A 288,358-nucleotide genomic window follows, 5' to 3' on the forward strand; every position below is an offset into this window, starting at 1 on the left:
TTTCTCTCTCTAAGTCTCCTATTTTCTATAGTTTTTTCAATATACATGTAAATACTAACTCTTGCTATTGTCTTTTGCAGAGATCAATTTGGGCAAGATTGGATAGGTGCTCATTTCTTTCTCTCTCTGGTATACTCACACACTCTCTCTTTCTTCCTCTCTATATTTTCCTTTTTCTACTATCTTTACAATAGGGTTTGATGCTAGTTTCAACTTATGGATAAATTGTTGTTGTAGCACGTAACACAAGGTAGAGTAAAGATTAGGTAGCTCAATTTATGAGTAAATTTTTCATATTTTGTGGTGTCAAAATTTATTCATTTGATTAGTGATTTTTATGTTTTATGGGATTGATGTTTTCTTTTGTCCATCATTTGCAATGGGTTTTGATCAACAATGATTCAATCTTATCTTCAATTAAATCAGCTTATAGGTATATTGGCCCTATTTTGTGTTACTTCTATTCATGCAATTATCTAGATATTTTTTGTTAAAAGGAATTCATGCAGGTATCTTTTTGTACATATAGGTATTGTACAAGGTTTAGGTGAAGCACATAATTCTCAGTCGACTATTTTAATGTGGTGAGTGACTCCTTTGTGTTGGATGATATGGATATGCTGGAAGTCGATGGTTCAAAAAATCCTCTACTTTATTGGTCTTGCATGTCCATTTAGATCTCCATGCCAATTGGCAATGATCCATGAAAATCTTGTATCATATCATCCATATAACACACAATGTGTTGAGTCATAGAATATCTTAGGTGTCAATCCAATGTGCCTATTAAGATGTGCATGTCATGTGGCTCCTATCCTTGTAAGAACTACTCTATAATACCCACGTTTCATACAATGTATTGATTCGAATCAAACTCCTATTCATTATAATGAAATTTATTTTGGCAAAATTCTCTAAGTATTATTGTGTTATTCTTTTCATTATATTTCATGTAAATGGTATGATTAAAGTGATGCCTTGAAATTGAATCTATACTTTGTGTCGATGTACATATCCACATGCATTTCGATATCGATGTTTGTGTCTGTTTACAAAAGTGTAAACATCTCTTAATGCCATGTTGATTTGTATGGCATATTGGTGATTACTAGATATACTTAAAATGCTTATTGTTTAGGGGTTAATACATACTTCTTTACATCTAATGCCTGAGAGATGAACACGTATTCTCTTGATAGAAGTACCTAACAAAAAAGAATAAGAAGGAAATAGGATTACTGATACGTTGTCACAGCGCATAGGGTTGAAGGTCACCATAGGGGTTTGGCAAGATAAGAATTTATGGGGATTCAAGAGCTTTTACTCCGGAGATGGTAGAGATAAGAGAAGCGTTGAAGGTTTCAAGCCAAGTTCTTGAAGATAAGAGACAGGAGGGTGAAGGTAGATTTAGGGAGAGAAATACGGAAGAGAAGGGGTTTGAAGATGTAACGTGTCCACCTGTTCACTTGTAGGATACGTCTTAGCAGCCTATCAGAAAGAGAGTCCAGAAAGCGCCGCCCGGCACTCCCACGGAATGTCACGGGGTTTGTGATCTAGGTCTTCTCAAGTCTGCCACGAAGCGAAGCATTCCGGCCGTTCCCACTTAGGACCGACCTGAATCGGGGTTTTCCTAGTGGTCAATTTCCTAGAATGGTAGCTAGCATCGAACCCCAGGTGAACTACTTTACGTAGAAATGTCAGGGTCGAAGCGGATCCATGCTACACTTGGTTCAAGGAGAATGGAAAACGAGAGGGATGCAAAGTTTGACCTCTCTGCCCATAAGGCATAGTCCCATTTGTTGAGAATAGCAAATGATGCTTGGCCATAGAGGCCAGACGAATGCCCATAGAGGCTCAATCAATGCCTTGAAGAGGCTAGGAGATATGACAAAGATGTATGCTCTAGAAGCTCTAGGAAGAGATGTCCAAAATCCCATATGCACAGTGAGGTACAATGGTACTATCCAAAAGCTATAAATGCATGTACTTGTTGACACTCATTTGAATGAGAATGGTACTTTCAGTTTGAGTCACTCAAGATTTTGTTTATGAGTCCAAGCTAATCTATCTTGGAACCTAATTCACTTGAGTTACAATCTCTTCTCTCTATCATGTATCGGTTCTATGATTTGCGTCCACCATAGCCAACTAACTCTAGATCCGTGTTTCTCAACATGGTATCAGAGCTATGGCCAAGCTAGTTGGCTAATGTTTGTGCACTTTCTCAATCTTCCTCTCTTCCATTCTCTCATTCTCTCCATTTCTTAAAGTCATCATCTTTGAAGCATAACTCTTCATTGTGAGTGTTACCTTTTTCAATCTCATTTCATTGAGCTCCTTAAGAAGGCATATTATTTGCAGATTGATCTGACAAACAGCAAGAGGAACATTACAACACACAGATCGTGTACAATGTCAGGCCATAGCTCATGCCACTCTAGGGTTCTAGTAGATCACATCAAGCTTTTTGCCCTCGTTTAATGAGGGGCTCTGTGTTAGAGATCCGCCTCTGTGAGACAGCGCACAGGATCCGATCCGTGTCAGTTCAATTTCTATATTGCTCTCTTGGAGTTTTCCTGTCTCATTTATGTACACAACGCTCCATGTGCCTTGCTGTTAAAAAGTTCAGGCAAGAAGAAAGGAGAGACTTGGCAAGAGAAGATGTGGATCACTCGGTTCATGATTTCGTGTCTTTCGTGGCGCTGGGGCTTCTGATTGCTCCCATCAGCAACAACAGCAATAGCTCTGGAAATCATGGAGGCTCGAGCTCTTTCGTTGCTTCTGAAGTGGCCCTTTGCCTTTCTTATCTCCTCAGTTTTGCAACAGCTTGGGGTGCTTCTTTATGGATCACCTTCATAGGCGGAATCATCATGTTCAAACATCTACCTCGACATCAGTTTGGCAATCTACAATAAAAAATATTTCCAGTGTACTTCAGCATGGTTGTGGTTTGTACTACAGTTTGTGTAACAGGTTTCTCCTGGCTGCATCCTTGGAAAACATCGTCTTCAAAAGAAAAGCTTTAGCTCGTTGATCAAGCACACTATTTTTTTGAGGAATTGAAGGCCAAGGGCATAAAACAAGGATGTTATGCATATTGCATATTGATCTCAGCATACTCAAAGCTAGGGAGAGCTGACATTATTGAGACGTTGGTGCAAGAAATCTATTGTTTGCCAAAAGCATCCTTGGATCTGCCATTGCTCAACAACCTTCTTCGAACATATGCTAAGTTGGGCCAACTGGATGGCATGTCAAACGCACTAAAGATGATGGAAAAAGAAAATGTGGCACCAGATCGTGCAACTTACAACATTTTGATTAGTTTTTTCAGTAAAGAGTAACTATTTGATGTAGCAAAAAAGACCCTCCAGGATTTACTCGTGAGAAAATTGCACCCAATCTTGAATTGTCTATACCACGCTTAAACGATCAATACCAATGTAATGATGAGCCATGAGGCCAAGCTAAATAGACCCCACAAATCATGTACCCCAAAATCTATGTCATGTATGACAAAAGAGAACTTGTCGAGACAAGGACATGTACCCATCAGTAAAAGCAAGTACCACACATCAGAAAAAGGGATAAGAAGCACAACAAAATCCAAGGAGCATGAAGAAAAAGAAGTCCCAAAAGACCAAGAAGATCAAAGGTTGCCAATGAAGCAACAAAACAAAAAGGATGAAGAAAATATATTTCTGCTGCTGCAAACCAACAAAAGGTTTTTTTGCAAAAAATTCCCATAGAGGATCTGGAATTCCCTGAGTGGATCTGTTTCCCAGAGTGGATTTAAAACCTATACCAAGAATGTAAAGTTTCAAGCCTTAACTTGACTAGGCTGCCAAAGAGCTAGTCTCCTGGTCCATGTCTACATGTAGAGGGGGAAAAAGCCAGCAAGGGTAGAGATTCATAATTTGAGGGGGGGTGTTGAGAATAGCAAATGATGCTTGGCCATAGAGGCTAGACGAATGCCCATAGAGGCTCAATCAATGCCTTGAAGAGGCTAGGAGATATGACAAAGATGTATGCTCTAGAAGCTCTAGAAAGAGATGTCCAAAATCCCATATGCACAGTGAGGTACGATGGTACTATCCAAAAGCTATAAAGGCATGTACTTGTTGACACTCATTTGAATGAGAATGGTACTTTCAGTTTGAGTCACTCAAGATTGTGTTTATGAGTCCAAGCTAATCTATCTTGGAACCTAATTCACTTGAGTTACAATCTCTTCTCTCTATCATGTATCGGTTCTATGATTTGCGTCCACCATAGCTAACTAACTCTAGATCCGTGTTTCTCAATCCGTTCCCCTAAAACATCATAAATCGGGACTCTAGTATCCTAGATTCTAGGTCATCGTTACTTGCTGTCAATTCTGTAGAGAAAAGTTCCCGGCCAATCGGGACCATGCATCCATAGGACGGACCCATGGCCACATCCAACACTGGACTTTCCTCAGGGTTGCTTTAGTTATCTAATTACCTATCACATTTACTTTGACACGCAAAAATAGCTTCCTTAATTAGCCACCAGTTTCTTCACGTAATTTAAGCACTGACATAGAAAAACAATGTCAAACAAGTTTCTTTTCAACAATTGATCTTATTTATCTTTGGAATACATCATACAATCTAGCCCGAAGGCTAAATCCATAATCTACCCTAAGGCAATCCAGCAATCCTCAAGGATTATAATCCAAGTTTCCGCCCATAGACTAGTATGCGGGCCTCGAGAGCCAATCCCGAGCCACGTCAGCCTCTTGTGCAGGACCCGGAGGCAAGGGATTTACGGCCAGAGCCCCCTAGCACCCAAGCATCCTCCTGCTCCAAGTAGCACCCACAGAGAGACCTCTCGCGGCGGGTTCGGTCCACGTACCCGGCGCGGCTAACAACCCCCTTGGATAGGGTCAGGTAGACAATCGGGGGTAACTGATGCTGCCTCTCCCTCCAGGCCTTCAACCTAAAGAATTAATTATTTTTCCATCTTTAGTTCTTTGAGCAAAGCAATACAAATAGTACTCCTAAATTGTACAAACACAATCAATCCAGTGGTCGTTTGTTTGGCCAACTGCTAAGGTGTGAATTCTTCTCTCCGAATGCATCCATCATTCAATTCGGGATCAAATTGCGACTTGGCAAGATCCCCAAGGGTTTATTGTTTGTTTACCCTTTTATTCTTGGGTTAGGGTTTACACCCTGTCAACCCAAATTAGCAAACACCTTAGGTTCCTTAAGTTAAGATAGTAAATCCTGGCAACCTCGTCGCCCTAACTTGGTTGGTCAATTTCTTGCTAGGCAATACATAACTTCCCTAACTTGGCAAATCGGCCCAAAGAAGGGTATTGTAGCACGATACCTACTCATCCTCTTGCAATCTAGACTTGCATTAGAATCTGCCAACCTTGTCCCAAGGAGTGGCAAATCTATCTTGCGATTCAACACAAAGCCATGCGATGATGCAACTTGTTGTATGAGAAAAGTGTCGCACCTAACTTGTGGGATCATTTCTCCCATCAAATGGCGTTTCTTGGACAAGAAATACGCTTGATCAAGATGTAGGGTTTGGGATGTCCTTTTGACTCAACCCAACCCTAACCATACTAGGTCAACAATGCTTGGCCCGAGGGTTTCTAAACTCAATCGAAAGTCTAGTATTAGGCCAATTCGCCCTAGGGTAAAAACCCTAGATCACTATTGTATGGGCGACTAACTAATCCCTAATATTCCGTGAATGTGTATAGGACCTTTGGGTTTGAAAGTCTTGACTTGGCGTCCCAAGTGCGATACTAGGCAGAATTTTTAGCATACTAATCTCTACCTAGCGCATTGAGGTAATCACCGTTTGAGTTACACCACTGCAAGAGAATTACCTATTCGAACTAATTGTCTTGCCAAGAAGGGATCCTTCCTTAAGATGCTAATACTTTTTCCCTAAAAAGATGTAAATAATCCCAAAATGCAACATTTCAGGTGAGTATGCGAATCATAGACTTTACCCTCTTTGCTACTATAAGGCTTGCAATAACCCTTTTCTTTTCCTTGCTTAAATCATAGTGATTGACAATTTAGACTAACTCGTATAGAAATCTACGTTGAGTTTCAACGAGAAGTATTCCTATAAACCCTTTGTCCAATGCATTGAATTAATGATTTAACATGAAATGCATCTTTTTCCAAAACATCTTCGATAAAAGAAGTTCATGAATATCACGAGACCATTAATGATTTTAATTTGTCCTTTGACACTTAACGAACTTAGGATGCAATTAACATCGTATGCAATATGCACGGTACATAAATCTCTTCCATGTAATGCAATTACTTGGACAACATTTTTATGGACATCGACGATTATTTCCTGCCAATCACATCTAGGGAATCATTGCCTAAATGCATTAAGTGCTTGTCCTTTCTTGCGAGGAAGACAAGGATGCATTTAAACAATTTCATCTTTTTAATTTATGCAATATGCGTTTAGGATTGCAGCTTTGGAAATGCAAGCAAAGTGCAGCATGCAACTAAAACTCGTAAGACGAATGAATAATTGCATTCATAACTTCCTCATGAAATTTAAACGTGCCTAATGCATTCCTTTTACACGAAATTAAACTTCTAAGAACCTGGGCATGAGGACTCGTAGGGATGTCCACGTATAAACTTGGGTTGGAGACTCCTGCACGTGCGCCTTGAGTCTTTTGTTTTGGGGCCATTGATGCAGTGTATTTTTTTGTCGCAGTAGCTCCCCTTGGGTTACTCGCATGTCCTGAAGACTCACAATCCGCAATCTTCCTCTCTCGCGCAGGATCAGGGCCTTGGAGGCTTGGGTTTTAATTCCTGGGGGTAAGCCGTATGCACAAGGCTTATGGAAGCTTTGTCTTTAGAAGCTTCTTATACTTTTGTCTCAGAACGTGACGTGGAGGGGGATGATTGGGAAGGAGGGGTGAAGGCGACGGTTGAGGGAGATGAAGATGACGATTATGGTGACGATGACGATGGCAGGGCCATGGCGCAGCTGGCGATGGAGACAGATCTGGCAGCAGCAGCCCATGAAGGTGGTGATGGAGAGCAGCGGTACAGGCAGGGTCTCTCCCTTCTCTCTCCTCGTGCCTCTCCCCTAAGCTCTAGGGGGGAGGTCTTATAGGTAGACGGGGGGAAAGATAGCCAGCCCCATGGCATAATTGCATGCCCTCTCTCGCCCCCATGCTCTCCACCTCACAAGGATTTCTCACAATTCCTCTCACACTCCTCTCCCTTGCCATGCATCGGTTGAGGGGAGGGGGTAAATAATAATTTGTTTTTCCTTTATCTTAACCAGTATCCATTTGCCCCTTTTTCCAAGAAGGGTGTTCTCGTGCGGCTTGCGGGTTTTAGCCTCGGCCTTATTTGCACAACACGCTTGGTATTTATTAACGCACGCACGGGGTAAGCGATTAACTGTCAACATTTTACGATGTGGGAGATCACGTTGGGGTGCCTTATTGCGCAGGGTATGCGGGTTTTAAGATTGAATTAATATTTTGAGCGGAAATATTACAATCTCTCCCCCTTAGAGGAATCGAGATGTCCTCATCTCGAGAAGAACTAGGGGTATTGTTGGTTGAGATTACTTTCATCCATCCAAGTGGCATCGTCTTTAGGATAATATTTCCACTGGACGAGATATTCTCTCAAAGTTCTGGATCTCAAATGCCTCTCCCTAACATCTAAGATCCCGTCAGGCCGTATCTCAAGGACTCCTTTGGCTAGGCATTACAACTTGTTGATTATCAAGCACATGACTAGGGTTAGGTACATACTTTTTCAGTAGACTGATATGGAATACATTATGAACTTTTAGGTTCTCGGGGAGTTGCAATCTGTAAGCATTAGGCCCTAGGCACTTGAGGATCTTGTAAGGTCCACAATACCTTGAACTTAGCTTTTTGCATTCACCTAAGGATAGGGAACTCTTCTTTGGACGTACGCGAATGAAGAACATATCTCCTTCAACGAAGGATCTATCTTGACGTTTCAGATCCACGTAAGCCTTCTATCTATCCTTGGCGGCTTGGATGTCCAGTCTTATTGACTTGATTTGGTCATCCATATCTTCCAGTATCCGCTTTGAGGCTTCAACCCTTAAGGTTGGATCCAAGAATTTTAAAGGACTTCGACAATCGTGTCCATACAATGCTTGAAAAGGGGTCATCTCAATGCTTTGTTGGTAAGAAGCATTATAGGAAAACTCAACTAGTGGCAATTATTGAATCCACTTTTTGGGTTCACGATAGTAGTGTGCTCTTAGCATATCCTCAATGACTTGGTTGACTCGCTCCGTTTGACCATTGGTTTGGGGATGGTAGGCTGTACTGAAATAGAGTTGAGTCCCAATGGCTTCGAAGATAGCCCTCCAAAAATATGATGTGAAGAGAGAGTCACGATCACTAATGATCCTTCTGGGTAACCCATGCAGTTTGAATATCTCCTTGATAAATAACCTTGCAATGTCTAAGGCTTTATAGTTTGTCTTAACAGGGATAAGATGTGAAACCTTGGTTAGCATATCAACCACAACCATAATGGAGTTGTATCCCCCCTAAACTTGGGGCAGGTCAACAACAAAGTCCATACTAATGAATTCACATTTCATTTGGGGAATGTCAAGTGGTTGCAACTTCCCTGGCATTTTGACACGTTCGCCCTTAATGCATTGACAAGACAAACACTCAGTGACATATTTGAGAATGTCACCTTTAAGCCTATCCCAATAATAGCTCTTTCTAACTGCATTGAGGGTCTTGGCATAGCCAGGATGTCTTGAAAAAGGGGAGTCATGAGCTTCCCAAAGTATTTTATGCTTGAGTGACTAGCTTGCTGATATACATAATCTCGTTCTATAGTAGTCAAGTCCACTATTGATAGAGAATTCTAGATACTTTGCCTGTAGCTTCGGGTCTTGATCCTTGATGGGGATCTCCCTTAGCAACTTCTGGTAAGTTGGATCATGGCATGCCTCTTCTTTAGCTAGTTTAAGAATTGGGTTGTTTGGCATGGATACCTTTGTGGCTAAAGATCTAGCTGTTGATGGATTTTGCAAGATTAGAGAATTTAGAAATGCCTTGCGACTGAGTGCGTTGGCGACTACATTCTTCTTTTCAGGCCAGTATTTGATTTTAAAATTATATTCCTCCAGCACTTCAATCCATCGACATTGCCTCATGTTGAGCTCATTTTGGGTAAAGATCCATTTGCGACTTTTATGATCCGTCACTAGGGTAAACTTGTTACCTAGGAAGTAGTGTCTCCATAGCTTGAGAGCATGGATGACACCTAGCAGCTCCAAATCATGGGTAGCATAATTCCTCTCATGGCTCTTCAGTTTCCTTTAAGAGTATGCTATAGGATGACCTTCTTGCATAAGCACACATCCTAAGACAAGTGTGCTAGCATCAGTTATCACTTCAAACTCCTTACTAAGGTCAGGACGTTTCAGGATAGGTGCTGATACCAAGCTTTGCTTTAGTTTATCAAAGCTAGATTGTTCAGCAGTTGACCATACAATTGATGTTTGCTTCTTCAGTAGATCGGTCAGAGGTGCTACAATCAAAGTGTAGTTTTTGATAAAGACCATGTACCATCCTGTCAATCCAAGAAAACTACGTATTTCTTTGACAGTTGTTGGTGTTGGCCACTCCAAAATGTCTCTGATCTTGGCCGGGTCTACTGAAATTCCTTCTGCTGATACAATGAATCCCAGATATTCAATCTGTCGCTTGAAGAATGCACACTTCTTCTTCTTAGCATAAAGCTTGTGTGCCCTCATTGTTTCAAGGACAATGCGAAGCTAGGGTTCATGATCTTCTTCCTGTTTGGAGTAAACTAAGGTATCGTCAAAGAAGATGAGTAGAAGTCATCAAGATATGGCCTAAAGATATCCTGCATTAACCTGTTGAAGGTGGCAGAGCATTTGTCAACCGAAATGAAATGACTAGGAACTCAAAGTGTCCATATCTTGTACTGAATGCTGTCTTTGGGATATCTTCTTCCTTGATCCTTATTTGATAATATCCAGACCTGAGATCAATCTTGGAGAAGATCTTCGCACCTTGAAGACGGTCAAGAAGTTCATCTATCCTTGGAATGGGGTATTTGTTCTTAATGGTTGATTGATTCAACCCTTTGTAGTCAATGCATAACCGCAGCATTCCATCCTTCTTCTTCTAGAACAACACTAGAGCTCCCCATGGTGATCTGCTAGGACAGATGTAGCCTTGATCTAACAGTTGTTTGATTTTCTCCTTCAACTCAATCGCTTTTGGGGTGGACATTCTATATGGTCTCTTTGCGATTGGTGTAGCTCCTGGCACTAGCTTGATTTCATGATCAACTTCCCTTTGAGGAGGAAGTTCTGTCAGCTACTCAGGAAATACGTCTGCATACTCCTTTAGCCATGAAGGTTCTTCACTAGACTCCTGATTCTGATCTAGCTTATTTAGCTTAATCAAATAGACAGGTAGCCCCTTTCTAACTCCTTTTATTATTTGAGATGCTTTGGCCAGTTGAATTTTTGGCTTACCAGCCTCTCCTTGAGTTGTGACTAATTCTCCTTCAAAGTTTCGAAAGGAAACCTGGCCCTTTCCACAGTGAATGTGGGCATCATTAGGTTTAAGCCAATCCATTCCAAGCAAACACTCGTGGATACCTAGGTTCATAACCCTGAATTTGACCGAAGTCGATTTTCCTCCCAGCAGGAATTCGACCTTAGCAGTTTGCCTCGTACAAGTGACCTCATGACCATTTGCTAATTGCACAAGCAAGGTAGGTGCATCTTTTGTGGCTATTCCTAATCTTTTTGCACAAACTAGTGAAATAAAGAAATGTGTACTACCACAAGCAATCAAGGTTTTGAAGCCTTTACCTTGATAATCCGATGGTGTTTGAATCACCGAAAACTGGCGATTCAGGCCTTTCTTAAGAAGAGCAGCATGGACTGTTGCCCTCTCAAAGTCTGCTTCCATGGTTAGGTCTTCTTTATCGCACATCTTCTTGTTGGCAACACAAGCGGTTCTTCCTCTGCCCCAGGTGGTGGCTCCTTGGCCACAGGCGGTTCCTTGGAACGGTCCTTGATGTTGTCCTCCGCCAAGCTTGGGACATTGCCTTTTGAAATGACCAGGCTCGTTGCAATGGAAGCAACGGAGATTGCAGCCATTACCTTGGGTAGGAACAACATTATTGACATTGTTGGTCCTAGCTTTCTTCCTTTGTACTTGGTTTTGACCTTGAACTCTCTTCGCCTGGGACCTATACACTCCCTTGTTCTGATCCTTATAAGACCAAGTCTTGTTACTTCTTGGCCTGGTTTGCACTTCCTCTATTATGGGCACAGCTCGAATGAGTGTGTCCTGAAGATCTATTGGGCGCATTGATTCGAGGTGGGTGTTTATAGGCGGATTTAATCTAGCACAAAACTTTGACACTTGTTGTGTCATATCCATTTGTGGCGCATACTTCAAAAGAGAGACGAACTTTGAATAGTAAGCATCAAGAGATAAACCAAGCTGTTTCAGCTCATAGAACTCATTCATCTTCTCCATGCGATAGGCAGCTGGTAGATATCTTCCTCGCACAGCTTTTTTAAGCTTTTTCCAAGTAACTGACCCTTCCCTTGGTCTCTGCACAATTGCTTCCACCAAAGTCTTACTTCGCTGGTAAGCTTCAATTTGGCGAGCATCGCTTGGTTAGCGGGTGCAGTACCGACTGCTTCAAAGTAATCCTCCATGGATTTGATCCAGATCTTGACATTAGTTTGGACGGTCCTTCCCTTGACATCAAATTCTGGTGGCTTGATTTGCTTGAGAAGAAACTTCTTCTCTTGAATCATGGTCGTACTTGGCGTAGGGGTCAGACTAGGGATTTGCACTTGAGGTTGTGCCTGGGCAATAAGACTCTTTACGTTAAAAACTTGCTAAGCGTTTCTCACATTACATTAACATGCCCAGATCAGCTTTCAGCCAAGTGACCTAATCACTTAACTTCTTTCTCAATACTCACAGTCAAGACAATCATTGATAAAAAGAAGTCTTATTTTATTTGTATGGGCATAGCCCTTTCGAGTATAATTATTCTTGGGAAAATGGAATAAGCTGATACATCAATTCGGGGAGAATAAGATTGTGTTACATTGAGCTACGGGAACTGAGTAATAGTATGGATTGGGGTCATGGATTTTCAGGAATCTATAGTTCATTGGAAGATTAGGGTATCCTTTCCTTTGATACCTGTTCTTCTCATAACGTCCCAACACCTTGATTCTGTCGGCAGGGATTATCCAAGTCACTTCCTCGTACACATACGTGTTCTGCTTGACCTTTCAACCGCCAACATGTAGGGTTACATTTACGTGAGCTTCAACAAAAATAAACAGCTTCACGATCTTTAAGTCTTCCAACCACTTGATTCTCTTCAAGTTGGTTCGAAGGTACACAAATCGGTGGGCAGCTATGTAATAGATTTCTGAATCACCCCTCCATCTCCGTTCCATGTACAGGGGTGAAGGATTGTAGATGCAGTCTAGGATATTCATCATATCGATCCTCCATCAATAATATGAAGCATGCATCACAGTCATAAACATAACTTGGAACACCAAGAATTTGTTTCATGCTTTGCAACTCTGCAAGCCAGCATTGATAAGTAAGGAAGGAAATGTTCTTAACAACAACATTTGCTTTACTTCTCCTTATTCAATTTTCTTGTACATATTTAAATTTCGTTGGTTTACTCTGATACCAACTCTAACGTGTCCACCTGTTCACTTGTAGGACACGTCTTAGCAGCCCATCGGGAAGAGAGTCCAGAAAGCGCTGCCTGGCACTCCCACAGAATGTCATGGGGTTTGCGATCTAGGTCTTCCCAAGTCTGCCACGAAGCGGAAGCATTCTGGTCATTCCCACTTAGGACCAACCTGAATCGGGGTTTTCCTAGTGGTCAATTTCCTAAAAAGATAGCTAGCGTCGAACACTAGGCGAACTACTTTACGCAGAAACGTCAGGGTCGGAGCGGATCCATACTGCACTTGGTTCAAGGAGAATGGAAAACGAGAGGGATGCAAAGCTCGACCTCTCTGCCCATAAGGCATAGTCCTATTCCGTTCCCCTAAAACAACATAAATCGAGACTCTAGTATCCTAGATTCTAGGTCATCGTTACTTGTTGTCAATTCTGTAGAGAAAAGTTCCTGGCCAATCGGGACCACCCATCCATTGGATGGACCCATGGCCACATTCACCGCACTTTCCTTAGGGTTGCTTTAGTTATCTAATTACCTATCACATTTAGTTTGACACGCAAAAACAGCTTTCTTAATTAGCCAATTATTCACGAGTTCCTTTACATAATTTAAGCACTGACATAGAAAAACAATGTCAAACAAGTTTCTTTTCAATAATTGATCTTATTTATCTTTGAAATACATATAATCCAGCCCGAAGGCTAAATCCATAATCCGCTTGAAGGCAATCCATAATCCGCCCGAAGGCAATCCAGCAATCCTCAGGGATTACTAATCCAAGTTTCCACTCGTAGACTAGTATGCAGGCCTCGAGATCCAATCCTGAGCCACGTCGGCCTCTTGTGCAGGACCGGGAGGCAAGGGATTTACTGCCAGAGCCCCTTGTCACCCAAGCATCCTCCTGCTCCAAGTAGCACCCACGGAGAGACCTCTCACGGCGGGTTCGGTCCACGTACCTGGCGCGGCTAACAACCCCCTTGGATAGGGTCAGGTAGACAATCAGGGGTAACTGATGCTACCTCTCCCTCTAGGCCTTCAACCTAAAGCATTAATTATTTTTCCATCTTTAGTTCTTTGAGCAAAGCAATACAAACAATGCTCCTAAATTGTACAAACACAATCAATCCAGTGGTCGTTTGTTTGGCCAACTGCTAAGGTGTGAATTCTTCTCTCCAAATGCATCCAGCATTCAATCTGGGATCAAATTGTGACTTGGCAAGATCCCCAAGGGTTTTTTGTCTGTTTACCCTTTTATCCTTGGGTTAGGGTTTACACCCTGTCAACCCAAATTAGCAAACACCTTAGGTTCCTTAAGTTAAGATAGTAAATCCTGGCGACCTCGTCACCCTAACTTAGTTGGTCAATTTCTTGCTAGGCAATACATAACTTTCCTAACTTGGCAAATCATCCCAAAGAAGGGTAATTAGTAGGATGCCTACTCATCCTCTTGCAATGTAGACTCGCACTAGAACCTGCCAACCTTGTCCCAAGGAGTGGCAAATCTATCTTGCGATTCAACACAAAGCCATGCGACGATGCAACTTGTTGTATGAGAAAAGTGTCGCACCTAACTTGTGGGATCATTTCTCCCATCAAATGGTGTTTCTTGGTCAAGAAATACGCTTGATCAAGATGTAGGGTTTGGGATGTCCTTTTGACTCAACCCAATCCTAACCATACTAGGTCAACAACGCTTGGCCCGAGGTTTCTAAACTCAATCGGAAGTCTAGTATTAGGCCAATTCGCCCTAGGGTAAAAACCCTAGATCATTATTGTATGGGCGACTAACTAATCCCTAATATTCCATGAATGTGTATAGGACCTTTGGGTTTGAAAGTCTTGACTTGGCGTCCCAAGTGCGATACTAGGCAGAATTTTTAGCATACTAAACTCTACCTAGCGCATTGAGGTAATCACCGTTTGAGTTACACCACTGCAAGAGAATTACCTATTCGAACTAATTGTCTTGACAAGAAGGGATCCTTCCTTAAGATGCTAATACTTTTTCCCTAAAAAGATGTAAATAATCCCAAAATGTAACATTCCATGTGAGTATTGAAATCATGACTTTACCCTCTTTGCTACTATAAGGCTTGCAATAACCCTTTTCTTTTCCTTGCTAAATCATAGTGATTGACGATTTAGACTAACTCATATAGAAATCTACGTTGAGTTTCAACGAGAACTATTCCTATAAACCCTTTGTCCAATGCATTGAATTAATGATTTAACATGAAATGCATCTTTTTCCAAAACATCTTTGATAAAAGAAGTTCATGAATGTCACGAGACCATTAATGATTTTAATTTGTCCTCTGATACTTAACGAACCTAGGATGCAATTAACATCACATGCAATATGCATGGTACATAAATCTTTCATGTAATGCAATTACTTGGACAACATTTTTATGGATGTCAATGATTATTTCCTACCAATCACATCTAGGGAATCATTGCCTAAATGCATTAAGTGCTTGTTCTTTCTTGCGAGGAAGATAAGGATGCATTTAAACAATTTCATCTTTTTAATCTATGCAATATGTGGTTAGGATTGCAGCTTTGGAAATGCAAGCAAAGTGCAGTATGCAACTAAAACTCATAAGACGAATGAATAATTGCATTCATAACTTTCTCATGAAATTTAAACGTGCCTAATGCATTCCTTTTACACGAAAGTAAACTTCTAAGAACCTGGTCATGAGGACTCATAGGGATGTCCACGTGTAAACTTGGGTTGGAGACTCCCGCACGTGTGCCTTGCATCTTTTGTTTTGGGGCCATTTATGCAATGTATTTTTTTGTCGAAGCAGCTCCCCTTGGGTTACTCGCGCGTCCTAAAGACTCACAGTCCGCGATCTTTCTCTCCCGCATAGGATTAGGGCCTTGGAGGCTTAGGTTTTAATTCCCGGGGGTAAGCCATATGCAAAAGGCTTATGGAAGCTTTGTCTTTAGAAGCTTCTTATACTTTTGTCTCAGAACGTGACGTGGAGGGGAATGATTGGGAAGGAGGGGTGAAGGTGACGGTTAAGGGAGATAAAGATGACGATTATGGTGACGATGATGATGGCAGGGCCGTGGTGCAGTTGGCGATGGAGGTGGATCTGGTAGCAACAGCCCGTGAAGGTGGTGATGGCGGGCAACGTGACATGTAGGGTCTCTCTCTTCTCTCTCTTCGTGCCTCTCCCCCAAGCTCCAGGGGGGAGATCTTATAGGTAGAGGGGGGGAAGCCACCCCGGTGGCATAACTGCATACTCTCTCTCTCCCCCATACTCTCCACCTCACAAGGAGTTCTCACACTCCCTCTCACACTCCTCTCCCCTGCCATGCATCGGCTGAGGGGAGGGGGTAAATAATAAAAAAATTTGCCTTAATCTTAACCATTATTCATTTTTCCCTTTTTCCAAGAAGGGTGTTATCGTGCGGCTTGCAGGTTTTAGCCTCAGCCACTACACACCCTTTGATTGGAACATCATCCATGAAGGGCATAGTCAATTGTGGTATAAAATCCATGAGTACCCTATTCATAGCATTTGTCATGTGTGCCACTGAGTTTGTTGCACCCTGTGGGAGAGTACACATCCATACTAACCCCAAAGGAGTCTTCATGGTTGTGATATCCCTGCTTTCAATTGCAAGCTGAAACTGATCATAACCCCAGTAAAGATCACCCAAAGAATAGATCACTCTACATGCAAAAGCCTCTGCAAATTCATCAACCATAGGACCTACACCCACATTTCTTATGGTCACTTTATTGACCGGTTGCATGTCTTGAATAAATCTCAAAGCCCCATTCCTTTTGGGCACAGTAAACCAACGATTTGAGTACAAGGCTAAAGAAGGCTCCAAGATCTTCATGCAAATCTTTTCATTTAGCAAATCCATTAGCTTTGGCAAGTAAGATTTAGGCACTAGAATAGGCCTCAAGTTCCATGCAAACGCCTTCCCATGTCTAGCCAACATCCACATAGAACAGTCGCCCTCAACATGTAAAAGAAACCCTTCTGCACCAACTTTCAATTTGTGTAATGTTTCAGATGTAAACTGATGACCTATATTTTTAGGATTCTGTAAGCTTGGCTGCCTTGACACTTTTTCATACATACCCTCACTCTCTGGTGGAAGTGGCAAAGCAATTGGTTTCACCTTTTTGTCAACTATCTTATACTTTGTCTCCACAAGTCTTCAGCCCAATGTAATCCTTCCTGCTGAGCAAACAATGCTATAACATCATACATATCCAAAGAACATATTGACAACACTCTGTTTTCAGCCTCATTTTCTACATGTATAGTTGCTGAAATTTCAATCACTGTGTCAGTAATATTCAGCCCATAAAAGATGGCTCAAATGCCATCATTTTTAGTTAACAATCCCAATGCTCTCAGTTTTTTAGTAGACCATTTCATAGATATGCGTTCCTACACGTAGCTTCCATAGGCTTAAACCAACATGAACTGTTTGCTGTAAACTGAGAACTACCAATAGTAAATACATAATTCATTTCATCAAGAGGCGAGTACACACTGTGAACAACACTTCTGTAGCCCCACATTATAGCAGTGCTTAATGAAAATCCAAGGCTTTGAATTCCCTTGCATTTGGAACCAAAGGAGACGCTCGAAGCGTATCATGATTTCTAGGATGATTAACACAAACAGTAAGAAATTGGACTGTTTTTCTCCCATCCTTGCTTCTGACTCTTGCATAAGCAGAATCATCATCAAGCACCTTTGTTTCCATACGCATGCCTGTAATATAGGGCTGTCCCAAAATCACTATATATGAGGAATTATCTTGCACAAAGAAGTGTTACATGAATATAAGCAATACATCCAAAAGTTTGAAAATATGAAACAGAAGGAGTTTCACCTGTCCAAGTAGTAATTGGTATTTTACCAGAAGGAGCAGTTGTAGGAGGATGATTTTGCACAAATATTGTTGTTAAGACTACTTCAGCCGAGAAACATCGAGATAAGCTAGAATGAATGAGCATACATCGCATGGCATTGAGAATAGTCATGTTTTTACATTCAGCAATACCATTCTATTGAGGAGAGTAGGGAACCATATATTCATGATGAATACTCTAATTATAACAATAATAATAATAATCATTTGAAATGTATTCTCCACTATTATCACTATGAAGTTTCTTGATGTGACAACCAATATAAAGTTCTACAGCTTTTTGATATTGCTTAAAATATAATAAAGCTTCTAATTTATGTCGCAAGAGAAAAATAGTGGTGTATCTTGAGAAGTCATCAATAAAAGTCATGAAATACTGATATTGAGATTTTGATTGAGGAAAAGGTCCAAAAATATTAGTGTGAATAAGATTAAGCAAATCTCTAGAATGAGTTGTGGTGGAAATGAAAAAGGATTGGTGAAAATGCTTTCCAAGTGCATAATATTCACAAATATCCATATGAGGACGAGCTTTGAATTCCATACCTTGAACAAGGTCATGACGATAAAGATCAACAAGCATAGAAAAATTAGAGTGAACAAAGTGATGATGCCATATTTTGCTATTCAACCACTTTCTTCTCTTTTCCACATGATGTCCACTGTTTAGTAGCATCCTGCATAGATAATCTAGTACTTACTTCATGCTCATATTCAGCCCGAATACCCAACAAACTAGTTTCCTCTTTAAATTGTAGCAATGCACTAGTGGTATCACCAAGAAACTGATGCTTCCTCTTAATTATGTCAATGATCTCATCATGAAATTCTCGCTTGGCAATGCCAAGCATCTCTCCCAAGGTGAATTCCACCCAATTGTTTAAGATCCGTTCCTCAAGAACCTTCTTAAGATCTGCGGCTGTCTCAATGTCAGATTGCAACTTATATCCTGGCTACTTGCCCTTCTTTTTGCCCTCTTGTTTGTTATCCTATTTTTGCTCCTGACTGACCTCTTCCATAACATGCTTGGGAGGTGGTTGATTTGCAGCTTTAGGCTGATCCATACTTCTTCTTGTCATTCTTTAAGATGTCCCTGCAATATCTTCATCTCTTTTTTGTTTTTCTTCCACAAGTACATCCGTGTTTTGTACCTTTGCTAAATATGCATACACTGAATATGCATCTACCGGTGATTCCCAACTAGTTATGCCACGAATGTCTTGTGCTGCATGAAACATTTCACTATCAGTGACCTTTCTCTTTTCAGCTGCATGTAAAGCGTGTCCATATTTCAGCCTTTGGACCAACCATCACTTGGCCATGCATTCTATCCAACCATAAACCAAAAGTAGAAGCATGTACTACCGCATAAGCATTTCCGACAGCCAAGTCTTCGAACAACTTCTGCATACCTCCCTTTCCAAAATTCAAAGCAAGAGGAAATCCCGTTTCTTGTGCATGGATCTTGCCATCTTTCCAAAAGATAAGCTGTCATGCCAAGGCCTCCTGATAGGTAGCACAATTCTTTTTCTCATGCTGCAAATTGTCACACCACATACATATTTTTCCAGGCTTAGGGGCTGCTGCCCATCCCCTTTCCTCTTGTCCTTTTTCATCCAATTTTGCAACCTTCAATTGAAGATCTCGCATTTCTTTGACCAATTCATCTAAGACATCTTTCCTAATGGAGGGAACAATAATAGGTACAACCATAGGGTTAGCCACAGAAGTAGGTGGCTTACTAGCTCGGGGGGTTCACCATATATATATTCTCTATATAACGTGCATTCATGGCCTATTTATAAATATCCTAATCTGTGAATTTTTTTTAAATAAAATGCAACACTTTTCTATTCAATCTGTAAGTAACCCCTTTATATGACACCCTTCTATATGTAAAAAATGTATAAAAATGGTGTTTTAAAAACCCCTTATTTTGAACTCACGTTATATATACATATATTCATGAGTGACCCCCTCGAGCTTACTAGATACATCAACTGTCTTGCCCGTAACAGTGGGCAAGCTAGAGACATGCAATCTTTCTCTTCTTCTATGCTTCTTCACAAGTGCAGTAACAACTTCCTTGACATGTCTCCACTCTGTTTTCAAACCTCTCTTTGTAGTCTGATCCTCTAGCAAATCATCAAGCTTCTCTTGAAGCTCAAGATCGGTTGCCTATAGAAATAATTCAATTTTTTGACTTGCAAGAGCTTATTGTTCTGCAAGATCAAACTGCTCAAATCGACTTCCAAATTCTCTCAACAATTATGTAGCCACAAGACCCTTATTGGGTTGTATAACCCACTACTGAAAAGTCTTGCGCATAATCAAACTACTGTCCTCAATGTAAAATTCTTCCTTGACTGTCTTCTTGAAGGCTATCCAGTCTACATCCTACAAGTATAATTCAGTAATCCATGCTTTCAGTTCATGAACAGTAACACGTACGAAATACCAGCTCCATGCAGATTGAGCCACTCCAAAGAATTCCATCTTTTGAGCATAGGTATGTACATATGCAGATACATTCCTGCCATTGAATAACTTCACCTCACGCTCAACTGCTTGCAAAGCATTCATCACAACACTTTCTGTTTGAGATGAAGCTTGCATCACCTGTTGTTGTTGTACCTGCATAAGCATATTCATATTTTGCACCAACTGTTGCAAAACATCACTGGAGATTGTATTCAAAGGTTCTCCCATCTTATCTTTCCTTCTTCTGTGACGACCTTTCACCTCGCGTTCACCAATGTCGGAGGGGATTTTGTCGAAAGGTCGAATCCAGCGGGGATCAGAAGTAGAAGGAAGTAGAGATAGAAGATGGAAGAGAAGATAGAGAATACCCAAGTGGTAAACACTACAAAAACAAATTGCAATGAATTGAATCAATATGTATTGAAAGAACCTGGAATCTTCGCACTACTCAGAAGCAATCTCAAGGCATTAGATCTCTTGGAGCTTTTTCATAGAACAAAACGTGCATAAAAATTACAGCTCCTTCTCTGCTGCTCGAAACCCAAATTTGATGGCTCTATTGGCTCCGAAAGGGAAGTAAAACCTCAGGATGCCTGGTCACGGATCTCCCAGATCACTCCTTCTTTTCAGTTCAATCTGCACTTTCCAGCCTGTTTATAGTGATCGCGACGTGCGATTTTGTCCATCAGTCTTTTTTATGAAAAATCTCCTAACTGACTGAAAAAGCAACTTGCTTTTTGCATGCCATCCTAATCTAGAAACTTTTCTAACTTTTTTGGATTTTTACAATAAATAATATCAAATATAAGCTAAAATTATCCAAAAATCTAGTATTTTTGGATAATCCATGAAACTCACACTAATACTAATGACTCAGATCACATTGACATGCAAAACAAATATATATTGCGTCCATTGTGCCCTTTTAACGAAACATTGCAAATAGTAAGTATTTGCAACTCATTGAGAATGAGAAATTTCATGATATCTATGTAATTACTTGTCTCATATTTACAGAAGTATACACTTCAGATTGTTGTGAGTGGCAAAATGTCGAGAGTTTCACAGGTTCTTTTAAATGTTACCACCTCGAAATTGGTAGATTGCTCTTTGGGGGGTGTATAACTAAGCAGCTCGTAGAGGACCTTGTTTGTTTCTATGACCCCAAGTACATATTGTCCAAGGGGGATCGAGAATATGGAACCCTTGAGTCTATGCACATACTGAATCTCAATAGCATAGAATGGTCATTGTGTAGTAGCGACATTTTGCACATGTGTAGCACAAAATTTTTAGCCAACATATTGAACTGTATGAAGCCAAGCACTGGCTCAAAGAATGTACATCTAAGCTCATTCATACCAATTGCAAATTTTGCACATATGTTCAAGGAATGTAAGGGTTTGAGACGTACCAAAAGCACGTATATCATAAAAAGTGCATTGGAGGATTATGTAACAAGGATTCTAGGTAAAACTTGGACATAAAAAATGACTCATAGTCCTGACACAATGGAGTGTCGAGTCACAACAAGGAAGATGGCTTTCACGTAAAAATTTTCTCTCTTAGTTGACTATTATCTTACTTTGGGATGGATCAACTAACTTTCTTTTTCAATTACAAGTACTTTGTCACACGACAGACTTTATACTTAGACTTGTTCAAGTATCGTAGATGGAGGATACTCAAGGGTAAATGGTTGTGCCTTGATCAAGACACATGTGAAAGTGCAGTTGTGGATGTTACTGTCATTTGTGAGGGCCATGAGCCCCAAGTGTTGCAAATGAAGGATGATTGGACCTTGAGTATAATGCGCCAGGAAATTACAATGTTAATGTAGAATCCACCTGCTAGCTTCTATTTAAAACTAGATTTTAGAAAAATTCGAAGCCGAGTTGAGGATACTGTTACCAGTGGGAAGTGTTGGCTCCACAAATTTTAGAAACTGTAGAGTCTCCCTAAAAATCCTAACATCACAAGTTGTAATATTCAACACTTGTAAATTTTTGGATTTTTTTGGCCAATAGAATATTGTCACTTGCATACTTGCAATATTTAAAAATTATGGTATTTATGCAAAATCATACACTTGCTATACACTTTCGACATCGACACGTTTACATATATATGTGCACTCTACAAAGACATTAAGTAAAGCCATAACTAAATATCATATGCAAACAATCCTTAATGGTTTAAAACTTAACGTTTTTAAGGTAGAACTAGTTTAGTTCTCGTTTCATTATTTCATTTCACATTTTGTATCTTCATCTCTTTACATCCACCACATCCCTCCTACCTGCTACTACGATGGATGCTCGCGCACACTTTGACGAGTGGATCCACGAGACTATCTTTACCAGCCACCCAAGGTGATGAGATATTTCAGATTTTCTCTAAGAACTTCAATCTTGAAAGCGTGCTCTCATCGCTGGATCCCCCTTCAGGTTTTGGAAGACTTTGTGAGTATCATTTCTATCTACACATACTCCATTGAGGGATCCAACATGACTTGGGTGCCTCTAGAAAAACTCATGGTATTTCAAGTAGGGAAGAATCACCAGAAATTCATAAATAGGTGTCTGGCCCAAGTGGATCCTTTATAGAGAGTATGCATTGTTTCCATGGGCAATGCACCAGGTACAACACCTTTGAATCTCGTGGAGTGTGATTATGCATTGGCAATTTACCTCCTTGCATTAGATACACCCCTAGAGGAGGAGATCGATGAAGATACAACTCCATAGGTTGTTGCTATCATGTACATGGGAGAAGAGCCGATTGAAGAGCTCATAAATGTTGAAGAGGAACATTGGGTGGTGGCAGAGCAAGGGTTGGCTCTCATGGTGCCATCTTATTCAGAACATCCCATAGGTCGACAAATCCAACCTTGCCTCCTTAATATCCATTGAAGTAGATGGTGTATTGTACTTACTTCTATTAGATGTGCTGCAATAATTGGAAAAAAAGAAAGAAGAGTTTTTTTCGATCCTAGTTAGGGATTCGGTGGAAAATGTGATCGATTATGATTACATGGATGTGCATCGAATGATGGCAGAGATTGAAAGATATAATGGCAAAAGCTTAGATACAGTGAGTGCCATCATAGCAGCATAGGAGCAGATTACCTCGGTTGAAGAGGATTAGGATGTTGAATTTTTTTACAAAGTCCATTCGATATTTCTCTGTGTTTGGACGAGCTTTTGGATGGAGAGGATCTATAGCTCACGCTTGAATTCGTGGAGCCCACATCCTCTTTCTTTTTGGTCCTGTGATATATGTAGGTATTTTCTATGCACTATGTTATTATCATCCTTTGTATATTGCCATGATTCCATGTGCTTTCATTCAATGATCTTGTATTTATTTTATGTATCACTCTTATGGGTTTAAGTACATTTTTACGACCATTGTACACTTTACATGTAATCTATTTGTAGAATCTAAATACAACACATAGTGCTATAGGTGCTGCCCTGCACAATTTCTTTTTGTCTGTAACCGTTGCTATTAGTGTTGTAAATTTACTAGACACATCGCTATTGTCATTGCAATGTGCATCACAAATTGTTGCTATTTGCGTCACAAATACGATGCAAATAGCGACGCCAATAGCAACAACAATAGCGACGGTTATAGAGATCTCTTCCTCTCCCTCTCCCTCTCCCTCTCAAATGCATGATCTCTTTCGCTCTCTCTTTCACTCTTTGCGGCAAAATGCCGTGCTCAGGTTTCACCCTCTTTTTTTTTTCTCTAAGTATTATTGCTATTTGCATCACATTTACAATGCAAATAGTGAGGCCGCTAATATGTGTTGCAATTACCTGTCGCTATGCCCCTATATCCTTGTAGTGGATATCTATATTCTCTTATCTTGAGAAAAGTCTATTTTTATCTTGTCTTACCTAAATTCTACTTTTGGAGCAATCTTTTAGATCCAAGCTAAAAACATCACATTTGGTGAAGACTTATGTCTGTAGTAGTAAGTTGAAAGGTAATATGTTTTTAAGTTAATTAGATACTTCTATTAGAAGTGATATCAAGCTTGGCATGTGATATGAATTTTGTTCAAATTTCTCCTATATGTGTACTAAGTTCTAATGTGATATGTTTTCATTCTAGGATGTATTATGCTTCTATTCTAAGTCGTATCATGTTTAAGTACCTACACTAACTACATTTTCAGATGGATACATGCACTTTACTAAAATATTTCTTAAACATCATATCGATCAATCTTTTTATTAACAATACTCAATATTTTAGGTCATACAAATAGTCATACATGTGCTCTTTGAAATTCTAAACTCCATGGTATTGAAATAAATAATTTTATTAGGTTTATTATCATGTATTAATATGTATACTCATCTTTCTTCTTCTTACATCTCATAGAAGTGTAGAGTTAATATATGTGTGAATCCCATTCTTATTTCAATTCCTTCTAAATTAATATCACTAGGTATATATCCTTTTAAATTAATATCACTAGGTATATTTACAAAGAAGGTCATTGAATTTTAGATACACAAGAGGCTTTTGAAATGAATAGCCTCTACAAGTTTTAAGTTTTGTGAGTCCATGAGTATCTTGAATCATGTTTATAGGAGTCAAGTACTCTATTAGATTAAACTTTTTTTAATGAGGTAGAAAACATGCCACCAAAGAAATAAGTAACTTACACTTCATATTGACACGAGGGGTGGGAGAGAAACAAAGGGAGGGTTTGTTGTGAAGAGGAGACGAACAATCCATCCTCCTCTTGGTTTGTTCTTGTTCTTTCTTTATTATTATTATTATTATTATTATTCTTGAGAATGAGGTGAATTAAGGGACAAAGAGAGGAAATGAGAGAGGGACAAGAAGAAAGGTAAATGAAGAGAGAATAAGCGAGAGAGAATAAACATGAAAAATAACAAAGAAATGGGGAGAGAGAGGGAGGGAGAGAGGACTAGAATGAGTGAGAAAACATGAGGGGGAGAGAAAAAAGAGAAGGGTAACACACACACAGAGAGAGAGAGAGAGAGAGAGAGAGAGAGAGAGAGAGAGAGAGAGAGAGAGAGAGAGAGAGAGAGAGAGAGAAGGGAGAGAGAACATAAATGAAGAGTACAAAGAAAGGTGCAAAGAAAGGGGGAGAAAACCAAGACTTTAGTTGACATTAATTTTGTTAAGTTACAAGAGAAGAAATCCATTCTCAAGCAAATTAAGAAAGAAAAAGAGAACGAAAACAAAAACCAATTGTTTGTCATAACATAGGAAAAATTGAAAACGATGATGATCGTGATGTTCAAGATCACGAGACGTATCTTAATCAGTGTGTCCCATGTTCTTGCCCTCAATGCAAGTTGGAAATTAGATGAAAGCGTTGCTTGTCTATAGAATGCATTCGACAATTCGGCGAGTTTCAATCAGAGATCATTGATCAGGCAATCTCAGACTTTGAGCAAACAGTAAGAAAAATGTGTATCAATCATGCCTTATATTATTTTTGCAAACTAATTGAATATCATATATAAAAACATTAGACGCGGTCGTAATATTTACACAGAGATGATGTCTGATCCTAAGGAGGAATGCACCTACTATGGCCAATTAGAATAGTTTGTGGGCATGCAATGGATGGAGTGCCTAAGCGATCCACCACTTCGAAGGCACGACCCGGTCTATACCATCGATATCAGAGGAGACATCAGGCCTTTCAGACTTTCCTATAACCTTGGAGCCTGAGATGGAGGCAATGATCAATGCATTGATACCCATGATGCCGAGACATCTGATCCGCTAAGAGAGGAAGCATCCATACCATTATATGATGGGTGTTGAGTATCTCGCTTGAAGACGCTCCTTGCACTCCCAAGTGTGCAAGCAAAATATGGGTGGAGCGATGCAAGTGTGACTGAGTTGTTCAGGAACCTTCTACATACACTTCCTTGATTTCTTTTTGGCACCATGATAAAAAACAGTTGTACTTTTTCAAGGTATTTTATGATTTCTTTTCAAGTTGCTAAAGTATCATATATTGCCATTTGGAAATATCATGCCTGAGTCTCATGATCCAAACACTGTTATAGATGAGATTGAGTATTTTGGAAACTTGCAAAGTGTTATCATGGTGGATTACCATATCTTCTCCATGATCATATTCGATGTGCAGTGGTTCAAAGTGGTATTCAAAGGAGACAAGGCTATGATTCAAAGAGATCCATATGGATTTCTCAAAATACATTCCGAAAAAAGATGGTCGGATTTACGTGACATGTTTGTAGCCCACCCATTGTGAACAGGTACATGTTCTATTTTTTAAAATTTTATTACGACATGGTATATGTCACAAATGTTGAATCTCTCTTGTATGTAGTTTTGAACAAGTAATTTTCTATCCAAACCCCTGATAACCTCAATGGTGGTATGTTGTGCCTTTAGCTCCCCGAAGTGTGAGTGTGTATGATGATAACAATGTTCCCAATGTAGATGAGGACAATATGTAGATGAAGGGGTCACGTGTGTCAAGATCTAAGGATCTCAATTCGTAAAGAAGGTTTGGTCTCTTCAAGAACCGGTTGACATAAGGCCGAATGAATTGACTGGTCTTGGAGCTTCAAACGCGGAGTAAGGCGAGACCAAAAACCTAGACAGAAATCGTCATTTGTGAGCTCACTACAAGATATAGGCCTTATACCGATGTTAAAAGCGACAAAAATGTAAATAAAGAAATTTGCCCCTGTCATCGCAAAAAACGTTGTTATTGGCGACGCCATAGAACAGTCAGTATTAGCGTCGTTATCAGCATTGCTATTTGCGTCTCTGCCAGTGACGCTAATACTAACACAAATAAATGCGACATTGATATTGACGCAAATAATGACACTGATAACAACACTTTGCGACGCTAATAGCGATGCCAATAACGACATGTGCAGTAAATTTGCGATGCTAATAGCGATGGTAACAGGGAAAAAAAATTTGTGGCAGGCACAATGTGCTTTATTTGGGCTATAAAAAATAGTTTCTACACTATGTACAATGCTCGTATAAATAAAGACAAAGTGTACTTAAATCATAACATTGATACATGAAATAAATACATGATCGCATAATGAAAGTAACTGGTACAATCATGGCAAGATATCACTGCTAAATAGAAAATGTCTACACAGATCACGTGAACAAAAAAGAAGGATGTGTGAGCTCCATGGATCCAAGGGAGAGCTATAGATCATCGCCATCTCAAAGCTCATCCCACCACAAAGGAGCATCGAATGGACTCTGCAAAAAAAGAAACAACTACACATCAGTCCACCATACAATAATGCATTTTAATTAAACATGGTAACTACGGACAAGAAAGATGAGTGACTTACAGGGCTGTCACATCCATACAATCGATCGATCAATGCAATGAGATCATGTCTCTCTGCATATCGAGTCTCAAGGCTGGTCGGATCGTGATTTGTAATGGAGTGCTGCAAAGGAAACTAAATACTAACTGTTAGAAATACGATTGTCAGTACAAAGAATATTGCAAAAAAATAAGCAAGCAAAACAAAAGAAAAACTTAAAAGTCCTCCATATATGTCCTGTGGCCGCCACTCCCAAGATGATGGACCACTTCGGCCTCTAGTCATGCCCTCACCACCTCGCGCTGTTGTCTCCAATGTCCTGGAGAATCTATAGCCTCCTCCCTTAGTCAGCGCCAGTCATCCGCACTGGGTGGAGCTTTCTAGACATCCTTTCCGATGGACTGCTAAGACGTGTCCTGGATGATACTAGTGGACACGTTACAATATTTTAAAATTGTATGAATTATATAAACTGTTAAGCATAGTTTTACTCATGTGTGATATGTGTCTTTGTAGCATATCCTTGAGGCACATGGGCCACACTTTGCACAGAAAAGAGAAGCATCGGAATTTGGTCCACACAAGGGATGGAAAATTCACATTGGATAGCGCGTGGTACATACCAAAGAAAAATTGATCATAGTGAAGGGGTGAATGGTAGCAATCCAATGATCCAATTGCTATCTTGGTGATATAGGATTATATTAGTTGATGAAGCTAAACTCTCATAAAAGAGAGCAAATGAAAGTGTTAATGAATCAGCTGCAAACATGATGGAATCATGTCGTGTCACTAAAAGAGTGTGTTATGAAGCCTCAAGTGCCAAAGAAAACCATGCCAAGTGGCTAGAAACAAGGCTTTGACAAGGCAGCAAATGGGTTCGAGGAGAGCTAAGATAGTAAGATGAACAATATATTCAGTGTGAATTCAATTCATAGTTTAAGAGAGAAAGAGAATGTGTGCATCTATGTGAGTGAGTCTTACAGTTTAGGGTTATATAAAAGAGGGTTTCACTTTCTATCTTATTCATTGAGTTCTCACATCTCTTATGACAAACAATCCATCCTCCTCTTGGTTTGTTATTGTTCTTTTTTTTTCTTGAGAATGAGGTGCATTGAGGGACAAAGATAGCAAATAAGAGAGGGAGAAGAAGAAATGAAAATGAGGAAAGAATGAGAGAGAGAGAGAGAATAAACATGAAAGATAACAAAGAAATGGGGAAAGAGAGAGAGGGAGGGAGAGAGGAGAATGAATGAGAAAACATGAGGGGGTGGAGAGAAAAAAAGAGAAGGGTAACAAAGAGAGAGAGAGAGAGAGAGAGAGAGAGAGAGAGAGAGAGAGAGAGAGAAGGGAGAGAGAACATAAATGAAGAGTACAAAGAAAGGTGCAAAGAAAGGGGGAGAAAACCAAGACTTTAGTTGACATTAATTTTGTTAAGTTACAAGAGAAGAAATCCCTTCTCAAGAAAATTAAGAAAGAAAAAGAGAATGAGAACAAAAACCAATTGTTTGTTGTAACGTAGGAAAAATTGAAAACGATGATGGTCGCGTGATGTTCAAGATTGCGAGATGTATCTTAATCAATGTGTCCCATGTTCTTGCTCTCAATGCAAGCTAAAAATCAGATGAAAGTGTTGCTTGTCTATAGAACACGTATGACACTTCGACAAGTTTTCAATTGGTGAGCGATCTCAGATGTTGACCAAATGGTAACAAAAATATGTATCAATCATGCCTTATAATATTTTTGCAAACTAATTGAATATCATATACAAAAACATTAGACGTGGCTGTAATATTTACACATAGAGGTGACGTCTGATCCCAAGGAGGAATGCACCTATTGCGCCAGTTATAAGAGTTCGTGGGCGTGTGATGGATGAAGTGCTTGAGCCAATCCACCACTAGGAAGGCATGACCCAATCTATACCATCAATACTAGAGGAGACATGTAGCCTTTTAGACTTTCCTACAACCTTGGAGCTTGAGATGGAGGCAATGATGCACACTACAAGTGGCAGGAACCCGTCACAATCATTTATTCTTTATTCTTTTAGTGACAGTTTGAATAAAGGAAGTCCCGGCCACACATTGTGGTTGTTGGAGTTTCCATTTGTGTCTCTCTCTCTTCTTGGTCTTGCTCTCCACCATAGCTCATTTCCAAGCAAGCTTCGATCCTTCTCTCCTTTCAACTGGTATCAGAGCAAGACTTTCCAACTTTTTGAGCTTGGTTTGTGGCATTCTTAGCTTCCATTCAAATACCTATAGCATTGGGTCTCCTTCCTGGCAACCATAGCCGACCTTCACGAGCTCCCATCACTCCCTGGCTTTTCGAGCACCTTCCCAGACTATTGAGACACCCTCAGGGCATTACATCATAGGTTTTTCTCCATTTTATTTAAGTTCTTTACTGGCTTACATGTTACACAAGGTATTCACAGGAAGGAGGCAGCCATATCTCATACTCATTGGAGCTCCTATGCCTCCTGCCTTCCTTGGAGCTCTTTGGGGCTAGCTTAGGCCTATTGTAGGCCAACTTTACCACCATCCCAAGCCCACCATTAGACACATTGGAGCATAGAAGTGCTATTGTCCAATGATGCAAGTTTGCGAGTGTTTTCCTACAGGTTTGGGTTGCTTCTCCACTACAAGGCTTTGGCTCCTTGGTGATTCCTCTTTGCATCGAGCACTAAAGCAATGCTTGACAATGTTGTAAACAATGTATTGATGCTTTGATTGAGCTCTTGAACTCTGGTTTGAGCACACATCTTCTGTAATATATAGCAACAGGTCTGTCCAGGTCTGCAGTAGAAGTGTACAAGTCCTGGAGCTCATCTACATACATTATCTCATACCCATATGTTATACCATTGATGCCTGTGCTTGGTGCATGCTGGGCTAATGCTATGCCATTATTTTGGACTTATTTTCTTACTAAAAATACTCAATTTTGAATAATAAATAACTGCTATACCATAGTGGGTTGAAGCCTATTATCTCATGTTTAGTTATGCCTATTGGTTTTGGGCTATGTCTTTGGGATATGCAATGAAGTATTGACCTTCGGGGTACGACATCGAGCTTGTATTTGGTTTCGAAATGATTTTGAGATTGTATTAATCTCCAACTTGGTTTTTCTTCACTGGCATTTGGCTTCAGTTGGCATGCTTTGGACCGGTCGTTGCTTATTATCACTGCTTGACATTTAGGCCTCTTGCATTTATGCTTTGGTTAGATATGGATGCCACTTGGTTTGCCCATGCTTTACAGTTACTTGGAGCTTCATCTTCAAATGTATTTGAGCATTTTGGATCTACTAGGCATTACATTTGGTTGTCAGTTATATGCTCTTTGAATGCTTTCACGCTTATGCTTTATGGGTCTGAGATAGCTTGGGATTTATGCTCCGAATGACCCTACTGGGATTTGGCATGTCTAATGCTAGTATTTGATGTATTAGAGCATTGCTTGCTCTCTTTGCATCTCACTTCACTTCTAGTGGGAGCCTCTTGGTATATTCGGATGTACACAGAGTCTTATTTACAGATGAGCTTGAGCTTATGGGACAGTTACATACCTTTGCTCTCTTGAGTGAGAGCTTTATGTGTGTAGTTTGTTTGTAGTGGGCTAATTTGATATGCCTATTGGGGAAAGCCCCTATCTCTATCACAGACTTTTCAAATTTGTATGCATCTTGGATGGTTATTTATTGAGCTTCTTGCTCTATCAGTTATGCTTGTGCTTGATTTCTTCTCTTACCCCGAGACCCATTAAATGCATGACTCCTAGACCTATGAGATGTCTCTTGCCTGACAAGTTATTGGTTTGATAGTTCTTGGTACTTTCTTGCCCCTGGAAACTCACTGTTGGATGTATCTTGTTACCTAGAAGTTGCAGTGGCATATTTATTAGTGATTGCTTCATTTTGGGACAGTTTTACATACTACTATCATTTATTACATCAAGCTGAAATCTATAGATTTTGAGCACTTCAATGAGGGTAATGCTTACTATTAGATGTTATCTTGGTCATATTTGGTAGATAGGTGCTTCTCTTGGTGAAATCCACCCTTTCAGCCAGTTTTAACAATGGTTTTAGTGCATTTTTTGCTAATTATAGCAACCTGCAATTTTACCTTTTTGCTTTGATTTGAGACAGTATGGCTAGTCATTTGAAAGACACAACTCTCTTTAACATTGCCAAGTTGGATGGTACCAACTATGGGTATTGAAAGTCCCAAATGTGGCAGGTTTTGGTGCAGAAGTTGTAGATTCCTTGCGTTTCAAGAGTGTTAAACTTGAGGATATGGATGATGATGTTTGGATGGAAGTTGATGAGCTATGAAAGTCTACCATTATTTTGTCACTCTCAGAAGAAGTCCATCATAATGTTAAATCAGAGTGCATGGGATTTATGGGAGAAGATTTAGGAGCTCTATGCACAATAGAGTCCCGCGTCACAGATGTATTGGCTGAAGAAGTTAATGGACCTTTGCATGAAGGAGGGGACCTCCCTCTCATCTCATTTTAGTCAGTTTCATGCTATCATGAAGAGTCTTTTGTCACAGTGTATTGAGTTCAAAGACAACTTGCACCCGTTGTTCCTATGTGGCACCTTGCTTGAATCATGGGATGTCTTCCATACTACCATATGCACGAACAAGCTTGATGGGCTGAAAATCAAAGATGTTGAGAGTGCTTTATTGACTGAGGAAATCAACAAGAGAAAAAATGATGCTTCTCACTATTCACATGCATTGACCATTAGAGGTGGCAGACATGGCAGTCATGATAATGATCATAAGGGTAGGGAGTCTCAAAAGTCTAGGTCCAAGTCACATGGTCGCAGTAAGTCTCGTGGTGGTCAGAAGTTTGATCTTACCTATCATTATTGTGGGAAAGCAAGACATATTAGGCCGCAGTGCCATAAAATGCGCCATGATAAACGCAAGGAAAAGGGAAAAGAAAAAGTGTAGGAAAAGTCTTCTGAGTGCAATATTGTACCTGCAAAGTTGAGTGTGAAGATAGAAGAGGTTAATGTCATGCAGGCCACTGATTTAGATGATAATTACATACTTACAGCTTCTTAATGCGATGCCTTACAAACTTTTGAGATACATTCTATGTATGCACAATGTGCTGGCTCTTGGATTCGGGTGTGTCCTTTCATGTAACACCCTGTAGAGATTGATTTCATACCTTGCGTACCATGTCAGGTCATGTGTGTCTTGGTGATGATAGGTCTCTTGACATTGTGGGCATTGGAGATGTTAGGCTGCAGTTTCCTTGTGGAAGTTCTTTTGTTTTGCATGATGTATGCCATATACGTGCGTTGACTCCCAGCCTTGTGTCATCTAGACAGCTTGATGATGTAGGGTATTTTGTGTCCTTTGGAAACTCTGCATGGAAGATTACTTGTGTGGCAGGCTTGTACTTGCAAGAGGTGCCAAGTCTAGCAGCCTCTATTCCTTGTATCAGGAGCTACATTGGATCATGTTTTGTCTATGGATTCTATTCCCCATATATCCCTTTGGCATGCTCTTTTGGGGCATATGTCTCTTAAAGGAATGAAAATGCTCCTTGCTTTGCAGTATCTTCCGCCTTTTGACTCTTCACATTTTGATTCTTATGATCATTTTTTGTATGGCAGGTAGACTAGAAATACTCATAAAAAGTCTAGTAAGAAACGCATGGGTGAGCCCTTGGCTCTTATGCACTCAGATGTATGTGGACCCATGCCCTGTCAGTCACTTGGTGGGGCAAAGTACTTTGTTACGTTCATAGATGGCGTAAGGTTTGGGCTTATCCCATAAAGAGAAAATCTGATTTTAGCTTTGGCTTGCATTAGCAAATAACTAGTTTGGGAAAAGGCTCAAATGCCTAAGATCAGATAATGGGAGTGAGTATGTATCACATGCTTTTGAGCAGTTTTGTGATGAGTGGGGTATTAAGCGTCAGTTGACCGCCCCTTACACCCCACCCCAGAATGGTATGACTTAACGCATGAATAGGACCATTTAGAAAAGGGTTCGTAGCACGCTTAGCTAGGCTGGCTTACCACAACACTTTTGGGCTGAGGCAATTACTACTGTAGTGCATCTCATTAACAAGTTGCCTAGCAATGGCATTGACTTTCAGGTTACAGAGGATGTATGGGTAGGCAAGCCCCCCTCTTATGATCATTTTCTTGTCTTTGAATGTGAGGCATTCTGCCATGTGCCCAAGGACAAACACAATAAGCTGGATCCTAAAAGTGTCAAATGCATTTTCATTGGCTATGGAGATGCAGAAAAGATAGGTTACCGTCTATGGGATCCGCAGGCACAAAAAGTGATCCATAGCCATGATGTCATCTTCTATAAAGACAAAATGCATATGCAGCCTGAGAAAGTGATTGAGATACGCAGAGTTATCTTTCAGGAGGAGCCACATGCTCTCGTTCAGCTCGCTCCATGGCTAGCTAGACAGTGCACAGCATCACCCGATGCTCATGGCCCAAATGCTAGACATGCTGATGTTAGACAAGATTTTGATCAGGTAGCAGCTAGGTTGAGGCATTCTACTAGAGATAGATGACCTCATGACCGTTTTGCATACTCTATGGATTATGCACTGGTTACAGATGCAGGAGAGCCTCTCACTTATGATAAGGCTATGAGCAGGGGTAATTGTCACTCTTGGGAGAGGGCTATGTAGTCTGAGCTTGACTCATTGCATAAGAATAAGACTTGGGATTTGGTTTCCTTGCCTCAGGGTAAGAAGGCTTTGCCATGCAATTGGGTGTACAAGCTAAAAAGTACCCCTGGACACCCCAAGCTGGCATACAAGGCTTGATTGGTTGCTAAGGGCTTTAAGCAGGAGCATGGTGTTGAATTTGATGAAGTCTTTTCTCTTGTGGTCAAGATGACCACCCTACGGTTAGTCTTGGCCTGGTTGCACAACTTTCCCTGGACTTGTACCAGATGGATGTCAAGATGACTTTTCTACATGGGGACTTACATGATGAGATTTACATGGAGTAGCCTAAAGGCTTTGTAGACCCTAGCAAGGAACACCTAGTGTGCAAGCTCAAGAAGAGTCTATATGGCTTGAAGCAGGCACCTAGGGAATGGTACCATAAGTTTGATGCATTCATGCAATCACAGGGCTACAACCGCAGTGCTATGGATCCATGCTTGTACATGAAGAAATCCCGTGACAGTTATTTACTGATTTTGGTACTCTATGTGGATGATATGCTTTTAGTAAGGACAACCCATGAAGAGCTAGATGCTCTTAAGGCTCAGCTCAAAAAGAGCTTTGATATGAAAGATCTGGGACATGCCTCTCATATACTTGGTATGCACATTATGTGCGATAGATCTCAAGGACTACTCTATCTGTCATAAAGGGAGTACATTCATAAATTCCTTGAGTGCTTCTGCATGCAAGATGTTAAGCCTATTGGCTGTCCATTACCTTCTCATGTGAATGTTTCTCAGGCTGATTGTCCGTAGCCAGATGAGCAGATGAGTAGTGGACAGACTTATGTATGCCATGATAGCCAACTATCCAGATATTGCTTTTGCAGTTGGGATTGTGGCACATTATATGGCTACACCTAGCAAGAAATATTGGGATGCCGTGAAGGGTATCATGAGGTACCTGAATGGCACAGTAGATATGTGTCTTTGTTATGGTAACCAGGATACAGGAGTCATGGGGTACACTGACTGTGATGATGCAGGACATGCAAATAGTAGGAAGTCCACTCTTGGCTATGTGTTCTCTTATGCTAGAGGGGCTAACTTTTGGATGTCCAGGGTGCAAAAGTGTATGGTCCTTTCTACTACAGAGGCCGAGTATATTGCAACCACAGAGGCTTGCAAGGAGGCTATGTGGTTAGGCTGTTTGATTGTAGACCTTGGTATGACAGATGCTATGTCTACACCGCATTCGGATTCTATGAGTGCCATTCAATTGGCCAAAAATTGGATCTTCCATGCGAAGACGAAACATATTGAGGTGAGGTATCACTTCATTCGCGAGGTCGTTGAGGATAGATTTGTTGACCTTGTCAAGATCGGCTGAGCAGAATCCTATAGACTTGCTCACAAAGGGCCTCACTAGACTTGCTCACAAAGGGCCTCACTAGACTTGCTCACAAAGGGCCTCACTACTGAGCGCTTTGCCTTCCTCAGGAGATTAATGAGTATTGGATGAGATGACGTCTTTTTACTCATCCTTTTATAATGTGTACATGTTGTACTGTCTTTTCTTTTTTCTCTCTCTCATTGGGCTGACTCAGCTTTAAGTGGGAGGTTGTTGGGGGTAAAGGCACCTCCACCTAGCCGCCCATGTATTACTATATTGATAGCACCTGCCACTGCACACTGTAGGTGGCGAGCGTCCGCCATAGTCACTTATTCTTTATTCTTTTAGTGACAATTTGAATAAAGGAAGGCCCAGCCACACATTATGGTTGTTGGAGTTCCCATTTGTGTGTCTCTCTCTTCTTGCTCTTGCTCTCGGCCATAGCTCATTTCCAAGCAAGCTTCGGTCCTTCTCACCTTTCATGATCCACTAAGAGAGGAAGAATCCATGCCATTATATGATGGGTGCTGAGTATCTCGCTTAAAGACATTGCTTGCACTCCTAAGTATGAAAGAAAAATACAAATGGAGCGATGTGAGTATGACTAGTTGTTCAGGAACCTTCTATATACGCTTCGTTGATTTCTTTTCGGTACCATTATAAAAAACAATTATGCTTTTCAAAGGTGTTTTATAATTTCTTTTCAGGTTGCTAAAGTATCATATATTGCCACTTGGAAATACCATGCTTGAGTCTCGTGATCAAAATGTCGCTTTAGATGAGATTAAATATTTTGGAAACTTGCAAAGTGTTATCATGGTGGATTACCATAGCTTCTCCATGATCATATATTCGACATGTAGTGGTTCAAAGTGGTAGTGGAAGGAGCCAGGGCAAATGTTCAATGAGATCCATTTGGATTTATCAAATAGGTTAAAAAAAAGATGGATGGATTTGAGTGACGCGCTTGTCTTGCCCGCCCATTTTGAACAAGTACATAAACTATTTTTTTTAAATTTTATTATGATATGGTATATATCACAAATGTTAAATCTCTCTTGTATATAATTTTGAATAGGTAATTATCTATCCAAACCCGCAACAACCTCGATGGTGGTATGTTGTGCCTTTAGCTCTCGGAAGTGCGAGAGTGTATGATGAAAGTAATATTCCGAGCATAGATGAGGACAATATGCAGATGGAGGGGTCGATATTGTAGGGGGTAGAGGTCGAAGATGGCTTGGAGTGTGTAAAGGATGGAGATTTGGGTAGCAATGATAGAAAGACAGGAGGCCAAGAATTCTTTGAGAAGGAGGTGGACTCATCCTTTTGTGGTAACCTATCTATTGACCTTCCATTCTATGCAGAGTTGTGCTAGGATATTTACATGGGACCATAGTCTATGTCATACTTGTAGCACCATCCGCCTACACAATTTACTGATGAATCACCTATAAAGATACTCTAGAATATACATTTTAAGTAACATCATTTTTTTCAGAGTTATATTACCGTGCTTTTTTTGAAACTTTATATTCACTATGCTAACATCATTTTTTGTCTGTGTAGGTAATCTTTGATGATATTTTGGAGAGCATGATGAGTCGAGGGATGAGTGAGGAGGAGTTACAAGATATATTTACATGTATGTCTCTAGATCAAAAGGCTCAATTTAGAGCTATGGCAGACCAGGAGCTCTCTTGGATACCATCAGGCTATTCCATTAGATCTACATTGACACGCTCTAATGCTTCGATTTATAGTAGATGAGGTTGATGCTCCAATCTTGGGCCAGACAGAGGAAGTGGTTTTGGGAGATGCTATAGATACGTGGATGTCGTGAGCCCTCAATTAGCTTGAGATACAGGTGCTACTCCTCGCTCTTTTACAAGTTTGAGAGAGGGTGGCTGAGGTGGTTGTTTTGGAGGCATTGATGCAGTGTCTCCATCTCGTGGTTTTGGTGTAGTTGCATCACCTGTAGGAGTTGTCACACTTGTGGGAAAATCTACTCAAGTGAGTCTAGCTTTTGCTCATGCGTCCCCAGGTGTGGTACCCCTATGGGTGTGACTTCGAGAAATACCATCCCCGTGGGTACACCAGATGTAAAGGGATCTCCTCGTTATGCCCAAAAGCACAGTTGTAGGTGGGAGAGGATACATCTTAGAGATACCCTAGAGGGGTATGGATACCTTGTAGATGACAGGACAGGAGCCGTGATCATGAATGATGAGGGGAGGAGGGCGATTGCTCATATGAGAGAGTTGTGCCAACAAGTTTTTCAGCACAACGTCTTAGACCATTGGAAGAATATACCTGAGGGGAGCAAGGACTACATAGTAGCATCCTTGCATGAGGAATTGTTGGTAGCCACCATGGCATATGGGTTTTTAATAGGCTCGATGATGGAGTACATACATGCGTACATATCACACAAACGATCGGAGGCACACAAGGCCCTTAAGAGTGGTCCGTCAAAGCGCGAGTGGCTATACACAGATGACTGGCGGAGAATTAGGGAAGAGGCTACAGATTCTCCAGGATGTTAGAGACACCAATGCGAGGCATCGAGGGCATGACTAGAGGTAGGGGTGGTCCATCATCTTGGGAGTGGTGGCCACAAGACTTATCTGGAGGACTTTGTAAGTTTTCCTTTTGTTTTTCTCGCTTATTTTTTTGCAACATCACTTGTACTAAGAATCGTGTTTCTGATAGTTGTATTTTGTTTTCTTTGCAGCACTTCATTATAAACTACCATCCCACCGGCCTAGAGACTCGATATAGAGAGAGACACGGTCTTACTGCATTGATCGATAGACTGTATACATGCGGCGGCCCAATAAGTCACTCATCTTTCTTGTCTATAGATACTATTTTTATTAAAATGCATTATGTATGGTGGATTGATGTGTAGTTTTTTTTTTAACAGAGTCTGTTCGATGTTCCTTTGCGTCAGGGACGAGATTTCAAATGGAAAGGATCTATAGCTCGTGCTTGGATTTGTGGAGCACACATCCTCTTACTTTTTTATCTTATGATTTATGTAGGAATTTTCCATACACTATGTTATTATCATCCTTTGTATCTTGCCATGATTCCATGTGCTTTCATTTAGTGATCTTGTATTTATTTTATTGTCATCGCAATGTGCATCGCAAATTGTTGCTATTTGCATCATTATTTGCATCGCAATAACGATGCAAATAGCGATGCCAATAGCAACAATAATAGCGACGATTCTATGGAGACGCTAATACCGACGTGTTTAGCGATGACGGGGGCAATTTTTTTTTGTGAACATTTACATTACTTTGAATGTCGGTATGAGGCCTGTATCTTGTAGTGCCTCTTTGGGAGAAACCCTCTCTTTGTTTCTCTCCACCCCTCATGTTTTCTCACTTACTCTTCTCTCTCCCTCACTTCCTCTCTCTCTTTGATACATTCTTTGTTATATTTCATGTTTATTCTCTCTCTCTGGTGCTCTCTTCCTTTTGCTTTCTTCTTCTCCCTGTCTTATTTCCTCTCTTTCACCCTCAATGCACCTCATTCTCAAGAAAAACAAACAAAAGAAAATAAGAAAGAACAAGAACAAACCAAGAGGGAGCAATGTACTCACCGCAAAGGCCCGAGGATGGATTCTTCCTCTCCTCTTCGTGACGGTCCCTCTTCTTCCTTCATGCACTTCCTCCTCTTCTTCATGAATGTTGACGCTAGCAATGGTGAGAAGATGCCCTTCTCACTCTTTCTCTCTACTTTCAATTCCTTTAAAAATGACATAATATATTTCTAGGAAATGATAATATATGTTAGGATCAGGTCCCCCAGAGCTGCTCTAGCCGGAGGTGCAGATTCAAGTCCCCATACGCGAGCCTCTAGCCAGGATAGCTCTGGGGGACTCGATCCTAGAAAAATTCTATGTGGACTCTCCAGATGCCCTAGAGGCCGTACTAGCAAATTTTTAAGTAAATCTGATAACATTACCTTCTCTGCATCATCTATCTGTTGCTGTAATGGAGCATCCATGTCTGCCTCTGTAACTAGACCACCCTTGTCTCTATCTTGGGAAGGTACTGCGTAGTCGGGTCGAGGTCCAAAAATTCTTTCTTGCAACCTCTCAAACTCCTCATCTGAGATCTCATACTATGGTGCCACATTCTCAATCTGCCCTTGGATGCTCAAAATAGCAAAGATGTCATCGACAATTATGTCATCATATCCAGCTACCTCGTCAACATGTGCTCACAATTGCATATTGTATTTCCATGATTTATGTCTTCTAAGAAAATATTTTGTACTTGTGGAGAGAATGTGATGTTTGCAATTCTTTCAAAATCCTCCCAAGATACTTGTGGATAAATCCCTCTCCATAAATAAATTTAAAAATCATCAAGCTTTTAAGGGTGATACACTCCATTGATTCTTGATGTATCTTTGCTAGGCCATAATGATATATTCTATTTTTTTTGGAGGTTCCATTCAGGTGACTATTTTATGTCTAGTTTGTATATGCGGTGTGTGAGTTGCATATGAGGGGATCATGGTTTAATGAAGTTGATCAAGATGACGGCTCTTTGGTGATTGTTTGGTTTTTTATGAATTGCAATGAATAGTGAAAACCTATTATATCCTTTATAAGTTTGTCATGATTTTATCTTTTTAGGATAAATCAATGGATACAAGGTGTTTTTCTTTCGTCAAAAGTATTTTCAAGATGCAAGTTATCAAATGGGATCATAGATTTGTTCGAGCTAGAGATGATGATTGAATATAGCTATTTTAGAGCTTTTATTCTCTTTTTCCAAGATCGCAAGGACATTCCCTTAGCTAAGTGGGGGATATTTTGAGTGCTGAAATGATTATATTTTTAGCTATCTTTTGTTGGATTTTTACATAATTTTTATTTGCCTTTGTGGTTGATTGATTAGTTTTTGAATGGTTTGTAAGTGTTTTGAAGTGTATTGGAATGGATTGAGCAAGTTTGAGAAAATTTTGATAGTTTTTAGTTGAGTTATGATATTTTGATTGGTTCTGTGGTGTGTCTGTTTGATTCTAATAGGTCTATTTTTACTTCTTTTCTTGTTTATTTTCTTTGTATTTGAGAGATTATGATTGTGAATTAATAGTTTGAGGAATTATTGAGAGTGGATTGGATGGTTTTTGTTTGAGCTATATGGTTTTTATGCCTTTTGTAGACCTTTTATAGTGTATTGTTGAGCTTCTGTGTGCCTTTCTGGTGTCTTTTATATGCTTCTATAAGTGCTCTACTGGATGGATGTTTAGCTTGGGGATGTTTTGTAATCTTGGAAAGAAAAGAATGTAAGCTCTTAATAGCTCAAAGAAGTAGTTGATGAATACTTGAACTGAAAACTCAATTGATAATGACACTAGTGAGCTCTCAAGAGTCACCATAGTGGCTTCGATGCTCCTTCATATCAAGCATACATCTTGGGAGGAGTATTCACAATCTAGAGATTATTATTGAGGATCATTCTTTGTTGTTCTCATGTACTATTGAGAGAGAGCATATGTGAGAGAGATAGTCTATGAAAGATTTCTATAAAGAAACATTCTATCTACATGAGAGAAATCGAGAGAAAGACTATGAAGACTATGAAGACTATGAAGACTATGAAGATGATGAAATATGAATACTATGTGATGAATTCCATTCAAAGTTTCTCATTGATTTGTGTTCTTTTAGTTCTTTGATGGTTTCCATGAAGAATATGTTGAAGATCTATTGTGATAAATCCATGGGATATTCACTATATGATGTTGCATGAAGATTGGTTGTCCTTGGTGTTCTATATCTTCTTGTAGTTAATTAAAGTATGAAGAATATGTTTTTTAGTGTGACAATATAGATTTTCTTATAGTAAATAATCCATTTTCTTGGTGTTCTTGGGGGGGTCCATGCTCATGCTCTCTCTCTCAATGACATGCTAGAAATTCATATAAAAAAGATAATGTTGATACAAGCTTAAGCACATGCTCAAGCTATGTCTAAAAGACATGTCCATTAGAGAGGATAAACTTCCATGCTACACTAAAAATTTGAAGGAAAACAATGTTGTGAAGCTCCTCTCCTATAAAGAGAGGGTTGATATAGGCTTGAGGATATGCTCAAGCTCCATGAAAAAGAAATCTCAAAGTCACATAAAATGAAGGGGATCTATAAAGGCTTGAGATGTGCTCATGCTCTTTCCCATTATCTTGCCAAGTTGCCCTCCCCTATCTCCCAAGACACCTTAAAGTTATACTAAACAAAGAAGGTTGTGATAGGCTTGATCACATGCTCAAGCTCTCTTTCAAATACTTTTAAAGGAGAAAGGAGAAACAAGGAACCTATCTTGTGAAGCTCCCCCCAAGTGTGTGTGTGTGTGTGTGTGTGTGTGTCCACTCTCAAGTCTCTCCTATGAAAATGTAGTAATATTTTTTATTTACATTTTCTAGAAATTATAGTTAAAAATGACAAATACACTTTGTGGCTTAAACCTTAGCACATTAACCTTACTTGTAGATATGGTACTCTTATGGTAGAATCGTGTTTAATCTCTCAAGAAATTTTGATAAAATATGATTCTTATAACCTAATACATGAAAGGGACTCTAAGCATAATAAATTGTGTGTATGGACATGTGCACATTCTAACTTGGGCAGCACCTAGACATATGCAATAACATTCTTATACTTCTAATTTCAATTTATATTTTGTTTGAAAGTTGAACTCAAATTCCTAGCTCCTAATCTGAATCAAACATTGAAATGCTTCAAAAACATGTTTATGTTTACATCATATGAGTTATGTGTGTGTGTATAAGTGAATTTTTGTTGCACAAATTACTCCCCTCTAGCGAAAAGTACTTCCCTACTTTGTTAGCATGTGGTGTGTACACATACGATGCACATTAAGATGATGGTTATTTCTTATATGGCTTAGTAAAAAGCAATTTGCATGTGAGAAACAAGAATGATGCATCTTTCTTTTCTTGCACTAGGGGACATGCATCACACAAAACAAAATGTTGACTATTACCTATTCAAGCAAACCCATCTCTTGTTATAACTATAACAAACATTCAACTTTTTAGAAATCATATGTTAAAGTGACAATTATTTATGTTTTGGGGAGATTTTCCCATTTCTTATTGATGTAAATTACATTATTGTTTGATGAATGGTACTAGAAAGGATTATCTATGGCTGTCCTCATCCTCTTCATGGATACTTTGCTATCTTATATTTAAAATCTATGTTTCCCTCAAGTCTTTTGCTGAAGTTTTTGTGGGTTTCCATTGACATAGACAAACATTTAAACAATTAGACTAATCAAACAAGCAATCTAGTACATCAATCAAATTGGAGGGGTTGTTGATTATTGTGTTCTTTTGGTCCCACTTAATATGTAACTTCTATATAAAACTAAGAATATTACTATTTCTATTCCATTTATATATAGGTATACCTATGTGCAAATAAAAAGTTAGTAATTTGAATAACAATAAGGTAATGAAGGACCATAACCAATCTTAGTTTTCCATGAGAAATTTGTGATTTATTAGTAGAGAAGTAATTTGCAACTAGTAATATAGTTGTTCCAAGTTAAGTTGAATTGTGCTTATTTAACTTGGAATTGTGCTTATCTGTTGATAAATCTTGATAGTTTCTCATACGGATGTAGTTATTCATAATATACAAGACCAACTCATAAGCATTATCAAGAAATTTATTTTTGACAAACTAATGAAATTCATGATCTGAAAAAATAGCACACCACATCCACCCTCATGCATCACGAACCCTACATATCTATGTGGTAAATCATGATAATCAATATCTCCACTTGTGGATAATCTATACCTATGTTAGGATTACATTTCTTATAGAGGACAGCTCTAACTTGTGCATAGTTAGGCTACATATTTACCATGATAGTAAGCTAATTTATAGAGGGTGGGCAAGGGGATGTGTGTGTGCATGCATGCGTGAATGTGTATTTTGTGTGTGTGTGTGTGTAAGTCAAACCCATGCATAGATGGATGTATGCATGTCGAATCACATGCTCTTAAATCTTTGATGCCTTATGGTCTCTCACCCCACAAAGTATCATCACTAGAGCACCTCACTACCTTGACTACTAATTGCTCTATTCTATAGTTGAGCTTAGATATTGAAAGAAAAAAGAAAGTAGATGGACATAATGAAAACTCACCATGTTTAGTCTATATTGTCATCATTGAGCTTCAAAGCTCCTGCAAGTGCATGTACCTACTCCTACTTATAACTACGTACTACTCGATCCCATGAGCTTGCACACAAGTTAATGAGCTCCTTGGCTTGTTCCAAGTTGTGTGTGTGTGTGTGTGTGTGTGTAATCTCTATTAACACTTCTTTTTCTCTTTGTCTTTCTACCTCCCTCCCCATAGATAGAAACACATGAAAGAATGTAAGGTGAATGAGAAAATGCAATCAAATTAGTAGAAGATAGCCCTCTTCTTGCAATAATTTATGCATCTCTTGTCAATCCAACTAATTAATGCACATGTGGTTCCTTCATGTGCATGGAATTTTAAATTAAAAATTGCACAAGAGTGTAATACTAAAAAATCAATTTTTAATAAATATTTTGGGGTCCTATCTAATAAATGACACCGGGATTCCACCTATAAGAAACCATCTATATAGTATTGCGTTAAGGATATTAAGAAATACCCTTTCTTTATATGCTATAAGGTCTCAAATTGACCCTTTTTACTTTAATGAACTTATAGATTTTTTTTTAATTGCAATTTTATTTTTTTTGAAAATATAGTCCTATAAAATTTACCAAATATAATACCCTTTCTTTTGAATTCACATTGTCAAGTGTTTTTGCAAAAATTAAAAACACGTAGAAAAAGTGTAGATAGGATGGAGTTTTGTTAGCTTAGTTGTTTGCATGATTGATTATTTTGTATTTTGAAGTTTTATTTCTTGTGTTCATCTAGTTTAGGATTTGTTTTATTCATTTTGTTAGGATCTTTTGAGTGTGGAAACTTGATAGCCTTGGTCAACATTAGAGTATGTTTGGACATGTTAGAGCTAGAGTTTGCTAGAAGTTACCCAAGATCTTAAAATAGGTACATATTTCTTGTCTAGACTTTTGCACATCACGGGGATTATGGGTTTAGGAGCACTTCATTTTGCACTTGTCGATTACATTGCACTCGAGGGTTGTCTCCTGATTTTATCCATGCCATGGGTTGGATTAATGCACATTTTGCACCATAATTGAGCACTAGCATGGAATGAGGCCCACTGCAGCTATATGTAGTAAATCCTAGATGCGTGTGTACTTGAGAGAGCACCTTTGACTGTGCACAGACTGTTTTTTACATGTACAAGAGTTGGAATATTCATCACTCAAATAGGAATCTCTGGTTGAGTGGGAAAGGTAGTTAGCTGAGTTTGAGGATCGTGTAGGACGTCATTAGTTGTGAGATGGGTTGTTTTCTTGGTCACTATCATGATGACCATTATTCACTTGAGTGATTGTGAGATTTTGGGAGGGTGGAGTGAAGTACAATATTTTTTGTTGAGTGATGAGAGGTGAGGTTAAGGATCATAATTAAATCAAGGAATTGTGTTTGCATGTTGCATGATGCATGGGCACATGTAGATGGGCTAGGCAATATTTTTTTCGTGGTGGTGGTAGTGGTAGTTGTTTAAATTCCTATTTTCTTATTTTTTGTTGTGGTGGTAGTCATAGTAGTAATAGTGGTAGTGGTAGTGGTAGTAGTAGTTGTTGTTTAATTTCTTCTTTTCTTTTTTGTTGTTGTTGTGGTAGTCATAGTTGTGGTCGTAGTTGTCATAGTCGCCGTGGTCGTGGTCGTGGTCGTGGTCGTGGTCGTGGTAGTGGTAGTGGTAGTGGTAGTGGTAGTGGTAGTGGTAGTGGTAGTGGTAGTGGTAGTGGTAGTTTTTTTCTTTTCTTGTTTATTGTTGTTTAGTTTTCTTGTTTGTTATTGTTGTAGTAGTAGTAATAGTAGTAGTAGTAGTTTTTTCTTCTTTTCTTGTTTGTAGCAGCAGTAGTAGTAGTAGTAGTAGTAGTAGTTTTTGTTGTTGTTGTTTTTTCTTCTTTTCTTATTTATTGTGGTAGTGGTAGTGGTAGTGGTAGTAGAGAGAGATATATATTTTCTTAAAGGAAATGAGAGAGGGAGAGGAAGAGAAAAAGAAAGGAACAAGAGAGAGGGAATAAACATAAAACATAATAAAGAAAGAGAGAAAGAGAGAGAGATGGAGGGAGAGAAGAGAATAAATGGATAAAAAACAAAGAGAGGGTAAGATCTTGTTCTTTAACTTCTTATTTTCTTGTTTGTAGTGGCGGTGGTGGTGGTGGTGGTGGTGGTGGTGGTGGTGGTGGTAGTAGTAGTAGTAGTAGTAGTAGTAGTAGTAGTTGTGGTGGTGGTGGTGGTGGTGGTGGTGGCGAGGTCCGATGCAATACCACAAGATGGGAAACACTCTGACATACATTAATTTATGGGTGGGTGGAGACTTTACATACGTTAATTTTATTGAGTTATAAGAGAAGAAATCCCTTCTCAAACAATAAGAAAGACAAAAAGAAAGATAACAAAAAAAAATTGTTTGTCGTAACATAAACCAAATGGGAAATGATGAAGGTCGTAATGTTCAAGATTGCGAGGCGTATCTTTATCAGTTTGTCCCATGTCCTTGCTCTCAATGTAAGCTAGCAATTAGACAAAAATGTAGATTGTCTATAAAACATGTACGACGCTTCAACAAGTTTCAATCAGAGATTATTGATCAGGCAATCTCGGATTTTGAGCAAAAGGTCAGAAAAGTGTATATCAATCATGCATTGTATTCTCAAGCTAATTGAATATCATATACAAAAACATTGGGTGTGGCTAGTAAATTTTCTATCCAAGGAGATGACGTCTCATCCCAAGGAGGAGTGCACCCTTTGCGGCCAGTTAGAAGAGTTCATGGGCGTGTGATGGATGGAGTGCTTGAGCCAATCCACCACTTGGAAGGTACTACCCAATCTATCCCGTCAATACCAGAGGAGTCAAGCAGCCTTCCAGACTTTCCTACAATCTTGGAGCCTGAGATAGAGGCAATGATCGATACATTGATGCCCATGGATGTCGAGACATCTGATCTGCTTAGAAAGGAAGCATCCATACCATTATATGATGGGTGCCAAGTATCTCGCCTGAAGACACTGCTTGCACTCCTAAGTGTGCAAGCAAAATATGGGTGGAGTGATAGGAGCGTGACCAAGTTTTTTAGGTATCTTGTACATACGCTTTGTTGATTTCTTTTCGACACTATCATAAAAAACATTTGTGCTTTTTCAAGGTGTTTTATAAAATCTTTTCAGGTTACTGAAGTACCATATCTTACCACTTGCAAATACCATGCCTGAGTCTCATAATGATGCGCGATATGTTTTACGAAAGCTTGGCATAGGCTACAATAGCATCCATGCATGTATCAATGATTGCATACTATTTCGAGGAGAATACGAGACTATGGAGACATGTCCAAAAAGTGTGGTGCTCACATGTATTGATAGGACTTGCAAGGGCAAACCATCCCTCAAAAAGTTCTTAGACACTTTTTGCTTATCCCTCGCATAAACCACATGTTTCGTACATCCATCATGGCGAGCTTAACAAAGTGGCATGTGCAGAATAGATCCACAGATGGAGTTCAATGAATATCAGTGGATTCACACACATGGAGCCACATTGACTCTACCTTTCCACGCTTTGTTCGAGAGCCAAGGAATCTTTGGCTTGGTCTTGCTATGGATGGCGTAAACCCATTCGGTCTGTGCTCATCTTCTTACAGTGTGTAGCCTATAGTCCTTGTCAACTACAATATCCCTCAATGGCTTTCTATGAAGAAAGAACATCTCATCCTTAGCTTGCTCGTTCTCGTCTACTACAAAGTCAGAAATATGGATGTGTATCTTCGTCCATTAGTCAATGAGCTTAAGATTTTGTGGGATGAGGGGATCACCGTGGAAGATATGAGCAGGCACGATGGTTGACGATCCACCAATATTCCAACCATTCTCATGTGGACCATGCATGACTTTTCGAGATTCAGAGAGTGCTCAAGTAAGTAGGCTTCCATTCTCATTGGTAATATCTATCATAGCTCATTTAAGTTTGTATTCATTGGATAGAGGTGTTGCGACAGGTTTGGTTACCTCAAGCTATCATACATGTCCATTGTGTGGGCCACAGTTAGACTCCCGAAGGTCACGAACCATGAAGAAGATGGTATATCAAGGGCACACCACTTTCTTGCCAGAGGTTCATGAACTCAGGGAAGGTTTTCTTGGACGACCTCCAGCACGTATGAATGCCCAAAGCTGGTACGAGCTGAAAACGGTCCACACAGAGTCACATCCAAATGGAATGTGACGGTTCTTAGTTTTCTAAGAGTTGCCATATTGGACCCACTTATAGATCAACCACTTGTTGGATCACATGCATATTTTCAAAAATGTGGGCAGCTTGCTACGGGACCACATCACAGGAAAGAGAGACACTATAGGGGCACGAATGGATTTGAAGGAGATAGGCAAGATGGAGGCACTTTGGTCGTAGTCAAGTGCTGATGGTCGCTTGCAGCTACCTCGCGCTCCTTGGGTTTTGTCCACTAAAGAAGAGCGCATTGTGAAGTAAATAGTCAAGTCTATCCGCACTCCAATGGGTATGATGCGTTCTCTCAGGTCCGCGTTTTCTAAAGACGACCGATTATTAGGGCTAAAATCCCATGATTGGCATAAGATATGTCAGGTTTGTACTATGAATGGATTGTAAGTGGCATGTGTATTTTGCTATTTGGAGTGTATTTGTTGCTCAAGATGCTTCCTCGTTTGTGGTAGTTTGTACTATCGATCGCGATCGCAGGATGCCTTACTCCAGAAATACGCAGGGCGATTTACAGGTTGTCAACTTTAGTGCAATGGATCTCATAGAAAGAGATTAAGGCGTTCTCTATTGCATCCGCAAGGCAGGGAGCAGTGGAGACGGTCTGTCTCTTTGAGAAATACATGCCTACTAGCATGCTCACGATACAAATCCACCTTCTTGTGCATCTTGTAGATGAAGTGGATATTGCTGGATCTATCCATACGCAATGGATGTTCTTTTTGGGGCGCTTCATGAAAATCCCGAAAGACTTTGTGGGACAACGAGCTTGGCTAGAAGGTAGCATGGCTGAAGGTTGGTTGGTGTCTGAGACGTTAGTGCATATTTCACAATAGCTACCAACTGTGGATTTAGAGTATGCTATGGTCACTGAAGGATGATGATAGACTGATCGAAGATGTGGTGGTTGAAAATGGGATAGAAAAAAGAATGGATGCTAAAATGGAGAAGAAAGTGAATTGCTTTTGTATGTTGCACCATGCCTCCATGGAGACGTGGCTCGATAGGTACGAGCAAGCTAGGAAAGATAGAAAAGAAGCACGATCTGAATTTCGATGTAGTACGCACCATCAACCGATTTGATATCTCGATGGCATGGAGGAGATGTCTTGGTTTATGTCAACGTGATGGTTGCATGGAGCTTTGACTGTAGCGTCTTGCAAAGGGGCGGAGGTCTCAACCGAGGAGTGGAAATTCTCGAGGGGATGTAGTCCAAAGGTGATGACGTGTTTAGGGTTTGTCGTATCTATATTTTATATGCAATAACTAATTGAGTGTTTCAATGTACATTACAAAATATATAGTGCAGTGTGGTCGCGGGAACGACATTTCTACATGGGGAGCGTATCGATAAAATGCACTCCACAACAGATTGTGGTATCATGGCAAAGTTTGAGTAACAGAACCGAGGACGAGCAATGGAGCCAAACATGGTTATAGATGAGATGGAGTATTTTGGGAACTTGCAAAGTATTATCATGGTGGATTACCATAGCTTCTCCATGATCCTATTCGATGTGCAGTGGTTAAAAGTGCTACTTGAAGGAGTTGGAGCAATAGTTCGACAAGGTTCATCTGGATTTCTCAAAATAGATTTTAAAAAAAGATGGAAAAATTTGTGCGATATATTTGTGTTGCCAGTCCATTGTGAATAGGTACATAAACTCATATTTTTTAAAATTTTATTATGGCATGCTACATGTTACAAAATTTAAATCTCTCTTGTACGCAATTTTGAACATGTAATTTTCTATCAAAACCCCGGACAACCTCGATGATGGTATGTTATACCTTCATCTCTTCGAAGTGTGAGAGTATATGATCAAAGCGATGTTCCGAGCATAGATGAGGACAATATGCAAATAGAGAGGTCGATATTGCAAGGGATGGAGGCTATCAAGAGATTGGAGCATGTAGAGGAGCCAGAATTGGATAACAATGATGGAAATACATGAGCCCAAGAATTCTTTGAGAATGAGGTGGACTCATCGTTTTGTGGTGACATGTTTATCGACCTTCCAGTGTATGCGGAGTTGTGTTAGGAGATTGACATGGGACCATAGGGTACTTCATACTTGGAGCATCCACCTAGTCAATTCGTTGAGGAATCACTTAGAAGGGTACATAAGATATGCATTTTAAGTAAGATCATTTTTTAAAGATTTATATTACCGTGCTTTGTATGATTTATATTGATTATGCTAACATCAATTTTTTTCTGTGCAGATGACATTTGTGGATATCTAGATCAACAGAATATATAGGAGATCTTCATGCGCATGTCTCCAGATCAGATGGCTCGATTCAGAGATATGGCGGACCAGAGCTATCTCGGACACCATCAGGCCATTCTGTTAGATGTACTTTAGTGTGCTCTAATGCTTCAGTTTTCAGTAGATGAGGTTGATGCTCCAGACTTGGGACAGACGGAGGAAGTAGTTTTGGGGGATGCTACGAAGACATGGATCCAATGAGCCCATGGTCGGCTCGGGATACATGTGCTACTCCTAGCTCTCATGTAGCGGTTCCGAGAGAGTGTGGCTTAGATGGTTATTGTGTAGGTACCAAGGTAGTGTCTCCATCTCATCGTTATGCTGGAGTTGCGTCATCTATGGGATTCATCACACCTATGGGGACGTCTACTCCAATCACTCCAGCTTTTGCTCAACGGCCCATATAGGTGGCACCCCTATGGGTTCTACTCTGAGAGATACTACCCCCATAGCTACACTAGATATACAGGGGTCTCTTGGATGTGCCCAGGAGCATGGTCGTAGGTGGGAGAGGACACATCTTAGGCATACCATAGAGGGGTATGGATACCTTGTAAATGACAGGACAGGAGCCGTGATCATGAATGATGAGGGGAGGAGAGTGATGGCTCGTGTGAGAGAGTTGTGCCAATAAGTTTTTTGGCACAACATCTTGGATCATTGGAAGAACATATCGGAGGGGAGCAAGGAATACATAGTAGCATCCTTGCATGAGGAGTTTCTGGTACCTGCCACAGCAGATAGGTTTTCCACAGGCTGGATGATAGAGTGCATACGTACGTACATATCACACAGACGATTGGACACATGCAAGGCACTTAAGAGTGGGGCTGACTCAAGGAGGAGGCTACAGATTCTCCAAGACCTTGGAGATAGCAGCGCGAGGCGGAGAGGGCACGATTGGAGGCAGGAGTGGTCCATCAACTTTGGAGTGGCGGCCACAGGACATATCTGGAGAACTTTGTAAGTTTTTCTTTTGTTTTGCTTGGCAATGCTTAGTTTTTTGCAATATCCCTTGTACAAACAATCGTGTTTCTAATAGTTGTATTCTGTTTTGCATTGATCGACCGATTGTATGGATACGGCGGTGTCGTATTGCTGCGCATTCGAGGTGTGAAAACCACCCAAAAGTTGTGTGTGTGATTTGATACTTTGTACATACTTAGTTGTTGTGTTTACATTTATTTTTTGTGTATGAGTATAGTGGCGAGCATGAAGGGTTGCTTTCAATCTATGTTGAGCAGGGTCAAGGAGAGAAGGCATTACAACTATACAAACAGATGCAAGAGGAGGGCATTTTCTCAAATCAGTAGACATTTAAGATCACATTTCAAGCATGTGGTGCCCTCATTGAGAAGGAAGATGTTATGAGCATGGATGGGAAACCAAGAAAAGTTTCTTGGAAATTTTCCGAGCATTACATGCAGATGCTCACACAGGATTACCATCGGTTTTACATGCCAATCAGTGGAGTCATTGGAAAGAAGATCATGGTGCCTGGTCATCTGTACACGGTCAATCCTATTGCTGTGAATAGCAAATACTGCAATGTTTTCACAGACAATAAACGTGTAATTAATATCGTCAACAGCAAGGAATTTGGAAAGGTTTCGGTTTATGTAAGGATCTTCTCACAGAAAGAAAGTTTATTTTTTAAGATGGCTTTTGTGGCAATTGGTGCAACAATGGTGGGAAGCATTACTTTCATTAGAAATGAATGGGACCGCATTATCAGATGTACAAAGAGTAGAAGAGCTGAAATCTACTACTAATGCAGTTTTCCCACTGGTGTTGAATACCTTTTCGGTCCCAGGTGATGATTGAAGGGTCCAAAAAGGTTCTAAGGCAGTTGTTGGGACATCTTTGGGTTCTAGTGTTTCATATTTAGTGGAGGCATATTCGAGCCCATGAAAAGGCCGCCTTTCTGAGGCTATTGTGGGGGAAAAGAAGAGCTTTATCGGCCGTTTTTTATTTTTCTGGGAGCAAAGGGTGGAGGAATCCGCAGTTTTGGACAGACTGTGATAAAAAATTGAAGCTAAAAAAGTACGTGAGAAGATAAAAAATGACACTCAGTTATGGGTGATTTAAAAAAACTACGAATGAAGAAAAAGCATTATCGGAAGCCTGCCAGAACAAACGATTCGTCTGCCTGTGTGATTGCAGAGAAAATTTCCACTCCGAGCTTCCATGGAAAGACAATAACTAGCCATCCGCCACGGACGATTAATCCATCTTTGCTAAAGATTTGAGCTCATGAAAAGCTGCTGTCGACATTAAAGAACCACAAGGATGTTTTAGGAGATCGTGTCAAACTGTCCTTAACACTACATAGTCAGAAGCATAATTCTGCGACTGGGACGGCTCAGAGAAAAATCTCGGCCAAGAAGGGCTTTTCTGGTTCTGAGGAGGAAGAACCAATAGGGGATTCATCGGAGGAGCGGAAGAAGTTCGAGCTGGGGTGACAATTCAGAGTCCAGACCGAAGGGAATGAGATCGTTGTGTCGATAGGGATGATGCAACGGAAGGGAAGGAATTGACAACGTGAAAGGTTACGACCAAGAAGATAAAAAAGAAGCAAAGGAATCATCGACAAAGATGGCACGCAGAAGGACGAGAAGATGAAGGAATGAGTGGACGACATCGATGAGGTCAGAGAGTTAACACTGAAGGCATTAGGAAGCAAAAGAATGTGATGCGGAAGAGACCGATAACGATCGTGAAGTTTGAAGAGGATATCCGGCAGCTCATCTTCGGATTCTTATCCCTTCATCTTCTCCAGTTGCTCTGACTCATATCCAGGCCTCGATCTTCATCGCTCCTGTCGCTCCTGTTTTGATCGCAGGCTTTCAGATCTTGAATACCAGAAGTAAGTTAAACAGGAACAGGAGCATGAGACATCTCTGATTCCAGGGCTGCAGGTGGTGCAGAGACGTCATGATCACAAACACCTATCTGAACTGAAGTCTGCAATTCTGGATTGGAGAAAAGGACAGGTAACGGGCTTTCAGGAGATCAGTCGAGTTCTTCTCGAATAATTTTGGACCTTGTGATTGTGAAGAAGAGCATCAAGAAGTTCAAGTGACCTCAATGCAATTGCAAGATCTTTGTCAAACCAAACTGGCACAGGGAAAGGAAAAGCAGTGAAACAACAGATGAAGTAACACAGTGTTGGAAATTGCTAACAAGGGTGATTTGAAAATTATCCATCTATGCATACTTCTGGCCATACTTACTCCAAATCCAAAAAATTTCAGATAACAATACCACAGAATTCTTCAGGATCCATGGCTTAGAAAAGGATGCAAACCAGAGAAACTTACAGATTTCCAAGACAATAATGTTGATGATGTATACGCAGTATTCAATGATTCTAATGAGTAGTATGTGACAGAGCAAAAGAGGCCTCACTGGCTACCTGCCTTTTGATGATAAAAATCTGTTAAACCTGTATAAGAAGATATACAAAGATGATTGCTGTCACAACTTGGACAGTAAATGCAGTGTTGGTTTGAAAGTGTTGCAGACATGTTAATAACTGTCAACTTCTTCTCCCTGCTCTGTGTGCTCCTTCTTGGCTTATGAAGAACTGTTGGCTCATTCAATAAAAAGGGCTGTGTACGACCGTGAATAAATTGATACTTCTTTCCAGATAGTGTGGTAGAGGCAATAGATTTGATACATGTTTACAGGTTTAATACATGCTTACAAAAGCAAGCAAGTAAGATGTGAAACAATCAGGTTCATGTTGTTCCATACACACAACATTGGGAGGGAATTTCAGTCATATCAGGCCTGAACTGAAACTAAGTGTTGCTGGGCATAATTGATGAAAATATTATTTTGCTCAATGCACATTATGTCGGAGTTGCTGTTGCAGATTTGTATTCATTCACTTGATTAATCTTCCATCTTGAAATTAATCAAGGTCCTCTAGGGTTGCGACATTGCTTTCATAAACCCTTCGACAGCGGCCCAGTAAGTCACTCATCTTTCTTGTCTGTAGTTACTAAATTTAATTAAAATGCATTATTGTATGGTGGACTGATGTGTAGTTGTTTCTTTTTTTGTAGAGTCTGTTCGATAATCCTTTGTGACGGGACAAGGTTTCGAATGGCCAAGATCTATAGCTCAACCTTGGATTTGTGGAGCTCACATACTTTTATTTTTGATCATGTGATTTGTAGGCATTTTCTATGTAGTAGTAGTATCTTGCCATGATTGTACTGTCGCTTTCATTACGCGATCATGTATTTATTATATGTATCAATGTTATGATTCAAGTATACTTTGCCTTGATTTATACGAGCATTGTACACATTACTGAAACTCTTTTGTATGGCACAAATAAAGCATATAGTGCTATTTGTGGTAAGATAGCCCTGCCACAAAATTGTCGCTATTAGCATCGCAAATTTACTGCAGGCATCACTATTAGTGTCATAATATGCATCACAAAGCATCATTATCATTGTTGCTATCTACGTCGATAGCTGATACTGATGTAAATAACAATGCTGATAACAACGATGATACCGACTATTATATGGTGTCGCTAATATCGATGTTTTTTGCGACAGACAGGGACAAATTTCTTTGTGAACATTTTCATCGCTTTAAACGTCGGTATAAGACCTGTATCTTGTAGTGATTCAATATACACTTCCTTAAGAACTTTTTGATCAACCTTGAATTTTTCCAAGTCTTCTCCTAATCTATATTCTAAGCTATAGATTTCAATTTTAAGGAAGATTTTAGTATTTTTACAAGTGGCTCCATGGAGCTTTTCAAGCTCATCCCATCTGTCTTTAGCAGTATTTAGTTGATCAACATGATGAATCAAGGACTCATCTAAGTGTAGCATTATGATTGCTTGGGCACGTTGCTCATCTTCTACATCAACCAAATTTTCAGAGTTTACAGCTCTAGTGCCTTGAATGAGAGGCCAATACCCTCTCTCCATCATCTTGTATTTGATAAGTACCATCCATGGGTGGAAATCTTTGCCATCAAATTTACGAATTTGAGGGTGGACATCAACATAGGTTGTGAGCATTGGGAAGGTCTTACCACTTGCTAAGACAAGGAGAATGTCTAGTCCCTTACAAACTTTCCAATGAATGCGGAAGCAAATCTAGGACACTATTACAAACAACTGATATTCAAAATTGTAATGAAGAGAAAGGCCAAAAATCATACATATGTAGTACTTCAAAATATGACTTTGGTGGTCCTTTCTTATGTGCAATCTTCTTCCGAGTTTTAATGGTCTTTTTAGGCTTCAATGATGTGAACTTGACTGGACTTTTGGCTCCTCCTTTTGGTATGGTCTAGTCGATGAACCTTGCGTTGGACAAGGATAGTCTATGATTTCAATGCTTGTTGCTCATGATTCTGAGGAGAGTACAATGACACTCATCTTATTGACCAAGGTATTTGAAAGAAACCACACATGATATGTAGCAAGCAACACAAGTTTAGGATAGGATGGTCTATGTGTTTATAGTTGTACACATAGCCTTACAAAATTAAGTAGAGCACTTAATGGTTTTAATTCTCTAATGAAAAAACTTAGATTGAGTAAATACCAGTAGTGATGGAACCTAGAACGGGCCGGCACTGGCTCGTGCACTAGCCGGACCTCTATCTCACGTGCTCAACAACCCCACGGCCTCGCGGCTAGGAGCATTGATGACACATACATTGCCTTCCTAAATGTCTTGTGTTTGCATTACATCGTTTGTAGTCCACTCTTCTCTCACCCACTACTCCTCAGAGGGAGTCCCTTACACATTGCCTAATGGCACGAAGCACAGACATAGGGGGTCCTCCAATGGCTGAATGCCGCCACCCCTCTGCGACTCTCCTACACCTTGGGGATTGGCCCCTCAGTGCGTCGCTCAACATATAAACATGTCGCACAAAAACCACTCAAGATACCATTTAATCGTATACAAGAATGTACCATTGTCCTTACTTCTCTTTCCCTTAGACCCCACGACTAGCCTATGGCTTAGGGTGTCCTGTATCTCACTCAACGTGGGTCAAGATCCTAATGAAAACAATCATTGTGCATCCAAGATTTCTGATACCTTTAAATATTTCCATGATTTATGCATATTGTGGATGCTAAGTGCTCAAACAGTTATGAAATCAATATTGTGCACATGTGCCAAACATCCTTTCAATGATTTTCAACTACCGATCTTATGCGGCGTTGCACGAACCTAGCACCAAGGAAACCCTCGTGCTACTAGGCCCTTATTTTATAATTATTCACCGACCTATATGGCATGCAAACAAAAACAGCAATCTTTTCATCATTTTACTCCACATTTAGACACATTCTAACCACTCTACCCTCCCATCGATCAAATGTTGCATTGTTGTATAGATTTATAGGGTATTTTGCCATCATTTTATGTGTAAAAAGCGGGAAAAACACACTAGAACAAGAAGGTGGGGTTGAACTGAGGCAAATCCTCATGCTTTAGTCCCCACAAACATTCACAAACATTGTTCTTAATTTTTATTAATTTTCCGCATCCAAAATGCATTTTTCCCCTATTTTTAGTGATTTTTCTCTATTTTCCTTGTATTTTTCCTTATTTCCTGCATTATTCAATTACTAAAAATTCAAAATAGATTATGGGCTATGGCCCTTAGTTCCTTCTTGCAACAAAAATGAAAATTTAGTTGGTGTTTCTATTCATTTTTCCATTTTTATGCCCAAAAACATCATTTTTCCTTGATTTTCCATATTTTACGTGTTTTAGTGTATTATTTTGAGCCACAAGATGCATATTTTTCTGCTTTTCTGATTATGACCAACAAGTACTCATGGAAAACAGCAACATAAATAATTTTTAGCCCACATGAACAACATTTTATCAATCAAAAGCCATGAAATCTCAAATTTCCTTTGAAAAAATTGAATTACCGCTTATTTGCGTGTTTCGGGTTTCATGTCCATGGCTGCAAATCTGAGAATCAGCAGCACTTCATGCTCAGCACGATCACAAATCACCATTTCCAGCCCGGGAAGCAATCCGATCCATGCCGGACAAACCTCCACCATTCTTTCTTCTTCCTTCTTCTTCCCACATGAACTCCCTCTTAGAGGAGAGAGAGGGAGGAGAGAGAAAGACTGATTTTCTCTCTCCCTCTACAGGTTGCCATTGACTGCACAAACCGGAGCGATGCGGAGCGAAGATCGAGTGTGGTTGCCTTCTATGATTATATCCATGGCTTACATTGAAGCCTGCATATCGATTTGTGGGGGGAGGGGGGGGGGGGGGGGGGGGGCGCGTTTTTTTCGCGGCGCTGATCAGCCACCGCCCCCCTCTAAATCATGATTTTTAATGGGGGGGTGCCCCTTCACAAAGGCACCCCCTCATTTCTCAATTTTTGGGCACCCTCCCAACTCTTGACCGGCCATTTGGCCTTTTCACTGTCTCTCGCACATACGATGTCTAAATCGCAATCTGAAAATTTCTATGAGCTCGTCTCGGCATCCCACACTGACTGATAGCTCCACTGACCGACACAGACGCATGGAAAAATTACTAAAAATCCGCAAGTGTTGCCCGGGCGTCCTTAGAGCACTTTGATGCTTAAAATCGTCGTAGGTCGAGCCGCCGCCTTGGACATTGGATATTTTTCCCTTGATATTCATATTTTTAAGCTATTTTTAAGCAATTTCCGGCACCAAAATTCCGCTCTCATTGGCAACCACGGGATAGGGCAACTCAGCCCGTCGAATCCACGAACATATCTGCAGATAAACAACCAAAGAAGCATCAAACTGATACAAAACAAATATATAATAAAACTCAACACAATGCTCCCCCTACCCCTGGACAGAACCAAGGCATGACATCCACAAGGAGTAGGCCTAGCATCATCTAATAGAAGATCCGAAGTGAGTCACTAACCAACTGCTCCAACACAGCCAAACTAAAAACCCTAGCAAAGAGGTTGCCCTAAGTAGTAGTCTGAACTACTTACCAACTAAGGACACACAACTAGGAGCTCCTACTAGGCGAGGACTCCTATAGCCTGATCAAGGATTATTTTCTTTCAGTACAGTTCTTCTTTTAGGGTTTGTATTTTATTAACATACTTGGGCATGTAAAAAGGAGGGAGCTGAGTGTAGTGACCCAAGGAGAACAGGGCATCGGTCTCAGGACCTGTCTCGGCACCCAAGAACCTACCAAACCCTCGCAAGGCAACACTTAATCCTTCTCTAACGCTCACTTTTATTTTCGCTCCAACCTTCCTTGTTTTGTCATTCATTCTTCAGCAAGAAGCCACCCCTAGGAAGACAAGGTATTGGCCCCGGGTCTGACTCGTCCCCAGGAACCTACCAGGCCTCCGCAAGGCAATGATCAACTGCTTATATATTTTCATTTTTTTTCCTCTTTTCTTTGATAGGGGTTAGAACCCCTTTTTACACACCTTCGTATTTATATTCATCTTGTAGGATGTTCAGGGTTTCGTAGCATCATCATTATTATCTTCTGGCAGGCTTCTCTAACTGCCTCACTACTAACAAGAACTCCTAGAACGGCTGCCTAGCAGGCTAGCAGAACAGGGCCACTAGGACTTCCTTCTAAAACAGGTCTTTCGATGCCTGAGAATGTCTTTACAGGAGGCAATGACTACTCCGACCTCCCTCAAACATACTTAGCCTAAACCTGGGACTTCATGCCTTGGTTGCCGGTTCCCAACAAAAATATATCCCCTCGACAAGCACAAATACACATATAACAGGAAAGAAAGGTACTCGTAAAGGAGAGATATCACCTGGATTGGCCACAAGAAGCTTCCATCGCAGCAAAGGCTCCTCCAGGCTCCACCAAATTCCACAAACCACGAAACCTGTCCAACACAGCACTTGAAACAAAAACCCGATTAAACGCACCCGCACTAGATAGAGAAATGGCCCTCTTGGCCTAATGAAATCAAACACTTCTACTACAAAATTGAATCGGCCCTCTTGGCCTAATGAAATCAAACATGACTTTGCATAACATCCTCCTGGAAACAACTATGATAGACATCAAAGCATACCATTCCCAGGGAATAGGGCTCGTAGCCCTAAACTAGGTGCATTAAATTATGACCCATCCCTCCTACATATATTGCAAGAGGTGTTCGCATCACATGTCGTCTAATCAGTCTGTGGGTCCAAGATAATAAAGGCAGATGAGTCTCGCTTACTCTCTGCATCACCCAGATCAACCATCGTCTGTCAAAGAGGGCATGTTCAGAAGCATACCCCACAACCGACCAGGTCCTGTCTCACCATCAATAGATATATCGGGACAAGGGCCACAATCAAAGAAGAGGTCTTCTTCATACGCAAAATTAGCCAATGAATCGGCAAACTGATTCCAATTTCGTGGAATCAGCTGAAAAGACACTCTATCAAATTCGTCTAGCAGGGCTATGGCAATATGATGGTACATGCAAAGGATGGGGTTTCGCACCATGTACGTCCCATTGAGTTGATTTAAAACCAACTGAGAGTCCCCTTTCACCAATAACTGGCAGATACCACCCTTCTTTGCAATGTTCAAACCCATAATCAGGGCTTTGTATTCTGCCATATTATTGGTAAAATTCACCCCAAGATAAGCAGCTAACTTCATGACAATGCGTCGTCGGGGGTCTCGGATGACAACACCTACACTTCCTTTTTTGCATGCACCCCTGGACGCCCCATCAAAGTACAAGGTGTACGTCCATAAAGGGTTTACATATCCCGCCATCCGAAACGCTACTCGTAATTATGGTAATCGAAATTCAACATATTCAACGGGTGGACTGTAGGCTCCATCCCCCCATCATCATTGAATTCAACAGGGATGCTCATCAACATTTGCAGGCAGTGATGGCAGAAGACCTTGATCTCCCAAATAAATGTCCCGTCTTCTCTCTCAGTCACCTTATATCCTTTGCTCCACCAAATGAGCTTTCCCTGATGATACCTCTGTTCTAAATATGGGTGTTCTAAATAAGGGATCAGACGACCCATCAACCTCTATCACAATTTCCTTGCAGATATTTGATCGATCTCTCCTAGACCTGCAAGGCAGTCATAGCATTAGTGCAATCAGAAATAATAAGGATTAATCTTATTAAGATTAACCTTATTTTTAAATTCTATCCCCTCAAGGTCACCTAACAAGATTGTGGATTTATTCTTTCCTATTCTAACGATCCTATAGGGCCCGTCCCATTTGGGCTCTAGCTTGCCTGGAAATAATTCACGTCATGCGTCATAATACAGAACAAGCTGTCCTTTCTTGAAGGTGTACTTCTTGGCTTTGAGGTCATGTAGCTGCTTCATTCGGCGCTTCGCCACTTCTTGGTGCAATAAGCTCTACAGCTTAAGCTCATCTAAATGTGCCAGTGTCGTCAAACGCTCAAAAAGTGCGTCTTCATCACTCAAAGAATAATTGATGGCAAACCGAATAGTCGGTAGCTCAATCTCTAAAGGCAAGACACACTCCTCCCCATATACTAACTTGAACGGGGTATGGCCAGTGGCTCGTTTGAAGGTCGTATTATAGGCCCACACTGCCATGTATAACTTTTTATCCCAATCCCGTTTCTTTTCCGATACAATTTTGGATAGGATGCCCACAAGTTGCTTGTTGGTGCTTTCAACTTGCCCATTGGCTTGCGGGTTATATGGGGTTGTCTTGTTATGCTTGATTTGCCACATCTCTGTCAAACCTTTAATCACCTTATTCAGGAAATAGGTTCCGCGGTCCGACACTAATTCTTTCGGTGGACCAAACCGGCATATTATCTGCTCTAAAAGGAAACTAGCAGTTTCTTTAGCATCATCTTTCCTTGTTGCACGTGCTTCTGACCACTTTGTGAAGTAGTCAGTTGCTACAATGATGTACCTCTTTTGCGTAGTCGACAATGGAGTAATAGGACCCACAAAGTCTATTCCCCACTTCTCAAATGGAAGTATCGCCATAATAGGGGTGAGTGGTCGTTTCCTATTCTCTCGACTATCATGTCGTTGACAAATATCGCATCTCTTAACATACGCAAACGCATCCTGGAAGATGGCAGGCCACCAATAACCTGCTCGTAAATCCTTTTGTGTTGTAAGCCGTCCAGCAAAATGGCCACCGCAAGCAGAATCATGGCACTCTTCCAAAATGAATGGCACCTCGTCAAGCATCACACATCGGCGATAGATGTCATCAACCCCTTGCCAATATAATGTACCTGTGATCAAGGCAAACTTTAACTCTTGCTGCTTAATTTTTCTTCTCTCAGCTTTAGATAATTCGGATCCCGCCTTTCCCGTCGATAAATAATGCGTCATTGCAGCATACCAGGAGGGAATAGATGCCGTATCTATTTTAAATAACAACTCCATGTCACTGCCTTCAGCCACAGATTCCTTCGGCTCCCCAAAGTCCACTAGACATTCCACGATGCCTTGCAACCTTGGTGGCTTACTCCTGATTTCATAATCAAATTCCTACAAAGTGATCAACCACTTCGCTAGACGATCAGGCGGCTGTAGCTTATTCATCAATAATCGAAGTCCCTCCGCCTTCGTATAAAGCACGACTTTCTCATAGAGAATATAATGCCTGAATTTCTTAGTCCCAAAGACCATTGCTAGACACAACTTCTCCATGTAGGTATAGTTGATTTCGGATACCCCCAGCTTCCGGCTAGCAAAAGCAATCGGGTGGTACCACTTCTCTTCCCAAATTTGGGCTAAACAACAGCTGATACTATACATGGTGGCCGTTGAAAATATATAGAACACCTCACCTCTTTTAGGTGCTTTTAAAATAGGAGCTCTTGCTAGCTCCTGTTTCACATCCTCGAATGCTACCTTACAAGGGTCACCCCATACAAACGAACAGCTAAAGGACAATAAATTTGTAAGCGGAAACGTTCTTTCTGCCAAGGCATTTATGAATCTATGGTAATAACCAACCGAAGACAGAAAGCTATGAACTTCTTTCGGAGTGCGTGGTGGACCCATGGCAACTATAACTTTGACCTTCTCGGGGTCTGTCGCAATTCCTACCGAACTGACCACATGACCCAACAATAGCCCATAAGGTACTCCAAAAACACACTTCCGCGGGTTTAGAGCAATGCAAAATTGTCTACAGCGCTCAAAACATTTTCTTAAAATGATCAACTGCCTTCCTCTCACGGTGGCGGCCCCTAAGTCATCAATAAACACCTTCAACTCTTCAGGGGATATGTCACCAAATGTCTTATCTGGTGTTCGTTGCCACGAACTAGGCGCATTGCATAAACCAAAGGCTATCACATGGTATGCAAAAGTACCAAATACAGTGATAAAAGTTGTTTTCAACTTGTCCTCTTCTGCAATTGCCATCTGGTTATATCCTGCAAAGCAATCCATGAACGAATATATTTCCCTACCCGCTAATTGATCCAAAATCTGGTCAATAAATAGCAACGGGTAGTAGTCCTTAACTGTCTGCTTATTCAGCTCTCTAAAGTCTACACATAATAGGATTTGATTATTATTCTTCTTTCTTATCACAATCGGCAAACACCATTCCGTGTGTTGCACATGAAAAATCAAACCCGCTTTCCGAAGCTTCTGTAACTCTTTAAACAGACCGTCCCTCAGTTCGAAAGGCATACGCCTTACTTTCTGTCGTACGGGACGACTGCCCTCTTTCAACGGAATTGTATGAGCAGCAAGACTAGGAGGAATGCCTCTCAGCATCATAACTCCAGGCAAAGATATCACGGAATTCCTGGATCAAGGCCACATAGTCCTCCCTTTCTGCTATGCTGAGCATAGAACCTAATTTGATTGGCCGCGAATCATCAGTCATACCAAGGTCTAGCTCGATAACATCTGCATCTCTTATATGATCTTGGCCCTCTATTGGCTCGTTCAAAGTAATCTGATAGATGTCTTCTGTGGTGGATCCCTCTTTGGACTCATCACTCGATGATGTCTCACTGGCAGATAAATCTTCTAATGTCTCCAATTCTGTAGAAGATAGAGGAGCTCTCTCACTCTACGGGGACACAGGATAAGCATCAACCACCACACGCTGGGCACCTCTGCCGAATATTAGTCGACCGACGGGTATATCTACTTGGTAGTCCGCTTGTAAGATCCAAGGTCGTCCGAGTAATACTTGGTAACTTGGACAACCTGCAAAACGAATCACCCTAAAGTCCAACATGCATTCTACATTTGCAACAATGACATGGACCTTAGTAATGCAGCCTTCCGGCTGTCTCAAACTATCATCTGCCATTCTGAGGATTGTGGAGGTATCCTTCTGGATCGCAAGACCCAACCTTTCCATCAGTTCAGAACTCATAATGTTAACAGATGATCCCGTGTCGACAATGGCATAATCTACTAATATCCCATCGACATAGGCTGCAACCCTTAGGCAATGCTTCTCAGCATGCTCGAACCAGTCATCACCAACTCGTGCAATACCCAAAGGTTCTACGATATACTCAGTACATAGGATCTTTCTAAATTCCTTGCGTACTCCTGGGGAAAGCTTAATAAGCTGTAAGAGGTTCACGTCCGGCTTGACTTCGCAAAGAGAGCTCGCCAAATAAAATTCATGATAGTTCGATAGAGCTTGCTTTTCACGCCAAACCATCCACTCTTTAGGTTGCTAAACCGGCTTTATTGCCTCTTTTTAAAATTTCACCTTCTTCTTTGGTGGTTCCTCATCGGCTTTACTTTCCACGGGCTTCAAAGGTCCCCCTTCCATGGCAGGATCCAAAACTTGCGTTCCTTTGTCGCCTTGTTCAGGGTTTCCGTCGACAGGCTTATCCTTGTCGACTTCTCTACCCTTTTGACCTCTTGTAAGAACAGCTCGCAGATTAGAGGTTTCAGCATCATTAATGTGTACAGCCTCAATCAAACTAACCCCACTCCCACTAGGTAGCTCCTCCACTGTAGTCTTTGGTCGTTGAAGTATTTGTTTAGGCCCGTCTTCTCGCTGGGAATCATTTCCTTGGGCACGATGATTAACAGGTCCTGGCTGCCGACTACCACGCTGGAGGGAATTGATCTTACTCCAGCAAGTAGCTGCTAAATGGCCGGATTTTCCACAGATGTCGCACTTAACATTTGGGCAATTTCTTGGGTAGCGTTGCCCACCACACCATTTGCAACTAAACCTCGAAGGTGCACCCTCATTTGGGTATCTACTTCCTATCAAACTTTGTTGTTTTTTAAGGAAGTTGACATCAACGGCTATTTGCCGATACTGCTCCGTAATCATGTCGGTATAATGCTTCATCATGTCCTTAACCTCGCCAGGAACATTGGAAGCACTCGACTCATAGCCTTGGTCATTACCATGTCCATCGGCCTAACAATTCGATTAGGCACTGGTTGTTGAGCCACAGGCATGGTATTAGAATTGACTGCCTGGCCTCCACCATTTGGAGCCATTTGACTGCCCATAGGCATCGACATGCTAGGGGGAGCTGGTAATAAAGGGACATTCTGCATCATGTTCCCTCTCCCATTAGGGTTAGCCATCGCTATCCCTTGGCCACTACTGCCATTGGCCATCGCCATATTGTTTCCCAATACTAAACCCATATTCGAATTACCTCGAGAAGCATAGGTTGCTTGTAGTCGGGATTCCACCTCTTGTGCTCGTGTAATGGCAGTATCTATATCCCCCAAGGGGACACTACTCAACTACAATTGGATAATAAAGTCCAAACCATGTAGGAAATATTGCAATTGGGTAGCTGCAGGGATAGGAATAGAGGTGTCCAACTTACGAAAAACCTCTTTTATTTTCTTCGCATAAGCACGAATATCCTCGTGTGGTTCTTGGCGGGTCACGTTGAGTACACGCAACCAATATTGCCCACCCCTTTCAGGGGCAAACTCCCTTCAAAAAGCTCCATAAAATGAATCAATATTCAATATGGTTCCAGCTTCTAAACCATGATACCATATAGCGGCTCTTCCTTTGAGAGTCATGTTGAAGAACATCATTAAATGTCCTTCTTCTTGAATGCGACAGTTAAACATCAGCTTTTGAAACTCCCTAATGTGGAGTTCTGCATCTTCCTCAACTAGCCCATTAAAAATGGATAGCGGGTAACCTAGAGCCGGCAAATCCGTCGTTCCTACGGGAATTGCAATAGGCCGTGCCATGACGAGGATTGGATTTGCACTAGGAATAAGGGACAGTGGGGTTGCACCTCCCGCACTCGATGTAGACTAACTTATGGAAGAAAGGGGAGCACTAGAGCTTCCACCTTCTCCTAACTTACTGCTTGTGGCCCCAAGACCACTAGATCCACTCCCTCATAAGGGTTCAGCACCGCTACACTTAGGGGAATATCTCCTAAAAATTTCAGCACGTCGCCTAGCTCTTTCGTCTCTCTCTTGCTTTTGGATTTCTACTAGACGATGCTTATCAATAAATAACGGATCAATCTCAGTATCCTTTGGCATAAACTGCTAGTTGGTCCCTAGACAACCAGGATTCGAGGACCGCCACTTTTAAGCAGCTCCTGGCAGACGCACCACTGATGGAACCTAGAACGGGCCGGCACTGGCTCATGCACTAGCCGGACCTCTATCTCACGCGCTCAACAACCCCACGGCCTCGCGGCCAAGAGCGTTGATGACACATACATTGCCTTCCTAAATGTCTTGCGTTTGCATTACGTCGTTTGTAGTCCACTCTTCTCTCACCCACTACTCCTCAGAGGGAGTCCCTTACACATTGCCTAATGGCACGAAGCACAGACATAGGGGGTCCTCCACGGCTGAATGCCGCCACCCCTCTGCGACTCTCCTACACCTTGGGGATTGGCCCCTCAGTGCGTCGCTCAACATATAAACATGCCGCACAAAAACCACTCAAGGTACCATTTAATCGTATACATGAATGTACCATTGTCCTTACTTCTCTTTCCCTTAGACCCCACGACTAGCCTATGGCTTAGGGTGTCCTGTCTCTTACTCAACGTGGGTCAAGATCCTAATGAAAACAATTGCTGTGCATCCAAGATTTCTGATACCTTTAAATATTTCCATAATTTATGCATATTGTGGATGCTAAGTGCTCAAACAGTTATGAAATCAATATTGTGCACATGTGCCAAACATCCTTTCAATGATTTTCAACTACCGATCTTATGCGGCGTTGCACGAACCTAGCACCAAGGAAACCCTCGTGCTACTAGGCCCTTATTTTATAATTATTTACCGACCTATATGGCATGCAAACAAAAACAGCAATCTTTTCATCATTTTACTCCACATTTAGACACATTCTAACCACTCTACCCTCCCATCGATCAAATGTTGCATTGTTGTATAGATTTATAGGGTATTTTGCCATCATTTTATGTGTAAAAAGCGGGAAAAACACACTAGAATAAGAAGGTGGGGTTGAACTGAGGCAAATCCTCATGCTTCAGTCCCCACAAACATTCACAAACATTGTTCTTAATTTTCATTAATTTTCCGCATCCAAAATGCATTTTTCCCCTATTTTTAGTGACTTTTCTCTATTTTCCTTGTATTTTCCCTTATTTCCTGCATTATTCAATTACTAAAAATTCAAAATTGATTATGGGCTATGGCCCTTAGTTCCTTCTTGCAGAAAAAATGAAAATTTAGTTGGTGTTCCTATTCATTTTCCCATTTTTATGCCCAAAAACATCAATTTTCCTTGATTTTCCATATTTTACGTGTTTTAGTGTATTATTTTGAGCCACAAGATGCATATTTTTCTGATTTTCTGATTATGACCAACAAGTACTCATGGAAAACAGCAACATAAACAATGTTTAGCCCACATGAACAACATTTTATCAATCAAAAGCCATGAAATCTCAAATTTTCTTTGAAAAATTTGAATTACCGCTTATTTGCGTGTTTCGGGTTTCATGTCCATGGCTACAAATCTGAAAATCAGCAGCACTTCATGCTCAGCATGATCACAAATCACCATTTCTAGCCCGGGAAGCAATCCGATCCATGCCGGACAAGCCTCCACCATTCTTTCTTCTTCCCACATGAACTCCCTCTTAGAGGAGAGAGAGGGAGGAGAGAGAAAGACTGATTTTCTCTCTCCCTCTATAGGTTGCCATTGACTGCACAAACCGGAGCCATGCAGAGCGAAGATCGAGTGTGGTTGCCTTCTATGATTAGATCCATGGCTTACATTGAAGCCTGCATATCGATTTGGGGGGGGGGGGGAGGGCGTTTTTTTCGCGGCGCTGATCAGCCACCGCCCCCCTCCTAAATCACGATTTTATGGGGGGGTGCCCCTTCACAAAGGCACCCCCTCATTTCTCAATTTTTGGGCACCCTCCCAACTCTTGACCGGCCGTTTGGCCTTTTCATTGCCTCTCGCGCATACGATGTCCAAATCGCAGTCTAAAAATTTCTGTGAGCTCGTCTCGGCATCCCGCACTGACTGATAGCTCCACTGACCGGCATAGGCGCATGGAAAAATTACTAAAAATCCGCAACTGTTGCCCGGGCGTCCTTAGAGCACTTTGACGCTTAAAATCGTCCTAGGTCGAGCCACCGCCTTGGACATTGGATATTTTTTCCTTGATATTCATATTTTTTAGCTATTTTTAAGCAATTTCCAGTACCAAAATTCTGCTCTCAAGTAGAAAAATGATTTAGCAATGTGCTTTAGTGTTTACAAGCACTCATCTCAAATTTTATGCCACTTGAGATATAAGATGTGAAGTGGTTGCTGTGTAAAAGCATTGAAATGAAGCTTTTAGACCTTCAATTCACTTTCAAGAGGATTCATCAGTGATTAGAATCACTGTTAGTGCTCAAATATTGAGAATTTGAAGGATGAAAAAGCTTGAAGCTTCCTGGCTATGGTTGCCAAGAAATTGACAGTTATGGTTTGGTTGATTTCAACCAATATAGGAATAATTTCAACAAACCCTCTTACAATGAGATATCTCATTAGGGGGGCTTTAAAATCCCTATGATGGCCAAGGAGATTGCGCGGCCTGTTTATTGAGATATCGAGCTCCACTCGTGGTATGCCAGGGTGACCGTTGTGCATTTATGTCACCGACTTGTTAGTTGTAGATGCGATTGGTACACCGCCCATGAATAATAGCTAGATGATAGCTATCCTTATCTACTCTAGTTCGTGGCTCAGTTAGTATGCCACCTTAGTTAGTTGAGTTTGGTTTGAGACCCATATATAGGGTTCTTCTATTTCTTTCTATAAGAGTTCTTTTGGCTTACACAACTAAGAAGAGGAAAATTATTTTCAGCCTCCATCTTTGTGTGTATTCCCCCATGTGTAAGCAAGAAAGCTACAAGTGAGACTCCTTTCTTCTCTCCCACAATCTTGACATGGTATCAGAGTCTTGTTCATGGTAAGGAGCTCAAGAAAGCAAACCAAGTTTGCGGTGTTCTGGTAAGAGAACCAGTGTTGCTTTCATTTTTCTGTTTTGGGAGCAAGTCTCTGTAGGTAGCACAGCTGGAAAGTGCAAGAGTGCATTGTCTCAGATTGAGACGCCCTTCGCGGTGTAGCAAGAGGGCAGTATATGCTGTGGGACAAGGGGTTTAGCCCTTGGTTGCTCTGTTTTTTTAATTTGAGGCCATTTTGGGACCTGTTTTGGAGGCGAAAGTTTTCTGCACGCACTCAGGAAAGGGCCCTGTTTTATGCTGTGCGACCACTGTTCTACAGGTCGGTGAAAAGTTACTGTAGAAATTGCATCGTATGCTTGTGCGCAGAGATATTGGGAGTTACAGAATCATCCTTGTTGCCTGTTGATGCAAAATCGTCACTAGGAAGTGACTGTGTGATCAAATACCACTTTCGTCAGTTTTGCAGATTTTCCCTTGTGAGGCTGAAGCTGTGTTCTTTGCAGTGACAGAATTTTTTGCAGTGTTCTGTAATGGCGTCTGATTCTCTTTCACAGATTGTCACTGAAAAGCTTGACAAGAATAACTTCCAAGCATGGAAGTTTAGAATGACGAATTTCCTTATGAGAAAAGGATATTGGGAATTCGTTGCAGGAAATGAAGAAGAACCAATTCTTCCTGATGTTCCCAATCAACAGCAAATGCAGGCATTTAAAGCATGGCATGAGAGAGCCAGGAAAGTTATGTACTGGCTGTCTATCAGCATTTCACACTCTATGATTGTGCATATTCAAGATGCAAGTACGCCAAAGGAGGCATGGGATACTTTGTCAAAAATGTATAGCACAAATACGCAAGCCAGGAAAATGCAGCTCAAGCAAGAGTTGTACAATGTGCAAAGAGAAAGTGTGAGCATCAATGACTACCACATGAAGGTGAAGAAGATTGCAGATGCACTTGCTTCCATTGGGTCGCCAGTGGAAGATGATGATTTAGTTTCTGTGACCTTGAATGGTCTAGGAAAGGATTATGGACAATTCCGAACATCCATTTCCGTCCGTGAAAGATTTCCTGATTTTGAGGAGTTGATTTTTCTTCTAATTTCTAAGGAGCACAGAAATGGTGGTGCATCTTCTTCAGGAGGAACTTCAAAAGAAGCTGTCTTCTACTCAAATGCTGGAAGAGGTAGAGGCAGAGGTAGAGGAGGCCGATCTGGAGGCCGTGATAGAAATCAAAATATGCAGCAAACTCAAGAAAACCATTCCTATAGAGGAGGACGTGGTAACTCTAGAGGCAGGGGGAGCCAAAGAGGTCGTGGTGGATGCCAAAGAGGCCAAAATGCAAACAACAATGTTGAATTCTACTACTGTGGTAAAATGGGTCATATGGCTAAAGACTGCTATAAAAAGCAGAATGACATCATGAATGGAAAATTGCAACAAGGAAATTATGTATCTTCTAGTAGACAGGGTGATGACAGAAATGAGCATTTGTTTATGGTGCAGCACATGACCAATTCTGTAACAAGTGCAGTAGAAAGCAACGATGTGTGGTATGTTGACTCAGGTGCATCAAACCACATGACAGGTCATGCAAAATGGATGCAGGATGCAAGGAAAATGGAAAAACCAGGATTTGTGGAGACTGATGATGATACTGCACATCCTATTGTGCAGATTGGAAAATTTCCTTTGTCTATGTAGGATGGGAAAAAGAAATACCTATCGGATGTATTTCATGTCCCGAATATCACCAAGAACCTAGTTTCTGTTGGTCAAATGGTTGAGCAGGGCTTGCAGGTCAGATTTAATTCTCATGGATGCTTTGTTGAGGATATGAAAAATAAAGGTCGCTTGATAGCAAAAGGAAAGAAGAAGGGCAGAATGTTTACGTTGGATGCAAACATGCCTGAATTGAGTGCAGCAATGTTTGCACATGGGACCGGTGTAGTTACAGATATTGATATCTGGCATAAACGCATTGGTCATGTTAATGTACAGCGACTTAAATCAATGCAAGCCCAAAATATTGTTGCAGGATTGCCTAAATTCAAGGTTGCAAAAATGCATAAGGTATGTGAAGCCTGTCAATTTGGAAAACAAGCAAGGAAACCATTTCCTAGATATGTTCAAGAGAGTAAGAAGCCATTGGAATTAATCCACTCTGATATGTGGACTACTAAAGCTGCATCTCTTGGAGGCTCTCATTATTTTGTCACTTTTATTGATGACTATAGCACAAAAGTTTGGGTGTATTTTATGAAAAAGAAAAGTGAAGTTTTTGGGCATTTTAAAACTCTTAAAGCTATGGTTGAAAAAAAAACAGGCCTGAAAATAAAATGCCTAAGGTCAGATGGAGGGGGAGAGTATCTCTCAAATGAGTTTGCAAGGTTCTTGCAGGACCATGGCATAAAGCAGCAATATTCATGTAGTCATACCCCACAGCAAAATGGAATTTCAGAAAGAAAAAACATGCATATTGGAGAGGTATCTCGTACCATGCTCAATGAAAAAAACCTGCCAGATTTTTACTAGGCTAAGGCAGTTGCTACAGCAGTCTACATAATGAACAGGACTCCCACTGCAGCAATACATGGCATGACTCCAGAGGAGAGGTATACTGGTAGGAAACCAGATATTTATCATTTGAAAATTTTTGGTTGCATTGCCTATGTTCATGTGCCAGATGAGTTGAGATCCAAGTTGGATCCAAAAGCTGAGAAGTGCATCTTTATTGGTTACTCTCTATAGCAAAAAGGGTATAGATGCTATAACCCTTCTACTCGTAAGTTTACAGTGAGTAGAGATGTTGTTTTTTATGAGATGAGTAGCTAGTATAAACCACTAAATGTGATTGATAATGTAGATGCACAAAATGGTAATGCTGCACAGAATTCACAGCAGCAGTCACAAGATATTAGTGGACCTGGAGCGTCCTCTAGCAGTGGTTCACACTCTTCGCCATGGACAGGCAGATTGAGATCAGAAGAATCTTCTCAAACCAATGCAGATAGTGGTATGCAGGTATCACGAAAAGGAAAATAAAAGGTAGATCAGCCCATGTTTGATGTGAATGCAGGTCACTCTTATGTGGATGGTGAATCCAGTGGCTCAGAACAGAGCATTGATGATGAGTTGGGTATTCCTTCTATTGTTATACTTGGAGTAAGGAAGACCAGGGATGTTTTGAGAGCACCTGGGAGTGAACCTACTTTGCGCAGGTCTACCAGAGCTAGGTATCTTGTGGATAGGATGAAATATGATGCATTTACAGCCATTCACTATGCCTATATGGTCAAAGTGATACAGGAACCAGAACCCACTTCTTTTGAGCAAGCCATGGGAAAAGAAAAATGGGAGAAAGCCATGGATAAAGAAATGGATGCCTTGGAAGCAAATGATACATGGGAATTGGTACCTTTACCTAAAGATAAGAATGCAATTGGTTGTAAGTGGGTTTATAAGGTGAAGCACAATGCAGATGGTTCTGTGAAAAGATACAAGGCAAGATTAGTAGTCAAGGGGTATGCACAAACATATGGCATTGATTATGAAGAAACATTCAGTCCGGTTGCAAGGATGGCAACCGTAAGAGCAGTCATTGCTATGGCTGCATCAAAGGGATGATCTTTACATCAGATGGATGTAAAGAATGCCTTCTTGCACGATGATTTGCAAGAAGAGGTCTATATGGAGCAGCCACCAGGTTATGTGCATGCTGTTCATCCTGAGTTTGTTTGCAGGTTGAAGAAAGCCTTGTATGTCTTGAAGCAAGCACCTAGAGCATGGTCTGACAAGATAGGACAGTATCTTGTCACTATTGGCTTTCAGATTTCCAAGGCAGATTTTTCACTTTATGTGAGAAAAATAGAGAAAGGTATTATGCTACTTGTCATTTATGTTGATGATTTGATTATGATAGGTGACAGTGGATGAAGATATCCTTCATGTGAAAATGCTATTGAAGCAGAAGTTTGAGATGAAGGATTTGGGAGAGCTGCATTATTTCTTGGGCATTGAGGTGATTAGATCACCAAGTGGGATACGGCTCTTGCAGAGGCAGTATGGATTGGACATGCTATCCAAATATGGGATGATAGGCTGTAAGCCTATTTCAGTTCCTTTGGAGCAGAATGCGAAGCTGAGTGCAGATACAGGTGAGCTTCTGGAAGACCCTACTATGTACAGACGCATGGTAGGAAGTTTGATTTATATGACTATTACCAGGCCAGATTTGAGCTATGCTGTTGGATTGGTAAGTCAGTTTATGCAGGCTCCAAGGAAACCACATTTGGATGCGGCTAGACGCATACTCAGGTATGTGAAGTCCACATTGCAGTATGGACTATTTTATGAGACTGGGGTTCAGATACAGTTGCATGGATACACTAATGCTGATTGGGCTGGTAGTATTTCTGATAGACGATCTACCAGTGGATATGTGTTCTCTTTTGGGAGTGCTGCAGTCACTTGGAGCAGCAAGAAACAGCCTACAGTTGCCTTGTCGAGCACAGAGGCTGAGTACAGGGGTGCAGCAATGGCTGCATGTGAGGTAGCTTGGTTGCATAAGCTACTTTATGATATGCATCAGCCTACAGATGGGCAGTTGTCATTTATTGTGACAACATGAGTAGTATACAGTTGTTAAATAACCCAATCTATCATGCTAGAACAAAGCACATTGAGGTGCATTATCACTATGTGCGGGAGAGGGTTTTACTAGGTCTTATTGAACTAGACACACATTTATAAATATGTGTATGAGCATCTCTAAGAGTACACTTAAAATATGTGCTAAGGTGAAATATTTGCTTGCATTTCAACATGTCTCTAAATGTCTAATAATTTGAAACAAAACAAAGCTATAAAAGCAATTTATAAATGCTACAATTTTCACATTTTCTCCATCTAGAATTGGGCTTTTTGTTTCCAAAAGTAGATAGCAAGTGGAAAAGAAAAAACAAACATACTATAAAACACCTAAAATAACAAGCGACATGTGTGTGTGTGTGTGTACAGAGAGAGAGAGAGAGAGAGAGAGAGAGAGAGAGAGAGAGAGAGAGAGAGAGAGAGAGAGAGAGAGAGAGATCCAAGTTGCAAAGTGCACAAATCATAGTTGCAAATCTTTTGCGCAAGTTTTTACAAACATTTAGAATCTATTGGGAGTCACAAAAAACATCAATATTCTACCTTGGTATAACTAAGAGATAAGTTATTCTTTATTGGCTAAACACCTTGATTAAGAATCTTAATAACTCAATCCTTCAGATTGTCTTCTATATTTTTAAAGGTAATTGGAATGACCATATCATTGTTGGAAGATACGTATAGGAACCCATCGTAAGCAAGGGTGTATGAGGGAAGATTGGTGTGAATAGCCTAAAGGACAGGGGAAACCCTAACCCTAGCTAGGCATAGGCTATATAAATAGCCTATGGGTTATAATCAAGTGTGAGATAGAGTGTACCCAAGTTGTACCTTGAGCAACTTAGTAAACAAGATTTTGTTATTGTACTTTGAGCTCCTATCTCCCTTTGGTGCACACTTTTCTTTCTGCAACTTTGATCTTTCACATGGTATCAGAGCCTCCTCTGATCCCTTTGGCTTCCTCAAACCTCAACCCCACTAAGTGCAGAAGAAAATCTTCATTTCCCTCATCTTGGACCTTCAAACTCCATAGCCAACTTGATCCCCTGACCTTGGAGGACCTGGGGAAGCTAAAGGAGAGCATTTCGTCTCTTGTCTTTAACTTAGAACTTCTTCCCCAACACAAGGCACTTCATTGTCACACATTAGATATAGGGATTGGTTTATGTGAAGGGCAGCATTGCTCAATTCCTAAAAATGACACAATTTTGAACAGCGTGACATTTCTAGGCATGGCATTGGTTGATGTGAAGGGCAGCATTGCTCAATTCCTGAAAATGACACAATTTTGGACAGCGTGACATTTCTAGGCATGGCATGGTCAACAGTGTCAAGATTGTGGGAGAGAAGAAAGGAGTCTCACTTGTAGCTTTCTTGCTTGCACAATGGGGGAATACACACAAAGGTGGAGGCTGAAAACAGTTTTCCTCTTCTTAGTTGTGTAAGCCAAAAGAACTCTTATACAAAGAAATAGAAGAACCCTATATATGGGTCTCAAACCAAACTCAACTAACTAAGGTGGCATACTAACTGAGCCATGAACTAGAGTAGATAAGGATAGCTGTCATCTAGCTATTATTCATGGGCGGTGTACCAACCGCATCTGCAACTAACAAGTCGGTGACATAAATGCACAACGGTCACCATGGCATACCACGAGTGGAGCTTGATATCTCAACACTCCCCCTCGAGCTCAATCCCAATTCCTGCACACCAAGCAGATCTCTGAACTTGCGCAGCTTCTCTATGCCCAATGCCTTCGTAAATATGTCAGCTACCTGATCCTCTGTGCTGACATAATGTCATCACTACTGTTATCTATGTTCAAGAAGGTCTAGCAATAGTCATAAATTTCTACAACTCATTTTCCTTAAAGAGACACCTAATGAGAACCTTAACGTCTCCCACACTCTTTCATAGATAGCCTTTTCCCTTGCGATGTTAGGATCATATTATCTTGTGTAATGTTAGGGTCAAGGTTTGGAGATTAGGATCCAAACCACATCAACATTTTCCACAAGATCAATATATGCACCTACAAAAACACAACACATCATATTAGTGATGTTGTGATGCTTTTCCTGAAGACCCTAAATGGGACAAGAGTTTGAAAACTAAGACATGGATAATGTACGATGAGTGATGTAGGATCTAATCAATGGTTTAATTACTACTTCCTTAATGCTTCATAGGGAACAGTTCCAAGGGTTTCTCCTATGGCTAACAAGGTTTTTCTTAAAACCATGAGTATATTTCAAGTTTTTTGAGTGATATAAGACTATGGTTGATGGATGACATGAAATCTCAATTCCTTCATCTCAAAGATAGGTGTAATATCACATAGTTGGATTAGATAGCATAAATGTACAATCCAATGGCATACCTGATTTCACAATCATTTGGGACTCCAAGCAAGGATATTTTACATAGAGGTGTCCTTTTGACAATATGAAATAATCACATAGATCAGCAGATTGAGATTGAGGTACTTTGCTTTAGACTAATGAGAATGGATATCCATGTGACTAAGGACTTAAGCAAGTAGGAGCATTAGTGCATATGATAGGGGGCCAAACTTTCTCATAAGGCCCACATTAAAACCTTAGAAGTTGAAATTCTTAAAGCTTTTAGATATGAAGGTTATGAAAGCTTACAACAATGGTTATGAAGGTTATGAAAGCTTTTAGATATGAAGGTTTACATTGATGACATTTTTGGCACTATAAAAGACAACATGTTTCAAGACCATGATTAGCATTTACATCTCAAAATTATACTCTAGGAGGTTGTTTTTGGAGACCATGCAACTTTTTGAAGATTTTGCACTCTATAGAGGGGACGAAGTTGAGTCAAAAGCTGACAGTGAATGACGGAAGGATGAGAGACATCTCCAACCGGCAAGAGATTGAAATTCTAATTATCAGAGAGAGGAAGAGCTCCTGGAGGTGTAGTTGCATTATTCTTGGCTAGGAGGAGGGAGAGCTAATTGTTGTGAATAGGGATATGGAGGTGTTGGCCATTCATGCTCATTATATGGAGAGAGTGCATGAGAAATAGTCCACGATGGTGGGTGAGTTTGATTGCGTGAAGGAGTCGTGCTATAAAGGTAGTACATGTTCTCACATTAAGGACCTAGTTGTTTCAAGTTGCTCATTGAGATGTGGAAGAGAGTCATGGAATGCGTGACTGTTCTGGTTTAGGATTTTGGACTAAGGCTCCCCCAAAGGTGATATGAGGAGTTTCACTTCCCTAGATTTCTTGAAGTTAAAGAGGATTCTGATGTTGATGCTCTTGCTATGCGAGCCTTGAGTAGAGAGCTTGGTGTTTTTAGATGAAGAAGAAGATTATGAAGGTGGCATTATATCCGATACAAAGAGTTGCTCTTCCTTCACCACTCTTGAAGATATCGCATCTATTCTCATGGGCAATAGACCTCAAATTGGTCAATGCAGAGAATTTTAACGTGGAGGTGCCCAAATTGGTAAATGAGAAGAATTTTAATGTGGAGGCACCTTTATCATTCCTGATTCTTTATTTTCAATTTTTTATCATTTGGCTAGCCATTGTGGAATTTCTAGTCACATTGTTTAAAAGGTTGTCAGATCTCACTTTGTAGAAGTTCCGCTATTATTCATAAATTACAACAGAGATCAATTGATTTTATCGATGCACTCACCCCATACATACATTGTAACTATGAGTAACATAACAACAAACTCGACATATAAGTTTGGATAGCTAGATGACTGACCATGCATTATAGTCAGAAGGTGATCAAATTGGAGAAGTACCCTTGTGCGCATTCTAGGATCTTGGCCCATACACAAATCTGTGATTTCCAATTATGGAAGGCGAATCTGAATTGCATAATGACTGCAAGTGTATATAAACTGGATGGCAGATTGCATACACGGTGTAGATGCGTTGAGAATCAAATTAGTATTACTGATTGTGCCAGCAAGAATGCACATCGTGCATGACACCGATAACATAGCACAAGACTAGAACAATTGATTCATGCATCCCTCTGTTGTGCCGTAGTATCGGTGTCGTAGATGCAATATTCCTGCTCAAAAATATTACCAAACTTGACTCCCCGCATGCCGCGTAAACCCTGTGCAAGGTTATCTTCCACATTGTAGTTGCCGGCAGTTTAATCCGTAACCCGCACGCATGAAAAGGGGACCTCCGCATTGGCAAATCGAACCGCGGGGTTCAAATCCGCATAACCGTGGGGAAACACCCTCTTGGGAGGAGGCTAAATAGATAATATTTATGCAAAATAAAAAATTATTATCCCTTTCCCCCAGCCGATGCATGGCTCGAGGAGAGGGAGTGTGGGGAGGGATGGGCTAGATGGGAGTGGTGGGCTGCATGAGGGGGGGAGCCATGCAAAGCCCACGTGGTGGAGCTTCTCTCCCCACCCCTTGGGCTATAAAAACCCCCCCAGCCTTGGAGTAGAGGAGGAGAGGCTGCGCTAACATCCAGAGGAGATAAGAGGGAAAGGAGGGGGCCGAGCTGGAGGATAGAAGGGAACGGACGCCGCCGGGCTGAGCATGCCGCCACTTGCAGCGCTTGCTACTGCCACCATTGCAGTGTGCTTACACTGTGGCTCCACGACCCACCATCAAAACAATTACCATTTTGCTGTCATCTTTCCACCTCATAATTACCCCCTCCCTCTTCCACGTCAATTCTGATTATAGTCAGAAGCTTCTTAGAAGCTTCTTTTAAGAAGCTTCTAAGGGGTTTTTCTTAAGCCCCATTCCCATAAGCCATCCATAAGTCCATTCCCATTAGCCACCGTGGGTTTTTAAGGAACCCCATTTTGATGGAAGATTTTCTTGCGCACGGGGGGAAAAAGTCCCAGCTTCTTTAAGCCCTATTTTTGCGTGACCGCCCCGGGTTTTAAAAGAGGCTTGTAAAGCACTATTCCCACAAGCCTTCTCGTGAAGGTCCATTTCTGCAAGCTTTCTCGTAAAAGCCCATTCCCCCAAGCAAAGCTCCAATCCCATAAGCCCAAATCCCATAAGCCCAAGTCTCACAAGCCCCGGCCTTTTAAAGATCCGAAGTTCGGTGAAGGTATCTCCTGCGTACACGAGGGAGAAGGGCAAGATCTTGAAGCTACTTACCAAGGTTGGAGAAGATTCACCGATCGCATAAGGGTAAAGGCAAACCGGAAGTCCGTAATCACGCCTATGATGGCCCCCAAGAAGTTGCAAGTTGCGCCTGCGGGAGGTTCTTCTCTTAACATTCACGTGGACATCTCCCCGAGCCCACAAACCCAGGTTTTTACTGTTTTGATTCCACGCAAAAATAATGCATTAAGCACGATAACTTCATGGATTAGGAAGCACCTATGCATGTTCAAATTCACCTAGCCTAGTTAAATGCAATTGGAAAAATTGGTATTTTCAATATGATGAACGCAAATTGTCTATCCATCTTCCGACCTTAATAGTATGTTGCCTTGTCGTGCATTTCAAAGTGACGAGCCTAGAACACCTATTGCCTATCATTATAAAGTTAGAACTATTAAAGTGCACTGTTGAGACTAGACATGGAAAGATTAAGCGTATGTCGCATTTTTAGGCAATATCTTCATTCTAATGATTCATTAGGGAAAGTCGTTAACACTCATAGGAAATAGCAGAGCATGGAAATGATTCCATGAGCTTGCATGGAATAGGTTAATTCTAGCTTTAATTGGCATGAATTTCATTTAACTACGTTGTAGTTAGGAAAGGATTGCATGTTGCACATTTGTCGTGTGCAAAATTCATTCATTAAGAGTTTTATTTAGGGAAAGGTTGCATGGTTTATTAAAGTATCTAAAGCTTAGAAAAAAGAGTTGTAGGCATGATTCTTGAATGTAAATCCTAGTAGGTCCTATGTAAGTTATCCTTCAATTTATAATGCGTTTTGATTTTAACAAGGAAGGATAGGGTTATTGCAAATCTAGTGGTACATAGAAGCAATGAATTGCGTGTTTATGTGAATTGTGACATGTTGCAACTAGTTTTCTCCTTTAGATCAAGTTAACATCTCTAGGAATGGTTCGTCCTTGTTGTAAGACTAGTAGATGGAATTATCTAAATCACCTAACCCGCAAGAGACTCGTATAGGCATGGTTCAATCGATACGGTAAATACCCCAAGCACTAGGTAGGGTTTAGCTCATTAAAGAATTGGCCTAGTTTTGCACTTGTTGCCAAGATGAAACCCTCAAACCCGAAGGTCCTACCCACATTCACGCAATGTTGGGTCAATTGGACGCTCATGCAAGTAACGATCTAGGGTTTCTACCCTAAGGATTCGTTCAAATGATAAAACTTGGATTGAGTTGGAATCCCTAGGACCGAACATTGTCGGCCTAGTGCAATTAGGATTGGGTTGGGAAAGAAAACACCCTAAACCCTACTTCTTGTCTAAACATAATTCCTTGACTAGAAAAATGCTACACGCTGGACTTTATGGAGTAGCCTACACGCTGGACTTTATGGATGTATTCCAAAGATAAATAAGATAACCTGTTGAAAAGGAACTTGTTTGAGATTGTTTTTCTATGTCAAGTGCTAAGATTACGTGAAGGAACGAGTGTCTAACTGGCTAATTAATGAAGCTCCTTGATGCATGGCCAACTAAATGTGGTAGGTAATTAGACAACTAAAGCAACCTTGAGGAAAGTGCGATGGATGTGGCCATGGGTCCGTCCTACGGATGGGTGGTCCCGGTTGGTCAAAAACTTTTCTCAATTGAAATGGACAGCAAGGAGCTCTTCTCGAAGGAAATGAACAGTAAGGATGCTGACCTAGGGTTTAGGTTACTAGAATCCCGATTTATGCTGTTTTAGGGGAACAGAATGGGACTATGCCTTATGGGTAGAGAGGTTGAGCCTTGCATCCCTCTCGTTTTCCAATCTTCTTGAACCAAGTGCAGCATGAATCTGCTTCGACCCTGACGTTTCTGCATAAAGTAGTTCGCCTGGGGTTCGACGATAGCTGTTGTTTTAAGAAAGTGACCATTAGGGGAAACCCTGATTCAGGTCGGTCCTAAGTGGAAACGACTGAAAAACTTCCGCTACGGAACATTCCAAGGGAGTGCCGGGCGGAGCCTTCTAGACTCTCTTACCGATGGACTACTAAGACGTGTCCCGAAAGGAAAACAGGTGGACATGTTACAGTTGGTATTAGAGAGAACCAACGAAGGATCTGTCTTTATAAGAAAACTTAATAAGAAGAAGTAAAGAAAATATTGCTATTAAGAATATTTCCTTACTTTCGATGCTGTCTTGTAGAGTTATGAAGCATGAAACAGATTCTTAGTGTTTCAAGTCATGTTTATGACCGAGATGCATGCCTCAGATTATTGACAAAGGATCGATATGATGAACATTCTAGACCATATTTACAATCCATCGCCTTTGTACGTGGAACGAAGATGGACGGGCGACTCAAGAATCTATTATATAGCTGCCCACCGGTTTGCGTACCTTCGAACCAACCTAAAGAGAATCAAGTGGTTGGAGGACCTGAAGATCGTGAAGCTGTTCATTTTTGTTGAGGCTCACATAAATACAACTTTACATGTCGAAGGTTGGAGGGTCGAGCTGAACACATATGTGTATGAGGAAGTGACCCGCATAATCCCCGCCAACAGGATCAAGGTGTTGGGACGCTACGAGAAGAATGGGTACCAAAGGAAAGGATACCCTAATCTTTCGATGACTTATCAATTCCTGAAGATCCATGACCCAAATCCATACTATTATCCAGTTCCCATAGCTAAACATAACACAACATTATTCTCTCCGAACTAATGTATCAGTTTGCTCTACCATCCCAAGAAATATTGTACTCCGAAAGGGCTATGCCCATATGAATGAAATAAGACTTTTTTTTATCAATGATTGTCTTGTCTATGAGTATTGATAAAAAGTTAAGTAGTTAGCTTCTTGGCTGAAAGCTGAATTGGGTATGAAATATAATGGTAACGATTAGCAAGTTGTTAACATTAAGAATCCTCTACCCAGGCGCAACCCCATGTATAGATCCCCAGTCCAACCCCTACATCAAGTACGGCCATGATTCAGGAGAAGAAGTTTCTTCTCAAGCAAATCAAGCCGCCAGAATTTGACAGAAAAGGAAGGACTATCCAAGCTAATTCTGAGATTTGGATAGAGTCCATGGAAGATTATTTTGAAGCGGCCGGTACTGCACCCGCCAACCAGGCAATGCTCACCAAGCAAAAGCTCACCGGCAAAGCCAGGCTTTGGTGGAAGCAATGGTGCAGAGATCAAGGGATCTCGAAAGGATCCGTTACTTGGGAAAAGCTAAAAAAAGTTGTGCAAGGAAGATACTTACCACCTACGTACCGCATGCAGAAAATGAATGAGTTCTATGAGCTGAAATAGCTAGGCCTGACTCTTGACGCATACTACTCAAAGTTTGTCTCTCTTCTGAAGTATGCACCACAAATGGATATGACACAAAAGGTGTCAAACTTTTGTGCCGGTTTAAATCCACCTATAAATACGCACCTCGAATCAATGCGCCCAACAGATCTTCAAGACACACTCATTTGAGCTGCGCCCATAATTTAGGAAGTGCAGGCCAGGCCAAGTAGTAACAAGACTTGGTCTTATAATTATCAGAACAGAGGAGTATATAGGCCCCAAGCGAAGAGAGTTCAAGGTCAAAACCGGGGACAAAGAAAGAAAGCAAGGATCAATAATATCAATAACTTTGTCACTACCCAAGGTAATGGCCGCAACCTCCGTTGTTTCCACTGCAACAAGCCCGGTCATTTCAAAAAGCAATGTCCCAAACTTGGGAGAGGTCAACATCAAGGACTACTCCAAGGAACCGCCTGTGGCCAAGGAGCCATTACTCGAGGTAGAGGAAGAACCACCTATGTTGTCAACAGGGAAATGTGTGAAGAAGAAGACCTGACCATGGAAGCAGAGTTTGAGAGGGCAACAATCCATGCTGCCCTTCACACGAAAGGCCCGAATCGCCAGTTTTCGGTGATTCAGATACCATTGGACTATGAAGGTAAAGGCTTCAAAACCTTGATTGATTGTGGTAGTAAGCATTCCTTTATCTCACCAGCTTGAGCAAGAAGATTAGGAATAGCCACAGTAGAAGCACCTACCTTGCTTGTGGAATTAGCAAATGGTCGTGAGGTCACTTGTACCAGGCAAACTGCTAAGGTGGAATTCTTTCTGGGAGGAAAGTCGACTTCGGTCAGATTCAGGGTCATGAACCTAGGTATCCATGAGTGTTTGCTCGGAATGGATTGGCTTAAACCTAATGATGCCCACATTCATTGTAAAAAGGGCCAAGTTTCCTTTCGAAACTCTGAAGGGAAATTGGTTACAACTCAAGGAGAGGTTGGAAAGTTGAAAATTCAATTGGCCAAAGCATCTCGGATTATAAAGGGAGTTAGAAAGGGACTACCCGTCTACTTGATTAAGCTTAATAAGCTAGATCAGAAGTAGGAGTCTAGTGAAGGACCTTCATGGCTAAAGGAGTACGCAGACGTATTTCTTGAAGAGTTGACAGAACTTCCGCCTCAAAGGGAAGTGGATCATGAGATCAAGCTAGTGCCACGAGCTGCACCAATTGCAAAGAGGCCTTATAGAATATCCATCCCGGAAGCAATTGAGCTGAAGGAGCAACTTAAGAAACTGTTAGACCAGGGTTACATCCGTCCTAGCAGTTCACCATGGGGAGCTCCAGTGCTGTTCCAGAAGAAGAAACATGGAACGCTTCAACTATGTATTGATTACAGAGGGTTGAATCAATCAATGATTAAGAACAAGTACCCTATTCCTAGAATAGATGAGCTTCTTGACCATCTTCAAGGTGCGAAGATCTTCTCCAAGATTGATCTCAGGTCGGGGTACTATCAGATAAGGATAAAGGAAGAAGATATCCCAAAGACGGCACTCAACACAAGATATGGACACTTTGAGTTCCTAGTCATGTCATTCGGGTTGAGAATGCACCTGCCACCTTCAACAGGTTAATGCAGGATATCTTTAGGCCATATCTTGACGAATTTGTACTCGTCTTCTTCAACGATACCTTAGTCTATTCCAAACAGGTTGAAGATCATGAACCCCAGCTTCGGATTGTCCTTGAGACAATGAGGGCACACAAGCTTTATGCTAAGATGAAGAAGTGTGCATTCTTCAAACATCAGATTGAATATCTGGGATTCATCGTATCAGTAGAAGGAATCTCAATGGATCCGGTCAGAGATATTCTAGAATGGCCAATACCAACAACTGTCAAAGAAATACGTAGTTTTCTTGGATTGACAGGATGGTATAGGGTCTTTATCAAAGACTATGCTTTGATTGCAGCACCTCTGACAGATCTATTGAAGAAGCAAACATCGATTGCATGGTCAATTGTCGAACAATCTAGCTTTGATATATTAAAGCAAAGTTTGGTATCAGCACCTATCCTGAAACTTCTAGACCTCAGTAATAAGGAGTTCAAAGTAGTAAGTGATGCTAGCACACTTGCCTTAGGATGTGTGCTTATGCAAGAAGGTCATCCTGTAGTATACTCTTCAAGAAAATTGAAGAGCCATGAGAAGAATTATGCTATCCATGATCTAGAACTGTTAGATGTCATCCATGCTCTAAAGCTTTGGAGACACTACCTATTGGGTAACAAGTTTACCCTAGTAACAGATCATAAAAGTCTCAAGTGGATCTTTACCCAGAACGAGCTCAACATGAGGCAATGTCGATGGATTGAAGTGCTGGAGGAGTATGATTTTGAAATCAAATACCGACCTAGAAAGGAGAATGTAGTTGCCGATGCACTCAGTCGCAAGGCATTCCTTAATTCTCTAATCTTGCAAAATCCATCAACAAATAGATCTCTAGCCACAAAGGTATCCGTGCCAAAAAACCCAATACTTGAGCTAGCTAGAGAAGAAGCATGCCATGATCCAACCTATCAAAAGATGCTAAGGGAGATCCCTATCAAGGATCATGACCAAAAGCTACAGGCTAAGTATCAAGAATTCTTTATTAGTAGTGGACTTGTCCACTATAGAATGAGATTATGTATACCGGCAAGCCAGTCGCTCAAGCAAAAGATACTTTGGGAAGCTCACGATTCCCCTTTCTTAGGACATCCTGGCTATGCCAAGACCCTCAATGCAGTCAGGAAGAGCCACTATTGGGAGAGGCTTAAGGGTGACGTTCTGAAATATATCACCAAGTGTTTGTCTTGTCAATGTATCAAAGCCGAACATGTCAAAATGCCAGGAAAGTTGCAACCACTTGACATTCCCCAAATGAAATGGGAATTCATCAGTATGGACTTTGTTGTTGGTCTACCCCAAGTTCAGGGAGGATATAACTCCATCACGGTCGTGGTGGATATGCTCACTAAGATTGCACACCTTATTCCTATTAAGACAAACTATAAAGCCTCAGACATAGCAAGGTTGTTCATCAAGGAGATATTCAAGCTACATGGGTTGCCCAGAAGAATCATTAGTGATCGTGATTCTCTCTTCACATCACACTTCTGGAGAGCTATCTTTGAAGCCATTGGGACTCAACTCTGTTTTAGTACAGCTTACCATCCCCAAACCGATGGTCAAACGGAGCGAGTCAATCAAGTCATCGAGGATATGCTAAGGGCACACTGCTACCGTGAGCCAAAAAGGTGGATTCAACACTTGCCTTTGGTTGAGTTTGCCTACAATGCTTCTTACCCAACAAAGCATTCAGATGACCCCTTCTCAAGCATTGTATAGGCATGATTGTCGAAGTTCTTTAAACTTCTCAAATCCAACCTTGAGGGTTGAAGCTTCAAGGTAGATGCTAGAAGAGATGGATGACCAAATGAAGGCAATAAGACAGAACATCCAAGCCGCCAAGGATAGTCAGAAGGCATACGTGGATTTGAAACATCAAGATAGAACCTTTGAGGAAGGAGACATGGTCTTCATTCGCGTACGCCCAAAGAAGAGTTCCCTATCCTTAGGAGATTGCAAGAAGCTAAGTCCAAGGTATTGTGGACCATACAAGATCCTCAAGTGCCTAGGACCCAATGCTTATAGACTACAACTCCCTAAGAACCTAAAGGTTCATAATGTATTCCACATCATCCTACTGAAGAAGTATGTACCTAATTCTAGCCATGTACTTGATGACCAACAAGTTGTAATGCCTAGCCAAGGAGTCCTTGAGCTACGGCCTGACAGGATCTTAGATGTTAGGGAGAGACAATTGAGATCCAGAACCTTGAGAGAATTCCTCGTCCAGTGGAAAGATTATCCTGAGGAGGATGCCACTTGGATGGATGAAAGCACTCTCAATCAACAATACCCCCAGTTCTTCTCGAGATGAGGACATCTCGATTCCTCCAAGGGGGAGAGAATGTAATATTCCTGCTCGAAAATATTACCAAACTTGACTCCCCACACGACGAGTAAACCCTGTGCAAGGTTATCTTCTGCATTGTAGTTGCGGGTAGTTTAATCCGTAACCCGCATGTGTGAAAACGATATCTCTGCATTGGCAAATCGAGCCCCGCAGTTCAAATCTACATAACCGCGGGGAAACACCCTCTTGGGAGGAGGCTAAATGGATATTATTTATGCAAAAAAAAATTATTATCCCTTTCCCCCAGCCGATGCATGGCTGGAGGAGAAGGAGTGTGGGGAGGGATGGGCTAGGTGGGAGTGGTGGGCTGCATGAGGGGGGGAGCCATGCAGAGCCCACACGGTGGAGCTTCTCTCCCCACCCCTTGGACTATAAAAACCCCCCCAGCCTTGGAGTAGAGGAGGAGAGGCTACACTAACGTCCAGAGGAGATAAGAGAGAAAGGAGGGGGCCGAGCTGGAGGATAGAAGGGAACGTATGCCGCCGAGCTGAGCATGCCGCCGCTTACTGCGCTTGCTGCGCCTGCCGCCATTGCAGCGTGCTGACACTGTGGCTCCACGAGTCACCATCAAAACAATTACAATTTTGCGATCATCTTTCCACCTCATAATTACCCCCTCCCTCTTCCACATCGATTCTGATTATAGTCAGAAGCTTCCTTTAAGAAGCTTCTAAGGGGGATTTCTTAAGCTCCATTCCCACAAGCCATCCATAAGTCCATTCCCACTAGCCACCCTGGGTTTTCAAGGAACTCCATTTTGGTGGAAGATTTTCCTGCGCACGGGGGGAAAAAGTCCGAGCTTCCTTAAGCCCTATTTCCGCGTGACCACCCCGGGTTTTAAAAGAGGCTCGTAAAGCACTATTCCCGCAAGCCTTCTCGTGAAGCTCCATTTCCCAAGCTTTCTCGTAAAAGCTCCATTCCCCCAAGCAAAGCTCCAATCCCATAAGCCCAAGTCTCACAAGCCCCTGCCTTTTAAATATCCGAAGTTCGGTGAAGGTATCTCCTGCGTACGAGGGAGAAGGGCAAGATATTGAAGCTGCTTACCAAGGTTGGATAAGATTCACCGATCGCGTAAGGGTAAAGGCAAACTAGAAGTCTGTAATCATGCCTACGTTGGCCCCCAAGAAGTCGCAAGTCGTGCCTGCGGGAGGTTCTTCTCCTAACATTCACGTGGACATCTCCCCGAGCCCACAAACCCAGGTTTTTACTATTTTGATTCCACGCAAAAGTAATGCATTAAGCACAATAACTTCATGGATTAGGAAGCACCTATGCATGTTCAAATTCACCTAGCCTAGTTAAATGCAATTGGAAAATTTGGTATTTTCAATGTGATGAACGCAAATTGTCTATCCATCTTATGACCTTAATAGTATGTTGCCTTGTCGTGCATGTCAATGTGACGAGCCTAGAACACCTATTGCCTATCATTATAAGGTTAGAATTATTAAAGTGCAACGTTTTGATTTTAACAAGGAAGGATAGGGTTATTGCGAATCCGTTGACTTTAACAAGGAAGGATAAGGTTAGAATTTATCAAATGTTGGATGCATTCGAAGAGAAGGATTCACTCCTTAGCAGTTGGCCAAATAAATGACCATTGGAATTGATTGTGCTTGTAACAGTTTAGGAGCATTGTTTGCATTGTTTGCTCAAGGAACTAAAGGATGGAAAGATATTTAATGCTTCAGGTTGAAGGCCTGAAGGGAGAAGCAGCTTCAGTTACCCCTGACTGTTTGCCTGACCCTAACCAAGGGGGTTGTTAGCCACGCTAGGAACGTGGACCGAACCCGCCGCATGAGGTCTCTCCATTGAGAGCTACTTGGAGCAAGAGGACGCTTGGGTGCCAGGGGGGCTCTGGCCATAAATCCCTTGCCTTCCGGGCTCTACACAAGAGTCCAACATGACTCGGGATTGGATCTCGAGGCCCCCATACTAGTCAATGGGAGGAATCTTGGATTAGTAATCCCTGAGGATTGTTGGCTATCCTTTGGGCGGATTATGGAGTAGCCTACGGGGTGGACTTTATGGATGTATTCCAAAGATAAATAAGATAACCTATTGAAAATGAACTTATTTGAGATTGTCTTTCTATGTCAAGTGCTAAGATTACATGAAGGAACTAGTGTCTAACTGGCTAATTAATGAAGCTCCTTGATGCATGGCCACATCCAATGCACTTTCCTCAAGGTTGCTTTAGTTGTCTCCCGGTTGGCCGCGAACTTTTCTCAATCGAAATGGATAACAAGGAGCTCTTCTAGAAGAAGATGAATAGCAAGGACGCTGACCTGGGGTTTAGGTTACTAGAATCCCGATTTATGTTGTTTTATGGGAACAGAATGGGACTATGCCTTATGGGCAGAGAGGTTGAGCCTTGCATCCCTCTCGTTTCCCAATCTCCTTGAACCAAGTGCAGTATGAATCCGCTTCGACCCTGATGTTTCTGCATAAAGTAGTTCGCTTGGGGTTCGATACTAGCTGCTGTTTTAAGAAGTGACCATTAGGGGAAACCCTGACTCAAGTCGGTCCTAAGTGGGAAGGGCCAGAATACTTTCGCTACGAGGCAGACTCGGGAAGTCCTAGATTGCAAATCCTAGAGGCAATGTATGCGCTATGAGGAGATTCAAATTTGCATATCATGCTGCACTATGGATGCATGGTTTAGTTCGGATGATCAGCTCGCTCCATTGTTGGACGACGCCATCCCAAGGCTACCACGTCTCTGTTATCAGAACTGCCTTTGATGGACTCAAATCTCCACACAAGGACCTTGAAGATTGTGTGCGAATCAAATGCTGGATGCGTACATAGCTAGCACTGGAAGGTCCCCAAGAACAAAGAACTCTACTTAAGCTCAAAAAGCAAGAAAGAAGATTTGCACAACATCAGGCGGCAAGAAGATAAATCGAGTATAATCTCCCCCCATGCATTGTGTGAGTGCTTCACAAGGCATGTATTTATAAATTTTATTCATCTCAAAGCTAAAAAATAATCCAATTTTACAATAAGCATGCTTTAGCTTTTTTGTTTGCTTTTGTCCAAATAAAGATTAAAGTGGTTGGGCGTCCCAAAAGTCGACGGGTTGCGCCCAAATACAATATCCAATAATGAAATATTTAAATCGTGCATCCATGCATATACAAAATAATAAAATATTTGTTAAGCACTTCAATAAATAAGCGTGCCTAGATAAACATTAGGGCCACGCCTTTAATGATAAGATGCGCACCCATAAAGAATGATAATTTCTTCTAGGTAATTTGAATACACGATATCACCCAATGCTTCCCAATGTCAGCGCCGCCTGCTTTACACATCAACTGAAGCATTTACAGTTGTTAGAAAATAATAAAACTAAATTGGCAAAAGTAAATACCTAGTAGTCTTCAGCTACAAAATAAATAAATAGGTTGGAACTCTATCCTAACCTTAAGTTAATATGAGTGCACTCTAAACTCATAAACATCCATTAATTTAAGTATGTATTTTGTGGAATCACTCGCTATGGAATCACCCACATGCACATTAAGTTAACATGACGCCCGAAAAGGGTAGGCATCCCCTTCAACTTCTCGCATAAGAAATCCACCTTGTGTACGATTCCTGGCAAATAAATATAGTTTTACGAAATCCACGGCAAAACCTCACGGAATCCACCGTGGGATAAAAAACTCACAGAATCCAGTGTGGTCTCAAGGAATCCACTGTGGTCTCACAGAATCCACCGTGGAATAGGCCTCCTAGCATCATATCCCTGGGGTGGGATAGCAATTGTCCTCAATTGCTATTAGCTTAATGTGGAGCGAGCAGTGAGGGGTAATCACTTAGGCACGGGCGTGCATCCATTGGGCCTCTTCAACAGGATGATTTTTAAACTTAACCAAATATCTAAAATATCTATGGCCAGTTCTAGTGGTCATAAAGTTAGTGTCTAGAATAGTTTCGGATTCAAGGATTTCAGTTTCTTCTTCTAGCAAAGGAGAGTTTTCATAGATAGGGTGAATAGGTAACTGGCCTCTAAAAGGTCATAAGAAACTGATATTTAAAGTATTGTGGATGTTCCAATGTTGGGGTAGTTCTAATTTAAATGCATTATCATTGATTTTGTAAATGATCTTGAAAGGTCCATCAAATCTGGGGGCTAACTTAACAATAGGGTGTTTCTCAACACTTTGTAATCTTCTCTTTTCAATGCGTAACCAAACATAATCATCAATTTTGAAATTCATAGCTTTTCTTTTCTTGTTAGCTTGTTTTGTGTATGATTGTTGGGCTTTCGTAATCATGTCTTTACCTTCAGCAAAAATAGTAGCATGCATATTAGCAATATCATCAGCAGCTCTTTAACTTTGTTTGCCAGTGATGTAATAGGTGTAGGAAATCTATGTCCATAAATTATTTGAAAATGTACTTTCTATGTAGTTGTATGTGGTGTATTATTGTATACAAACTGAAGTAAATGCAAGTGTGTATCCCATGTTTGTGGTTTTGAAATTGTGCATGCACGCAAAAGATCTAAAATTATACTGATAGTAGCTTTTGTTTGCCCATTTGTTTCAGATGAAATGTAGATGAAAAATCAATCTTTGTATCTAAATTAGCAAACAAAGTAGTCCAAAAATTATTGCAAAATCTAGAATCATGATCTAAAATAATAACTTTTGGTAAACCATGGTTAGTGAAAATAATTCTTGAAAATAATTGTGTAGCTTGAGATACATTTAATATTTTCTTGCATGGAATGAAATATGCTTGTTTGCTAAATAGGTCTACAATGGTCCAAATCATATCATGATTAGCTTGGGTGTTAGGCAAACCAGTTATAAAATCCATTGAAATATGTTCCCATGGTTGTTCAGGGATTGGCAAAGGTATTAACAAACCATATTGCTTACCATGGTGTCGCTTATCTCTTTGACAAATTAAACGCTCAGATACAAAGTTAGAAACATCAAATTCCATCAATGGCCAGTAAAAATCTTCAACCAATGTACAGAAAGTAGAAATAATACCCCTATGGCCTTGATATAGAGGACAATGAATTTCGTGCAACACAAATGATCTAAATGTAACCATTACACACAACCTTTTCTCATAAAACATGAATCCATTAGAATAAGATAATGAATCTATTGGAATCTAGTTATTTGCAACTAATTTATTTCAATCAGCTTGAAAACTGGGTCTTGGTCATAGGTATCTTTCATAGGGATAAGGGAATCAAAAGATATAACTGAGATATTATGGATACTTGGTCTTCTACTTAAGGCATCGGTAACAACATTCTCTTTTCAAGTTGATATTGGATAAGTGGATGAAAACTTTGAATAAAAGCAGCCCATTTAATATGGCGGTCAGAGATTTGTGGCTAAGGAGATGTTTGATACTTTGTTGGTCAGTTTTGATCATGAATTTAGATCCCATTAAATAGTGTTTCCATTGACATAAGGCCTATACTACACCTAACAATTCCTTATCATAGATAGAATACTTCAGCTTAGATGGTTTAAGTTTGCAGCTAGAATAGGCTATGGGATGTGAATCTCACATAAGGAGAGCTCATATTCCAGATCTGCTAGCATCACTGACTACTAGAAAGAATAATCTATTAAAATCAGATAATTGAAAAATAGGGGCATGGGTTAAAGCATGTTTCAGTAAATCAAAAGACTTTTGTTGATTATCAGACCAATCATATACAAGACCTTTCTTTAGGACACATCTGATTTTCCTTAGATTCAATTTCATTCAACCATACTAAATATGATTTGCTATCTTTTCTTAATGCTCGTTTAGCATGTGTGTGACTAAGCAATGGAAAATTATCAAAAGTGTGTGTACCATGTAATGTGATTTGTTTTCCATTAGAATGAATCTTCATTGAATGCCTCGAATAATCTATATCAAGATTATATTTATGACACCAAGGCATTCCTAAAATAATGTCACTAGATTGCAAAGGCATAACCAAGAAATTTATGCACTCAATATAATCACCAATTTTAATTTCTAAATCATGAGCTTCTTGTGTACCATTGTATCTAGTGCCTAAGTATGTAGCCTTGATGCGATAATGAGTTGGAACAATATGTAAATTCAATTCTTTGACTAATTTTGTAGAAATAAAATCATGTGTACTCCCATCATCATGCAAAACAATCTTTTCTTTACTATGCACATGGTGCACAGATTGGACGCCGTTTGCGCGCGTAATGAGCGTTAGAAGGTTCCCAAGAACTAAAGAACTCTCTTTTGTACAAAAAACAAAGAAGAAAGCTTGCACGACATGAAGCAAGAGACTAATTGGATACACTTTCCCCCCCATGCCTTGTGTGAGCGCTCCACAAAGCATGTATTTAATATATTATTGATCTGCAAGCTCAAAAAATAGCCCAATTTACAATTAGCACGCTTTAGCTTTTATGTTTCCTTTTGTCCCACTAAAGAATTAAAACTATTGGGCACCCAAGGAGTCGAGCGATACCCAAATACAATGTCCAATACAAATATTTAAATTGTGCACCCATGCGTATAAAAAAATAATAAATAAATATCAAGCGCTTTAATAAATAAGCGCGTCAAAATATTGGCGCCATGCCTAAGATGCGTGCCTATAAAAAATGATAATAATTTGAATGTAGGCTATCCTCCAATGCTTCCCAATGCCATCGCCGCTTGCTCTACACATCAACTGAAGCATTCACAATTGTTAGAAAAATAATAAAATTAAACCAACAAAAGTGAATACCTAGCAGTCTTCAACTACAAAATAAATAAATTGGTTAGAACTCAATCCTAACCTTAGTTTATTACGAGTGCACACTCTAAACTCATAAACACCTATTAATTTAAATATGTATTTTGCGGAATCACCCACTTGCACATTAAATTAACAAGATGCCCGAAAAGGATAGACGTCCCCATCGACTTTTCGCACAAAGAATTCACCTTGTGTATGAGACCCAGTAATAAAATTTTACGGAATCCACCACAAAACCTCACGGAATCCACCATGGAATATGCCTCATGGCATAATACCCCCGGGGTGGGATGACAATCGATATCCATAAATAATTTTAAATGGTGCTTTTTGTGTAGCTGTATGTGGTGTGTTATTATATGCAAACTGAAGTAAATGTAAATATGTATCCCATGTGTGCGGTTTTGAAATTGTGTATGCACGCAAAAGATCTAAAATGGTACTGTTAGAAGCTTCTGTTTGACCATTTGTTTCACGATGAAATGCAGATGAAAAATCAATCTTTGTTCCTAAGTTAGCAAACAAAGTAATCCAAAAATTATTGCAGAATCTAGAATGATGATCACAAATAATAACTTTTGGCAAACCATGGCTAGTGAAAATAGTTTTCAAGAACAGTTGAGCAGCTTGAGATGCAGTTAAGGTTTTCTTGCATGGAATAAAATATTCTTGTTTGCTAAACCTATCTACAATAGTCCAAATCATATCATGATGAGCTTTAGTATTAGGTAAACTAGTGATAAAATCCATTGAAATCCGTTCCCATGGTCACGCTGGAATTGATAAAGGCATTAATAAACCATATTGTTTACTATGGTGTCTTTTAACTCTTTGACAAATTAGGCATTCAGATACAAAATTAGATACATCAGTGTCCATGTGTGGCCAATAAAAATCTTCAATCAGTGTACGCAAAGTAGATAAAATACCTCTATGACCTTGGTATGGGGGACAATGAATTTCATACAAAACAAATGATCGAAATGGAATAGTCACACATAATCTTTTTTCATAAAACATAAATCCATCAGTGTAAGACAATGAATTAATATGAATCCAATTATTTGCAACTAGTTTATTTCAATCAGCTTGAAAATTAGGATCTGTTGAGATATCAAGCTCCACTTGTGATATGCTAGGGTGACCGTTGTGCATTTATGTCACCAACTTGTTAGCTGTATATGCGGTTGGTACACCGCCCATGAATAATAGCTAGATGATAGCTATCCTTATCTACTCTAGTTCGTGGCTCAGTTAGTATGCCACCTTAGTTAGTTGAGTTTGGTTTGAGACCCATATATAGGGCTCTTCTATTTCTCTGTACTAGTGTTCTTTTTGGCTTACATAACTAAGAAGAGGAAAACTGTTTTCAGCCTCCACCTGTGTGTGTATTCCCACATTGTGCAAGTAAGAAAGCTACAAGTGAGACTCCTTCCTTCTCTCCCATAATCTTGACAGGATCTTGGTCATAAGTATCTTTCATAGGGAGAAGAGAGTCAAATGATATCACAGAAATATTGTGAATAGTCAGTCTTCTACTTAAAGCATCGGCAACAACATTCTCTTTTCCGGGTTGATATTGTATAAGTGGATGAAAACTTCAAATAAAAGCAGCCCATTTAATTTGTCGGTCAGATATTTGTAGTTGACTAAGGAGATGTCTAATGCTTTGTTAATTAGTTTTGATCATGAATTCAGATCCCATTAAATAATGTTTCCATTGACGTAAAGCTTGTACTACAGCTAGCAATTCCTTGTCATAGGTAGAATACTTAAGTTCAGGGGGTTTAAGTTTGCAACTAGAGTAGGCTATGGGATGAGAATCTTGCATAAGGACTGCTCCGATTCTAGATCCACTAGCATCAGTAACTATTAAGAAAAATGGTCTATTGAAGTCAGGTAATTGTAATACAGGAGCATGAGTTAAAGCATGTTTCAGTAAATCAAAGGACTTTTGTTGATTGTCAGACCAGTTATACACAATGCCTTTCTTTAATAGTTTTGTCAAAGGTAATGCAAGAAATGAGAAATTCCTCACAAATTTTCCGTAAAAGCTAGCAAGACCTAAGAAAGAACGTAATTCATGCACATTTTTTGGGTATCAACCAATTTAAAATTGCTTCTATCTTTTTAGGGTCAACTTTAATACCTTTAGATGAAATAATATGTTCTAAATATTCAATTTCTATTTGGAAAAATTCACTCTTTTTTGGATTGGCATATAATTGATTCTCTTTTAATAATTTAAAAACCAAAGACAAATGTTCATAATGCTCATTCTCATTTTTACTGAAAACCAATATGTCATCAAAGAAAACAATGACACAATGCTGATGCTTCAAAAATATGCGATTCATCATACGACTGAATGTGGCTGTTGCATTAGTTAAACCAAAAGGCATAACCAGGAATTCATAGTGTCCAAATTGTGTTCTAAATGCAGTTTTGAATATATCAGATGTGTCCAATCTTACTTGATGATATCCTGATTTAAGATCTATCTTATTGAATATGGCAGATCCTTGTAGCTTGTCCATAAGATCATCTACCCTAGGAATCGGATATCTATTCTTAACAGTAATTTTATTTAGGGCACGATAATCAATGCACATGCGATAGGTATTGTTTTTCTTCTTCACTAATAAGATAGGTGCACCAAATGGCCTGAACTACTATGTCTAATTAGTCCTCGAGTTAGCAATTCTTCAACTTGGGCTTGAATTTCTTTCTGTTCAATTTGGTTATGTCTATATGGTGCTTTACATGGTGGTTGTGATCCAGGAATTAAGTCTATCTTGTGATCTTCAGGACGTACAGGTGGTAATCTAGGTGGTAAATCAGCAGCAAAATAATCTTGAAGTTGGGAAAAAAATTGTGTGTGCCTAAGATACATCTGGTTTTCTTTAGCTTTGATTTCATTCTCCCATATTAAATAGGATTTGCTACTTTTTCGTAATGCATGTTTAGCCTGAGTATGGGTAAAAAATGAAAAATTATTGAGAGTGTGCATACCATGCAATGTGATTTGTTTTCCTTGAGAATGTATTTTCATTGAATGCGTAGAATAATCTATATCAGGATTGTATTGATGTCACCAAGGCATTCCTAAGATAATGTCACTAGACTGCAAAGGCATATCTAAGAAATTTCTTCGTTCAGTATAATCACCAATTTTAATTTCTAAATCATGCACCTCTTGCATTTCATTATATCTCGTACCTAGGAATGCAGCCTTGATGTGATAATGTGTAGAAATAGTATGTAAATTCAATTCTTTGACCAATTTTGCAGAAATAAAGTCGTGTATACTCCCATCATCATGTAAAATAGTCTTTTCTTTACCATGCACAAGACATTTCGTTGTTAAGGAATGGGGATTTGACATACCTGGGAAAGTATCTGTAGTACTAATGTCGTCATCGTCTTCCGTAAAATCCGGCATCTCTTCACGTTCTTCATCTTCAATTGCTCCCAAGTAATTGATATGAACAATTGGCTTTTTGAATTGACAATTGGCTGCTAGATGTCCAGGTTGATGACATTTGTAACAAACTATGGATTTTACTTTGGATACATTATTGGTAATGGCAGGAAGTTTAGGAATGTTGGGATTTGACTGAAGAGATGGCTTAGGGTTTGAATTTGTGTTTGATGGCAAAGCAGGTGGTCGTGTCCAAGATTTACGAAATGAAGATGGAAGAAAACGACTTTGATTGAATCTTCGAAAATTTGAATTGAATTGTTTTGAGCCAAAGTTACCATTAGTTTGAAATTGTTGTGGTCGCTTATCTCGTCCTCGAGTTTTGTCTTCCGTGTCATGGGCCAAGGAAATTGCATCTTCGAGAGTTGTTGGCTTGAACATATTGACCTCTGCATAAAAATGTCCAAGTAAGCTAGACATAAACTTGCGTTTATGGGTTGCTTCAGGTACATCTTCGAGCATTCGCAGTTGCAATAAAGCATTCCAAAAACACTCAATATATTGTGAAATAGGCTCACCATCCCTTTGTTGTAGAAGATCCCATTATTTGATTGCTTTTTCGTGGAATTGGGGTGGAAGGAAATTCTACAAAAATTTCTTTTGGAAAGTCTCCCAAGTAGTGGGACAATCAACACTTTTGCGGACAACAGTCCACCATAGGGATGCTTGGTCAACTAGATGGTTAGTGACACATTTAATTTTGTCTTTCTCAGCATATTATTCTTCATGGAAATAATCATCAAATTGACTGATAAAAGCAAGTACAATCTTTCCATCGCATTGTCGAAGGATTTTCGAAAGCAAAGTCGCGACCACAGAGGACCTTGAATAATTTCAAGATAGAAGATCCAGCATGTGAATAAGCAAGACGTGAAAATGATGCCAAGTAGTATTTATATTACTGTCGTGAAGTTTGCAAAATACAAGATGACTTCAAATCTGATCAGTCCACTGATTTTAGGCCACCCAATTTAATTCTGCTGCATTTGTAGATCCTTGACCTCAAACACTATGTGCAAAAATTTAGAATTTAAAGATACAACACTATCGTGATCTTCTTGGATTCAGGTTGTCTGGTAAGTTTTAAGGGACTGATCTGCAGCTTCTTTCCTTTCACTACCAGTCTTGAACTCTGCTACATATCGGTAATAGTCACCTTTCATCTTATAGTAAAATACTATGGATTCTCCTGCAGGTCGAATGCTAAATTTTTAAAAAAAAAATTATCCTCATGATCCTCAGCTTACTTCATACAAACACGTTCAAATACTTCTGAATCGGCATCAACATCCTGGGATGAAACAGGAGGTTTCGTCTCTGAAACTTGCTGCTTGCATATGAAGACAACTTTTGAAAACTCTTGTCTAGCACAGTTTGATACAGAAAGGAAGTTTTGCCACTACGAGGAGGGCCTTCTCCATGAGATGCCATTTTACAAAGGTACTTTATCCTCCTCCTCTCTGAACACAGAGCTCGCCTTCCTCCCAGACCTGTGCCAACCATCAACGGATTTGAAACTGCATCATATTGGCTCGTTTGAACCTGCATCCACTGTGACAAGCATTCACTTACTACCTCATCTATGCGTTACAACCTTCTGTATAGCCCCGTAGATGCAACCACCAGAAAACCACTACATCCTACCCAACGAATTCTACCTCAAACTATCTTTTGCAGCCACTTTTTAACACAAAAGCAGCGTTCCCCTTCGAATTGTCTCTCAGGTCAGATATGCTTCTTAGGAAGATTCAGATTTAGAAATTTCCCAAAAAGCAAAAACTCGTTTCCTGTCTTCTTTTTCCTCTGAATTCTGCCCTCGGGTTCTTTTTTTTTCCCCCTAGAAAAGTGCTTTTTCCATGCTAATATTGCAGTATTATTTCTTGATACATATTCACGAGCTGTACCCAATGACACCACTTATTGCAACTCCTTTAGAAACAGCAGGCCATATTAGCATAAATGAGAGCGGAGGAACTGTTGATGAAACCATCAATCCCATAACCAGAAAGAGGAAGTTCACGTCGATTTTAATCGTGTAAATGAGGCATGAAAATCCTCCCATGGCGGTCCCAATTATGAGAACTGCAGTTCGAGAAACATAAAGCCATTCTTTACCTTTAGCTTTAGGCCTAATATGTGCTTTATAAACATCATATGTAAAAAGAGAACTCATTGCAATAAATTCTGCAGATCCTGCAGAAGTTACTGCCATGAATACAATAGACAATATCAAAATCACTCCCCCTGCCAATATGCTTGATCTGTCCATACATTCCCAAATGATGCAATAAAATTCAGGATTGCAAATTCTAAACCCCCTTTGCTCAATATTGACAAATAACTGCCATCTTTATTTCCTGAAACTGGTACAGAATGGGCATATGTTTTGAGGTTTCTCCAGACATTGCCAATGCTTCCCAATGGATAGACATCTGATGAATAGACCTGAATCGAGATTTTTGAAAGATTACAAAGATAACAGCATGACCCCAGCGACGTCGAACAAGTTCCAAAACAGTGTGAGCCTTTGGTGCCCTTCGCTTAATTTCCATTGCAATGATACCGAAGAGAAGTATTTGTACGGCTGAGCTAGTGGCATACCAAAAAGATCCACTTATTCCATATGTAAAAGTCTCATTCATTGACTGTAATATAGTTGAAACCCATGTCCAATGGTTGACAACATCTCGACACACACCCTCTAATTACATGTGATGATAAGAAGCAAGTGCCTTGACAAATGGTCCATGTAGAGCATAACCTTTTTGGTGGATTCCACATCTCGGATTGGCAGCAGTACGACATCCATGTCGAAGGGTTTTTTGAAAGCAAAGTCGCGTCTTCAGAAGACCTTGGCAAATTTCAAGATAGAAGATCAGTTCTAAAACAAGAGATATCAGTGATAATAGATGAATCAATGGATCATCCTGTGTTAGATCTTTTCTATTCAAAGCCGTGCACAGTTGAGAAGTACAAGGTTTCAAAAATAAATTCTTCCCAACAATATGAAATCCAAGTTCAAGGAGAAACTGAATCTGAAAATCACAGCAGCATAGATGTATTCACAAACAATTTGCCAAGGATTGTGCAATTCATGGCCACACTCTGGAAAGCCTGAGCTTACAAGTTGTAAAAGGACACCTTCCAATTCTCAGCAAAAACTAGCATTGTATAGAACCAGTCAGGGTCTAGTCCAAACTCTCTACCGCTATGTTACTTAATATGAATTCATTGTACATCCTGTATACATTCAGCATATCCAAGTAGATAAATGATATTTGTGTAAGGAAAGGCTATCCAAGGGAGCTTGCAACACTTGTATTTGTCTGAAGTATATTCAGCACCGGAGGGAAAGGCAGGCTAAAGTACCCTGTTCTGCAATTTTTCCTTTCTGGTTAATTGTCGAAATTCATGATAACAATCAATGGAAAGGTCTAGATACTCAGAATCAATTCTTGCCAGCGAGCATGCCAGTTCCAACTCTGGGATATTTGTATACAGTCTGACATATGTAAATGGCTGTTTGCACTCAAACAATTATGTATCTTTGCTCATCTCCAATAAACACCGCCACTGCAAATCTAGCTTTGACACATGAAGGGGCTATTGAATGTGCTAAAGTCAGACTTAAATATTTTCAGAATGTTAGGAAGCAGGCAATCTGCCATGGAGAGATCTGAGAGAGTGGGGTTACAATTCTAATTATATTTCAGCACACAGAGCGCATTCACAGCAGAAGTATATTTCTTCGCCCTCGATTCATCAAGCTCTTCTCTTGATTCATACATCTCTGATCTGTAGGCTAATTTGATCTGGCAAATCTTTGATCTGTAGGCCAATCGAAGCTTAATATCGCCATGAATTGTCCAAGCTCCCCTCTCTGCGCCTGCTCAGTGACTGCCTTTCTTTTTTCCCAAGTATTGCCCATTTCCTTTTTGACAGAATTCAATTTCTGTTGGCATGCTTCAAGCTCATGCTCCAAAGTTGTAGACCAAGTCTTCTTTTGCTTGCTTTAATTGAAGTTGAAGATCTCTATTCATCTCTCCAAAACTCCACAAATGCCTTGAATCATGTAAGAGAACACCAACCCTCTTGTCGAAGGATTTCAATCGCATAGAAACCAGTGGCCTCTAAGGGAACATAAGCCCCCTCTTCCGATCGATGACATCCTCTTCCGTTTCGCTTTCGATGGCCTAGACTGATGCATACAAAGGATAGAGAAGCATCAACAGGGGTCAGTAGCAGCCATGGGCGTGCGTTCCCAGCTTCGGTACGTTTGTCAATGCTTCAATTGTCCTCTTCCGACTTCAACTCCATCATTGTTTGCAAGCTTCTACTTCGTCGCCTTGTGTCTTCAGTTGCCCCTCTTCCTAGTGGAGCAACAGAGCCTAGAGAGAAAGAATTTGTCCTTCCATCTCCCCTTGCTTTTCCTGAGTCTCTGGTCCAGAACTGAAACCGCTCCCTCTGTGAACAATAGTCATCGATAATTTAAGCTTGCCATTGATAGTGGGGTCGTAAGCATCTGATTAGTATTGCGTAGAACTGGAGCTACGATTGATACGCTGCCCAAAGATAGGCGCTGAATGGACAGTCCAGAAGGTTTGAATCTTAGGAGCGATGGCAACCATTTTCCCTGTGTAATTGGTGATAAAAATTAGGCTGACCTCTTATGGCCACTACCATAAAAAATCTTAGCTTTTTCCCCACGAAAACAAACATGACACAGTTCTCCCTCGACCTTCCTGAATCCGATCATAGCGCTCCCTTTCACCTTTCTCCTCTTTTTTTAAACTTCCACCCTTTCAACCAGAAAAGCCACTCCTTTTTTTTCTTCCCTCCAAAAAGCCCACATTTAAAAATAGTCATCCCCATAATGAATCTCGTCAACATCCATTTCCTGGTCCATAATGGTGGACTTTCTCTCTCTATTCGTTTGTACAAATCTCTACACATGATGCCTATGGAGGTGAAGTGGTTCTTGTTCTTCTTTACCACACTGATTCTTTTCCATGACTATGTCTTCCAAGAAGGAAACAAACGAACTGTTGCAGATTGACCTCAAGGACCTTCTTGTGTCCACATCAAAATCAGTTTCACTATCTCTTGAATTCCAAGCCTTGAAGGTGATTTCTGGTCTTTGTAAATCCCTTGGAAGAAGGATGTAAGGATAGACTTGGACAGCATACCATAGCGAGATTGAAAGTTTTTGAGCTTGGTTGTAGCAGATGCATTGTTGCAAGCAGCTGTTTGGTTTTGTCCGCATAGCTTTAGTAAGATATTGCATAGCATCCAAGACATCAAGCTTGGGGAAAACAGGATCCACCTCATCCAGATGGTAAATAGATAAGAAAGGAGTAGTTGGTTAGTCAAAACCTCCTCGATCACTTGACAAGACATACCAACTAGAGCATTATTGATAATCTTGCTCCAAACCCTCTTGCACGCAGAAACACAACAACTAGATATGCACAAAGTATCAAATCCCACACACAACTTTTGGGTGGATTTCACACCTCGAATGCGCAGCAATACGACATCCACCCCCTCTAATCCTGCGCATCCTCCGGATGGGCTAACTACCCATGATCGTTATCATCAAGATCCACAAACAGATCAATCTCTTCATTATGCATTTCCGGTATATCAACAAGATTATCTATCATATCATCTGTCTCTTCCATTGGAGTTTCTTCTCGTTGCTCTTCTCTTGCAAATTCTTCCAATGCATAATCTTCATAATCTCTTTTCTTGAAAATCTTGATTCTTTTTCCAGCAATAGGCACTCTAAGCACTGTCCCATCCAATTCTGTCAACTCATATGTTGCATTATCAAAGACATGTCTGACTATGTACTGCCCAAACCATCTTTTCACCATCTTCCAAAGTGCAGTATGCTGATTTTCAAGGCTGCTATCAAAGACTAATACCCAGTCTCCCTCTTCTATTGCTCTAGGCCGCAAGCGATGCCTGCTGTCAAACCTATCCTTATTTCTTAGTCTAGTAACTTTCAACCTGTCAATAGCTAGCTGAATATCCTCTAGTCTTCTCTCCAACTGCCAGATCCGAAGAGGTAAGAGCTTCTCTCTCGTCAAATCCTCCTACCAAGGTAAAACTGACCAAGTCAAAGCACAAGTCTCAGTCGGCATAACAGGTTTCTGACCATACATCAACTCTGTGGGCATATATCTTGTGGTAACACTGTGAGTCGTACGATCAGCCCATAAAGCAAATGGTAGAAGTCTCGGCCATTCTCCAATCCGTCCTCTGCATGCTTTGGCTAATGCTTTCACTATCGGCGGATGCCCTCTTTCACTCTTCCCATTTCCATCTTGATTGTATGCTGTGGTTAGAGCCAACTTGATTCCTAGTTGAGAGAAAAACTCCCTAGCTTCATCTGCATCCAATTCACCGCGATCCGTAATGATCTTACCCACACAAACCATACCTGCAGAAAATTTCTTCCAATAAGAACTAACACACTACACTAGTGGTCTTCGTTCTCAAAGATCTGCCCTCAACATGATTGGTAAGATCCTCTCTAGCCAAAACAATATACCTCATCTGCCATAGACCCATAGGCATAGTAACCAAATCAACTACCCACTTATAATGAATGCATAGCGGATAGGTCGGATGAAGCTCATCTCGATGACGCACTACCGAATACATCTGGCAGTCCCTGCATGTCTCTACAAAGTGAGAAACATCTCTATACATGCCTTTCCACCAATATTTCTCCTTGATTTTCTCATAAGTAGCCCACACTCCTCTATGACTAGCCCAAGGACTCTCATGAAACTCCCTCATCACCTGTAACTGTGTCCCTCTATCGCAGACAACCCGCAAAGGTAATCCGCCTCTTTTCTTTGGATGCTTCCAAAGAAATCCGTCCTTGAGAAAATAACCATAGTCTTTTCTTCTGATCTTCTTGAACTCTTCATCTATCCATTCATCTCTTTTGCTTAGTGTACTAAGGTACTTGCCAATCTGCAACCAATCTCCAACATAAAGTTCTTCTATGAAAGCCACAATATCATAGACATGGCAAACATGATCAACCATAGTGGCTGAAATTTCTGCATCATCCTCTTCTGCAAATAGCATCTCCTCATCATCATATCTGGCTCTAGACAGTATATCTGCCATTGGATTATCCTTCCCTGCTATGTGTTTAAATTCTGGATTTAATGACTTGATGTATGCAATCCATCTCAACATGGCTATATCCGGAGTAGAGCAACTCGTAATCATACCAATCAATGGCAAGCAATCTGTCTCTACCACAACTGAAGCTCCAATAAAGTACTCCTTGTCACATTTGAGAGCCGTAACAATCCCTAGTAACTCCCTCTTGATTTGCGGATATCTCCTCTGTCTCTCGTTTAGAACTTTCGCCCCAAATCGAATAGCATACCTGTTTCCATCTGCATCATCTTGACCCACAGCCCAACCTATGCCAATTAGACTAGTGTCAACTGTCAATACAATAGGCCTTCCGCAATTATAATCCGCTTTCCTGAGAGTAGGAGCAATCTGCAATAAGTTCTTCAATTTTCGCATGGCTCTAGTGTGGCTCTCATCCCAATAGAATTTTTGCCCCTTTCGAAGCAGCTGATATAAGCAATCTGCTATGTGTGTAAAATGGGGTATCCAAATCATATAAAACACACAAGCTCCAATGACTCTCCGTACCTCTGAAGTGGTAGAACAATACTCCGCAATCTTGCATCCACCTTATCAGGTGAGGGTTTCCTGCCATAATATCCACACATATGTCCAACAATGACAATCTCATTCACTCCAAAAACAGATTTTTGCCCTAAAAAGTGTCAAGTTCACTTCTTCTAACCTGGCTAAAATCTTCTCACAAGCTGAAATATGATCAGCCACAAAGTATCTGCATCCCTCCTCATTTAGACTCTCATTCTTCTCTTCTTCTGCACACCCCTTAATGGGAACATCATCCAAGAAAGGCATAGTAAGCTGAGGTATATAATCACGAAGAACCTTATGCATGGCATTCATCATATGCGCAACAGATATAGTGGCACCTTGAGGCAAGGTACACATCCTGACAAGCCCAATAGGAGTTCTCATGGTGGTTATGTCCCTGCTTTCCAAAGCCAACTGAAACTGATCATATCCCGAATACAAATCACCTAAAGAATAGATGGCACGTCCAGCAAATGCTTCTGCAAACTCATCCACAACTGGACCTATACCAACATTCCTGATAGTAACTCTGTTTAACTGGCTGCATGTCTTGTATAAATCAGAGAGTACCATTCTTATTTGGAACTGTAAACCACCTGTTTGAGTATGCTGTAGATGAAGGCTCAAGAATTCCCATCCTGATTTTCTCATTTAATAAATCAATCAGCTTTGGCAGGTGTGCCTTAGGCACTGGAATACGTCAGAGATTCCATGGAATATGAGGAATAGTAAACATCACCATAGGAGCAACAATATCCGGATTCACACATCCAATCTCATGCGGGAAAAAAGCAAATCCCCTTCCATGTCGCTCAAGCATCTCCTGAAAGCATTGCCTCTTTGTGGGTAGCAAGAAATCACCATTTCCAATTTTCAATTCAGCAAGAGTCTCTGCTGAAAATTTATGGCCTATATGCTCCGGATTTCTCAAAATTGGCCGTTTGGCAGCCCTCTCTATTTGCTGATCATTGTCAGGTGGAAGCGGTACAGCTACCGACTTCACCTTCTTATCCACAGTCTTATATTTCGTGCCAACCCTGGCTTCATTATGCTCTCCTGCATTACTCAAATCTTGCTGTAAATCAGCAATTCCGCACTCCAATGGCTGAATATCCTCAGCCCTCTGCTCTATGGACTGCATAGGAATAGCCCTAAACTCTGGATGCTGAAATATTTCAGCAGTAAACTCTGTTGGCTGAAAGTTTTCAGCCCTTTGTGTCTCTGTAAGCTGATCATAATCAGCTGGAAACTCTATTTGCTGAATTTCTTCAGCACTCAACACTTTTTGCTGAATCACCTCAGCCTCTGATTCAATCTGTGACACAAAATTTGCAATTTCATGAAACATGTCCAAGGATTGCACTAATACATTACTGTGACAACTCTGCATATCAGTTTTCAGCATATCTTCCATCTCTTCCATCGTATCTGCACAAATCATACTGTCATACATCCCATCTATGTGCTCATCATCCTCTAAAATTCCTGCATTTTTCAAATTTTTCTCCTTCCTGCATATGTACTGCCTGGCAGCTCTAGGCAACTTAAAAGTCTTCTGATAGCTCATTGAACTGTTTGCTGAAATCCCAACAAAATCGGAGGAGAAAACATTGCTGCCAGGAGGCGAGAACTCCAATCTCCTCTGCTCTGTACCACCATCGTCTTGCGAAACGGCGGTACCTAATGAAAACCCGAATCCCTCACAGTGGGCAAAGGTTCATCTCTGAGAGTATCCCTGTTTCTAACATGGTTCACACACACAGTCATAAACTGAACTGCTCTCATGCCATCTTTACTGCGAATCCGTGCATAAGCAGATCCATCATCCATTACCTTTGTTTCCATGCGCATCTCTGTGATGAATGGCTGTCCAAGAATTATAGGATAAGAGCATAAATCCTGCACAAAGAAATGGAAATCCTCCTCTACATCTCCAATAGAAACCCTGATACTGGGACAGGCAGCATACAAATCACCTGCAGTGTTATTGGCGGCTCTCATATGCCACCCATGCTCTACATCCATAGGCCATCTGTTACTCTCATAAACTCCACGAACTATGAGATTAATCTCTGAACCATGATCCACCAAAGCAACATAAGGCACCTGTTTCTCTCCAATTTTTACCATCATCTCTGTAGTTGCCCTAGCTCAATGACTCCGCGAAAAGTGACTACGCGGTATCAAGACAGGCTCATCAGTTTCAGCATAATGCATAGGCTGAACCCTCTTCTCTATCTGTGGAAAAACAGAAGCATTCTCAACCATAACCTCATCCTCATCCTCATCCAACTCCCCAATCAAAACTCCCTATGTATCAGTGGTAGGCAATGCATGTCTTTTCCTCTTCAGGACCTCTTGGAATTGATCTTGAAACTCTCTTTTCGAGATGCCCAAAACCTCAGAAATAGTGAAAGTCACCTCACTGCCAAGTATCTTGTCATTAAAGATTTTCTTCATGTTTGTAGATGTCTCAATATCAGACATCAATCTAAACCCTGGCTGCATTCTCTCTCTAGGCTCTTGCCTCTTTTCTCTCTTTTGAACATCTTCCATCTGTCGATCTGGCCCTGGTCTCAAAGATGGTCCTGCAGCGAGTGGAGTAACAAACTCACCCCCTAGTCTTTTTAGCTGCACTTGGATTTTCTTCATCCCTTTTACACTTCTCCTCAACAAGTACATATGCTCCCTGAGACTTAGCCAAGTAGGCATAAATAGAGTATCTGTCAACAGGCGAATCCCAACCTGTCTCAGATCTGATGCTAGAGGCTGCACTAGTCAAAATAGTTTGCTGAATTTTTCCCTTGTTTGCAGTCTCCATAGCATAAGTCCATAGTACTGACTGATTCTCTGATCCCTTCTCAATCTGGACTCCATATACAGAAGCATCTCCTCTAGCTGTCACATAAGAAGTATACACAGCCATGTCATCCACTAACTTCTTCATTCCGCCTTTACCAAAGTTGGTAGCAAGAGGAGCTCCTGTTTCAGTCAACCAAATCTTACCATCTTGTCTCCAAAATACCAAATTCTTCCTCCTTGCATCCTGAAAAGATTCACAATCCTTACAATGCTGATGGTCCGTACTATCACACCAAATACATCTTCGGTCTCTCCTAGGTGCACTAGGAGCACTCCTAGGTGCAGTAGGAGCACTAGAAGAAATAGTAGGCGCAGTCGAAGCAAACTGCTCTTTCAATTTTCCCACCAACTTCGCTTTAACTGACTCCAGTGTCAAATCCGTTATGCCTTTGATTATGTCATCAAGAGAGGTAGGCACCGATGGAGCGGATGGTTTTGGAGCAGAAGGTGTAGGCATCGGTCGTGGAACAGGAGGAGTAGAAACAGTAGGCACTGGCATAGGCCAAGAAATTGGCTAAGGAGGAGAAGAAAGAACAAGAATAGAAGCAGGCATAGGAGCAGAAGACGGTGTCGGTGTCATAGAACCATTCTGTAAGCGGGTCTTCCATATTCTCCTCTTGGTCAAAGTCGAGACTGCATCCTGGGCATCCTGCCAATCCGTTTTAAGTCCCATAGGCTTCGTGCGATCTTCAAGAAGCTCTCCCAATTCTTCCTGAAGAGCAGGATCTGCAGCTTGCAAGAAAAGCTCAACTTTCTCAACATCCAATGCTCTTTGTTCAATGGCATCAAGCTGACTATACCTCTCTTCAAATTCCCGAATAAACTCTGAAGCAGCTAGACCTTTGTTTGGCATGTAGACCCACTCTCAGAATGACCGCCATGTAGCCATCCCAAAGTCCTCAAGGAAATACTCTTCTTTCAGGGCCTTCTTAAAATCTTGCCAATGTGAATTTTGAATAAAAAGATCAGTCACTTTTGCCCTCAAGGCGGGTGTGACAAGACGAAGGAAGTACTTACTCATAAGTCCAGCTGGAACTCCAAAAAACCCCATCTTGATCTCATATGTCTTCAAATATGCTGAAACATTACGGCCATCAAATAGCTTCTTCTCATTCTCAACTGCTTCAATAGCCTTAGTCGCGCTGTTTGCATTCTCCTGCTCCGAATATAGTTGCCTTTGCTGAGACAACTGCTGTTGATGCAATTGCTGCTGTTGCTGCATATACAATTGTGTCTGTTGATTTTGAAGCTGCATATACATCGACATATTCTGCAAAATCTTCTTTAGATCATCTGTTGAAGTACTTGACGCAGCAGTCATTGATGAAGCTGAAGTAGAGGACGCAGCTGGAATTGTAGAAGAGGCTGAAATAGATGCTGAAGTATCTCCCATCCTGAAATTTCTACGACGCTTTCACGTCGGGTTTACCAAAGATGTCGAAGGGTTTTTTGAAAGCAAAGTCGCGTCTTCAGAAGACCTTGGCAAATTTCAAGATAGAAGATCAGTTCTAAAACAAGAGATATCAGTGATAATAGATGAATCAATGGATCATCCTGTGTTAGATCTTTTCTATTCAAAGCCGTGCACAGTTGAGAAGTACAAGGTTTCAAAAATAAATTCTTCCCAACAATATGAAATCGAAGTTCAAGGAGAAACTGAATCTGAAAATCACAGCAGCAGATATGTATTCACAACAATTTGCCAAGGATTTTGCAATTCATGGCCACACTCTGGAAAGCCTGAGCTTACAAGTTGTAAAAGGACACCTTCCAATTCTCAGCAAAAACTAGCATTGTATAGAACCAGTCAGGGTCTGGTCCAAACTCTCTACCGCTATGTTACTTAATATGAATTCACTGTACATCCTGTATACATTCAGCATATCCAGGTAGATAAATGATATTTGTGTAAGGAAAGGCTATCCAAGGAAGCTTGCAACACTTGTATTTGTCTGAAGTATATTCAGCACCAGAGGGAAAGGCAGGCTAAAGTACCCTGTTCTGCAATTTTTCCTTTCTGGTTTATTGTCGAAATTCATGATAACAATCAATGGAAAGGTCTGGATACTCAGAATCAATTCTTGCCAGCGAGCATGCCAGTTCCAACTCTGGGATATTTGTATACAGTCTGATAGATGTAAATGGCTGTTTGCACTCAAACAATTCTGTATCTTTGCTCATCTCCAATAAACACCGCCACTGCAAATCTAGCTTTGACACATGAAGGGGCTATTGAATGTGCTAAAGTCAGACTTAAAGATTTTCAGAATGTTAGGAAGCAGGAAATCTACCATGGAGAGATCTGAGAGAGTGGGGTTACAATTCTAATTAGATTTCAGCACATAGAGCGCATTGACAGCAGAAGTATATTTCTTCACCCTGGATTCATCAAGCTCTTCTCTTGATTCATACATCTCTAATCTGTAGGCTAATCTGATCTGGCAAATCTATAATCTGTAGGCCAATCGGAGCTTAATATCGCCATGAATTGTCCAAGCTCCCCTCTCTGCGCCTGCTCAGTGATTGCCTTTCTTTTTTCCCAAGTATTGCCCATTTCCTTTTTGACAGAATTCAGTTTCTGTTGGCATGCTTCAAGCTCATGCTCCAAAGTTGTAGACCAAGTCTTCTTTTGCTTGCTTTAATTGAAGTTGAAGATCTCTATTCATCTCTCCAAAACTCCACAAATGCTTTGAATCATGTAAGAGCACACCAACCCTCTTGTCGAAGGATTTCAATCGCATAGAAACTAGTGGCCTCTAAGGGAACAGAAGCCCCCTCTTCCGATCGATGACATCCTCTTCCGTTTCGCTTTCGATGGCCTGGACTGATGCATACAAAGGATAGAGAAGCATCAATAGGGGTCAGCAACAGCCATGGGCGTGCGTTCCCAGCTTCGGTACGTTTGTCAATGCTTCAATTGTCCTCTTCCGACTTCAACTCCATCGTTGTTTGCAAGCTTCTACTTCGTCGCCTTGTGTCTTCAGTTGCCCCTCTTCCTAGTGGAGCAACAGAGCCTAGAGAGAAAGAATTTGTCCTGCGATCTCCCCTTGCTTTTCCTGAGTCTTTGGTCCAGAACTGAAACCGCTCCCACTGTGAACAATAGTCATTGATAATTTAAGCTTGCCATTGATAGTGGGGTCATAAGCATCTGATTAGTATTGCGTAGAACTGGAGCTACGATTGATTTGCTGCCCAAAGACAGGCGCTGAATGGACAGTCCAGAAGGTTTGAATCTTAGGAGTGATGGCGACCATTTTCCCTATGTAATTGGTGATAAAAATCAGGCCGACCTCTTATGGCCACTACCATAAAAAATCTTAGCTTTTTCCCCACGAAAACAAACATGACACAGTTCTCCCTCGACCTTCCTGAATCCGATCATAGCGCTCCCTTTCACCTTTCTCCTCTTTTTTTAAACTTCCACCCTTTCAACCAGAAAAGCCACTCCTTTTTTTTTCTTCCCTCCGAAAAGCCCACATTTAAAAATAGACATCCCCATAATGAATCTCGTCATCATCCATTTCCTGGTCCATAATGGTGGACTTTCTCTCTCTATTCGTTTGTACAAATCTCTACACATGACGCCTATGGAGGCGAAGTGGTTCTTGTTCTTCTTTACCACACTGATTCTTTTCCATGACTATGTCTTCCAAGAAGGAAACAAACGAACTGTTGCAGATTGACCTCAAGGACCTTCTTGTGTCCACATCAAAATCAGTTTCACTATCTCTTGAATTCCAAGCCTTGAAGGTGATTTCTGGTCTTTGTAAATCCCTTGGAAGAAGGATGTAAGGATAGACTTGGACAGCATACCATAGCGAGATTGAAAGTTTTTGAGCTCGGTTGTAGCAGATGCATTGTTGCAAGCAGCTGTTTGGTTTTGTCCGCATAGCTTTAGTAAGATATTGCATAGCACCCAAGACATCAAGCTTGGGGAAAATAGGATCCACCTCATCCAGATGGTAAATAGATAAGAAAGGAGCAGTTGGTTAGTCAAAACCTCCTCGATCACTTGACAAGACATACCAACTAGAGCATTATTGATAATCTTGCTCCAAACCCTCTTCCACACAGAAACACAACTAGATATGCACAAAGTATCAAATCCCACACACAACTTTTGGGTGGATTTCACACCTCGAATGTGCAGCAATACGATGGCATGATCCATTGAAAGTACGAAATTTGAAGTTTCTTTTACTTATCTTTGTTTCTTTCTGAATAGATTGCACTTCAAGTGTTGCATCGATCGTACGTCGTCTAAGATCTTCAGGTTGGGATCCATCTTGGTCGGCGGTAGATCATTGCAGATTGGCCAATTGAGCTTGCAAGGTTTGTCGTGCTCTTCATTCCTCTTGAAGCTGCATCATAATCAAATCCAATTTTTGCTCCATCGTTGGTTCGGGTAGGTCATCTTTAGCCATAAAATCTTCCATGGTTTGATCGGACATCCTACAAAATTCCAAAAGACATCGCACACTCGAAACCTTGTTAGCTGGATGAGTGTAGCTCAAAGTCGGATTTACAAGGCTTTAAAAAAAATATTGGCTTTTTGTAGTATCTCTCCTTTGCGATTATGAAAATTGATATCACGGTCATCTTCCAAGAAGATAATCTTGCGTATAGACTGCGTGTTGCCAACTGTTGCTGCAATCTGGTTCTGTCAGTCCACAGGTGTGAATAGGGACTTCCAGAGAATTGAAAACAGGTTCATGTATAATCGAATAGGAACTGCTGCGATGGTAAGTAATTGGAGTTGAAGCTTGGAAGCTTTAGAACCTTTGGAAGCTTGGAAGCTTGGAAGCTTTAGTTTTTTTTTTAAATAATTCATGATTTTTTAAAGGATAAGAGGACGTAGTTTTCCGTTTCAGCGACGTGCAGTACATACTGCTGCTGCCGACAAGAAAAAAAAATGGTGTTTTAAGCTTTTTAAAAGCTTCCCTTAAAGCTTTCTAAGATTATTCTCCAAGCTTTAATGGCAATGGATAGAAATTTATTATCTGAGTAGAAGAAATCAACGACTTGTTGTAGAAGCTTTTTGTGTGATTCTCCGCCTATAGAGGCCGGTCCCTCACGATCTGAGTGTATAGCAGGGGGTTCTTGACTACTAGGAACATGCTAGTATCGACCGTTTGCCACCAGATTGACTATAGAGCTCGATCATTCTAGGAGCTCCGCCTTCGCGCGAGATGGTAAGCGATTGTAAGCTCTCGATCTCAGCTTCGCTCTAATACCACTGATGCAGAGATCGGATGCCATATGCGTGCGTAGTGAGCGTCGGAAGGTCCCCAAGAACAAAAGAACTCTACTTTTGCACAAAAAACAAGGAAGAAAGCTTGCACGACATGAAGCAAGAGACTAATTGGGTACAATTTTCCTCCATGCCTTGTGTGAGTGCTCCACAAAGCATGTATTTGATATATTATTGATCTCCAAGCTCAAAAAATAGCCCAATTTACAATTAGCATGCTTTAGCTTTTGTGTTTGCTTTTGTCCCACTAAAGAATTAAAGCTATTGGGGGCGCCCAAGAAGTCAGGCGGTACCCAAATACAATGTCCAATACAAATATTTAAATCGTACAACCATGTGCATACAAAAATAATAAATAAATGTCAAGCGCTTTAATAAATAAGCGTGACAAAATATTGGCGCCATGCCTAAGATGCACGTCCATAAAAAATGATAATAATTTGAATACACGCTATCCTCCAATGCTTTCCAATGCCACCGCTGCATGCTCTACACATCAACTGAAGCATTCACAATTATTAGAAAAATAATAAAATTAAACCGACAAAAGTGAATACCTAGCAGTCTTCAGCTACAAAATAAATAAATTGGTTAGAACTCAATCCTAACCTTAGTTTATTACGAGTGTGCACTCTAAACTCATAAACGTTTATTACTTTAAATATGTATTTTGTGGAATCACCCACTTGCACATTAAGTTAACAAGATGCCCGAAAAGGATAGGCATCCCCATCGACTTTTCGCACAAAAAATTCACCTTGTGTATGAGCCCCGGCAATAAAATTTTACGGAATCCATTGCAAAATCTCACGGAATCCACCGTGGAATATGCCTCCTGGCATTAGCACATGACATTTATAATTAATAATGAATGAGGATTTGGCATACTTGGTAAAGTATGTGAAGTAATACCAATATCATCATCGTCTTCCGTGAAATCAGGCATTTCTTCATCATCTTCATCTTCAATCGCTCCCAAGTAGTTGATGTGAACAATTGGCTTTTGGATTGACAATTCATCGCTAGATGTCGAGGTTCACTTGTAGTAGACTATAGGCTTGGCTTTGGAAACATTATTGGTAATGGCTTGGAGTTTAGCTATGTTTGGATTTGGTTGGAAAGCTGGCTTAGGATTTGAATTTGTGTTTGATGGTATAGCAAGGATTCGTGCCCAGGATTTACCGAAAGAAGATGGAACAAAGTGATTTTGATTGAATCTTCGATAGTTAGAATTGAATTGCTTTGTACTGAAGTTTTTGTTAGTTGGAAATTGTTGTGGTTGCTTCTCTCGTCCTCGATTTTTGTCTTCAGCATCATGGACCAAAGATATTGCATCCTCCAGAGTCGTTGGCTTGAACATGTTCACTTCCAAATAGAAGTGACCAAGCAGGCCAGACATAAACTTGTGCTTGTGGATCACCGCAGGTATGTCTTCAAGTATTCAAAGTTGCAATAAGGTGTTCTAGAAACGCTCAATGTATTGTGAAATAGGCTCACGATCTGTTTGCTACAGAAGATCCCATTGTTTGATTGCTTTTTCATGGAATTGAGGTGGATGAAAATTTTGCAAAAATTTCTTTTGAAAAGCCTCCGAAGTAGTAGGACAATCAATAATTTTGCAGATAACAATCCACCATAACAATTTCCTATCCACTAAATGCTTAGTGACACACTTGAGTTCGTCTTTTTTGACATATTGTTCTTCATGGAAATAATTATCAAATTAACTGATAAAAGCAAGAATAGCTTTCCCGTCACGTAGCCCATTAAAAGTACAAAATTTGAAATTTCTTTTACTTATCTTGTCTTCTTTGTTGATAGATTGTGCTTCGAGTGTCGCATCAATTGTACATCGTATAACATCTTCAGGTTGCGGTCCATCTTGATCGACAGTAGATAGTTGAAGAGTAGCCAATTGAACTTGCAAAGTTTGATGTGCTCTTCATTTATCTTGAAGCTGCATCATAATTAGGTCCAATTTTTGCTCCACCATTGGTTCCTATAAATCACCTTCGGCCATAAAGTCTTACATATTTTGATCAGACATCTTGCAAAATTTCAAACAACCTCTCACACTCGAAATATTGTTAGTGGGATGCGCATAGCTCAAGGTTGGGTTTACAAGCTTGCTTTTTTTTAAAAATGGCTTTTTGCAATCTTTCTTCTTTGCAGATACAAAAATTGATGAATGTCTTCTTCAAGTGAGAAATAGACTGTGCATGTCAGTTTGCTTGTTGGAAACTGTCTTTGTTAGAGTGCAGGTACGAACAGAGGCGTATTGAAGATGCAAAGCGGGTTCAGGTTTGGTTCAGTGTGATGGAAGAAGACATTTAGATTGAAACTCTTAAGATTTAGGAAGCTTAATAAGCTTAAGATTTATTAAAAGCTTGATGATTTTAGAAAAAACAAATCAGGACAAAAGGATGTTGTTGACGTATTTGATGCCGTTGAGAACATACTACCACCACAATCGTTTGAAGTTGTGAGCTTAAGATTTTTTTCTTTAAGCTTAAAGCTTAAGCTTTGACAATTCAAAAAAAAATTTGAGTTTCTATGTGTGAGAGAGGGGAGAAAAACAAACTTCTTCCAAAGGGGCTTCCCGGTCCTCCGTCAACAGAGAGTGATCCTTTATGATCCAACATCACAATAAAGGGTTCTTCACCGCCACGAACATGTTGGTATTGACAATTCGTCGTGAGACTGACTGTAGGGTTTGTTCCTTCCAAAAGCTTCGCCTTCACATGAGATGGTAAGTGATTGAAAGCCCTTGATCTCAGCTTCGTTGTGATACCACTGTGTGCAAATCGGATGCTAGATGCGTACTTAGTGAGTATCGGAAGGTCCCCAAGAACAAAGAACTCTACTTAAGCTCAAAAAGCAAGAAATAACATTTGCACAACATGAGGTAAAAGACAAATTCGGTACAATCTCCCCCCATGCCTTGTGTGAGCGCTTCACAAGGCATGTATTTATAAATTTTATTCATCTCAAAGTTAAAAAATAGCCCAATTTTACAATAAGCATGCTTTGTCTTTTTTGTTTTCTTTTGCCCAAATAAAGAATAATATTTCAAAAAACCCTCTTCAAATATTATCATTGGAGAATTAGATCTACATCGACACATTCTAATGCTTCAGTTTCTAGTAGATGAGGTTGATGCTCCAGTTTTGGGTCGGATGGAGGGATTCGAGAGAGGGAGGCTCAGGTGGTTGTTTTGGAGGCATCGATGCACTGTCTCCATCTCATGGTTTTGGTGGAGTTGTGTCACCTGTAGGAGTTGTCACACTTGTGGAGACGTCTACTCAAGTGAGTCCCGCTTTTGCTTAGTCGTCCCAGGTGTGGCACCCTTATGGGTGCTACTTCAAGACATACCATCCCCGTGGATACACCAGATGTAGAGGAGTCTCTTGGTTATGTCCAAGAGTGCGATTGTAGGTGGGAGAGAATACATCTTAGACAAGCCCTAGAGGGGTATGGATAGCTTATAGATGACAGGACAAGTTCCGTGATCATGAATGATGAGGGGAGGAGGGTGATGGCTCGTATGGGAGAGTTGTGCCAACAAGTTTTTTGGCACAACGTCTTAGACCATTGGAAGAACATATGTGAGGGGAGCAAGGACTACATAGTAGCATCCTTGCATGAGCAGTTGCAAGTAGCCACTGCGGCAAATAAGTTTTCAACAGGCTGGATGATGGAGTGCATACATGCGTACACATCACACAAACGATGAGAGGCACGCAAGGCACTTAAGAGTGGTGCGTCAAAGCCTGAGTGGCTATACATAGATGACTAGAGCAGACTCACGGAAGAGACTACATATTCTCCAACACATTGGAGACAGCAACGCGAGGCATCGAGGGCACGACTGGAGGCAGGGGTGATCCATCATATTGGGAGTGGTGGCCATAAGACTTATGTGGAGGACTTGTAAGTTTTTATTTTGTTTTTCTCACTTATTTTTTTGCAACATTGCTTGTATTGACAATCGTGTTTCTACTAGTTGCATTTTTTTTTCTTTGCAGCACTTCATTACAAACCGCAATCCCACCGACCTAGAGACTCAATATGTAGAGAGACATGGTCTCACTGCATTGATCGATAGATTGTATGCATGTGGTGGCTCGGTAAGTCACTCATCTTTCTTGTTCGTAGATACTATTTTTTATTAAAATGCATTATGTATGGTGGACTGATGTGTATTTTCTTTTTACAGAGTTTGTTCGATGCTCCTTTACGTCGGAACGAGATTTAGCGCACATCCTCTTACTTTTTGATCTTGTGATTTATGTAGACATTTTCTATGCACTATGTTATTATCATCCTTTGTATATTGCCATGACTCCATGTGCTTTCATTCAATGATCTTGTATTTCTTTTATTATCGTCACAATGTGGGTCGCAAACCGTCGCTATTTGCATCGTTATTTTCGTCGCAATAAGAATGCAAATATGGACACCAATAGCAACAACAATAGCAATGTTTCTATGGAGATGCTAACACCAACGTGTTTAGCGATGATGGGGGCAATTTTTTTGGTGAACATTTTCATCGCTTAGAACATTGGTATGAGGCCTATATCTTGTAGTGCCTCTTCGCGACAAACCCTCTCTTTGTTTCTCTCCACCCCTCGTGTTTCTCTCCACCCCTTGTGTTTTCTCACTCACTCTTCTCTCTCCCTCACTTCCTCTCTCTCGTTCATACATTCTTTGTTATTTTTTTTGTTTATTCTCTCTCTCTTGTGCTCTCTTCCTTTTACTTTCTTCTTCTCCTTGTCTCATTTCCTCTCTTTTACCCTCAACGCACCTCATTCTAGACAAAAACATACGAAAGAAAACAAGAAAGAAAAAGAACAAACCAAGAGGGAGCAATGTACTCACCGATGTAATATTTTCGCTCGAAATATTAAGTCAACCTTAAAACCTACACATCCCGCACAATAAGGCACCCCAAAGTGATCCCCCACATCAAAAAATGTTGGCAGTTAAACACTTACCCCGCGCGCACGATAATAATCCCCATCCGCGTTGTGCAAATAAGGCCGAGGTTAAAACTTGCAAGCCGCACAAGAACACCCTTCTTGAAAAAAGGAGCAAATGGATAATGCTTAAGATTAAGGTAATTTTTTTAATTAATTACCCCTCCCCTCGGCCGATGCATAGCAAGGGGGAGAGGGAGTGTGAGAGGAGTAGTGTTATGTGGAGAGCATGGTGGAGAGAGGGGGCATGCAAGACATCCACGTGTGTGGATCTCCTCCCCCCCCCCCCCCCCCCCTTACACACTATAAGACATCCATGTGTGTGGATCCCCCCCCCCCCCATTACACACTATAAGACCTCCCCTCTCGAGCTTCGGAGGGAGGCACAAAGAGAAAGAAGATAGAGGTCATGGTGCTACTGCTACTACCACCCTGCACCGTGCTAGCCGCCACCGTGAAGACCGCCAGGCTGCTGTTGCTGCCGTGCCGTTGCCGCCTGCCCATACCACTGCCATCATCGTCATAATCTCCCCCTTTTCGTCATCAATCTCCTCTCCTCCAATCATTACCCCCCCCCCCCCCCCCCTCCATGTCATTCTGCTGAGAAGCAGAAGCTTCTTGGAAGCTTCTTTAGAAGCTTCTAACAAGGCTTTCATAAGCCTTATACATGCATGCTTCCCCGGGATTTAAAATCCAAGCCTCCAAGGCCAGTGATCCTACGTGCAAGAGAGGAAGATCGCAAACTGTGAGACTTCAGGATGCGCGAGAACCCAAGGGAAGCTATTGCAACAAAAAAATACGTTGCATAAATGGCCCCAAAACAAAAGATGCAAGGCGCACGCGCGGAAGTCTCCAACCCAAGTCTATGTGTGGACATTCCTACGAGTTCTCATGCCCAGGTTCTATGAGCTTAATACCGCATAAAAGAAATGCATTAGGCACGTTTAACTTCATGGGAAGAATGCATTTACGCTTGTCTCTAATTCAGTAGTCAAGTTAAAATACATTTGGGAAATTTATCTCCTTGGTCGATTTACAAGAGTTAGTGCATGTCATGCACTTGGGTTGCTTGCATTTCCAAAGTGACAATCCTAAACGCATATTGCATAGGTTAAAACAATGAAATTTTGTTTAAATTCAGCTATTGCATTTGGGCAATAACTTCCTTGTTGTGATTCGCATGAGAAAATCATCCATTAGATGTTGTCCAAAGAATTGCATGGCATGAAAAGGAAACCATGAACTTGCATGTTAGATGCAAGGATACGTGCATTTTAAGTCAGATTAATTACCATAGAACGGATTAAGTTAGCATAGTCTTATGACATTCATCATATATGAACTTCGTTTATCAAAGTTGTATCTTGGAAAGGTTGCATGTCATATTAAAGCCTAAAATTCAATTGCATTAAACGAAAGGTTGTAGGCATAAGCTTTTGATGTAAATCTATGTAGATTTTATGCAAGATACTTCCCAAATTGTCAATCATTCTGATTTTAGCAAGGAAACGCAAACCTTATAGTTACATAGAAGTAATGAATTGCATATTTACACATAATGTGATGTCTTGCAACTATTTACACCTTTAGAACAAGTTTAACATCTCTAAGAAAAGATCGTTTCTTGTCACAAGACAAGTAGACCAATTTAGCTAAATCACTTGTATTGTTATAACCCTCAAGGGATTCGTAAAAGCATAACTTGTTGGTACGATGAACTGCTAGGTATGGTTTAGCACATTAAAAATTCTACCTAGTATTGCACTTGGATACCAAGTCGGGGTTTGAGACTTTCGAACCCAAAGGTCCTACCCACATTCACGGAATGATTGGGTTAGTTGGACGCCCATACAATAGCAATCTAGGGTTTTTACCCTAAGGATCGAATGACCTGATACTAGACTTCCGATTGAGTTTAGAATCCCTAGGGCCAAACGTTATTGGCCTAGTAAGATTAGGGCTGGGTTGAGTCAAGAGGACATCCCAAACCCTACATCTTGATCAAGCGTATTTCTTGACCAAGAAACGCCATTTGATGGGAGATTGATCCCACAAGTTAGATGCGACTCCTATGCAACAAGTTGCAACGTCGCATGGCTTTGTGTTTTAATCATAAGATAGATTTGCCACTCCTTGGAATAAGGTTGGCAGGCTCTAGCGCAAGTCTAACTTGCAAGAGGATGAGTAGTCATCCTGCTATATCACCCTTCCTTGGGCTGATTTACCAAGATAAGGAAGTTATGTATTGCCTAGAAAGCAATTGACAAATCAAGTTAGGGCAACGAGGATTGCCCAGGATTTACTGTCTTAGTTTAAGGAACCTAAGGTGTTTACTAATTTGGGTTGACAGGGTATAAACCCTAACCCAAAGATAAAAGGGTAAACAAAAAAACCCTTGAGGATCTTGCCAAGTCGAAATTGATCTCGAATCGAATGCTGGATGCATTCAGAGAGAAGGATTCACTCCTTAGCAGTTGGCCAAACAAACGACCACTGGATTGATTGTGTTTGTATAGTTAGGAGCAGTGTTTCTATAGCTTTGCTCAAAGAACTAAAGATAAAAAGATAATTAATGCTTCAGGTTGAAGGTCTGAAGGGAGAGGCAGCATTAGTTATCCCCGAGTGTCTACATGACACCCTAACCAAGGGCGTTGTTAGCTGCGCCGAGAACATAGACTGAACCCACTGCGAGAGGTCTCTCTGTTGGGCGCTACTTGAAGCAGGAGGACGCTTGGGTGCCAGGGGGGCTCTGGCTGTAAATCCCTCGCCTTCCGGGTCCTGCACAAGAGGCCTATGTGACTCCGGCTTGGATCTCGAGGCCCTTATACTAGTCTATGGGCGGAAACTTGGATTAGTAATCCCTGAGGATTGTTGGATTGCCTTCGAGCGGATTATAGATTGCCTTCGGACAGATTATGGAATAGCCTACGGGTTGGATTATATGATGTATTTCTATGTCAAGTGCTAAGATTACGTGAAGGAATCAGTGATTAAATGGCTAATTAAGGAAGCTATTTTTGCGTGTCAAACTAAATGTGGTAGGTAATTAGATAACTAAAGAAACCCCAAGGTAAGTGCGGTGGATGTGGCCATAGGTCTGTCCTATGGATGGGTGGTCCCAGTTGGCCGGGAACTTTTCTCGAAGGAAATGAACAGCAAGGAACATTGACCTAGAATCTAGGATACTAGAGTCCCGATTTATGATGTTTTAGGGGAATGGAATGAGACTGTGCCTTATGAGTAGAGAGATCGAGCTTTGCATCCCTCTCGTTTCCCATTCTCCTTGAACCAAGTGCAGCATGAATGCGCTTTGACCCTGACATTTCTACGTAAAGTAGTTGGCCTGGGGTTCGACGCTAGCTGTCGTTCTAGGAATTTGACCACTAGGAAAACCTTGATTTAGGTCGGTCCTAGGTGAGAACGGCCGGAATGCTTCCGCTTCATGGCAGACTCGGGAGGACCTAGATCACAAACACCGTGACACTCCGTGGGAGTGCCAGGCGACGCTTTCTGGACTATTTTCTCGATGGGCTGCTAAGACGTGTCCTACGAGAGAACAGGTGGACACGTTACAACCACAAAGGCTCGAGGATGGATTCTTCCTCTCCTCTTTGCGGCGAAGGCCTCTCTTCTTCCTTCATGCACTTTCGTCTCTTCTTCACAAATGGTGATTGTAATGACGATGAGAAGATGTCCTTCTCTCTCTTTCTCTCTTTCTCTCCCTCTCCCTCCCAAACACACGATCTCTTTTGCTCTCTCTTTCACTCTTTGCGGCAAAATGCTGCACTCGGGTTTCGCCCACTTTTTTTTTCTCTGAGTACCGTCGCTATTTGCATTGCATTTGTAATGCAAATAGTGCACTACAACAGAAACGAGGGATAGACGCGCATGTTAGACGCGCAAAGTCGGGCGCGTCTATCAAAGCGTCTATAAGTGCGTGTAAACGTACGTTTAAATAGACGCGAATTTTGCGTCTATATATCCGCGCAAATAGATGCTAATATATACGCGCCAGCAAACGCACAATTATTTAACCACCTAAAATTAGCAATTCACATAATTAAAAAGCCAAAGTTAATAATTATTTAACCACCTGAAATTGATTCTTGAGCATGCACATGCACGCATGATAAAAACCATAGAATTAAGAATACACATTGAATCATTGAATTAAAAAAATAGAGTTAATAATTACTTTTTCATTGCTCTCTAATGAATGGCAGTTCCTCTAGTTGACAAGCCTGATATAAGTAATTAGCGGCAAGTGACAGAAACCTTACAATTAGTAGCAAGCATTGCAATATGTATCTCGTAATTTCTCTACGTACTTGAAGATGATAAAATATACTTCCTTTTTATTATGGAAATTTCAATTTATCTTTAAAATTAACTATTGATTCTTGAGTATGCACGTGTGCGCATGATAAAAAGCATAGAATTAGGAATACACATTGAATCAATAAGCAAATTAAGTATGTTACAGTGAATGATCCATCTCATCTTCAATGAGATCAGCCCTTGCTAAACTATCTACTTCTAGGTCTATGTTACCAAGAGGTAACGAAACAAATAAGTCTATCCCACTATCAGATGTGTTGCTATATTGCTCAATAATTTCATCAATATCATCGACAATCACATTATTGTCTTCTTCTGCATTTCCTTGAACATCCTCGCGAGGTTCATCTTGTACTATATCACGCATATCATCCATTATGGTGTCATCATGCACATCATCATTAATTGTTGGATTGTCATCTGCTATCTCCATGTCGGTAATATTGCCATATATTGGTTTTGAACGATTAGATATAGGGATGACATACCACCATTGGTTATTGTTTAGCATTGGATGATACACAACCTGTATTTGAAAAACAAAAGCAAAAAACTTAAGTACTTATCATATTGTGTATATGTATCACATGTATACATATAAAAAAATTAGCCTTTGCATATATACCTGCTCGCATTGTTGAGGTAGTACTAATGTGTCATTCTTGTTTTGGTGAAATTTTGCAGAGTCAATGATTACAAAACCACTTGGATGACGTCTGATTGTGCAATGCTCACCATTTGTTACCACTTCTTTAAACCACTTCACATCCAGTACATATATAAAGAATCGTCTGAAGTCAAGCTTCAGAATATCTTGGATCAAGCCACAATAACCTTCCATGGTACCATTGGCAGCCTCGAAGTGAGCAAGGACACCACAATCTTGGGTATTTCTCTTTTCATCTATACGTTGAGTTCGAAGATGTTTACCCTCACACCAAAGTGCATTGAATAATGTGCACTAGTAGTAAAAGATAAAAGATCAAACATGTCAAATATTTATATAAAATAAAACTTATAGAAAAAAATTAATTGATAGTATGTCTCACCTTTGATAAGCAACCTCTTGCGTATTCCCACTCTTCTTGAGATATATTAATTTCCTCCTCTTTTTCCATTCTCTCCATTTCCTCATGTAACCAATCTATATCAATATGACGTGGAAGCGCATTTAGATGATCTGGAAATGAGACATTACGTCCATATCTAGTGTGAAATTCTTGTCTTTCGCTTTTTCTTCTTGTCGTTGCTTCATTATATAGTGTCACCCATTTGCTCATTACATCACTATTGAGCACACAAAAACTATTTAACTTACGAAGTTCTTCTTTTGTTAGCACTGTACTCATTCCTTTTCCTTGAGGTACTATAGAGGTCATCCTCACGTCTTCATCATCTTTTCATAGTCGTGGTTGAGAGGGATCCACTTCAGCAAGATATTCAGAGATATAAACAAGGGATAATTGCACTAACCAACCCTCAGCCATGCTTCCCTTAGGCCGTGCTTTTTGCCTCACAAAATCTTTCAAGGTTTTCATGAAGCACTCAAGAAAAAACATCCACCTTACATGAACTACCCCACAAAGTGCGATCTCATCAATCAAATGTATGAGTAAATGTAATTGAGTAGTCAAAATGGATCGAGGAAAAATTTCCTCCACCAAACAAACCACCTCAACAGATAATACTCGAGCATCTTGCAATGTGTTTGGATCAATTTTCTTCGAGCTCACGTATCTGTCAAGATGTATTTGAGAATTGTTTATTTTTGTGTAGAAATTCAAAGATATATAATGAAAAAATGCAATGTATACACACCTCACAAGCTTTCCCATCTTGTAAATGATATCACGTACATCTTTGGAGGCACAATGGGATATGCTAGTAGGAAGTACGAACTGAATGTAAACAATATTCATAGATAAAATGATTAGTTGAGGAAAAAGTCATCATATCCCAAAGTTTACACATAGTTACTCCACTAATTACTATATTCATGGTTAGAGATACCCTTACTTGAATCATTTTGTGCCAATCATGGGACTTCAAACCAGATAGTTGCTCCACACCTCTTTTCTTTTTCTTTATGAAGGCTCCCTTGAGACATCTCATACATCCTGTGGGTGTTCGAAAGCTATATATTTGTTCCTTCACTATTTTTTCCTCGTTCTTTGACAACATCCAAGGTGCATGGGGTAGCTCAATCTTTCCTCTGGGTCCAATGCGTGGCCAGGCTCGTCTCATGCGACCAATGTTACGTAAATCCTCCCTTACATTAACTGAACGAAAGTAGAAGGAAATAAAAAAGATGCAGGGCAAAGGCGGAAAAAAGGTATCTCGATTGAAGAAAGAAGAGGAGAAAAGGCCAAAAGCGCAATGGCAACCTTAAAAGTCCAAGGCAGCTGCAAAAAAGGGAAATGTGCATTTTAAAATACAAATGCGCACCTTGAAATCTTGTAAAAGAGTGCCAGGCGGTGGAAAATCCAGAAAGCTAAAATTGAAGACAAAGACAAAGGCCAAGGCAAAGAGAAACGGAAGACAAAGGCGCACAAGGAAAAGCGCAAGTCAAAACTCTTGTAAAAGAGCGTGAGCGCATCATGGTTTGATTCAAAGAGCGCCAAGCTCTCACCCGGGCTCTCACCCGTGCAATTTGTAAATGTAGATGGGCGGTGGAAAGGAAGCTAGGAAGATAGAAGGACAATGAGAAAAAGGGCCTAGGCTACGGCCGGCCATGTAAAAAAGGGGATGACCGCCCAAAAGGGATTTAGGGTTTTGTATATAAAGTTGAAAAGTGAATGAGAAGCTCATTCTTGTGTGTGGCAAAAAGTGGCTCTCCTCTTCTTCTTCTTCTCCTTCTTCTTGCTTGCTTGAGCTCGTGCTTGAGAGAGGGAGTGTGAGAGTGTGAGGGTGAGGGACCGTGAGGTGGAGAAGCTCTCCATCTTCTCTCCTCCCTTCTTCTCTTCTCTTCTTTTCTCTTCTCTTGCTCGCGGCTATGGAGCTTGGAGCGTGGAGCTTGAGGATGGAACTTGCTTGAAGCTTGCACTTGGATCATGGAGCTACCGGAGTGCGCAGGAGAGGAGGTAACTCGAACGGCATGGAGGTAAGCTCACTATACCCGTAGATATAGACAACGCATCGGCTATGTGAGAGGTATCCATTAGTGCTTGGCTTGGAACGCTTGAAACAATAAGTGGTCCGTGGGTCTTGGCGGTTGAGCATGAGCTCCCACATTTACATTCTACACTCTACTCCTTTGAAAATGCCATAACATATTTCTACGAAATGATAATATTTGAAGAGGATTTTTCGAAGAATACAAGAAAGAAAATTAATAGAGACGTATTATTTTTCATAATTCTCCAATGGATAGGATAATGCACAAATTTGACACCTTGACAATTGAATTAATAATCAATTCTAAATTGTGATACATAAAAATCAAGTATTTTTTACAACAGTTTTGAAAAGTGGTCAAAGTATCTAAATTTCCTTATATTTATATGGCTGCCAAAATGCACACACCAAATTCTATTCAGTTTCAAAGAAATTATTTTTGGTTGATTCTTGAAGAAATTGAATGAAAAATCTTGATGAGAGACATGCAGCTTACCCAAACGTTTTGCAATGATGTAGTGAGATCAGATTCAAGGTGTAAGAGCTCTTGTAGCACTAAGAAAAACCCCTTCTTAAATAATCCAAGATATCGTTTCTTTGCTTTGTTTTGATGATCTATCATGGCACAATTTCTCTTTTCTTCATTTAGAACTTATTCTTAGTTCTTATTTAGAAAGCTTTTTCATAAGACATGATTATAGGCATACTTCCTATAGTAGTTAACATGCATTATAAGTGTACCCATAATTGTGTCCATAAACATGCTTGTCTATGATAGGCTTACACTTATCAATATGGTCATAAATGCACTATGTATAGAAGTCTTATGAAAAAGCTATTGTAAATCTATCTATTTTACCATAAGAAAACGTGTATCAGGTTCATTCAGGATCTCCATAAAGTGAGCACATATGAAACAAGCAATGTAAGAAATCCTATGTGAATGCACTAAGCATGTACATGAATTGGTGCGAGATTACAACATTTTACACCACATTTTTAAAGAAGAGTGCATTTACTCTTCTATACTTGCCAAATCTAAACAAACCCATGAGAATTGAGGCCAAAATTTGTATGTTACTATAGCAATTATGCAAGACAAAATTCAAATTCAAAATCAAACTATCACATTCAAAACAAGGAAACAAATTTTATTCCTAAGTATAAGAGAAATGCAAGGCAATGTGAGTCTTAAAAATTGAAACTATTTTTTTATTCTCATGTATTAACATTATATTAAGGAGTTTGGGAATTTTCATATACTTTGGGAATTTATAAGATGGTCAATATTTGGTCACATGGTCAAATTGTTATCCCCTTCCTTGAAGATGAAACTTTTTTTAGATACTATATAGATGATAGTACCAAGTTCCATCTTCAAAAAAGAGATTAAGCTCCACCCATATGGTCAAGTCTTTATTCCAATTTGAGAGTGGAACTTGGGAGATTCCTGAATTCTCTAATATAGTGTTTTTTGTAGAAGCAACACAAATCATGAACAACCTTATCTTGCAAAAGCAGAGCATGATCAATAAACTATCTCTATTCCTTGCTTATCTTTTCTTTCAATGTGATAACATCACCATCTCCCCTATTTGTTGGGCAGCCATTGCAAGGAGATGTTTGAACACTCATCGACACTTTACTCCATATCCTCCAAAATGGAATCAAGAGGAAACTAGCTTGGATGTCTCCTCCACAATTAAAAATGTCCCCTTAGCTAACTTTCATTGAAGTGATGATGGCCTAGACAAGCTATGAATCTTCTTATCAATCCTTACTTAGTAAATTACACTTGAGAGATAAAATCAAAATTCCTATAAACTCTTCTTACCCTCATATTTATTTGGATTTTGAAGCATGGTATAGATATATATGTAACCCTTCCATGTTGGTATCATCAACAAAGGTTAGGAATTGCTTCTGTTGTCTCTCTAACAGTCCCCAACAAGTAAATTGACAATTAAGTATGTCATTTTCCATTCCTTTGCATCAACAATGAAAGCACATGGAATCATAAGAAGATACAAAGGATGATAATAATATAGTGCATAGAAAATACCAAAATAAATCACAAGACCAAAAAGGAAGACGATGTGCACTACACAATTTCAAGTGCGAGGTATAGATCCTCGCCATCTGAAAGCTCATCCCGACACAAAGGAGCATCAAAAAGACTCAGTAAAAAGAAAGAAACTACATATCAGTCCACCATATATAATGCATTTTAACAAAAATAGTAACTATGAACAAGAAAGATGAGTGACTTACTGGGCCGCCACGTGTATATAATCTATCGATCAATGTAGTGAGACCGTGTATTTGTGCATATCGAGTCTTTAGGCTGGTGGGATTGCAGTTTGTAATGGAGTGCTGCAAAGAAAGTAAAATACAACTATTAGAAACATGATTGTTAGTACAAGCGATATTGTAATAAAATAAGCGAGAATAACAAAAGAAAAACTTACAAAGTCCTCTAGATAAGTCCTATGGCCGCCACTCCCAAGATGATAAACCACCAGTACCTCCAATCGTGCCCTCGCTGCCTCATACTACTATCTCCAACATCTTGGAGAATCTATAGCCTTCTCTCTGAGTCAGCGCCAGTCATCTATGTCTAGCCACTCGGGCTTGGACAAACCACTCTTAAGTGCCATGCATACCTGAGATTGTCTATGTGATATCTATGCACGTATGCACTCCATCATCTAGCCTATCGAAAACCTATCTATCGTGGTGGGTACCAAAAGCTCCTCATGCAAGGATGCTACTATGTAATCCTTGCTCCCCTCAATATGTTTTTCCAATGGTCTAAGACATTGTGTCGAAAAACTTGTTGGCACAACTCTCTCATACGAGCCATCACCCTCCTCCCCTCATCACTCATGATCACGACTACTGTCCTATCATCTATAAGGTATCCATACCCCTCTGGAGTATGTCTAAGATGTGTCCTCTCCCACCTACGACTGTACTCCTGGGAATAACTAGGAAACCCTTGTATATCTAGTGTACCCATGGGGCTCGGATCTCTCTAAGTAACACCCATAGGGGTGCGACCTGTGGATGACTAAGCCAAAGCTGGAGTCACTTAGTAGACGTCCCCACAAGTGTGTGACAAATCCTACGGGTGACACAACTCCACCAAAATGATGAGACGGAGGCACTGCATTGGTTCCTCCACAACAACCACCTGAGCCACCCTCTCTCAAACTTGCAAAAGAGCGGGGAGTAGCACCTATATCTCAAGCCAACTGTGGGCTCATTGCATTCACGTTACTGCAACATCCCCCATAACCACTCCCTCCATCTGGCCCAAGTCTGGAGTGTCGTTCTTATCTACTGGAAATCAAAGCATAAGAGCGTGCCGATGTAGATCTTGGTCCACCATATCTCTCAATCAAGCCATCTGATGATCTGGAGACACATGTGTAAATATATGGTGTAACTTCTTGCCACTAATTCCTCGACTCGTCATGCTCTCTAAAATATTATCAAAGATTGCTTGCACAGACAAAAAGTGATATTAACATAGTCAATATAAAGTTTCAAGAAAAAGTGATGTTAACATAGTCAATATAACGTTGTTTGGATCACAAGACGTGCGTGGAAGATACTTGAACAACTCGGTCACACTCGCATCGCTCCACCTGTACTTTTCTTACACACATAGGAGTGCAAGCAGCGTCTTCAAGTGAGATACTCAACACCCATCAATACTGGTATGGATGCTTCCTCTCTTAAGATGTCTTGTCATCCATGGGTATCAATGCATTGACCATTTCCTCCATCTCAAGCTTCAAGGTTGTAGGAAATTCTGAATGGATACATGTCTTCTCTGGTATCGATGGTATCGACTGGGTCGTGCCTTCCAAGTGATGGATTGTCTCAGGCACTCCAGCCATCGCACACCCACAAACTCTTCTAACTAGCCACAATAGATGCATTCCCTCTTGGGATGAAACGTCACCTCCCTATGTAAGTATTACGACCAGGTCTAATGTTTTTGTATACGATATTCAATTGGTTTGCAAAAATAAAATAAGGCATGATTAATACACATTTTTCTTATTGTTTTCTCAAAGTTTGAGATTGCTTTATCAATGATCTCCAATTGAAACTCATCAAAGTGTCATATGTATTCTATAGAAAAGAAATTCTTTGATCTGATTGCCAGCTTGCATTGAGAGCAAGGATACCGAACACACTGATTAAGATACCTCTCGTGATCTTGAACATCATGACCATCATCCTTTTTCATTTTTTCTACGTTATGACAAACAATTGGTTTTTGTTCTCATTCTCTTTTTCTTCCTTAATTTATTTGAGAAGGGATTTCTTCTCTTGTAACTCAACAAAATTAACGTCAAGTAAAGTCTTGGTTTTCTCCCCCTTTCTTTGCACCTTTCTTTATACTCTTCCTTTATGTTCTCTCCCCCTTCTCCTTCTTTCTCTCTCTCTCTCTCCCCCCCCCTCTCTCTCTCTCTCTCTCTCTTGCTCTCTCTCTCTCTTTCTTTGTTGCCCTTCTCTTTGTTTTTCTCCACCCCCTCCTATTTTCTCACTCATTCTCCTCCCTCCCTCCCTCTCTCTCTCCTTTTCTCCATTTCTTTGTTATCTTTCATGTTTATTTTCTCTCTCTCACTCTCTCCTCATTTTTCTTTCTTCTTCTCCCTCTCTCGTTTTCTCTCTTTGTCCCTCAATCCACCTCATTCTCAATAAAAAAAGAAGAAGAAGAGAGAACAAGAACAAATCAAGAGGAGGATAGATTGTTCATCTCCTCTTCACGACAAACCCTCTCTTTGTTTCTCTCCCACCCCTCGTGTTTTCTCACTCATTCTGCTCTCTCCCTCCCTCTCTCTCTATTTAAATAAACTGGAAATCATGGCTAGAAATCTATAAATCTAAACTTACTAATTGTGAACAAATCTACTAACTTACTAATCAATTATTTAAATAGATAGCAATTTAAACAATACAAATCTCTCTCTCTCTCTCTCCTCTCAATCATTGATCAATAATCTAGACAATTTAAAGCAAACTAACTAACTAACCTATTTTGCCACAATAATAGTAGATAATAGTAGAATTTCCAAAACCTTTGTTCTACCATCTATCTCTTCTTCCAGAGCTTCCCCTACCTCTAACGTTTCCACGTCCTCATGAAACCTGTATTCCACCAACTTGGTGATTTAACATGTTTTACTAGTTATCACCAAGACGTCCTATACCACGGCCTCTCGAAGAGGATCTGCCTTGTCCCCTTCTTGAACTTTAGAAAAATGCTTGGTCATGTTCATTGTTTGTTTTAGATGAGTCATCAAGCATATTGATCTCTTCGATAGTCATTCGAGAGACCAACTCATCAAAATCTAAGAATGACTTTTGTACATATACATAAGTGACAAATGATTTCCAAGCCTTCTCATTATTAAGGCTACCCAAAGTAGATGAAACCAAATCATCATCATCAACATCAATTGCTCCTAAAGCATATGCAATGCTCCTCACCTTCAAAACATGCTCATTGATAGGCCTTTTTCCTTTCTTCAATGTATTCAACTCTTGCTTGAGTTGAATCTTTCAAGCATTTGTATTTACTGAAAACATGTTATCAAAAATTGTCCAAGCTACATGTGAAGTTTTTGCATTCCTAATATGTCCTAGTATAGTATTATCAATTATTGTAGATAGCCAATACATCACATTTTTTGTCTTTTGCATTCCATTCTTTCCACGCCTTTAATTCATTTGGAGTCATAGGGATACTCAGCTTGACTCCTTTTCTTCACCTACAATGAACTCATAAAGGCCCTTTCCAATGAGAAAGTTCATCACACAGAACTTCTATGAAGCGTAGTTGTTCTTGTCCAGCTTGTTAATGATGGGATTTCCACTATTCTCTGCCATAATCACCAAAATGGTAAAGAATAGCAAGCAAGTCTTTTGCAACCTTTCACAACAAGTACATAGCATTATACCAAGTAACCTTTTTCACTGATTGCTCAACAATACATGTCATCTTGCAACCTATTTGCAGATAATACATGTTCAAGAAGGTCTAGGGATAGTCATAAATTTCTAAAAATCATTTTTCTTATAGAGACACCTAATGAGAATCTTAACCTCTCCCACACTCTTCCATAGGTAGCATTTTCCCTTGCAATGTTAGGATCATATTATCTCATCTAATGTTAAGCTCAAGCTTTGGAGATTAGGATCCCAACCACATCAACATTTTCCACAAGATGAATATATACATCTACAAAAACACAACACATCATATTAGTGATGTTGTGATGCTTTTCCTAAAGACCTTAAATGGGACAAGAGTTTGAAAACTAAGACATGGATAATGTATGATGAGTGATGTAGGATCTAGTCTATGGTTTAATTACTACTTCCTTAATGCTTTATAGGGAACAATTCCAAGGGGTTCTCCTATGGCTAACAAGGTTTTTCTTAAAACCATGAGTATATTTCAAGTTTTCTGAGTGATACAAAACTATGGTTGATGGATGACTTGGAATCTCAATTCCTTCATCTCAAAGATAGGTGTGATATCACATAGTTGGATTAGATAGCATAAAGGTGCAATCCAATGGCATACTTGATTTCATAGTCATTTGGGACTCCAAGCAAGGATATTCTACATAGAGGTGTCCTTTCAACAATATGAAATAATAACATAGATCAGAAGATTGAAATTGAGGTACTTTGCTTTAGACTAATGAGGATGGATATCCATGTGACTGAGGACTTAAGCAAGTAGGAGCATTAGTGCATGTCATAGGGGGCCAAACTTTCTCATAAGGCCCATCTTAAAACATAAGAAGTTGAAAGTCTTGAAGCTTTTAGGCATGAAGGTTATCAAAGCTTACATTGGTGACATTTTTGGCACTATAAAAGACATCATGTTTCAAGACCATGATTAGCATTTCTATCTCAAAAGTATACTCTAGGAGGCTATTTTTAAAAACCACGCAACTTTTTGAAGATTTTGCACTCTATAGAGAAGAGGAAGTTGAGTCAAAAGCTGACTGTGAATGAAGGATGAGAGATATCTCCAATTGGCAAGAGATTGAGATTCTCACTATTGCAGAGAGCAAGAGTTCATGGAGGTGTAGTTGCATTATTCTTGGCTAGAAGGAGGGAGAGCTAATGATGGTGAACAAGGAGATGGAGGTGTTGGATGAGTTTCATTGCGTGAAGGAGTTGTGCTATAAAGGTAGTACATGTTCTCATATTAAAGTCCTAGTTGTTTCAAGTTGCTCATCGAGGTGTGGAAGCGAGTCATGGATTGCGTGGCCATTTTGGTTAAGAGTTTTGGACTAAGGCTCCCCCAAAGGTGATATCAAAAGTTTCACTTTCCTAGATTTCTTGAAGTTAAAGAGGATTTTGATGCTGATGTTGATGCTCTTGCTATGCAAGCCTTGAGTAGAGAGCTTGGTGTTTTTAGATGAAGAAGACGATTATGAAGGTGGCATTATATGTGATACAAAGATTTGCTCATCCTTCACGACTCTTGAAGATATGGCATCTATTCTCATGGGCAATAGACCTCAAATTGGTCAATGTGGAAGCACCCAAATTGGTGAATGAGAAGAATTTTAATGTGAAGGCACCTTTATCATTCCTGATTCTTTATTTTCATATTTGTATCATTTGGCTGGCCATCGTGAAAGTTCTAGTCACATTTTTTTAAAGGTGTTCAGATCTCACTTTGTAGAAGTTCTGCTATTATTCATAAATTACAACCGATGTAACACCCCCCCCCCCCCCCCCCCCCGGTGACCCCCGTGCCTCCCCCCCATAGGAACATCCCCCCCTTTAATTTTTTCAATTTTTTAAATCTCTCCCTCTCTCTCCCATTGTGGTGTGCATGGCAGGGAGAGAGAGAGTGTGTGTGAGTGTGTGTGTGTGTGTGTGTGAGTGAAGTGTGGGAGATGGGAGGGCATGCAGCCCCCCATGTGGTGGGAGGTGCCGTCCTCCCCACCTTATAAAGACCACCCCCCATGTGGCGGGAGGCGCCGTCCTCCCCACCTTATAAAGACCACCCCCTCCCTCCGTTGGCATAGGTCCCCCCCCATCTTCTGTGCAGGTGGCCCCCCTGCTGGCCATGAGCAACAGCGCCCCTCCCTCCGGTTCTGCAGCGAGCTCTCCCCCATCGCTTACAGCAGGTGCCACCCCCTGCCTTGTTAATCTACCCAATGGCCCAGTAGTACGGCCCTCCCTTTTCCCGTGAACACACACACACACACACACACACACACACACACACACACACACACACACACACACACACACACACACACACACACACACACACACACACACACACACACACACACACACACACACACACACACACACACACACACACACACACACAGAAGAAGGGTAGAAGAAGAAGTAGAAGAGAAAGAGGGAGAGAGAGAAAGAAGAAGAAGAAGAAGAAGGAGAAGAAGAGAAGAAGAGTAGAAGAGTAGAAGAGTAGAAGAGAAGAGGGAGAGTGAGAAGGAGAAGAGGAGAAGAAGAAGAAGGAGAAGAAAAAGAAGAAGGAGAAGAAGAAGACAAAGAAGAAGGAAAAGAAGAGAGAGAGGAAGAAGTCAGAAGAAGAAGAAGAAGAAGAAAGAGAGAAGAGAGTGAAGGAGAGGAGGGAGAGAGGGAAGGAGAGAAGAGAGGGAAGAAGAGAAGAGAGGGAAGGAGAGGAAGAGGAGAGAGAGAGAAGAAGAGAAGGAGAGGGAGAGAGAGAAGGAGAAGAAGAAGACAAGAAGACATGCCCCATTAAAGCTCTCTACCGAAGTTCCTGTGTAGGATACACGGCCCCCAATAGGTGCTCCCTATTCATACATTGTCTCTTGGCCAAGGTTCTTACGGACTTTCTCTCCACAACTCAGAGAGTCTCATAATTGAGGATGGTCCCAAAGCGGAGATCTTCCCAAGTGAATGGGAATCCCACAACCATGGATGAAGATTCGGGTCAAGATGCCACCACCCATACAAACACACTGCCAAGGGTAATCACTAAAGTTTCTCCCCACAATCAGGTACTGCTTTGATGTCTTGCTTATCTCATGAGAATAGGGGATCATAATAAAATGCAATAGCATCCTAGGGTTGCAAACCATTTTTTCATGTGCAAGGATGATAGAGTACATTAAAGTAACAGTTAGATCATGCACATGTCGATATATGTTAGCTTGCACACACAATGGGATTGCATGATAAACATTGTTAGAACAATAGTTCTAAAAGAAATTCCGTTTAGAGATCCTTGTTCGCCAAACTCTAGCCGATAGGTGAAGATTGGATAACCTATGGCTAATTAGGTTGGAATCTCATTAATGTGCTCTTGGTGTTGTGCTAGCAATATGGGTTAGCATTTGGTGACCTATGATATTAGATAGCTATTCTAGGAATTGGGTTGATCTTCTACCCTAAATAGGTAGCCAGGATTAATGAAGGTTAAGATGGAATCACTTAGTTCATTTAAAGGATCTAGAAGGAACTTGTTAAATCGACCTTGTGAAGCCCTAACCCAAGGGGGAGAGCAAAATAGGGGTAGTTGATTCATGCTAAGCATGTCGCTTGGAACTGTTGAAATGGTTTTAACGAAGGTTGATCTTGTCAGAGATGGACTGTTGACCCAAGTTATGCTTGGTTGTTTGAAAAGGTTGTAAAAGTGTTTTGATACATCCAAGTTAAATTCTGGTTGTGTATGCAATGGGATTGCGATGCCTTGAAGCAAGAGGTTGTGCATGCAATGGGATTGCAATACCTTGAAGCAAGAGGTTGTGCATTCAACTGTTTGTTGATGTGGTTTTGGAGGCTAATCCAAGTTGTTTGTGGTTGATGATTGCATGGCTGGGTCTAAGATGATTGATTGCCATGCAAACAAAAGGGATGTTTTCCCTAGTAAATGCTATTAAGCTGGTTGCTTCAGCTGTGGTTGATTTCCTAAAGGGATAATTAAGGAAGGATGGCGCTAGCTACCCCCGTGAACCGCCAAACCCTAACCAAGGGGGTTATGAATTTGTGCCGAGAATGTGGACCGAACCCACTACGAGAGGTTTCTCCGTGGAAATTACTTGGCGTAGAAGGATGCTTGGGTGCCAGTGGGGGCTCTAGCCATAAATCCCAATGCCTCTGGTCCCTACACAAGTGTTCTACGTGACTCAAGATGGGATCTCGAGGCCTTGATACTAGTTGCAAGGCGGAATCTTTGGAGAATAAACCTTCGGGTTTTGTTGCCAAGAGATGAAAGGATTTTTTTGCAGAGGCAGAAAGGAACACTTAATTCTCCTGTATGGGCGGGAGACAAACATTAATCTGAAGATAAGTTAAGGAAGTGTTTGATCTTGTTTGATCTTGTTTTCATGTCAGTGCCCTAAGTTACGTAAAGGGACCTGTGATTAACGGGTTAATTAAGGAAGCTGATTTTATGTGTCAAACATAATGTGGTAGGTAATTAGATAACTAAAACAACCCCCGAGGGAAGCGTGGTGGATGTGACCAATGGGTCTATCCTACGGAAGGGTGGTCTCGGTTAGCTGAGAGCTTTCCTCAAAGGAGATGTTGACAAGGAATGTTAGGGAAGGTTGGACGATGACCCTAGATAATTTTTTGGTTAGAACCCTGATTCATACCATTTTAGGGGACCGGAATGGGACTATGCCCTATGGGCAGAGAGGTCGAGCGATGCATCCCTCTCGTTTCCCATTCTCTTTGAACCAAGTGCGGTATGAGTCTACTTGGGTCCAGTTGTATCTACGCAAAGTGGAGCGGCTGTCGACCAACGCTAGAAGGCTTTTAGGAAGACTCTACTGCTAGGAACCTGGACTTCAAGTCGATCCTAGTGGGAACGGCTGGATAAGTTCCGTTGCGAGGCAGACTTGAGAGACCCTAGTTGGCAAACCCCGTGTCATTCCTTGGGAGTTCTGGCATCATTTTCTAGATTGATCTCTCAATGGGCTACTAAGACGTGTCTCGCAATTTGAGGGACAGGCACGTTACAACCGAGATCAAGTGATTTTATCAACGCACTCGCCCCATACATACATTGTAAAGCAAATTCGGATCCGTTACAGTACATAACTATGCATAACGTAAAAATAAACTCGACATATAAGTATGGATAGCTGAATGACTGGCCATGCATTGCAGTCAGAAGGTGAATAAATTGGAGAAGTACCCTTGTGCGCATTCCAAAATCTTGGCCCATACACAAATCTGTGATTTCCGATTATGGAAGGCGAATCTGAATTGCATAATGACTGCAGCTGTATAGAACTTGAGACTTCTCTTTTCCAAGTAGATGATATCATAAAGAAGATGGGCTGATGGGTAACCTTCTCAAGGAACAAAGGCTCTGAGTTTCCATTTGGCTTGTTCATCTCATAATTCTAGGTATGTGTTATTGAGTGCTCCATTTAGCATGCCGAATATCATCAATTAGTTGTGTTTTTGGATGTTGTGAGGCTAAAACAGAAAGAGAACACGGAACATTACCTTATAGCGCCGACAAAAATGCCTATCAAATGAAAGAGCACCAAACTCGTGAAGGCGAGAGAGACATAACTATGTAAAAAAGTGCATGTGTGGACGCATACATATAATCCGAAGACCACTTGCAGCCCAAAAAGGGGTTAATATCACTTTCTATGGGCAATAATTTGTGTATACAGTACGTAGGGGTATGCCCACCTACAAAGACTATTTGATAAATTTGATTACTAAAATACTACAAGGATACTTCATAGGCACAAAAAATACATCACAAAATGTATTTAGAAGAAAACTGCAAGGGCAGTGAGTAGGACTAGCCTACTTGCTACCGGCCATTTTTCTCTCCCTACGTGTTGCCTATTTACAAGAATCATTCTATTGGTCATAACTCATCACAATGTATTGTATTTGTATAGATAGTGTAAGGTCTCTAATCGATTGCATACATGCAAAGTTTATTGTATTTTTTGCCTCAAGTTCAATTGTTGTTGATCAATATTTATCTTCTTATTAGTATTTTCTATGGCTCTCCTCCTCTCTCATCCCTCGACATTATCAAATGCACTTTTGGGCCATTGAAGGTTACAAAATTCAATACATTATGAAATGCACATTCTTCAAAAGGAAGGCCTAAAAAGGCTTGGATCATGTAAAGGCTACATAGCAATGCAGTGGCAATCTACATAATTGGCCAACCACAACCTATTGACTTCTTTCATATCAAAGAAACTTGATACCTGTATAATCTTTGATGATTCATCTTATTTATATAGCTTTCCATGGGAATTAGTAATATCAAAATCCTTGCTATGCCTAGAGGGATATGGTACTGAATGGGTTTGCTTGATCAATGATTTTGTGTGTGTGTGAGAGAGAGAGAGAGAGAGGTTTATATTATTCAATTTTTTATCTATTTAAATAATTGATTAGTAAGTTAGTATCTTAATGTTCAAGATCGCGAGATGTATCTTAATCAATGTGTCCCATGTCCTTGCTCTCAATGCAAGCTAAAAATTAGACAAAAGTGTTGCTCATCTATAGAACATATACGACACTTTGACGAACAGACAATCGGACGCATGGAAGGCACTCAAAAGTGGGGTTTCAAAGCCCGAGTGGCTAGATGCTGATGACTGGCACTGGTTCAAGGAGGAGGCTATAGATTCTCTAAGACATTGGAGACAACAGCGCAAGGCGGCAAGGGCACGACTAGAGGCCGGAGTGGTCCATCATCTTGGGAGTGGCGGCCACAGGACGAATCTGGAGGAATTTGTAAATTTTTCTTTTGTTCTGCTTGTTTATTTTTTTGCAATATCCTTTGTACCGACAATCATGTTTCTAACAATTGTATTTTGTTTTCTTTGCAGTACTCCATTACAAACCGTGATCCCACTGGCCTTGAGACTCGATATGCAGAGAGGCACGGTCTCACTACATTGATTGACCAATTGTATGGACGCCGCAGCCCTGTAAGTCACTCATCTTTCTTGTCTGTAGTTACTAAGTTTAATTAAAATGCATTATTGTATGGTGAACTGATGTGTAGTTGTTTCCTTTTTTGCAGAGTCCGTTCGATGCTCCTTTGCGCCGGGACGAGGTTTCGGATGGCGAGGATCTATAGCTTGCCCTTAGATCCCTAGAGCTCACATACTCTTCTTTTTTGGTCATGTGAGCTGTGTAGACATTTTCTATGTAGTAGTAGTATCTTGCCATGATTGTATCAGTTGCTTTCATTACGTGATCATGTATTTATTTCATGTATCAGTGTTATGATTTAAGTACACTTTGCCTTCATTTACACAAGCTTGTACACATTACTAAAACTATTTTGTATGGCCTAAATCAAGTTGCCCTGCCACAATTTTTTTTTCCCTTGTTACCATCACTATTAGCATCACAAATTTACTGCACGCATCGCTATTAGCATTGCAAAATGCATCGCAAAGCGTCATTATCAGCGTCACTATTTGCGTTGGTATCATGTTTGTGACGATGATACCGACGCTGATAATGATGCTAATACCGATTGTTCTATGCCATTGCCAATACCAACATTTTTTGCGACGACACGGGAAAATTTCTTTATGAACATTTTCGTCATTTTTAACGTTGGTATAAGGCCTATATCTTATAGTGCGACCTTGCAACTAAAAAACGGGGAGGCTTGAAATGGCCTCAGATGCCCAAGAAAGTAGCAAGACAAGAATGCCCTGAAAGACTCATTTGCAATATATAGAGTTTTCTGCTCACACACAAAATCTCACAGCAATCTGAAATTTTTACTCTGCCCTGCTTTTGGTGCGTCCATAGGCACTATCCAAGAGAGAGAGAGGAAGAATGGGATAGCTTTTCTTCTTCTTCCATACACAATACAATGTGCACAAAGTATAGATAAGATCCAACATAAAGAAAAGTGGCCTACTAAGTCAAACAGTGCTTAACTAACTATACTAATCGACTCGCGCTATATATCTACACTAGTTGTAGGTAGATGTAACAAACTAAATGTAATAAGTAATCAGTCAGTGGCCATGTGAGGATCATAATGACCACCGACGTGCTAACTGTAGACGTGCGGATCAATCTAGCTAGGTGTTGAATCATCAATTTTCGGACATGTTGAGCTTGCCATCTCAACATTGGATAGTAGCTACATGCACCATGGAGATCAAATTGAGTAGTACAAGTCAGTGAAGAAGTACTAGCCTAGTTTTTTGGGTTTCTAGACTTCACTCCTAGATACCCTATAGAACAAAAGATATGTCAAGAATCATGTGGTGGGGGGACTTGCTTAAGATGCTGCGCTGAACACGCACAGAATACACAAGGAGAAGCTCAATCAAGAGACAAGAAGAGATATGGAGGCCAAAACGTTTTGTTGCTGGTTTCTTCTTCTTCTTCCACACTCTTTACAATGTACAAAAAGTATAGATAAGATACAACATAAAGGAAAGTGGCCTACTAAGTCAAACAATGCATAACCAACTACACTAGTCGACTGGCATTATAACTATGCCAGTTGTAAATAGGTGTAACAACCTGAATATAATACGTAATGAGTCAGTGGTCATGTGAGAGTCATAATGACCACCGATGTGCTAAGTATAGACGTGTGGACCCATCTAACTAGGCACTCCATCATTAATGTCCATATGTGTTGAGCTTGTCATCTCAACACTCCCCCTCAAGCTCAACTGCATCTCTGCAACTCCAAGTAAGCTTTGAAACTTTTGAAGCTTCTCTGTATCCAATGCCTTCATGAAGATGTCAGCTATTTGATCCTGTGTGCTGACATACACCAAGTCAATCTCACTTGCTAGTACCTTCTCTCTCACAAAGTGGTAGTGTACCTCAATATGTTTTGTTCTGGCATGGAATACAAGGTTCCTAGCCAACTATATACTGCTCATGTTGTCACAATAAATGAAAACTGAGCCTTCCAACTGCACATCTAAATCAGTCAATAACTTTTGTAGCCATACTACCTCACATGCTGCAACAACAGCACCTCTATACTCAGCCTCTATACTCGACAAAGCAACTGTAGATTGTTTTTTGCTGCTCCAAGCAAGTGCTGCACTACCAAGAGAGAACATGTATCCCCTAGTAGATCTTCTATCAGACATACTACCAGCCCAATCTGCATCTGTGTATCCAAATACCTGTACATCTGTAACCTGCCTCATTGAAAAGTCCATAATGTAATGTGGACTTCACATATCTCAATATGCGTCTGAATATATCCAAATGTGGCTTTCTAGGTACTTGCATAAACTGACTCACAAGACCAACAGCATAGCTCAAGTCTGGCCTTGTAATGGTCATGTAGATCAAACTCCCCACTATCCTCCTGAATATAGTAGGGTCTTCTATCTCATTCCCAACATCAGCACTCAACTTTACATTCTGCTCCAATGATACTGAAAGTGATTTGCATGCTGTCATACCATACTTGGATAACATATCCATGCCATATTGTCTTTGGGACAGCCATATACCATCATCACATCTGATCACCTCAATGCCAAGGAAGTACCTCAGCTCACCTAAATCCTTCATCTCAACTTCTTCAAAAAGTCCTTGACTTCAGCAATCCCACTATCACTATCACCTGTAGTAATCAAGTCATCCACATAGATGACTATGATGACCAAACTTGCATCTCCCTTTCTCACATAAAGTGAGTGATTAGCATCAGAAACATAAAATCCAATATTGATAAGTTACTCTCTGATCTTGTCAGACCATGCTCTAGGTGCTTGCTTGAGCCCATAGAGCGCCTTCTTCAACCTGCACACATACATGGGATGCTCTAAATCTTCATAACCTGCTGGTTGATCCATATACACTTCTTCCTGCAAATCACCATGCAAGAAGGCATTCTTCACATCCATTTCCTGCAACCTCCAACCTTTGGCTGCTGCCAAAGAAATCACACATCTGACAGTTGCCATCATAGCAACTAGACTGAAGGTTTCTTCATAATCTATGCCATATATATGGGCATAGCCTTTTCGAAGCCTAGCTTTGTACCTACTATAGAACCATCTGCATTGTGCTTAATCTTATAAACCCACTTACATCCAATAGCTCTCTTGCCCTTCGACAATGATACTAGATCCCAAGTCTTATTGGCCTCTAATGCAGCCATCTCCTCATCCATTGCTGCATCCCAATGAGTATGACCAACAACATCCTCAAAACAAGTGGGCAACATTCTCAACTAGTTTCACCATATAAGCATAATGGTGGGCTGCATAACCTTCAAAACCAAATCTTTTAACAGGGTATCTGACCCTGCTAGATCTACGTACCATCGGATCACTCAATGGAGCCTTTACAATGTTATGAGCTCTCTATACACGTGGTGTCCTGAGACAGAAGGAATATCAAGCTCATCATCTAAGCTCTCTCAGCCACTAGAGTCTCCATCAAGAACTACATCAATGCCATTTGACATTTTATTCTTTCCTTTGTCTTTACCTTTAGTGCTACTAGATGCACCTGAAGATGTAGAGCTACTCCTTAGTCTCCCAGACCATGGACTACCAGATGATGTCTCTAGTCCACTAAGAGTCTGTGATTCTTGCTTTTCAGCCTGCACATGAGTGTCATGATCATCATCATCATCCAATGCATCACCACTCGATGCATATCAACTGCTCATTTCATCAAAGATGACATCCCTACTCACTCTGAACTTACATGTGACAGGGTTATAGCAGCGATACCCTTTCTGCTCTAAAGAGTATCCAATAAAGACATATTTTTCTGCCTTTGGATCAAGCTTCTTCCGTAGCTCATCTGGCACATGAACATATGCAACACAGCCAAATACCTTCAAGTGCGATACATTAGGCTTCTTGCTAGTAAAGCATTCTTCAGGAGTCATCCCATGAACTGTAGTTGTGGGAATTATGTTCATAATATAAACAGCAGTATGAACAACCTCAGACAAAAAATGATTAAGCATATTCTTTTCAGCCATCAAGGCGCGTGCAACTTCTGCAATATGCCTGTTTTTCCTTTTTGCAACACCATTTTGCTGTGGGGTATACCTGCATATGAACTGTCTCTTTATCCCATGAGACCTCATAAAATCATTGAACTCATTCAAGAGGTACTCTCCCCCTCCATTTGACCTCAAGCACTTTACTTTCAAGCATGTTTCTCTTTCAACTGCAGCCTCAAAAGTTCTAAAGTGCTCAAATACTTCACTCTTTTCCTTCATAAAATATACCCACAGCTTTCTAGAACAATCATCAATGAATGTGACAAAGTATGAACTGCCTCCAAGAGATACATTTTGTGTAGGCCACCAAATGTCTGTATGCACAACATCTGGTGCGCAGATCAGTCACTGTATGCTCACGTAGTGAATCCCGGAAGGTCCCCAAGAACAATGAACTCTACCTTTTTACAAAAATTACAATGTAAAAAGCTTGAACGACAAGAGCAAGAGACCAATTGGGTTCAATCTCCCCCCATGCCTTGTGTGAGCGCTTCACAAAGCATGTATTTTATATATATTTTCATCTTCATGCTCAATAATAGCCCAATTTACAAAAATATGACAAGCTTTTAGCTTTTGAGTTTGCTTTTAGAAAAATAGAAATAAAGCTAGTGGACGGTGCCCAAAGAGTCTGCCACGCCCAATCACAATGTCCAAATAGAAATAACATATCCGTGCGCATAGGCGCATACAAAATAATAATAAATAATCGATGCCTCAATAGACATGACAAAATATAGGCGTGGCGCCTATCAAAATATAATCCATAGGTCGAATACTCGCTAGACTCCAATGCTTTCCTCCGCCACTGCTGCTATCTCTACACATCAACTGAAGCATTCACAATCGTTAGTAAAATAATACAATTAAACCGACAAAAGTGAATACCTAGCAGTCTTCAGCTACATAAATAAATCAACTGGTTAGAAATAAATCCTAACCTTAATTTATTACGAGTGCGCACTCTAAACTCATAAACGTTTATTAATTTAATATGCATTTTGCGGAATCACCCGCTATGGAATCACCCATGTACACACTAAATTAATGAAACGCCCGAAAAGGACAGGCATCCCCATCAACTTCTCACACAAAGAATCCACTTTGTGTATGAGCCCCGGTCATCAAAGTTTACGGAATCCACCGTAAAACCTCATGGAATCCACCGTGGAATATGCCTCCTGGCATCATACCCCCGGGGTGGGATAGCAATTGACCTCAATTGCTATTAGCTCAATGTGGAGCTAATAGAGTGGGGAAAGCATTTAAGTCTCTAGCGTGCATCCATTGTGCTTCCTCTATAGGATGGTTCTTAAATTTTACTAGATATCTAGAATACCTTCGGCCAGTTCTAGTGGTCATAAAGTCAGTGTCTATGATAGCTTCTGGTTCAAGTATTTCAGTCTCTTCCTCTAATAAAGGTGGATTTTCATAAACAGGGTGGATAGGTAATTGGCCTCTAAATGGTCTCAATAGACTAATGTGAAATGTATTGTGAATTTTCCAATGAGATGGTAATTCTAACTTGAATGCATTATCATTAATTTTATGAATGATTCTAAATGGTCCATAGAATCTGGGAGCTAATTTGACAACTGGATGTCTATCTACACTTTGCAGTCTACGTTTTTCTATTCTCAGCCAAACATAATTATCAACTTTGAAATTCATAGCTTGTCTTTTCTTGTTGGCTTGTTTGGTATATGATTGCTGGGCTTTAGCAATCATATCTTTAACTTCATCAAATATACTATTATGCATACTAGCAATATCATCAGCACTCTGAATTCTATTAGACAAAGATGCAACAGGTGTAGATAATCTATATCCATAAATGACTTCAAACGGTGCTTTCTTTGTAGATGTGTGCGGTGTATTGTTATATGCAAACTGTAATAAATGCAAATGAGTGTCCCATGTCTGAGGTTTAGAGATAGTATATGCACGTAAAAGATCTAGAATGGTGCTATTTGTGGCTTCTGTTTGTCCATTAGTTTCTGGATGAAATGCAGAGGAGAAATCAATCTTTGTGCCTAGATTAGCAAACAGGGTAATCCAAAAATTGTTACAAAATCTAGAATCACGATCTTAAATGATAACTTTTGGCAATCCATGGTTAGTAAAAACAGTTTTCAAAAACAATTGTGCAGCTTGTGATGCTGTTAAAGTTTTCTTACATGGAATGAAATATGCTTGTTTACTAAATCTATCTACAACTGTCCAAATCATATCATGGTTAGATTTAGTATTTGGTAAACCAGTAATGAAATCCATAGAAATTTGTTCCCAAGGTTTAGATGGAATAAACAAAGGCATAAGTAATCCATACTGTTTACCATGATGTCTCTTAACTCTTTGACAAATCAAACATTCAGAAACGAAATTAGATACATCTGCATCCATATGCGGCCAATAAAAATCTTCAGTTAACATACGTAATGTAGATATGATACCTCTATGACCTTGATATGGGGGACAATGAATTTCATTCAAAACAAAAGATTGGAATGGAATAGTAACACACAATCTCTTTTCATAAAACATAAATCCATCATTATATGACAATGAATCAACAGGAATGAAATTATTTTGAACTAATTTATTCCAATCAGAATGAAAAGTAATATCCTGGTGATATGTATATTTCATAGCAATCAAAGAATCAAAAGATATGACAGAAATATTATGAATGGCAGGTCTTCTACTCAATGCATCAACCACTACATTTTCTTTTCCAGGTTGGTATTGAATGATAGGATGAAAACTTTGAATGAAGGAATCCCATTTGATATGACGGTCAGAGATTTGGGGTTGGCCAAGTAAATGTCTAATACTTTGCTGATCGGTCTTTATCATAAATTTTGAACCCATTAAGTAGTGTTTCCACTGTCTTAATGCTTGTACAACTGCTAATAGTTCTTTGTCATATGTGGAATATTTCAGCTCAGAAGGTTTCAGCTTACAACTAGAATATGCTATAGGATGATTGTCTTGCATAAGTACAGCTCCTATTCCTAATCCACTAGCATCGGTCACTACTAGAAAGAATGGTCTATTAAAGTCAGGCAACTGTAGAATAGGGGCATTGGTTAATGCATGTTTCAGTAAGTCAAAGGATTTCTGTTGATTTTCAGTCCATTGATAAACAATTCCTTTCTTCAGAAGTTTGGTTAATGGTAAAGCAAGTAATGAAAAATTACGTACAAACTTCCTATAGAAACTAGCAAGACCAAGGAATGAGCGTAACTCATGCACGTTTTTAGGAACAGGCCAATTCAATATTGCATCAATTTTCTTAGGATCAACTTTAATTCCATCAGATGATATAATATGACCTAAATACTCAATTTCTGTCTTAAAGAATTCACTCTTTTCAGGATTTGCATACAGTTGATTTTCTTTCAATAACTGAAAAACCAATGACAAATGCTCATAATGTTCTTTCTCATTTTGACTAAACACCAAAATATCATCAAAGAAAACAATTACAAAATACTGATATTTCAAAAAGATACAGTTCATCATTCTACTAAAGGTAACAGGTGCATTAGTTAATCCGAATGGCATGACTAAAAATTCGTAATGACCAAACTGTGTTCTGAATGCAGTCTTAAATATGTCAGATTTATCTAGCCTCACCTGATGATAACCAGACTTAAGGTCAATTTTACTAAATATAGAAGATCCTTGCAGCTTGTCCATAAGGTCATCAACTCTAGGAATAGGATACCTATTCTTTACAGTGATCTTATTTAAAGCTCGGTAGTCAATACACATACGATAGGTATTATTCTTTTTCTTGACTAACAGTATAGGTGCACCGAATGGAGAACTGCTAGGTCGAATCAAACCTCTATTTAGTAATTCCTCAACTTGACTCTGGATTTCTTTTTGCTCTATCTGGTTGTGCCTATATGGTGCTTTGCAAGGTGGTTGTATGCCAGGGATCAAATCTATCTTATGGTCATCTGGACGTGAAGGAGGTAAACCTGGTGGTAGGTCTTCTGCAAAACAGTCCTTAAAATATGCAAGAAATTTCTTATGCCTAGGGTGCATATGATTTTCCTTTACTTGCAATTCATTCACCCAAATGAGATAGGATTTACTACTCTTGCGTAATGCATGTTTAGCTTGAGTATGCGAAAGCAATGGAAAAACATTAGATGCATGCATACCATATAATGTAATAGATTTTCCTTGAAAATTAATATTCATTGTGTGTGTGGAATAATCTATATCTGGGTTATGCTGGTGTCGCCAAGGCATTCCTAAAATAATGTCACTCGACTGTAATGGAACAACTAAGAAATTTCTTCTTTCAGTGTATGAACCAATTTGAATCTCTAAATCTTGCACTTCCTGTGTACCATTATACCTAGTGCCTAAAAATGTAGCTTTTATGCGATAATGCGTAGGTACAGTCTGTAATTTCAATTCTTTTACTAATTTTGCTGAAATAAAATCATGAGTACTACCGTCATCATGCAAAATAGTCTTTTTCTTTCCATGCACCAAACATTTCATAGTCAATAATGAATGTGGAGTAGGCATACCTGGTAAAGTATCGGAAGTAGTAGTAGTGTCGTCCTCATCTTCAGTGAAATCAGGCATATCCTCATGTTCGTCTTCGTCCATGGCTCCAAGATAGTTTATATGAGCTGGTGGCTTCTTTGAATGACAGTTTGCTGCGAGATGTCCAGGCTGGTGGCATTTATAGCATACTATTGGCTTAGCTTTGGTTACATTATTTGCAATGGCAGGAAGTCTAGGTACATTTGGATTTGGCTGTGGAATAGGCTTAGGATTTGGGTTGACATTGGATGGTAATGTAGGTGGTTTAGCCAAATTCTTGCGGAAAGATGATGAAGAGAAACGACCTAGATAAAATCTTCTAAAATTGGAATTGAATTGTTTAGATCCATAATTACCATTGACTTGGAATTGCTGTGGTCGTCTGTCTCTACCGCGTAGCTTATCTTCAATGTTGTGAGCTAATGAAATGGCGTCTTCAAGGGTAGTAGGCTTGAACATGTTCACTTCAGCGTAGTAATGTCCAAGAAGTCCAAACATATACTTTCGCTTATGTGTCGTCTCTGGTACGTCTTCAAGCATGCGTAGCTGGAGGAGTGCATTCCAAAAACGCTCTGCGTACTGAGGTATAGGCTCACGATCCCATTGTTGGAGTAGATCCCATTGCTTGATAGCCTTCTCATGAAATTGCGGTGGAAGGAAATTCTGCATGAACTTCTTCTTGAAATCTTCCCAAGTAGCAGGATATTCTATGCTCTTGCGTACTACAGTCCACCAAAGTGATGCTCTGTCTACCAAATAATTAGTAACACACTTGATTTTATCTTTTTCTGGATAAGTTTCCTCATGGAAATAGTCATCAAACTGACTAATGAATGCTAGAACAGTCTTTCCTTCTCGTATACCATTGAAAGTGCGAAATTTGAAACTTTGTTTACTTATCTTTGATTCCTTGCGAATGGTTTGAGCTTCAAGAGTGGCGTCGATGGTACGTCGAATCAAATCTTCAGCTTGAGGTTCTTCTTTGTCGGTAGACACTCTTTGTAATTTTGCCAATTGCGCTTGCAATGCTTGCCTAGCCCTTCGTTCTTCTTCCAATTGCATCATGATTAAGTCCAGCTTTTGCTCCATCGTAGGCTCAGGTAGGTCGTCTTTAGCCATAGGATCATCTATATGTGGTTCTATCATCCTGTAAAACTCAAAAGACCTTTCTCACTCAAAATCAGGTTAGCGGGATGAGCATAGCTCAAATTCGGGGTTACAAGGCTTATGTGTTTTTGGGTATTTCTTTCTCAATCTTTAGAAAATCTGCGATTTTTCCTTCTTCGTATGCTGAAAATACTTCAGCAAACCTGCGTATGGGTAGAATACCTTCCAATGAATAACTTTGTAGTTTGGAGTTTCTGCACAGGAACAACCCTTCTAGGAGTTTTGAGCACAAGTCAGTTCTGACTCCAATTGACTAGTCTGACTTGCAGAGTTGCAGACTTATGTGACTTGCAGAGTTGCAGACTTACAGAACTTAGTCGACTTAGTGAAGTTGCAGGACTTGATCACAGTTGACTTGCAGAATTTGATCTCTGAGGCGCGGGACCTGGAGTTTGATGACTTGCAGGAGATGACTTGTCTTGTCTGACTTGAGTAGTTTAGCTTGGCTTAAGCTTGAAAAGCTTAATCGATGAATTTCGTAAGGGGGGGGAGGAGGCCGTTTTTCCCAGGCAGCGAAAAACGCGGGCAGCTCCTGATGTACCACGAAGAGAAATTGAAGCTTTGAAGCTTCTTTAAAGCTTAACTAAGCTTCTGAAGCTTTAATGGTTGAAGATTTGAAATATTAAATTTTGGTATTTATCACTTATCTCTCTCTGTTTGACGACTTGATGATGGAGATGAGAGAGTGGTCCTCCGCCTGTATTGCCTGGTCCTTCACGATCTGATAACAGAAACAGGGGTTCTTGATCGCCAGAAGTCTGCTTGTATCGACAGTTCGCGACGAGATTGATCGTAGAGCCCGATCGTTCCACGAGCTTCGCCTTCGCACGAGATGGGTAGCGATTGGAAGCTCTTGATCTCAGCTCCGCTCTGATACCATTGGTGCGCAGATCGGTCGCTGTATGCTCACGTAGTGAATCCCGGAAGGTCCCCAAAAAACAATGAACTCTAGCTTTTTGCACAAATTACAATGTAAAAAGCTTGAACGACAAGAGCAAGAGACCAATTGGATTCAATCTCCCCCCATGCCTTGTGTGAGCACTTCACAAAGCATGTATTTTATATATATTTCCATCTTCATGCTCAATAATAGCCCAATTTACAAAAATATGTGCATATTAAATTAATAAACGTTTATGAGTTTAGAGTGCGCACTCGTAATAAATTAAGGTTAGGATTTATTTCTAACGAGTTGATTTATTTATGTAGCTGAAGACTGCTAGGTATTCACTTTTGTCGGTTTAATTGTATTATTTTACTAACGATTGTGAATAGACATGACAAAATATAGGCGTGGCGCCTATCAAAATATAATCCATAGGTCGAATACTCGCTAGACTCCAATGCTTTCCTCCGCCACTGCTGCTATCTCTACACATCAACTGAAACATTCACAATCGTTAGTAAAATAATACAATTAAACCGACAAAAGTGAATACCTAGCAGTCTTCAGCTACATAAATAAATCAACTGGTTAGAAATAAATCCTAACCTTAATTTATTACGAGTGCGCACTCTAAACTCATAAACGTTTATTAATTTAATATGCATTTTGCGGAATCACCCATGTACACACTAAATTAATGAAACGCCCGAAAAGGACAAGCGTCCCCATCAACTTCTCGCACAAAGAATCCACTTTGTGTATGAGCCCCGGTCATCAAAGTTTACGGAATCCACCGTGGAATATGCCTCCTGGCATCAACATCAAGGATATTTCTGCTTACATCTCTATCATGTGAGAAGGGTTGTCTTGCCTGCTTACCAAACTGACATGCTTTGCATACCTTATGAAATTCTGCAACTCTAAATATAGGCTAAAATTAATGCAGTCCAACCCTTTGGACTGCATTAATTTTAGCCTTTGTACATTTGCATGTCCAATGCGTTTGTGCCAAATTTTAATATCTACAACATCTTTTCCTTTAGCATACATAGCAGCATTCATAGTAGGAATTCCACCATCCAGAGTAAATATATGTCCAACTCTACTTCTCTTTGCTACCAACCTGCACTTGTCATTGAAGTCTTCTACAAAGCAACCCTTTGCATTAAATCTGACTTGCAGCCCTTGCTCTACCATTTGACCGACTGACACCAAGTTCTTTGTAATAGATGGCACATGTAATACATCTGAAAGACTCTTTGTCTTACCATCACGCAAGGACAAGGGAACTTTTCCAATGTGTGAAATTGGGTGGCATGAATCATCACCCGTCTGCACATAACCGACATTTTCCAAATCCTGCATCTCTCCAAACCATTCTGCATGGCTGGTCATATGATTGGATGCACATGAATCAACATACCAAACATCATCATGTGTTCCCTTTCCTGTAACAGCATTCAACATATGTTACATAACAAACAGATGTTTATTTTTATCTTCATTTTATCGTGAAGACGATGCATAGTTTCCTTGCTGCAACTTATCACTGCGAATATCATCTTTCTTAACATAACATTGGGCTGCAATATGACATGTTTTGCCACAGTAGTGATACACAATACCAAAGTTGTTAGAACCTATGTTCTGCCATCCATCTCTTCCTCTAAAGCTCCCCCTGCCTCTAAAGTTACCACGACCTCCTAAAACCTGCATATCGTTAAATTGCTGATTCAATTTGTTTTGCTGGTTGTCACTACCATGTCCTGTACCACGGCCTCTTGAAGAGAACCTACCATGTCCCCTTCCTGAACTGGAGTAGAAAGCTTGGACCTGTTCACCACTTATTTTAGATGTCTCACTCTGCATGTTGATCTCTTCAATGATCATAAGGGAGACCAACTCATCGAAATCTGTAAATGGCTTTCTGACATATACGAAAGTTACAAAAGACTTTCAAGCATTTTCATTGTTAAGTCCACCCAAGATAGAGGACACCAAATCATCATCATTGGGCATTGCATCAATCACTACCAAGGCATCTGCAATGCTCCTTACCTTCAGTGCATACTCATTGATAGGCATCTTCCCTTTCTTCAATGTATTCAACTCTTACTTGAGTTGAATCTTTCGTGCCTTTGTATTTACGAAAAACATACTTTCAAGTATGATCATGATGCCAGGAGGCATATTCCACGGTGGACTCCGTACCACGGTGGATTCTGTGAGGCTTTACGGTGGATTCCGTAAACTTTGATGACCGGGGCTCATACACAAAGTGGATTCTTTGTGCAAGAAGTTGATGGGGACGCCTGTCCTTTTCGGGCGTTTCATTAATTTAGTATGTACGTGGGTGATTCCATAGCGGGTGATTCCGCAAATTACATATTAAATTAATAAACGTTTATGAGTTTAGAGTGTGCACTCGTAATAAATTAAGGTTAGGATTTATTTCTAACCAGTTGATTTATTTATGTAGCTGAAGACTGCTAGGTATTCACTTTTGTCGGTTTAATTGTATTATTTTACTAACGATTGTGAATGCTTCAGTTGATGTGTAGAGATAGCAACAGTGGCGGAGGAAAGCATTGGAGTCTAACGAGTATTCAATCTATGGATTATATTTTGATAGGCGCCACGCCTATATTTTGTCATGTCTATTGAGGCATCGATTATTTATTATTATTTTGTATGCGCTCATGCGCACGGATATGTTATTTCTATTTGGACATTGTATTGGGCATGCCAGACTCTTTGGGCACCGTCCATTAGCTTTATTTCTATTTTTGTAAAAGCAAACTCAAAAGCTAAAAGCTTGATATATTTTTGTAAATTGGGCTATTATTGAGCATGAAGAAGAAATATACATAAAAAACATGCTTTGTGAAGCGCTCACACAAGGCTTGGGGGAGATTGCACCCAATTGGTCTCTTGCTCTTGTCGTTCATGCTTTTTACCTTGTAACTTGTGCAAAAACTAGAGTTCATTGTTCTTGGGGACCTTCCGGGATTCACTACGTGAGCATACAGCGATCGATCTGCGCATCAGTGGTATCAGAGCGGAGCTGAGATCAAGAGCTTCCAATCGCTACCCATCTCGTGCGAAGGCGGAGCTCCTGGAACGATCGGGTTCTACGGTCAATCTCGCCACGAACCGTCAATACAAGCAGACTTCTGGCGATCAAGAATCCCTGATTCTGTCATCAGATCGCGAAGGACCGGGCTGTACAGACGGAGGACCACTCCTTCACCTCCTTCATCAAAGCGTGGATAAACAGAGTAATTCCTCTTCACTAAGCTTCAAAGCTTAAGGTTAAAAGTCAATAAGCTTGATTAGAAGCTTAAGGAAGCTTCACTAATTGAAATCGTTGCAAAACGGCGGCATCCAGAAAATCACGGCGGATCAAAACGCCCCCCCACGAATGTGCGCTGTTTTTCCTCCATAACCCCCCCCCCCCCCCCCACTAAGCTTAATCCATTAAGCTTAATCAATCAAGTAAGACAAGTCATCTCCTGCAAGTCATCAAACTCTAGGCCACACACCACAGAAGTTAAGTTCTGCAAGTAATCTGTGATCAAGTTCTTCAAGTTCATTAAGTCGACTAAGTTCTGCAAGTCTGCAACTCTGCAAGTCACATAAGTCTGCAACTCTACAAGTCAAACTAGTCAACTGGAGTCAGAACTGACTTGTGCTCAAAACTCCTAGAAGGACTGTTCCTGCGCAGAAACTCCGAACTGCAAAGTTGTTCATTGGAAGGTACTCTACCCATAAACAGGTTTGCTGAAGCATTTTCAGCATACGAAGAAGGAAAAATCATAGATTTTCTGAAGATTGAGAAAGATATATCCCAAAACACATAAGCCTTCTATCCCCGAACTTGAGCTACGCTCATCCCGCTAACCTGATTTTGAGTGAGAAAGGTCTTTTGAGTTTTTCAGGATGACGGAACCACATACGGATGATCTTATGGGCTGAAGACGACCTACCTGAGCCTACGATGGAGCAAAAGCTGGACTTAATCATGATGCAATTGGAAGAAGAACGAAGGGCTAGGCAAGCATTGCAAGCGCAATTGGCAAAATTACAAAGAGCTTCTACCGACAAAGAAGAACCTCAAGCTGAAGATTTGATTCGACGTACCATCGACGCCACTCTTGAAGCTCAAACCATTCGCAAGGAATCAAAGATAAGTAAACGAAGTTTTAAATTTCGTACTTTCAATGGCATACGAGAAGGATAAACTGTTCTAGCATTCATTAGTCAGTTTGATGACTATTTCCATGAGGAAACCTATGTAGAAAAAGATAAAATCAAGTGTGTTACTAATCATTTGGTAGACAGAGCATCACTTTGGTGGAGTACGCAAGAGCATAGAATGTCCTGCTACTTGGGAAGATTTCAAGAAGAAGTTCATGCAGAATTTCCTTCCACCGCAATTCCATGATAAAGCTATCAAGCAATGGGATCTTCTCCAGCAACGGGATCGTGAGCCTATACCTCAATATACAGAGCGTTTTTGGAATGCACTCCTCCAACTACGCATGCTTGAAGACGTACCAGAGGTGACACATAAGCGGAAATATATGTCTGGACTCCTTGGGCATTACTACGCTGAAGTTAACATGTTCAAGCCTGCTACTCTTGAAGACGCCATTTCACTAGCTCACGACACTGAAGATAAGCTACGAGGTAGAGACAGACGACCACAGCAATTCCAAGCCAATGGTAATTATGGATCTAAACAATTCAATTCCAATTTTAGAAGATTTAATCCAGGTCATTTCTCTTCATCATCTTTCCGCAAGAATTGGGCAAAACCACTTGCATTACCATCCAATGTAAATCAAAACCCTAAGCCTATTCCACAGCCAAATCCAAATGTACCTAGACTTCCCACCATTACAAACAATGTAACCAAAGCCAAGCCAATAGTATGCTATAAATGCCACCAGCCTGGACATCTAGCAGCAAATTGTCATTCAAAGAAGCCACCAGCTCATATCAACTACCTTGGAGCCATGGACGAAGACGAACATGAAGATATGCCTGATTTCACTGAAGATGAGGACGACACTACTACTACTTCCGATACTTTACCAGGTATGCCTACTCCACATTCTTTATTGACTATGAAATGTTTGGTGCATCGAAAGGAAAAGACTATTTTGCATGATGACGGTAGTACTCATGATTTTATTTCAGCAAAATTGGTAAAAGAATTGAAATTACAGACTGTACCTACGCATTATTGCATAAAAGCTGCATTTTTAGGCACTACGTATAATGGTACACAGGAAGTGCAAGACTTAGAGATTCAAATTGGTCAATACACAGAAAGAAGAAATTTCTTAGTTGTTCCATTACAGTCAAGTGACATTATTTTAGGTATGCCTTGGCGTCACTAGCATAATCCAGATATAGACTATTTCACACACACAATGAATATTAATTTTCAAGGAAAATCTATTACATTATATGGTATGCATGCATCTAATGTTTTTCCACTGCTTTCGCATACTCAAGCTAAATGTGCATTACGCAAGAGTAGTAAATCTTATCTTATTTGGGTGAATGAATTGCAAGTAAAGGAAAATCATATGCACCCTATGCATAAAGAATTTCTTGCATATTTTAAGGACTGTTTTCCATAAGACTTACCACCAGGTTTACCTCCTTCACGTCCAGAAGACCATAATATTCCACATATGACAAAGAACTATTAGCAGTTGTACAAGCATTAAGACAGTGGAAACACTACTTAATGGGTTCAGAATTTATGATAAAGACCGATCAGCAAAGTATTAGACATTTACTTAGCCAACCCCAAATCTCTGACTGTCATATCAAATGGGCCTCGTTTATTCAAAGTTTTCATCCTATCATTCAATACCAACCTGGAAAAGAAAATGTAGTGGCTGATGCATTGAGTAGAAGACCTGCCATTCATAATATTTCTGTTATATCTTTTGATTCTTTGATTGCTATGAAAGATACATATCACCAGGATATTACTTTTCATTCTGATTGGAATAAATTAGTTCAAAATAATATCATTCTTGTTAATTCATTGTCATATAATGATGGATTTATGTTTTATGAAAAGAGTCTGTGTGTTACAATTCCATTCCGATCTTTTGTTTTGAATGAAATTCATTGTCCCCCATATCAAGGTCATAGAGGTATCATATCTACCTTACGTATGTTAACTGAAGATTTTTATTGGCCGCATATGGATGCTGATGTATCTAACTTTGTTTCTGAATGTTTGATTTGTCAAAGAGTTAAGAGACATCATGGTAAACAGTATGGATTACTTATGCCTTTGTCTATTCCATCTAAACCTTGGGAACAAATTTCTATGGATTTCATTACTGGTTTACCAAATACTAAATCTAACCATGATATGATTTGGACAGTTGTAGATAGATTTAGTAAACAAGCATATTTCATTCCAAGTAAGAAAACTTTAATAGCATCATAAGCAGCACAATTATTTTTGAAAACTGTTTTTACTAACCATGGATTGCCAAAAGTTATTATTTCAGATCGTGATTCTAGATTTTGTAATAACTTTTGGATTACTCTGTTTGCTAACCTAGGCACAAAGATTGATTTCTCATCTGCATTTCATCCAGAAATTAATGGACAAACAGAAGCCACAAACAGCACCATTCTAGATCTTTTACGTGCATATACTATTTCTAAACCTCAGACATGGGACACTCATTTGCATTTATTACAGTTTGCATATAACAATACACCGCACACATCTACAAAGAAAGCACCGTTTGAAGTCATTTATGGATATAGATTATCTACATCTGTTGCATCTTTATCTAATAGAATTCAAAGTGCTGATGATATTGCTAGTATGCATAACAGTATATTTGATGAAATTAAAGATATGATTGCTAAAGCCCAGTAATCATATACCAAACAAGCCAACAAGAAAAGACAAGCCATGAATTTCAAAGTTGATGATTATGTTTGGCTGAGAATAGAAAAACCTAGACTGCAAAGTATAGATAGACATCCAGTTGTCAAATTAGCTCCTAGATTCTATGGACCATTTAGAATCATTCATAAAATTAATGATAATGCATTCAAGTTAGAATTACCAACTCACTGGAAAATTCACAACACATTTCATATTAGTTTATTGAGACCATTTAGAGGCCAATTACCTGTACACCCTGTTTATGAAAACCCACCTTTATTAGAGGAACAGACTGAAATACTTGAACCAGAAGCTATTATCGAGACTGACTTTATGACCACTAGAACTGGCCGAAGATATTCTAGATATCTAGTTAAATTTAAGAACCATCCTGTAGAGGAAGCACAATGGATGCACGCTAGAGACTTAAATGCTTTCCCCACTCTGTTAGCTCCACATTGAGCTAATAGCAATTGAGGTCAATTGATATCCCACCCCGGGGGTATGATGCCAGGAGGCATATTCCACGGTGGATTCCGTGAGGCTTTACGGTGGATTCTGTAAACTTTGATGACCGGGGCTCATACACAAAGTGGATTCTTTGTGCGAGAAGTTGATGGGGACGCCTATCCTTTTCGGGTGTTTCATTAATTTAGTGTGTACGTGGGTGATTCCATAGCGGGTGATTCTGCAAAATACATATTAAATTAATAAACGTTTATGAGTTTAGAGTGCGCACTCGTAATAAATTAAGGTTAGGATTTATTTCTAACCAGTTGATTTATTTATGTAGCTGAAGACTGCTAGGTATTCACTTTTGTCGGTTTAATTGTATTATTTTACTAACGATTGTGAATGCTTCAGTTGATGTGTAGAGATAGCAACAATGGCGGAGGAAAGCATTGGAGTCTAGCGAGTATTCGATCTATGGATTATATTTTGATAGGCGCCACACCTATATTTTGTCATGTCTATTGAGGCATCGATTATTTATTATTATTTTGTATGCGCTCATGCGCACAGATATGTTATTTCTATTTGGACATTGTATTGGGCGTGCCAGACTCTTTGGGCACCGTCCATTAGCTTTATTTCTATTTTTGTAAAAGCAAACTCAAAAGCTAAAAGCTTGATATATTTTTGTAAATTGGGCTATTATTGAGCATGAAGAAGAAATATACATAAAATACATGCTTTATGAAGCGCTCACACAAGGCATGGGGAGATATTGCACCCAATTGGTCTCTTGCTCTTGTCGTTCATGCTTTTTACCTTGTAGCTTGTGCAAAAAGTAGAGTTCATTGTTCTTGGGGACCTTCCGGGATTCACTACATGAGCATACAGCGACTGATCTGCGCACCAGGTCCAAGCTGTGTATGAATTCTCTGCATTTCTGATATGTCCCAACATATTATTATCAATTACTGCAGACAGCCAATACATGACCTTTTTGTCTTTTGCATTCCATTCCTTCCGTGCCTTTGTCTCTTCTGCAGTTGGAGGATCACTCACCTCCGACTCCTTTTCTTCACCTGACACAAACTCGTAGAGGCCTTTTCCAATAAGGAAGTTTGTGACACGGAACTTCCATGAAGGGTAGTTGTTCTTGTCGAGCTTCTCAATGATGGGGTTTCCACTTTTCTCTGCCATTATCACAAAACTAATATCAAACAGCAAGAAAATCTTCTGCAACCCTTGACCTATAGTGCACAGCAATACACTAGACAGCCTTTTTCACTGTCTGCTCAACAATACATGCAATCTGCAACCATTTTGCAGATAAACCTTGTGTTTATTCATTGGTAAACATCTTTGAACTTACAGATCTGAAATCTGTAACCTGTGCACCTGTATACGGCAGACACAACTGATATTGCAGGTCTCAAACTGTTGTCTGTAACCTTGCGGCTCTAAAATGGGGCCTGAAACGGCCTCAGATGCCCAAAATAGCTACGGAGATCCCTAAAGGGTATATCTGTAGAATACACAGTGCTCTTTATGCACACCAAATCTCACTGCAATCTGAGATTTTTGCTCAGCCCTTTTTCCGGTGCCTCCACAAGCACTATCCAAGAGAGAAAGTGGAAGGATGGGAGAGCTTCTTACCCGTGGCTTGCTTGCTCGAACCTTGCTTCTTCTCCTTCACTTCAGCCTTTGAAATCAGCCTCTCTCAGTGGCGTGGCTCTGATACCATGTCAAGAATCGTGTGGTTGGGGGACTTGCTCAAGATGCTGCGCCGAACACACACAGAATACACAAGGAGAAGCTCACTCAAGAGACAAGAAGAGATATGGAGGCCAAAACGTTTTTTTGCTGGTTTCTTCTTCTTCTTCCACACTCTTTACAATGTATACAAAGTATAGATAAGATACAACATAAAGGAAAGTGGCCTACTAAGTCAAACAATGCATAACTGACTACACTAGTCAACTGGCACTATAACAATGCCAGTTGTAAATAGGTGTAACAACTTGAATATAATAAGTAATGAGTCACTGGCCATGTGAGAGTCATAATGACCACCGACATGCTAAGTGTAGATGTGTGGACCCATCTAACCAAGCGGTCCATCATTAATGTCCACATGTGTTGAGCTTGTCATCTCAACAAGATGCACAATAGATAAATAGGCTCTCTTTGTAGAGATTGAGAATAAATCCATTTTTTATTCATTTTCTTTAACCTTAATACAAGGAAGACTCCTAATTGTTTCTCACATCTTTTGTCTTTTCAATATATCAAGTGATATATGTTTGATACTATAATGTTATACAACTAGTGAGCACTTGATGATCTACAAGTAATTTAATATCGCCCATTACCAATTTGTTAATCAAAATCTTCGACTCAAAATAAACATTGTTTTTTAAAATGTTATGTTAATGTATATTCGGTGAATATATTGGTATAAGTAATTTCAATTTGTGTAGCTATAACATATTTAGTCAACTACTAAACCATCGCAAGCCTTGTTTTTATAGTATGGTTGTTAATGAAAAAGTGACTCCTCCTATTAAAATATGTAGTCTTTCCATAAAAAGATTACCCTCAATTTGCAACACTCAAATATTTCCATATATATGATGTGGTCATTCCAATTACCTTTACAAATATAGAAGAGAATCTAAAACAAAATCCTATCATATACCAAGGTGTTTAGGAATTAAAGACTAACTTATCTCTTAATTATACCAAGGTAGAATATTGATCTTTTTTGTGAATCTCTCAAAAGATTCTAAATGTTTGTCTTAAGACAAATACTTGCCCAAAAGATTTGCAACTATGTTTTGTGCACCTTGCAACTTGGATATATATATATATATATATATATCTTTGTGTTGCTTGTTGTTGTAGGTGTTTTATGGTGTGCTTGTTTTTTCTTTTCCACTTGCTATCTACTTTTGAAAACAAAAAGCCCAATTCTAGATGGAGAAAATGTGAAAATTGCAGCATTTATAAATTTCTTTTATATCGTTGTTTTGTTTCAAATTATTAGACATTTAGGGACATGTTAAAATGTGTCTAAATATTTTACGTTAGCACATAATTTAAGTGTACTCTTAAAGGTGCTCATACACATATTTATAAATGTGTGCCTATGAATCTCATCTATGCTTCTATCCTATTGTAATGCTACTATTGGGAGCAATGACTTATGTCATACAAAAGGACTTGTCAGTGACATCACTATGGTTATCTACGTTCAAGAAGGTCTAGGGATAGTCATAAATTTCTACAAATCATTTTCCTTAGAGAGACACCTAATGAGAACCTTAACCTCTCCCACACCCTTTCATAGATAGCCTTTTCCCTTGCAATGTTAGGATCATAATATCTCGTGTAATATCAAGGTCAATCTTTGCAGATTAGGATCCCAACCACATCAACATTTTCCACAAGATGAATATGTATATCTACAAAAACACAACACATCATATTAGTGATGTTGTGATGCTTTTCCTGAAGACCCTAAATGGAACAAGAGTTTGAAAACTAAGACATGGATGACGTATGATAAGTGATGTAGGATCTAGTTGATGGTTTAATTACTACTTCCATAATGCTTTATAGGGAAAATTCCAAGGGTTTCGCCTATGGCTAGCAAGGTTTTTCTTAAAACCATGAGTATATTTCAAGTTTTTTGAGTGATACAAGACTATGGTTGATGGATGACTTGGAATCTCAATTCCTTCATCTCAAAGATAGGTGTGATATCACATAGTTGGATTAGATAGCATAAAGGCGCAATCCAATGGCATACTTGATTTCATAGTCATTTGGGACTCCAAGCAAGGATATTCTACATAGAGGTGTCCTTTCAACAATATGAAATAATAACATAGATCAGAAGATTGAAATTGAGGTACTTTACTTTAGACTAATGAGGATGGATATCCATGTGACTGAGGACTTAAGTAAGTAGGAGCATTAGTGCATGTCATAGGGGGCCAAACTTTCTCATAAGGCCCATATTAAAACCTAAGAAGTTGAAAGTCTTAAATCTTTTAGATATGAAGGTTATCAAACCTTACATTGATGACATTTTTGGCACTATAAAAGACATCATGTTTCAAGAACATGATTAGCATTTGTATGTCAAAACTATACTCTAGGAGGTTGTTTTTGGAGACCACATAAATTTTTGAAGTTTTTGCACCCAATAGAGGAGATGTTGTTGAGTCAAAAGCTGGCAGTGAATGAAGAAAGGATGAGAGACATCTCCGATTGGCAAGAGATTGAGATTCTGACTATCGTGGAGAGAAAGAGTTCGTGGAGGTGTAGTCACATTATTCTTAGCTAGGAGGAGGGAGAGCTAATGATTGTGAACAAGGAGATGGAGGTGTTGGCTGAGTTTGATTGTGTGAAGGAGTTGTGCTATAAAGGTAGTACATGTTCTCACATTAAAGTCCTAGTTGTTTGAAGATGCTCATCGAGGCATGGGAGCGAGTCATGGAGTGTGTGGCCATTTTGATTTATGGTTTTGGACTAAGCCTCCCCCAAAGGTGATATTAAAAGTTTCAGTTCCCTAGATTTCATGAAGTTAAAGAGGATTTTGATGCCGATGCTGATGCTCTTGCTATGTGAGCCTTGAGTAGAGAGCTTGGTGTTTTTAGATGAAAAAGAAGATTATGAAGGTGGCATTATATCCAATACAAAGAGTTGCTCTTGCTTCAGCACTCTTGAAGATATGGCATCTATTCTCATGGGCAATAGACCTCAAATTGGTCAATGCGGAGAATTTTAACGTGGAGGCGCCCGAGTTGGTAAATGAGAAGAATTTTAATGTGAAGGAGCCTTTATCATTCTTGATTCTTTATTTTTAGATTTTTATCATTTGGTTGGCCATCATGAAAGTTCTAGTCACATTGTTTAAAAGGTTGTCAGATCTCACTTTGTAGAAGTTCCGTTGTTATTCATAAATTACAACCGAGATCAAATGATTTTATCGGCGCACTTGCCCCATACATACATTGTAACGCAAATCCAGATCTGTTACAGTACGTAACTGTGCGTAACGTGACAACAAACTCGACATATAAGTCTGGATAGCTGAATGACTAACCATGCATTGCAGTCAGAAGGTGAACAAATTGGAGGTGTACCCTTGTGCACATTCCAGGATCTTGCACAAGGAACTTTAGTCACTAAACTAGATAGTAAAAGGACTCACATCTAGTAAATGTATAAAATTTTCTAGTTAGCAAGTAGGGAATTTTAGATCTCAACTAGGTTTTTAATTTTACTATATAGAAATGAAGTTAGAACTTGTAAATAGACTAGTATCTAGCAAACGCATGTATTTTTCTAGTTACCATGTAGGGAGTTTTGGATTTAAACTAGGATTTTTATATTTATTAGATAAATATAAAGGCATCTATAACTAGTAAAATAAGTGTTTACTTAACAAATAAATCTTATAACTTATAAGTCATAGAAAATAGTCATTATCATAATAAGCTAAGTAACACTTCTTAAAACCATCTTATGCTAATGTGTTGGACTCGAACCTATGTTACTAAGTCTTGGACAACTATTAATGTAACTTACATCTCAATCTCCTCTTACATGCTTTGCATTTCAAAGAAGACACTTTTCATGTGTAGGCAGTGATAGAAAAACCATTTCATATAGATATTGTTTACACCAAACATAGTTTTATGTACTAATCACATGATGTGTAGAACTTTTAATGTGATGTACTATTGCAAAGATCCTATTATGGTAACATAGGAAACTTGCAAATTTATTGAGGTGTAAACTAGCCAATGTAAATTTTTCATATCCTAGGTATTTATTCATATTCTCATGCATGGTTTATATATCTAATGTCTAGATAATCATGCATTTGTATATACACTTATTTATTAAAGTCGCACATACACATGATATATATTGTGTCACAGGGATAGTTGGGACCACCTTAAACCTTCTATTCAACCCTAGTGTAGCAGAAGAAGGTGGAAGACGTGTTTACTTGGCACAACAAACACCAAGGAACCACATGGTGCACTACTTGCTTGTATAGGTGCTATGCTAATATGCATGCATGGTGGATCTCCAATGGTCTTTGGGTCCTTTCCATCCTCCCAAAGATGGCATCCAACCATATCCCCTTTTTAATATCCCTTAGGGTGATCCTCTTAGGTAAGACATATAATGGTCCCTCCCCATTTAGACCCAACACCTTTTCTCGATGATAAACAATTTGTTCAATCCCTATGTCGCACATGGGAAGGATTCAAGGAAAACATGCGATCTCCTATGTTTAGATGGATCAAATGCTCAGAGAGCATTGTTAAGGCCTAAAAGAGACATGGCACCAAGATGGTTGCTTGTAGAAGAGGGAATTGCCCCCTTGTTGCTAAGGCATGAGAAGTTGCTATTAGTGCTCTTGGCATTACTCTTTGAGATCATGTACTGCAGTTGCAATTGAGGAGTTTTTCCAAAAGGAAGAAGAAAGGAAGGTCTCTATTGCTAAGGTCCAACTCAAAGGTATGTGGGACATCATGGGTGGTGCTCCAACTGCTTGGTCTCTAGGTGCACTTAGATCTAAACACAAGATAGAAACCATTGTTTTTGTAGAAGATGAGATGGGTAATATGTTTTTTGATGATCAAGGGATTGCTTGGGTGTTTAGTTGCCACCTCTCCTTGATTTCTTGAAACTGATCCCCCAAAGACACATGACTATGAAGCTAGGTTGAGGCCTTCTTTAGAGACTTTGTTAAAGGGATTACTATGCATGAAGCTCTAATGCTCAAAAAGCCCTTCTACAAGGATGAGAAGAATATAGTACTATGGGCAATGAAAAAGGGGGAGGCCCAATGCCATGATGGCCTCCCCCTTGAACTTAATTGGGTTCGTGCCTCAAGAAACCTCTCTAAGATTTTAAATAGAGGGCCCATTACATTAGTGCCCAAGTCCTTTGAGAGAAGCAAGCCAACTCATTGCACGCCTATTAACAATGCTCCCCTTTGCATACAAGGTTCTAGCCAAAAATTTGGCTATGAGAATTAGGATATTGTTGTCCAAAGTGGTCTACTAGAGAAAATATGGTTTCATCCATGGGTGCTCTATACAGAGAATGTGGTTATGAACCTTGTGCTTGCTATAGATGAGGCTCTAATTTACCAAATCAACTTTCTCTTTGTCAATATGGACCTTGATAAAGCTTATGATAGAGTCAACTGGAGATTTATCACTACTATACTTTATGCCTTGTTTCATTAAGACCAAATTTCATTAAGATGGTCTCAACATTGTTCTCCAATGCATTGGTCTCTATGATGGTTAATGGTTTGGCTCCCCCCCCCCTTACCCCTCAAGAGGTCGATACGACAAGGATGCCCATTGGACCCTCTACTGTTTGCCCTCATCATCGACCCTTCACTTAAAAGAAATGATAAGGCAATGGCTGATGCTGCTATCTAGGGCCTACCCATGCCTAAAAAATAGCAATTCATGGTGCAATTTTTCGCTAGTGACAATGCTAGCATATTGCAAGCTAAGAAATCATGGATCCATTGACTGGTGATCTATAAGGATTTTGCAACTCTATCAGCATCCAAGATTAGTGTTAATAAGAGTGAACTAATTCCCCTCTCTTTTGTAGGACATTAGTAATGGTTGGAAGCATATGGTTTTAGGCTAATAAGTACTAGGTAGATTGTTAGGTACTTGGAATATCCCTTAGGTGTTGGGATCAACATCAAACAACAATTCTAGTGTCTTAAAGATAAAGTGGAGGCAGAGGTAGCTAAGTGGAGAGAGAACCAACTGATGTTGATAGGTAGGTTGATGGTGGTCAAGTCAATCCTTACATCGAACACTATATATATAAGCTCTCCTTCCAATCAGCACAACATTATGGAGCAAGTAGAAACAATGTTTAAATAGTTTATATGGAAGAGACATGATGGAAGTGGTGGCCCAAATCTCTTGGGATACCCTAACAATTGATAAGGAGGATGGGGGCTTTGGATTAGAGTCCCTCCCAAACAAGGCCAATAGATTGCTCTTTGGTCTACTTAAGAAGGTTTTTTCTGATCAACTGTGGGTACACCTTTTAAGGGATTGGATTGAGTCCTCTCTGACTACGAGGCGCCATTGGCCACAATCCAAATGGTTTGATATTCTTGACAATAGACTGCCAATTAAAATCACACAATTCACCACAACCCAAGAATGTGATCCTGCAAGAGGGGAGCTTCCCCCCAATCACAAAAACCTGAGGCTATCCAAGGCAATCCATATCAAGGGCTTGAAGACTTAGATGGATCTTAGGGATGGAGGAACCTAGAAAGAACTACATGTGATCATCTGCTCATCAATTGGCCTTACCGAGAGAGAGAGTCATTGGCTCTATAGTAAGGTCACATCGGGACACAAACCCAATGGTCAACTTCACCAACCCCCAAACTAGTGCACCTAACTAAGCTTATAACATCCCCCATAGGCAACCCATTTTGCATGTGCAAGAAAAAAAGGGATATTAAAGACCAAGCCACCCAATTGGCTATGAAGACCTAGGTAGAATGGAGGAAGGAATTCCTACACACTGGACCATCAACATGAAGAAAGAGAGCTCAAAAGGTGCGGTGAGCTATGAAGTCAAACAAATCAAATGCACTAATATAGTGACACATGACAATCAATAGGCTACTTACTAGAGCTAGGATCTCCAAGATTAAGGTACCTTCATGGTGTGTATCATGTAGGAATAACAAGGAATGTACCAAGCACCTATTCTAGGGTTTCCCCTAGTCCCAAGTAGTTTGGAACAAACATAGAGTCCCAATAACATGGTAAGAGTGCACATGGAAGTTTGTCTTATAAAGAAATAAAAATGGGAAATAGATTGAAAAATGGTTATATAAAATGCATTGGTGCGTATATCCATAGCCCATCTAGTTGTCCTTCATATTCTATAGCACACACAATTTAGTTGCAATATTTTGCAAGTAGCAACCAATCATGTGACAATAGCTATATGTTTCAATGATAGAATTCATCATGATCCTAAAAGGTCAAAGTTTGAACCTGTTAGTGCAAAAAAAGTGGATTTAAGCAAGTTAGAACTCATTCTATTAGATGGTGTGGAAGGAAAATGGAACTAATATAGGTAATGCTTGTTCTAAGGGAAATATTTTTGGTGAGATTTCTTAGATGGCTTTCACTCCATTGCCCAAATAAGTAATACCATAGCTTATTTTACATCATGCCATAATTAAAATGTGTAGGTGTCCCAAAAGATGTCACCCAAAAAAAACAATGCATGATCATAAGAAGGATGCCTAAAGTGTTTGGAAGATGAGAGGAACTACATTGTCCAAATAAATAACATCATGGTTTATTGGACATAATCCCATCACTATAATATGTAGGTGTCCCAAAACATTACCCACCAAAAAATGCATGATCATAAGAAGGGGACCTAAAGTGATTCTAACTAAAGGTGGTTTACAGGACAAGCATTACCAAGGTGGAGAGAGAACAAGATAAATCCATATACTTGGGAGTTTGTTGCTCATTTAAAGGTCCTACATGAGCAAACAGATAAGTGTTGTGTTAATGCTTTTGGGGGTGCATTTTGTGTTAAGTCTGGATTCTTTGGCCACAATTTCCCTATTTCTAGTCTCCCCACAACTCTTAATGATTCTTTCTTTCACAAGCACATATGTCATTGTGGGGCAACTCAAGTTAGTTTTCCTTGTTTATCTTTGGTATTGAGCTTTTTAATGGTGAATTTCCATATAAGTAAGTTGAGCTTGGTAGAGAGGGTACTCAACCACACAATTCTCATCTTGTACTTCCAAGTCCCCGATTGAGTCCTTGAGACCTCCATTCTGTTACTACCTTCTTTCACTTCTTGAAATCCTTTCTACTTTTGGCAACTTGCTCTTGTTTACTGTTACATATGACTAACTAATAACTAACTATTAGCCAACATTTGAGTAGCTGAATACATATAAACACTTATAATAAACATGATAGTTTGATTAGTAGAAGGGGACAATTTGTTGTCTTCAACATGGACTCAATGAAATTGAACTATCAGTGAGCTTCTAATGAGGATGATCTATATGTTAGTTTATTGCTATTACTCAATTGAATTTGGTTCCTTTTTTGTATTACAAAAGATATTTTGATTGAGTGAATTGTCTACTTTAGTTCTTAATAAGAATTAGTGGAATATTAGACTAAGATAAATTTTTATAATTTATTATTTTTACTATGAATTAGAATTTATATTGAATATATACAAACATAAAATTGGGTGATATGGCTAAGCCAAAATGTTTCAACTCTTAGCTAGGTCTTTGAAGGTAACCTTGAAGACTTAGTCGGTTTTCCTAAAAAACCTGATAAGTAGAGCTAAAGCATTGCTATGTATTTTTAAATTCTATATCAATGGTAAGTTACCAGCTTAAATTTGTGTATCCTCATTGTGAAATCCATTTGCTAGCACTATTTAGGTATCCAAACACATAAAATATTTTACTATATGGTTTGAATCCTTATAGGAAACAATGCCAAGCCAGACCATGTAGATTGGTTAGCAACATTGTGAGGTATAATGTTGACCTGTGTCAATGTGAAAGATAGCAAACACCATTGTCAAAATTAGACGCCACCAACAAGTAGCCCAACAAGTAGTCCAAGAGATAGACCTTGCTGTCAAAGAGATCAGGGACATGCCCAATGTGCTTACCACAGGTATTGTCATCTATGACCGTCTACAGCTCATGATGTACAACATTGTCTACAGGATGATGTTCAACACAAGGTTCAAAGGGTTTGATGACCCCCTCTATGTGTAGGTCATGAACCTTAATAGGGACAATGGCCTTCTCGTGTAGAGCTTCAAGTATAAATATGGTGACTTTGTGCCTTCCTTCAAGCCAATCCTCTGTAGGTAACTCAAGCAGGTCTCGAACACCAACCAGCGGAGGCTCGCATTCCTCTAGGACGCATTTCTTAACGAGTGCAAGAAGTAAGAGTTACTCATCATTTGCTGCTTTGCCTGTAGATTCCGACCATCTATTGTACTATATCGAAGGAAACATTACTTAACCTAAATGGTATGTATTGAGGATTATGAGACCCACGGTACAATGCTTTAATCTACAAACAAGTTCCGGTGTTGTATGGGTGCAATTCCTACCATTCTGCAACACTTGTAATTTCTGATGTATTCTTTTAATTGGATTTGTAGGCAAAAGGGGGAGAATATTGGAGTGGACTTCTTTCTAGATGCCTACCTCAAAGGAGAGAGCAGTGAAAACAGTGTGTTGTATCTTATTCAAAACATGAATGTTGCAGATAGGCTATTCATTTGTATCTTGCTGTAGCAAATTCAATCTTTTCACTTGGAGCATTGAATAATCTTCACTACTTCTAGGGGCCTTTACAAACCTGATCTGTATATAGATAGGGAGTTCTCCTCACTCATGGTGGAAGACAAATGTCTAATAATGGATGACACTCTACTCAGTATTGTACACCTGCAGGCGCTACAAGGAATCACTTTAGGGAAAATTGATTCTATAAAGTGCTTAGATTCTTCACCTTGTCAAACATTCATGAATTATGTTCTTATATGATTGTTTGGACTTATTTTCATGTGCAACAATTGAGACCACATTGTGATCATCGAAATGGGGCGTTGCAGAGCTAGTGAACAATCCATACATCCAAAAGAAGATAAGGGATGAATTGAATACAATGTTAGGAAAGGGTGTACCAATAACTGAGTCTGAAGTCGCAAATCTACCCTACTTCAGGCAAGCTTCCCAGATTTGTGCATAACTTTTGGACCCTTGAAAATATACTACATGTATAAGTGGATGAAATGCAAGATCTGTGCAAAAGATGATTTGGAACTATAGCACTTCATGTGTGCAAAATTCTCTTCAAGTCAATGAAGGTGAAGAAAAATCGGTATCCAACATTGGTGTTGTTTGTATCAGGCCACAGTAAAGGAAATCCTCCAAACACACATGGTTATTCCCTTGTTGGTACCCCATATGAACCTCCAAGCAGCCAACCTATGCAGCTATGACATTCCAACAAACACCATAGTTTTAGTAAATGCATGGGGCATAGCAAATGACCCCAAGTATTGGGACAAGATAGAGAAGTTCATGCGGGAGCAGTTTTTGGAGTGGAAGATAGAGCTCAATGGGGCTGACTTCAGGTTAATCCCATTTAGCTCAAGCAAGAGGAGGTGTCTAAGGAGTATTATAGCTTTGCCAATACTAGCACTAGTGTTGGGCAAGATGGTGCAGGCCTTTGAGCTTCTGCCTCCACCTGGCATGGATAAAGTGGACCTAAGGTCTGTTGGAGGAGGGCAGTTGAGTCTCAGTATTGCAGTGAGGTCCACTGTGGTGGTCAAGCCAATGGAAGACACAGAGAGAGAGAGAGAGAGTTGATGAACATTTGGGGTGTTGTGCTTCTACTGCCTAGAAGCCCCTACAGCCTATACTTCCTCCATAAATTGGACAATGGTATTCTAATTGTAGATGCACCAACAAGTAGTCCACATGTACCTATGACGCACCTCAATTAGAGCCAGCTCAAATTGGACCGACTCAATTCATTAGCGGAGGGTTAGTGCATTGCTAGAGTCTTTGTGGCACTATATGCTAGCCACATCTTGGGCTAGTGATACCTCAATTCAAAATGTGTGCTAATATTTCAAGGACTAATATGGTGTGAGGTTTTCTCATCTAATGTTCACTATGTGTATTGATATTTGCTGCATATGCAGGTTTCTTTTTCAATAAGCAAAGCATCATCATCAAAGGATGTTTCAAAGAAGAGTAAAGGCTCCAAGGAGGAACCAAAAAAAAAGAGAGAAAGGTGTATAGTTTACTAGGGTAGAAGCATGATGCTCCACATGAGGTGGCATATGTTCTCTCTCTCTCTTTTGCTTGGGTCTTAATTTGTCAAATCCATTTTGATTACTTATATACATCATAACTTTGTTGGCTCTTCTTTCACACGGATCCTCTCAGGATTTTTTATGAGAGTTTGTACAAGGAAAATCCTAAAAGGGAAATCAGTACACATGCATGTGTGGAAGCACATACAAGAATGAGAGTAAGAAGGATGCACAGATTTTGGTCATTGACAATTACAAGAAGAGTGTCCTCCACTATGCAGCTCAATATGGCTAGAGCTCCTGCTACAATATCAACTAGTTGCTTGACTGTTGGGCCAACTGTTGCGGCGATCTTTTAGATGAGGAAGAAGACTACAAGACTTTCCTTGTGGAAGTTGTGAAGGCAGGAAATGCAAAAGTTGTGAAAGCTATGAGGAGTAGCATAGCAAATACAAGTTTGAACGAACCTGTATATCAAGGAGGAGCCCAAACAAGTGGTGCCCAACACTCACATTGAGCAGAAAACTGAGGGCATAGGGCATAGGAAGAAGGTGATGTTGAGGAGTCAGGATAGTTGGAAACTGGCTGCTAACACGAAGGGCAACATCAAGCAACATCAAGCAATATCAAGCACCATGGCATGGCTTTCATCAGATGCACCATCAGTAATGTTTAAGCACATGTACTAATTACCGGTCAATGTTGGTTTCCAGCTTGCAAGATGTCTATGGGATGCTACCTTAAGATGATCAAATATGATGCTAAAGGATCATGACACAAAGGAAGTAACCACAAATGCTCAGGTGAGAGTTTTAAGAATTTTTCTTATCCTTTTCTTCAACATGGTTTTTAAAGAATAGTGGATCAAATTTGAAGAGATGCAAAATTTGAAGCCAATTTTCAGCTGGGTGAGCCATTCAATGCATGACAATTCCATTGTACAGTCTCTTTATGGGCTACAAGCAGCTTTAGAGAGACGCTTGACATCAACAGAGCTTGGGCAGTTGTTCCTTCATACTGGGTTTGCCTAGCTCCTTGCCTTGTATTCATGATGTTTGATGTCATCTTTCAACTCCAGCTATGCTATTGAGCCCTTGGTAGTTCTTTAATGGTTCTAAATAATATAATTAGCCACACTTTATTTTGCCAGAAAAGGCTGAAGTGGTGACTCAAGAGGCATTAAGTGGTGGGTAGGAAAGTCGAAGATAGAGATCGAGGAAGGAATAGCAGGGCATGGAGCTGATGTATCATGTACAGAAAGTTATACACTAGAAAGGAGAGGGGTGGGACAGGTTGAGGATAAGTAAGGATGAGCACGGCAAGCTAGGAGGGGCTACCTTGTGATTTTGTAAAGCACTATTGATAGGTTTCTCTATGATTCTGTAGTATTAGGTGGTGTTAAGGTGTAACCAACTAAAATATTTGTATGCATGATTGTACAAACAATGAATTTTGTTTCTTTATAATGCTATAAGTATACTAACTCCAAAATTTGCAGCCATCATTTGAAGGATCACAAGCTGCAACTTTACATGGTGCTAATTTTAACTCTTCAAATAGGTTATGGCTAAGGGAGTAGCAACACATCATTTGAAATTATTGATCCCTACGTTGCAGCTTAGGTACCAATTTTCACCAACAAAAATCTTAATTTTGATGCACAATCACTATCAGAATTGTGTCTAGGATAGCAATTAACAAACAGTGCATTGCCTTTCTCCTTTGAAGCACCCCCTATCATAGGTAGGCCGTGTCAAAAAGCATGTGGATAGACATGTTTTGGAGTACAATCATTAGTGTAAACATCACTAGTAGCAATGTGTAAGCTGAGGGCTGCAGGCTCACAGTGACACGTGGAAAAAGTAGGAGATGTATTCAGCAGAGATCACACTAAATTCCATGATGCATAGAATCAGTAGAAGCAAACTCAAAAATGATGCCTTTTGTATCGACTTCTTGGAGCTTAATGAATTCATAAGAATCATTGGGCATATGGGATTTGAAGGAGTGGTTTCTTGAGTTCTCTTGAGACCATCTATGGATTGGTACTTTAGTTCACCTTGGATATTCAATAGCTAAGACCAATCTAACTTCTTGTGGAATATGGCTTGCTTGTAGGACATTTTTCATCGGCATCATCATTTCTAATAGGAGTATCAATGTTTAGCTAGAATTTGAGAAAATCAAGGATTCTTTATTGTGAATCTTTGTCTAATCTTTTAGATGAAGCCTATGCACACTTGAAATCTCACTACTAAGAGGCTTGTTCTATCTAGCAGCTTTTGCATATGGAGTTGGAGTGGTCATGGTAGCAACTATTCCAAACATTGGCAATGCCAACAAGGTGCTTGGAGGAGGGGAAGCATATCAAACCTTGGACTGCCACCACAAGTTATGTATCCTTATGAAAGAAATCCATAGAAGGTACAACTCTTGCTACTTTAGTGCTCTTACATTAGATGCACCTCTTGCTACTTTGGTTGTAGCAATCCCAATAAAAAGTTAGATTGGTTGAAGTTTGAGCTTGATGGATCTGTATGTTTCATCCACCTATCTAAATAGCTTGCTAAAACATTGAAAATGAAGAATGTAAGTTGAGGGTTTCGATATCCTATTTACATGTAGTGGTAAGCTAAATCAATTTGACTTGCTATGATACTTCAATCTATTGGATTCCTATCTTGTGGGCAAACTCAACACTAGCATATGTGTTTGGTAAATCTTGTAGTTTGAGAGTCTAGATAGCATTGCATATTCCCACAAGAGTATGCATTGATTTGGATAGGCATTATATTTATCCCCATTAGTAAGTATGATACAGTATGGTTCCATGAGCAAACAATTTAAATATCATTTCATTATTTGTATTGTAATGGATAGGACTACACAGTTTGAAGCATACAACTAGTAGAGTAGATCTATGTTGTGGAGCTATGGGAGATTGCAATGCTTTTAGGATCAAAGGAAAGGCAATTTGCTAAAAATGGTAGGTCTTCTCTTGTTGCTCTGAACTTTTTTCGCAATGTACAGGTTTGAGCCTTTTGATATCCTTGCTGATTGTAAGCACGAAATGTATCTAGGGACAACATTGTTGGTAAAGCAACAAGGATTTGCATTTCAAAAAAAAGGAAGGGAGGCTTAGGAAGAGCCAAGAAGACTTAATTTTTTTAATGGTGGAGCAAATCCGAAGAGGATGACAACTCTAGACCTATCATAGGTGTTGTAGAACATGGTGAAGTAGAGAGAATGTAGTGTTCAAGACAAATTTTTTATTGGATTCAATCACAATTCTATTGCTAACAATACAACATTGTGAACAAATCGTGATTAATTTGCTTAACATGATATATTAGTGTGATAATGACTGGTATTAATGGTTTCGACGAGTTTTCTTGTATAGGAAAATTTTACTATATCTATGGTTTCAACTAGTTTTCTTATCCAAGAATATTTTACTAGATCATCAACTAGGAATTTTAAAAATTTTCTATATAGAAATATTTTACTAGATCACTAACTTGTAAAGTGTTCCACTTTTACTAGTTGAGACTTTTTCTAGATATTTTGATAAGTATCTAGAAAATCTCCCTTTTTTTACTATATGGAAATTTTCGATTATGGAAGGCGAATCTGAATTGCATAATGACTGCAGCTATATAGAAACCAGATGGCGGAATGCATACACAGTGCAGATGCATGAGAATCAAATTAGTATTGCTGACTGTGCTAGCAAGACGTGTACGCCGTGCACGATGCTGATAACACAGCGCAAGACTAGAAGTTAGAACAATTGATTCCTGCATCGCTCTGTTGTGCCGCACTATCGGTGTCAGGGATGGCGGGCAAGTGTTGCTGGTTGTAAATATTCTTAATGAATTGGCGCAATGTATGCTCGGAGAACCGTAGACTCGGATATGGATCACCGCCTTGTGGAATTACTAGTTCTGGCCTTCCAGGGCAGCCTTTTGGAGGAAAGCCCGCGAGTGCATCCCACTGTGGCTGCATGGGTTAGTCCGAATGATCAGCTGGCTCCATTGGACGACACGTCTCCAATATCAGAACTGCCTTCGACGGACTAAACTCTCCACCCAAGAACATATAATTTGAGGTAAATCGACACATACATATAATCCGAAGACTACTTGCATCCCAAAAAGGGGTTAACGTCACTTTCTATTGCCAATAATTTGTGTATACAATACATAGGCACATAAAATACCTCACAAAATGCATATACAAAGGGGTAGCGTGTAGGACTAGCCTGCTTGCTACCTGCCATTTCTCTCTCCCCTGTGTTACCTATTTACAAGCATCATTCTATTGATCATAGCTCACCACAATGTTGTGTATTTATATAGATAGTGTAAGGTCTCTAATCGATTGCATACATGCAAAGTTTATTGTATTTTTTGCCTCGAGTTTAATCGTTGTTCAATATTCAGCTTCTTATTACTATTTTCTATGTCTCTTCTCCTCTCTCATCTCTCGATGTTCAACATTGTCAAATGCACCTTTGTTCCTTTGAAGGTTACAAAATTCAACAGAGTATCAAATGCACATTCTTCAAAAGGAAGGCCTAAAAAGACTTGGATCATGTACAAGGTACATAGCAATGTAGTGGCAGTCTACATCATTGGCCAGCCACAACCTATTGACTTATTTCATATCAAAGAAACTTGATACACGTATAATGTTTGATGATTCACCTTGCTTATATAGCTTTCCATGGCAATTAGTAATACCAAGATCCTTGCTATGCATAGAGGGATATGCTATTGAATGGGTTTTCTTGTCAATGAAACATGAATAGGTTTGCTACTAATCATGGAATTTCCCATAGGCTATAAATGTTGGTGATTATTGCCTAAAACATGTACTAAGAGTAAAGAGGAAATAAGACCACTATAGTGATAGTAGGTTGGAGGTATTGACCTAGTATTGCAAATGGTGGCATTGAGCTAAATATGACGGCTATAGGCAGCGACTAGACATGATAGGCTCATCTAGATTGGTTTCATTTTGGAATTCAAATAGATTTCTTATATCCATATTAGCTTCCAAATTTTTTGAGCAACGTGAATGGCTTGATACATACGCAGATGTTCCTTGATCCTGAGTCATGCATTGTATGTCATGTTACAAGTGGGTCCACAAAGAATATAGTTTCATTGTTGTGGATATGTGGATTCCTATGCAAAATTATTCACTTCATTTGAATGGAAAACTAACTACAAATTTGCCTCACCATTGCTAACCATACTTGAGTTGCTATGATGTTGATCCTATCAGATTCTATAATACAAACTAGGAAAATGGAACATTTCTTATGTGTATTTCTAAATAGGGAATTCCTAGGGAATATCTTTTCTTTCTACCTAGGGAATCATTAAATGTTGCTTGTGTGAGACCCCAAAAGGTAATGGAGTGTGGAGAACTTGTGATCAAGTGGAAAAAGGAACAAGTGTTCTGCCTCAATGCGTTGACAAGACAAACATTCCGTGACATATTTGAGAACATCACCCTTGAGCCTTTCCCAATAATATCTCTTTCTGACCGGATTAAGGGTCTTGGTATAGCCAGGATGTCCTGAGAAAGGGGAGTCATGGACTTCCCAAAGTATCTTCTGCTTGAGAGTTTGGCTTGCAGGGATACATAATCTTGTCCTAAAGTAGACAAGCTCACTACTGATAGACAATTCTTGATACTTCGTTTTTAGCTTCGGGTCTTGATCCTTGATGGGGATCTCCCTTAGAATTTTTTGATAGGCTGGGTCATTATATGCCTCTTCTTTAGCTAGCTCAAGAATCGAGTTGTTTGGTATTGATACCTTTGTGGCTAGAGACCTTACCGTTGATGGATCTTGCAAAATAAGAGAGTTTAGAAATGCCTTGCGACTGAGTGCATCGGCAACTACATTCTCTTTTCCAGGCCTATATTTGATTTCAAAATCATATTCTTCCATCACTTCAATCCATTGACGTTGCCTCATATTGAGCTCATTCTGGGTTAAAATGCATTTAAGACTCTTGTGGTCCATCACTAAGGAAAATTTGTTACCTAGCAAGTAATGCCTCCAAAGCTTGAGGGCATGGATGACAGCCAACAACTCCAGATCATGGGTAGCATAATTACTTTCATGGCTCTTCAATTTTCTTGAAGAATATGCTACAGAATGACCTTCTTGCATAAGTACACATCCTAAAGAAAGTATGCTAGCATCAGTTACCACTTCAAACTCCTTGCTAAGATCAGGAAGTTTCAGGATGGGTGCTGATACTAAGCTTTGCTTTAGTTTGTCAAAGTTGGCCTGTTCCGTAGGTGACCATACAACTGCTGCTTACTTCTTTAGTAGATCAGTCAGAGGTGCTGCAATCAAAGCATAATCTTTGATGAAAATCCTGTACCATCCTATTAACCCAAGAAAACTACATATTTCTTTGACAAAAATTGGTGTTGGCCATTCCAGAACGTCTTTGACCTTGGCTGGATCTAGTGAAATTTCTTCCGCCGATACAATGAATCCCAGATATTCAATCTGTCGCTTGAAAAATGTGAACTTCTTCTTCTTTGCGTAAAGCTTGTGTACTCTCATTGTTTCAAGAACAATGTGAAGCTAGGGTTCATGATCTTTTTTCTGTTTAGAGTAGACTAGGGTATCGTCAAAGAAGACGAGTACAAAGTCATCAAGGTAGGGCCTAAAGATATCCTGCATTAACCTGTTGAAGGTAGCAGGAGCATTCGTTAGCCCAAATGACATCATTAGGAATTTGAAGTGTCCGTACCTTGTACTGAATGCAATTTTCGGGATATCTTCTTCCTTGATCCTTATCTGATAATATCCAGATCTGAGATCTATCTTGGAAAATATCTTCTCTCCTTGAAGATGGTCAAGTAATTCATCTATTCTTGGAATGGGGTATTTATTTTTTATGGTTGATTGGTTCAACCCCCTGTAATCAATGCATAGATGAAGCGTTCCATCGTTCTTCTTTTGGAACAGCACTGGAGCTCCCCATGGTGAACTACTCGAATGGATGTAACCTTGGTCTAACAGTTGCTTGATTTGCTCTTTCAGTTCGATAGCTTTTGGAACAGACATCTTCTACAGCCTCTTTGCGACTGGTGTAGCTCCTGGCACCAGTTTGATTTCGTGGTGGACTTCTCTTTGAGGAGGAAGTTCTATCATATCTTTAGGAAATACATCTGCGTATTCCTTTAACCATGAAGATTCTTCCCCAGATTTCTGATTCTGATCTAGCTTATTCAGTTTAATCAAATAGACAGGTAGGCCCTTTCTAACACCTTTTATTATCTGTGTTGCTTTTGCCAACTGTATTTTTGGCTTACCAGCCTCTCCTTGAGTCGTGACTAGTTCCCCTTCAGAATTTCAGAAAGACACTTGGCCCTTCCCACAGTGGATGTGGATATCATTGGGTATTAGCCAATCCATTTCGAGTAAACATTCATGGACACCTAGGTTCATTACCCTGAATCTCACTAAAGTTGGCTTCCCACCCAGTAGAAATTTTACCTTAGCAGTTTGTCTAGTACAAGTAACCTCACGACCATTTGCTAATTCCACAAGTAAAGTAGATGCATCTACTGTGGCAATCCCTAATCTTTTTGCACATATTGGTGAAATGAAGGAATGTGTGTTGCCACCGTCAATCAAGGGTTTTGAAGCTTTTACCTTAATAATCTGATGGAGTTTGAATCACCGAGAATTGGTGATTCGGACCCTTTTTGTGAAGAGCGGTGTGAGCTGTTGCCCTCTCAATGTCAGCATCCATGGATGGATCTTCTTCATCGTCCAGCTCCTTGTTGGAAACACTAGAGGTTCTTCCTGTAGCCATAACGTCCTTGGCCATGAGAGGCTCTATTTTGACCTTGGAATTTCCCTTGGTGATGTCCTCTGCTAAGCTTGGGACATTGCCTCTTGAAGTGTCCAGGCTCTTTGTAAGGCCAAATCATGTTGTTCCTTGGTTTGGTCAGCACCTTCTGTATTATTGGAGCAATTGGAATGAGTGCATCTTATAGGTCCGTTGGGCGCATTGATTCCAATCGAGTGTTTATGGGTGGATTCAACCCAACACAGAATTTTGACATTTGTTGTGCCATATCCATTGGGGGTGCATACTTTAGGAGTGAAACGAACTTTGAATAATAAGCTTTCAGGGACAATCCTAGCTATTTCAGGTCATAGAATTCATTTATCTTTTGTGTGTGGTAGGCAAGTCGCAGATACCTCCCTCACACAGCTTCCTTAAGCTTATTCCAAGTAACTGTTCCTTCCGAGATCACTTGGTCTCTGCACCACTATTTCCACCAAAGTCTCGCTTCGCATGTAAGCTTAAGTTTGGTAAGCATGGCTTGGTTAGCAGGTGCAGTTCCTGCTGCTGCCTCAAAATAGTCCTCCATAGACTCAATCCAAATCTCAGCGTCGGCTTGAACAATCCTTCCCTTGCCATCGAACTTGGGTGGCTTAATTTGTTTGAGAAGGAACTTCTTCTCTTTAACCATAGCTAGGCTTAGTGCAGGAGTCGGACTTGGAACCTGCGATTGGGGTTGCGTTTGAAAAATAAGATTCTTTATGTTAACATCTTATCAAACGTTTCCATATTATGTTAATATGACTAGCACAGCCTTTGGCCAAGTAGTTTAGTCACTTAACACCACGGTTGACATTTATGATCAAGATATACAATAGCAAAATTTCTTATTTATTCATGAGGGCATAACCCTTTGAGTACATTTATTTTGGATAAGTAGGACAAGCTGATTGATACATCAGTTTGGGAAAAATAGGATTGTGTTACAATCGGCTATAGGGATGAAATAGTAATATGGAGTGGGGTCATGGATTTTCAGGAAACAGTAATTCATAGGAAGCTTGGGATATCCCTTCCTTTGATACCCATTCTTCTCATAGCGCCCTAACACTTTGATTCTGTTGGCAGAAATCACCCGGGTCACTTCATCATAGACATACTTGTTCTGCTTGACTTGCCGACTGTTAACATGCAAAGTTGTCTTTGCGTGAGCTTCGAAAAAGATGAACCGCTTCACGATCCTTAAATCCTCCATCCACTTGATTCTCTTCAAGTTAGTTTGAAGGTACGCGAGTCGGTGGGCTGCTATGTGGTATATTCCTAAATCTCCCGTCCATCTCCACTCCACATACAGGGGTGAAGGATTATAGATGCGGTCCAGAATATTCATCATGCCTAGCCTCTGACGATAATCCGAAGCATGCATTGCAGTCATGAACATGACCTAGAACACCAAGAGCTTGCTCCATGCTTCGTGACTCTGCAACCCAGCATCCATAAGTGAGTAAAGAAATATTTTTAACAGAAAATAGTGCTCTATTCCACTCACCTTCCCCTAACTATCCCCTTATTTCCTTTATTTTCCTCCATTAAATTCTCTTGTAACCTTAGATCCCGTTGGTTCGCTCTGATACCAACTGTAACGTGTTCGCTCATCCGCTTGTGGGACACATCTTAGCAGCCCATTAAGAAGAGGGTCTAGAAAGCTCCACCAAGCACTCGCAAGGAATGTTATAGGATTTGTGATCTAGGTCTTCCCAAGACTGCCCGAGCGGAAGTGTCCGGCCGTTCCCACTTAGGATCGACCTGAATTCAGGGTTCCTTTCCAATCAGCAAGCTCTCTAGGAAGTAGCTAGCGTCAAGCTCTAGATGAACCACTTTGCATGGGAACAACAGAGTCGAAGAAAATTCATGCTGCACTTGGTTCATGGAGAATGGGAAACGAGAGGGATACGAAGCTCAACATCTCTACCATAAGGCAGAGTCCCATTTCTTTTCCCTAAAACAGCATAAATCGGGATTCTAACTCTACTGATGCTAGGTCTTCATAGTCTCATTATCTCGTCGTTGAGAAAAGTTCCCAGCTAACTGGGACCACCCTTCCGTACGACAAACCCAAGTCATGTCCACCGCACTTTCCTCAATTTGCTTAGTTATCTAATTACCTACCACATTACATTTGACATGCAAAAGCAACTTCCTTAATTAATCAATTTAATCACTGGTTCCTTCACGTAACTTAGGCACTCACACAAAAACAATGTCAAGCAAGTTCCTTTTTCTCAAATATCTGTTCTTTATTTATCATAATCCTGGAGTACATCAATTATCATGCCCTAAGGCTATCCCAGTAATCTACAGGATTGCTGCTCCAAGTTCCGCCCGTAGACTAGTACATGAGCCTCAAGATCCCATCTCGAGTCACGTCGGCCTCTTCTACGGGATCCGGAGGCAAGGAATTTACAGCCAAAGCCTCCCCTGGCACCCAAGCGTCCTCCCGCTCTAAGCAGTACCCACGGAGAGACCTCTCGCGGCAGGTTAGGTCCATATAACCGGCGTAGCTAATAACCCCCTTGGATAGGGCCAGGCAGACAGTCGGAGGTAACTGTTCTTGCCTCTCCCTCCATGCTTTTAACATGAAGCATTAAGTGTTTTTCTTTGAATTAGTTGCTTGAGCAAGGAGTACAAATAATGTACCTAAGTGTACAATCACAAACATTTCGGAGGCCATTTGTACGACCAACTACTAAGGTGTGATTCCTTTTTCCCGGATGCTCGGGATCATCCAATCCTGGATCTTTTTCCCGGATGCTCCTAGCATCTGATCCTAGATCGTTCATGACTTGGCAAGATCCCAATAATCTCAAACAAGATCATGCAAGAAAATGTTCTTGGTAGGTTAACTTATTTTGACTTGCTTTTCCCCTTGGGTTTTTACCTTATGGTATCTTAACCAAAGCATTAACTATTCAACCAAGGCAACGGACATGCCTTATTCGTAACCCAGCCAAGGGTCTTTTATTCTTCTAGTTCTAACCAAGTTCAGTTAACACACTTGGAAATGCAAGATTCTTCATCTAGGCCCTCATGATACATTCTAGATGCATGTGTCCCTTCCATCTCTCTTAGTGTGGTGCTATGCAGAGTTTTCCAATCATCCTTACCCATCATGCACATGGTGCGCTTAGTATATTTGTACATCCTAAACGACCTTTAACTCTCTTCATACCTGGTAATGAATACTTATTCCTAATGCACCGGATCACATGTGACTTGAGTATATGAAAGTCTAGGTTTCTATCCATCGGTGCAATTGCATCTTACGGACGGAAACTAACATTTCATGTGTTTCTTTTAATCATGGTTGCAAAGCATGAATTCTAAATGACTATGCATGCACTGAAATGGTTTAAAAGCTATTATTTTATGTGAAATAATGTGAAAACCTTATCATTCTATGTGTGTAAAAGCTATCGTTCCATGCATATAAACTTGTGCAAACTCTATGCTCCATTTCATGCATGCAACATATCACTTGGAGTAAACACAAAAACCTAAGGCTCATTCTTGTTCCATGCATGTAACTACCCCTTTTATTTCTTCTTCTTGAAATAATTCAGAATATGCTTAACTAGGATTAGTTATAAAGCCTAGAATATCAAAAGAACCTAGGTTTGATTCGTAATCATAGGGGCATTTGTTGCGTTGGTCGATCCGCTGGCCTTTCCCGCATTACCGGTACCGTTGGCAGCTTTCACACTTACACTTTCCACATCTCTCTTTTTAGGAGCCATTTGCCACGCAGAGTTTGGATAGTCTTGAACTTAACGGACCTTCAAGATGACACGCTTGGGAAAGGAAAGGTTGTGAGAAGGGGTCCTTCGCCGATGAGGAGGTGGCTTGAGAGTGGCTCCTCGAACACAGCTCTCGACACCTTCTCCACTCAGCAACTCTCTCCCTCCCTCTCTCTCTCTCTCTCTCTCTCTCTCTCTCTCTCTCTCTCTCTCTCTTCTTCTTCTTCTTCTTCTGCTTCTTCTTCTTCTCCTTCTCTCTCCTCTCCTTCTTCCTCTTCTTCTTCTTCTTCTCTTCTTCTTCTCCTTCTCCTTCCCTCTCTCCCTCTCCTTCTCTTCTCTCTCTCTCCTCTTCCTCTTCTACTTCTTTTTCTCTCCTTCTCCTTCTCTCTCTCCCTCTCCTTCTCTTCTTCTCTCTCTCTCTTCTTCCTCCTCTACTTCTCCTTTCCTCTTCTTTTCCTTCACTCTTCTCTCCTTCTTCCTCTTCTTCTTCTTCTTCTCTTCATCTTTCCCTTCTCTCTTCTCTCCTTCTTCCTCTTCCTCTTCTTCCTCTCCTTCTCTCTCTCCCTCTTCTTCCTTCTTTTCCTTCTCTTCTTCTCCTCTCTCTCTTCCTCTTCTTTCTCTTCTCTTCTTCTCCTTCTCTCTCTCTCTCCTTCTCCTCTTTTACTTCTTTTTCTCTCCTTCTCCTTCTCTCTCTCCCTCTCCTTCTCTTCTTCTCTCTCTCTTCTTCCTCCTCTTCTTCTTTCTCTCTTCTCCTTTCCTCTTCTTCTCCTTCTCTCTTCTCTCCTTCTTCCTCTTCTTCTTCTTCTTCTCTTCTTCTTCCCCTTCTCTCTTCTCTTCTTCTTCCTCTCCTTCTCTCTCTCCCTCTTCTTCCTTCTTTTCCTTCTCTTCTTCTCCTCTCTCTCTTCCTCTTCTTTCTCTTCTCTTCTTCTCCTTCTCTAAACACGGGGGAGGGGGGGTTTTCTCTAGTCATAGCCAGGGGGGGTTCTCAGCCCGACGTACGAGGAGGGGGGAGTTTCTCAAACGGAAGCCCAGGGGAGTCGCTGCAGTCCGCAACGGATGGGGGAAAGGTGACGAAGCACGAGGGGGGGTCTTCGTTCGACGCAAGGAGGCATTGTTCGTCGCAGGGAGAGGGAGCCTCCCTTATATGGTGGAGAGGGGGGGAAGATGGCTGCCACCCCTCCCACCTGGGGGGCTGCATGCCCCCCCTAACACCAGTTCACTCCCCTCTCTCTCTCCCCGATGTGCTATCGGCGGGGAGAGAGAGGGAAATTTTTTTTCCTAAAAATTAATTATTTTTTTTCAAAGGGGGGTGTCTATTACAATAGGGGAGCATGAAACTTCATGTATTGTATTGCTTGACCACATGTTTGAGAGCATGGCCTATGGACGTTGATCATGGTTAGCATATGAGGGCTACAAATAATTCTTCAGGGGAGCTCTATGCTGCATGTCCTAATGCAAAAGTAATGATTGGTGATGTATACGAAGAGCATTAATTTTTTGTGGCAAGATAGTTCCTCATATATAGTGATTTGGGGCAGCCCTCTATGAGAGGAGTGCATATTGAAACAAAGGTGCTTGATAATGGTTCTACTTATGCAAGAGTCAGAATCAAGGATGGGAGGAAAGCAATCCAATTTCTTACCATTTGTGTTAATCATCCTAGGAATCAGGATATGCTTTGAGAGTCGTTTTTCCTCCAAATGCAAGGGAGCAGCAATATTTACTGTGCCACATGTACCATGGAACTTGAGCCTATTCCAATGCCTAAAGCTTACATGCGAAAGATAATGGATTTGCTAAACAAAAAGACATACATAAAGATCTTGGATCCCTCTTTAGCCGTCTACTCTAATGGTTGGTTTATTGTGCCAAAAAAGAATGGGACTTTGAGATTTATTCAAGATATGTAGTGGGTCAATAAAGTAACCATAAGAAATGTGGGTGCAAGTCCTATGGTTGATGAGTTTGCAGAGGCTTTTGCAAGTTGAGTGATCTAGTCTTTAGGTGATCTTTGCTTGGGGTATGATTAATTTTAGCTTGCAGTTGAGAGTAGGGATATCACAACCATGAAGACTCCCTTGGGCTTAGTATGGATGTGTATTCTCTCATAGGGTGCAACCTCAGGGGGTTCACTGTATATATATTCTCTATATAACATGCGTTCATAGCCTATTTATAAATATCCTAATCTGTAAATTTTTATTGAATAAAACACAACCCTTTTCTATTCAATCTGTAACTAACCCCTTTATATGACACCCTTCTGTATGTAAAAAAGGTATAAAAATGGTGTTTTAAAAACCCCTTATTTTGAACTCACGTTATATATACATATATTCATGAGTGACCCCCCCGAGGGTGCAACAAACTCAGTTGCACATATGACAAATGCTATGAATAGGGTACTCATGGATTTTATACCACAATTGACAATGCCCTTCTTGGATGATGTTCCAATCAAAGGGTGTGCAATGGATGAAAAGAATAAAGAGATAGATGCTCATGGGTGCAGATAGTTTGTTGCAAACCATATTGTTGATTGTGAAAGAATTTTGATACATCTATATCACAATGAAATTTTAATCATTCCCTACATAGGAAAAAAAATGGAATTTCCTATCAATTCTTGAGTTAGAACTACACATATGTAGGGAAAGTAAATGATAGAAAAAATAGAACATTTCCTAATTAGAGAAACTAGAGAATCACATAGGAAATTTCCCTATGTAGAAATTTCATACATAGGGAATTTTCCCTAATTAGGAGTTTTTACATAGGGAATTTTCTCTAACTTGGAAATCTTCCATTTTCCCTATCATTTACTTTCCCTAGTTATATGTATTCTTAACTAGGAAATTAATAGGGAATTTCTTTGTTTCTTCCTATGTAGGGAATGATTCAAAGTTCATTTTGTATAGCTATCATGAGGGCATGAATTGGAAACATAAGCTAGAGCAATCTGTCTATAGCTATTATGCCAATGGGAATGTCATGGATCAAGAGAGCAACTTATCTAGTTGTTATAGCAAACCCATTATAATACTCTTAACGCCTCAAGTCCTACATTTTTTAATTAATAAGATAAATCTGAAGCTTCATTCACTAAAAGAAATGAAAAATGTTTACTACTCAAAGCATGAGAAGCATGACAATACTTAAAAAATATAAGCCTAGTGAACACAAAAAAGGCCTACGATTTTGAAGTGTTGCAATCACACTAAAACTTTAAACATTGGCATACATAAGAAGGTTCACCACCAGCAATATGAGACACCTACTTGTAACAAATAACTTTTAAAATTATAGACCTACGAGCAAGTGCTAAATAATGTATTGATTCAAGAGAATTGAGAGAAAAAGCATAAGAATTTGATTATTAGTACTAACAAAACAAGACCAATATCACCATCTAAAGCATGATATAACATACATAAGAGGATTCATCACCATTAATATGAGACACTTACTTGTAGCCAAACCTTTAATATTGTAGACATCAAGCAAGTACTAAATGATGTATTTATACCACTGAGATCACAAAAAAAGCATAAGAATTTGATGATTAGTACTAACTGAGAGGACCAATATCACCATCTAAAGCATGATATACATACCGATGATGGATAGAATTTGAGATGAACCAGAACTATTAGACAAAGTATCAACAACTATACTTATCCTCACAACCATGAATGTGGAGAATCCCAATCATGATAAACATGTAACCTCCAACTTTGATTTCTCATTATTGAAAACCAGGACAAATTCAGAATTCTAATCACATTGATATGCATGCTACATCTTCTCCATGATGTCATCAAATATCTCTATTAATTTCTCTTATGTTTTTAATGCACCTCTAGTAACTTTTGATTTTACCAACATAACAAGATTGTGACTAATAACCAACACTTGCAAGATATCAAAATGCTTGAGGAGATATAAACACATGCATATTCCACATAAATACCAAGTGTCATCTCTACAAGTATTTTGATATTTCTAGCAAGCTTACATAATCAACAACAACATGTATCAAACATCATATATGGAAAATACAAGAAATGTTTTAGCAAAAAATAAGATGATCAATTTTTTAGAAATGCAAAATTTAAAAACTAACATGATAGGCCCTATCTGTTCTTGAGCAACACGCTCTTTTTCAACTAGAGTTGCTACTACAGATGCAACCAAATCCATGTGTATAGCCTCAAGGATTCATCCACATGTAAGCCTAAAATAGTAACTTGCACAATTGTACAAAGATCATCTTTAATGTAAGAAATTGTGTCATGCAATGCAACCTCTATATCATGTCCATAAGACCTCTAGAAGCAAAAGCAAAGTCTCTTATGTGAATGACTACTTTCACAAGCTCAGACAATAGAAGAAGGTTTGCTATTATCGCTAACTTGTAGCAAGAAGCACAACATTTTGACAATTGGGTTGTGAGCCTAAACTCAACCTACCCCAGGACCACCCAAACACCTACCTTGGGGGAGTAGGTGAGGCACTTGAATCAGTTGGAGTAGTACAAAGAGTGAGGCCAGGATATGATCGTTGCATGTCTTAAAGGTCCAGTGTTGTCACTGGTTAGTTGAGTCAACTTGAGAAGGAGGTGATGGTAGTGGAATGATTCCGGTGGTAGAGCTTGGCTCCTCCTCCATCCTCATGGCGCGATTATATTGCTCCTCCGTGATGAGTCCCTTCTCGTAGAAATGCTTCCAACTGGACGCCCGGTTATGACCTCAATGGTAGCCTATCTCTCTAGGAATAGGCATCCTACCAACGATATGATACTACAAAACAATTTGAACATACAACGTATTAAAACACACTATATAATGAAGTGAAACAAATTACAAAATTTAATTTTTTTAAAAATCAAATAATACTTACAAACTCAGCCTCCCATGACTCCCTGCCACCCGATCCATAATGCGACGATCCCATGGTTGCCATCTGGATACGTCGCACCTTTGCATGCTGGCGACTTGTCATTTTCTCCGCTGCTCTCTTCTTGGCCTCTTTCCACTCCTTGCGGTGGCAATTGGATGGTTGGCCATATCCAGGGCGTCCCTGCTCTTGTCTCCACAATGACTCCTTGGTGCGCGTCATAAGGTGAGACCTCTTGTTATGAAGCGCGTCTCTCACCTTTGACCATCCCCAATCATCTGAGAATCGTGAATTCTCGGGATTAGGGTACCTTCTATGTACTGCCCGCAGCACCTCTTGCCACAAACCATTTTTTTGGTGCTTGAAGGGAATCATGCAATCTTTGTATGTGGCATGCACGACATCCTCAAGTAGGCTATCACTTCCCTCCCCTCAAAGTCATGCAAGATACCACCAACATCAGTGACAAAGTAGTATATTTGTGGAGGCTCACCTCTCTCATTTTTTGGTGAGGGTGATCGAGAGCCACCACCTAGGCAACCCCCACAAAGCCCTCGACCTCCTCGTCCTCCCACACGACTCTCCCTCCTCCCTCGACGTGCACTACCCTCTACCTCACTCGATATGTGTGCTTCTGCAGATACACGTGCTTCGGCCGATCCATGTACCTCAGCTGATCCCTGTGTAGGCAAAGATGTGATAGGTGTCCCAGACATCACACTGAAAACCTCCTCTGCAGTAGGAGGGCGACCAAGATAATTGGTCATCTCCCCCATGAATTGCTCCTTGTTGAATGGGGTGCTAGAGGATCCAGGATTCCACATCTACACAAGAAAAATCATATTACCCTGTGCAGATAAAACATATTACATGTTGCATCTATACATGCGTCTCTGTGTGCGTGTATATCTGCGTCTCTGTGGACGTCTGTCAGCGCATCTATTTTCGCGTCTATACCTACGTCTATACTGTCATCTGGACGCGCTGACAGACGTGCACAGTCGGACCATTTCTTTTCAAACTTGCTTTAAAAACGTGCAAAAAAACTCCATAGATGACAAGATCCAGCATGTGAAGAGAGAGAAGAGAGAGACAAACAAACAGAGAAAGCAACAAGATTAAGAGAGAGAAGAAGAACTCACCTTCTTTGCTTGTTCCAACGGGTGGCGGCTAGGTTGCAAGCTCCTTGTCCTCCTTCTCCCTTCCCTTGGTAAGTTGCTTGAATCTTCTTCTATTCCTTGCTGTTTGGCTCTTGTTCTTTACTCTTTGGCTCTTCTTTCCTCATGTCCTCTTTTTACTCTTATTTCCTTGCCTCATTGTCTTCATGAAGTGATAGATAGACACGAGTAGTGATGTCGAGCTTGAACTGCAGAAAACGTGCAAAAAACGCAGAAAAGCACAGGTTTGAAAAGAAAGCCACAACTTTTTTTAAATTTTTATATACCTGTGTGGCACGTCTGTGTGTATATGCGCAGATAATGCCTATTACACGCGCTTACAAACGCGCAGGAACAATTTAGGGAATCAATGCATGCATTTAGGGAATCAATTGACCTATGTGGTGACATATATAACAAAGCTTGAGTATAAGAGATAACACATTGGTAAGTCAATTGGCACATATGTAGTGACTTACTAGACCATCCCACTTACAATTGCATGCAAGTATCAATAGGTGGATAAAGCACGAATGGTTTTTAACTAAAGAGAGATAATGCAATGAAGGTGTATACAAAAGAGATAGAGAAAGGCATATTATCCATCAATCAATTAAAGATATGTACATGAAGTGACTTGATATAGTAATTAAAGTATCGTCATTTTTAGGATGCTCCATTGACTTCTGTAAGTTCCTATAACCTTGAAGTAGAATATAGCCAAACACACTGTCCATGGAAGGAAAACTTGGCCTCATCAAATTAACCAAGTTAATTTACTTATACATTTCATAGATAAGAGATTTGTAGTTGGCTTGCTGGTATTAGTCATCAACAAGTGGACACACTGGCTAAAGATGATGAAAAGAGTACATGTGCACATTGGCTACATGTGGTCCACCTTATCTAAAATTATATGTGAGCTATAAGTGCACCTTGACATGATTGGAATAGCTTGCACATGCACAAGCCAACTAATTTACATCAATCTACTCATGCTATGAATTGGCATACATGGCTAGGTTAAGTGCACAACAAATGAGACATGTGAGTTTATTGATCAGTTCTCTCTCTCTCTCTCTCTCTCTTTCTCTCTCTCTCTCTCTCTCTCTCTCTATATATATATATATATATATATATATATATATATATATATATATATATATATATATATATATATAGCAAATGCACAAGTCAACCGTTGATCTATATATACATCCAATCATCATGCCCTATCCAATCACATTTGTATAGGGCATGATTGGATGTATATAGAGCATGAAATCACATATATATAATTAGCTTTGAATGATTGGATGTATATTTGTAATACTCAAAAAGAAGTAAAGTTGGTAACGTATATCATGTCCTGTGCATGTATATGCCCTATAGATGTATATCATGTCTGTATGATCCTATACATGTATATCATGTCCTGGCGTATGATCCAGGTGTAATTATGTCATATATACATCCAATCATGCCCTATCCAATCATGCCCTATTCAAACAAATACTAGTTGTTAAGAGGTTTGGTCATATTCAGGGACTTTATGAGAAATGAAAAGTATGTGCGTTTATTTTCACATCTATAAGCGCCTTTATCAGCGCGGATATATAGACGTGTTTTTTATACTAGCGTGAATAGATGCGCTGATACACACGCTTATAAACGCACTCGCTTTTTCAAGTGTACAGTGCGCGTCTATAGGGCCTTTCTCTTGTAGTGACTAATTGTAAGGTTTCTGTCGCTTGCCGCTAATTACTTATATCAGGCTTGTCAACTGGAGGAACTGCCATTCATTAGAGAGCAATGAAAAAGTAATTATTAACTCTATTTTTTAAATTCAATGATTCAATGTGTGTTCTTAATTCTATGGTTTTTATCATGCGCACACGTGCATGCTCAAGAATCAATTTCAGGTGGTTAAATAATTATTAACTTGGTTTTTTAATTATATTAATTCCAATTTTAGGTGGTTAAATAATTGCGCGTCTATATTGGTGTCTATTTGCGTGGATATATAGACGCAAAATTCGTGTCTATTTACACGCACATATAGACGCAATGATAGACGTGCCCGACTTTGCGCGTCTAACATGTGCGTCTATGCCTTGTTTCTGTTGTAGTGAGAGTGATGCTTATAAATAGACAACACGTACGGGAGAGAAAAATGGCAGGTAGCTAGTAGGCTAGTCCTACTCGCTACCCCTATATATTGTTTTTTTGTATATGCATTTTGTGAGGTATTTTGTGTTCCTTTGAAGTATCCTTATAGTCTTTTTGTAATCAAATTTATCAAATAGTATTTGTAGGTGGACATATCCCTATGTATTGTATAGACAAATTATTGGCCATAGAAAGTGAAGTTAACCGCTTTTTGGGCTACAAGTGGTCTTCGGATTATATGTATGCATCAATACATGCACTTTTGTTATATAGTTATGTCTCTTTCGCCTTCAGGAGTTTGGTGCTCTTTCGTTGGACAGGTATTTTTGTGGGCGCTGTAAGGTAATGTTCCTTGTTCTCTTTCTCTTTTAGCCTCAGAACATCCAAAAACACAACTAATTGATGATATTCGGCATGCTAAATGGAGCACTCAATAACACATACCTAAAATTATGAGATGAACATACCAAATGGAAACTCATATCCTTTGTTCCTTGAGAAGGTGACCCATCAGCCCATCTTCTTTATAGTATCATCTACTTGGAAAAGAGAAGTCCCAAGTTCCAACCAAAACCCTAAGTTCTGCCTCATGGCACAAAAGGCAATCTCAGCCTTATGGCACAGAAGGCATCTTCGAGGTCCTTGGTTGGAGATTTTAGTCCGTCGAAGGCAGTTCTGATATTGGAGACGTGTCGTCCAATGGAGCCAGCTGATCATTCGGACTAACCCATGCAGCCACAGTGGGATGCACTCGCGGGCTTTCCTCCAAAAGGCTGCCCTGGAAGGCCAGAACTAGTGATTCATATCCGAGTCTATGGTTCTCTGAGCATGATACGCAAATCTGAATCTCGTCATAGCGCATACATTGCGCAAATTCATTATGAATTACAGTCAAGAACACGTGCCCGATATCCACGACACCGATAATGCGGGACAACAGAGCGATGCAGGAATCAATTGTTCTAGTCTTGCGCTTCGTTATCGGCGTTGTGCACGACGTGCACGTCTTGGTGGCAAAGTCAGCAATACTAATTTGATTCTCAATGCATCTGCACGGTTTATGCATTCCGCCATCCGGTTTCTATACAGATGCAGTCATCATGAAATTCAAATTCGCCTTCCATAATCGGAAATCACAGATTCGCGTATGAGCCAAGATCCTGGAATGCGCACAAGGGTACTCCAATTTGTTGATCACCTTCTGACTGCAATGCATGGCCAGCCATTCAGCTATCCAGACTTATATGTCCAGTTTGTTGTTACGTTATGCACAGTTACGTATTGTAATGGATCCGGAGTATGTATGGGGCGAGTGCGTCGATAAAATCATTTGATCTTGGTTGTAATTTATGAATAATAGCGGAGCTTCTACAAAGCGAGTTCTGACAACCTTTTAAACAATGTGACGAACTTTCACGATGGCTAACCAAATGATAAAAATCCGAAAATAAATAATCAGGAATGATAAAGGCGCCTCCACATTAAAATTATTCTCATTTACCAATTTGGCCGCCTCCACGTTAAAATTCTCCACATTGACCAATTTGAGGTCTATTGCCCATGAGAATAGATGCCATATCTTCAAGAGTGGTGAAGGAAGAGCAACTCTTTGTATAAGATATATTGCCACCCTCATAATCTTCTTCTTTGTCTAAAAACACCAAGCTCTCTACTCAAGGTTTGCATAGCAAGAGCAAGAGCATCAGCATCAGAATGCTCTTTGACTTCAAGAAATCTAGGGAACTGAAACTTCTCACATCACCTTTGGGGGAGCCTTAGTCCAAAACCCTAAACCAAAATGGCCACGCACTCCATGACTCACTTCCACACCTCCATGAGCAGCTTGAAACAACTAGGACTTTAATGTGAGACATGTAGTACCTTTACACCACAACTCCATGCAATCAAACTCAATCAACACCTCCATCTCCTTGTTCACAATCATTAGCTCTCCCTCCTCGTAGCCAAGAATAATGCAACTACACCTCCACGAACTCTTGTTGTCTGCAATAGTTAGAATCTCAATCTCTTGCCAATTGGAGATGTTGCTCATCCTTTCTTCATTCACTGTCAGTGTTCGACTCAAATTCGTCTCCTCTATAGAGTGCAAAATCTTCAAAAAGTTGTGTGGTCTCCAAAAACAACTTCCTAGAGTATAATTTTGAGATACAAATGCTAATCATGGTCTTGAAACATGATGTCTTTTATAGTGCCAAGAATGTCATCAATGTAAGCTTTGATAACCTTCATATCTAAAAGTTTTAAGACTTCAACTTCCTAGGTTTTAATATGGGCCTTATGAGAAAGTTTGGCCCCCTATCATATGCACTATTGCTCCTACTTGCTTAAGTCCTCAGTCACATGGATATCCATCCTCATTAGTCTAAAGAAAAGGGCCTCAATCTCAATCTTCTGATCTATGTGATTATTTCATATTGTCGAAAGGACACCTCTACGTAAAATATCCTTGCTTGGAGTCCCAAATGACTATGAAATTAGGTATGCCATTGGATTGTACCTTTATGCTATCTAATCCAACTATGTGATATTACACCTATCTTTGAGATGAAGGAATTGAGATTCCAAGTCATCCATCAACCATAGTCTTGTATCACTCAAAAAACTTGAAATATACTTACGGTTTTAAGAAAAACCTTGCTAGCCATAGGAGAAACCCTTAGAATTGTTCCCTATGAAGCATTAAGGAAGTAGTAATTAAACCATCGACTAGATCCTACATCACTCATCGTACGTTATCCATGCCTTAGTTTTCAAACTCTTGTCCCATCTAGGGTCTTCAGGAAAAGCATCACAACATCACTAATATGATGTGTTGTGTTTTTGTAGATGTATATATTCATATTTTGGAAATTGTTGATGTGGTTGGGATCCTAATCTCCAAAGCTTCACCCTAACATTACACGAGATAATATGATCCTAACATTGCAAGGGAAAAGGCTACCTATGAAAGGGTGTGGGAGAGGTTAAGGTTCTCATTAGGTGTCTCTCTAAGGAAAATGAGTTGTAGAAATTTATGACTCTCCCTAGACCTTCTTGAACATAGGTAGCCCTAGTGATGTCACTTACAAGTCCTTTTGTATGACATAAGTCCGCCATTACGATCCCTTAATCAACAAAAATTCCATGTTAAATTGCTTTCATAGAAGCTCCCTATCCTTGTGAATATGGTCACCAACCCTTCCTTTTAGAACGTCATGTCATCCGCACCGAAAACTCTTGGGAATCATGTGTGTCGAGATCCAAGGATTTGAATTTGTAAAGAAGGGCTAGTCTCTTCAAGAACAGATGGACATAAGGCCGAATGAATTAATTGGTCTCGGAGCTTCGAATGCGGAGTGAGGAGAGACCGAATACCCGGACAGAAATCGTCATCTACAAGCTTTGACATCAAATCATGGTAGAAACGAGATGCCTCTTCAAGTAAGATTTTAGAACCATCCTGTAGTAGAGTTTTTGCTTGTCTCTATGCAAAGCACTATTTGCACGACATCCTTGTCCAACACCACTCACCCAATTAATCTGATGCCTAAAGTCATTAATTTGTTTGTAAGTGAAGTTGCCAAAGTAAACACTCCACTTCATGAGCCTCATCAAAAGAATGGTTTGCAAGGAAAATGCACTTTGTAACAATCTTGGATGTTGTTGCTCAACTTCTGCACAAAATGGTCAAGTGGTCCTTTCGTCAAAAGTAAAGATAAAAATTTAGATTCCAGTTCTTTCACCTTGATTCGAGCAACCTTGAAAGAACAGCGAACCTCACTTGCACTTTGGCATGTTTTGATTCCTACATTGTAAATGATTCTTCTACATCCTTTGATTTGGTTTGTAAGCTTCTATGCTCAATCTCAAGCTTTCCTTTCTCCTCTACCCACTCTTCTTTCTCAGCAATAAGTTGTTTGATGGGCTCCTCAAGTCTTCAATAACTGATCATTTCCTTTATATGTTCCTGGCTTTTGTTTGTGCAATGTGCCCTAAGAAGTATATGCTTTGGAATAGAACTTCATGCCCATACATACATGATTTAAGAATATATGCAGATTGGAATTCATTCTATGCAAACACTCAATTGATTCTCACCATGAAAAAATATGGATGCACTTATATTTTGCCTAGCCTATCTACTTGTGCTGAGCTCGTGCTTGTGCGTCATGCAAAGTGCAAACAAAGTTCCTTGATTTTTTAAATCTTTAACCTCAGCCCTCAACGCTCAAAAGAAAATATTTCATAATCCACTCCTCCCAAATTCTCACAATCACTCTAGAAAATGATGGTCCTCAAGATGTTGACCAAATAAGAATAACCCATCTCACAATTGGCAACGTCCTTCACAACCCTCTAACTCATCCAACCACCTTATCCACTCATCCAGAGGTTCTTAACTTTGTGATGAACATCCCAAATGGTGCTTGCAAGAAATGTGTGTGATGAATGACAAGTGCTCTCTCATGTGCACGTGTATCTAAGATTTACTGCATATAGCTGCAGCGGGCCTCATGCCATGCAAGTGCTCAACAATGGTGCAAAATGTGCATAATCCCAACCCATGCCATGGAAGTATTTAAGAAAATCAGGAGATGACCCTTGAGTGCAGTGCATCAAACAAGTGCAAAGTGAAGTGCTCGTATACCCATAGTCCCCGTGATGTGCAAGAGTCTCGATAAGAAAACATATCTTGTTCCACAATGTTTGACATCTACTAGCAAAATTCAGCTCACACCTTTGGTCCAAAATTATACCAAGCTCCACCCAGGCTATCAAGTTTCACACTCAAAAAATCAAACAAAATGACATAACCAAATCTTAGCTAGAAAAACACAAGAAATCCAATTACCAAACGTAAAAACAAACAGTCACACAAACAACTAAGCTAACAAAAATAAAACCTAAATAGTAGTTTGACTAGGGGCTTTGAGTTTTCAAAAAAATGCTTGACAATGTGTTGATGATAACCAGCAAAACAAGTTAAATAAGCAATTTGGTGAACTGCAAGTTTCACGAGGCCATGCAAGCTTTAGATGTAGGGGGAGCTCTAGAGAAAGAGATAGATGGCAGAACAGAGGTTCTGAAAATTCTTGCCATTATTGTGGCAAAATAGGTTAGTTAGTTAGTTTAGTTAGATACTTTGCTCTAAATTGTTTAGATTACTGATCAATGATTGTGTATGTGAGAGAAAGAGAGAGAGAGAGAGAGAGAGAGAGAGAGAGAGATTTGTATTGTTTAAATTATTATCTATTTAAATAATTGATTAGTAAGTTAGTAGATTTTTTTACAATTAGTAAGTTTAGATTTATAGATTTCTAGCCATGATTCCTAGTTGATTTAAATAGAGAGAGAGGGAAGGAGAGAGGAGAATGAGTGAGAAAACAAGAGGGATGGGAGAGAAACAAAGAGAGGGTTTGTCCAATTGAAACACGTACGACACTTCGGGGAGTTCCAATCGGAGATCATTCATCAGGAAATATCAAACATTGAGAAAATGGTAACAAAAATGTGTATCAATCATGCCTTATAATATTTTGCAAACTAATTGAATCTCATGCCTTATAATATTTTTGCAAACTAATTGAATCTCATATTCAAAAACATTAGGCATGGCCGTAATATTTACACATGGAGGTAATGTCTCATCCCAAGGAGGAATGCACCTACTGCGACCAGTTAGAAGAGTTCGTGAGCATGCGATGGATTGAGTGCTTGAGCCAATCCACCACTTGGAAAGCATGATGTAGTCTATACCATTGATACAGCTAGAGGATACATGTAGCCTTTCAGACTTTCCTATAACCTTGGAGCTTGAGCTAGAGGCAATGATCATGCATTGATACCCATGGATACTGAGACATCTGATCCACTAAGAGAGGAAGCATCTATACCTATAATGAAGGAGACCTACGAGAGAGAAGGAGAGAAGGGAGAGAATGCAGAGAGGAGAGAGAAAGAGGAAGAAGATGAGAGAAAAAGAGAGAGAAAGAGGAGGGAAGCCATGAAAGCTGGAAGGAAGGAGAAAAGAAACTTGATTATTGATAAAACGGATCCCTAATTGGGTCTCTCAACACCTTATATACCGTGTCAATATAACTAGATATTCCCATGCTAACTTGTGTCCTACCCATCTATCCCCACTCTTTTACATTCCATCCCGACCCCGAAGGTTTTTGCCCTCAAAAATAAAAAGAGGACTTATGGCTCACAACGAATTAAAAAAGGGGGGGGCGAGGTTGCGGAGTACTACTCTGCTCAGCATTACAAAGGAAAATATAGGTATAGGGAAGTACAATCTCATGTGGAATTGGGGCATAGAATTGTGTATATGAATTATATGACATGTGCAAGTTGATAGCATATGAGTTTGGCCTCCAATTCTTGACAATTAGGGGCTGACAAACAATCGACAGCATGTTGTCCAGAACAAGCCTGCTAGAGAAAACTGGTCATAACTTCCTATGGGCAGCTCCGATTGAGGAGTGTGACATGTCAAAATGAAGCTCATGAAGCATACTTTCAAGCCATATAGGTGACACTTGACTATCATTAATGCAGGGTAAAAACTATTTTGAAATAGTATGATGTGTGTAAGTTGACTGCATTTCAGACTAGGGCAAATTTAGCTACTGCTCAATCAAAATTGCATCCTCGGAATAGGGAAAGAACTGCACTGGTGAAATGTTGATCAGCATAGGGCTTTTCCAAGAACATTATATTCCCTAGGATCAAATGGATAACCTCCATAATAAGCATCAAGAGCACGAGGGTTATCCATATAAGCATGGGTCACCATACTACCACTAGGGTCAAAAGGATAATTGTGATCCAATCCATCCACTGTATCATAGAAGTAATTCATGGTGTCATCGTGAAGCACTGATGGTGGCACAAGATCCTTACCGACCCATACGGTCGCATGCATTGACTTGTCCATAAACTCATTGGGAACCACTAGGTCAAATGGGACTGGAGCAGATGAGCTGCAATCAATACAGCATTCAATGCATCAATCCCTAGGCATTTCATGTCGATGAGTTTCACATGCGTGGCTATTATTGGGCATTCAAAGGTAAGGGCCTTGGGCTGATGGGGCATCTACTCATGAGCATGTGGAAGTGAGATGCTCTCATCATGGCATCATTCTTAAGAAGTATCATGTGGCTCATAAGGATGCGCATGTTGCTTATAGTAATAATCAAGTGGCTGATGATATCGAGCACTCCATTGCTGATAATGATGTTGCTCCCCATGTACATACTCATATACATTTGCATGATGTTGTCCATGTACATAATGCTGTCTAGATGGTTGTCCATGTATGTGACCAGAATGTAGTTCATAAGAACATATATAGTCATCAGATGCATGCTGCTCAAAATATTCACACTCTTCATATACATGTTGACTATAAGTAGGTGCATGCACTTGCCTTTGCACATCGAACCCATGCCAATGGTCATGGTACTCATAATGTCCATGAGAATGCCCATACATGCCTTGATGACCAAAATGTCCATGGGTGCCATGCTGTCCATGCATTATATGTGGACCAAACTCATTATTAGGGCCTTCCTGCCCAAAATTCCCAAGCTGCCCATGTGCACCTGCATTGGGGCCTTGCTGCCTAAAATTTCCATGCTGCCCATGTAGTATATGCAAACGAAACTGAACATTGGGTCCTTGCTGCCCAAAACTGCTATGTGCATGCTGTGCATGTGCACCCTACATACTATGCTGCCCAAAATTTGCATTTTGCCCTTGCATATAGCTTCCACTATGGGGGAGCTGGGGTGCCAAGGATGGGCTTGAAGGATTCGTAACGGGGGAGGGAAGGAGGGGTCCATCATGTCGGGTGGAAGGCTCACCCGTCTCATAAGTGCTATGGGGAATGCCATGGGTACCACCGAGACCTTGTGGGCTACACCCAGTCTCCAAGGGGGGAGGGCGGTTAGCCTCACGGGGAGGGACATACTCCTTGGGTCGATCCGAGGGGGGGGGGGAGGGCAATGGCGGGGATGAGGGTGCCCATGCGCTCTATGAGTAATTCCATCTTGGCCATCATCTCAGAATGATGGTGATCTTGGCGGGTTTCCATCTCCCTGTGGCGTTACTCCATCTCTCGATGTCACTCAGCATGACAGGTCTCATGTTGGCATAAGGTTTGGTTGAGCATAGATAAGCGGTCTATCTCGGGGGCACCCTCTTCAAAAATGTCTTCACGATCCTCCTAGGCTGAGCTAGGATTGTTCATTGATACACGGGAGTCCCTTATTTCACGCTGGAAATCCTCGTCGGTCTTTGCTTTATCCTCGTGGCCTGCAATCCCCAATGCAGTCCACTAGACCCCTTGTTATAGAAATGACGATATCTTGAGCTAGAAAGCTCCAATCGCCAAAATTTTTAATTCAAATGAAATCTCTTGATCCCCTCTACGAGGCTATATAAAAATATCTCTGACAATAAATGATTAGGGCTTTGTTGTAATCACTTTTCATGGGCTGACTGTGTAGGACTGTTGCCTATCCCACAGTACCTCTGGGCACAAAACTAAGTGTATCTCCCAAACCGTAGGGCAGAATGGGGAGGTTTTTAGTTTCGATCGAAGGAGAGGATACCCTCTTCAAATCAAGCTATAGAGCCCACACTCGGCCACACAAAAAGGCTTTGCTGTAATAGACTTTTGTGGGTTGACTGTGTAGGACTGCTGCCTGTCCCACAAGATCACTGCATACAAAAGTGGCTGTAACTCTCCAATGGAAGCTCTGATCGGGGAGCTTTCAATCTCTAGTCGAAGGTATCGATCCCCTCTACGCAAAGAGTATAGGTATGTAATAGCAGGTCTTATATAGAAAATTCTGTAATAAGAAATGTGTGGCTGAACTATGCAGTCCAACACCCTGGTTTTAACTCTGAGAGGGCTGTTTTGAACAGTCAATACCCTGTAAGGTCTAACCAACTTATCAAACTGAATGAGGACCTTTGGGAGACCTATGAGTTGGAAGTTGTCCTATAAATCATTTTAGGTTGAAAGTCGCTGCTAATATGATCGAAACCATTGCCACCATGGCCAAATGCATTTGCCAATAAGAGCATAACCTTGTCAAACATGATCATCTCAAGACCAATCATAAGCATCATTAGCAAGATTGCCAATCAAAGGCATAGGCATATCCCATGAGTACCATTGCCACTTGCATAAACATATTCATACCAACATGAGCATATAAGTACCACTATCAAGAGAATCAAAGTGCCAAGCCTTTTGTTACTTCAGAATCCTGAGCTACACATGCTTACTGCTACAAAAATGTTATAGCTCAAGTAGTATATCAGGAGGTAGAACTGCTCTTGCAGAAGGGAGGATCAACCCCAGCTTCTGAAGCAAGACAGTGAAAGTGGAGTCAGCAAGATGTGTAATACTGCCTTTTCAGCACTCCTTGCACGCAATAATTGTGCCCTTGCTTTCCTTGACATGAATTATATATTTCCTCGAATGCTTCTAGAAACTCTAAAATGAGTTTCCACCCCATATACAACAACTATTTCTGTCCTCCAACTTGTTCATAGGAATCTACAATTTGCTCTTTCTGGCTTGAGTAACTTGGCTACATTGAATGTCAATGGTAATCAACTGTCAAGCAACCTTCCTGATATATTTGCCGAGTTAGAGCTTTTGGCCACCCTGGATCTGTCAACTACTTGGTAATAACCACGGTTTTTAGAGATGTTGGGTTGTATTCAAGTCCCAAAAACACAATATTAGTGAGTTTGGGAATCTCCCAATTCCCATTTTTTGGATACTAAAAAGGTGGCACCCGAATAACATGCCCATAAGTTTCTCAAAACCATATGATGTGACCTATCATTGGAAAGCTCTTAAAAAATGGAATTTGTTGAGCTATAGAGTGCTCAATTTCGAGTTATAGTGTTCAAGTTATGACCAATCCAAACATTTGACTGCATGTCCCAAACTTATTAGAAATTCCCATATTCCCCAATATGGTGTTCAAATGATAATCTCCATTACTGCAGCCCCTAGGGAGTTTGACTTCGACCTCTGCATCATGTAGGAATTCAGGGCACAAGAAACCCCACTCATTATCATGTACTTGGGATGAGTTGATCAGCTTCTCTGCTACTGTAAATGGGTTCAGATGTTGTCAACTCCAAGGCATGTCCACTAGCAGACGCTCATCTTACCATAGCAGCATCTTGGTGAGTTGACAAGGGAGGCACTCCAGATCAAATCCTTTTAAAAGATTTTCAAAGTGATTTTCAAGTACTTGGGTCCTTAAGTCAAATACTCCATCTCAACTGTCCTACTTTGAAAGGCAAAGGAAAGCACTTTCAGAACTGACAATAGTAAAGCAGCTCTGTCTGAAATCTTCTTTGCATCATGTGGATGTTGTCACAAAATTTTCCTTTCCAACTTCAAGACTATTTGTGACATCAAGATTCCAATTGCCAATTTCATTGGATGGCAAAATTTGCACCAATAGTCGCTGATTCAGAGCCTTATCAATGAATTCCTGATCTAGATGGCATTCACAAGGATGCATCAGTACTACTGAACAAAACCTTCTCGAAAATGGCCATCTGATCCTACATCTGAATGTGGTTTGGACAGATCGGCCTTGGACTCTAAAACAAAGAAGCAACTTGTTGTTTTTATAAGACTCACTAGTGCTTCAATTTCCAAAACATGGTGTTCCATCATAACTCATGTTGTGGTTGATACAGATGAGCATGGGGTAGCTCAAAGGACACTCAAGTATGCCCCAGGAAATGTTGGTGTAGTACCAGCTAAAGAACACAATACTGAAGTACAGAAGAGAATAATTCAGGTGAAGATGAAGAAGAGATTGCAGTAGGTCTGTAGGATTTGTGGTGCACCATCATCATGTGTGGACATAGGACATCTCTCACGAATGCATGACCATAGCACAAGTATGATTGCTATTTCTATTGTTGACCCACATGATGTCCCAACGAGTAGTGAAACAAGAACTCCAAGGATATAATGCCTTTGTAACTTGAGGCATTAACATAATGAGCATGCTGACTCTCCATGTCTCATGGAATACATCAACCCTATCAATCCTTCATTCGCCATTGATCCATCTGACCTTGGGAGTACCTCCGACCCTCAACACTTAGAATGCTAGGTCTATGGTGAACAATGCAGGTGTTGGTGCTGCAATGCATGCAGCTAGGGAACAGGACAGCAAAGCCTTCCCTAAGCATCAACCGGGTTCCTTTCTTCCAATTGGACTCCTTCAAAGCCCAGCATCCCTGGCCAATGGTACATTGGCTTAGAGCAACCTGCCACTTCGTTCCCAAGCATCAAAATTCTAGCAGCACCCACCTGCCTACTTTTCCCAAAAATAACCCAGTTGCATTTATCAAACAAAAATCAATAAGGAGCTTTATGTTGGCAGGATACTCCTGGCTTTGCTCAACTCCACTTTTGGGCACAAGAAGAAACGTTTGGAAAAATTTCCCAAAAAGGCCTTGAGAGCAAGAGGCAAGGTCACCCACAAATACCAGCACCTTATGGAAGGACACCAAAACCAGCTATCACCACTTTTTCTTGGGTCTATCCATGCAATTTGTTTCTTGTGACTCGATTTGCTTGACAATATCCATATCCTCAAGTACTTCCCAAATACCATAGGCTGCTTATCTAGGCCAACATACATGATAATTTAGCTTTCAGAGGTAGACCGATCGCTTATGATATGCAGCCCCAACATGTGTCCCTAAAGGTTGCATTTGGGTTTACGGGGGCAATCACAATCATAGCATTGACTCTCATATCTAGGGAGCATTGCTAGTCAAAAAATTCCTGGCATTAACCCGTCAAGGGTCTGCCAACAGATTGGATCGATAGGATGGCATTCGGAAGTTCTGATTATGGATATATATGAGCAGAAGAACAAAGAGATGGAGGGGGTCTTGCTGCGTCTGTTGCTCGAGCTTCAAAATCCAACACTGCCCAAGCTACAAATGGAGAAAGTACAAATGTGGCTAAAGCTTCACCAGCAAATGTACATTTAGTTGGTTTTAATGAATTCAATCCTTGTGCTTCCACAGCTCCAGTGCCTACTGCTTCAACAGTTGCAGCTCCGGCAAATTTTCCAACTGAGGATTTGTTTGGTCTGGTGGATACTGTGAATGGTGTGAAGGCTTTGCCAGCTCCACCTGCTATATCAAACACGACAAGCAATGCCAGTGATTACTTTGGAGATTCTAGCATAGCTACATTCACACCAGCTACTATCATTTCTAGTAACTCCTCTTTTTAGAGTCTTGATGCTAATGTTTTTGGAGATTCTCCTTTCAAAGCAGAAAGGCCCAGCAAACCCTACCGCTTCTTCCTTGCAGTTGATGGGCACGACATGAGCTATAGCTCAAATAGTCTTGAGTTTTTCCAAAAATTATCATTATTTATCTGGCACAATAGGCATGGTCTCACAATCATTAACCCGTCAAGGGTCTGCCAATAGACTAGATTGACAGGACCCTTAGCAGCTACAACAACAAGTGAATCCGTGCCTCCTTCAAAGAGCCGAGTCATAGGATGGCCTCCATGGCTACCGACAGAAAATAGAAAAAAACCCTTGCCAAACATGCCTCTCTTTTCACCATGGGACTCTCACACAACAGCCATTATATGTGCCTGGAGCCAGCATGAATCTCCCTCAAGATGTCTCCCACATAGTTGAACTAATCCAACTCAAGAGGGTGCTTGAATGATAGAGCAAAGCACAAGGGAGCTTTCCCTCAAGATGTTGGAGATGATTTGGAGTAAGGAATGAGAGATATAATCAAAAGAGAGACCATGGCAGCCTGAAGCAAGCTTGAGGGAAGGAGAAGAAGGTCTTTCTTGAAAAGTAGCAATAGTTTTACTCTTCTCTAACTCTTGTGAGCCAACTTCAACCAGGAATCCCTAAATTTTTACCTCAATGTTAAAAAATGACCTGCCATTTTTGTATTTTTGCCTCCATTTTTGGTCCAAGCTCCATTTAAGACTCCAAGAAAGGCTGCCATCTCTGCCTACAGTACTCCCTGTGTACCGGTGTGTCTAAGTAACTAGGGTTTCTGACTAAAAGGAGACTAGTTTTGAAAATGAGGAGAGAGAAAAGAAAGGATCTAAAAACTAAGCTCTGATACCAACTGTAATGAAGGAGACCTAGGAGAGAGAAGGAGAGAAGGGAGAGGCTGCAGAGAGGAGATAGAAAGAGGAAGGAGATGAGAGAAGAAGAGAGAGAAAGACTAGCTGAAGAGAGAGAAAGACAGGAAAAGAGAGAGAAAGAGTAGGGAAGCCATGAAAGCTGGAAGGAAAGAGAAAAGAGACTTGATTATTGATAAAATTGATCCCTAATTGGGTCTCTCAACACCTTATATACCCTGTCAATATAACTGGGTATTCCCATGCTAACCCGTGTCCTATCCGTCTATCCCCACTCTTTTACAATACCATTACATGATGGGTCCTGAGTATCTCGCTTGAAGATATTGCTTGCACTCCTAAGTGTGCAAGCAAAATACGGGTGGAGCAATGTGAGTGTAACCGAGTTATTGAGGTACCTTCTATGTACGCATTGTTGATTTCTTTTCCGCACCATGATAAAAAACAATTGTGCTTTTTCAAGGTGTTTTATGATTTCCTTTCAGGTTGCTAAAGTATCATAATATTGCCACTTGGAAATACCATGCCTAAGTCTCATGATCCAAACACCGTTATAGAAGAGATTGAGTATTTTTGAAACTTGCAAAGTGTTATCATGGTAGATTACCATATCTTCTCAATGATCATATTCGAGGTGCAGTGGTTCAAAGTGGTACTGAAAGGAGCCGGGGCAACCGTTCAACGAGGTCCATCTCAATTTCTTCGAATAGATTTCGAAAAAAGATGGACGAATCTGCGCGACACTTTGTCTTGCCTGCCCATCGTGAACAAGTACATTAACTATTTTTAAAAATTTTATTACAACATGGTATATGTCACAAATGTTGAATCTCTCTTATATGTAATTTTGAACATGCAAGTTTCTATCCAAAACCTCAATAGTGGTATGTTGTGCCTTCAGCCCCCCGAAGTGCAAGAGTGTATGATGAAAGCAATGTTCTGAGCATAGATGAGGGCAATATGCAGATGGAGGGGTCGATGTTGCAAGGGGTGGAGGTCGAAAATGGCTTGGAGCGTATAGAGGAGGTAGAATCGGGTAACGATGAAGAAAAGACAGGAGACCAAGAATTCTTTGAAAACGAGGTGGACTCATCCTTTTATGGTGACCTTTCTATCGACCTTCCATTCTATGTGGAGTTGTGCCAGGAGATTGACATGGGACCATAGACTATGTCATACTTGTAGCATCCGCCTACAAACTTTGTTGATGAATCACTTATAAGAGTACTCTAGAATACTTCAAGTCACTTCTAAGAGGCAAGCCAAAGTAGGAAAGAAAAAGTTCATTCCTGTAGAAAACTATCTATTCTTGATGTCATGTTGATGCTTAACATTGATTAGTACTTGCACATATTGTTGAATAAAAGCAATAGCAAGAGGAGTGAAGAAGTAGTAGTACATGCAAGGGCACGAGGAGGTCTACAACATCCTTCCTCTCCATAACATGCTTGTTGATGAGAATGGTTTATGGTTTCTAGCGTGGTGTTAGTGAAGCTTTCTGCAGCCCAATGGGCATGTATTGGTGTAACTGATCCTGTGAAGATGGGGTAGCTCCTTGCCAACAAGCGCCTCACCCCAATGGGTGGTAGTTGGGTCCTTGCCATCTTTACTTGTGTTCTTTGTGATTGCTCGCAATTTGGAATCCTTGGGTTTGGGGGAGGGTTTACTCAGTCTCAACTAGCCCTTGTCTTTGCTCTTAGGTGGCCATCATGTAACTTACCCTCCATGGGGGATTGAAGCTACAATCGATATGGAAGAAAGAGCACTGATCGATAAAACCTGTCTCTCCTACTTTCTCTCTCGAGAACGGCTTGCCTTGGACAAGAGTGAAAAGGTAGTTGGAGTCTCTTCTCAGCCAACCAAGGTACTTGAAGTAGCACATAGACTAGAAATACTCGCTCATGTCATCATAGTTCCACTAGGTAGAGTGGGGGGCTTTTCGATCTACTTAGAGGGGTTTCACTCCATGACTTTTAAAGTGAGGGCACAATTTGCAAACTTCTCATGCATGCAAGTAAACCAAATGTGAAACATCAAAGATTAGGCAGTGTAATCTTCAACAATAGTGTCCTGCACTTTTATTGAATTGTGACTGGTTGCAGCTAGTATGACCTATGAAACAAACAGCAAAGTTCTAAAACTTTTGACAAATTGCTAAAATTATAGAATGCATGAAAAAGGCCCAAAAGTTAAAATTCGTCTTATTCGTTTGTAACAGGCCTGTGAGGAGGTGTTCTTACGTGTATTTCTCGCACGTAAACTACCCAAGATCACACACGATACATTTCTGCCAATCTAGTTGTACACACGGTCGGATAAACTTGCAATATCACTAACTCCTCCCGGGGCTACCATGCGACTTCGTGGTGCAGCAAAGGGAGGCCCCATTCTCTTCAACAAAATTTGATGCAGCCAAGGTTAGTAGTACTATAGCCAATGTTTATTCTTGTTATGTGGTGATGATCCAGTGCAACGACGGCTCCTTTCACTATGACATATGCGGCAACGAGAGGTGCAAGTGCTACAAGAGCGTCCATTAGGCATAGTGCTACGTGGTCTCCGAGGGGTCTGTAAAGTATGCTAGAGCGTGGATGTAACGACGGAATGTTACACACTAGGAGTGCCTAAGGTAAATATCCCCAAGTTGACTTTGGCACAACATAACACGTCACGTCATAGCATGACACGGCGCGGCACGGCGCGACACGGCACGACACGGCACGACACAACACGATTGCAAGAAAAGAGAGTGAGAGAGTTTTGAGAATGAAAGTGAGAAGATGTTTTAGATTGAGAAGGATTTACAAAAGGAACGGGCAATTCGAAGATGGCACAACACGCTACCAATATCGTCTCAAAACCATTTGATAAGGAAGCAAGAGGATGCTCCCTTATACACTCCCCCCCCACGAGATATACACTCCCCCCCCAGGAGAAAGCTCAATGTCCTCATTGGGCGAGAGAGGGACCGTTTTTTACTCAAAAAAGTTTCGGGGGTCTTAATCCACTCCTAGAGAGCAGATCAGTGTCTTAGCCCACTAGAAAAAAGGATGTATTTACAAGCTGGAATCTTATCCACGGAAATATACAAGTGTGAGATAAAGATGGATATTATTGGGATTGAAGTATTTTGCCTTGCCCACTGACTCAATTACAATTGTGGAACAAAGGACTTTGCCAAAATTTGAAATGGGATTGTTGTGTCCATTTCTCACTGTACAACTTTGTGAAACAAAAAATTACTCCTGAGGTAAAGACGGGTGATATAGATCAGGATTATCTCTTTCATTGTAGAACTGAAGGAGTAAGTCATGGGCATGCTCAATGACTAGTGGTTCAATCACCCATGCGGCTTCTTTGATTGGGCGATTTTTCCATTTGATGTGGAATTCAGGATGTTTGCCGGTGAAGCGAGTTGCCAAAATGATTTCAGGCTCGAAGGGCAGATGTTGAAGTTGATCTGGTAAAGGACGTTGACGACCGAATCTAGTATCGGCATGAAACCTTCGAAGCAATTGTACATGAAAGGCGTCATGGATTAAAACATTGGGTGGCAACTGTAATTTGTAGGTGGCATCATTGATACTGGTTACCACCTTGTACAGGCCATAATATCTGTTGTTGAACTTAGGAGTTAAGTTTTTGGGCAAATCTATGTTTTTAGAATTGACCAACACCAAATCACCAGGGAAAAATTGTACATGTTTGCAGCGATTGATGTTGTATCTCTTGGCTACTAGAATTTTGTTTTGACGAAGAGTATCTTGGGCGACTTGCATGCGTTGTTTCCAATTGAGCAGAAACTCTTCAGCGTCTGGATCTGAGACATATTGCTTACCTGCTACTAAGGCCATGGGAGTGATGACTTCTTTACCTGTAGCCACCTCAAAAGGTGTAAACCCTGTGGAACTATGTAATGTGGCATTGTAATGAAACTCAAGGATATCTAGAAATTGAGCCCAATCCTTCTGATCTGCTCGAACATAACTTCGAATGTAGTCTTGAATGCCCTGATTGAGTCTCTCTGTCTGCCCATCTGTCTGTGGATGATATGCTGAAGAAAACCTTAATTGAGTATCCAATAGCTTGAATAACTCTCTCCACATGTTACTTAGAAAACGGGGATCCCGGTCTGAAATGATAGCCAAAGGAAGACCATGATACTTGAATACTCGGGAAAAAAACAATTTGGCTACCTTGGGAGCTGTGATGGGAGGCTCTGTTGGAATAAAATGGCCTTGCTTTGAAAAATAATCAAGTACCACAAAGATCGCTGTACAACCATGAGATTTTGGCAGTTCTGTTATGAAGTCCATACTTACAACGTCCCAAGGACGGGAAGGTACTGGCATTTCTTGAAGCTCGCCTGATGGCTTCATGCGCTGTGCTTTGACCATCTGACAAGTAGGACAAGTGTGAACATATTGTGTAACATCCTCCCGCATATGCGGCCAGTAGAAAAATCTTTTGAGCTGATCAAAGGTGCGGATCTGACCGGAATGGCCACCGATGTAACTGTCATGACACTCCCAAAGTATCTGGTTGCGGAGATCGGGAACCTTGGGAACATAAAGGGCTGATTGATGAAAAATGAGACCATCCTTGATTTCATACATTCCCCATGGTGTTTTGCCGGATTCTATATCGTTGAATAATTGTTGCGCTTCTTCATTTGTGTGCATGTGTTCCTTGACTTGAGCGCCAAATCTACTTTCAGCTACTGTTATAGCTTGTAACTCTGCTTGCCTACTAAGGGCATCTGGCATTGTATTGGAAGACCCGGGTTTGTGTAAAATTTCTATATCAAACTCTGCTAGGAAATCCTACCATCTAGCTTGCTTTGGAGAGAGCTTGGGTTGAGTTTGGAAATATTTAAGAGAAATATTATCTGTGTAAACTTTTGTAGGCTTATCTTGAACATAGTGTCTCCACTTCCTTAAGCAATAAACCACTACAAACATCTCTTGCTCATGCGTCACCCATCTCCTTTCTGTAGAATCCAACTTCTTAGATTCATAACAAACTGGGTGTCCATCCTGCATAAGCACGCCCCCAATGGCGTATCCTGAGGCATCGGTATGAACCTCAAATGGGCTAGAAAAATCTGCCATCTTCAGCACAGGTGCCTGTATCATCATTTGCTTTAGTTGGTCAAAAGCATGATGTTGTTTATCTGTCCACTGAAAAGTAGTTGCAGGAGATATCAAATCTGTTAATGGCGCCGTGAGCTTACTGTAGCCTTGAATAAAGCGCCGACAAAACACTGTAAACCCCAAAAATGCTCTGAGTTGTGGAACCTTAGTGGGAGGTTGCCACTTGATGACTGCTTGAACCTTCTTAGGATCAATGGCAATACCATCTGGCTTGATCAGGTAGTCGAGAAAATCTATCTGCTCAACTGCAAACTCGCATTTCTCCGGCTTAACATATAATTGATGGTGGCGGAGGCGTGAGAAGACCTTGTGCAAGTGATCCAAGTGATCCTCCAAAGTTTTGCTGTAAATCAAGACATCATCAATATAGATGATTACAAAGTCATCCAGGAAATCAATAAAAATTTTATCCATTAGTTCACAAAAGGTGGCTTGTGCATTAGTGAGTCCTTCCGGCATCACCAGCCATTCATAACTGCCATAACGACTTCTAAAAGCTGTCTTTTCTTCATCCCCTTCTGCTATCCTGATTTGATGATAGCCCGACCTCAAGTGGAGACGTGTAAAAAACCGAGCCCCTTGAAGCCAATCCAATAGATCATCGACTATGGGCACAAGATACCAATTTCTGACTGTAGATTTGTTTAGAGCACGGTAATCTGTACATAAGCGGAGTGAGCCGTCCTTCTTCTTAACAAATAGCACTGGCGCTCCATAGGGAGATCTACTTGGTTGCATGTGTCCAGAGGCTTCCATTTGACCAATCTGCTTCTTGAGCTCGACCAGTTCCGTTCCTGTCATCCTGTGGATCGGCCTAGCTGGGGGCTGTGCTCCTGGCAAAAGATTAATCTTGTGATCTACACTTCGGCGGGGAGGCAGCCCCTGAGGTAAATGGTCAGGCATGACATCTTGGAACTGATTGAGGAGATCTTTCACCTTGTCATTCCCTATGGTCCAGATAATCTGCTGAATAACTGGCTCTTCTTCAATTAACAGCATAATGCATAAGCGTAACTGGCCTCCATGTTTCAATTCTTTTTCTAGTTGCTTAGCGGTAATTTCTGAAATGGGTGACACTTGAAGTTGATCCTGATAATGCTGAACAAATGTGTCACCTGTTTGTGTTGAAGTGATTGATTCCGGAGATTGTTGAGATACTGAGTTGACTGCGGAAGCGGATATCTGGGCTATTTCTTGTGGAACTCTTGATGGAGCTTGCTTACCATGAATGTGCTCCACGGGTGATTCTTTTGGCACCCATTTTGTGTGTGTACTTAGTGTGAATAGAGGGGAGTGGGTCACTCACCCGTTTACTGTCGTTGTATGTATCAGATGGAGTTGGCAGTGAAGATGCACTCTGATCCTGAGAACTAGTGCGAAAATAAGGAACCCACACCACTGTGGTCGGAGTTTGCAGATAAATCTTGTTTCTTTGCATTCCTAAAATTTGAACCACATGGTGATCAATCCAATCCATTCCTAAAATACCCTCAAACCCATCCATTGGAACAACGATGAAAGTTAACTTTGCTTGCCAATGACCAATTCGGACCAAAACATCCTTAGCCAGTTCACAATATTTGTATTTGCCTTGCACGAATGAAACTTCAACTCCTACTACTTTTGATGGCATGACTCCCAAGCGCGCTGCGACTTGTGGTGAAAGAAAATTATGAGTGGCACCAGTGTCCACCATCAAACTTTGTGAAATGTCTTCCACTGCATCCTGCACATACATGTTTTTGATAGAAGGAATAAAAGAAGGCATATTCGTGGGGGGATTGGCGCCTACAGCACCTACTTTAGCTTGGTGATGCCAATCCTTCTTTTCTTCTTCAATTTCTGTAATATGAACCGAGGATTGAGGCACCTCAGGAGGAACTTGAACATAAGCTGCCCTAGAACCACTTGTTGAAGCTGTGGTCCCCTTTTGACAATCGCGAGAGAAGTGAGGCCCCCCACATAAATTACATACTATGGGACCTCCCCTTCCTCTATATGTACTGGTATAGCCACCTCGCGAAGAAAAATTGCTTCGACCGGCTCCTGCACCTGTAGATCGGAAGGTAATAGATGTGCTGGCAGGGCTGGAGTCGGCCCGAGTACCTTGAGTATACTCAATTCGGAGGGGTTGATTGTTAGACCACCCACTATCTGCATTAACATTGGTTTGATTGAAGCCTTGACTTGTTCTTGTAGCCCATGGTGTCCCAGCAGAAAGAGTATTACGCATGGAACCTAATTGCCTACCTTCAAAATCCATGAGCCTTTCGGCCATATTCATAGCATCTGCCACTGTAGCTGGCTCCTGTTTCTCTATTTCTTGCCGAGCCCAGTGTTGTAGACCATATAAAAAACCATGTAATTTTGTCGTAGGATCCATGTCGTTGAGCTGCAGCATGATGGAACGGTATTTTCTGAATGTATTCCCTCATTCTACCATTATATTGCTTGAGGCAACGCCATTCGTCCCTAACTTTGAAAGGCTCATTTTTGGGAACAAAATAATCTATCATCTCTTTCTGTAGATCTTCCCATGAGAGCTTACCCCCCTGTTGTTCCTCCTCAAACATAAGCCATTTGGACGCGTCCCCATCTAATAACTGAGCTGCTGCGAGACCTTTGCAGCGGCTTGAGATCCTCATTAATTTCAAGTAACCATCCACCTCACGGATCCATCTATTTAAGCTGACGGTGTCTCTTTCTCCTTTATATTTGTTTGGTGGCTGAGGTTTAAATTTACCCATTTCTTCAGAAGAAGAATCATCCCGATCTCTTCTGTCCTTCTTTCTGCATCTTCTATGTGGTTCAACTTCATTATCTATTTCAGCCTGAATTTTTCCCATAGCTTTGGGCAACATTGTAGCCAAAAGATCTTACATCATACCCCACATGGCCTCAATAGAGTGGGGCTCCCTACAAAGCGCCACTCTTTCCTTTAGTGCTACATCCAAATCATCCTCATGTTCTATTGGGTACTCTTCCCCAACCTCCATTTGAGGTTTACTAGCCCCAATTCCGAGGGCTACCGAGATTTCATCTCGTTCCTCTCTAGCTGCACTTTTATTTTTGTTGCGTCCACCCATTTTTTATGAAACACAACTAGCTTTCCACTATGATCACTCCCACGCCCGTTGAAGGTCCTGTCTTCGCGTGAGAAGAGGCTCTGATACCAAGTGTTACACACTAGGAGTGCGTAAGGTAAATATCCCCAAGTTGACTTTGGCACAACATAACACGTCACGTCACAGCACGACACGGCGCGGCACGGCGCGACACGGCATGGCACGACACAACACGATTGCAAGAAAAGAGAGTGAGAGAGTTTTGAGAATGAAAGTGAGAATATGTTTTAGATTGAGAAGGATTTACAAAAGGAACGGGCAATTCGAAGATGGCGCAACAGGCTACCAATATCGTGTCAACACCGTTTGATAAGGAAGCAAGAGGATGCTCCCTTATACGAAATCCAAGGAGCAGGGAAAGGAGCGCCTTATGCTGTTACTAACAAAGGATTTCCATCTTTGGGTGCTTCAGATTCTCTCTTGACAGCCTGATACATAGGGGAAACAACCTTTTCAAGGAAGCCCTTTCTGCCATGGGAAAAGGGGATATTGTCATGTGTTATATCAGCTTCTTTCGCCATGTTATTGAAAATGTAACACATGCACTAGACATGAAGCACATGTTGGCTACTTCTCCCCAGATAAGAAGGATCATGCATGAATAAAGAAACTTGCAGCAATCATCGATGGTGTGGGGGACTTTAATGAGCCACAAAGCATTCTTGACCTCGAGGAATGAGAACCACTTCTTGCAATTCTTTAAGAGCTTCTTGTGTAGGAGCAAGATAACACTCTTGTCCAACCTATCCATAGGATCTACATGCACATTTGGTAGTTTGCTAGCAAGAGGACCACATGCTCTCTTTGATTCTTTGCATTGTTTGATTGGATATCGAAGAAGGTATCTAGCTAGTCCATCATGTCAAGGTTTTGTTGCCATTGCAAGGGGAATGTAGGAGGCTGCTTGAGCTTCCCTACACTTTGAAGAGCTTGCATGATGGATGGGTCTCATCCTCGTGCTACAAGCTATGATAATTATAGCATTCAATTGTGTCAGCATCCCAAGGTACATTCTTCAATATAAAGATGCATAGGGTGCACTCTTGACAATTTTCATTACTTGGTCTAGCCTCTGTGTCTTGCAAGCAATATCCTCTCATGATGTTGTCTCATGGACTGCATTGATTGCAGGATATTATAAAAATACACGAGCTAATGAAGCACAACTTGATTTTAGACAAATGCAATTGGAGGTTATTACTCCAAATGCAGTGATTTACATTGGTTGCTTGAAAGCTTGTAGCTTAACAATAGCCTCAAAAGCAAGGTAGGAAGTTCATTCTGAATTGTTGAAAAGGAGTTTGGAAAGAGAGCTCCATGTGGGAACGTCACTCGTAGATGTGTATGCCAATTGCAATTTTCTCACTAAAGCTTGACAAACAAATGTTCTCAACTGGCCATCCACCTGGATGCCATTATTTTAGGATATGCCCAACATTGATTTGATGATGAGGTATTGAAATGTTTCAAACAGTTATGTTCAAAGGATGTTGTTACATGAGCGGTGATTGAGATCAAGCCTCACTCACAACCCGATAATGAGACATTAAGGAGTGCCGATAAGGATAATTGACTTTGTTGATGAACAACGTAAACACATAAAAATTTAAACTTTTACAAATACCTCACAAACCACACACGAAACCAATTGACAGACAATGCCTCTTGTAGCTTGAAAATATCAAAAACACAATTTAGAAAGAGCATCACACACCTTGTACAATGTTCGAAAACAAAAACTTCCAAAAAAGTCAATTGTACTATAATCTCCTACCTTGAAAAAACCTTGATACAACACTTGGCAGTTTAACTTCCAAATTCTCGATCTCTTCGATCGGCACGATAAAATTCCACTCTCGCTCGCCCTCCACTCTCCTCACTCAAGTTGCAAGTTGAATCTCAAGGAGTAAGGCCTCCTCCTTCTTTGCTCTCCCATCCTTAAGCTAGGTCTAGACGAGCGACAGCAGAGATATATCAAAGGGGTGTGCCTTTGATATGGCATCTCCTAAATGGTTGAGACTTCCCTTCTCTTTCCACTGGACCTACCCTGTTTCTACCGACCCTCCCCTTCGGAAGAGCCTTGGCACTAAGAAAAAACCTCTCTTTACATTCTTGTACCACATTGTGCCTATAGCTTTATTGTTCACACAAAGGAGGCGGAAGGTTGGTCACAATTTGCAATGATGCTGCCTCCGTCTAAACCCAGTCTTATATAGGTTTTCTTCCATTACACATAGGTTATGTACTTTTTGAAAAGCATAAAAGCTTTTCTAACGTTTTTTGTTTCAACTTAAATCATTTTGGTTAAAAAAAACAAAATGCTTTAGGCCTTTAAATCGATTCAAGGCTATTAACTTTTGGTGTTTTTCAATCGCCACCTTGCATGCATTTCATAAAGCCACTGAATCTCTACGTTTTTCGTCGGCGACATCAATCTGCTTGGCTTTCTAACCGTGGTTGCTATAATCTATGCTCTACTTCTTCATCATCCCACCCTAGTTGACCCATATAGTTCAATGTATAACCTGAAGATCTTGCCATTCTCAGCTTGTCCATAAAAGGTGTTTTGATGTTTCTGTGCACTATGTTCCACCAGTGGCAATAAGGCCAAGTCCTTACAGATATTCCACAAGTCGAAAGACACCAAGTTCTGCCATTGCAATTTTTAACCATATTGATTACACATCTGATAGTATGTTAATGCACTACAATGGAATGAAAAGTTTTTGCCACCTTTGCTTCCTTGCAACCATTTCTTGTCCAAGTCTTCTTTTTTAAATGTTTCTTATTATTGGCTAGAAGCTTACGCTCTGTCATCGTCCAATATTTATTCGATCTTCGAGCTGCTCTACTCGTCTTGTGATTCCAAATTTCTCATTCACTTCATATTAGGATGTGATTCTCCCATGTTAGTATTCAAATTTTTTAATGTTTCACTTCAACGATCCCCCATGTCCTCCTTTCACGTGTGGCGCCATGAAAATTGATCTCTAATGCTTTTTACTCTCAAGTCCAGCTTTAAACAATGTACTTATTCTCCCATGGTCATCTCAAGACTTCATAGAATAAGATTCAAACACTTGTTCCTAATTGATTGTACAATATGTGGCAAGAAAATGAGGCCGGAAGATTCAATTCATTCATGATATGCTTAAAATCCTTGCAAACACTGAAACTCCCCTTCAAAGCATTGTAATTCCCAAATGCTAACCTTCTTGTTTCATCAAAGGATCCCATTGTTTTTAAAGCACATTAAGGCTACTGCCATAGCCTTATAGCCTCTAGAAAATTTATCCCTTTTGATTTATCATGGTCCTCTTTTGCTACTGATGATCACTCCCAAATTTTCATAATTAATAATATTTTATGACACTACTTGATCCTAAAATAAAATGCCTCACAAAGGTACGCATTAGTATGGGCCATGACTTCATCCCATCTGAAACTTGTGATTGAGATTGCAGGGTTCCTATGACACCCTCCAAAAGAGCTTTCCATAAATTACACAAAGTCAACTTCAAATATGGTAACCAAAGTCACTTGCACTAGTCTTAGTCGAAAAAACTCCTCCAAAGTCAATGACACTAGATCATGTTAACTCCCCCTCTTGAGTCTTCAAAAATTGATATTTTCTTCATATTTACCCTGGTTTTGTTCATGCAATGTGTCCTACAGAATATGCTTGAAATAGAACTTTGTGCCCTACCAAACATGATTTGAGATGCAAATTTGGATTTGTGCGATGCAAGCAAACAAGCGATGCCTCCACACAAAAATATGGATGCACTAGAGAAATTGTGCCTAGGCTATCTACATATGCCTATGCATCATGCAAAATGCAAACAAAGTTCCTTGATTAGAATTAATCCTTAACCTCACCTCTCAACACTCAGTAAGAAAATCATTGTACTCTACTCTACCCACCCAAATCTCACTAACGCTCAAGAAAAATAATAGTCCTCAAGATGTCAACCAATAAAATAACCCTTCTCACAACTGCAGGCATCCTTCACGACCCTTAAACTCACCTAACCACCTTTTCCACTCAACCAAAGGTTCCTAATTTGGCGATGAATTTTTCAACTCTTGTGCATGCAAGAAACAATGTGTGCTCATTGAAGGTGCTCTATCAGGGTGCGTGTGTAACTAAAAGTTATTACATATAGCTACAGTGGGCCTCATGCTATGCTAAAGCTCAACGATGGTGCAAAACATGCATCAACCCAACCCTTGGCATTGAAGTAATTCATAAGATTAGGAAACGATCCCCGAGTGTAGTGTAATGGACAATTGCAATGTGAAATGCTCGTGAACCCATAATCCTTGTGATATGCAAAAGTTCTAACAATAAAACATACCAATGCCACAATATTCCACAGCTATAAACAAAGCTCTAGCTCCCACCTGCCCAAAAAAATATCAAACTTGACCAAGGCTATCAAGTTTCCACACTCAAAAAACCAACAAGTGCTAAGCTAGACAAACACAAAAAAATTCAACTATGAAATGACAAAACAAGTAATCACACAAACATCTAAGCTAACAAAAATCAACCTAACTATAGTTCTTTCTAGGGGTTTTGCATTTTCATGAAAATGCTTGACAACGTGTACATGGAATGTGTTTCTATCATTCATTGCTTGAAAGCATGTGGTGCAAAAAGAGACTTAGACATAGGCCAAGAAGTACATGCAAAGATTAGGAAATCGAGATTATAAAATGACCATTTTGTGATGAACACATTGCTAGATACGTATGGCAAATGTAACTCCCTTACATAAGCTTAAGAAGTGTTTGAGAAGCTTGCGTCCGAGATGCATTGTCATGGAATTCACTTGTTGCAAGACAAAGCCAATAATTTAAAGGGCCAACGCCCACAACTAGTACCAGTATGCAATTGCCCTACCAACATGATATTAATAGTATGAAGAGTTTGGATCTGTAGGTTGGCAATTGTTGTGTTGTGCCTGACAACCTATAAAAGTGAAGGAGGTTGATGCTAGAAAAAATGAAATCCATGAATGATTTTCATGATTGCAATTAAATGCAACTACAAAATTCAACAATTAGTTTTGTGGGGGACTTGGGTTCTAGAAGGGTCATGCTATGAGACTAATAAGGAGGTATGGAGTGTGTAGCTAAGGATTGGGGGACCTATTCTACGATAAGAGGATAGGCAACCTATAAGGTCATAGGGGGAGCTCGCTATATTTGGTTTTGAGCTATGGGAGCAACCTACATCAGAAATAAGATTTGTTGCATGAAAGGATGGTGATAGATGCTATAGGCTAGGGGAGCTTACTAAAACAATATGACTACAGGGGACCCAAGAAATGGACTTGGGAGTAGCAAGAGCAAAAACAGTAACAGATATGGGAATCTTGTGGTTTGAATGAGAAGCAATACTCCCTAAAAGGTAGGTGAAAAGTAATCTATTCTTTTGTAAGTGCATGAGATATTTTCAAGGGATTTCTTAATCAAATTGAGGGGTTGGAGCAACAAAGGTTCCAATACCAGTAGTATATCGACTAGAAGGGCAACTAGGGAGAGGAGAAAAAAAATGAGGAGTAGATGACCCAAATGACCTAGAGCATGTTGGTCAAAAACAAGAGAAAGAAACCCATGAGAGCATCAAATTTCAATAGTTTAGGAGCAAGGATAGCATACAAAATGACTTCTTTATAAAAGCATTGAGCTTGTTGCTCATTAAAAGAGGTACTTATTTCCTTTTATATTTATTCTTCTTGGCATGAAAGTTTTTTTTTTGGGATATTAAGTGTTATATTGCATCCTTTTTTTATTGCATTTTCACATTTCTAATTTACATTACCTTCATCATCTCAAGCCTCAATAATCACAAAGGTACATTAAAAATAAAAAAGAATTTAAAAAAGTATCCTAGTTCTCTAAAGACTCGTTATCAACATAAAAGGTACTTTGGAGGATATCAAATTCATGATGTTTTCTTTGCATGTTTTCTCTAAGTTCAAGTAAGAAGTAGTGAAACCATTGGCAATCTTGGATTGGTGTTGATCATGAGAAACAGAAGCATGCATTTCAACTCTATCAAAGAATGCTAGAAGAATCCATACAACCAAATAATTGTACTTTTGTTATATTGATGAAATCTTTTAGGGATGCACAAAGAGGGCAAATACTCCACATTGAAGCCATTAGAAATCAAGAAGACATGTTGAAATTTGACTTTCTAAAGGGGTGTTAAAAAGACACAAGGCTTTCCTTATGCATGCACTAAGCATGGTGTTTGGGTCCTATGTCCTCGTGGCTTGGCACTGAAGAAGGAACACCATGATTAGTACAGTCATGTGTCTAAATTTAAGTAGATTGTAGCTTGTGCTTTCCACTTTGTGTGGGTGTCCCAAGCTTGCTTGGCACACAAAGATACATGGCTTGCTTTGTTGATAAATCAGTTATAAGGGTACTCTTGAATATGCATTTTAAGTAACATCGTTTTTTTTAGAGTTATATTACCATGCTTTGCTTGAATCGTTATATTGACTATGCTAACATCAATTTTTGACTGTGCAGGTGACCTTTGACGATACTTTGGAGAGCATAATGAGTCGAGGGATGAGCGATGAGGAGTTGCAATATATATTTACACGTATGTCTTTAGATCATATGCCTTGATTCAGAGATATGGTGGACAAGGAGATGTCTTAAATACCATCGGGTTGTTCCTTAGATCTACGTATGTATGCTTTGATGCTTCGGCTTCATGTAGACAAGGTCAATGCTCCAGATTTGGGCCGGACGGAGGAATTGGTTTTAGGGGATGCTGCAGAGATGTGGATGCGATGAGCCCGTAGTCGACTCGAGATATAGGTGCTACTCCTCACTCTCATGCAGGTTCAAGAGAGGGTGGCTTAGGTGGTTGTTGTGGAGGCACCGATGTTGTGTCTCCGTCTTGTCGTTGTGGTGGAGTTGCATCACACGTAGCATTTGTCTTACCTGTGGGGACATCTACTCTAGTGACTCCAGCTTTTGCTCCAATCGTCTGTAGTTAGGTGATACTCTTATGGGTGTTATTTCAAGAGATAATACCCCCATGAATACACCACATGTATAGGGGTTTCCTAGTTATTCCCAGGAGCATGGTCGTAGGTGGGAGAGGACACATCGTAGACATACCCCAGAGGGGTACGGATACCTTGTAGACGACAGGACAAGAGCCGTGATCATGAATGATGAGGGGAGAAGGGTGATGGCTCGTATGAGAGAGTTGTGCCAAAAAGTTTTTTGGCACAACGTCTTGGACCATCAAAAGAACATACCTGAGGGGAGAAAGGACTACATAGTAGCATCCTTGCATGAGGAGTTTCTGGTACCCATCGTAGCAGATAGGTTTCGCACATGTTGGATGATGCAGTACATGTGTGCGTATATGTCACACAGACGATCTGACTCATCCAAGGCACTTACGAGTGGTGCGTCAAAGCTCGAGTGGCTAGGCGCATATGACTGGTGCATATCCAAGGAGGAGGCTACAGATTCTCCAAGGCATTGGAGATAGTAGTGCGAGGCAGTGAGGGCACGACTAGAGGTAGGGGTGGTCCATCATCTTGGGAGTAGCGGCCACATGACTTATCTAGAGGACTTTGTAAGTTTTTCTTTTGTTCTTCTCGCTTATTTCTTTTCAATATCGCTTGTACTAACAATCGTGTTTCTAATAGTTGTATTTTTTTTTCTTTGCAACACTCCGTTACAAATCGTGATCCCACCGGCCTAAAGACTCGTTATGTAAAGAGACATAGTCTCAATGCATTGATCGATAGAATATATGCAAGCGGCGGCCCAGTAAGTCACTCATCTTTCTTATCCATAGTTAATATTTTTATTAAAATGCATTATGTATGGTGGCTCAATTTTTATTTTTTCTTTTTTTTGCAGAGTCCATTCAATGCTCCTTTGCGTTAGGACGAGCTTTCGAATGGCGACAATCTATAGCTTGTGCTTGGTTTCGTGGAGTGCACACCCTCTTCCTTTTTGGTCTTGTGATTTATGTAGGCATTTTCTATGCACTATCTTATTATCATCCTTTGTATCTTGCCATGATCCATGAGCTTTCATTCAGCGATCTTGTATTTATTTTATATATCAGTCTTATGGGTTCAAGCACATTTTGCCTTCATTTTGACGACCATTGTACACTTTAAATGTAATCCATTTGTAGAATGTAAATACAGAACCAAAAAAAAAATCTCTAAAATCTCCACTATTAGCATCGCAAATTTACTGTGCGCATTGCTATTGTCGTCGCAATGTGCATCGCAAACCATCGTTATTTGCATTGCAAATGCGACACAAATAACGATGCAAATAGCGACGCCATTAGCAACGATTCTATGGAGATGCTAATACCAACGTGTTTAGTGATGACAAGGGCAATTTTTTTGTGAACATTTTTGTCATTTTCAACGTTAGTATGAGGCTTATATCTTGTAGTGAGATCTTTATGGTTGCAGTATAGTGAGAAGAGTTTCAAAAGGCAAGACAAAGAGTGAATTCCTATGTACAATCTAATGCATTGCATCAAGCTATATATAAGACACCAGAAATCACCTTTTGTGACAAGTGTTTTAAATGAAATAGATCATTTAGAATGAGGCATTTTTTTATGTCTTTTATGTGGGAATGGAATGCATTTCATCAAGTTGCCTTGAAAACTTAAAAAATATCAAGCTTTTTCAAAGTAGGTGTCTTTTAGATATAAATTCGATCTACTAATCGGTTTTTGTCGAGAATGTGATTGCAGGAGTTGTATATTAATAAATATGTACATCCTTACAAAAAGTGTATCTATAGTATGTCAAGCTATAATAGAGTTATGGAGTTTATTCATAAGTTCTTCCATCGCATGTCCTTAGTTTTAGACTCTCAAAAGTAAAAGCCAAAATGAGATTTTTTCAATGTGATTAAAGGGATCATATACTATCGAAGGCTTATGTTGAAAGAGTAAGTAATTCTTACCCTCCCAAATACTGATTGTAGTAGCTCTCCTAATTATATGTCAAACATAAAAAGGAATTGGGAACATTCTATCATTTTGTCCAAGCAAAGCTAGCTTCTAGGCTATGACATCATGAGTCTTTAAGAAGCCAATCTTTTTTTTTTCTAGATTTTTCTAACAAACCCATAGTTGTATAAGACGTGAAAGACACTTTGATCAATCCTCAAAAAATGAGAATAGTGACTATCCACTTGCTTTCACATGGCAACATTCTTTGTACTTGGAAATTTGACCATAATCAACCTCCATATCATATGATAATGCCTAGCAAAAGAAAATTTGACCATAATCAACCTCCATATCATATGATAATGCCAGAGGATGTGCAAGTTCTGAGGGGGTGGATGTCGTGCCGCTACGCGCACACCGTGTAAAATCAACCCAAATTACACAACTTACTCTTTCATTTCTTGATGATGTACCTATCAAGGGATGTGAAGTCAATGAAAACAATGAGAAGCTTGATGAAGATGGCTGCATGACATTTGTAGTTAACCATATTCATGATTGTGACAGGATTTTGATAAGGCTAAAAGAGGTACATATTACCCTTTCTGGAGCTATGTCGATTTTTGGAGTAGAAGAAGTCCTAGTGATCAAACATCTGTGTGGCCCCTACCGACGTAAATCTTCACCAATCAAGATAGATGACATCAACAGAATGCAAGAAAAATGCACAAATATTTCAAAGGTGAGAAGATTTTTTGGCGCGTGTGTATTCTATCTCATAAGGATACCACATTTTGCTAATGTAGCTAAATATGTCTATCAATTATTAAGAAAAGGCCAAAGATTCTCTTGGGGAAAAGAGCATACTCTCACTGTACGCAAAGTAAAGAAGTTATTAATTTCAACCCCCACTCTCAAAAGGGCTGATTATTCAAATGGTCAACCCATCATCCTTACTATGAATACAAGTCCCATTGGGATAGGCTGGGCTGTTAGCAAAGAAGACCTTGAAGGTAACATGTATGCAATTCGTTTTGGAGCAAAGTTTCTTAATGAACGTCAAAGAAGGTATGCACAAGTAAAAAGGAAATTGTGGGGAGTTGTAACAGCATTAAAGTGTGATTGTGAATACTTTATAGGTGCTTCTGTAGTGGTAGAAAGGGGGTAGAAACCGATTGTCTTCCACTCTTGGGCATGATTATCAACTCCTCTACACCCAACATTGCAATGCTAAGATGGATTGCATATATTAAATCTCTCAACCCCGAATTAAAGCATATTGGAGGAAAGGTGAATGTAGTTGCTGACATGCTATCATGAGCAAGATATGACAATGAAGAAGATCTTATGGAAGAAGATGAAGCTGAAGAATCTATACTTGCTAAATTTCATTCCATGGCTGTTGAAAGTACCTTTTCAGTTTGCTGCATATACAAACCCCTGGTTCAAATCTTGTAGAAGGTGAAGCTGATACTTTTAATGGTATAGCATTAAGTACATTAAGAATAGGAAAAGGTAGTGCTGTAAATCAATATACAGCAACAAAGATCAAAGATTTATCTATGGAAGAAGGGTGGTCAACTAGAAGCCAGCATACTCATTGCATTTCTTAAGTTCTAGTTCACTTCCTTGAAGAAGATTATGAAGAAGATGAGAAAAATATTGGTGGCAAAACATGTATCAAGACATAGCACATTTTGTTGAAACATGTTATGTGTGACAGATGTATTCTATGGTCAAGAATCGAGATGGGTTACAACCAACTTATCCCTTGTCTATACATTATAAATGGGTTATTGTTCCTATAACTATGCCTACAGGAATATGGAATATGTGATATTTAGTGCTTGCAAGAGAGGATCTAACCAATCAAGTTGAAGACAAAGCCCTAACAACCAAGACCACTCAAGTTGTTTGTCATTTTTTACTTGAAGAAGTGTTTTGTAGATATGGTTGTGTAGGTAAAGTAACTACAGATAGAGGAGAGTTGGATGTTGATGAGGCACGCAACTTCTTTGCTCAATTGGGTATTAGGTTGGCTTTAATATCAGCCTACAACCCTGAAGGCAATGGGAAAAGTGAGAGAGAGCACCAGTCTATTCTCAAAGTTCTAGCAAAGCCTTGTAGATGAAATATCAAAGAATGGCCTAAAATGCTACCTTTTGAATTATGGGCTGACCCCCCGGACTACTCATAGTACAGTGATGACTGGCTATATACCAGCTGAACTTATGCATAGACAACAACCAATTATGCCAATTGAAGAATCTATTCTCACATGGAGTCTTCTACCTTGGGAGGAAGGCATCAGTAGAGAAGAGTTACTGACTTTGCACATATGGCAACTTGAAAGAAGGCTTGAAGATGTTCAAGCAACTATTGAGAAGCTAAAGACAGCAAGACTAAAGAAAAAAAGAAGATTTGATAAGCGACATCGACTTCGTGCAAGAACAATTCAAGAAAATGGCTAGGTTCTTATCTATGACAACAGCCTAGATAATCAATACAATGTTTCTAGGAAGATGGTAAAGCATTGGTTTGGCCCATATGTGGTAAAGGTCATTCATGACAATGCCACATATTCATTGGTTGAATTGGATGGGACCAACATGAAGATACCCATAGTTGGAAAAAGAATCGAGGTCATCAAACGAAGAGAAAGTTCAACATATGAGTTAGAAGACTTGGATATAATTCAAGAGCACGAAGACATAGAGGAAGATGAAGACATTGACATGGCAAAAGATACTTCTTCTGACACTGCAAATCCATAAGACTTTGGCACATGCCAGAGGATGTGCAGGTTAGGAGGGGATGGATGTCGTGCCGCAATGCACACACCATGTAAAAAAATCTAGAGTATGGCTTTCTTATTGATTTAGAGAGCCAATGCCATTTTAGACATTAGTGTTAGTGCCCATGGTTCAAAAATATTAGATTTTTGGACAACTTTTAGTCAATTTTTAATATTTTACATATTATTTCTTGTAAAAATCCATAAAACTATAGACAACTTCTAGATTAGGATGACATGTAAAAGAAGGCATATAGCTTTTAGCCAATTTGAGAGGATTTTATGTAAAAAAGAAAGATTAGTAAAATCCTACGACGCGCGATTGTTGTTTTCAGGCAATAAACAACACTTTGAAGTGGGAGATAAAGAGGGAGTGATCTGGCAGAATTCTGGCCAAGTGTGCTAGTATTTTAACCCCCTTTCAGAGCCAATGGAAGCATCAGATTGGCGATCTGAGTAGCATAGAGGAAGGTATTATTTTATACACATTTTTATCTATTAGAGTTTTATCTTCTAATAGTGCAGGAATAAACTGACACGCTTCATCTCTGTTAGTATTCTTCTACATTTTCTAATTATTTTTTGGAGTATTCTTCTACGTCTTCAATTTCTTCAAACCCCTTCTCTTCTGTCTACTTCACTCCCTGAATCTCCCTTCACCCTGCTGTCTCTTACCCCTGTGGTGGACTTTCGACACCAAACGCTCCGACACCGTGTTGTTAGGGAAAGTTTATGCTATCATCAAAGGAGAGTTCTGGGCTAATTTGGGGCTGATATCTTCAACCATATTCAGAGAATTAGCTACAGCATTTTTCTTTTAACTCATTTCTTACTCTTTTGAAGTCACCTTGTCAAAATATGCAAGTATTATGCGCCCCTATATGGTAGGGCAATGTTAGTAGATCATTCATAGATGCTTTGAGTTGAATTAAGAGGAGCTTTTTCTCTTATTTCTTGGCTGTGGTAACTTATCCTTATCAGGAACTCAATTTGAAGCTCTTTTGAAGCAAGTCTCTTTGCCCTACAAGCCTTGTAATTAACTCACAAGCTTTTGTCTTTACAGTCTACATTGAATGTAATCATGCAAAGTTGATTCATGCTATGGCATCATGTATGAATGATGGAATGCAAAGTTGTTTATGATACATGACAACATATTGTACTTGATTTTATAATTTGTGATTACTCTTACAATCAAGAAAACAAGCTTGATTTGAGTTAGAACTTATGAGATAATACTCTTCTGATCTTTGCTAAGAACATGCAGTTGAAAACTCTATCAACATCTTCAAGAACTTGGCTTGAAACCTTCAACCCTTCTCTTATCTCTACCATCTCCGAAGGCTAAGCTCTTGAAACCCCATACATTCTTCTCTCTCAAACCCCTATGATTGACGGTGAAGTATCTCTTCAACCTTAAACATTCACTGTAATCTACTTATCTCTTAAAGACACATCTCTATCTATCTTGTCCAGTTTTCCTTCCAAACCCCTGTGGTGACCTTCAACCCTACGTGCTGCGACAACGGCAATATAACTCTAAAAAAAATAATGTTACTTAAAATGTATATTACCCTTATAAGTGATTCGTCAACGAATTGTGTAAGCGAATGCTGCAAGTATGACGTAGCCTATGGTCCCATGTCAATCTCCTGGCACAACTCCGCATAGAATGGAACTTCGATAGATAGGTCACCACAAAAGGATGAGTCCATCTCGTTCTCAAAGAATTCTTGGCCTCTTGTCTTTTCATTTTAAGAGTTATATGCATTTTAAGTAACGTCATTTTTTTAAGAGTTATATTACCATGCTTTGCTTCAATCTTTATATTGACTATGCTAACATCAATTTTTGTTTGTGCAGGTGACCTTTGACGATATTTTGGAGAGCATGATGAGTCGAGGGATGAGCAACGAGGAGTTACAAAACATATTTACACATATGTCTCCAAATCAAATGGCTTGATTCAAAGATATGGTGGACTAGGAGCTGTCTCGGATACCATCACGTTGTTCCTTAGATTTACATATGTATGCTCTGATGCTTCGATTTTTAGTAGATGAGGTCGATGCTCTAGACTTGGGCCAAACGAAGAAAGTGGTTTTGGGGGATGTTGCGGAGATGTGGATGCAATGAGCCCGCAGTCGGCTCGAGATATAGTGCTACTCCTCGCTCTCATGCAGATTCAAGAGAGAGTGGCTCATGTAGTTGTTGTCGAGGCACCGATGGAGTATCCCCGTCTTGTCATTCTAGTGGAGTTGCATCACCCATAGGATTTGTCACACCTATAGGAACGTATACTCTAGTGACTCTAGCTTTTGCTCCAATCCTCCGTAGGTGGCACTCCTATGGGCGTTATTTTGAGAGATAACACCCCCGTGGGTACACTAGATGTACAAGGGTTTTCTAGTTATGCCCAGGAGTATGGAGCTAGGAGAGGACACATCGTAGACATACCCTAGAGGGATATGGATACCTTGTAGATGATAGGACAAGAGCCATGATCATGAATGATGAGGGGAGGAGGGTGATGGCTCGTATGAGAGAGTTGTACCAACAAGTTTTTCGGCACAATGTCTTGGACCATTGGAAGAACATACCCGAGGGAAGCAAGGACTACATAGTAGCATCCTTGCATGAGGAGTTTCCGATACCCACCGTAGCAGATAGGCTTTCCACATGTTGTATGATGGAGTGCATATATACGTATATGTCACACAGACGATCGAACTCATGCAAGGCACTTAAGAGTGGTGCATCACAGCCCGAGTGGCTAGACACACATGACTGGTGTATACTCAGGGAGGAGGCTACAAATTCTACAGGACGTTGAAGATAGCAGCACGAGGCAGTGAGGGCACGACTGGAGGCAGCGATGGTCCATCATCTTGGGAGCAGTAGCCACAGGACTTATCTAGAGGACTTTGTAAGTTTTTCTTTTATTCTTCTCCCTTATTTTTTTGCAATATTGCTTGTACTTACAATCATATTTCTAATAGTTGTATTTTTTTTTCTTTGCAGTACTCCATTACAAACTGCGATCCCACCGACCTAGAGACTCGATATGTAGAGAAACACAGTCTCACTGCATTGATCAATAGACTATATGCAAGCAACGGCCTAGTAAGTCGCTCATCTTTCTAGTTCGTAGTTACTATTTTTATTAAAATGCATTATGTATGGTGAATCGATTTGTAGTTTTTTTTTTTTACAGAGTCCATTTGATGCTCCCTTGCATCAGGACGAGCTTTCGGATGGCAAGGATCTATAGCTCGCGCTTAGATTCGTGGAGCGCACATCCTCTTTCTTTTTGGTCCTATGATTTATATAGGCATTTTCTATGCACTATGTTATTATCGTCCTTTATATCTTGCCATGATTCCATGAGCTTTCATCCAATGATCTTGTATTTATTTTATGTATCAATCTTATGGGTTCAAGTACATTTTGCCTTCATTTTGACGACCATTGTACACTTTACATGTAATCCATTTGTACAATGTAAATATAGTACCAAAAAAAAACTTCTCTGTAATCATTGCTAGTAGCATCGCAAACTTACTTCACGTCACAATTATCGTCACAATGTGTGTCGCAAACCGTCGTTATTTGCATTGCAAATGCGATGCAAATAACGATGCAAATAGTGATGCCATTAGCAACAATTCTATGGAGATACTAATACCGACGTGTTTAGTGACAACATGGGCAATTTTCTTGTGAGCATTTTCCTCATTTTGAACATCACTATGAGGCTTATATGTTGTAGTGAGATCTTTATACTTGTAGTATAGTGAGAAGAGTTTCAAAAGGCAAGACAAAGCGTGAGTTCCTATGTACAATCTAATGCATTGCATCAAGATATATATAAGACACCAGAATTCACCTTTTGTGGCAAGTGTTTTAAATGAAATAGATCATTTAGAATGAGGCATTTTTTTATGTCTTTTATGTGGGAATGGAACGCATTTCATCAAGTTGCCTTGAAAACTTTAAAAATATCAAGCTTTTTCGAAGTAGGTGTCTTTTAGATGTAAGATCGATATACTAATCAGTTTTTATCGAGAATGTGATTGTAGGAGTTGTGTATTAATAAATATGTACATCCTTACAAAAAGTGTATCTATAATATGTTAAGCTATAATAGAGTTCTCAAGTTTATTCATGAGTTTATACATGGAGCTTTGATTGCAGCCTCTTGCGAAGGGGTGGAGGTCTCTACTGAGGAGTGGGAATTCTCGAGGGGATATACTCCAAATGTGACCACATGTTTTATAAGCTCTCATATCTAGATTTTATATATGACAACTAATCTAACTGTTTCAATGTACATTAAAAAATATATAGTGTGGCGTGCTCGCATGGGTGACCTTTTTGCGTCACGCACATCGACAAAATGCACTCCATAATGGATTGTGGTGTCATGGAAAAGTTCAAGAACAAGATCTGACGGCGAACCATGGATCGAAACACCGTTATAGATGAGATGGAGTATTTTGGAAACTTGCAAAGTGTTATCACGGTGGATTACAGTAACTTCTCCATGATCATATTCGATCTGCAGTGGTTCAAAGTGGTACTAAAAGGATCCGGGGCAAACATTCGACAAGGTCCATCTAGATTTCTCGAAATAGATTCTGAAAAAAGATGGACAGATCTGCGCAACACGTTTATCTTGCCGGCCCACTGTGAATAGGTACATGAACTTTTTTAAAAAAAATATTACGACATGGTATATGTAACAAATGTTGAATCTCTCTTGTATGTAATTTTGAACATGTAATTTTCTATCCAAACCCCCGACAACCTCGACGGTGATATGTTGTGCCTTCAACTCCTCGAAGTGTGAGAGTGTACGATGAAAGTAATGTTCCCAATGTAGATGAGGTCAGTATGCAGATGGAGGGGTTTTTATTGCAAGGGATAGAGGTCAAAGATAGCTTGGAGCATGTAGAGGAGGCAAAATCGGGTAAGGATGATAGAAAGACAAGAGGCCAAGAATTTTTTGAGAATGAGGTGCACTCATCCTTTTGTGGTGACTTGTCTATCGACCTTCCAGTCTATGCAAAGTTGTGCTAAGAGATTGACATGGAACCATAGGCTACGTCATACTTGCAACCATCCGCCTACACAATTCATTGATGAATCACTTATAAGGGTACTCTAGAATATGCATTTTAAGTAACATCATTTTTTTAAGAGTTATATTATCATGCTTTGCTTGAATCTTTATATTGACTATGCTAACATCAATTTTTTTTTGTGCAGGTGACCTTTGACAATATTTTGGAGAGCATGATGAGTCGAGGGATGAGCGACGAGGAGTTGCAAAATATATTTACACATATGTCTCTAAATCAGATGGCTTGATTCAGAGATATGGTGAACTAGGAGCTGTCTCAGATACCATCACGTTGTTCCTTAGATTTACATATGTACGCTTTGATGCTTCAATTTTCACTACATGAGGTCGATGCTCTAGACTTGGGCCAAACAAAGGAAGTGGTTTTGGGGGATGTTGCGGAGATGTGGATGCGATGAGCCTGCAGTCGGCTCAAGATATAGGTGCTACTCCTCGCTCTCGTGCAAATTCAAGAGAGAGGTAATCCGTTTGTAGAATGTAAATACAGTCTCAAAAAAAATTCTCTGTAATTGTCACTATTAGCATCACAAATTTACCATGCACATTGCTATTGTCGTCGCAATGTGCGTCACAAACCGTCGTTATTTGCATTGCAAATGCGATGCAAATAACGATGCAAATAGCGACGCCATTAGCAACAGTTTTATGGAGATGCTAATACCGATGTGTTTAGTGATGACGGGGGCAATTTTTTTTGTGAACATTTTCCTTGTTTTGAACGTCAATATGAACCCTATATCTTGTAGTGAGATCTTTATGGTTGTAGTATAGTGAGAAGAGTTTCAAAATACAAGACAAAGCATGAGTTCCTATGTACAATCTAATGCATTGCATCAAGCTATATATAAGACACCAGAATTCAACTTTTGTGGCAGGTGTTTTAAATGAAATAGATGTAAAATATTACACGGCGCGATGAACAGAATCTGAGAAAGAGATAGAGAGTACACAACAGATAAGAGGAGAATCAGTAAATTCTTTAACTCCAAACAACTGATACAAAGATGGCTCTGTCCACCCGTGCGCTTCCACTATGTGAAGCTTAGATGGCGATCTAGACAGAAGATAGGTGAAGAGCTTAAGGCTAGCTGGAACAACAACTCTGACTAGGTGAAAGATGAGTGAGAGATGGCTGCGAAGGGGTTTAGCTTTTATAGCCCACGAAGGTCGTTAGGTCGGCCTGCTGACCGACCTACCATATGAGCCTCCACTAGTCGGCCAGGGACCCCCCCAGCCAGGGGCCACTTCTGCGGCCCTCGGACCCCACAATAGGGGCCCCTTTTAACTCCCTTACACCGCAACTTGATGCAATGTGCTCGAGTTGCTACCAGCTTAACCACTCCATCTAACCCAAAGATTAGACCCACAACAGTCACCTTTTTGCCATCCAGTCACATAGACCTCATCTGATATACAAGTCAGGACTCAACCAATGTCCGGGCTCACATTTGGCTTCTCCTCATAATGAGGGCCTTACAACTTTGAGCACCATGGATCATTGGTAGCACCTAATGAGGGTGGGGCATTGATCATATCTAACAATAGATCATTTAGAATGAGGCATTTTTTAATGTCTTTTATGTGGGAATGGAATGCATTTCATCAAGTTGCCTTGAAAACTTAAAAAATATCAAGCTTTTTCAAAGTAGGTGTCTTTTAGATAAAAATTCGATATACTAATCGGTTTTTGTCAAGAATGTGATTGCATGAGTTGTGTATTAATAAATATGTACATCCTTACAAAAAGTGTATCTATAGTATGTCAAGCTATAATATAGTTCTGGAGTTTTTTCATAAGTTCTTCCATTGCATGTCCTTAGTTTTAGACTTTCAAAAGTCCTAAAAGCCAAAATGAGATTTTTTCAATGTGATTAAAGGGATCATATATTATCGAAGGCTTACATTGAAAGAGTAAGTAGTTCCTACCCTCCCAAATACTGATTGTAGTAGCTCTCCTAACTATATGTCAAACATAAAAAGGAATTGGGAATATTCTATCATTTTGTCCAAGCAAAGCTAGCTTCTAGGCTATGACATCATGAGACTTTAAGGAGCCAATCTTATATTATTTTTTCTAGATTTTTCTAACAAACCCATAGGTGTATAAGATGTAAAAGACACTTTCATCAAACCTCAAAAAATGAGGATAGTGACTATCCTTTTGCTTTCACATGGCAACCTTCTTTGTTCTTGGAAATTTGACCATAACCAACCTCCATATCATATGATAATGCCTAGCAAAAGGAATTATAGTCCAAGTGCTCAAAACCAACCTTCTTAACTTCTTGAAAGAGAGGGTTCTATGATATTTAAATGAATAAGAGACAGCCTTGATGACCCAATCACCCTTCAAAATGAAGGGTGAAGACCTAATCCTTGAAGCATTTCTTCTTATGATCCATTTATATTGCCTCTAGTTGAATTCCTTCTTGGAACTTGTTGAGGATGGACACCCTTCTTTCACATTGCAAAAGACACAAAGAAGCCAATCTGGCTCTTTTTATATCAAAGAAAACATGCATCCATGAAACTCATTAATAGAAAGCCAATCCGACCTCCATTCATCCCAAATATCATACCAAACTATCGAACTTTTCCTAAAGAGGGAAAGCACCTACTTGGGGCTCAACCAAAACAAGGGCTTGTTATCAATAATAGTATCTACTATAAGCCAAACCAAAAGACTTAGGGAAGCATCACCTCATCTTGGAGGATCCCAAGCCAACCAATGTAAAACCTTTAACCAAGCACCAACCAATAGTTGGGCAACATTAAAAGTTGGAATCCTAATCTTTACACCCACAAACATCAACCTGCAAAATTAGAGAAGAAGTGGCCATACTCTATTCTTAATAGGGGCAAACACAATCCATTGCTTAAGTAAAACTACACAAGGTTGATGAGAGATAGGGAGCTTTTGGAGCCATCTAAAGAAAAAGGTAGTGGCTCTATCAAAAAAAGAGGTGAATCCCAAGCCACCTGGAGATTTCTTAGAAAATACCTAATTCCATGTTTTGGGAGTTAAAAGCCACTTGTGCCCAGCTGCCTATATTCACCTTGTACTTACTGCCCAAACACTCGCATAGTGTAGGTAGTAGCTGCTCATCATTATCATATGTATTGTTTATTCTTTAGTATGATAGAATAATAAAGAAAAGGGAAGTCACACATTGTAATTGTTAGAGTTTACTCACATCGGTCTTACTCTCTTGAGTTCAAACCTCCATAGCCATTTCTCGTGCTTCCTCTTGTGCTATTCTCTCTCACACAATTTCTCATCCTTTCAACTGGTATTAGAGTAGCAGACATTTGAGGAGCTTCAACCATTCTACTTTAAACTGGGAAAGGAAGCTTCAAATCAAGCTTCCATGGTAGTCACACCTTCATTAATTTGAGGTAAGCATCAGGTCTCCACCTTCTCTAGCTTCTTTCTTGGCTCCAAAATGACTTCTAGCCATTTCCAAGTCACCTCAAAAGATAAGAGACAGTAGGAAAATCCCCCACAAATCGATCAAAACTTTTTAGTGTAAATTTAAGGGGATCTATCTTGCTCATTTTGTCTTAGCCATTGGTCTTAGGCAATCCCACTTCTTGCTCAGAAATTGGGTATTGTTATCAACACTTTGGTCTCCATCTTGGATACTAATCCTAGAATAGATAATCAGCCATTGATTGTCATTTGTGGATAGACTTGTTGTTCACAGTCTAGGACGCAAATAATTTGTATGTTTATGCTTCCTTGATGATTATCCAATGAATTTTTAATTCTTAGATGATGTATTGATGCTTGGAGATGCTCTACAAATTTATTAGAGCTAATTTTTCTTGGCCATTTGAAGGTTCTTTACTATCATAAATACTAGACAGTAAGCATATGCTTGAAATATTAGTGAAATCTATACTTTATGCTATTCATGGGTGCTCTTGGATCATATGTATGCTTGCCACTATTGGTCATGTTGGATATACTCTTGGATCATATGTATGCTTGCCATTGTTGTTCATTTTGAATGTGCTCTCATTTGGTTTTGATCTTTGATTTTAAGCTATTCTAGATTCATATTTGGAAAAGATTGCATTTTTAGTGATCTATTATTTATGGGCTTGGATACTTATATAATTTATATGCTATTGAGTATATTACTCAATATCTTTGGCTTCCACATATTGTGACATAGGTGTGTTGAGATTGCTTTGCTCTTGGATACTATGGTTTGCTTCTAATGGGAGTACTTTTAATTTTTTATTATAGATCCTAGCTTTTAGAGATCATGAGATGGGATCTCCTATATATGCTCATTCATTTATGAAACAATGGTCTTTTGTAGTTATTGATCACACTGGGCTTATGTTGATTTGATTCTTTAGATATGCAGTACTTCTTGATGTCAAACAGGTTGTCAATTATGGACATATGCTTTGTTATGTATTGAGATTCACTATCAATGTAAGTAGTGAGTTGGTTGTATCCTGACAGATCTTATTGTTACTTCAAATCTCTTATAAAAAGTTAGATTATTCACTTGGTTACCCCCTATTTTGGGATGCATCTATGTATCTAACACTTTTGGTTCTTTGACATTTGGTACTTGGAGTTGCATACTCATTACTATTGGTTGGATTCTAATTCAAGTTGTTATCCAAACTTTCCTAATAGTGGAACCATTTTATCTTGGACATTCGTCTATCGCTAAATTTTCATTCATTGTATTTTTATGGAAGCATTGATGTAATTTATCTTTGAGCTATTTTATTGAGGGTAGATATGTTTTAGGCACTTTTGGGCTTCTCTTTTGTGGAAAATAGTACATTGACTTATATTCCTTCTATTACATATACTTTTGCCTTAGTTTTGAGATTGTTTTACTAAAATTATAGTATCCTATACTCTCTTTATTTTTCAAGAATCGTGTGGCTGATGCTTCTAATGCTTCTAGGGATAGTGTTATCTTTAACATCGACAAGTTGGATGGTAATAACTTTAACTTCTAGAATACAAAGATTTAACATGTCTTGGTCCAAATGAAAAAGGTTAAGCCATTGAAATGTTAAGGTATATGTAACGTGACTTCTTATTGGCTATCTAAGCACGTTTTAGCGGTCCATCAAGAAATGAATCTAAGCATTGCCGCCCGGCACTCCCATGGAATGTTCTAGGGTTTGTCGCTTAGGGTTTCCCAAGTCCACCTCGCAACGGAACGTTCGTGGTCGAACCCACTAGGATTGGCCTAAAATATTGGTTCCTAGTCATCAAGGTCTCCTAATAGCATTCTACCATCGAGTTTTGGACATCCTACTTTACGCAAAGATACCCAATCCAGAGCAGATCCATACCGCACTTGGTTCAAAGAGAATGGGAAATGAGAGGGATGCGCCACTCAACCTCTCTACCTATAGGGAATAGTCCCATTATGGTCCCCTAAAATGGCATGAATCAGGTTCTAACTTAACAATACCTAAAGTCAACCCGGTGATAAATCCTTGTGAGAAGCCTCCCAGTTCTCTGGGACCACCCAGTCGTAGGACAGACCCGTCAGGGGTTCCATCCACCCACTTTCCTTGATAGTTTTAGTTTTCTAATTAGGTCCTACCACATTTATGTGCGACATTTAAAATCACCTTCATCAATCAAGCCTTTTAGGGAACAAGGTTCATTCGCATAATTTACAGCACAGCCACGAAAACAAAACAAGTAGTCCTTTTGACAAGCAAGTTCCTTAACTTATCTTCAAGTTAATCTTTGTCTCCTACCCATACAGGAGAATTATGTATCCCTTCTGTCCAACAGATGGTCATGGCACCAAAAATTTCATCCTTTATTTAGAATAGGATCTTCCAACGCCTCTAGATGTTGGGCTCACGACAGTCTACAACTCCATTCCAGTTTCGGCAAGGGGTGTCCAGAGCTCCACTGAACCCAAGCGACCTAGGAGTGAGACACACTTTCCGTGGTTGGCCTTTTCATCACTCGACCATCGGCCTGTGAATCGAGCAGTACCCTCTCAGGTGAATCCACGGTGCAATCTTGGAGATGATCCAACTATGCAAATATCCTTCCTTAATTAACCAATTAAGAATCAAGCATAATTAACGCAATCAGCCCTAATATCATCTTCTAGGAAAACATCCCTTTATTCCCATGGCAACTTGTCATTACAGACCCATGCCATGCATTTGCCATCAACACAAGCCTTGGAATATTTATCCAAATCACAATGCAACAATCAATTGATTGAAATAAAATCATTTAGGGTGTTATTCAATCAACCAACAAAACTAATTGTATTTTTCCCAAACAACACAAGAATGGACGTGATAATAATTCCATCACATATTTGCTCTCCCCCTTGGGGTCAAAGAGCGATTCTATGCAAATTTTACTTAATACTTGCATACACAATTATTAATGTTATTCTTTTTACAATTATGCTATTCATAACCCCTGATCGATTGCTCTATCAAAACGAATAAGCCATATGCAACTAAGTGCAATTAACTTTCCTTAATACATGCACTTTGTAACTCCATCTTTCAAATATGTCAGAAGAGGCTCATCCCTTCCCACGACCTATTCTCGTACATCATAGGATGGAGCCTAATGTATCTCATGTGAGAATCAAAGCAAGCATCTATCAATTTATAAATACATTACTTACAACCGAAACCGCAGTTGGATTGATAGTGATGCCTTCACCCGAAGCTTCATTGCTAGTTGTAGGATTGCCATCCGCACGTGATATTCTTCACTTGGAGGCCATCATCTGCAAGTAGACTCAAGAGATTAAGAAGGCACAATGGATTCGAGATGGGAGAGGGTAAGAGAAGATGGCTAAGTTGAGGATTGAGAAAGAGGGAATTGTGCAGCCTCTCGCGGCAACTCTTCTCTCTCTCTCTCTCTCTCTCTCTCTCTCTCTCTCTCTCTCTCTCTCTCTCTCTCTCTCTCTCTCTCTCTCTATTGGAGGGGGTATCCTTCTCTCTACCTCTCTCTCATAGCCTTTCAGGGTCTCCTTATACTCCCTTGTGCCTCCCCATGCCTCATATTTATACTGAATTAGAGAGGAAGGGATAAGGCTGAGAACAAGAGTGGAGGGGCTCTTAAAAGACTCAGTGATCTGATGCTCATATCATAAATCTGATGGTTGCATTGGCTCCAAATAGGGGGTAAAACCGCAAGACACTTGATTAGAAAGCTCTTAGTTCACTCCTTCTTATTTTCTCTGTTCGAAGTGCTGTTTACTCCCTCCTATATACTGCAATCGCAGCACGCGCGATTTTGCCAGTCACTTTCTTTATTTTTCTTTTGATAAAATCTCCAAAACTAACTAAAACATCACTTTTCTTTTCTTTTCAATGACTTTCACTTCTATCTTTTTAGGATAATATCTAAATATACTCTCTTTTTTGCCCAAAAATCTAATGTTTTTTTACCATCCAAACTATACACATTAATACTAGTTATTAATATGGCTCATAAGTCTCATTCACGTCGTAACTTTCGTGAAGGGTGGCTACGGTCCTTGTCAATCTAAGAAAAATATCGAATTATGACTCTCGACTTTTTTTAATAATAATTGTTTAATTAAATAAAAATTATTAGCTATTAACGTTAGCTAGTTTTTACCTTAGTTAGTCTTTAGTTAATAATCTTACTAACTTATTAACTAACTGACTAACTTTCGAACTAGCCAACTAACTTTTATTGCATGGAAATATTACAGTATAAAGCTAGGAGACATAGATATTGACATGTGGGTGGAGGTTGATGAGCTATGGAAATCCACCTTTAAACAATCCTTGAACTATTGTCCTTACTACCTTCACACGAAATTGTGGTTGAAAAACTTTTTATGTGTTCTTTGAGCATTAACATGAACTTAGCTAGAGGTACCTTCATGGTTGATAAAATCTTGTGATCTAGTTATTATTCCCCTTTTGTCATGGCCAATGTCTATCTCTTCAAAAACCTGCAAAACTACAAACTTTTATAGTTCTATATATTTCACATGGACATTGTGCAAGTCTCATCATAAAACCACAATTATTACAGGATGTGATAAAGAACAATTCCTCGTGATACATAAAGTCATGTTTTTTTGCACGCAACCATGATTGCTATAACTTTGTCATGTGATTATATACATGCTCATGTTCTTAACACATTTGCCTTGATTCTCAGCACTTAAGGATTTCCTAAGAGCCACACAACCCATCAACATGCATAGAATCGAAGGCATGCTTGAGATATGCATGAATTATGTTGTAGACACAATAACATGTGTTCATGTCCTCAATTTGCATACAAAATATTGTGTAAGCTTTTGAAATGACAATTGGCTAACAACCGCTTCAAAATATCTCTAGTTGAACCTTAGATAAAGCTCCCTATACATGAAAATTAATAAATCTGACCTGAGGAGTTCACCATGGACAACTTATGGAATCACATAATTCAAAGGAGGGGATTTTTTCCAAATTTACATAAGTGAATACATTAGAGTAGGCCCCCATTAACTCTACCCTCCAACTATATAAGTAAGGGAGAGGGTGGGGGCGTTCACGGGAGGAGGGGGTTTTCAAGTTTGTTTGCAGAGGGGGTTTCAAGATTGTTGGCGGGGGTGGGGATAGGTTGAGTTGGGAAGAAGGTTGATTCTAAGTGTAGTAACTAAGGTATTTCAGTCTAGCATTCACTTTGAAGTATGTATAAACGCATATCCAAAATATCAATATGATCAACATGATATTTTGTATCTCATGACTATTCTTTTATGCACATATAAATTTTGTATTTTCAGACTAACTATGAAATGCATATGACTCCTTTAGCAAATCTAGTTGATCAAAGACAAGACTCATATCGTTGAATAAAAGCACCAACAAGAGGAGTGAAGAAGTAATAGTACATGCAAGGGCATGAGGAGGTCTACAACATCCTTCCTCTCCATAACATGCTTGTTGATGAGAATGGTTTATGGTTTCTATCGTGGTGTTAGTGAAGCTTTCTTCAGCCCAATGGACATGTATTGGTGTAATTGATCCTGTGAAGGTGGGCCAACTCCTTGCCAACAAGCGCCTCACCCCAATGAGTGGTAGTAGGGTCCTTGCCATCTTTACTTGTGTTCTTTGTGATTGCTCACAATTTGGAATCCTTGGGTTTGGGGGAGGGTTGACTCAATCTTAGCTAGCCCTTGTCTTTGCTCTTAGGTGGCCATCATGTAACTTACCCTCCATGGGTGATTGAAGCTACAATAGATATGGAAGAAAGAGCACTGGTCGACAAAACCTATCTCTCCCACCTTCTCTCTCAAGAACGGCTTGCCTTGGACAAGAGTGAAAAGGTAGTTGGAGTCTCTTCTCAGCCAACCAAGGTACTTGAAGTAGCACATAGACTAGAAATACTCGTTCATGTCATCATAGTTCCACTAGGTAGAGTGGGGGGACTTTTCAATCTACTTAGAGGGGTTTCACTCCATGACTTTTAAAGTGAGGGCACAATTTGCAAACTTCTCATGCATGCAAGTAAACCAAATGTGAAACGTCAAAGATTAGGCAATGTAATCTTCAACAATAGTGTCCTGCACTTTTATTGAATTGTGATTGGTTGCAACTAGTATGACCCATGAAACGAACAGCAAAGTTTTGAAACTTTTGATAAATTGCTAAAATTATAGAATGCATGAAAAAGGCCCAAAAGTTAAAATCTTTACTATTAGTTAAGGGGAGGTGGGGGCGGCTGCCACGTGGCAGCCCCAACCTCCCCACAAAGAAATGCGGGGGCGGGTGCCACGCGTCTAGCACCCGCCCTCGCCGCGAAAATGGTGGGCAAAGAATGTGCCGGTGCCCCTGTGCCACAAATATGGTGGGAGACCTGTCCATGCCACCCGCGACCTGCAACCACGCCCCCACCCGCATTTTGATTCCGCGATCTGCGACCATGCCCCCACCCGCATTTTGATCTGCGAGACCATGCCCTCCTGGAGCTGTGCACGGCTGAAACTTCCATCTCGATTTGTGAGCCATGGTGGTCGACGACCCTCCCATCTCCGTCATCCATGGATCTCACAGGCTAAAGCTCTATATAAAGAGCATCCTCATTGGAAGGTTCTCCTTCTTTGCAAGCACTTCTTATACACCCCCCCTCTCTCTCTCCCTCCGTCATCGTGTCTCTCTCTCTCTCTCTCTCTCTCTCTCTCTCTCTCTCTCTCTCTCTCTCTCTCTCTCTCTCTCTCTCTCTCTCTCTCTCTCTCTCTCTCTCTCTCTCTCTCTCTCTCTCTCTCTCTCTCCACACCCTGCGACTGGCGTTTCATTGGTCAATTGGTGTTTCATTGACTCATTGGTGGCGTTCCCCTTGGCATTGCATTCTCTCTCTCTTTCTCTCTCTCGCTTTGTGTGTGTGTGTGTGTGTGTGTGTGTGTGTGTGTGTGTGTGTGTGTGTGTGTGTGTGTGTGTGTGTGTGTGTGTGTGTGTGTGTGTGTGTGTGTGTGTGTGTGTGTGTGTGTGTGTGTGTGTGTGTTATTAATGTGTGTTATGTGTGATTAATTAATCTACATTATGTTTATAATATTTGTGTTTATATTATGTATTATGTGCTTCAATATGAATGTGTGTTGAGTGTGCTATTAAATAATGTGCATTATTAATGTATGAATTTTATGTAATTTAATATGAATGTGTGGTATTAAATAATGTGTATTATCAATGTATGTATATCATGTGTTTTAATATGATTCAAGTTCGCACACGACAAGGCCATTTGATTTACATTTCTAACTTACACAAGGCATATATGCCACTATTATATGTTCTTCTTTTTCCAAATGGAGAGGATGGATGGCATACTAAAGTTCCATATGCATTTATGGATACTCATATTAATGCCAATAATCTTGCAAATAAAGATTGTGTCACTCAAATGCAGTATTACACTTTTTCGACTTCAAATTCAAGATGATACTAATGCATGTCTTTTGCGTGGTGGTCGCTTGCTACAACAATACATTGTTGATGCTTATTGTAGCATTGAACAATGTAGATTGGCTTGGTGTCGTCGTAATCAAGCAACATTGCGAGTTGAAATGTATAGTGGATTGGTTGATATGGTCAATGGTTCAGATGCAGTTAATACTAATATCGCTGCGATTGGTGTGGGCAGGAGAATAGTATTGCCATCTAGCTTTCCATGTGGACCAAGATTCATGTACCAATTATATCAAGATGCTATGGCAATTGTGCGTAGCAAAGGCAAACTTGATTTGTTTATCACCATGGCATGCAATCCTAAGTGGTCTGAAATTACAGATGCTTTGTTGCCTGGTCAAACTGCACATGATCGACTAGCTTTAACTGCTAGAGTTTTTCATTTGAAACATAAGAACATGATGCAGTCGATAATGAAAAATGAGTTGTTTGGTAAAGTTGTTGGATATGTGTCCGTCGTAGAATTCCAAAAGAGAGGCTTGCCTCATTCACATACGCTCTTGATATTAGAACCACGCTTTAAGCCACTAGAAGCACATCATTATGATAGACTAGTGTGCGTTGAGCTCCCTAATAAGGAAAGGTTTCCGGATTTGTATCGAATTATTACTAAATGTAACATACATGGTCTGTGTGGTGAGTTCAATCCAAAAAGTGCTTGCATGGTGGACGGAAAGTGTATAAAGGATTATCCAAAAAAGTTTATACATACAACTATAGTTGATAAAACTTGTTATCCTTTATACAGACGTCGAGAGGATGGAAGGACTCATAATGCTAATGGTAACCTCTTGGATAACCGATGGGTAGTGCCTTACAATCCTTATTTGAGTTCCAAGTATAGTGCTCACATAAATGTTGAAGTTTGCTCAACAATTGCAGCTGTCAAATATTTGTATAAATATGTATATAAGGGCCATGATTGAGCAACCATTCAATTTACAAGTACGCGTGGTTCCAGATCCAATGATATTGACACAGAAAATATTAATGCACAATATATTGATGAGATTGACAGGTACTTAGATGCACGATATATTTCAGCTTCTGAAGCAAGTTGGCGAATATTTGAATTCAAACTTCATGATGAGAAACCCGATATTCAACGATTGCAAATACATTTACCTGGAGAGAATAATGTTTCCTTTCGTGACTCTGATAACATTTGTGATGTGGTACAAAATGAAAATGCTCAAAAAAGAACTCTCACAGAATGGTTTACATGCAATCGTTTGCACCCTGACGCTAACACAATTCTCTATCAAGACTTTCCAATGTTTTGGGTTTGGAATGCACACAAAAAAATGTGGACAAAGAGAAAGCAAGGAAACACATGTGGTCGAATATACTTTGTTTCACCTACGTGTGGAGAAAATTACTATTTGCGCCTACTACTCACTGTATGCAAGGGGTGCACATCCTTTGAGGCATTGCGTACGGTTGATAATGTGGTATATTCAACTTTTAAGGATGTTGGAAACAGATGATGAATGGCAAATGTGTTTGTGTGAAGCTGCATTGATGCAAACCGATGCTCAATTAAGAAATTTGTTTACATCCATCTTGGTAGTTTGTTCGCCTGCCCGACCTGGGGCTCTATGGGAAGAGTTCTTAGTTCCGCTGACATAGGATATAAAGCATCAACTCACCTTGCAAAATAGGCGAAATGTTGATATGCAAGATGATGCCAATAATCATGCGTTGATGCTTATTCAAAAACTTTTAGATCAACATGGACACAATTTGGCAGAGTATCATGGATTGCCTGAGGTAACAATGCAAGAGTACACAAATCCTTTGATCCTTGATGAACAACTATATGATAAGGTAGAACAAGAGAATACCTTCTTAACAATGCAAGCTATGTTGAATGATGGACAAAGAAATTGTTTTATGGTAATAATGAATGGTATTGATAGTGGTTTGGGTAAACCATTTTTCTTAGATGGCCTAGGCGGTTCTAGAAAAACATTCCTATACAAATGTTTGCTTGCAAAGCTTCACAGTCAAGGTCGCATTGCCATCGCTACAGCATCCTCTAGTATTGTTGCATTGCTTTTGCCACATGGTCGTACTGCCCATTCAAAGTTCAAAATTCAATTGCAAGCAGATAATAATTCTACGTGCAATAAAACTGTTCAAAGTCACCTTGCAACACTGTTAAAAGAGGCAAGTCTTATTTTGTGGGATAAAGCTCCTATGTTGCATCGTAATACCTTTGAGGCACTGGACAGAACTTTAAAGGATATAATGCAGTGTGATATGCCATTTGGTGGTAAAGTTATTCTACTAGGTGGAGATTTTAGGCAAATATTACCTGTTGTACCAAAGGGTACCCGTGAGGATATTGTCAGTGCTGCTATATGTTGTTCCAATTTGTGGCAATATTTCAATGTTTTGAAACTTACACAGAATATGCGGGTCGCATCAGATCACGGTTTGTTGCATGGTTGCAAGACATTGGAGATGGAAAAGATTTGACACATATTAATAATATATTGCAAATTCCACCTACATTGTTGTTAAAGGGAGGATCTATGCAAGACTTGATCAATTTTTTGTCTATCGTGAAATGAATTGTGTAATTGATTACAAAACGTTCTTTAGTGAACCTGCCATTCTTGCACCTCGAAAAAATGATGTGGAAATGATAAACAATCATGCATTGCAGCTGATGCCGAGAGAGGTTAAACAATACTACAGTGCTGATTCTATGGATAGAACTGAGGAGAACTCATTCCTCTATTCTGTGGAATATCTAAATTCCCTTGACCTCGGTGGAGGTATTCCTCCTCATATCTTGCTGCTCAAAGTAAATGCTCCAATAATATTGCTCAAGAACTTGAATCCTTCTAAAGGTTTATGCAATGGTACTAGGCTGGTATGCAAGGCTTTCAATAACAAGGTCATTGATGCAGAGATAATTACAGGGACCAATATTGGTGATAGAGTTTTTATCCCGAGGATAACTTTCATCCCAACTGCATTGGAACTTCCTTTCTCAATGAAACACTTGCAATTCCCAATCCGTTTGGCATTTGCAATGACAATCAACAAATCTCAAGGCCAAACGTTATCATGTTTGGGGATATATCTAAAAACCCCAGTCTTTACTCATGGTCAACTCTATGTTGCTTTCTCAAGAGTAAAGTCTCCAGACAGATTGAAAGTCTTGATTGATGAGAAAGAGGACATGGTAAATGGTACCATCAATATTGTATATAAAGAAGTTTTACAGAAATTTTTCCATTTATCTGTTGTTATAGTTGGAATTCTTTCAGTGATATTTAAAATTTATTTTTGCTTCAGTTATCTTTTCCAATTATTATGGTTGAAATAATCAATGTTATTGTATTGAATTGTTAGATTTTATAATGAAGTTTAAAAATTGCAAGACTATTTGATTCATTACTAAGTGGAAGAATGTGTGAACAAATTAAAACATTGGTGCTTCACATTTCGGCATGAAGCGCCGGGAGAATGTAACGTGTCCACTAGAATCATCTAGGACACATCTTAGTTGGTATCAGAGCAAACCAACAAAGGACTTGTTTTTAAGAAATTTTAATAAGAAGAAGTAAAGCAAATGTTATTGTCCCAAACATTTCCTTACTTTCAATGCTGTCTTGCAGAATTATGAAGCATGGAACAGGTTTTTAGTGTTCCGAGTCATGTTTATGACCGCGATGCATTCCACGGATTATCGACAAAGGGTTGAGATGATGAACATCCTAGACCGCATTTACAATCCATCGCTTGTATACGTGGAACGGAGATGGATGGGTGTTTCAGGGATCTATTACATACCTGCCCATCGACCTGCGTACCTTCAAATTAACTTGAAGAGAATCAAGTGGATGGAGGATTTGAAGATCGTGAAGCTGTTCATCTTTGTTGAGGCTCACGCAAACGCGACCCTACAGGTTGGAGGTCGAAGGGTTAACCAGAATAAGTATGTGCACGGGGAAGTGATTCGAAGAATCCCTGCTAACCGAATCAAGGTGTTGGGACGTCATGAGAAGAATGGATATCAAAGGAAAAGATACCCTAATCTTCCAATGAACTATCGATTCCTGAAAATCGATGACCCCAATCCGTACTACTACTCAATTCCTGTAACTGAATGCAACAACATCTTATTCTCCTCAAATTAATGTATCAGCTTGTTCTATCGCCCCAAGAAATAATTGTACCTCGAAAAGGCTATGCTGATATGAATAGAATAAAACTTTTTTTTAAATCAACGATTGTCTTGACTATGAATATTGATAAAGAAGTAAAGTGATTTGGTCACTTGGCTAAAGGAATACGCAGACGTAGTTCCTGAAAAGTTAACAGAACTCCCGCTTCAAAGAGAAGTAGATCATGAGATCAAGCTAGTAATAGGAACTGCGCCAATTGCGAAGAGACCCTATAGAATGTCTATACCGGAAGCAATTGAACTGAAAGGAACAACTCAAGAAACTGCTAGATCAAGGCTACATCCGTCCTAGCAGTTCACCTTGGGAAGCACCAGTACTGTTCCAAAAAAAGAAAGATGGAGCACTTCGACTATGTATTGATTACAGTGGGTTGAATCAATCAACAATCAAGAACAAATATCATATTCCTAGAATAGATGAGCTTCTTGATAGTCTTCAGGGTGCCAAGAACTTCTCCAAGATTATCTTAGGTCTGGTTACTATCAGATAAGAATCAAGGAAGAAGATATCCCAAAGAGGACCTTCAACAATAGATATGGACACTTTAAGTTCTAGTTATGTCATTAGGGCTTACGAATGTGCCTGCCACCCTCAATAGGATAATGCAAGATATCTTTTAGACCATATCTTGATAACTTCGTGCTCGTCTTCTTTGATGACACTCTAGTCTATTCCAAACAGGAAGGAGATCATGAACCCAACTTTGGATTTTCCTTAAGACAAGGAGGTCACACAAGCTGTATGCTAAGATGACGAAATGTGCATTCCTCAAACATCAGATTGGTTATCTGGGATTCATCATATCAACAAAAGGAATCTCAGTGGAGCCGGCCTAAGTCAGAAATGTTCTAGGATGGCCAAATACCAACAACTGTCAAAGAAATATGCATCTTTCTTGGATCGACAAGATGGTATAGGGTCTTCATCAAAAACTATGCTTTGATTGCAGCACCTTTGACAGACTTACTGAAGAAGCAAACATTGCTTGGTCAACTCTTGAACAAACTAGCTTTGATAAGATTGAAGCAAAGTTTGGTATTAGCACCGATCCTAAAACTTCTAGACCACAATAAGGAGTTCGAGGTAGTAACTGATACTAGCATGCTTGCCTTAGGATGTGTGCTTATGTAGGAAAGTCATCCTATAGCATAATCTTCAAGAAACTGAAGAGCCATGAGAAAAATTATGCTACCCATGATCTTGAACTTTTAGTTGTCAAGCTTTGGAGACACTACCTGCTGGGTAACAAGTTTACACTAGTGACTGATCATAAAAAGTCTCAAGTGGAACTTTACCTAGAACAAGCTCAACATGAGGCAATGTCAGTGGATTGAAGTGTTGGAGGAGTGTGACCTTAAGATCAAGTACCGAACTGGAAAGGAGTGTGTAGTTGCTAATGCACTCAGTCGCAAGGCATTCCTTAATTCTCTAATCTTGCAAAATCCATCAATAGCTAGATCTCTAGCCACAAAGGTGTCCATGCCGAACAACCCCATACTTGAGCTAGCTAGAGAGGAAGGATGCCATGATCTAGCCTATCAAAGGATGCTAAGGGAAATCTCTATCGAGGACCACGAACAAAAGCTAGAGGCTAAGTATCATGAATTCTCTGTCAATAATGGACTTGTCTACTATAGGACGAGAGTATGTATACCAGCAAGCCAGTCACTTAAGTAGAAGATATTGTGGGAAGCTCATGATTCCCCTTTCTCAGGACATCCTGGTTATGCTAAGACTCTCAATCTTGTTAGGAAGAGCTACCATTGGGAGAGGCTTAATGGTGACATTCTCAAATATTTTACTGAGTGTTTGTCTTGTCAACGTATCAAAGACAAACATGTCAAAATGCCAGGGAAGTTGCAACCACTTGACATTCCCCAAATGAAATGGAAATTCATCAGTATGGACTTTGTTGTTGGCCTACCACAAGTTCAGGGAGGATACCACTCCATCATGGTTGTGGTTGACATGCTGGCTAAGGTTACATACCTTATTCTAGTAAGACAAACTATAAAGCCTCAAACATTGCAAGGCTGTTTATCAAGGAGATATTCAAGCTACATGGGCTACCCAGAAGAATCATTAGTGGTCGTGACTCTCTCTTCACATCACACTTCTGGAGAGCTATCTTTGAAGCCATTGAGACTCAACTCTATTTTAGCACAGCTTACCATCCCCAAACGGATGGCCAAACAAATCGAGTCAATCAAGTCATCAAGGATATGCTTAGGGCATACTGCAGTCGTGAACCAAAATGGTGGATTCAATACTTACCTTTGATGGAATTTGCCTACAATGCTTCTTATCAACGAAGCATTCAGATGACCCCTTTCCAAGCACTGTATGGTCATGATTGTCGAAGTCCACTAAACTTCTCAAATCCAACCTTGAGGGTTGAAGCTTCAAGGCAGATGTTGGAAGAGATGGACGATCAAATAAAGTCATTAAGATAGGACATCCAAGCCGCCAAGGATAGACAAAAGGCATACACAGATTTGAGGCGTCAAGATAGAATCTTCGAGGAAGGAGATATGGCCTTCATTTGCGTATGTCTAAAGAAAGAGTTCTCTATCCTTAGGAGATTGCAAGAAGCTAAGTCCAAGGTATTGTGGACCATACAAAATCCTCAAGTGCCTAGGACCTATTGCCTATAGACTGCAACTCCCTGAGAACCTAAAGGTTCATAATGTATTCCATATCAGCCTATTAAAGAAGTATGTACCAAAATCCTAACCATGTACTCGATGACCAACAAGTTGTAATGCCTAGCCAAGGAGTCCTTGAGCTAAAATCTGACAAGATCTTAGATGTTAGTGAGAGACAACTGAGATCCAGAACCTTGAAGCAATGCCTCGTCCAGTGGTAAAGATTATCCCGACGAGGATGCCACTTGGGTGGATGAAAGCACTCTCGACCATCAATATCCCCCGTTCATCTCGAGATGAGGACATCTCAATTCCTCCAAGGGGGAGAGAATGTAATATTTCTGTTTGAATAAAAATATTACTAGACCAACCTCCCACACACCGTAAATTCGTGAAAAGAGTATCTCCATTTCCGGTAGTTGATTTATGACCGTACGCAAAGGAGTACTCCGCATCGGTCAACCGGGACCGAGGATCAAAATCCGCATCACCTACGGGGAAACATCCTCTTGGTAGGAGGCAAAAGGGGTAATGGATGGATATATGGCTTTTTAATTTCTTTATAAAAATTATTAGCCTTCTTTCCCCTAGCCGAAGGCCGTGTTGGAGGGAAGGGAGTGAGGCGCGGATGACTAAGCTCGCCGCTGGAGCTCATACAAGGGGTGGACCCATGCAGGATGCCGCGTGGGGGAGGGGAATCCCCCTCCCCTCACCTATAAAAGCCCTCTGCCATGGGCGTAACAGGAGGGGGGAAAGGCTGTCGTGGAGAGCCACGCCATTTTGCTGGCCGTGAGAGAGGGTGAAGACGGACAAAAAGGAGGGAGTCCGGGCCGCCATCGTCGTGAGTAGAGGGAGCGTGAAGAGGCTACCAGAGAAGGAGGAGAGAGGCCGTGTAGCATGTAGAAGACATCCTAGAGGAGGGGAAGCTAAGCGCTACGTGGGAGGAGAAGGAAGTTGAGCCATCGTGTTGTAGAAGGAGCCACCACCAATTCGTGAAGGGCTGCCACTTGTACCGGAGGCCGCTGCTGCCATCGTTGAGACGCCACCAGCTGCCAGCTGAATTCGCTGACGCCATCCCACTTGACGACTACCATCAAGGCCTTCCAATCACCGTCATCCACGTAGCCATTATTCTCCCTCTTCCCATGTCTGCACGCTTTAGAAGCTTCTAAGGGGGCTTCCCTAAGCCCCCTTCCCACCAATCACCCATAAGTCTCCTAGGCTTGGGATTTAAAGCCCCCTTCCCACTACATTTCCCCCATAACCCCATCCCTATCAACCTCCCCCCCCCCCCCCCCCCCCCCGAGGTCTTTGTAGAGAACAAGAGGGTTCCTTAATGCCCTTTCACACAGATCCTCCATAAGTCCATTTTTCCCCTGGCTTTGAAGAGGAAGCCTATAAGGCCCTTTCTACCAAATCTCCCATAAGCCCCCTAGGGCCAGATTTAAAGTCTCCACTCCTGCAAGGTCCATCACAAGATCCCTTTCACGAACCCTCTCTTTTTTTGAAAGAAAGAAGGCCCAAGCTCCAAATCCTAAGGCCTTCCATAAGCTCCAAATCCCATATACCCAAATCCCATAGGCCCAAGTCTCACAAGCCGGCCTTTTAAAGATCCGAAGTTCCATGAAGGTATCTCCTGCGTACAAGGGAGAAGGGCAAGATCTTGAGGCTGCATACCAAGGTGAGTAAATTTATAGACCGCGAAGGCAAACCGAAAGCCAATATCACGCCTACAATGGCCCCTAAAAAGTCACAAGACGCGCCTGCGGGAGGATCTTCTCCTAGTATTTAGATGGATATTTCCCGGAGTCCACAAGTCCAGGTTTTATCTATTTGGATTCCACACAAAAGTATTGAATTAGTCACGATAACTTCATGGATTAGGAAGCACTCATGCATGTTCAAATTCAACTAGTCAAGTTAAATGCAATTGGAAAATGAATTGGCTATTTGAACATTTACTAGAATTAGCTCAAGATATGAAAATTGATCATTGGTACGTTCAATGGAATGAATGAAAAGAACATAAGGTGTCTATGCATTTTTAGGACCTTACCAGTAAATTTCCTTTTGTGCATTCAAAAGTGACAAGCCTAGGACAACTGTTGCCTCATTACAAGGTTGAAATTATTGAGGTACACCTTTTACTGGGCATGGAAATATTAATGGCATGTCACATTTTTAGATAAATCTTCTTGGTAATGATTCATTAAGGAAGTCGTTATCACCCGTAGGAAATAGCAAAGCATGGAAATAATTCTAAGGGCTGCATTAAATAGGTTAACTCTAGCTTCAATTGGCATGAATCTCATTTAACTACGTGTAGTTAGGAAAGGATTGCATGTTGCACATTCATCGTACGTAAGAATTTCATTCATCAAGAGATGTAGTTAGGGAAAGGTTGCATGGTTCATTAAGCATGAAATCTTAAAAAGCTTAGAAAAAGAATTGTGAGCATGATTCGTGAATGCAAGTCCTAGTAGGATCAATGGAAGTTATGCCGAAATTTAACATGCCTTTTTGGCCTTAACAAGAAAAGTTAGGGATTGTGAATATAGTCGTACGTAGAAGCAATGAATCGTGTGCTTACGTAAATTGTGACAAAATGCAACTAGTTTTCCCCTTTTAGATCAAGTAAACATCTCTAGGAATGGTTCGTCCTTATCGCAAGACAAGTAAACTCGAATACCTAAATCACTTAAACCGCAAAGTATTCACATAGGATGGTTCAATCGATACAATAAATACTCCAAGTGCTAACTAGGGTTTAGCACGTTAAGGACTTGACCTAGTTTCACACTTGTTGCCAAGTCGAAACCCTCATACCCAAAGGTCCTACCCACATTCACGGAATGTAGGGACAATTGGACGGGCTTGCAAGAAACGATCTAAGGTTTCTACCCTAAGGGTCACTCGTTCAAATGATGAAACTTGGATTGAGTTGGAATTCCTAGGACCATGGTCGGCCTAGTGTAATTAGGAATGGGTTGGGTAAGAAGACACCCTAAACCCTGCTTCTCGTCTGGAGATAATTCCATGACCAAAAAACGCCGTTCAATGGGTGAAATGATCCCATGGAATAGATGCGACACTTGTGCAATAAGTTGCAACGTCGCATAGACTTGTGGTTTGTTCACAAGAGAGTTTTGCCATTTCTTGACATGAGGTTGGCAAGTTCTTGCGCAAGTTTAACTTGCAAGAGGATGAGTAGTCATCCTGTTATATCACATTTCTTGGGAAAATTTGCCAAGTAAAGGGAAGTTAGGTATTTGCTTGGAAGCAAATGATCAATCAATAAATTAAAGTGACATGGTCGCCAGGATTTACTATTAATAAAACCTAAGGTATTGGTTAAGTTGGGTTAACAGGGTATGGCCCTAACCCAAGGACAAAAGGGTGAACAAACAAACCCTTGGGGATCTTGCCAAGTCGCAATTGATCCCGGATCGAATGCTGGATGCATTCGGAGAGAAGGATTCACTCCTTAACAGTTGGCCAAATAAACGACCACTGGAATTGATTGTGCTTGTAACAGTTTAGAAAGCACTGTTTGCATTGTTTGCTCAAAGAACTAAAGGATGAAATGATATCTAATGCTTCAGGTTGAAGGCCTGAAGGGAGAGGCAGCTTCAGTTACCCCCGACTGTCTGCCTGACCCTAACCAAGGGGGTTGTTGACCGCGCCGAGAACGTGGACCGAACCCGCCGTGAGAGGTCCTTCCGTTGAGCTCTACTTGGAGCAGGAGGACGCTTGGGTGCCAGGGGGGCTCTGGCCGTAAATCCCTCGCCTTCCGGGTCCTGCACAAGAGGCTAACGTGACTCGGGATTGGATCTCGAGGCCCGCATACTAGTTTACAGGCGGAAGCTTGGAATAGTGATCCATGTGGATTACTGGATAGCCTTCGGGCGGATTATGGACAAGCCTAAGGGCGAAACTCCTTGTATTTCAAAGATAAAATGATGAAATGATAATAAAGAATTTGTTTGATATTGTTTTTCTATGTCACGTGATAAGATTACGTGAAGGAACCAGTGCTTAACAGGAGTAATTAAAGAAGCTGATTGTTATATGTCAAATTAATGTGTTAGATAATTACATAACTAAAACAAACTGAGGAAAGTGCGGAGGATGGGCCATGGGTCCGTCCTACGGTTGGGTGGTCCCGGTTAGCCGGGAACTTTTCTCAAAAATCTCGAAGAACAGTGGGATGATCATCATTATCAAAACGAATAATGAGAGCGATGACCTAGAGTTACGTCTTACCCGATTTACACTGTTTTAGGGGAACGGAATGGGACTATGCCTTATGGCAGAGAGGTTGAGCCTTGCATCCCTCTCGTTTCCCATTCTCCTTGAACCAAGTGCAGCGTGAATCCGCTTCGGACCTGGCGTTTCTGCGTAAAGTAGTTCGCTCGGGTCTGACGCTAGTTACTGTTAGCTAATGACCAAACAGGAAAACCCTAATTCCGGTCGATCCTAACTGGGAAACGGCCAGGATACTTCCGCTACGTGGCAGACGCGGGAAGACCTAGATTGCAAAACCCGTAACATTCCATGGGAGTGTCGGGTGGAGTTTTCTAGACATCCTTTCCGATGGACTGCTAAGACGTGTCCTGGATGATTCTAGTGGACACGTTACAGAGAAAGCTAGCGCGTAGCGCCGGGCTAAGTCTAGGCACGGAGCGCCTAGTTTGTCTTATTCGTTTGTAACAAGCCTGTGAGGAGGTGTTCTTACGTGTATTTCTCGCACATGATCAACATGATATTTTGTATCTCATGACTATTCTTTTATGCACATATAATTTTTGTATTTTCAGACTAACTATGAAATGAATATGACTCCTTTAGCAAATCTAGTTGATCAAAGACAAGACTCATATCGTTGAATAAAAGCACCAGAAAGAGGAGTGAAGAAGTAATAGTACATGCAAGGGCATGAGGAGGTCTACAACATCCTTCCTCTCCATAACATGCTTGTTGATGAGAATGGTTTATGGTTTCTATCGTGGTGTTAGTGAAGCTTTCTTCAGCCCAATGGACATGTATTGGTGTAATTGATCCTGTGAAGATGGGCCAGCTCCTTGCCAACAAGCGCCTCACCCCAATGAGTGGTAGTAGGGTCCTTGCCATCTTTACTTGTGTTCTTTGTGATTGCTCACAATTTGGAATCCTTGGGTTTGGGGGAGAGTTGACTCAGTCTTAGCTAGCCCTTGTCTTTGCTCTTAGGTGGCCATCATGTAACTTACCCTCCATGGGTGATTGAAGCTACAATAGATATGGAAGAAAGAGCACTGGTCGACAAAACCTATCTCTCCCACCTTCTCTCTCAAGAACGGCTTGCCTTGGACAAGAGTGAAAAGGTAGTTGGAGTCTCTTCTCAGCCAACCAAGGTACTTGAAGTAGCACATAGACTAGAAATACTCGTTCATGTCATCATAGTTCCACTAGGTAGAGTGGGGGGACTTTTCAATCTACTTAGAGGGGTTTCACTCCATGACTTTTAAAGTGAGGGCACAATTTGCAAACTTCTCATGCATGCAAGTAAACCAAATGTGAAACGTCAAAGATTAGGCAATGTAATCTTCAACAATAGTGTCCTGCACTTTTATTGAATTGTGATTGGTTGCAACTAGTATGACCCATGAAACGAACAGCAAAGTTTTGAAACTTTTGATAAATTGCTAAAATTATAGAATGCATGAAAAAGGCCCAAAAGTTAAAATCTTTACTATTAGTTAAGGGGAGGTGGGGGCGGGTGCCATGTGGCAGCCCCAACCTCCCCACAAAGAAACGCGGGGGCGGGTGCCATGCGTCTAGCACCCGCCCTCGCCGCGAAAATGGTGGGCAAAGAATGCACCGGTGCCCCTGTGCCGCAAAGATGGTGGGAGACTTGCCCATGCCGCCCGCGACCTGCAACCACGCCCCCACCCGCATTTTGATTCCGCGATCTGCAACCACACCCCCGCCCGCATTTCGATCTGCGAGACCACGCCCTCCTCGAGCTATGCACGGCTGAAGCTTCCATCTCGATTTGTGAGCCATGGTGGCCGACGACCCTCCCATCTCCATCATCCATGGATCTCACAGGCTAAAGCTCTATATAAAGAGCATCCTCATTGGAAGGTTCTCCTTCTTTGCAAGCACTTCTTATACACCCCCCCTTTCTCTCTCCCTCCATCATTGTGACTCTCTCTCTCTCTCTCTCTCTCTCTCTCTCTCTCTCTCTCTCTCTCTCTCTCTCTCTCTCTCTCTCTCTCTCTCTCTCTCTCTCTCTCTCTCTCCACACCCTGCGACTGGCGTTTCATTGGTCAATTGGTGTTTCATTGACTCATTGGTGGCGTTCCCCTTGGCATTGCATTCTCTCTCTCTTTCTCTCTCTCGTTGTGTGTGTGTGTGTGTGTGTGTGTGTGTGTGTGTGTGTGTGTGTGTGTGTGTGTGTGTGTGTGTGTGTGTGTGTGTGTGTGTGTGTGTGTGTGTGTGTGTGTGTGTGTGTGTGTGTGTGTGTGTGTGTGTGTGTGTGTGTGTGTGTGTGTGTGTGTGTGTGTGTGTGTGTGTGTGTGTGTGTGTGTGTGTGTGTGTGTGTGTGTGTGTGTGTGTGTGTGTGTGTGTGTGTGTGTGTGTGTGTGTGTGTGTGTGTGTGTGTGTGTTATTAATGTGTGTTATGTGTGATTAATTAATCTACATTATGTTTATAATATTTGTGTTTATATTATGTATTATGTGCTTCAATATGAATGTGTGTTGAGTGTGTATTAAATAATGTGCATTATTAATGTATGAATTTTATGTAAGTTAATATGAATGTGTGGTATTAAATAATGTGTATTATCAATGTATGTATATCATGTGTTTTAATATGAGCGTGTGTTAATATTATGTCTTACTGTGTGTATGTGTGTTATAAATTAATGTGTGTTATGTGTGTTAATAATGTATGTATGTTATGTATTTTAATATGAATGTGTGTTGTTAAATAATATGAGTTATTAATGTACGCATATCGTGTGTGTGTGTGTGTGTGTGTGTGTGTACTATTGTGAAGAATGAGAGAGGGGATGTGTGTAGGCATGTTAATAATTAATGTGCATTATTACATTGCCAATGTGTATGATGCACTTACATATATTTGGTGTTACTCTCTAACATCATTTCCATTTTTCCACGCAATTTTTGTACTTTTGTTTTCATCATCAACTCTATTCTTTTGTCATCGTCAATACTTCTCAGGTGCATCTCTCTCTCTCTCTCTCTCTCTCTCTCTCTCTCTCTCTCTCTCTCTCTCTCTCTCTCTCTCTCTCTCTCTCTCTCTCCATCTCTCTCTCTCTCTCTCTCTCTCTCTCTCTCTCTCTCTCTCTCTCTCTCTCTCTCTCTCTCTCTCTCTCATAAAGTTATATATATAAGTTATAAAACTTACATTTTAAATATTTTAATTTATTACATGTTTAATTTTTTAATGTATGCATGTCATGTCTTTTGATATGAAAGTGTGTTAATATTATTTATTAATGTGTTATGTGTGTTATTAATTAATGTGTTATGTGTGTCATTACATTGTTAAGGTGTATTACGTGTTTTAAGTGTGCTATTAATTAATGTGTGTTATGTGTTTTAGTATAAATGTGTGATAACATTATTATGTTTGTGTTAATAGTATGTATTCATATGTATATATGTGCTAATAATTAATGTGTATTATGCATTTAAAAATGAATGTGTGTTATTAAATAATGTGTATTATGTGTGTTATTAATGTATGCATGTCATGTCTTTTGATATGAAAGTGTGTTAATATTATTTATTAATGTATTTATGCGTGTTATTAATTAATGCATTATGTGTGTCATTACATTGTTAAGGTGTATTACATGTTTTAAGTGTGTTATTAATTAATGTGTATATGTGTTTTAGTATAAATGTGTGATAACATTATTATGTTTGTGTTAATAGTATGTATTCATATGTATATATGTGCTATTAATTAATGTGTCTTATGCATTTAATATGAATGTGTGTTAAGTGTGTTATGGAGAGGATGTGTGATTGTTATGTCTGTGTTAATGTTATGTATTGATATGTGTATGTGTGCTATTGATTAATGTTTATGATGTGTTGTCTAAAAGTTACAAAGTTGAAATTTAAATATTGTAATTTATTGCATGTAAAATTTTTTTCTTTATCGATAACCACTTTGTCTTTCTCAAATACCTGTGGATATTCATGGTAAAAGTTGTGAGACCTTGCTAAGAGCAATGATTGTATAGAGGATGGAGTGTGTGAATTACTAGCTCAAAAGAATGCAAGCGTTCTTGCACCTGAGAGCATTTGCCTCGATGTGCATGTCACATCTCTAAAAGTTTGCCTCAATAGGTTCTCTGCAATGTTGAACCTATTGAATCGTCACATGAGTTCATCATCCAATGCATAGTTCTCTTAGCATATCTAAGGATTTCAATAACTTTTTGTCGAATCCTCTGATAGATATGTCATTCTATTGTTGGGTTTGAGAATTTTCATGTGATTTGGACTTTTGTATCCCCCATGATAATGACATAATATGCTCTTTCAATTTATATTCTTGCATATGTATATAATCTTCAAATTTTATATTGAAATAGTGTTTAGAACAAATTTATATTGAGGTATATCTTTGCCAAAGTCTTCCCTAAGAGATAGGAAGAAATTTTAGTACGCCTAGGTCATAAAAGTATGCAATTACTTTTAAAAAATGTTCTCTCTCTCTCTCTCTCTCTCTCTCTCTCTCTCTCTCTCTCTCTCTCTCTCTCTCTCTCTCTCTCTCTCTCTCTCTCTCTCTCTCTCTCTCTCTCTCTCTCTCTCTCTCTCTCTCTCTCTCTCTCTCTCTCTCTCTCTCTCTCAACACGTATAACGATGACCATATGGAGTGTGCTGAAACATTTGATGCAAGAAACAATGTTCCTGTACCAGACATCATTTCGTGCGTTCTCAACGCACGGATGAATGTCCGTAAAATCTAAGGCATGCCAAGGACGAAGTCAATTTGATGTGCCCTCAAACATGTCAAATGACACAACAATTGTGTTGTATCCCTAAAGCTCATGCATCGGTTGGATACAATTAAGAAGCAAATGAAGAGTTTAATAAAACTTCAAAGAGCTTCAATCTCCTTCTGCCAGAACTTTGGTGTGAATCGTCATACGAGTTCATCGTCCAATGCATAGTTCTCTTAACATATCTAATTCCTTCAAGACTTTTTGGACAAATCCTCCAATAGATACGTCATTCTATTACTGGGTTTGAGAAATATCATGTGATTTGGACTTATGTATCCCTCACGACAATGACGTAATATGCTATTTCAATTTATATTCTTGCCTATGTGAGATTACATTGTTCCCTATGTGAAATTATAATCTTTATCATAGTATAGACTGTAATAACGTTTCAAAAAACTTCACATTTGTAAATACTAATATCAAAGTACATTTTTCTTTTTATCTCAGGTTTTTCTCGACAATGGTACTTCCAACACATTCTGTGCCTAGAGATCGTGTATTATGTGCACGTAGGGAAATGCTCAAAATTACTAGACATAAACGTAGGCACATTGCAAGAGTTAGCACTAAATTACATGTTCGTGACCATGCAAGAGATATGTATGAACAACATCATGCAAATGGAAACAATATGGATGTTCAAATCCCAAATCAGCTATATCAAACCAATCAATTTCGCGCTGCATCTTGCTCTGCTGCTCATGATTTGGTATCCTTTCAGGTTCAGATGTCTACCACAACTCGACAACACAATCCTAATGGTGGCTTGAGTGTGCATAGGCAAATGCTTAATGTTACGAGAGCTGAACGTAAGCACATGGCAAGAGTTAGAACAGAATTACAACAACTGCATCATGCTACCATAGATAGAGATAAATACAATGGCATCCAAGCTACAAGTGTCCAAATGCCAATTGCACCATTGTTGCCGTTGGAAGTTCAACCACCTCCTATTCGTCAAGAAGAAAATGCAACTATCCACAATATAGATGTTGAGATGTTGGATAACCATGAATTGCTACCCTTTGGAGTGGGGGTACATAGCACAAGTTGACAAAGAAATGGAAACACAAATAATCCAGATGGTCGATTAAGAAATTGTAGGCAAATGCTTGATGCTACTAGAGCTGAACGTAGACACAGGGCAAGAGTAAGAACGCAATTACAACAATTACATCGCACTACAACAAATACAATTGATATAAGTGCTCAAATGCTTGGTGCACCATTATTGTCCTTAGATGTTCAATTACCTCGCATTATTCAAGAAGAGAATGAAGCTATCCATAATGCAGGTGCAAGTACTGAGATGGTACATGACCAATATAGGATTCAAGCTCCTATATTTCTACCTCAAAATGGTGGATTTTGTTCAATTCTCCATGACATGCCACCTAATTTGGATATTCATCCATCAATAACAATTTTGCTCTTCCAAAAACCAAATTTGCATGCAATTGGTACCCTTTGCAAGGTTTGTCACCATTGCATGGCTAAGTTGTGGCACGATGAAACTAAAACAATGCGTACAACTTCGATTGGAAAGCACTGTTGTAGAGAAGGGAAAGTAATTTTACCACCTCTACAACAGCCACCACAACCTCTATGTAATTATCTTGATGGCACACATCCACAAAGTAGAGAGTTCAAAAAATATATATGTGCTTATAATAGCGCATTGGTTTTTATTTCAATGGGTGCAAAAATTGATGAGCTTTTGCCTCAAAATGGAAATGGTTATACTTTTCGAGTTCATGGATCAATATATCACCGAATAGGTTCCCTATTGCCAAGTGAGGATGGACAACAAATACCAAAGTTTGCACAACTTTATATTTATGACACTGATCATGAGTTATTGAATTGCATGGGGGTTTTACCTAGGCTTTTGCCAGACTTACTACAAGAGCTTCAACAAATGATGCATGATCACAATGCTTAGGCACAAGCCTTTATAGCAGGTGGTGCAAGCTTGCAACGCAATCCATCAGTAGAAATAAGAATGTCCATTTTTCAAAATCAATCCACCTCTAGACGATATTAAGTTCCCACTACAAGTGAGGTTGCTGCGATCATGCCTAGACAAGGTGATGATGATACACTTGATCATCGTAGCATTCAAGTTCACACACGACAAGGCCATTTGATTTACATTTCTAACTTACACAAGGCATATATGCCACTATTATATGTTCTTCTTTTTCCAAATGGAGAGGATGGATGGCATACTAAAGTTCCATATGCATTTATGGATGCTCATATTAATGCCAATAATCTTGCAAATAAAGATTGTGTCACTAAATGCAGTATTACACTTTTTCGACTTCAAATTTGAGATGATACTAATGCATGTCTTTTGCGTGGTGGTCGCTTGCTACAACAATACATTGTTGATGCTTATTGTAGCATTGAACAATGTAGATTGGCTTGGTGTCGTCGTAATCAAGCAACATTGCGAGTTGAAATGTATAGGGGATTGGCTGATATGGTCAATGGTTCAGATGCAGTTAATACTAATATCACTGGGATTGGTGTGGGCAGGAGAATAGTATTGCCATCTAGCTTTCCATGTGGACCAAGATTCATGTACCAATTATATCAAGATGCTATGGCAATTGTGCGTAGCAAAGGCAAACCTGATTTGTTTATCACCATGGCATGCAATCCTAAGTGGTCTGAAATTACAGATGCTTTGTTGCCTGGTCAAACTGCACATGATCGACTAGCTTTAACTGCTAGAGTTTTTCATTTGAAACATAAGAACATGATGCAGTCGATAATGAAAAATGAGTTGTTTGGTAAAGTTGTTGGATATGTGTCCGTCGTAGAATTCCAAAAGAGAGGCTTGCCTCATTCACATGCGCTCTTGATATTAGAACCACGCTTTAAGCCACTAGAAGCACATCATTATGATAGACTGGTGTGCGTTGAGCTCCCTAATAAGGAAAGGTTTCCGGATTTGTATCGAATTATTACTAAATGTAACATACATGGTCCGTGTGGTGAGTTCAATCCAAAAAGTGCTTGCATGGTGGACGGAAAGTGTATAAAGGATTATCCAAAAAAGTTTATACATACAACTATAGTTGATAAAACTTGTTATCCTTTATACAGACGTCGAGAGGATGGAAGGACTCATAATGCTAATGGTAACCTCTTGGATAACCGATGGGTAGTGCCTTACAATCCTTATTTGAGTTCCAAGTATAGTGCTCACATAAATGTTGAAGTTTGCTCAACAATTGCAGCTGTCAAATATTTGTATAAATATGTATATAAGGGCCATGATTGAGCAACCATTCAATTTACAAGTACGCGTGGTTCCAGATCCAATGATATTGACACAGAAAATATTGATGCACAATATATTGATGAGATTGACAGGTACCTAGATGCACGATATATTTCAGCTTCTGAAGCAAGTTGGCGAATATTTGAATTCAAACTTCATGATGAGAAACCCCATATTCAACGATTGCAAATACATTTACCTGGAGAGAATAATGTTTCCTTTCGTGACTCTGATAACATTTGTGATGTGGTACAGAATGAAAATGCTCAAAAAAGAACTCTCACAGAATGGTTTACATGCAATCGTTTGTACCCTGACGCTAACACAACTCTATCAAGACTTTCCAATGTTTTGGGTTTGGAATGCACACAAAAAAATGTGGACAAAGAGAAAGCAAGGAAACACATGTGGTCGAATATACTTTGTTTCACCTACGTGTGGAGAAAATTACTATTTGCGCCTACTACTCACTGTATGCAAAGGGTGCACATCCTTTGAGGCATTGCATACGGTTGATAATGTGGTATATTCAACTTTTAAGGAGGCTTGCATTGCAAAAGGAATGTTGGAAACAGATGATGAATGGAAAATGTGTTTGTGTGAAGCTGCATTGATGCAAACCGATGCTCAATTAAGAAATTTGTTTGCATCCATCTTGGTAGTTTGTTCGCCTGCTCGACCTGGGGCTCTATGGGAAGAGTTCTTAGTTCCACTGACACAGGATATAAAACATCGACTCACCTTGCAAAATAGGCGAAATGTTGATATGCAAGATGAGGCCAATAATCATGCGTTGATGCATATTCAAAAACTTTTAGATCAACATGGACACAATTTGGCAAAGTATCATGGATTGCCTGAGGTAACAATGCAAGAGTACACAAATCCTTTGATCCTTGATGAACAACTATATGATAAGGTAGAACAAGAGAATACCTACTTAACAATGCAAGCTATGTTGAATGATGGACAAAGAAATTGTTTTATGGCAATAATGAATGCTATTGATAGTGGTTTGGGTAAACCATTTTTCTTAGATGGCCTAGGCGGTTCTAGAAAAACATTCCTATACAAATGTTTGCTTGCAAAGCTTCGCAGTCAAGGTCGCATTGCCATCGCTACAGTATCCTCTAGTATTGCTGCATTGCTTTTGCCACATGGTCGTACTGCCCATTCAAAGTTCAAAATTCCATTGCAAGCAGATAATAATTCTGCGTGCAATATACCTGTTCAAAGTCACCTTGCAGCACTGTTAAAATAGGCAAGTCTTATTTTGTGGGATGAAGCTCCTATGTTGCATCGTAATACCTTTGAGGCACTGGACAGAACTTTAAAGGATATAATGCAGTGTGATTTGCCATTTGGTGGTAAAGTTATTCTACTAGGTGGAGATTTTAGGCAAATATTACCTGTTGTACCAAAGGGTACCCGTGAGGATATTGTCAGTGCTGCTATATGTTGTTCCAATTTGTGGCAATATTTCAATGTTTTGAAACTTACACAGAATATGCGGGTCGCATCGGATCACGGTTTGTTGCATGGTTGCAAGACATTGGAGATGGAAAAGATTTGACACATACTAATAATATATTGCAAATTCCACCTACATTGTTGTTAAAGGGAGGATCTATGCAAGACTTGATCAATTTTGTCTATCGTGAAATGAATTGTGTAATTGATTACAAAACGTTCTTTAGTGAACCTGCCATTCTTGCATCTCGAAAAATGATGTGGAAATGATAAACAATCATGCATTGCAGCTAATGCCGAGAGAGGTTAAACAATACTACAGTGCTGATTCTGTGGATAGAACTGAGGAGAACTCATTCCTCTATTCTGTGGAATATCTAAATTCCCTTGACCTCGATGGAGGTATTCCTCCGCATATCTTGCTGCTCAAAGTAAATGCTCCAATAATATTGCTCAAGAACTTGAATCCTTCTAAAGGTTTATGCAATGGTACTAGGCTGGTATGCAAGGCTTTCAATAACAAGGTCATTGATGCAGAGATAATTACAGGGACCAATATTGGTGATAGAGTTTTTATCCCGAGGATAACTTTCATCCCAAATGCATTGGAATTTCCTTTCTCAATGAAACACTTGCAATTCCCAGTCTGTTTGGCGTTTGCAATGACAATCAACAAATCTCAAGGCCAAATGTAATCATGTTTGGGGATATATCTAAAAACCCCAGTCTTTACTCATGGTCAACTCTATGTTGCTTTCTCAAGAGTAAAGTCTTCAGACAGATTGAAAGTCTTGATTGATGAGAAAGAGGACATGGTAAATGGTACCATCAATATTGTATATAAAGAAGTTTTACAGAAAGTATTGTAACCTCTATTTTTTCAAAAGTGTAATCTTTGTTCTCTCATATTATATTTGCATAATATTTTTATTTCAATACAATCAAATCCTTTTTCTTCTTTGTTCACATATCTATAAAATGTAGTGTTGTACTTTCTTATGCTCTTTTTCAGTATTAAGTTCTTCGTCAATGAAAAGTAAGTTTGACTTATTTTCTCTGATTTAATACTTTAATATTTTAATCATATCTCTCATGTATGGATAGATATTCATGATTTTATGTAGAGTTAAACGTATGTTTGTTTTACTATATGAGAACATAGTGTTTAAATTATTTCTACCATAAAAAGTTATTTGAACTTTCTATCATAAGTGTAATGTTTTTTTTCTCATATTATATTTGCATAATATTTTTGGTGCAATATCATCAAAGTTTATTTATCTTTTTTTAACAGATATTTTCAAGAAATGAACTATTTTATTGTCTCCTGTTCTTTTTAAGTATTAAGGTCTTCAAAGAAAAGTAAGTTCAACTTTTTTCCTTTAACAAAAAATGAAATGTTTTAATCTCTCATGCTCTTTTGAAATATTATATTCCTTGAATGAAACCATGTTTGACTTATTTTCTATGAAATTTTGTTTGTATTTATACAAAAGTAAGTTTTGAGAAATTATCATGTATAAAGTTCTTTTATACAATATGCATTACAAACTCTTTTTCTCTTCTAAATTGGTCTTCTAATTTCAATATTGTAAAGTCATTTTTTATCCTTTTTTAAAATTTGATCAATATTACTAATTTTTATGTTTTCTAAATTTTATTAATAGATGGCTCAAACAATGTTCGAATATTATCGTGCCTCTCCTTATCAAATGAGACTTCAAGAAGCATTGTGAGCTATTGCTAGGAATGATATTATCCATAGAACTTTGGCTAGGGTAATCGAAAAATTACCCAATGATGGATTTACTAATGGAAACACTCCTTTATATGTAGAAATTTTATATTTTGGATGGATCCAATGCTACTATGTTGGACAAACAGATGTTGAGTACTTCATATCTCGGTCCCACACTAGACACATACCGAATGACTGGAGTAAATGGGAGTTTCAAGATTTATCATGCTTTGTAACTTTGCATCAGTTTCATCCAAATTCCGCTGACTTCTCTACTAATGTTAGAGCCAATCATATCACGTCCCCAAGTAATACTTACTCACCATTTTCATTAAGGTTTTGCTTTATAAATTTAATATTGTTATTTTTAAAGTCTTCTTTTTTCACTTTTAGATGTTGCAGCACAATCTGGGGTGGGGCGTGTCACAGCTTCGCCCACACATGTTCCCCATGCTAGATCCACTGTTGATAACATCTAAGAAGAGAAAGCTTTCTTTTCGATAGTTGATTTTCGACAATACAACTATCTTTTTGAAAACATTATATACTTTCTTTTCCATTTATCTGTTGTTATAGTTGGAATTCTTTCAATGATATTTAAAAATTATTTTTGCTTCAGTTATCTTTTCCAATTATTATGGTTGAGATAATCAATGTTATTGTATTGAATTGTTAGATTTTATAATGAAGTTTAAAAATTGCAAGACTATTTGATTCATTACTAAGTGGAAGAATGTGTGAACAAATCAAAACTTTGGTGCTTCACATTCCGGCGCGAAGCGCCGGGAGAAAGCTAGCGCGTAGCGCCGGGCTAAGGCACGGAGCACCTAGTTCGTCTTATTCGTTTGTAACAAGCCTGTGAGGAGGTGTTCTTACGTGTATTTCTCGCACGTAAACTACCCAAGATCACACGCGATACATTCATGCCAATCTAGTTGTACACACGGTTGGATAAACCTGCAATATCACTAACTCCTCCCGCGGCTACCATGCGACTTCATGGTGCAGCAAAGGGAGGCCCCATTCTCTTCAACAAAATTTGATGCAGCCAAGGTTAGTAGTACTATAGCCAATGTTTATTCTTGTTATGTGGTGATGATCCAGTGCAACGATGGCTCCTTCCGCTATGACATATGCGGCAACGAGAGGTGCAAGTGCTACAAGAGCGTCGATTAGGCATAGTGCTACGTGGTCTCCGAGGGGTCTGTAAAGTGTGCTAGAGTGTGGATCTAACGACGGAATCCAAGGAGCGGGGAAGGGAGCACCTTATACTGTTACTAAACAGAGGATTTCCATCCTTGGGCGCTTCAGATTCTCTCTTGACAGCCTGATACATAGGGGAAACAACCTTTGCAAGGAAGCCCTTTCTGCCATGGGAAGAGGGGATATGGTCATGTGTTATATCAGCTTCCAGGATGTGGTTAAGCTCTTTCACCATGTTGTTGAAAATGTAACACATGCACTAGACATGAAGCACATGTTGCCTACTTCTCCCAAGATAAGAAGGAACATGCATGAATAAAGAAGCTTGCAGCAATCATTGATGGTGTGGGGGACTTTGATGAGTCACAAAGCATTCTTGACATTGAGGAGTGAGAACCACTTCTTGCAATTCCTTAAGAGCTTCTTGTATAGGAGCAAGATAACACTCTTGTCCAATCTATCCATAGGATCTACAAGCACCATATTGGGAAATATGGGAATTTCCCATAAGTTTGGGACACATGGTCAAATCTTTGGCTTTGTCATAACTTGAACACTATAACTCCAAATCAAGCGCTCTATAGCTCAATAGATTTCATTTTTCAAGTATTTTTCAATGATAGGTCATATCATATGGTCTTGAGAAACTTATAGCCAAGAAATACATGCAAAGATTAGGAAATCGAGATTATAAAAAGACCATTTTGTGAAGAACACATTGCTGGATATGTATGAGATATGTATGGCAAATGTAGCTCCCTTACATCAGCTTAAGAAGTATTTGAGAAGCTTGTTGTCCGAGATGCATTGTCATGGAATGCACTTGTTGCAAGACAAAGCCAATAATTTAAAGGGCCAACACCCACAACTAATACTAGTATGCAATTGCCCTACCAACATGATATTAATAGTATGAAGAGTTTGGGTCTGTAGGTTGGCAATTGTTGTGTTGTGACTGACAACTTATAAAAGTGAAGGAGATTGATGTTAGAAAAAATGAAATCAATGAATGATTTTCATGCTTGCAATTAAATGCAACTGTAAAATTCAACAATTAGTATTGTGGGGGACTTGGGTTCTAGAAGGGTCATGCTACGAGACTAATAAGGAGGTATGGAGTGTGTAGCTAAGGATTGGGGAACCTGTCCTACGGTAAGAGGATAGGCAGCCTATAAGGTCATAGGGGGAGCTGGCCATATTTAGTTTTGAGCTGTGGGAGCAACCTACAGTAGAAAGAAGATTTGTTGCATGAAAGGATGGTGATGGATGCTATAGGCTAGGGGAGCTTACTAAAACAATATGACTATAGGGGACACAAGAAATGGACTTGGGAGCAGCAAGAGCAAAAACAGCAATAGATATGGGAATCACGTGGTTTGAATGAGAAGCAATACTCCCCAAAAGGTAGGTGAAAAGTAGTCTATTCTTTTATAAGTGCATGAGATATTCTGAAGGGATTTCTTAATCAAATTGAGGGGTTGGAGCAACAAAGGTTCCAACACCAATAGTATATCGACTAGGAGGGCAGCTACGAGAGAGGAGAAAAAAAATGAAGAGTAGATGACCCAAATGACCTAGAGCATGTTGGTCAAAAACAAGAGAAAGAAACCTAGGAGAGCATCAAATTTCAATAGTTTAGGAGCATGGACAGCATACAAAAGAACTCCTTTATAAAAGCATTGAGCTTGTTGCTCATTAAAAGAGGTACTTATTTCCTTTTCTATTTCTTCTTCTCGGCATGAAAGTTTTTTTTTGGGACATATGTTAAGTGTTATATTGCATCCTCTTTTCATTGCATTTTCACGTTTCTAACTTACATTAACTTCATCATCTCAAGCCTTAATAATCACAAAGGTACATTAAAAATAAAAAAGAATTTAAAAAAGTATTTTAGTTCTCCAAAGACTCATTATCAACATAAAAGGGTACTTTGGAGGATATCAAATTCATGATGTTTTCTTTGCATGTTTTCTCTAAGTTCAAGTAAGAAGTAGTGAAACTATTTGCAATCTTGGATTGGTGTTGATCATGAGAAACAGAAGCATGCCTTTCAACTCTATCAGAGAATGCTAGGAGAATCCATACAACCAAATAATTGTACTTTTGTTATATTGATGAAATCTTTGAGGGATGCACAAAGAGGGAAAATACTCCACATTTAAGCCATTAGAAATAAAGAAGATATGTTGAAAATGGACTTGCTAAAGGGGTGTTAAAAAGACACAAGGCTTTCCTTATGCCTGCACTAAGCATGGTGTTTGGGTCCTATGTCCTCATGGGCTTGCTTGGCACACAAAGATACATGGCTTTCCTTATGCTTACAGTAGGCATGTGTTTGGATTTCACGTCCTCGTAGCTTGGTACTTAAGGGATACCATAGGTTGTCTAACTTAAGTAGTTTGTGGCTTGTGCTTTTGAGTTTGTGTCAATGTCCTAGGATAGCTTGGTACATAAGATACAAAATTTTCCTTATTTTTACATCAAACATGATGTTTAGGTCCTATATCCTCACTACTTAGTATTCAAGGGACACAATGATTAGTGTAGTCATGCATTTGACTATAATGGTTTGTAACTTATGCTTTGTGCTTTGTATCATTGTCCTAAGCTTGCTTGGAATACAAAGATACAAGGTTTTTCTTATGCAAGCACTAAGCATGATGTTAGGGTTCCATATACTCACGCTAGAGACACCATGATTAGTGTAGTCATGTGTTTGACTTAAGTGGTTTGTAGCTTATTTTCTTTGCTTTGTGTTGATGTTTAAAGCTTGCTTGGCACACAAAGATACAAAGGTTTCCTTATGTCTGCACTAAGCATGGTGTCTTGGGTCACATGTCCTCATGGCTTGAAACTGAAGGGACGCCATGTTTAGTGTAGTCATGCATCTAACTTTAGTGATTTATAGCTTGTGCTTTTGGCTTTGTGCCAATGTCCTTGGCTTGATACACAAAGATACAAGGCTCTCCTTATGCCTGTACTAAGCATGGTATTTGGATCTCATGTCCTTTGGCCTGGCACTAGAGAGACTTGATTATTAGTGTAGTCATGCACCTAACTTTAGTGGTTTGTAGCTTGTGCTTTTTGGTTTATGTTAGTATTCCATACTTGCTTGGTATACAAAGATTCAAGGCTTTCTCTATGCTTGCAATAAACATGGTTTCTAAGTTCCATGTCCTCATGCCTTGGCACTAAAGGTATATCATGGATGAGTGTAGTCATGCGCCAAACTTAGGTGGTTTGTAGCTTGTACTTTCTACTTTGTGTCAATGTCCCAAGCTCACTTGGCAAACAAAGATACAAGGTTTTCCTTATATTGCACTAAGCATGGTATTCGGGTTCCATGTCCTCATGGCTTGGCACTAAAGGGATAGTATGATTTGTGTAGTCATGCATTTGACTCAAGTGGTTTATAGCTTGTGCTTTTTGCTTTTTATGTGTGCCCCAATATTTCTTTACACACAAAGATACAAGGAATTTCTTATGCATGCACTAAGCATGGTGTCTAGATCCTACATCCTCATAGCTTGGTACTAAAGGGATACTATGATAAATGTAATCATATATCTGACTTAAGTGATTTAGAGCTTGTTCTTTTTGTTTTGTGTTGATGTCCCAGGCTCGCTTGGCATAGAAAGATACAAGGCTTTCCTTATGCCTTCACTAAGCATCGTGTCTAGGTTCCATGTCCTCATACCTTTCCATTGAAAGGACACTGTGATTTGTGTAGTCATGTGTCTAACTTTAGTGGTTTGTAGCTTGTACTTTCTAATTTGTGTCAACATCCCAGGCTTGCTTGGCACACAAAGGCACAAGGCTTTTCTTATGTCTCCACTAAGCATGGTGGTTAGGTCCCATGTCCTTGTGGTTGACAACATGATTAGTGTAGTCATGCATTTGACTTTAGTGGTTTGTAGCTTATGCTATCTATTTTGTGTTGGTGTCCTAGGCTTGCTTGGCATACAAAGACACAAGGCTTTCCTTATTCCTGCACTAAATATGCCATTTGGATCCTATATCCTTGTGGCTTGGCACTGAAGGAATACCATGATTAGCATTATCATGTGTCTCACTTAAATGTTTGTAACTTGTATTTTCTGCTTTGTGAAAGTACAAATAATACTAGATAGATTGAGCCAATTACTTTTGTGTGCGTGCGTGCGTGCGTGCGTGCGTGCGTGTGTGTGTGTGTGTGTGTGCGCGCTAAATTAAATTAAATTAAGTTGTATCGAAAGGGACAATAATTTTTTAAACATATCATATAAGTGTAAAAGGGGGGGTTATATGACCCTTGCATGAGCTATAGATAGGGGGTTTTCTAGGATTATTCGCTCACAAGTGACGTGTCTCCTTTACAAAGAGTGAACTCCTTAGGAAATCTAATAGGTTTAATCCACATAGCATTATCTAGTATAAGCAAACCTTGCATTGTATAGCGTTATATATCTCTATAGTACAAGAGTCAGAACAATGTGTGTTGTCCCTATCGATGTAAGAAATTCAAGCTTAGAATAACTTAGAACTTTCAATGCATTTAACAAAAGAAATGACTTAATATATTCTTCATACTATGATTTCACTACGTTGTTGCTTTATCATGATGCCGTATTGCCACAAGTGCATTCATGTATCGAGCTTATTATGACAATGATTATAACTCACCTCATGGCTACTAGACAGTTGACTGACAATACTCAATTTCAAAATGAAAACATCATGAGTATTAGATTAATGTGAAATAGTCATATATAAAAATTGAAAAAAATTTACAAAATCTGCTTCCTACATATTGCTATCTCCTGATCCAAAATGCAACGAACCAAATCCATTTGGATTCTTCATGCCTCTCTATGTTGTGGGCTAAAGATCCCATGCTCCACATTGCTTTGGGCTTCTATCCAGTCTTGACTATGTGCAGACATTGGTATCCAAGTCTTTCTCCAACCTCCTTTTATTTCTCACTGACTTGTTTTTTACCATGGCTCTCTTGTTAGAAAGTGTCTTTGTGATCCTCTCTCAAGTCCAATGGTCTCTGAATCTCAAAAGTTGGGGATTAGGATACTTCTCATACAATGCATCAATGGTTACTTATAGTGCATTTGATTCTTGGTTTTGGAAGGCTAAGAAACAATCTATGTATTTTGCATGTGCTACAGCAACACACAAGTATCTCAAGGTCTCCTTTTTCACATGATTTTGAAGACCTTATAGTGGCGATCAACCAAGATCCACGGATCGCTTGTTGCTTCAAGCGTTCCAAGTCAAGCACTAATGACTACCTCTCACATAGCTGATGCACTATCTATCTCTACACGTGTAGTGAGCTTACCTCCATACCAGATCGAGTTACCTTCTCTACCGAGCACTCTGGCAGCTCCATGATCCAAGTGCAAGCTTCAAGCAAGCTCCATCCTCAAGCTCCGCGCTCCAAGCTCCATTGTCGCAAGCAAGAAAAGAGAATAGAAGAGAAGAGAAAAAGAGAGGAGAAGATGGAGAGCTTCTCCTCCCCGGTCCCTCACCCTCACACACTCACTCCCTCACACTCTCACACTCCCTCTCTCAAGCACAAGCTCAAGCAAGCAACAACAATAAGAAGAAAAAGAAGACGAGAGCCACTTTTAGCCACACACAAGAATGAGCTTCTCATTCACTTTTCAAATTTATATATAGAATCCTAAATCCCTTTTGGGTAGTCATCCCTTTATCCCCTTTTTTACATGGCCAGCCGTAACCTAGGCCCTTTTTCCCATTGTCCTCCTATCTTACTAGCTTCCTTCCTACCGCCCATCTACCTTTACAAATTGCATGGGTGAGAGCCCAGTACTCTTAAAATAAATTATGGTGCGCCTTGCGCTCTTTTACAAAAGTATAGACTCGCGCTTTTTCTCGTGCGTCTTTTTCCTTAATTTAGGACTTTTCTGCACTTCTTCTGTTTTCAAATTCTTCTTGGCACGTCTTCTTCTTCTGTTTCACTTTTGCCTTAGCCTTGTCTTCTACTTTATATTTTCCAAATTTTTCACCTTATTCGTTTGAGGGTTACCATTACCCCCCTCCTAGACGAGTGCCAGTCCCATGACACTCACTGTTGTAGATAGCAGGCTTTGGCATGTACCAAAGACGTGGGTGGAAGGTGTTGAGATATCGAGCTTCACTCGTGATACGCCAGGGTGACCGTTGTGTATTTATGTCACCGACTTGTCAGTTGCAGACGCGGTTGGTACACCGCCCATGAATAATGGCTACATGATAGATATCCTTATCTACTCTAGTTCGTGGCTCAGTTAGTATGCCACCTTAGTTAGTTGAGTTTGGTTTGAGACCCATATATAGGGTTCTTCTATTTCTTTGTATGAGAGTTCTTTTGGCTTACACAACTAAGAAGAGGAAAACTGTTTTCAGCCTCCACCCTTGTGTGTATTCCCCCATTGTGCAAGCAAGAAAGATACAAGTGAGACTCCTTCCTTCTCTCCCACAATCTTGACATGGTATCAAAGCCTTGTTCGTGGTAAGGAGCTCAAGAAAGCAAGCCAAGCTCGCGGTGGTCTAGTAAGAGGAGCAGTATTGCTTTCATTTTCTGTTTTGGGAGCAGATCTCTGCAGGTAGCACAGCCGAAAATTGCAGGAGTGCATTGTCTCAGGTTGAGACGCCCTTCGCGGTGAAGCAAGAGGGCAGTATATGTTGCGGGCGAGGGCTTTAGCCCTCGGCGACCCTGTTTTTTTTATTTGAGGCCATTTCGGGGCCTGTTTTGGAGGCAAAAGTTTTCTACACGCACTCAGGAAAAGGCCCTGTTTTATGCTGTGCGACCACTGTTCTACAAGTCGGTGAAAGGTTATTGTAGAAATTGCATCGTATGCTTGTGCGCAGAGACATTGGGAGTTTCTGAATCATCCTTGGTTCCTGTTTATGCAAAATCGTCACTAGGAAGTGACTGTGTGGTCAAATACCACTTTCGCCAGTTTTGCAGATTTGCCCTTGTGAGGGTGAAGCTGAGTTTTTGCAGTGACAGAATTTTTTCGCAGTGTTCTGTAATGGCGTCTGATTCTCTTTCACAGATTGTAACTGAAAAGCTTGACAAGAACAACTTCTAGGCATGGAAGTTTAGAATGACGAATTTCCTTATGGGAAAAGGATATTGGGAATTTGTTGCAGGAAATGAAGAAGAACCAGTTCTTCCTGATATTCCCAATCAACAGCAAATGCAAGCATTCAAAGCATGGCATGAGAGAGCCAGGAAAGTTATGTACTGGTTGTTTATCAGCATTTCAGACTCTATGATTGTGCATATTCAGGATGCAAGTACGCCAAAGGAGGCATGGGATACTCTGTCAAAGATGTATAGCACAAATACGCAAGCCAGAAAAATGCAGCTCAAGCAAGAGTTGCACAATGTGCAAAGAGAAAATATGAGCATCAATGACTACCACATGAAGGTGAAGAAGATTGCAGATGCACTTGCTTCCATTGGGTCACCAGTGGAAGATGATGATTTAGTTTCTGTGACCTTGAATGGTCTAGGAAAGGATTATGCACAGTTTCGGACATCCATTTCCGTCCGTGAAATATTTCCTAATTTTGAGGAGTTGATTGCTCTTCTAATTTCTGAGGAGCAGAGAAATAGTGGTGCATCTTCTTCAGGAGGAACTTCAAAAGAAATTGTCTTCTACTCAAATGCTGGAAGAGGTAGAGGAGGCCGATTTGGAGGCCGTGGTAGAAATCAGAATATGCAGCAAACTCAAGAAAACCAGTCCTATGGAGGAGGACGTGGTAACTCTAGAGGCAGGGGGAGCCAAAGAGGTCGTGGTGGATGGCAAAGAGGCCAAAATGCAAACAGTAATGTTGAATGCTACTATTGTGGTAAAATGGGTCATATGGCTAAAGACTGCTATAAAAAGCATAATGACATCATGAATGGAAAACTACAACAAGGAAATTATGCATCTTCTAGTAGACAGGGTGATGACAGAAATGAGCATTTGTTTATGGTGCAGCACATGAACAATTCTGTGACAAGTGTAGAAGAAAGCAACGATGTGTGGTATGTTGACTCAGGTGCATCAAACCACATGACAGGTCATCCAGAATGGATGGAGGATGCAAGGAAAATGGAAAAACCAGGATTTGTGGAGACTGGTGATGATACTGCACATCCAATTATGCAGATTGGAAAAATTCCTTTGTCTATGCAGGATGGAAAAAAGAAATACCTGTCCGATGTATTTCATGTCCCGAATATCACCAAGAATCTGGTTTCTGTTGGTCAAATGGTTGAACAGGGCTTGCAGGTCAGATTTAATCCTCATGGATGCTTTGTTGAGGATATGAAAAATAAAGGTCGCTTGATAGCAAAAGGAAAGAAGAAGGGCAGAATGTTTACTTTGGATGCAGACATGTCTGAATTGAGTGCAGCAATGTTTGCACATGGGACCGGTGTAGTTGTAGATATTGATATCTGGCATAAACGCATTGGTCATGTTAATGTACAGTAACTTAAATCAATGCAGGCCCAAAGTATTGTTGCAGGATTGCCTAGATTCAAGGTTGCAGAAATGCATAAGGTATGTGAAGCCTGTCAGTTTGGAAAACAGGCAAGGAAACCATTTCCTAGACATGTTCAAGAGAGTAAGAAGCCATTGGAATTAATCCACTCTGATGTGTGGACTACTAAAGCTGCATCTCTTGGAGGCTGTCATTATTTTGTCAGTTTTATTGATGACTATAGCAGAAAAGTTTGGGTGTATTTTATGAAAAAGAAAAGTGAAGTTTTTGGGCATTTCAAAACTCTTAAAGCTATGGTTGAAAAAGAAACAGGCCTGCAAATAAAATGCCTAAGGTCAGATGGAGGGGGAGAGTACCTCTCAAATGAGTTTGCAAGGTTCCTGTAGGAGCATGGCATAAAGTAGCAATATTCATGCAGTCATACCCCACAGCAAAATGGAATTACAGAAAGAAAAAACAGACATATTGGAGAGGTGTCTCGTGCCATGCTCAATGAAAAAGACCTGCCAGATTTTTATTGGGCTGAAGCAGTTGCTACATCAGTCTACATAATGAACAGGACTCCCACTGTAGCAATACATGGAATGACTCCAGAGGAGAGGTATACTGGTAGGAAACCAGATATTTCTCATTTGAAAATTTTTGGTTGCATTGCCTATGTACATGTGCCAGATGAGTTGAGATCCAAGTTGGATCCAAAAGCTGAGAAGTGCATCTTTATTGGTTACTCTCTGCAGCAAAAAGGGTATAGATGCTATAACCCTTCTACTCGTAAGTTTACAGTGAGCAGAGATGTTGTTTTTTATGAGATGAGTAGCTGGTATAAACCAATAAATGTGATTGATGATGTAGATGCACAAAATGGTAATGCTGCACAGAATTCACAGCAGCAGTCACAAAATATTAGTGGACTTGGAGCGTCCTCTAGCAGTGGTTCACATTCTTCGCCATGGACAGGCAGATTGAGATCAGGAGAATCTTCTCAAAGTAATGCAGATAGTGGTATGCAGGTATCACGAAAAGGAAAAGAGAAGGTTGATCAGCCCATGTTTGATGTGAATGCAGGTCACTCTTATGTGGATGGTGAATCCAGTGGCTCAGAACAGAGCATTGATGATGAGTTGGGTATTCCTTCTATTGTTACACCTGGAGTAAGGAAGACCAGGGATGTTTTGAGAGCACCTGGGAGTGAACCCACTTTGCGCAGGTCTACTAGAGTTAGGTATCCTGTGGATAGGCTAAAATATGATGGATTTACAGCCATTCACTATGCATATATGGTCAAGGTGATACAGGAACCAGAACCCACTTCTTTTGAGCAAGCCATGGGAAAAGAAAAATGGGAGAAAGCCATGGATGAAGAAATGGATGCCTTGGAAGCAAATGCTACATGGGAATTGGTACCTTTGCCTAAAGGTAAGAATGCAATTGGCTGTAAGTGGGTTTATAAGGTGAAGCACAATGCAGATGGTTCTGTGAACAGATACAAGGCAAGATTAGTAGTCAAGGGGTATGCACAAACATATGGCATTGACTATGAAGAAACATTCAGTCCGGTTGCAAGGATGGCAACCGTAAGAGCAGTCATTGCTATGGCTGCATCAAAGGGATGGTCTTTACATCAGATGGATGTAAAGAATGCCTTCTTGCATGGTGATTTGCAAGAAGAGGTCTATATGGAGCAGCCACCAGGTTATGTGCATGCTGTTCATCCTGAGTTTGTTTGTAGGTTGAAGAAAGCTTTGTATGGCTTGAAGCAAGCACCTAGAGCATGGTCTGACAAGATAGGACAGTATCTTGTCACTATTGGCTTTCAGATTTCCAAGGCAGATTTCTCACTTTATGTGAGAAAAACAGAGAAAGGTATTATGCTACTTGTCATTTATGTTGATGATTTGATTATGACAGGTGACAGTGATGAAGATATCCTTCATGTGAAAATGCTATTGAAGCAGAAGTTTGAGATGAAGGATTTGGGAGAGCTGCATTATTTCTTGGGCATTGAGGTGATTAGATCACCAAGTGGGATACAGCTCTTGCAGAGGCAGTATGGATTGGACATGATGTCCAAATATGGGATGACAGGCTGTAAGCCTATTTCAGTTCCTTTGGAGCAGAATGTGAAGCTGAGCGCAGATGCAGGTGAGCTTCTGGAAGACCCTACTATGTACAGACGCATAGTAGGAAGCTTGATTTATATGACTATTACCAGGCCAGATTTGAGCTATGCTGTTGGATTGGTAAGTCAGTTTATGCAGGCTCCAAGGAAATCGCATTTGGATGCGGCTAGACGCATACTCAGGTATGTGAAGTCCACATTGCAGTATGGACTATTTTATGAGATTGGGGTTCAAATACAGCTGCATGGATACACTGATGCTGATTGGGCTGGTAGTATTTCTGATAGACGATGTACCAGTGGATATGTGTTCTCTTTTGGGAGTGCTGCAGTCACTTGGAGCAGCAAGAAACAGCCTACAGTTGCCTTGTTGAGCACAGAGGCTGAGTACAAGGGTGCAGCAATGGCTGCATGTGAGGTAGCTTGGTTGCATAAGCTACTTTATGATATGCATCAGCCTACAGATGGGCCAGTTGTCATTTATTGTGACAACATGAGTAGTATACACTTGGCAAATAACCCAGTCTATCATGCTAGAACAAAGCACATTGAGGTGCATTATCACTATGTGCGGGAGAGGGTTTTACTAGGTCTTATTGATCTAGTTTATGTCAGCACAGAGGATCAGGTAGCTGACATATTTACGAAGGCATTGGGCGCAGAGAAGCTGTGCAAGTTCAGAGACCTGCTTGGTGTGCAGGAATTGGGATTGAGCTCGAGGGGGAGTGTTGAGATATCGAGCTCCACTCGTGATACGCCAGGGTGACCGTTGTGTATTTATGTCACCGACTTGTCAGTTGCAGACGCGGTTGGTACACCGCCCATGAATAATAGCTACATGATAGATATCCTCATCTACTCTAGTTCGTGGCTCAGTTAGTATGCCACCTTAGTTAGTTGAGTTTGGTTCGAGACCCATATATAGGGTTCTTCTATTTCTTTGTATGAGAGTTCTTTTGGCTTACACAACTAAGAAGAGGAAAACTGTTTTCAGCCTCAGCCCTTGTGTGTATTCTCCCATTGTGCAAGCAAGAAAGATACAAGTGAGACTCCTTCCTTCTCTCCCACAATCTTGACAGAAGGGACATATGTGGTTGCCGTGGAGGAGTATTGGTGGTGCTGCGGAGGAAGGTCATTGGAGGCACGTTGTTGGCCTAGGTGGTTTGTGGTAGGCTTGTTAGAGTTGTTGGTAGGGCTATTCTTTGTTGGGGATTGCACTGATGGCTGGCACAGGTGTTAGTTTTTGGGGGTTCTGCACATGACAATTCTTTAGTGGGCTTGCAGGATGATAAAGGGTAAGAATTCAAAGTTAAGTGTTGATGAAGAGTGGACGGTACTTTCGTTAGAGTCTTCAATACATGCACTTGAAAACCTCTCATATGTGGTGCTAGTCTTCTTATTGTGCACAAGACGTAGTTTGATTAGTTTGGGAGACAAGTCGAACTCTAAGCAAGCTGAGAGTATTGACTCGCACTTGAGGACCCAAACTGTGTATATATTTTGGTGCAGATATTATGTGAGTGCTTGTGCATACTTAGATATTACGTAGTTAGAAGACCACAGGTTTGGTTCCTCATAACAATGTGTGGATGAAGCAAAGTTGTCCATGTTGAGGAGAAGTACACATGAAGATGCATGAGACATCCTTTGCATTGTGACAACACGATGTAGCATAATTGAACACATTGACACCGAACTTTTGGTAGCTGGTAGCAACTGGGCTTGCTCGATGAGTAGGTGTACTTTTCATGGCCATTCGTACGGTGGTTACCACGATCGATTGCAATGGTATTAAGGCAGAGTGCAAAAAGGAATCGTGCAAATGGGTCAAGGTGACAGGTCTAACCATAGGCGAGACAAGCTCCCTAGGTATGTCCTGCCCTTGATGTGCCCTAAACAATTGTGGGGGATGTGTCGAGGGCTAGGAAACTAGGGACAAAGCCAGTCGACCAAGGCCACTCGGCATACCTAATTTGAGGACCCCTAGGTGTCATGATGTGATTGTGAGTACTTTTTTCTTTCTTTCTTTCTTTATTTCTTTTCTTTTAGTTGTTTGTTTTGTTTTGTTTTGTTTTTTCTTTTTATTTTTCTTTCCCTTTCTCTTTTTCTTCTTTCCTTTTCTTCCCTTTTTTTGAAAAAAATTTAAAGAATAACATAAGTACAACCATTGCAATACGTTAAGGCCGTCAGCCTTTCAATTGGATTGGGAAAAGTCGAGATTCAAAGGCTGTGAAAATGGATATTATAGCAATGATTGTGTCCTAGCCTTGTTGCTTGAGGAATAGTTGTTGAGATGAGGAGATACACTGGAGACTTTGCAAAACCTATTTGTCATGTGCGGTGTTGATACAATTGAGGTAACAGCTACCGTGAGTGTCAGGTATAGAGTTTGACCCAGAAAAAGAGAGTGGCCCCACTGATCATGCTTTGGACCATGTGATGTGGGCAATCGGCAAGGATAATTTTTGCTTTTAGCGGTACGGCTTCGTCATGGCTCTTTGTGAGGTTGGTGGTCTTGCAGTGACTTGGGCCTTGAATACTTTTGTACAAAGACTTGCGTCGTCCTACATCCACTCGACACTTCGTGAGATTATATGCAAGTCACATGCATCAATTATAATGAACAGATGCAACACAAAAAGATATCACTTTATCAAAATCCTATGGTGCTGACTGCGATGCAAATGATCGGCGCTTGTTAAAGACGTGGCATGTATTAGTAGTAAGGGAGGTTTGTACAGTTGGGGGGAGCTTGCCCCTTTAACCACTTGAGGACAAAAAGTTATGGCAAGATAGCCTTTGTTAAGCAGCTTATACAACATAGGGGCTATTCTATTTGTATAAGGCGAGGTGAAATCGTGTGGTCGAGTGACTGGGGCTGTACCGGTGAGGGGCTCCCATCAGGCCGAGCAAGGAAGATATCGACCGAGACCCCAATGGTGTAGTCCCTGGCCGCAGCTGTTTCAAGAATGCTTTTAAATAATTCATCAAATTCCCTCTTCTTTCTAGTTGCCTTCTCCTCTTTTGAGCACCTGGTACCCGTGTGTCCGGTGAGGGTCTGCACGGCCAAGGTTGCCATCCTCCGAGCATTCCCTTGAGCCTTTGTTTTCCTGGCCTAGGAATTTTTTGGCCTACCTCTGGGGGGGTGTCGCTTAGGGCCTCTTTTCGATGCGTACCTCTTAAAGGTAGGCACATAGTGCTTCGGCGGAGGAGCTCGTGCCATATGCTCTCTTCGACGGCAGATAGCTTCCTTGCAGGCCAGCTGCATTGGGTGCTCCATGACGGCTACTATGGGAGAACCTGCAAAATATAAACCAAGGGTTAGACCCTGAGGTAGAATAGAATTATTCACATGGAAGGGATTAAACAATTGATTATCAAGCGCATATGACGAGGGGTGCAGTGAGACATGCAGTGTTTGTTGTAGAGGGACGGCCCCCGTGATGATGTTCATCTTGTGTAGACTACGGGGCATATCCCAGCCAGTTAGCAGATCTTTGCTCACGCCAAGTTTCACGGACTGGTTGTAATTGAATGGGGTAAGGCTCCTTAAAAGGATAGATCGAAAATGGGAGAAAGCCTATAGAAAGGGATGGCGCCCTGTGTACACCCTCAAAGGTGTTGGTCAAGGCTTCCCATGGTGGCAGTGAGGATTGCATGCCTTCCACATGGAGGTGGGAATGGTCACACAACTTCCAGACGTGTGGTGAGAGGAGGACCTGAGGAGCTAAACCTATCAAACCCAAACTTTTCTCCTTGTGCTTTGACTAACATTGGTTGTGTGTGTTGGCATTATCTATACACGGTCACAAAACTCATTATTTGTTTATGTACACATTTATGAATCCATGTTACTTCATGAGGATAAAAACCAATTGCAGAACTCAGGATTATACTAGAGTGTGGCACACACATCCCAGTACTCGTGGCATCTTACTCAATCAGAATAGATACTGGAGTGTGGCACACACATCCCAGTACTCGTGGCAGCTTACTCAATAAGAATAGATATTTTGCAACATCAAGTAGCATGGTACCTTGTTTGAGCCTACTTGCAACATGTAGCTTCTCCCCAATGAGGACCTTATCAATTAGATAGTTTTCTTGGCTAGTATCAGCTAATTTGCTCCTCTGAGACTGTCATAATCTGGGCTCCCAGTTCGGCCATTGTAACGTGGTTTTCAAACCAAAGTTTTTTAAATTGACTTCAACTCTCTGATTATCTCTTTAGTTGCTCTATCTCTAAGAGATTTGGTTGGTAGAGCACATCATTGAATGTCACAGTTAAGCATAGTTCGTCGGCTTCCTCGTCAGAGATGAGCCACATGCATTCATGCAGGAGCCTATCATAGTACTCATCGATATGTTCTTGCCCTTCCCAGGATAGGGGAAATGGCAAGTATTCTTCAAGCTACTCCCTAGGGAATGCGCCCATGCCTATTAGAACATAGACACGTGCGAACACTTTGAGCTTAGCATTCAACTTAGTTAAGCATTCTGTGACACTTCTATGTTCAATGAGGGCTTGCTCGGTTGCTATCTCATGCAAGGTTCTAAGAGTTTCCCTAGGCTTTATCATAGCTAGGGGCTCGGGCCTAGATGAGCAAGATTGGTCAACACTAGGATTGTTTATGCTCTCGGGGTTTCCATGTTTCTCTTGAGGCCTTATTGCTATTGTGTCATGGTTCTCCTTGGATGTGATCGGTGTAGTCTTGTCACCCTATTGTGACAGTGTTGTATCCACTCTTGATTGGTCAATGTGAGTTCTGTTTGTCGGTGGATTGAGTGTTGCAAGCAACCGTTAATGGTAATGGTTTCTTTGATTTTTCAGAGCACATGGATGCGTCTGAGGTTTCACCACTACTAGGAGAGATGGCAATGGGTTCATTCATGGGTGGACTCGATGCTTTATTCCTTAGCTCTTCGGCACTATTGGTCTCAATCTTCTTGGGGTTTACAACCACTTGCAACTGCCATTTTTGTTTTCGTTATTTTCTCTTCTTTTTCTTAGGCAATGGAGGTGTATCCCTTGAAGACTTAGAACCTTGAACTAGGTCAGTCCTTGATGTGCTTGGCTGGGCCTCAGCATTCTCTTTCTCTAGTGTGTCCTCATGGGACATAGCTGCGGCCTGCTGAATAGCCTTGTTAGGTTGATTGGTCAGATGCGCCCTCTCCTTGGACACCTCTTTGAGAGATTTCTCCTCAAGCCTAGGCTTTAGGTGCTTTGGAAGTGTTGGAGGTATCAAGGGTGTTGGTTGTGGCACCTCTTCCATAGGTGAATTGCTAAGGACATATTCCGCAAGGGGTGTCGTCACAGCCAAAGGTTGTGACTATTGTGATCCCTAATTGGAAATAGTAACAGCTAATTCAATGGATTGGCTATTCTTGGTAGACTGCAATGTCAAGTCATGAGACAGATCAAAAGTGGTCGTGTCTTTTTTTGCCGATATTCGCTTGTTAAGCATGCTAGGCTAAGGATCTACCCTTCGAATAGTCCCGTTTGGTTTCTTGATTTCCATCGTGAGGGACTTGATCACTCTAATGTTTTTGACTCAAGACTTGGTTTTTCATTTAGATTTCCTCCTATGCTTCTTTGCTCTTGATACGATCTGGCCTTCAGCTGACAGAGGTGGTTCAATCGAGGGTTTTGGTACCCAAATCCATTGGTTACCTGCGGAATATCCTTGAGCACGTAGCAACGCTTTGGATATCCATCACGACATTGTGATGGCTCTCCATCAATGCCTTCGTCTGTAAGGCTTGGGCTTGTTTTGTGGTCTTCTATGTTATTTGTAAGTCCAAAGCCTATCCTTGGCATTGTCTCCTGACGTTCTTGTTTCAAGCATAACCTCGCTCACTGGTTCTCTCTATTTAACATGTGCTTGTATCAACAACAAGTCCTTGCTCTCGTTAGTAGGCTTTCCTATTATGTCAGCACCTTCCTTGCCTTTCCCTGGAGGTTCGATGAGGTTATCCTTGCTAAAGGTTGTGACTATCCTCACACCCGGTAGTGTCAAGTGTATCCTCTGTGCTACATAGTCGACCTCACACTTCGTCGCCCTTTTTAAAGGTCATCCGAGGAGGGTTTTCTTTCCACAATTAGCACTGTTTGGAGGAACATGGAATAGGATAGGCAAGCTTTCCATTTCAATAGTTACAAGGATTTTGCACTTTCCTATAAGTGCTTGTGAGTGTCCCCCATAAGGACTAAGAGTTGCATTAGTTAGTGTGAGCTTTGGTTGTCCTAGTAGGGTCCATGAGTCATAGGTCAAGATATTAAAATCAGCTCCTTCATCAATGAGGGCATCGACAGTGTGCTCTCTTTTTGCAGTGAGTTTAACCCTAAGATAAGCAAGTGGTACTATGTCTTCATCTTCGGGTCATGGCTTGTAAATTTTAGCCTTCTAATGCATACCTTTAAGTCCCCAACTGCACGACCAGATCTGGATTCTCCATTGATGTCTTGGATCTGAAAGGTAAGAAGGATCGAAGCTTGCACACGAGCTATGGCGGGAGAGCAAGAGCAAGAAAGAGAGAGACAAGAAATGGGAACTCCAACAGTCACAATGTGTGACCGGGCCTTCCTTTATTTACTAGTCACTAAAAAATGAATGTAAAGAATAAAGTGACGTGACGGGCACCTGCCACCTGCAGTGTGCAGTGGTGGGTACTGTCAGTGTAGTAATACACGGGGCGGCACGGCGGACGCGCCTTTACCCCAAGAGGATCGTCTATGTAGTGCTATTCAAGGTGCATCTATCCTCAAGAATGCCATATTTAGTCATCCTCGTGGTTGTAGCTTGATGTTGTTGCTTTTCGCTTTGACTAGATGTAGTCTGAATGCAACACATACATGTTTTTGCGATGTGCCCTTTTTGCCCTTGTTGGCTAGATTGGCCCATTGAGGTTCTAGGGTCTCTGTTTGTCTTTGTTTGGGTATGGGCTTTTGGTTGCTCCTTTGCAAGTGAGAATCCATGCTTGTGTAGAGCCATTACTACACTAGAATCTAATTGGGAGGATCTGTCTCACGGTGCGCGTTTTCTCTCCAACCTACTTGGGGGAGGTGCGGAGGGGGCAGAGCCCCTCCTCTGCAGGGGTCCAGGGGGGGAGGGCAGTCTCCCCCCAGCCCGTAGTGCCGTTACGCTAAACACCATGTGCAATTGGAAGGACCGTTTGTGGCTAAGTTTTGAACTAGTTGCTCTAGATTTCAGTCCAGTAATATATCTATGATGTGATTTTGGCTCTATGTGGTCTCTGGTTGATTTCAAAATCTATAGGTTAGAATCTTGAAAAAATCCAAATTCGGCCCAGCAGGTCTGAATGCGGGGGCCAAATGTCTGATTCAGTCCGAGGGCCGACTCAAGTGGGCCGAATGCAAGCAGACCGAAGGGTGAATTCGATCGGCGGTCTGAGGGCCGAGTGGCCCGATTGTCCGAGGGCCAACTAGGTTGAGCGCCGAGTGGTCTAAGGGCCAAGGGCCGAGTGCCAAGTTGGGTCGAATATTAAGTTCATCCAAGTGGTCGATTCGTAATGATCGAGCGGTGGGTGTCCGAGTCGAGTGGATCGAGGGGGGCTGAATACAGGACGGGGCCAAGGGCTGATTCTGGGACTCGACCCAGAATCGCCGTCACTCAGATGGGCCGAGCACGACGCGTTTTTCGTCGGACTCCACAAAATTCGTCGCGCCGAGCAATCGAGGCCTTCCTATTGGTCGAGCACCTCCAGATCCAAGCTACTCATGCATGGGAAGGTGTGGAATCACCTGTGGTGAACAAAGAACTCCTCGATGGCAAGATCGAAGTAGATCCACAGAATGAAGCTTTCTCTCCCTCTCTCCAGCTCTCCTGAAATCCTACAATGCAAAATGTGGTCTTCCTTGCCACTCCTAGCCCCTTATCACCTGCCCAGGCCTGTACTCACCTTAGTCTTGCTCCCCTCACCAATATTGAACCCAAAATTTTATTTCAATATTTAACCCAAATTTTCATTTTTTACACTTCTTTTCCCTGTTTTCCCCTATTATATAGCAATAGAAAACCCTACTGCGTGCTCCAATGTTTTGCTCCTATCCTTCCTAAATGCAAGAAAAAAATCATAAGAAAAATACCACATGCTTTTCCAAGTCCAAAAACCAAAAATCTACTTGCTAAGGAGACCGGATACCTCTTCAAACTCCCTCGATTCCTACCTATCTACCTCAAGCACCGGTTCGAGAAAAACCCTACTTCAATGCTCGATTCGAAGCGTGCAAGCGCTCAAGGCTTGAATCTGTTGGTCTTGGCAATGGAACCAAAATGTAGCGGTGATCAACCGCCAAGACCCACAGACCACTTATTGCTTCAAGCATTCCAAGCCGAGCACTAATGTCTACCTCTCACATAGCCGACGCACTATCTATCTCTACGCGTGTAGTGAGCTTATATCCATACCAGATCGAGTTACCTTCTCTCCCGAGTACTCTGGCAGCTCCACGATCCAAGTGCAAGCTTCAAGCAAGCTCCATCCTCAAGCTCCGCGCTCCAAGCTCCATTGCCACAAGCAAGACAAGAGAATAGAAGATAAGAGAAAAAGAGACGAGAAGATGGAGAGCTTCTCCTCCCCGGTCCCTCACCCTCACACGCTTACTCCCTCACACTCTCACACTCCCTCTCTCAAGCACAAGCTCAAGCAAGCAAGAACAAGAAGAAGAAAAAGAAAAAGAGGAGAGCCACTTTTGGCCACACACAAGAATGAGCTTCTCATTCACTTTTCAACTTTATATACAAAACCCTAAATTCCTTTTGGGCGGTCATCCCTTTATCCCCTTTTTTACATGGCCGACCGTGGCCTATGCCCTTTTTCCCATTGTCCTCCTATCTTCCTAGCTTCCTTTCTACCGCCCATCTACCTTTACAAATTGCACGAGTGAGAGCCCGACACTCTTAAAATAAATCATGGTGCATCTTGCACTTTTTTACAAAAGTATAGACTTGCACTTTTTCTCGTGCGCCTTTTTCATTGATTTAGGAATTTTTTGCACTTCTTGTGCTTCCAAATTCTTCTTAGCATGCCTTCATCTTCTGTTTCACTTTTGCCTTGGCCTTGTCTTCTACTTTAGATTTTCTGACTTTTCCACCTTGTTTGTTTGAGTGTTAACACACCCCATCAAAGGATTTAGCTTGAAGTGCACGGAGGATCGAAGAGAGAATAGAGCTTCAATGGTGGATGCTATGAGAGAGAGAGATAATGACACAGTGTGTGGGTACAATAGTGTACCTCTTTTGGTTTTTTGGATAAGTATATAGTACATAGAGTACAATGCCAGGAGGGCAGGCCCAATGGTCAAGTACATTGCTCTTTATTCCCAACAACCTTCCCCCTAAAGGCAATGTGCCCAAAGATAGAGGAAAAAGAATCTACTAAGTCTAAGTATGTACAAAGCTAAAGAGACTATACCTATATTCCAATGCCCGTCATCTATCGGCAATGGGAAAATCACTTTGCTGGAAGAACCTTCGTGAGAAGGTCTGCAGGGTCATCATCAGTGTGTACCTTGACCAGCTCAATGCTCTCACTATCAAGTACCTCCTTGATAAAATGATACTTCACATGTATGTGCTTTATCTTTGCATGAAAGACAGGGTTCTGTGCTAACATGATAGCACTCTAACTATCATAGTGAAGGATAGGAACCTCGGTAATACCAAGCTCAGCAATCAAATGTGACATCCACAAGGCCTCTTTGCATGCCTCCATGGTAACCACATACCTTGCCCTTGTAGTAGACACAATGCAACATCATCCAACCAAACATTAGTGCATGGACTTATTCAACTCATGCTAAGCCATAAAACATCAATCAAAGGGAATCATTTTCAACATCATGTCAGAAGTAGCATCTGAGGACTGATTCTTGAGTACAATAGGCCCAATTTGAGCTTCTCACACTCCCCATCACAACCCTCATCTCTAAGGTTTTCTCCTATTTGTAATCAACTTAGACGAAGGAATAGGTACTCTTTTTGAGTATTGTACTAGATCAAAGCAAGATGGAAAGTAGTTGACCTCCTCAACTTTGTACATAGGTTCATGAAGCCCTCAAGATGATTGTTGTGATGCGCACACTTTGGTGCATTCATAGGTTGCTTAAGGTAACTCAATCCTAGCTTGTGCCTTTGAATGATTGCATATTAGGCTATCCTGGTCTACTATGATGAAACACCTCAACTCACAGGCACCTACTTACAATAGTCTGCTCCCCTCATGAAAACAATGTACACACATTGGATGTAAACAAACTCCTACCCAAGGCTATATGCAACCTTGGCTCATAGCAAGCACATCATTTCTCGATGTTGACCACATTTAGCTAGTGTCGATTACTCCTCAAACATTGCAATTTTTATTGTTGGGCGGCCATGTTGAAATATGTATATCCATGTGTATGCATATACACATATATGTGTGTACCTAAATGTATAAGTATCATATGTGCATATGTATACATATAGATATATGTGTGCACCTATACATGTAAGTATCCTATGCACAATTGTATACATATATGTATAGGTACATGTATATGTACAAGAGCATGCATAGCCTATGTGTATGCATATGCCTATATGTATACATGTGCATATGTATGCATAGTTAATGAATATCTATGTCCCTATGCATATATATACACACAAATACACATATGAATATGCATCAACTATGCACACATATATGCTATGTATGAGCATAGACAAAAACTACACACATGTGTATGTATAAGCTATCCAAATGCATACGTATACGTATAGGCTATGCATATACACACATGCATATGTATAGGCAATCCATAAATAGAAAAGATAATGTAAAGAAATGATTAATAGAATCATAAAATACTTGTATAGCCATTGATAAATGATCTTTAAAGTCAAGAGAAAAACTAGGCTAGTATCCTTTCTTGTAGTTCAAGAAGATAGATATCTTCATCTTGAGTCTTGTTTTCAAGATGCTTGTACTGTATAGCCAAGAAGAGAGTGGATCTTAGCATGCAAGGGTTTAGCTTAGAAATAGATAGAGTTCATAGTATCAAGAAGAGAAGAGAAGAGAAGAAGTTTAGAATCAAGCTGTAGATATAAATACAATGAGATCATGCTTACAAGTCCAATGAATTTTATGCATCTATTCGGAAAAAAGCAAGTATATAGACTTTGATACCTTATATATAGCATATTTAGGGCTCTAAATAGCACTATTTACTTGTGCATAACCCAAAACGTTTATGGTTAGAACAACATTCGAAGACCAGCCTAATCTTATTTTCGGATATGTATCATGCTCAAGAACAATCTTGTATGTTGTCTTGTACAAGATCAACCTTGTTTTTATTATGGATAGCTCTTATATTTAAGAACAACCCTCTTTACTCACTTATATCAAATCAGCCCTATTTGTATTTACAAATATCTCTCATGTCTAAGAACAACCTTCCATTAAGAAATATTTGGATTTAAAAATGGGCCCTTCAAAATAATATAGTTTAAGAGGTGGGCCTTTTTTATTCTCCAATAGTAAGGCTAGATGTTGACATCCATGGAGGATGAATCTTCTCTCTCCCAATCTTAGGTTTTTGATTTGAAAAAAGGTACCAAGGGATTTTAAAAAGGAGGAAATGAATAGTACACAAGTTTCGAGTTTTTGTGACCTCGTAGTTTTCACTCCTCTTTTGGTAAATTTTTACTTTTGCTTTTTTCTATCTCAAAATTTTAGTTTCACCAAAAAATTGAGTAGAATACCATTTTCCTCTCTTCTCCATTTTGGTGAATTTTCATTGCCACTCAAACTTTGTAGAAATAGTAATTATGGTTTTGATCTCTCAGCTTAACTCTTCAATTTCTTCTCAATATAATTGTAGATTTTGGGCAAAATACAACTGTTAGTCTCCCTCAACATTTTCCATTTTGTGCTAACCTTTTAGTAGGTTTTCATATTAATTTTGACTCTAAATCTTGTCTTCTTGTAGATATAATTTTGGGCATGACATATAGTGTGTTTATGTGTGTACGCGAGCGCATAGCTATAAACAAAGCTCTAGCTCCCACCTGTCCAAAAAAATACCAAACTTGACCAAGGCTATCAAGTTTCCACACTCAAAAAACCAACAAGTGCTAAGCTAGGCAAACACAAAAAAATTCAACTATGAAATGACAAAACAAGCAACCACACAAACATCTAAGCTAACAAAAATCAACCTAACTATAGTTCTTTCTAGGGGTTTGCATTTTCATGAAAATGCTTGACAACATGTACATGGAATGTGTTTCTATCATTCATTGCTTGAAAGCATGTGGTGCAAAAAGAGACTTAGACATAGGCCAAGAAGTACATGCAAAGATTAGGAAATCGAGATTATAAAATGACCATTTTGTGATGAACACATTGCTAGATACGTATGGCAAATGTAACTCCCTTACATAAGCTTAAGAAGTGTTTGAGAAGCTTGCGTCCGAGATGCATTGTCATGGAATGCACTTGTTGCAAGACAAAGCCAATAATTTAAGGGGCCAACGCCCACAACTAGTACCAGTATGCAATTGCCCTACCAACATGATATTACTGGTATGAAGAGCTTGGATCTGTAGGTTGGCAATTGTTGTGTTGTGCCTAACAACCTATAAAAGTGAAGGAGGTTGATACTAGAAAAAATGAAATCCATGAATGATTTTCATGATTGCAATTAAATGCAACTACAAAATTCAACAATTAGTTTTGTGGGGGACTTGGGTTCTAGAAGGGTCATGCTATGAGACTAATAAGGAGGTATGGAGTGTGTAGCTAAGGATTGGGGGACCTATTCTACGATAAGAGGATAGGCAACCTATAAGGTCATAGGGGGAGCTCGCTCTATTTGGTTTTGAGCTGTGGGAGCAACCTACATCAGAAATAAGATTTGTTGCATGAAAGGATGGTCATAGATGCTATAGGCTAGGGGAGCTTACTAAAACAATATGACTACAGGGGACCCAAGAAATGGACTTGGGAGTAGCAAGAGCAAAAACAGTAACAGATATGGGAATCTTGTGGTTTGAATGAGAAGCAATACTCCCTAAAAGGTAGGTGAAAAGTAGTCTATTCTTTTGTAAGTGCATGAGATATTTTGAAGGGATTTCTTAATCAAATTGAGGGGTTGGAGCAACAAAGGTTCCAATACCAGTAGTATATCGACTAGAAGGGCAACTAGGGAGAGGAGAACAAAAATGAGGAGTAGATGACCCAAATGACCTAGAGCACTTTGGTCAAAAACAAGAGAAAGAAACCCATGAGAGCATCAAATTTCAATAGTTTAGGAGCAGGGATAGCATACAGAATGACTTCTTTATAAAAGCATTGAGCTTGTTGCTCATTAAAAGAGGTACTTATTTCCTTTTATATTTATTCTTCTTGGCATGAAAGTTTTTTTTTTGGGATATTAAGTGTTATATTGCATCCTTTTTTTATTGCATTTTCACATTTCTAATTTACATTAACTTCATCATCTCAAGCCTCAATAATCACAAAGGTACATTAAAAATAAAAAAGAATTTAAAAAAGTATCCTAGTTCTCTAAAGACTCGTTATCAACATAAAAGGGTACTTTGGAGGATATCAAATTCAAGATGTTTTCTTTGCATGTTTTCTCTAAGTTCAAGTAAGAAGTAGTGAAACATTGGCAATCTTGGATTGGTGTTGATCATGAGAAACAGAAGCATGCATTTCAACTCTATCAGAGAATGCTAGAAGAATCCATACAACCAAATAATTGTACTTTTGTTATATGGATGAAATCTTTTAGGGATGCCCAAAGAGGGAAAATACTCCACATTGAAGCCATTAGAAATCAAGAAGATATGTTGAAAAGTGACTTGCTAAAGGGGTGTTAAAAAGACACAAGGCTTTCCTTATGCCTGCACTAAGCATGGTGTTTGGGTCCTATGTCCTCATGGCTTGGCACTGAAGAAGGAACACCATGATTAGTATAGTCATGTGTCTAAATTTAAGTAGATTGTAGCTTGTGCTTTCCACTTTGTGTGGGTGTCCCAAGCTTGCTTGGCACACAAAGATACATGGCTTGCTTTGTTGATAAATCAGTTATAAGGGTACTCTTGAATATGCATTTTAAGTAACATCATTTTTTTTAGAGTTATATTACCATGCTTTGCTTGAATCTTTATATTGACTATGCTAACATCAATTTTTGACTGTGCAGGTGACCTTTGACGATACTTTGGAGAGCATGATGAGTCGAGGGATGAGCGATGAGGAGTTGCAATATATATTTACACGTATGTCTTCAGATCATATGCCTTGATTCAGAGATATGGTGGACAAGGGGCTGTCTTAAATACCATCGGGTTGTTCCTTAGATCTACATATGTATGCTTTGATGCTTCGGCTTCCAGTAGACAAGGTCGATGCTCCAGATTTGGGCCGGACGGAGGAATTGGTTCTAGGGGATGCTGCAGAGATGTGGATGCGATGAGCCCACAGTCGACTCGAGATATAGGTGCTACTCCTCACTCTCGTGCAGGTTCAAGAGAGGGTGGCTTAGGTGGTTGTTGTGGAGGCACCGATGTTGTGTCTCCGTCTTGTCGTTGTGGTGGAGTTGCATCACACGTAGCATTTGTCTTACCTGTGGGGACATCTACTCTAGTGACTCCAGCTTTTGCTCCAATCGTCCGTAGTTAGGTGGTACTCTTATGGGTGTTATTTCGAGAGATAACACCCCCATGAATACACCACATGTACAGGGGTTTCCTAGTTATTCCCAGGAGCATGGTCGTAGGTGGGAGAGGACACATCGTAGACATACCCCAGAGGGGTACGGATACCTTGTAGACGACAGGACAAGAGCCGTGATCATGAATGATGAGGGGAGAAGGGTGATGGCTCATATGAGAGAGTTGTGCCAAAAAGTTTTTTGGCACAACGTCTTGGACCATCGAAAGAACATACCTTAGGGGAGAAAGGAATACATAGTAGCATCCTTGCATGAGGAGTTTCCGATACCCATCGTAGCAGATAGGTTTTGCACATGTTGGATGATGCAGTACATGTGTGCGTGTATGTCACACAAACGATCTGACTCATCCAAGGCACTTAAGAGTGGCGCGTCAAAGCTCGAGTGGCTAGGCACATATGACTGGTGCATATCCAAGGAGGAGGCTACAAATTCTCCAAGACATTGGAGATAGTAGTCCGAAGCAGTGAGGGCACGACTAGAGGTAGGGGTGGTCCATCATCTTGGGAATAGAGGCCACATGACTTGTCTAGAGGACTTTGTAAGTTTTTCTTTTGTTCTTCTCGCTTATTTCTTTTCAATATCGCTTGTACTAACAATCGTGTTTCTAATAGTTGTATTTTTTTTTCTTTGCAACACTCCGTTACAAACCGTGATCCCACCGGCCTAAAGACTCGATATGTAAAGAGACATGGTCTCACTGCATTGATCGATAGAATATATGCAAGCAGCGGCCCAGTAAGTCACTCATCTTTCTTATCCATAGTTAATATTTTTATTAAAATGCATTATGTATGGTGGCTCAATTTGTATTTTTTCTTTTTTTTTGCAGAGTCCATTCAATGCTCCTTTGCATCAGGACGAGCTTTCTAATGGCGACAATCTATAGCTTGCGCTTGGTTTCATGGAGTGCACATCCTCTTCCTTTTTGGTCCTGTGATTTATGTAGGCATTTTCTATGCACTATCTTATTATCATCCTTTGTATCTTGCCATGATCCATGAGCTTTCATTCAGCGATCTTGTATTTATTTTATATATCAGTCTTATGGGTTCAAGCACATTTTGCCTTCATTTTGACGACCATTGTACACTTTAAATGTAATCCGTTTGTAGAATGTAAATACAGCACCAAAAAAAATTTCTCTAAAATCTCCACTATTAGCATCGCAAATTTACTGTGTGCATTGCTATTGTCGTCGCAATGTGCATCGCAAACCATCGTTATTTGCATTGCAAATGCGACACAAATAACGATGCAAATAGCGACGCCATTAGCAACGGTTCTATGGAGACGCTAATACCAACGTGTTTAGTGACGACGAGGGCAATTTTTTTGTGAACATTTTTGTCATTTTGAACGTCAGTATGAGGCTTATATCTTGTAGTGAGATCTTTATGGTTGCAGTATAGTGAGAAGAGTTTCAAAAGGCAAGACAAAGAGTGAATTCCTATGTACAATCTAATGCATTGCATCAAGCTATATATAAGACACTAGAATTCACCTTTTGTGGCAAGTGTTTTAAATGAAATAGATCATTTAGAATGAGGCATTTTTTTATGTCTTTTATGTGGGAATGGAATGCATTTCATCAAGTTGCCTTGAAAACTTTAAAAATATCAAGCTTTTTCAAAGTAGGTGTCTTTTAGATATAAATTCGATCTACTAATCGGTTTTTGTCGAGAATGTGATTGCAGGAGTTGTATATTAATAAATATGTACATCCTTACAAAAAGTGTATCTATAGTATGTCAAGCTATAATAGAGTTATGGAGTTTATTCATAAGTTCTTCCATCGCATGTCCTTAGTTTTAGACTCTCAAAAGTCCTAAAAGCCAAAATGAGATTTTTTCAATGTGATTAAAGGGATCATATACTATTGAAGGCTTATGTTGAAAGAGTAAGTAATTCTTACCCTCCCAAATACCGATTGTAGTAGCTCTCCTAATTATATGTCAAACATAAAAAGGA

The 288,358-nt window shown here is 40.2% G+C and overlaps 1 pseudogene; it reads left to right on the forward strand.

Moving 5' to 3' along the window:
• The first annotated feature begins 51,670 nt into the window (after positions 1-51,670).
• On the forward strand, positions 51,671-167,771 carry LOC148021910 (trans-cinnamate 4-monooxygenase C4H2-like; annotated as a pseudogene).
• The last annotated feature ends 120,587 nt before the right edge of the window (positions 167,772-288,358 follow it).

Source organism: Lygodium microphyllum, chromosome 17 (assembly GCF_053477565.2).
Source record: "Lygodium microphyllum isolate KBCC chromosome 17, Lygodium_microphyllum_v1.1.10, whole genome shotgun sequence".
NCBI lineage: Eukaryota > Viridiplantae > Streptophyta > Polypodiopsida > Schizaeales > Lygodiaceae > Lygodium > Lygodium microphyllum.